Source organism: Gymnodraco acuticeps, unplaced genomic scaffold, assembly GCF_902827175.1.
Source record: "Gymnodraco acuticeps unplaced genomic scaffold, fGymAcu1.1, whole genome shotgun sequence".
In the NCBI taxonomy this organism is placed as follows: Eukaryota; Metazoa; Chordata; class Actinopteri; order Perciformes; family Bathydraconidae; genus Gymnodraco; species Gymnodraco acuticeps.
In genome coordinates, this window is record NW_022992150.1 from 688,689 (window position 1) to 931,135 (window position 242,447).

At 41.1% G+C, this 242,447-nt stretch overlaps 5 protein-coding genes across 12 annotated transcripts; 3 read left to right on the forward strand and 2 right to left on the reverse strand.

The window, feature by feature from the left end:
* The first annotated feature begins 27,076 nt into the window (after positions 1–27,076).
* On the forward strand, positions 27,077–69,814 carry cltca (clathrin, heavy chain a (Hc)). Of its 2 annotated transcripts, XM_034204083.1 has the most exons (31): positions 27,077–27,393; positions 41,033–41,240; positions 41,630–41,632; positions 44,185–44,453; positions 44,629–44,790; positions 44,896–45,009; positions 48,960–49,133; positions 51,304–51,501; positions 52,074–52,274; positions 52,655–52,807; positions 53,090–53,212; positions 53,800–53,937; positions 54,033–54,197; positions 54,314–54,494; positions 55,093–55,256; positions 56,563–56,688; positions 56,779–56,921; positions 58,360–58,594; positions 58,694–58,816; positions 59,484–59,629; positions 59,719–59,902; positions 59,989–60,181; positions 62,486–62,643; positions 62,955–63,227; positions 63,315–63,632; positions 64,222–64,353; positions 64,998–65,108; positions 65,198–65,368; positions 65,449–65,670; positions 67,748–67,823; positions 68,153–69,814. In XM_034204083.1, the coding sequence occupies exons 1-31, from the start codon at positions 27,352–27,354 to the stop codon at positions 68,284–68,286; spliced, it is 5,040 nt and encodes a 1,679-aa protein (XP_034059974.1). In that variant the 5' UTR covers positions 27,077–27,351; the 3' UTR covers positions 68,287–69,814. The 2 variants fall into 2 exon arrangements, with proteins under 2 accessions (XP_034059974.1, XP_034059975.1); XM_034204084.1 differs by lacking the exon at positions 41,630–41,632.
* A 962-nt stretch (positions 69,815–70,776) lies between these two features.
* Positions 70,777–72,712, reverse strand: ptrh2 (peptidyl-tRNA hydrolase 2). Its single transcript, XM_034204085.1, has 2 exons — positions 72,621–72,712; positions 70,777–71,885 (listed from the first exon to the last, which is right to left on the reverse strand). Exon 2 carries the CDS (start codon positions 71,873–71,875, stop codon positions 71,360–71,362), a length of 516 nt encoding a protein of 171 aa, XP_034059976.1. The 5' UTR covers positions 71,876–71,885; positions 72,621–72,712; the 3' UTR covers positions 70,777–71,359.
* A 1,833-nt stretch (positions 72,713–74,545) lies between these two features.
* Positions 74,546–149,386, forward strand: LOC117538471 (vacuole membrane protein 1-like). 6 transcript variants are annotated; one of them, XR_004567859.1, is made up of 12 exons: positions 75,829–76,024; positions 76,198–76,336; positions 79,536–79,626; positions 81,248–81,358; positions 106,892–107,137; positions 112,328–112,459; positions 122,040–122,120; positions 122,444–122,560; positions 127,383–127,444; positions 142,405–142,507; positions 143,636–145,209; positions 149,043–149,386. XR_004567859.1 is itself a non-coding variant. In XM_034204192.1 (11 exons), the coding sequence occupies exons 2-11, from the start codon at positions 75,952–75,954 to the stop codon at positions 142,724–142,726; spliced, it is 1,374 nt and encodes a 457-aa protein (XP_034060083.1). In that variant the 5' UTR covers positions 74,546–74,636; positions 75,928–75,951; the 3' UTR covers positions 142,727–143,395. The 6 variants fall into 6 exon arrangements, 5 of the variants coding, with proteins under 5 accessions (XP_034060083.1, XP_034060081.1, XP_034060082.1 ...); XM_034204192.1 differs by lacking the exons at positions 143,636–145,209; positions 149,043–149,386 and adding an exon at positions 74,546–74,636 and having other exon boundaries at positions 75,928–76,024; positions 142,405–143,395; XM_034204190.1 differs by lacking the exons at positions 143,636–145,209; positions 149,043–149,386 and adding an exon at positions 74,562–74,636 and having other exon boundaries at positions 75,931–76,024; positions 142,405–143,395.
* Positions 149,387–154,618: 5,232 nt separating this feature from the next.
* On the forward strand, positions 154,619–165,637 carry rps6kb1a (ribosomal protein S6 kinase b, polypeptide 1a). Of its 2 annotated transcripts, none has more exons than XM_034204156.1 (15): positions 154,619–154,859; positions 155,851–155,894; positions 156,108–156,228; positions 156,646–156,714; positions 157,693–157,840; positions 158,008–158,065; positions 159,223–159,323; positions 159,440–159,530; positions 159,652–159,742; positions 159,868–159,975; positions 160,056–160,118; positions 160,272–160,349; positions 160,435–160,542; positions 160,981–161,093; positions 162,999–165,637. In XM_034204156.1, the coding sequence occupies exons 1-15, from the start codon at positions 154,788–154,790 to the stop codon at positions 163,237–163,239; spliced, it is 1,506 nt and encodes a 501-aa protein (XP_034060047.1). In that variant the 5' UTR covers positions 154,619–154,787; the 3' UTR covers positions 163,240–165,637. The 2 variants fall into 2 exon arrangements, with proteins under 2 accessions (XP_034060047.1, XP_034060048.1); XM_034204157.1 differs by having other exon boundaries at positions 154,637–154,859; positions 156,143–156,228.
* A 2,458-nt stretch (positions 165,638–168,095) lies between these two features.
* On the reverse strand, positions 168,096–173,466 carry rnft1 (ring finger protein, transmembrane 1). The gene is made up of 9 exons (XM_034204105.1): positions 173,290–173,466; positions 172,249–172,688; positions 171,499–171,575; positions 171,318–171,418; positions 170,975–171,128; positions 169,705–169,863; positions 169,556–169,621; positions 169,369–169,470; positions 168,096–168,681 (listed from the first exon to the last, which is right to left on the reverse strand). Exons 1-9 carry the CDS (start codon positions 173,313–173,315, stop codon positions 168,547–168,549), a joined length of 1,260 nt encoding a protein of 419 aa, XP_034059996.1. The 5' UTR covers positions 173,316–173,466; the 3' UTR covers positions 168,096–168,546.
* Positions 173,467–242,447: the final 68,981 nt, after the last annotated feature.

A 242,447-nucleotide genomic window follows, 5' to 3' on the forward strand; every position in this document is an offset into this window, starting at 1 on the left:
CAGAAACTGAACAGGCAGATTCGAAGGATTTATTTCTTTGGAAATGTTATTTTAAATACAATTAAATCAAGTTATTTTGGTAAAAGTAATGAAAAATATAACTAAAATGTTTTTAAATATTATTTTGTAGAATATCTTAGGCCCTCACAGAGTTTTTTTAAGTTTAATGTTTCACATCGCTTATGAAAAATATACTATCACGATACGATCACTGATATTTTGTTGTTGACTGGACACTTCTTTTTTAAAAGAGATAGCATGTGAGGATCTCTTAAGCAATGAAGCTCACGTGTCCTTTTTATATGCTGTCCATTGAAATGCTGGAAAGTAATCACCAACTGTGAGTGATCTGTTGCCGAGGGGACAATACACCGGAGTTACATAAGCAGAGGTAAAGTACTATTTTGGGGGAAACTCCCCCAGGAAGATTTTTTTTAAATATTGAAGTTAAAAGCATCAATCTGATGCACTTTGAGAGCAACATTAAGAGATCTATGGATACATTTCTCAACACCCATATGTAAAAAAAATCAAAGAATCAGAAAGGGGTTTAATATTTAAAAACACTTGATTTTCAAGTCACTTTCTGCTTCCTTCCTCACTTGCCGTTTCCCCTCATCACTTGCTTCCGTCATCACTTTCTGCTTCCTTCCTCACTTGCCGTTTCCCCTCATCACTTGCTTCCGTCATCACTTGCTTCCTTCATCACTTTCTGCTTCCTTCCTCACTTGCCGTTTCCCCTCATCACTTGCTTCTGTCATCACTTGCTTCCTTCATCACTTTCTGCTTCCTTCCTCACTTGCCGTTTCCCCTCATCACTTTCTTCCGTCATCACTTGCTTCCTTCATCACTTTCTGCTTCCTTCCTCACTTGCCGTTTCCCCTCATCACTTGCTTCCTTCATCACATTACCTTTCATTTGCTTCGTTTTTCTCCCCATCATCACTCGCTGTCTTCAGACTCTTTATTGTTTTGTAGGTGGAAGTGTTAGGCTGAATCGCCTTGGTTTGACATTCGCAAATTGGTCGATGACCTCTCCATGGGCCACATTAGCCAAGACCTCCTTCTCAATGGAAATGATGGCCAAATGACTAAGCCTCACCTGGCCCATTGTACTTCTCAGCCAAGTGTGTAGCCTTCGCAGGGCACTGAAGGACCTTTCACAACTGCAGCTGGTGACTGGGATTGTCAAAGCAGCTTGGAAGATGGCCTTAAGAGAGGGGAACATATCCTCATCCAAAAGGGAAAATACACTTTGGATACTTGGCATGTCTTTCTCTATCCTGGCAAGGTATCGTCTTGCAACAACAACCTCTTCAGTTTGTAAGTGGATGCTGTAATGTTGTGCAAGATTTTTGAGTGCCTCTTCATTCAGGAAATTCTCAGAAGCAGGGTGACATGCCTGTATGCCAATTAATATTTTTTCCCCAACTCCAGAAAACCTGTTTTGAAGCTCCTCCAGCATTCTGTCGAGAACTGGAAAGAAGATTCTCCCTCTCAAGTCATCTCCTGTTGTCAGGTCTGACATTGCTCCACATGATGCCTCAACTACAAAGTCTTCCATGTTTCTTCGCTTCTTCCTCTGTGTCACAGTTTCGGGAATATCCAGATCATTGCACAGGGCCTTGGTCTTGTCATAGACCTCATGTGCTTTCTCGTCACTTCGGTAACTTTTCAGTGTGTTCTCAACTGCTGTTTTGTAATTTACTGCCTGCACCAAGTCAATTGTTTCTTTCTGCAGGTATTTGTGCAGGCCCTGAGTGGTTGAGAGCAGTGTCTGGAACAGGACAAGCATGTATATGGTACTGAATTTGCAAAGCTTGCTTTCCAGTCCCTTTGCCAGAGGGGCTGGAAGGCTCCCTAAAGTCTTGATCAAAGCAGGGAGGTTTTTTAGGATTGTATTCACCGACTCAATTTGACATGCCCAGCGAGTGTGTGACAGCTGAACAAGTTGTTTGTTCCCTACCTCTAGCTGTTTCTGAAATGTTTCCAATCTCTGATGGTGGACAAGAGATGTGGAGAAGAAAGAGTAGAGACACTCCAGGAGATCAAAGAAGTCACGTGCCTCTGGGATGGCTTTGCAAGTGGCGCAAAGGACAAGATTGAGTTCATGGGCATAGCAGTGAACATAAAGTGCTTCTGGATGCTTCTCTCTAAACCGAGCTTGTACACCTCTCACTTTTCCACTCATAACAGCAGCACCATCATAACTCTGGGCAACACATTTAAGATGTCCTATTCCATGTTTGTCAAGTAGCTGCTCTATTGTGTCAGTGATGGTTTTAGCATCAAATGCTGCAAGCTGAGAAAGTCCAAGGAACCTTTCTTTCACTGAGCCTTGTGGACTTACATATCGCACATACAATGCAAGCTGCTCTGTGTGATTATCTCTTGCTTCATCCACCATTACCGAGTACATTTTTGCCTCTTTTGATCTCAGATATTATCCTTGCCATTATAACGTTGGCGGTGCTTTCAATCATCTCATTCTGTGATGAGGGTGAGAGGTAGGTCACACATGAAGGTGGCTTATAGGTTTGCAGAAAAGGATCAAAGTTTTCAAGAAGCTTCATGCATTCCATAAAATTACCCTTGTTATCACTCTCTGCTGCTTCGTTGTGCCCTCTGAAAGCAATCCCTTGCTTCCCAAGAAAGGCTGTCACTGCTGCTATGCGTTTCAGATACTCCCTACGTTCCTGAATCTCACTGACATTTGCAGCATGTAGCTGCTGTGTGATGTCCCTGTGGACCTGGGTGGCTTTAAAGCTCTTCCAGAGAATAATTGAGGCCTTGGGTACGTTTGACTTTTCATGTTCTCGAAAATAATCCAATGAACGCTTCCAGTTTGTGTATCCTGAGGTGGTGAGGGTGTCCCTTTGATCCCTTGACTGCTTTGGTTTGCCATATATTCTACAACTAAAGCAGAATGCTGCATTGGCAGTTGTAGAATATTCAAGCCATTTAAAAGTATCAAACCAACTTGGTTGAAATGATCTTTTTTGCTGGCCAAACATGCCGGATGGAAAGCAGTGATGTCTCACTTGCCTTGGCCCTGTATCTGCAGTCCCTAAATCAGTTCCCCAGTTACCCATTGACTCTTGTCTGTTCTGATGTTCCTGTTCATTGTTGTTCTTATCTGTTGTATCTCCTTCTTGTGTGTCCCTTTCTCCTGTTCTCATTTCTTCATCCTCTACTCTGTTTGGCTCATCTGTGATGACTGTGTAGGTAAACACAAACAAGTATGTATCAGTTTCCAGCTCTGTCAAATAAATGAATTTCAAGATACACAAATGTGTCTTCATTAAAATGAGTGTCACCACACTGTCACAAAATGTAATACTAACCAATTGAAAATAGTTACATTTACATTGGAAACCTCTTGTAGATATCACTGTTAAGAGTAGTTATCTGCCAATAGGACAGAATCATTCCTATACAAATGTAGTTTGAGTAATTCACATCCATATATTTCAGTGCTACATTGATGCTTAGCTAAGCTAACTATGAACCACTTTAACTGACAGGACTCAGGAATCAGGATCAACTGTACTACTGTAAAGTAGCTTATAGCTTCATGTCGAACACAGACAGTAAGTCAACATTTCCCAGATAGCTTTCTTTGAAATCACCAGGTAACGCTAAAAAACACAACATTTAGATTGTATGACAAAGTGTTTATTTAATCTGGCTAGCTATAGCTACTTGCTAACGGTTTAGTTTACCCGCGCGATTCAAAGTAACGTCAACGTAGCTGTATTTTATGCTTTGCTTACATGTTCGCATAACTTGTAAGTTTACTGACATGTACATACCTTGTTCACCTGGCTCAGGTGGTGGCTCTGGGGTTGTTGTGTGAGCCACCACTTGAGAATTGCCGTCTTTTTTATTAAAAAAACTTCTAATGTCCATCTTCAGAATCTCCGCGTCCGGGGCTGACAGTTTAAAGTGTAAACATTGTCACAGAGGAGAGGTACGTACCTGTCAGCCAATAAAACACGTTTATTTCCATGCAACTCTCTGATTGGTCTGGTGGCGTCGTCTTGCCTCTGTGTTGCATTCACTGAACATGGGAAATTACATTTCTGCCGTCCGTCCTATAGGTAAAGTAGGTTAATGTATTATATTATTGAGGGAGAATTTGTCCGGGGCTAAAGAAAAAACATCCGGGCAGGCGACGCCCATGCTCTCCAGGCTTGGCTCCTGAGAGGGACAGGCTGAGACGGGAGGGACTGTCTGACAAAGTTATTCAGACTATCCAGGCAGCAAGAGCAGGATCCAAAACAGCCTGTTACAGGCCAAAGTGTTTGGGATTCCAGCGATGGTGTGAAGAGGGGAGTCTAGAGCCCCTATCGTGTACGTTGGGCTCTATTCTGTCCTACTTGCAGTTACTGGTGGACAGGGGGCTTGCTCATTCCACAATTAAAGTGTATACAGCAGCCATCTCGTCCTGCCATGAGGGATTTGGCGGCAGCTCAGCCTTCAGTCAGCCGCTTATGTCGCGGTTTTTGCAATGGTCAGGAGGCAGCGCCCAGTAGTGCACGCCTCCGTCCCGCAGTGGGACCTGCCGTTGGTGCTCGAGGCTCTGGTCACAGAACCATTTGAGCCTCTGGAGCTCTCCTCCCTGAAAGCACTGTCATGGAAGACAGCGTTGATACTTGCCTTAACTTCGGCCAGGAGAGTGTCAGAGCTGACCGCGCTGTCGGTGCACCCAAGTTGCTTAGTGATCCGGGGTGACCGTAGCGGGGCGACACTCAGACCGAACCCCTCCTTTGTTCCCAAGAGCCTAGGGAGCTCGTTCAGCAGGTATCTGACCCCCCCCCCCCCCTGGTCATAGTGCACTTATGTTTTCCCATGCTCCTTAGGGACTCCTTAGGGACCTGGGAAACATGGTTCGGAGAGCCTTCCTCACTATTTTCCATGCACACTCTTCACGGGGTAAGCGTGTCTGAGTGTGGGAGACGTGATGCACTTGCCTTCTCCCCATGCTCCTTAGGGACCCGGGAGGCGTGGTGCACGGTAGGCCTCTTGCAGGGCTGGGGTCAGCAGGTATCTGACCCCCCCTGGACATAATACACTTATGTTTTCCCGTGCTCCTTGGGGACCCGGGAAGCATGGTGCGCAGTAAGCCCTATACAGGGCTGGGGGGGACTCTCCCAGCCTGCCTATGGGCAGGCGGGGAGAGCCCTCCTCACTGTTTTCCAGGCACACTATTCACGAGGTAAGCGTGTCTGAGTGTGCCCTACCAACCAGGTAAACTGCGGCCCCCACTTCTCCACGGTCACAACCGGAGGAGAGGAGGTTGCGGTGCAGTGGCTGTTAACCAAAGCCGGTCAGGGGCAGTGTGTTGACTCAATGTTGTTAGACGACAGGGCGTTTAGGCATCAGGGCTCCACCCACTGTACCCATAGAGTCCAGTATAGGGCGGAGCCTGTGTGAGATATAACGGTGGGTTACGTTACGTATTGTAACCTATTTATATAAGCACAGGCGGAGCCCTATAGAGAGGCGAAGTCCCTCCCCTTCCGAAAGCCTCCATGGGACCCCGGAAGCGGAAAATTATACATTGAAGTCAATGGAGAGAGAAAGGTTATCTTTTGATCCCGTTTGAATTGTGCCACGAATGACAAATATGATGTTTGTCAATTTAAAAGAACATTTTGCAAGTCAAAAAAATAAAAATGTGTCGTAAAACTGTGAAGTTACACATTTTTTCGTGTGAAACCGCTCAGTGAACTACAGGTCTCTGGTCTCGCACAATACGCGTCACCAACATAAAGATGGCCGTCACGTTAGCACATTTCACCACATTCTGTCAGAATGAGAATAAAAGTATTTTACGAGGTGAAAATCACTACAAGTCTGGGCACGTTGAGAGCTGTACCTATATGAAAGGGGAGTTAGTCGGTTCTGTAAGAGCCAGCATGCGGGACCGGCTTTACAAGGTTTCGGTGAGTAATATGAGTGCAATGTGTAACGTTAATGTCAGCTAGCTAACATTAGCTAACAAGGTACACTAACGTGTTTTGTTTTAGCAACTAGTTTTCTCCTTAAGAACTTCGTGGTCTCTGTGTATGCTGTGGATAACATTAGTGTTCACAAGAACAAGGTACACTCCCGTGTTTTGTTTTAGTTGCTCTTCAGATTGAAGCGGCCAGTTTTATATCGACTATACTGTATGTGTGATCTCCTTTTTCTCGTTGTGTCATTTGACTTTATTTGCTGTGTGTAGATTCAAGGATTTTGGTTATCTAGGCACAGCTGTGTGTGACTCCCTCTGGTACACCGGTATGTGTTTTCCTAATGTAGAGAGCATTGATTAATTAATAAACTACACACTGAGTATAGATCCTGACCAAATCCTTTTTTATTGTTGATCAAATGTTTTTCAAAAATGTATTCATACACATTTAGAAAAATACAATGTACAATCTCAACCAATACAGCACAAATTACAAAAAATACAGAAAAAACAAACCATAACAACAGACAAGAGGACAAAACTATGGAAAAATAAACCCTCCCACCCCCAGATCCGGACCATCCTTGTATTATTGCTCATTCAATCTATTATAGCATGCTAACAAATGGTATTTACTTTATTTTTACAGATCTGCATGGGAGACGATGGCGCGATGCAGAGCGCTGTCTGTGATTGTGCACAGGAGATGTACAAATGCAGCCACGCTGCAGCATTGGCAATATTTGCCATGTGGCAGATCAGCTCCACAGATGTTGAGTGCCAGTGGAGGAAGCCTGGCACTTAAAAAGTAGTCCAGCCGGTGTCTCAACTTTACCAACAGCGAGAGGAGACATACAACCCACTGGCCAGAGACATCGCCAACTGTCAACTGGGGGGTTGTAAACGAGGCCGAAGGGGTGAAGGCTTTTGTGGAGGCCTATCAAGTGACAGTGTTAGAATCGAGTCTGGTCTCTTTGTGAGTGAGTCGGGTGTTTTGGGAGCATCACCCGATGGACTTGTGCAGCCATCTGCCCTGCTGGAGGTGAAGTGTCCACACAGCCAGAGGAACATGACCATCGCGGAGGCAGTCCAGTTACCATCCTTCTGTCTCCGTGAGGAGGGTGGGTCATATATTCTCAAGGAGAATCACCCATACTGGCACCAGTCCAAGGGCAGCTGCATATCACAGACCGGAGTCTCTGCTACTTTGTTGTGTGGACCACGAAGGAGGCGATCATCATCCCCATCCCCAAAGACCCTGCATGGCATGGAAATCTCCTCCTCCTGGAACAATTCTACACCCAGCATATGCTCCCTGTGTTGGCCAGTAGAGAGGAGGATATTTCAATAAACATACTCTTAACACCCTCGGACTCTGCGTTGTGTTTCGTATGTGTGATGGGGTGTTATGCAGAGGGGAGGAAAACAGGACACAGCAGATTGGGATTGTGGTGGAGATGCTGAGCAGTTATTTAATTGTTGCATGTAATTATTATTATACTGCGTGCTTCTGAGTTATTCCATCTTTTGCTGTAACATGGATCTGTATGTAACTCTATATTTACTTGTTATCTACCACACTTCCTTCTACATCATACACCATCATTATACATGATGGTGTATATAGGATATATATATATTTGTATACATATCTGTAAATTGTATAATTTTATTTAAACGTCTTTTTGATCTCTCAAACTGAGTAAGATTGACAATAAAGTTGACTTTGAAAAATATATATATTCTTTATGAAAATAGTTGACTGTTGTCAAATGAATCCAAATGAAACGTTGGACTGAACTACAACTACGCCTTTAAATCTCTACGGACTGTTTTTCAGTGGGATGGCAAGTTCCTATCTTTAAACATTTATTAGTTTTTTCTCAGAACAGATTTGATTTTCTGAAGTTAATTTAACTTTGCCGACCATGTAAGGTCATTATTAAAAGGTACAATCAATTTGTTTAGGGTTGACTAAAATAATGAAAAACATTCATTTGGATAATTTACTGACAGAATAAGAAACTCAATGATGCTCTACTCACCTGTTCCCTTTTTATAAAGTGAAACAGTTGAAACGATAGATTTTAGTAAACTTAAAAACAACCTTCTCCAAAAGCTATCAAGGAATATACCGAATACTTGTTTTAGAACTTTATTACATATTTTTATATAAATAGTTTGAATGATCCATAATTGACAGAAGCTTGTGTTTACACTGACCTGTTACTCATATATTAATGTCTTTGTAACTTCAGTAAACCACTACCTCACTCATTTCACTTTCATTCATCACGGTTCAGTAAACTAAGTGATACATGAACCAGTTTAATCATTATAATAACGTAGGATTGCAACTCTTTGAAACTGTAGGTGGCTCTTAAAAGAGCCGTTGTGTTTGGGTGTGCTGGTCTCAGGTCAGTCTAAGCCCTCTCTCCGCGGATGCGGCGGGCCAGCTGGATGTCCTTGGGCATGATGGTGACCCTCTTTGCTTGGTTCATCTTACTGGGGGGCAGCTACATGGATGTCGGTGCAGTCCACAATCATTGTGCAGTTGAAGGCAGAATGAATTTATTATTGACTCCGAATGAAGCACAACTTCTTCATGTCATACAATACAATTACTTTATTTGTAATTGTGTAAAAAAATATGAGCATTGATTAGCAAGCAGGACCTGCAGGAACAGAGAATGGTGATGGATGGAGCTGGGAAGAGAGAAGAATAAAGAAAACAGATCAACTTTATTATCGGATATTAAAAATTCAATTTCAAAACAAGTTGCCGCTCCTACAGTTTTCTAGTATGTAAAGATGATTTCACATGACCTATGCAAAATATCACACTCAATACATGTGTGTCTCTGGGGGGTGCATTATGCCTTTGATGTATATACATAATATACCATAACCAAATACTATTACGTACAGTGGAAATCAGGTTGCCAGAGCAGGTCAGTGTGCATGTTCCTCAACGTCTCAGCAGTTACAGGTGAGGTAAAGAAGAAAAAAAAAAAAAAAAAGGTCAGTAACAACACTTAGTTTAAAGTAACAACACTTTAAAGTAACAACACTTTGAATAATTATCTCTTCTAACAATTTTCTCTCAATAAGCACACAACGACTGTCTTTCCAACAAACAGATTGTCATCACAATGAAACACGTCCAGAAGAATGACATGCAAAGCTCCCTGCCTGCCTTCGACTCTCCCTGAACTGCTTCCTTAGCACCCGGTGGAGGGCGCAGTAGGCTACTCTTCAAAAGTTTCACGAAATACTTACCATCATGTTTGGTTACTGTTTAACATTTTGGTTTACTTCATGTAATAAAATAATAACTTCATGGTAAGGCTACTAAAAATGACAAGGCTAAGTAATGTAATGCTAACTAACGTGCTCGCTACTCGTCGCTACTAGCTAGGTAGCTAACTTGACTATGTTCCATGCACAACATGTATATTTACCTATGATATTACCTGATATGTCTGATCCAGCGACTCCTGGTCCTTTCATCAGACGGGAATCGATAGAAGGAGCAAGTGGTATGATCACTTTTATGACTACAACCTGGTACAAAGCACACAGGCATCTTGTAAAAGTGAATTTATTTTTAGCGATCTATAATTTATTGGAGGGAATAAAACAGTTATGAGATCTTCTTCTTCTTCGCTTTAATTACGAGTCTTATTATAAATCACCGAGCATGCCTGTGACATCACTTACGCGACCCAGAATGGGATTTGGGATTTGTAGTCTTTGTAGTAGCGTATTTTTCATAGTCTTATATTTCAGCAGTTTTAAGACAAAATGTGACTTTTTTGACATGGAAATGATTGTTTAAGATTGACAAACATCATATGTGTAGTTCGTGGCACAATTCAAACGGGATCAAAAGATACGTGTTCTCTCTCCATTGAATTCAATGTAAATGTTTCGCTTCCGGGGTCCCATGTGTGAAGTAAAAACTTCTTTGCAGCAATGTTGAGCCAATCATCAAATGAGGGAAACTGGATTCGCCTGTCAATACACTGATATTTATTGAGAGACAGAACGGCCGGAGAGATCACAGTATAATACAGTGCTCATGTAAGATACCAGCCAACTCTGAAGACAAAAGCGCCAAGAACCCATCTATATGTAAGAAGAGGGCCCTAAAACACGCGGGTTTTCCTTTAATGCATGCCAGATGTCGAGACAAAGACTCGTTGTATTGCAAACCCACATGAGCCAAGCTTCTCCCCCGACAAGACATCAGATGACCTCTTGACCTGTGTCTTCCTGAGAAGCTATGGATCACATTACAGGCAGGAATACACTTTAACCATTAAACAGATTCCCGAGGACAAGTCACTAAACTCTATATACTTTAACAAGACTAAAATATTCCTTTACAGATCCACCCTTTTATCAATTTATGATAATCAATTAACATTAGTCTAAAGAATATTTCAGTCAATACCTAAGTCAATAAGCGTCTTCAGAGTTGTGTGGGCTCACTCACATTAATTACATCAAAAGTAGAACAAGATTGAAAACACTTCAATCACCATGATTGAATACAGTCAATCATAATAAAAATCATCTCTCTTCAGTGTTTGGCATCATTTGTCAAAAAGCACAATAGTAAACACGTGAAATACAACAATATTATAGCAAAATATATGTTTAAAAAATAAGATCTTTTATCATTTATCACTCAGTTAATCTCCTTCATCAAACACAAATTCTAAATCAGCTTACATCTCAAAGATTTACTTCAAGGCAATTACTTATTAAAACACAATTAGAATTTAGGATTATAAGAAATCCAATTGAGGTATAAATCAGAATCATGAGATATCCAGCTAAGGTTCCTAGTTAAGGTATAAATTCACAGTGATGAATAGATCAATCTGTAAAGTTACAGTGTCCTCAATCTTTAACATTACTTTACGTTTATTTCATTACGCTTTATTCAAGAGTAAGGCATGATATTTAATTAATTACATTACTTCAACTATCAATCATTATGTCATCTCAAAATCTGAAGGGAAAACTAAACAATTCTCAAAATGTTTAACAATCTGAAGAATCAAACATTTTTATTGTATAACAACCTGAAAAGGAAACAATCAAAACATCTGTTCTTTATTCAGAGTATCACTGTAATCAATATCAAAACATCTGTTTTACCTGGTAATGATTAAGGATAGTAACATTGTCTGTAATCAATATTAGAAATATGTTATTGTTCAATACCTTATAAATCTGAAAATATCAATTCATTCATTAGTTTAGTGTGAAAGTGTAATCTGATCTGACAAAATATATTTATCACCACTATTTAACACATATATGTTCATTGGGAATACAAAAACAATCATTAATTGTACATCTGTAATCATCTGGTCATTCAATTCAAATGTTATCTTTGTATCAGAGCTAGAAGAACATGTTTTCCTCCTCTCTTTATGACACAGAATGTCTGGTGTGTAAAGGCATCCTGATACTGTAGATTAGCACTGAGGTGCTGATTGGCTCAAAACTCTTCTTCATCAGAGCGCCATAACTCAATTATCTGTAGATTAGCACTGAGGTGCTGATTGGCTCAAAACTCTTCTTCATCAGAGCGCCATATCTCAATCCCCCCCCAATTGCTCTGCTTTTGTGGCTCAATTCAGTGAGCACTTTATGATCTCCCAGTGAAACAGAGGCTCATCTGCCTGTATTCCTTCTGCTATCTGCTTGAGAGCAGTACACCTGCCTATTCCAAGTGGCACATCCAGATGCCCCCCCCGTGATGGGAGAGGTTATGAAAACATCTGCTCCTCCAAGAAACATGGAACCTTGTATGAAGCCTCTGAAACCATCGCTCGTCCTGCAGAGTTGTCTGCCTGAGCCCACCGAGCAGAAAGATGAAGAAGCATCCCATCTCATCAGAAAGTTGAAGATTAGAATCCTCTCATCTCGAACGACCTCCTTGCCCGTGGATAAGTTGCTCTCTGCAGCCGGAGAGTGTGATCCTCTCTCTCTGACCCTTGGCCTTCAGAGCTGTCCTAGTTATTGGGTTAACACTTGATAGGGATGTTTTCCTGAGTGCAGACAACTCAAGGTAATGGATTAGCACATTATCATTCAATTACAAAAATAGGATAGGCCCCCTCAGAATGATTTGGGAGCCTCCCTAACACATGCACATTATAAATGTAAGGTTTGTGTTAGTCATTTAACATGCAAGAATCATATACTCATCAGTCCAAAGCAGAGAAATGTTATTTTAAGTTAAATGTGAGCTAGTCCCTGTGGAATAACCCTTTCTCAATGATTCTGAATGTTATATTAATTCACCATTTACCGTTTGATCAAGGATTAGTTTATCAGAAGTACATTTCCTCTTCCATAAAACATAGGTTTGAGAAATGAATGTTCCAATATGAAATCAATTGCTCAATATAATTGGACTCTTTCCTCTCTTTTATTACATATTGTCACATATGAAATAATAACTTAGGAGTCTATTTAAGCATGGTATTGTCTATATAAGCTATTCATCGAGAAAACTCAGAGTGAGTATGCAACTCGCAAATATCTCTCCTCCTTCCTATCCCTCTTTACTCACTTCCCCATCTCTTTCTCATCCCTCTCTCTTCTTCTCTGTTTTCCGGTTGTTGCCTGTATTGAATGACAAATACACACTACCGCCATGGATGTATAATAAGAACTGGATACAGCGTGGGAGGCGGGGCCTCATTCATTCCTATGAGAGCTGCTCATTAGCGCATGATGATAAAATGGCCCAACTTTTGAGAGTGAAACGTCACAGATTACCCAGCATGCCTGAGAAGTACCCGTACGTGCACTCATAGAGCATGCGCAACTTTAACCAAAATGCTCGTTCACATCAAGTACGTCAATTTGCGTACACGTAACAGCACCGCGCGTTCATGACAGCATGGTAATGGGTTGTAGAGATGGCAAATCCGGATCATTTTATGGACTCGGAGTCTTCTGAGTCAATCATTGAAGAGATCCGGATCATACGAGTCATTTGAGTCATTTGAGTCATATGAGTCAGCATGACCAAGACCGTAGAAATCCTACCGGTGAAACCGAAAAGTTGTTGCATTTAACCAGCATATTAAACTAACGTTACATTAACCTCCGCTACACAGTGTCTTTTGCTTTAATAAAACATGTGTGTGTGTGTGCATTTTAAAAAATAAGTGTTTTGCATTATATGTAGGCCTATATAGTTATTTTAATATGTTCCTGTACTTAAGCTAATTTTGCACAATTGTGTTTTCATTTAATAATAATAATAATAATAATAATAATAATAATTGTATAATTACATTTTATATATTCTAACTGTTTTGCAATTTTCTATCATTTGTTTCTTTTTGTGTGCCATGTTCAACATAAACGAGTTTCCAAGTAAGATCCTTATTGGAAATGCAGATATTATTACAGGAGACTGTTGCACAACATGACCATTTTGTTAGAAGTCTACACTGAAACTTAATTTAGAGCCGGAAAAATCGCGGGATCCGTGAATCCAGGTCAATGATCGAGAGAGACCAGTAGCCTACGAGGACTCAGAGCCGTAATTTATAGCAGGCAGCAGATCCAGAGATCCAGCAGACTCGTCCCCATGCACGAAGCTACAGCAGACTCAGCCCCTCCTCCGGCTCGCACGGCTCCCGCGAGTCCCACGGCTCCCTCGACGAGTCGCAGCAGACTCAGAGATTTGCGGACTCACGGCTCACTCACGGCTCACGGCTCACTCACGGCTCACTCACGGCTCCCGCGAGTCCAACGACTCACGGCTCACTCACGGCTCACGGCTCACTCACGGCTCACGGCTCACGGCTCACTCACGGCTCCCGCGAGTCCAACGACTCACGGCTCACTCACGGCTCACGGGACTCTCGCGGGAGCCGGAGGAGGGGCTGAATTTGCTGTTGATTCGTGCATGGCGACGAGTCTGCTGGATCTCTGGATACAACAACGTTGTAATGTGATTGTACACGTTATAAAGAGAGTAAAGAGTGACGCAATTTATAGTTTTAATTGTTACGTCACATCAGGTGTAGGACTCAAAGGACTCGGGTTAATCGAGAGGGAGACTCGTCACGACCGGCTCATTACTAGGATCCGGGTTAATGATCCGGATGAATCATGACTCGCCCATCTCTAATGGGTTGTTGTTATCATGGATTTGATATGAACGAGGCGGCAGTTAGCAGCTAGCGGCTAGCTAGTAATGATCTAGTGATATCCAACAGGGCCTCATTTAGCATGAAATTATTACTGTACTGTATACATATATATTTATATACAGTACAATAAGCTTCCCAGTGCAATACGAAGCTACAGGGACGTTAATAATGTCGGTAATATTAACTCTATTTAATACAACATTTACGGTACACGATTTAATCATACAGCCCATGTAGTATGACAATGAATTACAGCAAACATGTGCAATATATCCATTATTACAGCTCCGTGGGATGGCAGTAAGACGATATGGGTCCGTTCCCAATGTGCATCCATGGGTAAAGATAAACGCAACTCACATTGGTTCCTCATACAGCATCTCTGTAAACTACGTGTATTCACTGAATTTCACTCTCTGCCTTTAACGGCTCGTTGTAGCTCCAATAGCTCCAGCCCCCACCCTCCCTGTGAGCACAGTGTGCTCTGATTGGTCGGGACACGTAACATGAACGTGCCGGGCTGCGCGGTCCCGTGGATTAGATGCGCGTTCATAATGCAGAGGGAAATAACTCTCAGAATAACGTTATTAGCAAATGTTTTACAACTTGAGGAACGAATGTTTTTAATAAGGGCTATACAAGTGTTCATATTGGGTAGTTTATTTAGTTAAAAAAATTATCCAACGAGTTACAGACCACTCTTTCCCCATGTAAGTCAATGGGAAAAGTGTTTCCGGGCCTGGCAACCAAACGGAAGTGTAGTAGCGCCGTTTGGCCAGCACGAATATTTTCATCTGAGTCCGGCGCACTTCCTGGGGGCTTGACTACCGCCGCCTGCTGGTAAGGAAAGTTATTGCCACTCACGCATGCGCAGTTTGTACGTGCTCGGCGAGGAAAGTAACGAGTAAAGTAACGAGTTACTTTAAGTAGATAGTAACGAAGTAGTGTAATATATTACATTTTTTAAAGTAATACATTTATAATTTGTAGTTCCGGACCATGGACAATGCAGCTTCCTTGCATTGACAGTTGTCTGTGCTGAATTTCTGCTGAGTTTCCTTTGCCTCATTTTCTATTTTGTGACCTGTCTGGTGTAAATGAGTGTGTTGCTGGTTTGATGAAGCCTAATTTGATAAAGTTTCAAATTAATTTGGGAAATATTTCGTAATATAGTTGTCTTTGTCACATTTTATTTGGCATTAGTAAATAATTATGCACATTGACAAATACTTTACATGATATGAGTGATAACACGTGTTATAAGGGCTATTTTTTCACAATAGGTGTGCCTTGAGATTTTTACTTGTCCTTTGGTGTGCCTTGGGCACAACAAAGTTTGGGAACCACTGGCATAAATGATAGTGGGCGTCTGAGGGTGTCATTACTGAGAAATGTCAAAGAAATTCAAAACCTTACATTTTAAAACAGGTTTGCATTCCTCCACTTAAGGTGACGTTATCATTGGAAACAATAAAAACGAACTATTTTGATGTAGAATCTATAAATTGAATCGTTAGAGCAGAACAAAATGGTTGTATTGTAGCCTGAGTTCCGTGCAGCCCTAGTTTCAACAGGTGGAAACATGGTCCATATAATGTGAATACATGCAGAAGTAGACAGTAAGAGGCCCCTGACATTAGGCCTATTTGTTAAAAATAGTAGGGGCTCTTCACTCTGCATAGCAGTATGAATAGCCTTAAAAAAACAAACAACCCACTCCGTGGTAACGAGAGTCATATTTCTGACCCATATTCCCTAAGTGAAGCCGTTAGTCTCATCTAACTGACCCAAGGGTTGGTGCTGGTGTGACAGTTCCAAGTGTTCAGAGCAGACGTCATGCTTCCAGTTCATGGCTCGGTGGGGGGGAGCAGACCCACGTGAGACAGTATGAAGGCTGTAATGTTCAGTGTGAGGAGCGTCATTCTCTCTGGGAGTAGGAAATGGTGTCCATTCTCGGACCAAACCATTAATGTCATGTAGAGCAGCCATAGCATCTCTGTGACTGCACTCAGCCGGACTGTAGCAGGGTAGAACTGGGTGACTCTTAGTGAAGCTGTCCAACGCCATTAGACAAAATGGAACCACGTGCTAACAAAAAAGACACAGGGTCATCAATGTCTCTCTTTACCATTGGCCTAATCATAAACAAATTAGTGGGAAAAATGTGGAACACTAATCCATCATGTGGAATGTTGAGTTAATTTAAATAATTACTTATGGGTTGAAATCAAATTAACATTAACATTAGAACTAAAGTCAGTTAACAAATTGGACATGCACAGATCAGTAATCAATACACCATATTTCCAGCTCCGTGATGAAAACGATAACAAGCAGAGATGCAAACTTGTCATCTTTTGGGGAAATTTGCCGTTTTGAATCCAAAATAGGTCGTTTGTGTGATTCATGTTGATCTGCAATAAAATATTATTGGGGTATGGACAGGGTTGCTAACTTTGGGTACCTGGCTGGAGTGAGATTTTGATATCATGGGTTTAATTACACACGCGCACGAAGTGACTGCTATCGTGTCCGTAGCAGGACCTTAGCATATATTTAGGATATATATATACAAATACACAATATTGGACACAGACTATAAAGGGCACACAGTTTCATTAAATAATGAAAGTCAAACACATGTTTGTTTCCACTGTTTTATTGTGTGCCTGTCGCGATAAGCAACTTATTGACTTATCGGCTCCCGAGTATTTGCGATATTTGCGTTGGGTAATCTATGGTAGGGCTAACCCATACAGTGGTGGGGCTCAAATTAGTATTTGAAATGTAATTACATACACGCTATATCGCCCCTGGAGAGTGAAAACGCCACGCGTGAGGTTTAGATTATTTCCCTGTCTCAATCCAAATTGAACTGTATGAAATAAAAAGGCACATTTGTGTTGTAGTAAATAAAAAGGGCGACCTGGAGCCAATCCTGCCATTTCCTCACAAGTGAAAGAGTTGACATGCTGAAAACCCAACCCCTGCTTGGGGTCTGGGGGGATTCTCCCCCAGGAGATTTTTTTGAAATACTAACATAAAATACACATTCTCTCTTTTAGAGGAAAAAATAAATCCATCTATTACTGCACGACATATTTAAATGAAGCTGAAACTGCTGCTCGTCGGGAAGAGGCTGTGTGAATTACTTTACATTACCCCATTGTTCTGTGTGTCAAAATGGAAGGTTTCTGGCTAACGTTAGCTTAGGTACTCAGATCTTGTTTTTGAGTACAAGTAGAAGTACCAGAGTGTAGGAATACTAAGTTACAGTAAAAGTACTGCATTCAAAATGTTACTCAAGTAAAAGTATAAAAGTATTGTCATCAAAATATAGTGAAAATAGCGACAGTAAAAGTAGTCGCTGTGCAGATTGGTTTATTTCAGAATACTATATATGATGTGTTTTATAATGATTGATCATGAAAGTGTTCTCAAAGCTGGTAAAGGTGCAGCTAGTTTGAATGGCTTTGTATACTGCAGGGTAGCTGGTGGATTTACTCCAGGTGGAACTAAAGTCTGATTCAACACTTGATTAGATTTCACATCATTCATCCTGATCTGAAAGTAACTAAAAGGTATTAAATACATGTAGTGGAATAGAAATACACCATGTACCACTGAACTGTAGTGGAGCGGAAGAATAAAATGGCAAAACATTTAAATACTCAAATAAAGTACCAGTATCTCAAAATTGTGCCCAAGTATAGTACTTGTTGAGTTTATGAACTTAGTTACTTTACACCAGTGGCTGTACAGATAGAAAGACTAAGCCTTGCACAGAGGCATGAAAATACATTTTCAAAGTGCTCAACAGTTCTGCCAAAAAAAACTGACTGCTGACATGAGATGTTCCTTTGTGCTCAGGGCATAAAAACCCCCAACGCACAGTGCTGTGGTCTGCTTCAAATTATCTTTTCCTTCCAGAGGTCACGCCTGTCTCTGACCCCGTGTCTTGCGTTTTATTTTATTTTCTTCTTCTGCAGCACCAAGCAGAGTAGAGAAAATGAGGGGATTTTGACTAGAAATAATTTGAAACAGTTTAATAAAGAATGTTGAACTATATTTAAAACTGTAATTGAACTTCAACTTATATCAATTTATCTGATTCCAGTGGCCAGTTGGAAACAGATAATGACAAAGTTTTCATTTTGCATCAATCGTGCAAAAAGGTTTAATCACCATTATGTCTGAGTCTTGTCTTATCTGCTTTGTTTCGGAATGTGTTCAATACATTAGGTTTTTATTTTTATTTTCATTATTACCATACAATACATAGATTAAGAATAAATGAAACAAATAATACAACATTGATCTATTTGAGCAGACAGATGACCCGCAGTGATGCCTCTGAGGTTCCCGGGTGTAAAACAGAGGCTTTTTGCTATTTATTTTCCTTTTGCGTAAATTTAGATTACAATGTATAATTTTGCTCTACATCTACATCATGCATTTTATTTTTCTTTCAAGTAATTTACTTTTGGTGAGATAACTAAAGTTTAGTTCATTTTACCTTGGCTGTGGACTGAGTCATTAATTAGTTGTTACAAAGCATGCACAAGACGGCGGGTAGACAAACAAACACGAAACAATTATACAAACAAACATGAACCCGCAATACATATCAGGTGACAGCTAAACTCATCCAGCTTTATTTTAATCCGAATTAGGGAAACTTCAGCGGGGGCACTGAAATATCTGTTTAATATGGGCTCTTCTCAGCCATATTTACTAATAATCTGTTGATGAGCAATAAACTATCTTATTCTCAATCAAAACCACTATGCAAATGTAGTGGTAAAACTGCTCAACCGACCGAGAGCAGAGATATTAATTAATTAAATTAATTCAGTACTTTAATTTTAAACAACATCCAATTCAATAATCCGTTAGTTTATTAAACACAGTGTGAATGTAATATTCTGCCACCACCCTTCCCATTTAATAGCTCAATTTAGTTCTTGAGCTTATGGTGTGATTAACAGAAAATACAAGTCTGTGTTCTTAAACATTCCTCATGTGCCGTTCACCACAGGGGGGAGGGGAATTCGCCCTCCCTCGTGCAGGCTTGAGCAGACAGCCGAAAACGGATTGGTCTGATTTAAACCCATTGAAAATCTCCAGAATTCGGCAATTTGTTTCAATTACAATTCTCTACATTGCTTTTAAACTGAAGTTCCTGATGCCCTCTTTAAGGTCTCTCCGAATATTTGCCGTGCACACACACAGAGGAAACCAAAAATATTGCATCTATCTGTTCCACAGGTAATTTTTATACCGTCAATCACAGAGTCTGGCGAGGCAATGTCAAAATATAGATTTGAAATTACACTCACCAGCTCGACGATTTGTTGGTAACTGTTCGCGACGCCAATTTGTGAAGTAAAAACTTCTTTGCAGCAATGTTGAGCCATTCATCAAATGAGGGAAACTGGATTCGCCTGTCAATACACTGATATTTATTGAGAGACAGAACGGCCGGAGAGATCACAGTATAATACAGTTCTCATGTAAGATACCAGCCAACTCTGAAGACAAAAGCGCCAAGAACCCATCTATATGTAAGAAGAGGAGGGCCCTAAAACACGCGGGTTTTCCTTTAATGCATGCCAGATGTCGAGACAAAGACTCGTTGTATTGCAAACCCACATGAGCCAAGCTTCTCCCCCGACAAGACATCAGATGACCTCTTGACCTGTGTCTTCCTGAGAAGCTATGGATCACATTACAGGCAGGAATACACTTTAACCATTAAACAGATTCCAGAGGACAAGTCACTAAACTCTATATACTTTAACAAGACTAAAATATTCCTTTACAGATCCACCCTTTTATCAATTTATGATAATCAATTAACATTAGTCTAAAGAATATTTCAGTCAATACCTAAGTCAATAAGCGTCTTCAGAGTTGTGTGGGCTCACTCACATTAATTACATCAAAAGTAGAACAAGATTGAAAACACTTCAATCACCATGATTGAATACAGTCAATCATAATAAAAATCATCTCTCTTCAGTGTTTGGCATCATTTGTCAAAAAGCACAATAGTAAACACGTGAAATACAACAATATTATAGCAAAATATATGTTTCAAAAATAAGATCTTTTATCATTTATCACTCAGTTAATCTCCTTCATCAAATATTCCTTTACACCATGGTCCGGAAGTAGATGGGCGTGACTTCGCCTCTCCATGCTCCTCGCTGAAGAGAAGTGTAGGATGACGGGAACGGGAGGCGTGGCCGCCTTATATACGGTGGGCTTGTGCACGCATTCGGGTAGGCCCGCCCCGGGGGCCGGCTACGGTTATAAATATCTCAGTAAGTGAATGCTCGCATTAGTATGGTTGAGAGGTAGTACCCATATAGTCCGCCTGTGCTTATATAACTAGGGTTACAATACATAACCCACCGTTCCAGGAAACTAAGCAACAAGGCATTATGCAATGATATTCCTTATAAACACCCTACAATTTTTGACATTTTTGTTGTAAAGACCCAATCCCTTGGGTCATAGCCTCTCACCTACTTTTGCGTATCCCATGAACTTGAGTTGCAAAATTGCATGTATGAGCAAAAATATTTTATGCGGAGAGATGATATTGTGATATCATCATGATATAAAGGTTTTTGAGGGAGTGAATGCTGCAATTCAAGGTGAAGTTGTAAAGATAAAAAAACAGGCATTACCACCATTGAGAATAAATGGCAAATATTCAGATGCTTATAGGTGTACTGCCTGCATGGATTTGATCACAGGAGACACAGGAGTAGATAGTGCCGCCCTCTGTGAATACGTGGTACTAGAGGCTCAACAGGGGACACAGCAGTATGTACAGAATACTACAGTATACTGCCAGAAAAGGACAATACTCCGCTGTCACAAGGACAGATACAGGAAAATATCCTGCCCACGGCAATAACTCTCTATAACAAATCACCTCTGGTTGGCAGATAATTCTGCTCCATAGCTTCTCTTGGACTTAAAATTACACTGTACATTTTACATTTATGTTCGATTTAATATTTAATATTCCATGCCTCACATAGTTATGTATATATATAATAACTTGTTTTATATTTTGTTAATGTAAATTTGTAATTCAACATATAGCACCTGCCAATTCAGAGCAAAGGACCAATTAAAATTGCTCGCTGCTGCTTGATGGGTCTGAGCATGCTTACATTCTGGAGATTTTTTGCAGACTTGCACTGGTGATTTTTTTGGGGGAGTTTCATAATCGGTGCAAGCAAAATGGCTCTATAGCGTCCCCTACACATTTGCTAAACAGCTGCTCGTTGTGCTTTCACCTACAAGTCTGAAATTGGGGAGATCCTTATCTATAAAGTCCCAACAAATATATGAATGTGTACTTCTACTGTATCTAAGATATATTTTTTAAATCAATTTAAGTGGACCAATACATTTTGGTATTGTTGTAATATTCACACTAAACATATTGTATTGAGATGTTTCACTCATCAAGATAAAGTGATTTCAAATGTTTGCATTTAAGAATTGAAAAATTAACATATTTTTCGATTTATTATTATTTTCTTTTCTGTCTAATTATCATCATTATTGTTATTATTATTATAATTATTATTGTTATTATTATTATTGTTGTTGTTGTCAATTATAGCTACACTCGTGGCATGACAATAGATGACCTTAGCATTGTAATTTAAATGGTATATTTGAAAGCCAATAACTTGTAATTGAGGACTTCATCCAATAGATGGCATCAAAGTGCAAATCAAATATCTATGCACCTATCAATTATTAATAATGAATAACACATTATATTAATTATACTTAAAAATGTGAAAACGGTATCTGTTGATATCATAGTCTAAAGTACGGTTTAGCAAAATGTCAATCTCTATTAGTATATGTTTATTTTTGGGGTGAGACTGGACTGTTGTAGGTTCTGGGTTTATTACAATGAGGACAGCTGACTCCTACTGTACATGCATGTCACCAAAGTGCAAAGACAGCACCTTGCATCAAATGTATTTGATTTCATTGGTCGTCTGAATACCATATGTGACAAGCTCTTCTTCCTATAGCTTGCGAGGTTCAAAGGCCCATGCACAGTCAATTAGTAACTTTACCTTGGCTGAGTTTCAAAGGTTAGACTACAAAATACTGTGGGTTTGTGAAATGTAATGAAAACCAAAATGAGCCAAGAAGAATAACTGCAAGCATTATTTAGCATGTGTTTAAAAGTTGAACTTAGACAGACAACATATTGCCAAGTTTACAAGAGTGATGGTAACATAATTTGACAAGAAACAAGGGAGTTGCTAAATATCAGAGGGATTTAAAAGAGAAATTACAGAAAGCGTAGACTGAAAAAACTGTAATTGTTGACTTTGATTAAGTTTATTATGTTGACAAATTTCACATAACTAGGTTAGTTGAAAGCAATAATATTAAGTTGAACCTAATATTTTCTTTTGAAACTGAATGTTATTGCTTTCAACTAACCTAATACAGTTATATGAAATCTATTGACATAATACATTTAATTAAAGTCACCGTTTCTGTTTTTTCATTGTATGTATGTTTGTGTAGTGACATTCCTCTTCCCTCTGCCTTTTAAAAGGGGACCAGGGAGGATGAGACAATTAAAATGTATTTTTATTTATAAATCAGAAACAGATCAGTCAGGATAGATCATTACAAACAATTAAAAACCTTTAAAAACAAATACAGAATACAGAAATGAAATAAATAGCTGTAATGGAACACTTTGAAACGTTGAAATTGCTGATACATGGTTTTATCAGGGAAATTATCTGAAAACCACAACACACACCAATGATTTCACCAATGGCACAAACAAAGGAAAATCCATTCCTGACCCATTATTGATATCACTCTCCCTACTTTAATAAATGGACAGTTTAGCTTGTGACACTACGAAATCAAAAGCTTTAACTTTGTTATCTTCATCTTTCTTCTTGTTTCCAGCAACAAAGAGAAACCTTTCACAATTACAGTGTGAGAACACATTTGTCAAGGCTTCAAATTGTATTGTGTGTATTATGTAGCAATGATGAAGGATGGCTAACAAAAACATTTTTTTTGGATTATGGAATTGAAAATGAAAGAGAAGAAAAGAGACGAGAGAGTATAAGAGAAGAGAGTATAAGGGAGAAGAGAAGAGCCAATAGGGCTTCTATGGGACTTTTCAATCCTGGATCCGGATCCAAATGTCAGTCCCGCCCAGTCATCCCTGATGGGATCCTCCCAGCCACAGGAAGACACGGAGCTCCCCATCTGTGCCTAAACCCCTGCCAAAGCACTGGAGTGTACTACCGGTCACAAATCTATAAAGGAGACAGTTACCTTTTGTAAGCATGATCCCAGTTGCAGCACATTCCTCAAGTCGAAGCATGGTTGCTCTTCAGTTACTTGACTCCAGTCATCGGTGAGCTGCAGGAGAAGACATCAATTGCATAAAGATGGGGACATATTTTTAGAGAGCCTACTAGAAAAGACAAGGGCATAAGGCTGCAGAACCACTATCCAGCGCTGCCCTTCATTTTGCATGGAGCCTGGGGCTAATCTCAGCATCGGCAGGCCTGTGTGTCATCCTTGCGGAGAGTCCAAAGGCCTCTCTTTTATCGTGACACACATGGCTTCTCTGTGTCGTTTCCTCGGCCTGTGATTCCATGGCAACAGCAGCGTGAATGGTCTATTCAGGACAGCCTTCATTACACCCTCTGCCACCTCCTGATAGGATAGATCAGCAAACAAATGGCATGGTTTGGTCCAGGTTTATTAGGCTTGGTCCCAGGTGTAAATGTGAAAACGTTTAGATTTTATTTTAAAGAGAAGAGAATAGGGAAACTGCTGTGTATGCTCCATGCAATCCTATGTCATCTCAAACGTGACTGGTGTCCTATATGAATCGTATTCATTATTGCTATGGAGTGCAAAAGCATTCATCCTTTCATTTGACTCAGAAATACATTCACGTAAAACCTTAATTTGTACACAAATATTGTAAATACACACACTTTCATCATCATCATTATATTCCCTACCCCCAGCACCCATAATGTTCGATTGTGAAATATTTTAGATTGTTTTTTCTTTGTTTCTTTTTTTGAGTAGCTTTGGCCAGAACATCATTCTGGATGCATCACAGTGCAAATTATTTTTGAATTCTGAGGCTCTTGGGACCGTACTTAGTTATGACAACACAGAAAGTTACATCATTTGGAGCCCAATTCATGCATGTTTTTCAAATAACTTCGTTATTTGTCTGTGTATGAATCTGTGATAACGTTTCCGAATGCACATGGACACTCATTTGGAACATCAGCTGATTAAAGCCTATAATTGTATTGGAGTTAGACATTGTCCATGAACAATAAAACACTGATGCTATACTCCTAATATATTTTGAGAAATCTCATCTGTTGTAGTTTATGTTCATGTCATGTGTCCTCAAAACCCACTGGACAATGCACAAACAGCTTACAGTATATTTTTGGCATCTATCTATTGTTGGCTGTAATTTATATACCAATGTTTTTTCAACACAAGGATTGATTCATTTGTTTTCATTATTTATGATATGCAATGAAACATTGAGTAAAATATAAAGGTATTCTAGTCATATCATGTCTCCTTACCCATCATGGAGTCAGAAACCATTACATCTTCTCAGATGACTATGAAATATGGCTCTATTTTCTCTACATCAAGGTGTGTGGATCTTACTGCATTACCCAGGCAAAATTATATTTTAAGTACCATGTTCTCATTTTCCTGCGAATACTATTCTTTTTCGGAAGTAATAATTGCTGGCTCAGCAGAATGACATCTCTGCAAAAGGTCAGCTTTTTTGAGGAACGGTTTTCCAAGCTGTCAGTATTACATTGAGCAATAAAGTTACATCCTCTGCCAACAGAAATTGTGGATGTAAAAAAGGGAAATGATCACTGGGTCCACACTCCACCCAACACGTATTGCATGATTCTGACTCAAACCCACTCTGCTTTCATTGAGTGAATACAAGGGCACAATATATTGTTTTGCATGTATTTTCTCTTTCTTAGATTTTCTCATGAAAATTACTAAATAGGTGCTTTTCAAAGTCAACTTTATTGTCAATATTTCTTTTTTTGTGATACAGACAGGGACATCCAAATGCTGTTTATCACAATCCCGAGGAATACAATTAAAAATATATATACATATATTCTTTCTTTTATATAAGAAAACGAATTAACATTACATTGCAGTGTAATAAGGATATTATAATATGTCAAAAGTACATATTTTGCTCAAATGGCATCATATTTAGATCTGCTAGAATCCACTTCAAGACAATGATACTTGCGTACCATGCTACGAATGGATCTGGCCCTTCCTACATCGAGGACATGGTTAAACCGTACACCCCAGCACGTGCTCGCTGCACCCTCACTGCGAGGGGGACCCAAGTTCCCATCAGCAAAAACACGTGGGTTTGCTATCCTGGCTACAAAATGGTGGAATGAGCTCCACATTGACATCAGGACAGCAGAAAGCTTACACACCTTCCGGCGCAGAATGAAAACTCATCTCTTTCGACTCCACTTCGAGCGATAGAACTATTAATGTCAGGGCTGAGTGAGGCAAGCAGGACCCAAATGCAGATGAACAGAAACAATACCTTTATTTCAAGGCTACTGAAACAAACTTGGACAAACCAGTACTCTCACCCCGTGAACAACGTCCAAATACGACAAGGAACTCACAACGACTAACAGAAAACACAGAACCTAAATACACACAGGACTAATCAAACAAACAAGAGACAGGTGAGGAGGGAGGAGAAAACACAGGGGCACCAGGTGAACACAATCGGGTAATCAGGGAGGGAAAACAGACAGAAAGCAACAGGCAGGAACGGGGGGTGAACACTTTACAAAATAAAACAGGAAACCAAAGACAGAACAAGACAAGACAAAACACAACACGGACAGATCGTGACAATTAACAAAGCACTTATATACTAATAAAGGACTTGCTTATCTAAAGCCAGTTGAGTAGCACTTGAAATGTTTTTGCTCTATGAAACCTGTACTTATATGATTCTGTTTTCTTCAAGTATGTATTTTGTTGGTCGAACGCACTTATTGTAAGTCGCTTTGGATAAAAGCGTCAGCTAAATGCAATGTAATGTAATATTTGATGAATGAAAATGTAATAATGTTAAACAAAGTAGAACAACTATGCCCGTAAAAACCTGTCTGTGCATCTACTTGTGTCATGAAAACAGTTATAACATAAATGCTGCAGTATATGTCATGGTAGATTACAAAACAAATTCTGTCAGCACAAGTTTATGTACGTATAAAGGGTTTGTCAGCAATGTGTTTCTCATCATAAGAGTAGGTTTAAGATCACTGTTGATGTTAATTGTGGTTATTTTCATGTGATGTCTAACAGAAGGCAAGTAAAGGGTTATTTATGATCATATGATAGTACAGATATGGAGCACACTGACTGGAAACACATACATCCTTATTTAAATTAAATTAATGTTTATCAGCATATCAGTTTATTGACTACAATATAAACTTGAATCTCTTGCTTGAGGTGAGAGTGTTCTGATTGGCTGAGAGGAACAAGTGTACAACACGTAGGACTGACGTTAATTTCCAAAGACGAATGATGTGGCAAAAATCAAAGGGCGAATAGAAAGAAGTAGTTCCACTTTAAGATGTATTTTTATTTATTGTATGTCTAAGTCAGGTGCCGCTGTTTTATGTCCCAACTATAATAACAAATGATCGATAAATATGATTGAATGTATCAAAGAAATAGTCATTATAAACGCCATGGTGCACTTTAAAATAAGTGTAGCTCCATATTCATCCGCCTCATTGAGTGGACTTCCATTTCCGGGATGTTTTCTCTGCAGACCAACCTCCACCGCCATTGCAGGTCCAAGGAGTCGGTGTAGCGGCAGTCAGTTGTTAGCCAGGGGAAGCCCGCAAGTAAACAGTTGAGGGACGAATAAAGAAAGTAGCACCACACCGACAGCACGGTTGACACCAGGTTTAGATTTTTTTTTCATTTGGACTTTAGACTAGCGCCCCCCTGGCTGTCCGGCTAGGATCAGAGAGAAGACGCCGTAGTTTGTTAGCATTAGTAGAAACCGGAGGAGAGTGAGAGAGGAACCGCCATGGCTCAGATACTGCCTATTCGCTTTCAGGAGCACCTGCAGGTATGTGTGTGAATGAAAGGTTAAATTATAAGATACAGTTTGTCTTTCAGCCTTAATCACCGCGAGATACTTAGCGGCTCCAGAGACTTCCAAAACACAAGTTAAGCATAGCTAACAAGCTGACTTAGCTAATGCGAGCTATGCTAACTAGCTTGGCAGGGTGGATGACGTTTATCTTAGTTAGCATCTAGCCTTCTTGCTAACAGTTTGACGAGCCACCCTAATTCGGTATATAAACTATGAACGTATGTAATACACATACAGATTGTACATGCACAATGTACAACAAAGTCGTTATTAGACAAGTTGCGTTTTCCTAGCCTTTTCTTGTAATGTTAAGTTATATCGGCCATGAACTCATTCTCAGAAAAGTGTTCGTTTTCTGAGATTAACGTTACACACTGCTTTAGTACAACTGGGAATTGCCAATCCTGCAACATTGATGGATGTTAGAGCAATACCTTTACAGTTATTAATGATTATTATCACATGTACTGACATGGTTGAACTACATTAGGAATAATGCTTGCCACAACAAAGTGACAGCTATATGACATTTTTATATTAAATGTAGTTGTGTGTCGTTTACATATTTTAATAACTCACTGTTCTATAATTTTCAAAGTGATTATCCGACATCAGGAGGATAATCACGTTGGCAGGTTGTAGAAATCGTCATGTGATGTGTTTGCTTGTCCGATAGCTATCGGTTTCCCCGTGTTGAATGACTTTGTCAAAGTTGGCTGTGGATCAAGTATTCACCGAGAATGACTTTTGTTTCTGTGGATCTCTGCTCCTGCTGTGTGTTAGGTCAACTCTGCCCTGGTATGGTAGTAATGAAGCTGATATTACACAGTTTTGTAACTCAAGGAAAACAGGTGGTTTCTACTATATGAACTGAGCTTGCTCCTTGGTTTAAATGGCCACACCTTTACTATAACCCCAATACAATTGCCAGTAGGTCAGGTTGAGGAAGTGGAAACATTCATGGCTCTCCAGGCTTATAGGATCAGTCTGGAGTGCTGACTTTCAACATGCAATGAATAAATTATAGTGACTTTTGGTGTTGCTGTCGAACCTTAGATGGGAAATGTGATCCCTCTATTATGGCTTCTAGAAAATCATTGTTCTGTTTAGTCTTTTTATTTGTTGTCTTATCCCGAACAGCTTTAGGACAAATTCTCTAGAAGTAGACAATTTATTTGCCCTTAATTTCTAAGAATTTGTCTTTGCTCAACACTTAGTAATAAAAACTGTTTTGGCACGGCTCTATGATGTGAGGTCAGAGGTCAGGGTCACTACCGTTGGGGTAAATTGTGACTCAGTATCTTGGTCAGTGACAGCTCAGCAGAGTGCATATGGCACTAGGCCTCCAGGTCTTAATATTCATTCCTGCTACTATAAAACTATCTGTTTTTTCACAGCAGGCAGGTGCTTCCGTTGATGATGTTCAAACTAAGGACATGTACAACAATTATTTTTAAAACAATTTTCCAAGACACTGTGCAGCACAGTGCAACATATAAAAGACATGTTAGTTATGTGACTACAGCTGATGAGTTAATAAGTTGGATTTTCACAAAAGATTGTATGAAGAGTTTTAAAAAGCTCTGCTAGGGTCTTTTGTGTGTACAGTTACATTGAAATGATAATGGAATGTTTTTCTTTATTCCTTTTGTCAAGCTCTCTTGATTGTAGGAGTGGAAAGTGAGAGCATTACAGAAGTGGTAAATTGCTGTGGGTACTGTGGAATAAAGTCATATTTATATTTAGCCAAGGGAATGGCTTTTAAAATCCTGTCCTGACATCACACATTTGTAGTAAAATCATAATGGTACCTTTTTATAAGATTTCAAGAAGAACCTCTGTATTTCACATGGAAATTCAAGTAGGTTTTTGTCATTTATACTTGTTATGATTTATTTAATTATATGCCTACATTTTCTGCATTACAATGCAATAGATTCTTGCATTTTATTCAACTGTGTACTTGCACTGATTTGTGTCATTGGCACGTCACAAGGTCATTGTGTGTGCCTAATCAACTCCCAATAGATCTCCACCAACTATCACTAATGCATGACCTGCATACGCCGTTTCATGCATGTTTTACACTCCAGCAGATCATGCAGAATATTAAAACTGGGTCGCATGACCTTAAATCTGTGTCAGGATGAATTCTCACAATAACACATTGGTTAGAGTTTGATTTGTAACATTTTGATTGGTTTGCCTGTAGAAGTTGTCTATTAATCTTGTTAATGAGCAGGAGTTGTCGAGTATTATAAGATGCTGTATGCTCCCCACAAGAGCACCCAGATAGTATTCTAGCTTATTGAGTAACAGGACTCTGGAGAGAGCAGCCTCTTGACGGCACCAAAGCAGCCATAAGCACAACTTCTACAGCATGCATGCTCAGCAGATCAACTTCAGCTTTTTTTCTCCAACTAAGCTTGCTTTACCACCATTACTGTAAGTTGAGACTGATTTCGAGATCAACAGACACTTTTTTGAGTTTGCTCTCAATATATATTTACAAGTATCAAATGCTGGTTGATAACTTTAGTGTCCATTGAATTGTAATCAGGGAAAATTGTCATACATGTATCAGATCAAAATATTATACTTCTCAGTTGTCATACTAATCGTCAAATATGTTGATTTATTGTTTCTTCTATCCCATTGCTTTACATAAAATTATGGGTTTCCACACATTATTCTCATATAGGGCTATAGGGAGTTAATAGAACCAGCAGGGCATTTTCTAGGACAGATTTAAAGCAAGCGTTTACCTTGGTCTCTGCTCTGTCTCTCTCCCCCCCCCTCCTCTTCCTTCAAACCTTGCAATTGTGTGTCCTCTGTCATCCGGCCAACTTGCATAGCTTGCATTTTTATATATCATCCATTTATATAGTTTAGTGCAGACTTTAGTTAAATAACTTTGATTGGACAAGTGTCATGTGTAAAATAACTATAACTTAGGGCTCAAGATCTTTCAAAGACATGCACTCTCATGTGCTCTAGGTTTGGCACTTATTCTAGCAAACTATATATATATGAATGAGTGACTTTCAGACGACAATCGATGCGCCCACAGTTATGATCAATCAGAACCAGTATCATTTAAAGACTGGTCTCACGGGCCCATCCCTACCTAGGAGTTTTCTGTCAGTAATAATTAAAAATGGCTCTTGATCCTGTTTCTGTAATGACAACATCATTCCCATCCTTTGTTGACAAAGGCTTCCTTGCATATATTATTTAGTAAGCAGGGTTTGTCATGCCAGGTTTCATTCTCTGTGACAAATAGGCACAGCGGATGGGAAATCCCAAGTTGATCAAACAGTGTGTTGGTGCAGCACATTATTTCACATGCATATTCATAATGATATGTTACCGTTCATTTATTTTGACTGCAGATGTTAATATTTTGGAAGCGTACAAATAATCTGCTTACACAATATGGCCTTGTTTAAATCCCTGCTAAACCACCCACCAAGAACCTTTTTGTTAAGTGGGCTTTGTCGTGCAGGTTTAAAGGTCCCAAAGTTATCAACACTTTTGGAAGAGTGAACAAAGGCAAACATTGAAACGAGAATCCTAACTTTCTATTGTAAACATCTACCCCAGATCCAAGAACTTAGTTTTTTCCCAGAATGCTAATGAAGGAATGTAAAATAAGTGTAATTGGTTGTTTGATTTATCCAGCTTATTGTTTTAAATTAGATGTTTGCACATATAATTCAGATATATTTGCATTGGTGATTGATAGTACATTTAATATTTTTGATCCACATATCTTTATAATTACATCCCCAATGTTTGCCGTATGGGAAGGGCAATATTTTGTGTTGCCATGCTCTTTAAAAATCATCTTTCAGGGTGTGCATGTTGCACTTTGAACTGTGCTAGTAACTGAGCAGCTGACATCCTGTGACAGGCAGGTGAGGATACAAATCTGCTGAACACTTGACATTGTGCAGCACTGTCTAAATGTAAGATAAAGTGTGTATTTGTGAGAAAAAGGAAACGGCAATCACAAAACCAGCTCAGCAGAACTGGCCTGGAGGGAAGATGGATGATGTCCAGAAATGCATGCATTCCTTCCTTCTCTGCCCCTACTTCTCTCTATCTACAGTAGAGGCAGCCCTCTTGCTCCTCACCCCTGGGCTGGTCACATGTCGCGCACCAGTGTCACATGGTACTGGAGGAGGCAGCACTCTGCAGGCCTGTTGTTTCAGTCCCGTTAGACAATGGGTCCCTGGTTTCCTGTTGTGGAGCAGTGCAGTGCTGCAAGCCTCAGCACATTACATAGCACATCCTTCCCTGCCCTGCCTTGAACTTTACATGTGCCAGGCACACACAAGGCTTTTTTTCTGCTGAGCAAGATGTTGCTTTCCTTTTTGAAGGAAGAGCATACAGGTTACATACACAGATGGGGCTCCATTGGGGTCTTTAGGAATAGTTCAAATCTGCTGGTGGATTCCTTTTCTGTGTGAAAGTCCGAAGCGCAATTGTGTATGGCTTTGAATGGGAATTTTGCATTAGCTGTCTTACTAGAGAGCAAAGTGTCCTCTTCACTGAATGACTGTTTGCTATTAATCAGCTTAACTGAGCAAGAAAACATCTTCTCTTGGACTGCATCATGATGTCTCAGTTATATGTATTGGTTAAGAGTTGCATACAAATGTTTGGGGATTTTGGGACCTTGAAATGTATGCCTGTTATTGCACCTGTTGCAGTAAAGCTCTGTGCTAAAGCTCCCCATGCAATAGAAACATATTTTCAAATAATTGTATTTAAATTCTAACTCAATGTTAGTACTCCTTCTTTGTTGCAATTGCCTTAAATCTTTTAGAGCAGTGGTCTCCAACATGTCGATCGCGAGCTACCGGTAGCTTGCAAGCCCTCAATAAATAGCTCGCTAAGCAAATGCAAAATGTAAAAAATACACAAAACAAAAAAGGAAATGTAATTAAAAGAATCTACCCTATGCATAAACGAAACCTCAATCATAGCGAACTCTATCTACTTACTACAACTCTATATCTATCTAACACCCTTCCTCCCCCCACCCCCACAATGAATATCAACCAATCACGTTCTTGCTTGATTTGCGGGACCAGCGTTGCAGTCGGGAAGAAAAGCAATGTGGAGCAGCAGCTCACCGCTTCATAAGGAGTGTGACCGTGATTTTCCTTCTGGCAGAATCTACACAACACATCAGCCCCATTGAACAGCCTAGTCGTGCCAGCCTATACAACACATAAGGGGCAGAGCTTTACTCAAGTGTTGCGACTTGCATACAGTGCATGACATTAAGGATTTTGGGCCATCTAAGCTAATTTACAGATGGCCCTGAGCCCAATAGAGATTGCTCTGAAAAATGCGCGCGGACGAACGACGAAATGACGCACGAAGGGTTTGGGGGGCCTCCGTCCTCCTAGAACATTTAGATGTGTGCAGGTCTTAGATGCTGTCTGGTGCATTCTCTAGACTGAATTATAAGATGAACCACCACAATATTATATTGTTCAATTTTATTCTTCATTTCACTTGTTTGTTCTTGTTTGTGTTTGCTCGCTTGCATTCCCTGCATAGCTATAAGAAATACACTTTACATCTGGGAAGGCATTTGCCTTCCCAGATGTAAAGTGTCAGATGTAAAAAAAGTAGAAAACATTACATTCAGTTATAACTGCCAAAACAAACATTATTTACACTATTATGGCCCCTGTTAAAAATGTTTGTAATGTTATCTACTGTAAGTTGGTCGAACGAATGCCTCCTCATCCGGAAGCTGACCGAGCAGACCCGAGCAGCAGTCGAGAGAAGCCGAGCGCATCCGCGAAGCACACAAAATGGCGACGTCAGAGTTCCCGTTAGCCGGCATATCTAAATCTCTCCGTTCAAAATGTCCGGTCAAAATAATTTCCCTTTAGCGCAATACCGCTTCAGTTGCGCCACTTATGTGACAGACAAGAAGAGTATGTGACAGACAAGAATAGTCCATTCTAATGTCTAACACGTAATGTGGAGAAAGAGATGTCCTGTATGGGTTGATTGTGCGTTGATCTGTTGGTAATGCCTCTGGGTTCCGGTGGGCATGTAAACAAATGCATAATGCTGCGCTATACTTTGTGGCCTCATCCGGTTGCATACCGACACTTATTGTTTAGGTGTCTTTTAATAAGCAGGTAGTCATATCATTAGCTAGAACTAGCTGGATCTGATCGATATGGACATAAACGCGAGTGAAGTCTAATCTGACGGGAGAGAGAGATCAGCTGCTGCTGACGAGTCGACACGCAGCTCTGCATGATCACATGCAGCGGTGAGCGGACAAAACACACACTTCAGGTTAGAAAATCACACTTAGCTATTTTAATTACCTCTCAAACTACCTAAACTAGTTATAGATATGTTTAGTTTTACTGTCGGGTCACTCATCACTGGATCCGCGAGCTGCATGATACTGGTATAATAGATTGCCCGATCGGGAAACCAGTAGGTGAGGCTTCATTGCCCGAGCTAAATACTAGATGACCCCGGGCCATCGGGCAGTCGTTAATGTCGAGCCCTGATATATATTTATTGCACTTGACGCACACACACACGCATTGTGGCGTAATTTCCACTGGGGACAGGGGGGACATGTCCTCCCCACTTTTTAAAATCCTGTTTGTGTCCCCCCACTTTACAAATATGTTTATTACTATTTTTTAACACAAGCCGTCATCGCCACGGAGGAGCACACAGCCTCTGTGACTGAGCGAGAGAGAGAGCTAGGGAGAGACAGAGAGCACACCTTTATCTATTTAATATAGTTGTAAAAAATAAAGTAAGAAATCATTCCAATGTGTACTATAGGACAGTAAAAAGGGGAGTGATTAGTGAATATGCATAAATAAAAAGAAAGAATGCTAACTAGGTAACATAAGATAAGAATAAACAAGTTTAAATGAATTGTTTTGGTTGTGATCATATTCTAAAGATGTTTGGATTATTGAAAAGTATACAGCTCCCTTTCATATGAGTGTTTGGAGCTGTATCCATACATTCATGTTGTGCTCAAAGTGCACCAGATTGAGGAATTTAACTTCAACATTTAAAAAAAAAAAATCTTCCCAGGGGTACATGTCCCCGGACCCCCTAGAGCAGGGGTTCCCAACCCCCGATTTTTTTTTAACGTATCTGCCGGTCCACAATAAAGGTTGGATGTCCTAGAGCAGTGGTTCCCAAACTTGTTGTGCCCAAGGCACACCAAAGGACAAGTAAAAATCTCAAGGCACACCTATTGTGCAAAATAGCCCTTATAACACGTGTTATCACTCATATCATGTAAAATATCTGTAAATGTGCATAATTATTTACTAATGCAAAATAAAATCTGACAAAGACAACTATATTACTCATGAAATATTTATTAACGAAATATTTCAGAAATTAATTTGAAACTTTATCAAATTAGGCTTCATCAAAGCAGCAACACTCATTTAAACCAGACAGGTCACACAATAAAAAATGAGGCAAAAGAAACTCAGCAGAAATTCAGCACAGAGAACTGTCAATGCAAGGAAGCTGCATTGTCCATGGTCCTGAACTACAAATTATAAATGTAACATTTCAGCAATCAGCATTGAAACATGTGCTATTGTAAATATTTTTGCCGACAAATTAGTGAGATACATGTGCCTGTCGGGGCGCTGAGGAGAGGGCCACTCGCAAGTCCTGTTCAACAGAGAGCCGTGACCTCCTGTTGTTCTTCATGTAAACCAGAGTAGAGAACGCCAACTCCAGAGATGGGGTCGTTACTAAAAAAAGGTAATATATTACATATTACTTTAAAAAAAGTAATATATTACACTACTTCGTTACTACATAAAGTAACTCGTTACTTTACTCGTTACTTTACTCGCCGAGCACGTACGAACTGCGCATGCGTGAGTGGCAATAACTTTCCTTACCAGCAGGCGGCGGTAGTGTGTATTTGTCATTCAAAACGGACAACAACCGGAAGACAGAGAAGAAGAACAGACTACGTGATATCAACAAACAACAAATAGCTGTGCGGTAGCTTCACCTTAGCATGTGTTCTTTGCAGGTGCTTGTTGAGGTTTGACCACGTGGTGTTTCCAGCAGTGGATAACAGCTTCTGGCCTGGACACAGTTTGCACCTCACCGTCACATTCCTGTCTATTCTTCGGACAAACTCAAAGTAATGGGCATACCTCCACCCCTCGAGTTATCGCTGACTCAGCCATGTTTGTGCAGCACTGCACGTGGAGATGTGGACGCGCAAGTCGCGCAGATTACGTACATATAAACCTACAAAGTACTGATATAGTCAATTAAATAATTATTTTTGTGTAGTTGTATATTGCAATAATAACGTATGGTTGTCACAAAATCTCACGGCACACCCGGACTTGCCTCACGGCACACCGTTTGGGAACCACTGCCCTAGAGGATGTGAGGTCCACCCCCAAATAAAGCAGGTTAAAATAATTAAATTGAACACATTTTCTTTTAGTAAACACTGAAAACGGGTCCCACAGACCCAAACAGCACACAAAGGTTAAAGGTAAGTATATAATAATGTTACAATGTGCTAAATATATACACTGCAAAAAACAAAACAAAAGGAGCAAAAGTAGCTCACGACTTGTTTTATTTTTTGAAAGTAGCTCTCATCCTAAAAAAGGTTGGAGACCCCTGAGCTAGAGAGTAGCATATATGTTGACGTCTCTTTCCAAACCAATTATTTTTGCTAAAGCTTGCATAAACAAGTGGAAAAACTAAGATTTTAAGAATGTACAATACTTGCTTTGGGCACTTTACTTTTTTCTGGTTTCAACGACAAAAGTATTTGATGTGGTTTACACCGTCATATCCAGCAGTGTTGTTGTGTCACAGCTTCTGTCTTTATCTCTTAGCAACTTTTTACATTTCATGAGACTTTGATAACATGCTGTACAAAAGTGTCAACTCGGACATTCTTTATCAGTAGCTGTGGCTTGCTGTATGTCAACTGATTCCTGCAGGCAGTTGTAGATGATCGTGTTAACCTGACTGACTTGTGGTAAATCTTCAGTAAAAAATCCACTGAGTTAGCAAAAAAGAGCACTTATTTCCTGACACTGGAAAATCTGGATAATTAACGTATTGATTGTTGTCATTAACCAGGAGTAGGACTTCATCATATATTATTTAAACAGCAACTTGCAGGTTAGAACCCCCAGTGAATAAATGTGTAGGAAAATGATGTATACACTAGATTTTCAAACAAATATACACTACAGTGACATCTGGCATCGTTTTTGTAAGACATTTTGACTTCCGCATAAAAAAAGACCACCCGCGTGTGACGTCACATGAGGGAGAGCGGCCGGTCTAACGTATGAATAAACATGGATCACAATGATAGTTTTGACACGGAACAGGTTGAAAATGTATATTCGTATGCATATGACGGACCACAACCTTAATTATGAGCCTGCTAGGCGTCCAAGAGACCAGGAGCAGCCAAGGATTAGAAGAAGTAACGGCCATCGGAGAGAAATTGAGCTGAGGTGTGAGGAGAACCAGTGGAGTTCTCCTCACACCACAGCTGTCTTGTGAGTGACTGACGTTAGCTACAGTTAATGTTGTCTAACGTCAGTCACATCGCAACAAGTTAGCTATCATATATCAGGCTATAACTAAAGTAGTATTGATAATATAGTAACGTTACTGGCAGGACTGTTGATACTGATCCATAACAGAAACTAATGCACAAGTATCAGCCGTATCTCACGTTACCTAATGCAACTCCACACTACGTCTTACGGCGCTGTGTACCGGAGGGGAGAGAGAGAGGAGCGAAGGGGGGGAGAGGGATGTAATACGGTTTCCTGATAAACGTTTTGTTTGATAGGCTTCAGCTGTGGAGAGTATGTGCTGCAGGAAGGTGGATGCACCCAGGAACGAAAGCTAGCTCCGGTCCTTTTCCTGTGAGGGAAACTGTGGACTCGATGTCCTGACAGGCTGGAGTTTGTGAAACCTGTACAAACACAAGCTCACCATGATTACAAATGGTGAAATGCAATGTAAAATTACCGAAAAAATACCAGCTCACTAAATCACAACCGCTCAAACCTACCAACTACTACCGCGGATTGGGCAGAGAACGAGTCCGAGAAAGTTGCTCCCCATGTGACGTAATATGACGCGTTTGACGTATAACGTTTAAAAAAAGCAGTTTTTAGTAGCAGAGCTCAAAACGGCTCCTTTCCCTCTGAATTCCTGCCCTTATGTCTCGTAAAACATATCGAATCCTGCATTAACTTTTTTAATTGTAATTTTCAGGTAAGGTTAAGCATAAATGTAGTAAAAAAAAAACCTGCAAGTTGCTCTTTAAGTTTAAATTTTGTTGGATTTTGTAGCCATATCCAGGAGCTTTAAACAAGGCTGTTAATTTATTTACTTATTTGAATGGCAACTTTCCTTTCTCTTGCTTTGCAAAGACACTTATTTAGGGCAAGCCTTGTCAGGCTATGTCAGTTATGAAAGTGATTAGAATAGAGAAGCTGAGCTAAGGGTTTTTCAAGGCCTTAATGATAGTAATTCATACTGTAATCTTGAATCAGTATGTCTCTTGCTGGCAATTTGTTGCTGCCAATGCACCGGCTAGCTGGCCTAATCTCTGCAACATTAGCTCCGATTCTTTCTCAACCCGTGCCATCAATTATACCTGTACCATTTTACTTCCTATCAATACAGTACAATAGGTGCTTGCTTATGGCTTGAGGGCCTCCATTAAGTTTGTTTTGTTGCCCTCCAAGGAGAAAAGTTTGGTTCCACTGTGCTAGTGTTTTCCCTCAGATTGCTGTCCGGTCTCCCCTCTGCTCTTCTTTCGCTACACTTTTGTTAATTCACTGTTGATGGATTTAAAACTTTTGGACTGGCATCTGTCCAAGAAACTTGTGCTGATGGCTGAGCTAAAAGCAGCAGCCCCAAGGCCGGGGCAGGCTAGACTAGATGACTAAATGATTTTCCACATTGTTTTTAGCTCCACTGGTTTGACCTGCTTTCACCCAAATTCCTGCTTATTGATGTCACGGCAGTGTTAGCCCACAGCAGGGTTTGACTTGAAGGTTTTCATAGGGAACCAGTGTCACAGATCAAACTGTAGTGTGATGGTCACTCTCCCATCAGTGCAACATCTGTCTGTTTAGTTTTTCTTACAGTTACTTATTCATTGTGATTAGGGCCCTACCCTTCTTCCTGTTTAGTGAATGCTTTTTCATTGTGAATGAAAGTGCTTCCTACTGCTCCCAGAATAGATGGTAGGGTGAGGGAGAGAGATCACGGACATTTTTCTAGAAAGCGGTTGTGTAATTTAACTGGATAACCCTCTTTTGCGTAGTACGTAGACATACCCCAGTCTGTTTTACAGAGATTAGAGAGACGATTTAAAGTCAAATGGTTATTCACAAAATCTCATAGCTTCTTCGTGGGATCTTCTGAATTGTTACAAAAGAGACTGCTCTTGATTTTACTCCATGTTTGTAAGTCACTTTCAAGGCAGTTCTTAAAGTGATAGTGATAAAGAAAACTGAAACTGTTACCAGCTTGCTTTTTAGAAGTAAAATAAGATGTATTCCATTTCAAACTAAATTCTCTCTCGAGCGCTTTTACCTTTGTCTGGGGCTTGAATAAATGTTGGGTTAGTAAACGGGGCTTCTGTAGTGTACAATGGCACAGATAAGAGGCACTGAAGCTACAATGACGTTATTGTACGATGTCTCCCTCCTAAGTAATAAACATGAAGGACTGTGGTGAAAGCTTTCCACAGACAGTTTGCTTTCCAGTCAGTTCTTTCCTCATAGCTAGTAGTAACACTTGTTCTGTTAGGTCTGTTCTCACAGTGTCATTGAGATGGAACCAGGTTACACACTTCTGAAAGAATGTGGGTGGGGCTGGCTGAGGGGAGGGTGTGTCCTGTCATTGATAAAAGGTGTTCCAATTTTCGTTGTGCAATTCCTGGAACTGTGGTTTCTGTTTGCTGATTAGGGCTCTTGCATGACTATGGCAAATGGTTGACCGTGTTGCCAGTTTTTGTCCCAACCCGGCCTTGAAATTGAACGGCCCTCTCTAAACCTGGGTAAATTGAGGCTGTGTCTGGCAAGCGGCTGCTTTTTCATCCAGTATGTGTTCATAAAACTAACATTTTAAATAAGGTGGGGAGAAATTGGGAATCTGCTTATGAAAGTGTGCCATTCAAATACAGAACACCGCACATAAGTGTCAATTTAGCATTTCCTTCTAATAGGATGTCTCAATAGAGTGCCACAGTGACGCATCCTAAAACCCTTAAGTTAGTTGGCATTTTACCACTTCCGGTTCCTTCGACAAAAACCAATGCAATTTCTCCAAAGGATTTTGGGAATCCAGATAGCTTTAGTAGTTGTGCATCATTTGTACAACTGTGTAATATTTCAGATAGGTTGCAAAAATACAGGAAGTTGCAACAGCGAACATGGTCTATTAGACATGATTTTAGTAGTTTCATTTCCTCTGTCCTGGGTTAACTTTACAGCTGCTTTTTCAAATTGAAGGTATTGACACACTGAACCTCTGATTGTGTAACTAACTATTCATTTTTTTCAATAACCATGTTCATTGTTATTGTTAAATCTGGTTTGCTGTGGTTTCTTTTAAAATTGGAACCATTGATACATGGTTTGTGCTGCTGCTAAAGTGCTGACATTCCTGCCCAGAGCTGTTTTGGCACTGCCTTGCTAGGCAGTGCTGTGTCAGGGTTTGTGTGAGGCAGGATGCCCTGTTTCCAGCCTTAAACAGGGCCGTAGAGCTCGCTGGTGTTACGTGCTGCTAAGCATTTTACCCAGAGCTTCAGGCTTTTGCTTTCATGCAGGTTACATCTCTTTATGTCCTGCATTACATTGTTTGTTCTGCTGGGACACCAGGGAAGTCAGGGAAACTGAGGTCACACTGCCCAACTGTGGTGTACATTTGTTGGATGGTTCAATTTAGGTGATGGCGGTTAGCTGTTTAAAATGGTCTATATGCAATGTTAGTCCTTTTTGCCTAATGCAGAAAGTTGTTCAGCTGCTGGTATCCAGACTACGGTGTCTGGCCCACGCTTTGAGAACTTGGCGTTGGATTAGCCCCTCCACCCAGACCCAGCTCTGTAACCACTGTGAGCAGCTCCATGTGTCCAAAGGGCTGCTGCTCAGTGCTGCTAAACTTCATGACCTCATCCGCTGGCTGTGTTAGTGCAAAGCAGCTGACCACAGACTCAAGCGTCCTTATTTGACACTGTTGTTGTTGTTGTTGTTGTTGGGTCAGCCCCAGGCAATTGAATGTTTCCACTCTTAAAAATCATAATTTCTGTGTACAAATTGTTTACTAAGTTACTCGGAAATTACTATCATCTCACCAGTACGTCTTTTTTTCCACCTCATTCCCAGACATATCTTGGCAAATATTGCATTTAAATAAAAATATAATGCATACTCTTGTCATTCCTTGTCTTGGCAAGAAGAATATGATATAAATATTTTGACGGCATTCTTTGCAACGTTACCTTTTGTGGCTTATTCTGTTCAACCTAACCTTTTCCCCTTTTTTGTCTTAGCTCCAAAATTTAGGGATCAATCCGGCCAACATAGGCTTCAGCACCCTGACCATGGAGTCGGATAAGTTCATCTGTATCCGGGAGAAAGTGGGCGAGCAGTCTCAGGTGGTGATCATCGACATGGCAGACCCCAACACCCCCATCCGCAGGCCCATCTCCGCCGACAGCGCCATTATGAATCCAGCCAGCAAAGTCATTGCACTTAAAGGTAAGACAGTCTATTGGCATTGCAGAAGTCACATTTCTCTTAATCAGTGGAAACAACATAGTATTATTTCAGTGTTTTATTTTAATAAACACAGCCTGCAGCTTTCAGTTATGACATGTTTGCTCGATATAGTGACATTATCCGTTTATTAATTAAGAGTATTTATAAACCATTTCATCTATTGATGTCCATACACATTTAGCTACTTTAGTGTTCCATTGTAAAGAAGTTTTTATTGGCAGACATGTATGTTTTTTTCAAAGTAAAAATTCAAAGTAGCATATTTTTATTCTTTTTGTCCAGCATCCATAATTGCTTTGACATTTTTTTTGTTTTTGTCTTTTCTATGTTCTTTTTTTTTCCTTTACTGCTTTCTTATGTATTTGCAGACGGTGAGTTGAAATTTAACTACTACATTGTGAAAGTCAAATCCTGTTTTAAGTTAAGACGGTATTTATAAAAGCATTCTATCCAGCATTACCTTCTTTATTTCACAAATAAGGCATGCAGACTATATTGATTACATCTGACATGACTTTATTCACCATTGGACACTCGGGTTCTAATAGAAAGCTCTTAAAGCTTGTATGTAAATGGCCTAGCTTTTCACATTTGACATGCATCTGAACCCACTGTTGTGTATTTGTTTGGACCTTGTCCCACATCTAGGCCAATAGAAATATTTCTTCGTAAACAGGATTTGGCTTTCACAGCATTATAGCTTGCTGGCATTCCATCATTTCTATTACATGTATAAGTGATTAAGAACCTGTTTTACACGTGGTTATTCCATGGGCAACATAATTACATTTGAAATCCACATTTCTTTTCAATTTTCATTTAAAACCTATGTCTTCTTCCATCTGTGTGAAGTGGTAATTACCCAAACCTGTTCACTTGTTTCCCACGTGTTTAATATTTGTTAATTCCTTTAGCAACTTTTGACCAACTTGTGGTTCTCTCTATACCAAGGACTGAAGATTAGTATGCTCCAACTATCAAAGAGTGTAGACTTTTAACCTTTGCATGAAATCTAATGGAATCAGATATATGATTTGATTTGACAAGTTCCTGATGGGATGTCTTCTATCAGTACTATAAGTAGTCCCAGATGAGGAGTGAACTGGGTCAAGAAGAGATTTTGGATAATAACCTGTGAGGCTTTCTTGTCAGGGTGTGACAAGAAGAGTTAAGGAGCACTTTCTGATCCAACAGCCTTGTGTGGCCATCTGTGTTCAGCTCTCAGCCTTTTATATATATACATATTGATATCTAGGGGCCCTTTGGTAAAGTGACATTATTGTGATCATTTCAAAGGACCATTAGGGCATAACATGACCAGATAATTGACCCCAGCTCATTTGACTTGTATAATTGTGAAGGACTCCTAACAATGAGGATGAGGAGGTAATAAATGGTAGGATGCCATCTTTGTTGGGTTGTTGGCAACATAACTTTCCAGATGTGACGGTGTACATTATTTTAAACTGGTCCTCTTCAATTTAAGCGTTAGTTTAAAATGATTGAAGTAGCTTAACAGTATACGGAGAGCTGCAGATTCATTTTGTCTACCTGTCTTTCCGCACTCATTATGCAGCGTAGGGTCACAACAGTGTAGACTCTTCCTCCCCCTTTCTACCCCCACTGTCTTCCCTGCTCAGTCTACCATAATGATGCTTATCAGCCGACCGCGTCATGTGACACAGTACCGAGCCCTAACCTTTTCATGTAACCATTCCCGAAGGACGAACACAATGCACACACCCCCACCTCCCAACAGCTGATCATAATTCAATAAAAAATCCCTCTGCTTGCTCTTTGAAATGTGGCTGCTGCAAGTGATCCATTCGCCACACCGCCTTTTGTACTCTGATCCCATGGCTTAGTGGTGCACAATGATCTTGGCCGTTGTGCTGTGCATTGATTCTTTTGCCTTTTCTCACTTTGGTAATGAGTAGTGAATAATGAGCAAACAAGGAAGTCACACTGCTTCGTAATAAAGCTTTAGCCCACTAAGTTAACCCTAACTAATAAACACAACATTCAGGTGAGTGAACCTTTTTTCAGTTAACATGATCTGTTATCAGGACAATCTCTGATCATAACTCTAATTGTAGAAAACCAACCATAACCACTATTGGAAACCTTTCCTGCAACTCTTGTCCAAAAGTCTCTTACTTAAATTCACCTTCTCCTGTAGTTGTGCCTGTATTTGTCGTACTTTTGTAGTATTCCACCCTTATATATTTGACTCGGACGCAGATGTGTTTGCCTTCTTTGTGAATTGTTAGTTTTTTTCGCTTCGACCCTCTTTCTGCTTTGTTCCTCTCAATTAAGGCTCTTCATTTGATGGGGAGGGCCACGTAGTCGGATATAACAATACATGACATACACTGAGTACATTTACCTCTTAAAAGAACTGTGGTCAGTTTTGTTAAATACTCCGTTATTTTTCTTTATGTTCTTAATTTATAATGACTATTATGCTAAGAAAAGAGGTAAGCATGTATTCATTCACAATCTCCGACAGCTGGGAGCACCTGTACATATTTTGTCTCAGTTTTTTCTCTAGTAGATTGTTTAAGTTAATGAGAATTGAAAACAACTTCCCTCACAACGCTTATTTTATTTATTTATTTATATACAATTCTAGAGGCATTAGACTGCTGTGTAGTTCTGTTATTTTGTCCTTACAATTTATAATGTGCACAGTTGTCTCACTACACTTCAGATAAAACACAATTTCCGACTACAGCATGTATGGCATCCCCTTTCTATCAGTCATGGCGTTGTTGCTTGACTACCAATATCTTAAATCTGAATCTCTCTCTCGCTCTCTAATTACATTTGGTGTTACCTGTAAATGTTCTTGTTTGGACACACTGGTCCGAGACTATAAAATTATTCCGGGGCTTGGTTCCTGCCCCCTTTCTCCCACTTCTAGCCTCCAAAACCCTTCAGATCTTCAACATCGAGATGAAGAGCAAGATGAAGGCGCACACCATGACGGACGATGTTACCTTCTGGAAGTGGATCTCCCTTAACACAGTCGCACTTGTGACTGATAATGCCGTCTACCACTGGAGCATGGAGGGCGACTCACAGCCTGTGAAAGTCTTCGACCGCCACTCCAGCCTGGCAGGCTGTCAGATCATCAACTACCGCACGGACGCCAAGCAGAAATGGCTCCTGCTCATCGGCATCTCAGCCCAGGTAAATGAAGTTTTGTAAGTTAGAGCTCAAGCCTTCCTTCGTCACGGGGGAATGCAGGCGATAACCTATGTGCATTGATAAGTAACCATAGATACTAAGTAGCTTTCATTTGGTGCACTAGTCTGATTTATACATGTTGTTTTATATTAATATGTTTTTATCTGTTTTTTTTTAGCAAAATCGGGTTGTTGGAGCCATGCAGCTCTACTCCGTTGACAGAAAGGTTTCCCAGCCCATCGAAGGCCATGCTGCCAGCTTTGCCCAGTTCAAGATGGAGGGGAACACAGAGGAGTCAACTTTGTTCTGCTTCGCTGTCCGAGGCCAGGCTGGAGGAAAGGTGACTGGTGTTAATGACATATTAAGAGAAACATATTTGTAATTTCATTGGCATTCTCAATGCAAAACCTGCATTTGTTTCTCATGGACGTTCTTTTCAACTCAGTTGCACATCATTGAAGTGGGGACCCCACCAACTGGCAACCAGCCATTTCCAAAGAAAGCAGTGGATGTGTTCTTCCCTCCAGAAGCCCAGAACGACTTCCCTGTGGCCATGCAGGTAATTAGCTTGAACTCATTTGAACACAACCTATTCAGCATACTAGGGCTGTTACAATTGTCTTGGAAAAAAAGTTATCTATTATTTTAGAAATTGAATTTGTGTGCAGGGCGTTACGGGAGGGACACTAAGTGAGAACCGAAATAAATGTAAACGGGTATATTGCAATACCCCTAAATGCACCAACCCTTTGTCTTGCAAAGGCAGTTGTCAAACCCATGAGGCTATTGGTATTTTTGCTATCTGCAATGAAGAACACAAGCTAGTTCCACACTCTGCTTCTTAGCTCCTTCTGCGTCTTGATTATATGATCAGAAGGGCTATGCTTGCTAATGTCGGCCTCCATTTTTCATTCATTTGTGTAGTGGTAGGAAAAGGCTAGTCACTGTGACCTTTTTACCTTTTTATGGTGATCTGGTCTATATGAATGCACCTGGCCATTGCCTGGAAAAGTTAGATGCCGCCTATCACAGTGCCCTGAGATTTGTTACTAACTGTAAAGTACTTACTCATCACTGTACCCTGTATCCAGGGCAGGTCTGCCTTCACTAACTGTACGGAGGCTCAGTCATTGGTACATGTTCATTTACAAAGCCATGTTGGGTAAACTACCTTTTTATATCTGATCTCTCGACGAATTGAAAGTACGTATTGCCTGAGATCTCATGATGTTGTTTTATTAAATGTGCCAAGTGCTAGGACTGTCTTAGGGAAGAAAGCTTTTAGTTGTGCAGCTCCACTAAATTGGAACAGTCTGCAAACATGTTTAAACCTGAGCACTTTGGTTCCCCTGCATCATTTTAAAACTCAGCTGGGAGACATGCCGTTTGATACTCATGGTACCTGTCTCTGTAAATAGCAGAGGTGTGGACTCGAGTCACATGACTTGGACTCGAGTCAGACTCGAGTCACACATTTTATGACTTGCGACTCGACTTGGACTTGAACACCAATGACTCGGGACTTGACTTGGACTTGAGCCTTCTGACTTGAGGTGACTTGATACTTTAATTCAGAGGTCTCCAACACGCCGATCGCGAGCTGCCGCTAGAAGAGCAGACTCCCGTCGGGGAAAGCAGAATCTTCAGCCGCTCCTACTCTTGCTGAGAATCCTTGCAGGCAGGGGCGGGTCTTTATTTAGCTGGGCCACCATGCGGCCAATCATATGCGAGGACACACTAGGATCATACCATTATGTGAAAGACGTGTGGTGGGCACAGCATGTGTAATGGTACAGGCCAGCTGCACAGAGCGACGGGGAGAAGGATTTAAATGCAAGCGCATCGGAAAAAGTCAAGAAATGAGCGAAAACCGAAAAAAGAAGCAGCATCTGGCTGCTTTTCAATGATATTGGAGAAAGCAAAGCTGAGTGCAGGATTTGTAAAATGAAAATAACCTTCAGAGCAGGTTTTTTTTTGGTAACCACTCAGGATTTATTGTCAGAGATGGGAGAAGTTCAGACAATTAAAAAAAAAAAAAAAAGTTACAATCAGGGTTCCCGCGGGGTCTTAACAAGTTTTAAAAAGTCTTAAATTTGATAATCTGAATTTAAGGCCTTAAAAATGTCTTAAATATGATTCAGAAGGTCTTAAAAATTATCGGATTTGAAAGGTACTTCTATTTTGCGATAGCGTCTAAATGTGTTTTGGGGGAAATGTCCGGGCTGCAAAGTAACCAGTACGGTAATAGCCTTTCAGTTCCCCCCAACAATTTGTATTGAATTAAATCAACATGGAACCAGTAATCACTAACTTTGTTTCCCCCGGCCCCTTATTGGAGAACACCCAGCTAGTAACCTAGCAACCAAGCTTCAGCTCATGTAGCCTATCTTCGAATCTACTTACAAATAAATATGGGGAAGTGTAAGTTCAACCGTATTTGGTTGGAAAACATCTAATTTAGTGCTTGGTTGAAACCAGTGGAGGGAACGTGTTTGAAGCCCGCTGCAGCTTTTGCAAAAGAAATTAGTGTTTGTTTTGCTAATGTAGCGTTAGCTAGTGGAGTGTTAGCTAGTGCAGCAGCAGCTAATGCAGCAGCAGCTAATGCAGCAGCTCCCGCAACAACACCGGGGGACCTCCGGGCGAAGTTTGGGTCTACGTCAACCCTAAAAGCGGAGGTGCTGTAGACGCTAAATACCGCAGCTAAACACCAATCATACAACAGCAACGATGAAATAGTGTAGCCAAGGCAGCAGAGCTCTGAATATAGCTCTTGTCACTCTCTCTCAGAGACACACACACACACACACACACACGGGCTGCTCGATTATGGCAATAATCAAGATTATGTTGGTCAATAATTAATATCACGATTATTAAATATGATTATTCATTGACTTTGAAAACATCCATTTATTGAACTTTAAAACAGATAATAATTTGAACAGTATCTTTTTAACTGTTGATTACCCTGAACATATAATTCAACTGAAAAACCAATACAACAATTAATTAAATGATACATTACTAAAAAATGAATTAGATCAAATATGTTGTAGTGCACTGTCACAACCTAGCAAAGCAAAATAATCGTTTTTTCCGATTATGTTGTTTTCGTAATTGTGGCAGGCCAAAATCGTAATTGCGATTAAAATATGATTAATTGCACAGCCCTAACACACACACACACTCAAGCACACACAGACGCACACACATACACACTTTTTGTCTAACACGCTAACACAGTTCTGTACTGTTACGCTGTTGTGTTCAGTCATTGTTCTTATGTTGAACATGAATACATTTACTTTGTAAGTGATTATGGGACGTATTTCTTCTTTATATACATTTTCCTTCATACTTTATTGCCGTGAAATAGGTCTTAAATTCTATTCAAAGTGGTCTTAAAAAGGTGTTAAAAAGTCTTAAATTTGAGTTAGCGAAACCTGCAGGAACCCTGTACAATAAAAAGTCCTGCATTCAAAATGTTACAAGTAAAAGTAGAAAAGTATTAGCATCAAAATATACTTAAAGTACCACCTGCAGAGGGATCTAGATGCAGGTGTTCTTTTCCCCATAGAGCCCGCCTCGCTGCACATTATCCCTTGCATAAAGATAGATTGTGGGTCCCTTATAACATGTTGTACACAGTGGAAATAAACATTTTGGTCACCTTAACATCTGGGACCTTATACATTAAACTCCTTCTGAATCAAACCGTCACGGTAGCCTAACCTTACTGATCCCTCTTAAATTAGAAAAACACGTTACTTTACCAGCAGAGAGAAAATGGATTATTAAATTATTAATGTGACTAATAAAGAGCAGTTTGATTATTAAGTATTATTCTGTTGATCGATGTCATTACATTTGGTGAAAAACACATAATGACTTGTTTAAGACTCGTTTTGTCAAATGTAGGACTTGACTTGAACTTGCCCATCCTGACTTGAGACTTGACTCGGACTTGAGCGCAAAGACTTGAGACTTGACTCGGACTTGCAAAACAATGACTTGGTCCCACCTCTGGTAAATAGAGTTTGTAAACTGTACCCTGTACATTATGTTGTATGTCATCCTTATTGTTGTTCTGTTGTTTTTATGTTACATGTGTAACTAATGTCCTGCAGGTCACCCTTGAAAAAGAGATCTTTTGATCTCAAGGGGCTTCACCTGGTTAAATAAAGGCTACAAACAAACAAGTGGTAGGTCAATAGGGCAGTCAAAAGGTCAAACTGTTAGTGAGTTTTAAGAATGCACTCTGTTGGACCACACTGCAATTTCTTTAGGTACTTCAGTTTATTCCTCTGTGTTTATGCACTGTACATTATGTCCAACAGGGCATTAGATTACAAAGAATTGTTATTTCTCATGTTCAAGTTTCAAATGAAAAGTGACAGCCTATGCCCAGATAAGGGTATATCAGTAGGCTGACAAAGCATAATAGACGAGTAGAGTGTGTTGTTTTTCTAACATAACGTGATTTACAGACACTATTTCTTTTTTAAACAGATAAGCTCCAAGCAAGATGTGGTTTTCCTCATTACCAAATATGGCTACATTCACTTGTATGACTTGGAGACGGGCACCTGCATCTACATGAACCGCATCAGCGGGGAGACCATCTTTGTGACTGCTCCACATGAGGCCACCGCAGGAATCATCGGGGTCAACAGGAAGGGACAGGTAAGAAGGACCCGTGCGCTTTTCTAAGTGTAAATTAAATCTATGGTAAAGTTCTGTTAATGTCAAAGTAGAAATGTGCTGATAAAAATGAATCTCTTAACACACAGCCACTACAGAACCACTTTATTATTGAACTGTCATCAGTCATCACATTCACAGAAAATCTGACACACGGCAATGAATGTAAACGATCAGTTTTGTCATGGGGTACTAACGACAACTCCTTGTTTGTCTGTTGTCATCAGGCAAGCTCAGACTTTGCCAGAAGGCATTATAAATAATCCAAGGTGTAGGGTTTCACACAGAGAGGGGAGAGGGTTGTGTCTCATTGCTTTTGTTTGAGTTGAACCAGAGAGGAGAATAGGATCCAGCCAACTAATGAATAATGTTCCAGCCAGGCCACACACCACATGAATAATTGAGTGAAGGGAGGAAAGCTGATCTGAAGCAGTGACAAACTCGCTGTATGGCGGCTCAGCAAAGTGTGTGTGTGTGTGTGTGTACATCACATGCACACAAACGCATTGAGGCTGTGATCGGAGAGAAAATAGGCAACGGTCCTGAGTGGGTTGGCTATAAACAATAATTATAACTCGATTCTAAGTAAACGTTACTACAATGATTTCCCCATACATTTCTTTATTCTTGCTGCAGTCTATGGCCACAAGTGGCATAACAAAATAAAGTGATTTTTATCTAATGCTGTCTTAATATGTTGCCGGCTGTGTGGTTCCTACTACTGAAAAGGTCCAGCATGATATAAAGGCTGACATTTACATTTAAGTCAAGTTATAGCAAGTTATAGATGACTGTGTAGTGAAAGTTCATAAGCAACATAACTCAAAGTAAACCCCCTTCAAAACATTAGACTGAATACATTACAGACTCCACTATTCTCCATATCCAATTGAATACTAGTTCCAAAAGTGAATCAATAAATCCCATGTCCTAAACATCCTCAGTTGTTTTATTTTAGGTGGTTGCATAGGTCATAACACAACCACCTACTTTTCTCCTGTTTTTATTTGTTATACGCAAGGGTCTGATTACAATATTTCCAACTCTACAGAATGATTGCTTCCAAGCTGTCCTTGTACTTGTCAGCTAATATATATTTATGGCTGCTAAATAAATGCAGGGCAAAACTGCTACTCACACACCCCACCGGGACAGAAAGGGGAAATTAAATGGAATAAGCAGGAGAGAAAAATGGCCCACTACCCATCAGCAGCACATGATGTGCAGTGGGAGGCACAGCCTGGTGCCCTCAATCCTCTTAGTGCTAGTCATCCAATCACAACCTCCACCTTATCTTCCACGTCTGCAGCATGGCAGAGACGTGCGAGGTCTGCCCTGCAGTTCCACTCGTCTGTGTGTGTGTGTTTGTGTCTGGGCCAGTGCATCACTCGATACGACAGCTCGTATGTCCTCCGACTCTTGGCGCTCTCTTGTTGAGAACAGTAGCTGTATCCTCCCTGACTGATGAGAACACAGAATCTCCACTACAGGATTGTTTTACTCCGTCTTTCTGCCCATTTTTAAGTTCAACACCCTCCAATTAGGCCACCCACTTTAAGTGACTCTGCTTTAGTAGCAGGAAGAAAGAGGTGTAGTCACCCGTGTTAAAGGCAGGGGCACTGACCTGCTGTGCTTGTTTGTAGAAGCCCCCCCCGTCTCGTTCTCCTTTCTGTCTCTGTTGCCAGGCGGCTCACAAAAGCCATGCGTTACACTGACCCACTAATAACACATTTGCATTCAGCAGCCACAACCCAAGGCCAGAGAGTGTTTAAACGGAGATTAGTGCTATTGCCCACAGTTATGTTCAGCTGACCTTGCCCACTCTGATAATTACTGGCACAGGAACTGAATAAGAATTGTGCAAATGTATCAGTGTTTTCTAGATTATTCAAATATGAGTTCAAATAAAAAGCCATCGGTCTGTATCAGCCTAGCTTTCATTCGGAGAATTGATGAGGAGTTTGTTGCTACGAATCTGTACTTTGACTTTTGCTTCGACTAACTACTATAGACAGACTTTTGAAAACAGAAAACCATCATATTTATGTAAACCGGAAGTCTTTTACAAAAGATGAAACCAGGCATGATTATGGTGTATTTCTTGTCTCTTGTGTACTCTACTTCAGCATTCTCTATTCTCCCGGCATCACAGGTGCTCTCAGTGTGTGTGGAAGAGGAAAACATCATCCCCTACATCACTAACGTACTCCAGAATCCAGATCTGGCTCTCCGCTTGGCTGTCCGCAACAACCTCGCTGGTGGAGAAGAGCTCTTTGCGCGCAAGTTCAACAACCTGTTTGCTGCCGGTACCTACTCTGAGGCTGCCAAGGTTGCTGCAAACGCACCAAAGGTATGCATACTGTGGGCATGGGGCCAATCAACATCTGTTGACAGTCTAAACAAAAGTCCATTTTAGCTGAGACAGTCGATTTTGAGAGACATTCTTTGTGCTTCCATAACATTTCTTCTTTCAGACTTGTGGAAAGAAAACATTCAAAAATCACATTTAGGTGTTTATTTGACTTACTTTTACATTTGAATGGTGGTATCCACCAGTTACTTTGTTTACCCTACTTACCTGTAGTGTCTTGAAAACTTTATGGAATTTTGCAACACATATCTTTACAGGTCCTTTTCTCAGACTGATTGATCTGAAATGTATCCAAATTAGCATAATTGTATAAATCAATGTCTCATTTGCATATTTAAACATGATATATCCGTAAAACGTTGAACACAAAAAATAAAGCTGTTAATATAATTAATATTCTGGGTAAGTTTAATGTTGATATCTATTGTTACAATTGTCAACCTATAGAGTCTCCCCATACGATGCAGATGGTTGTATTTATTTCAGCGCTATTGTAATGGATTGCATTCTATCTTCCACTTCTCACAGTCAGTTGACCTTTCCCCTCTCAGGGTATCCTGCGGACCCCAGACACCATCCGTCGCTTTCAGGGCGTTCCCACCCAGCCGGGGCAGACCTCCCCCCTGCTGCAGTACTTCGGCATTCTGTTGGACCAGGGCCAGCTCAACAAGTTTGAGTCCCTGGAGCTCTGCAGGCCGGTCCTCCAGCAGGGGCGCAAGCAGCTCCTGGAGAAGTGGCTGAAGGAAGACAAGGTACTGTAGATCTCCATCTCAGCCTCCACTCACAGGAAGCGGCTCTTCCTGATCTTCCTGTTTGTTTACATGGCTCTCCTTTTATAATAGATCATGTGGGAACATCTGTTATGCAAGGAATGTGTAGAGTTGCACTTAGAAACTGTAGATTTGGGTGGTTCAAAGCTGCCTTAATGGTAAACAAGAACAATCTGAGATCTATTTGAATTGTCAGTACTTTTGTATGTGTTTTATCTGTCATACATTTTCTATCTTTACATTTATAAAATGCAAGTACAAAGAGAACAACAAAAAAAACGAATAAAAGAATATCACTATATGCTTGTTTAAAATGGTCCTGAATTAGTCGCATTTTTGATGTTAGTTTTCCTGCCTTTCAGTTGGAATGCTCGGAGGAGCTGGGTGACCTGGTGAAGGCAGTGGATCCCACGTTGGCTCTCAGTGTCTACCTGAGGGCCAACGTCCCCAACAAAGTCATCCAGTGCTTCGCAGAGACTGGTCAGTTCCCCAAGATCGTCCTGTACGCCAAGAAGGTACGTCTCACTGGCTAACTTTATATTTGAGCTCTAAAATATTTAACAATTCTTAAATGATGAACTGCATGGCCATTAAAGGAGAGGCATACCATGTACACCAAATAGTTTAAAACAGCTTTCCATAAACTATATTGCAAATGGTTTCATGATTTAATAAACACATATTTCTAAATGAAGTATAATGCATGCCTTCGTCTTTGTCAAAAGACAAAATGTATTCATTTAACCGTAGCATTGAAACTTGTATTGTAATGTAGAGGTTTATTTTTTGTGTCCCAGGTGGGCTACACTCCAGACTGGATCTTTCTGCTCAGGAATGTGATGCGGATCAACCCAGAACAAGGCCTGCAGTTTGCCCAGATGCTGGTTCAGGATGAGGAGCCGCTGGCCGACATCACACAGGTCAGAGGAGGGAAACACGAATATTCAGTGATCCATCAGGAATACATGGGTTTTTAATCTCTGCTTTTTTATCATATTATTAAAGAGGGGAATAGTTCTGTTACAGCATTACATAGATGTGTGCCTTGCTGCAAATAAAGATAAACATTGTGACCTTCCTACTTCCCAAGTTTTGCTGTTAATAAATATAGCCACAACTTTCTCGAAACTGGACAAAGTGTTTGATTGCGTCACACTCCATGTCAACATCTTGGAACTTTAGCTATCGTATAGAGAAAATGCACCTCTTTCTTCCCCTCCTCCCACTGCGTACACTGCAGTGCCAATGTCAACTGCTGACACAGCTCTCTGTGTTTCCTTAAGTGCTATACTAGCATTTCACAAGAATTAAACACAATTAATTGGAAACTTCGATCTTTGCAATAGGGAATGTGTTGTATTATTAAACTTTCTCTTTTCCTTCTAAGCAACTTTTAACTAGCCTTCAATTAGCTTTAAGAAGGTGTTTTCTAAGTGTCCTTCTGTTTTAGCAGCTAGCTAAGCATGGCCTCTCTTCCTCTCTTGAGTGCTCTCCTGTGTGTGTACAGATTGTGGATGTCTTCATGGAGTACAACCTGATCCAGCAGTGCACCTCGTTCCTCCTGGACGCTCTGAAGAACAACAGACCCTCAGAAGGACCGCTGCAGACTCGCCTGCTGGAGATGAACCTCATGCATGCTCCACAGGTGCACACATTTATACATACATTACCCAAGGAAACTATAGAGCTGGGTTGCAATTCTTTTTCAAACCTCTTCCCCGCTTCATGTCATGTCCGCAGGTTGCTGATGCTATCCTGGGCAACCAGATGTTCACCAACTACGATCGTCCACACATCGCCCAGCTGTGTGAGAAGGCTGGACTCCTTCAAAGAGCGCTGGAGCACTACACCGACCTGTACGACATCAAGCGTGCCGTGGTGCACACACACCTGCTCAACCCAGAGGTAGGCTTTAACCACTGACATTTTCATTGCTTATTGTGAAGTGTTTCCTCCAATCCATAGTAATGTAGATATTGTTGTACAACCTACACGTTCAAGTAATACTCCTCTACCTCCAGTGGCTGGTGAACTACTTTGGCTCCCTGTCGGTGGAGGACTCTCTGGAGTGCCTCAGGGCCATGCTGTCCGCCAACATCCGCCAGAACCTGCAGATCTGTGTCCAGGTGGCTTCCAAGTACCACGAACAGCTCACCACACAGTCCCTCACTGAGCTCTTTGAATCCTTCAAGAGCTTTGAAGGTAAGATCCAAAACTTTTAAGACGCAAAGCATAGAAAAGAAGCCAATACAATCCCTAAAATATGTTTTGTACAACAGGGGTATTGACCTCAATATCCTTGTATCCAGGGGAGACATCAGAGTGCCACTGGACTTGTTTTTCCTGTTGTATTTATGCAGCCATTCCCTCCTGCCTATGTACCTGGATATATGTCATCATTAGACAAGTAGGCCAGAGCAGAGGCAGAACAATCAATAGATACAAACTAGCCGGGGTGGTGGAGTTCACCTCAACTATTACTGGATCAATGAACATAAGGGTTAAAGGTGTAATGTGTAATACCTGGCCACATGCCCCAAATATAGGGGGCAGCATTTTATCCCCCTTCTACTGGGTTCAAACTATCCGAAACGGTAAATATCTCTGCAAGAAAAGACACAACATTGTTATCTCTTCATCATTCTGTACATTTTTTAACAGATTTGGGGAAAAGCAAAACTGTAGTCATTGTGCGTCTGTTATATATTCGAGGATGCATCACTCAGTCCAAAGTCCTGTCATTTGGATTAGTGAAGTTATCGGAGCTGTATCTAAAGATATGTGACTGTGTCTCTACCAGGTCTGTTCTACTTCCTGGGCTCTATTGTTAACTTCAGTCAGGACGCTGAAGTTCACTTCAAATACATCCAGGCCGCCTGCAAGACCGGCCAGATCAAAGAGGTGGAGAGGATCTGCAGAGAGAGCAACTGCTACGACCCGGAGCGCGTCAAGAACTTCCTTAAGGTAACGCCCACATTTAACTTGTACTTTTTTCACTCTCTCTCCCTTGTAAATTGTATCTTTCGGAACCCGATCTGCATTTTTTTAATTATTTTTAATCCAGACTGAACAATAACAGTTTTTCCAACTTTTATACCATATAGGTCTCGAGTCAAAACACTTACGTGTTGACATTTGAAAGCACAGAAGAAGAATTTATAACACTGTTTTTGAAGTGCCGAGTGTGTCTCTATCATAATGCCTGCTATTGAAAGGAAATCTTGCATATTAACATTTTGACCAGACCAGAATATTATAACTGTCACTAGCAGATCCGCAGCAGTCAATTATCTTTTGTGCTTTTCTTCTTTTGTCTTTGGGATGGCAGGACATGTATCAGGTAAATCGGTCCTACCACACAGTGCAGGATTCCTCCCCTTTTTTTTTGCTTTCACCCCTTCCCCTGAACTTCAGCCTCAGGATTGAAACTGGGATTTGTATGCAGGCAGGCGTGTATGCTCATACACCACCATGCATACACCCATACTACATAGCTTTATGTAGTCCTAGTCATTCAGTGGATGTTTTGTGTGTTATTGCAGTTATTGGTGAACAAATTAGGGTCTTGCACTCCATTATTGAAGACGCCTAAGGTGTCTGTGTGTATAGTGTGTAGTCCCGTATTTGGACAAAGGATTAGCTGTAAGTGCTGTGTAGTGTTGACCATACTTCTGGATTCAGTAAGAAATAGAGGTGCACCAATGACCAGCTACACACACAGGGTTTACCAACGACTTTCTTTGCCTGATTTAGCCACTTTTCAGACCCTGCATTTTCTGTGAAGAAAAACAAAGTAAAAAAATAATGAAGGAAACAAAATTGGAAATCTACATTCTTTCCAAAAAATCTGAATTTTAGAAATTGAAATTGGTGCATCTCTATTAGGATAACTACTTTGGATTACTTCATTCTATTATGAATATGTTTTTCTTCCTTGACTTCGTGTCTGTGAAACACACTAATTTTGCAATGTTATGTCCATTTGTTGTAGTGACAAACCTTTTATTTTCCTCCCCATTGATATTGCATTACATAGGTTATTAGAATCAGAAAATGATATCTCAAATTTCATTTTCAGTGACTCTGATAAATGTCATTAACAACACCTCTCAAAAAATAAATCTGTATTCTATTAAAAAAATGACACGTGGAGTGCAGTGGTAGAAGATCAGCCCTGTTGGTGGATGTTTTGTGGGTTTAATGTCTGTCTTACGCCAGTTGTTACCTTTCTGAATCTGTCCTCATTCTTTCCACTATGTGAAACCAACAGGAAGCCAAACTCACCGACCAGCTGCCACTCATCATCGTCTGTGACCGCTTTGACTTTGTCCACGACCTGGTGCTCTACCTGTACCGCAACAACCTGCAGAAGTACATCGAGATCTATGTTCAGAAGGTAAGACTCAACAAGAAGCAACTTCTCTACATCAAAACCCTGCATTCAAGGAATCATTTCATGTGATCTATGGTTGATTTTGTGTCTCAGGTGAATCCCAGCCGTCTGCCTGTTGTGGTCGGTGGTCTCCTGGATGTTGACTGCTCAGAGGATGTCATCAAGAGTCTGATCCTCGTCGTCAGGGGACAGTTCTCTACCGATGAACTGGTCGCTGAGGTGGAAAAGAGGAACAGGTAATGCACTATTCCACATACATGCCTCTTAATAGAAAATAATTAGGGCCGGGACTTTAACGCGTTAATTAAGATTAATTAATTACACAAAAATTAACGCGTTAAAAAAATTAACGCATTTTAATCGCACTTATTTTTAGCACCGCGGAACGTTTCTCACTGGATGAGTTTCAGGCGTACCGATTATACTGGAGCACCAACTAACGTTCATGACTTCAGACAACAACAAACCACAGTGAACAACAGTGGGAAATGTTGTTTTAAAAAACGGACGGATGGAAGCGTCGATAAGAGCACGGTTGTGTGCAAATTATGCAAAAAGGAATTCGCATATCACCGCAGCACATCAAGCCTCAAGTATCACCTCAAAGCAAAACATATAGCAGCTAGCGTGGACGTTAGCCTCTTTTATCGCGTTCACACCAAAAAGAGCCGGTACTAAAATTAGTTCATGAGAACCTTTTTACCCCCACGAAAGTCCCTGCTAGAGAGCAGAGAGCTGCTAGAGAGCAGGGACTTTCGTGCGGAAAAGAGCTATATTTCTGATTGGCTGGGCGGATTGCAAACCACGCCCCGTAAAACTCCCAAAAAGTTTTGTGAAGCCGCCATTTTATTATCCTCGCATTAGCATTATTAGCATTAGCCCAGCGCAGAAACGCAGAGAGACTAACTTATGGCAACACAAAATAAAACATGGGAGCGGTGGAGATGAGGAGGTGTCGGCGTTCTGGCGATTTACTCGGAAGGCTGCTGGGACTCCCAGCAGCTTCTACTGAAGCCAGTCCCCAACTCAGGGGACTTCCGGCCGGGGACTTTGGGCGGCAGTATACGCCGTGAAGTGGTTTGCGGCCTGCCAGTAAACCCAAAGCAGAAGAAGTGACGTCAGCGGCTTCATTTGCCTAATCCTCCCCCAGGTTCAAAGAGTTCTCATGAACTAAATTCTCAAGAACCTTTGTGGGAAAAGTACTGCGGTGTGAATGCGCCTAATGGTATACTAAAATCCATGTGAAAAAAATTGCTTCTCACTGTTCTTAGGTCAAATATGTATATGTGATTAAAAATGCGATTAATTTCGATTAATTAATTACAAAGCCTCTAATTAATTAGATTAATTTTTTTAATCGAGTCCCGGCCCTAAAAATAATATAACATTTTGTCTTGATCTTTAAGTTTTGATTTCAATTTAGAAAAGGTAGTAGACAGTTGTTTCAGCTCTGTCAGAAACACCAGATGATTGAGTATCCTACATTTGGACGACTTTTCTATCAATGACAATTTATCTTTGTAATACAGTAATTAAAAGGGGAATCTGGGACCTATTCAAGTCTACAGATCTGCACATGAAGAACCTTGTTTGTCTAGTACCTTGTTCTTTGTCCCTGTCCGAGATGTCGTGTGAGCATTCAGAGAAATTCCTGACATTCCTTTCCTCTTCCAGACTGAAGCTGCTGCTGCCCTGGCTGGAGTCTCGTATCCACGAAGGCTGCGAGGAGCCCGCCACCCACAATGCCCTGGCTAAGATCTACATCGACAGCAACAACAACCCTGAACGCTTCCTGAGGGAAAACCCCTTCTACGACAGCCGTGTGGTGGGAAAGTACTGCGAGAAGAGAGACCCCCACCTGGCCTGTGTGGCCTACGAGAGAGGACAATGTGACCAGGAGCTGATCAATGTGAGGATGATGATTTGTACTTGCATCTCACCTTTGTATCTTAATCTCTCCGTTTCAGTTCACCTTCCTTTTTTTAACCTTTACTTCTTTTAATGTCAGGTCTGCAATGAGAACTCCCTGTTCAAGAGCTTGTCTCGCTACCTGGTGCGTCGCAAAGACCCTGACCTGTGGGCCAGCGTGCTGCTGGAGACCAACCCCTTCAGAAGACCACTCATTGACCAGGTGAGGTACAGGTCCTTTGAGATCATGTGCTGTAACTAACTGTTGCTTCTTTAAAACTGGCTTCACACAAAGGAGTTTTCAGCCGATTCACCCCTCTGGACATGCTATTTGGCACCTTAGTTGGTACTGATATTCAGCTAAGGTTATCTGGTAATCTGATGAGTTTAAAACCTGATCAAGTCTTAAATCTCCTGGATTCTTTGAAGTCATTAAGGCCACCTCGATGCAATTTTACACAGGTGTGGGAGTTTTAATATCGATAATTACTTTCCAAAATCCAATGAGACCTCTAGGAGTAGCTATTTGTGTTGTTAAGCAACGTTAAACCTTCTAGACCTTACAGCTAATGTTAGCTAGCACACAATGACCCCTGAAGTTCTTGCGGAAGAATGAACAACCCGTGTTGGACGGTCTCCCCAACCATTTTCTCATCCAGACCCTAGCCTGCTGCTTTTTTATCTTCACTGCAAAGCTCTCCTATAGAGTCAGTTTAGAGCTTCTGCTTTCCCATTAGCTAAAGTACTCCCTCTGGCAATACAATCTTAATTATATCCTGTAGTTGTGCCGTTATTAAAAATCTTACTCTACTGTGAGTATGTTTTGAGATCTCAAAGGAAGCACATCTGTGAAGTTTCGCAACTTTAGCCTCTGCTCCTCCGCCCTTCAGGTGGTGCAGACAGCGCTGTCAGAGACCCAGGACCCAGAGGAGGTGTCCGTCACAGTCAAGGCCTTCATGACCGCAGACCTGCCCAACGAGCTCATCGAGCTGCTGGAGAAGATTGTGCTGGACAACTCTGTCTTCAGTGAACACAGGTGTTTATTTGTAACTGATTGTGTTAAGATGTATCATTTCAAATTGAGATGGCAAAGGGTGCTAAGGGTTCCATGTCTTTTCCCCACAGAAATCTGCAGAACCTGCTGATCCTAACCGCAATCAAAGCCGACCGTACCCGAGTGATGGAGTACATCAGCAGGCTAGACAACTATGACGCCCCCGACATCGCTAACATCGCCATCAGCAACGAGCTCTTCGAGGAGGCCTTCGCCATCTTCAAGAAGTTTGATGTGAACACCTCCGCTGTGCAGGTCAGTCATCAGATCTTGAGCAGGTACACTGATCCCTGATTGCCTGAACAAGTCTTCACTGTCTTTCTTTTCCTTTTTGTGCCCAGGTGCTGATCGAACATATTGGCAACCTGGACCGGGCCTATGAGTTTGCGGAGCGCTGCAATGAGCCTGCCGTGTGGAGCCAGCTGGCTAAGGCTCAGCTCCAGAAGGACCTGGTTAAAGAGGCCATCGACTCGTACATCAAAGCCGACGATCCTTCTGCATACATGGAGGTGGTGCAGGCTGCTGATAAGAGTGGTAAGGAGACTTAAAAGCAGAAAAGAGAGGAAAAAAGCTCCATGTTGATATTTTAAGGCCTTTTTCTGCCGATGACAAAGGGCTTTTAAAAACAACAACTTATTGAGGGAAAGAAGACTACCATACTTGCTGTTAGCAGATCACTCGCTGAACAACGGCAGCTGTTGTTTATTTGCCGGTGCCACTTCGATTGAAAGCAATCAATATGAATCACATCAGATGGGTTGTGTTGAGTGAGTTGTTTTTTCTTCAAGAGGTATCTGCTGATAGTCGCAGCCAATGCAGCAAATCTTTATTGAAACTGCACAATATCAGCATAAAATACACAATGCAGTGCCGCACATCCTTAAATAAATAAACACATTTTATTGCAGTAGTAGAGATATTAGTGGCACAGAGAAGGGGCTCATATATTTAACCACAGACCAGTAGCAACACTCCACCTTTATCCCCCTGTGACTCAACTCCCCACAGTTCATAGTTTTAAAGGGTATGATTTTCATTGTTAAATACAGAGCCTATGTATCATATTAGATTATTCATGAATGGGATATTAAGATATACTTATTGATTCTAAATTGGGAAATTGTTTTAATACAGCAGAATGCTAACAAGGCATTGCACATCAAATTAATATAAAATACAAACATAAATCTAAAAAGCTATATTTATAAATTGAGCATCTAAGCCAGGGGTGCCCAACCTTTTTTTGAACTGAGAGCTACTTTTAAAGTTGCCAGTCTGCCGAGATCTACCAGTCCAAATAGAGAGGCCATTACTGACAGCCTACTACCAGGTAAATACACACTTCTACTTGTATAAAACTGACCTTTGTACGATTAATACTTCATAAAATACTGCAGATCCTTTATCTTATCTCTTTCTAATCTACACACATACAAATATTTAACTGAAGTTACACAACAGTGTTGTTGATACAGAGTTGGGGTTTATTCACACCTCACATACTACAGTGGGTAATGTTTTCAAGAAACATTGAACAGTGCTGCCACATATGACACAGGAAAAAAGAAAAGACTCTGAACCCTTTCTTTGCCATTATATAAAAATAGTGTTGCTACAAACGTATAAATTAGGCTTACTAATAAGACAACTCAGATCTGAAGCTACACAGGAATCTGCTGCCAAAGTGCAATAAAAAAGACAACATTAATAGAATCAAACCCTTTTTTGTAGCATTTTAGTAGATTATAAAAAGAAATTCCTTTTTAAAATAGGATGCAAGCAACACTAGCTTCTTAACCTGAATTGATAATAGACTATAATCAATTTAAGTTTGCATTCTTATACCATTTTGTACAATAATTATAATGAATAAGTTCAAACAAACTAAAACTTACAGCAGATTAATAACGGTATCTAACTTGAGTTTGTATTATATCAAAAACCTTTTGAAATGCTTCTGTTATTTGTACTGTCCCCAAAAAGCGCGTCGGCAGCCTCCAGGAATGCTTCTTTCACAACTTCACCGTCTTTGAAAGACTTCATGTGTTTCGCAAGAACGTGACGGACACGATAAGATGCTCTGGCAGCAGCCTTGCTCTTGTTGTTGGGCCTGGTGAAAATGGACTGCTGTGCATTTAGCTGTCCTTTCAGGCCCCTCCCCTTTTGGAGCAGGGCAGAATTAGGAGGGAATTCCGTCTCGCAGCGTTTGTGCACTGTTTTGAAATGACGCTCCTAAATGACCCTTCTTCGATAAAGCCACGCTCGCATTGCAGATGAGACAGATGGACTTTGAATTGGAATAGATACAAAAATAATCATCCTCCCACTCGGAGTGAAAATTATATATTTTGGGCTTTTTTGCTTCTGCCATAATTGCGGTTTTGTGTGTGTGCGGACTGTCACTCCTGTTGACACGGACAACGTCAGCGAAATAGTGCCCACTCACTGCCCACCGGCCACGCCCCGACACATGGGGTCACACTGGCCAATCACAAAGCTTTGATGCGTTCAAGTGCATTATTCTGGCACAGGAAGATTATGTTACAGGACATTAACGATAAAACAGAATATTGTTGTTCTATTTTTAGACACATCTCGCGATCGACTAGGAATCTCTCCGCGATCGACCGGTCTGGTTGGGCACCCCTGATCTAAGCTATATAAAGATCTGTATACAATAGAAGTAAAGTACTATTAATAAATGAAAGACACAAGAAAGAAATACACTAATCGAATACAAATGGATTACTATTGATAATAAATGAAAATAATCAAAAAAAGAAACATTATTATTTAGAAACAAAACATTAACTCTGTATCTCTGTCCATGTGTTTCAGGAAACTGGGAGGACCTGGTGAAATTCCTGCAGATGGCTCGTAAGAAGGCCCGCGAGTCCTACGTGGAGACGGAGCTCATCTTTGCCTTGGCCAAGACCAACCGCCTGGCAGAACTGGAGGAGTTCATCAACGGACCCAACAACGCCCACATCCAACAGGTTAGCACTGCTCTGAAAACCTCTGTCGGGTCAGAAATGGAAGGTTATATTGTCATTTCAGTTTTAATATTGAGGCTTATTACTCTTCTCAGCTATTTTACTTTATTAGTTGTTTTATAATAAAGTGCAATGTTATCATTCATTGTTTTTTAAGTTCACTCCTCTCTGCGCTGTTGGGTAAAAAGTGTAGTCATTTTCAACTGCCTGCTAACTATCGAGTTACACTGTGCTTGAATCTACACCATGAGAATTGAGTGCAGTGTTCTCATTGTTAACTTATGAACTGTATTGTTGTTTTTCCTGTTCTCTAGGTGGGTGACCGCTGCTACGATGAGAAAATGTACGATGCCGCTAAGCTTCTCTACAACAACGTCTCCAACTTCGGTCGTCTGGCTTCGACTCTGGTGCACCTCGGGGAGTACCAGGCCGCTGTGGACGGCGCCCGCAAGGCCAACAGCACCCGCACCTGGAAGGAGGTGTGCTTCGCCTGCGTGGACGGAAAGGAGTTCCGACTGGCCCAGATGTGCGGTCTCCACATCGTGGTGCACGCTGACGAGCTGGAGGAGCTGATCAACTACTACCAGGTAAGATGGAAGGCATTTATTTTCATCTCATTTCTACTTGGCCTTGATTCACACATCTAACTCATCATTCTATTTGTCCTTTCCCAGGACCGCGCTTACTTTGAGGAGCTGATCACCATGCTGGAGGCCGCCCTGGGCCTGGAGCGCGCGCACATGGGGATGTTCACGGAGCTCGCCATCCTGTACTCCAAGTTCAAGCCGCAGAAGATGAGGGAGCACCTGGAGCTCTTCTGGTCCAGAGTGAACATCCCGAAGGTCCTGAGAGCAGCGGAGCAGGCGCACCTGTGGGCCGAGCTGGTCTTCCTGTACGACAAGTACGAGGAGTTCGACAACGCCATCATCACCATGATGAACCACCCCACAGACGCCTGGAAGGAGGGCCAGTTCAAAGACATTATCACCAAGGTGCTGTTGGATTTGTTGTCAAAACTAGGATTATGTTTATTTAACATCATTATATTGTTATTTTCATGTTGACGTCTTGTAGTAACCCCTATGACAAAGGATGATATTTGACATACTGCCTGCAAATATTTCAAATTCTGGTTTTATGATCTCTGATTAAAAATCCTATTATGTTTTCCCTAAATTATCCTAAAAGGTGCTGAAAAATAATCATAATTCCTAATATTGCAATATATTTCCCCCTCCAATGTTAATGCTAATCACGGTTATATTAATTTAGAATTGTTTTATTTGTTTTTATTTCATTTAACTTTTGACTTTCCAATTGTGTGTTTGATCATTTGGTTTTATTTGTACAGAAGGTTGTAGGTTTATATTAAGTTTTGCAGTAATTTTAGTTAGAGCCAGTTATATTGTGTCTGTAGCTACAAATATTTACAACATATTTTGTTGGAATGGCTATAATGTTTAAATCGTAGACGGAAATGCATGCTGGTACTGGATGAAGTATTTTAGTTTCAGTTTTGTTGTACGATAAGACCCCTGCTGCTAATTATGGTTTCTAATAACATCGCTCTGCTCCCTGCAGGTGGCCAACGTGGAGCTGTACTACAAAGCCACACAGTTCTATCTGGAGTTCAAGCCCTTATTACTGAATGATTTGCTCATAGTGCTTTCCCCCAGACTGGACCACTCCCGTGCTGTCAACTTCTTCAGCAAGGTAACCAATAAGACTTCACAGTGTTCCAAAACTGTTTTCATGCTTGGCTCAGGTGAAAAAGGGAAGAAATGCCAGATGAAGACATCAGATCTGTGTGGACAAATACTTTAATGTTGCTTAAATTAATACATGAAAGAAACGACATACAACATGTTCCCATCAAGTTTTCACAAGATTGAATGGCACTCTTTCAATAAGATCTTGTTCTTAGCAATAATTGAATGACACCTTACAGTAACATTAGCATCATTATCGCCATGCACCCAATTCCTACTTTTTCCATAACGGCATTAGATGTTAGGGCTGTCCTCGACTGAAAATCGTCTTAGTTTTCAGACATTCGAATGATTTAATCAGTTAGCTGATTTAATCACCAGATTTAAAAAACCTTGACAAAGAATCATGCAAAAGCACCACCTGAAATCTTGTGCTTTCTAGAGATGTGCTCATCATTTCTTGGAATGAGGCATTCAGAAACTTGACAAAACAAACCATTAGTTAACAAATAGGCGAGCGACCCTATTGGACGGAAAAGATGCCTTCTGCGTTCTTTCGCAGATTCTCTGGACACTCTGTATAAATGTGTGCTTAATTAGAATGGAAGCTTGGCTAGTGAGATGATGAGTGTGCATGTGTGTCTACAGGTGAAACAGCTGCCTCTGGTCAAACCCTACATGCGGTCAGTACAGAGCCACAACAACAAATCAGTCAATGAAGCACTTAACAACCTCTTCATCACAGAGGAGGACTATCTGGTAAGAGATCCTTCAACAGTGTTTGATCTTTTTATTTCCTAAATGTCCTTCTTTGACTAAATAATCTTCTCCTTTCCCTTCACACTCAGGCACTGAGGACATCAATAGACGCCTACGACAACTTTGACAACATCTCCCTGGCCCAGCGCCTGGAGAAGCACGAGCTGATCGAGTTCAGACGGATCGCTGCGTACCTCTTCAAGGGCAACAACCGCTGGAAACAGAGTGTGGAGCTGTGCAAGAAGGACAAGCTCTACAAGGTGCCTTTTCTTTCTTCACCAATGTGTCTCTAACACTGTTTAGAACCTCCCTGACCCTTTGTGTGCTGCCTTGTCTGCAGGACGCCATGCAGTACGCGTCGGAGTCGAAGGACGTGGAGCTGGCCGAGGAGCTGCTGTCCTGGTTCCTGCAGGAGGACAAGAAGGAGTGTTTCGCCGCCTGCCTGTTCTCCTGCTACGACCTGCTGCGGCCCGACGTGGTGATGGAGACCGCCTGGAGGCACAACCTCATGGACTTCTCGATGCCGTACTTCATTCAGGTCATGAGGGAGTACCTCAGCAAGGTGGGTCACATGTTTTTCAGGAGGAATATTTTGATTTGAATGTCAGTGCATCAAAGCAATACACACAAACGTGGTTTAGTTTACTTTGTTTTTCTGCAGGTTACCTCATCGGGGGGGGGGGGGGGGGGGGGTTGTAAAAGTCAATACTTTTATAGTCTAAGCTTGGTTTTAATTGTTTAGACAGTGCAGTCAAGTATAGGGATGCTGATTGGTCAGTTTGAATTGATTACTTGCAAAACCATCAGATTTGTATTGTGCTGCATCTATTATTCCAACTAAGAAATTCATTGATCAGTTATAATCCTACCATCATTTTTTGGGTACTTTGACTTTCTAGAGTCTGGTCTATAAAACCATCTTCATTTCATGGACCATTTTTTGGAAACAAACTGAATTATTTCAGTTTTAAAAAGATGAAGATAGCATTGTTTATCTATGACTTAAATTCCAGTGGAAAGTATTGAATTGACATACTCAAATAATTGTCCAGGGAAATATTTGTAATGTCTCCTTTATGCTGCACCTCTTCTCTTCCAGGTTGATGCAGTTAAGGAACAGGTGAAAGCTAAATGCTCTGTTTTTGATCTCAAAGTGTTGAGCTCGGGCTTTGAGTGTGCATGGTTTTAGCTACACTCTCACTTTGACACAGTCAGAGACACTTTAAGGCTGACATTAGGCCTGTTTAGGAACTGTATAGATATGTAGTGCCTCGCATATTCAGACAGATTAAACCTCAACATGCTAATCCAGTCAGGGGATGCATGCAAATCCAACTGGCTTCAGGATTGGATAGTAATAGATGTGTTGTGGATGAGTAACACGTTGGGGACAGGATGTCAGGTTTTAAGAACAGAAACACTCTGAGAAGAGGTCACACTGTTTAACCTGCTAAATGAATGAATGTGTTGGACACAATTATAAATGTCCTTTTGTGTACGACCTTTTGTATTTTATTTACCAAATTTAGCGCTAACATTGCTTGTATTTTGACATTTTATAGAGCTTTAATTGTGAAAGGCCTCATCTTAATGTCCTGATATTATCTGAGGGGGTCTGCTGAAGTGAAATTGGTCCGTCGAAACAGGAAGTTTCTCAATGACAACCTGAGATGTTGTTTTGAAGCCGGATTGTTTTTTTAATTAAGTGTGAAAACACAGCTCATAAGCGACACATGCTCGCCCATTTATTAATGTCACTATGAGGAGGGACTGAGAGAAGCAACACTTTTGACACATTTCTTTTTATGTTCTAGCTATAGCTATTTTCAACATGGCACGTAGAGCAAGCAGAGTATATTTGACACATCCTTCATAACTGTTCCATTCTCAGATATGAGTATGAGCTGTATGCTGTTGTGAATCACCTGGTCATATGAATAAAGCATGCATAGAAACGTCTCTTACTGATACGTAGCAGCAGGCTGTTTATGTGCCTGGCTCCCTGTAGAAAGGCTGGAGCTATGGAGAGCACCTGACCTGAGACCCCCCTCCCCCCCCTCCTGCCAAACTGCATCTCAGTGCTGCAGCCTCTGACTCACTGCCAGCCGTGCATCACACAGAGCATGATGCTGTGTCTGTTTACTGTGGAGCTTTGAACGTACAGTGTGTGTCTGAAGAGGCATGGGGAATCTGAATGAAGCCTGGACTATTGTTTGTAGATATAACATGCATCCAGGGGCTGCTGCTGCTGCTCTCCCCTCACCAGCAGATATCAGCCTTTTGCCCGTTGACTTGCTGCCTGTTGTGTTCTTTCAGTTTTTTTATTTAAAGAAAAGGATGTTTGTATTGTAAATGTCAACCAGGCCACACAGACAGAGGAAAGGCAATTATTGGTTATGGTATTTATTAGCTAGACCTCCACTACCACTGGTTTAACCACCTTAAGTTTTTTTTCATCATGATTTGTATTTGTATTGTTTTGCTACTGTGTGAAATCTGCAATGCGTGGCGAGCCACATGAGCATCCTTTGTCATGAAAGATTCTTTAACAAATATATCTGTCTTGTACTTGGCGAGTATGGTGTTGTCCTCATTAGGTGTTGTTCAGTTCTAAATTCTATCATTTCTTTGCTTTGCAGGTAGACAAACTAGAAACCTCAGAGACTGTAAGGAAAGAGGAGGAGCAGGCAACAGAGACGCAACCCATCGTCTACGGTAACCGTCCTCTAATGATGTCTGTCCATTTCACTGTCATAACAAGAACAGCTGTGTTTTTTTAGATTTCAAAGTTTTTAAAAGCCCCCTTCAAATGTGTTTGAATTGCAAATATTTAATAGGATAACGTTTGCATATTTAAAAAATGTGCCTTTTTTAAATTGATTAACCTGGGGAACGTTCATGTTTATCTATTTGTTAAATATATCAACCCATTCACCTTAAGTGTCTCCCAAAGAAGATCCATAAGGATGCACTATGATCATTTACAGGCTCTGGTTGAATATGAATACCTGTCACTTGTTTTAAACCCTGCGTGTCCCTTGCAGGCACACCCCAGCTGATGCTGACGGCGGGCCCCACCGTCCCCGTGGCTCCCCAGCAACCCTACGGCTACGGCTACCAGGCGCCCGCAGGCTTCGCTCCGCCAGCTGCTCAGCCAGGCTTTGGCTACGGCATGTAAAGACCCCCCCCCCCCCTTCATTACCTTCTCTCCAAGTGCAGGCTGGAGCAAACATCCATCCGTGTCCCACAGTCCTTCACCAGAGCGCCAGTCTGCCCCCTACAGGCATTGGGGGTCCGCACAGACAACCTTTCTCTTCGGTTTTTCTTTCTTTCCTTTTTTTGTCATGAAGGACTCAGTTTTATTTCTGTTGTCAAAGAAAAAGATTGAATCACAAAGATTAATTTTCTCACATTCCGTATCGACTAGATTAATTTGTTTCTTTTTGTCTATTTTATTTGAATGGGAAATGGTTTATGTACAATGGGGAGGGGCTTGTGAGAAGAGCTAGTCCTCTACTCGGTTTAAAACAAAAAAATGGTCTGTTGTGAAGCATCTGATTTGCACTCTGTAGTGAAAAGAAATTAATGTAGAACCTCTTCCTTTTGATGTGTGTGAGCAGCTTCTTCTGTCCGACTGTAAAATGCATTTAATTATTGTATATTCAGACACAAAAAAAACGCTTCCATGTTCTTCTATATTTGAACATGAGACCGCCGCTTCCACAATCCTGAAACACTACCAGTCACATCCCCACACACACACTTACACGTCTGGCTGAAACACAAGAGAGTATTTTACGTATGATTTACAGGAAAGTTCCATTCTTTCCAGCAAAGCCTATGAAGGACTCTCTAAACAAATTAACATTCAGACGACATTTCCATGTGCTTTAAATACTGCTCCAACGTGGGACCATTCCACCTCAGGAGGGACTGCAGACCTGTTTGACTAACATGCCCCCCCCCCCCCCCAACCCCCTTCATGCTGCGGTGTATCACAGGACTTGGTGGTAATTTGAAGTTGTTATCAAAGGCTTTTGCGTGTATACAGGAAATCAATCATTAACTCCTTTGAACTTATATTCTTATCTAAATTACCTTTAGATTTAAATTGTGCACTTAAGATACTTGATTGTGCATAATCAGGATCATAATGAATGAAACAGCGGTTTTGTTTTCCACTTAAAAATAAAGGCTTCTTGTTTGTCAAGAAAGTTCTGATTGTGTTGTGTTGTGTAGGTGGAGAAAGCAGCAGGTCACATTTGACTTCCGTCCAATCAGATAGCTGAACATTTAGCCCCCAAAAATGTCAGGGAGCGTCAGGGTTCTGATGGAAGTATGAAAGACATGTAGTTTGTACTCTAACGTAATATTACACAAAAGCCACAATACCAATACATTCCTATATCATGAATCTTTAACTGCAGAATTCCTATATGATGATATAGTGATGAATCCCATTTAAATAGAAAATGCACGCCAGTTGATTATTATTTAATGCCCTTCTGATCTGCATAAAAGGTCATGAGACTAGAGGGATGTGTACTTAAATCTACTATTCTACAGGAAGTGAACATCAAACAAGCTCATGTTTAGTAGTGTCAGGAGTGGATCAAAAATAAAAATTATATAAATTGTTCAGTGTTGAAGTGTATTTTAAAATGCTGTAATGCTTCGTAAAATAATAAAAAAATCTTTATTCGAAATATTATTTAAATCCTATATAAAACAGTTGTAGAATAAATAAAAAAACAAGTATTTTGCACCAGCATGTGTGTAGATTCTGTGAAATGTAATGTCAGAATCTTTGTGAAAACAGCCTCGGTGGGTTTTTAAAGATGTTCTTTTCTTAACGGTTGGTGGATGAAACCCACATTGAATACGGACTCCTGGAATAAGGGCTTCTCCATTTCCAAACAGTGTATCAGCACTTCCTTTGGCTGACTTTTGCAGAAATATTTGCAGACCAAAGCTGAACTTGGGAGTCTGAAAGGACAGGATATTGCACAGAAACAGGAAACTCCTTTCTAAATTCAGTTGAAGTGAATGTCAGACAAATCTCAGAGATAATGTGAGACTATCGTAAAACCACTTTGTCTACAACACAGTTCAGTAGTGTTTTAGAGACTACATTCATTTCTTGGGTCTTGACTTCGCTGGATACTCTGATGTTGGATTGGATTTCAACGTGCTCCTCCCACTTGGTCTACATTGTGCAATGGCCACAATCTCAACTTGTTTCAAGTCATAACATTCATTTTCAGCTGAACGATCAGGGTATAATGTTACTTTTCAGAAGGTTTAAGTAGATGCTCATAAGATATGTTAAAGGCTAAGATGGGTTTAAGAAGGTTAAACAATTTCAAGCAGTGGTGTTAACTGCAAGTTTTATCACAATATGTTTGCTGTTATCACTAATTCTTGCTCTTTACAGTTTCAATTAAGGGGCCTGCTATCAATATGGAACCATATATTAGTTAATATTCCTATATTTTTTTTTTAAAAGGTTACTGGTCTATCTTCCAGATTTTTAAACAAGTTATAGACCTGCTCACTATAAAGCGCCACATGCCTCACTTGAAGCACTGTTTAAATATGAATTAAGGAGGCGAGCTTCATCATAAATTGGGAAAAATGCGCCATGGGAATGAAAAAACTAAGGCGTAAATGCAAGACCTACAACATTTTTTAATATACTTCAGAGTTGTATAACTAAACAAATCAATTCAGTGACATTATATTCATATGACATCGTTGTTCAGCTCCACTGCAAAATAATGCAGTACTGATTTCAATTATGCTAGACAATTCTAAGGCACTGCTATTTGCATACCAGCTGACAGGAATGGGTTCTCCAACACTCATTATATACACAGTACCAATCCAATGTTTAGGTGATTTTCCTATGACAAGTCAAAATGTCTGCACTGAAAATGTTTCAATGTTATTGTCCTGGGATTCTGATGAGATCAACAATCATTGTCATGTCTGTTCCTCTTCAAAAACAAACCTTAGCAGACTGTTTAGAGAGGAGGAAAGTGTGTGGTGTTTTTGTCACAGAAGTAGCACAGTAAAATAGTATGCATCAAGCAGTTACTGCTGCTATTCAAGAGCCAACAAAGGTAGTCGGCAGGTGTCCAAATCTGAAACATGTATGAAACCGAGTCAATTGTTGTTTTATAAAAACACAAACTCATTGCAATTTGTTTAAACAACAAAGACATTGTTTGCAAGTCCTACAGATGCAAACTCTAGTAGAGCTTCAAGTTTCCTGTGACCTTGTCAACGAGATCAGCTGGGCCTGGGCCCACTCCCAGTACAGTGCGGGACCCGGGGGCGATCTGAGTCCTTCCTGCGTCCTGAATCAGGCTGACAGGGAGCCCCACTTCTTTGGCGTGACCCAGCAGATCAATCAGGGTGTCCTCATCGGGCACCTTCACCACCACCTTGGGCTGCCCGCAGTACTCCCACTGTTTGAGAAGCTCAGGGTTCCTGCGCTGCACCTGTTTGTAGGCAGATACAGCAGCATGGGAGCACTGGGCGGCCACCTTCCCTTTGCCCATCTTCAGGTCGTTTCGGACCACTAACACCATCTTAAACTCGCCTCCTTCTCCCATCACGTTCGCTTCACCAGTGCCGTTCCCCATCGCTGCCATCAAGGTTTTGGATGTTGGACCTAAGCGAGCTCGAAGGTGCCAGCCGAGGAGGAGCCCGCAGCCCAGCCCTGCTACTACACCCAGGCCCAATGGACCATAAAGCATGTCCATGATGATGACCCTGCAAAAACAACAGAACAAAATAAAGCAAGTTCAGATCACATCTAAACCCGTTACATACACCGAGGGGAGATTTTGTTTGAGTCTAGACATTAGAAGCAGCAGTTGACTCAACCATACCACCACCAGGGCCATTCAGTATCTGATCATATTACTTTATTCCCCTGTTGTCATGGAAAAGGAGAAATTATAACAGTCCATGTTGGTTAACCAATTGAGATTGGTTAAATGTTCCTAAGCGCACTACTTGTGTAGCTTTAAGTTATTTACCCAGGTATAGGTTTGTAGGAATTCCTTTGTTTTTTCTAACGTTAACGTAATAAGCGTTTAACGTTAGACAGCTGGCAACTATAGGAGCAAACGAGCTGACGCTACTATAGCTAAATAGTGTATATAGACTTTACAGTGGCATCGCAATAAATAGTGTTTTTTTTTAACAAACAGCAAGATAAATAACTGACTAAAGAGTTAGTTCCGTTTTTAAACACAACACTGTGTATATACATTTAACCAATCAGTACTAAAACTTCGCGGGCTAAAAAGCTAACGCTAGCTAACTAACTTTATAACAGGAGTAAGCCTTGCTACCGTTAGCTTCCTGGTTAGAAACAAGACCTATTATTACTTTACAATAACTAACACAACACCAGGACCAAACTATTACTTTCTTAGCAACTAGACTCATGTTCAAACATTTCCTGCCAATGCATTGCTAAAACTGATGTATGTTTCATACCTGCTGGTTAGTTCGACGTGCTAGCAGGAGCAGTATGAATGAGGCGTGTGGTCTCTTGGTGATGACGTCACGGCACCAACACTTTTCAAAATAAAAGATGAGTGTGAGTCCTTTATATAATTGTCTATATATTATATATTGATGGTGGTATTGATGCTTTGAGCAACAGACACATTAGGAAATGTTTACTACAGACTGAGTGTGTTAGATTCTGTTCAAGAGAAATACATCTGAAAGAAACACTTTGTTGTTTAATTTAGTGTATTTTTGTACCATATCGAATATTATGGTGTATTATTTTGTATTCTAATCCGACACTTGCGTACCACGTTTAGAGCAGATTAGGTGCCTTGCTTTAGGACCTCTCCCCCTATCAAGACCAGTTCGGCCAGTTCAAGACTAGCCTATTCTTAGGCCAACACTGTCCTCTATTGAGCAAAACTAGGAACTACTGGCACCTGAGACTAAAACTCAACTGTATTTCCTACATTGCCCACATTTACATGCAGTTTATTCTGCCCCCCCCCAACAATATTCCATCAAGCTCAATGTCGTTTTAGATTATCTTTCTACTAGTTTAAATCATGCCGTTGATACCTTTCTACATACACTTAAAACAGCCAGCATGCAGAGAGGCTCCATGTAATGTATTCGAGCATACATTTTTTAACTGGAAATGACACAGAACAACACTGACCCAATGATCCAGCAAGATGCTGTAAACCTGGACAACATTATAAGAAAACAAGATGGGATATACTTTATTGACAATTTGGTAAATGTTTTCGTCACAGAAGCATGTCGATAAGACATTACACTATGAATAAGAAGAAAGATCAAATAAAATGTAAAACAGTTCAGATATACATATCAACATGAGAAGAGAAACAAAACAGTGAATGTATCAAAAATGAAGGATATATAACTGTCAGATGGCTGAGAAGTGATAGACCAAATAGATTTTCTTGGTCACATTAATGTGAAGTGATGACCCCGGGAAACATTGGAACATAATGAGTGAATAGATGGATATTTCAAAAGGGTTTTCAGAGTTTAGAAATATTTACTTATTTAAATATATTGTTAGATGGTATTCTTTGACCTGTTTTCTACCAAAGGAGGCTGTAGGGCTACACTGTTATTGGGGCAGAACCATAACACCATTTTTTTGGTGACAAAAGGAACAGCACTTTGTCTCTTGGAACTGCAGTGGAGTTGTCCTTCTTTCCTGCTTTGGTGTCCATTACTATTTTATGCATTGGTCTCTAGTTTGACAACTGCTATCTTTTAATCCTCTTAAAATAACTAAATTACATATTAGCAGGGGAACTGACCTGATTTCAGTTCTAAGACTTCTGGATCCAAAACATGGATGATATACCCAGAAGTCTAGAGTACAGTCATTTAAGTTCTATGTCGTAAAGAGACAGAATCGCTTCTCCAATCGCATCTCAATTAAGTCCCAAGATAAAGTAACTTTAAAAAACACTTCTCACTAGAAAACACTATAAAAATACCTGTTGTACTCTGATAAACAAGATGATGCTCATATTTAAACATGGCGACTTACGGTTCCATCTCTAGTTATGACCTGAAAAATGTGATGTCCTGAGGCGTTTTATGTGTTTCCCTTTGGGAATGAGCTGAGCACTCTTTGCCCAGATGCCATTCATTCACAGTGTTTGTGAAACCTACTGAGGACAGACAAGTATTAGAAGTGCGCTCCAGGAAAGTGATCCACTTATTTATAGACACTTTAATTAGACTGGCTCTCTGGAGGTAGTACCATGCCGGCAAATGATGAAATCTCACCCTCTTTCTTTCTGTGTCTCTCTTCTGTCAGCCTGCTGTCCCCTCCCCCGACAACTCTGTATCAGTGCTGCATCCCTCACTGGCCCCCTCCATCACCACACCCTGCACTCAAGTTATGATGCAGTTCATGTGCAGCATACTTTAGCGTTTGCAGTGCAGCTCCATCTCAGATTTTATTTTATCTTATCTTGGATCAGCTTAACGGTGAGTTTACCTTCTGCATGATGCACTGCTCAAATACATCAGGCTGTTACATTACAGCCCTGCTTTGTTGTTACACTTTGTGAATGGTTAATCTCTCTCCAGTACACTGTTGTTGTCTCTTTTTAACTGTGAGAATGAATTACTGCTTATCAAATGTCTCATCCTGAAGTGTAAGTGCTCTCTCTTCAGTTTCTCATTGTCCCTCGCTGAAGAGTTACTCAACAGGTCTGGTTTGTTTTGGTTGAAGCGATTGCGCAATCAAGTGTTGGAGCAGTGATGTGCTTCACAAAGGCAGTAGTGTTGTTATGAAACTGTTTTGTTCTCATATGTGCATGGGCAGGGTGTATAAAAGAGCTTGTGGTTCTAGTGCGAGTGTCTTTGAGGTTTAGGGTCTGTGATAAAAACGCTTTTGTTTGTGGTTCCCTGAGATGGTCAGGAGTAGCTAACCGTCAAATATATTTATTTTCTTTCCACTGTGTGACACTTCACTTGCACCAGACTTTGAAGTACCCACAGTCTCATTCACCGTGTGTGTGTGTGTGTGTCCGTCCTTTCGGATAAAACACAACCACATGTTGGACCTTAAGAGTCACAACAAGATAAATAAAATGGAAGAAAGTCATTGCAGGAATCATTTGAATTTGACCAAAACCTCAGAATATTTCCAAATTCTGAACAGGCATCATGGCCTGCTGTGATATCAAAACTGTGCAGCTTGTCGTCTGACAGCTCAGAGAGTGTGGATGCATGGAAACAGAAGCTAGACGCCCAGCAGACCTAGGGCACGGGACAGAGAGAGACTGACAATTCCTCCAGATGGTGGACAGCATACCTCCATGTCAGAGTCCCCATCTCACTGCTCACTGACAAATTCCTCAGGCTCTGAAGTGAGACACAGAGTGTGTGTGTGGATTTCCTTTGAGGATATGTAATGAAGAAACTAAAAGCAAAATCTTGTCCTTCTCTTTCACCCATTATTTAAACTCATTACCATTGGTTCCCATGTACGCCATTTGATCACCAGGGGGGGTGAATTAATAATCATTTGTACACAGAAAAACTAACAAGACTTTCCTCAGTACTCATTAGGTCATGCACCTCCTAGCAGGTTACTTTTATTCTGCAGGTTGCAGGAGCAGGAAAGTACTGACTGCTCGGCGTGTACACAGTGTGTACGCAGACAGAGTGTGGGTGTGCTGTGGTGTGTGAGTCTATATTTGTTTTGGGCCCGCAGCCGTATCTAATTTATGGAGTGTGTAATTCTGTGCTGAAGGCCCGTTTCTTCTCTCAGCAGGACTCCTTCCAGGTGAATGAGATGGCAGAGTGTGGGATCCAAGGTGAACAACCTCAGAGGCGTCTTGCTGTGAAGGAAAACGGAGAGCTGACAGGTAAAAATGAAACACATCCAATGGGTCATAACCACGCTTAAAGAAACTTGTATTATTAGTGCATTAAAATGCCTTGTATTTAAAAGTTGTTTTGTTATTCTCATGATTTCAAAAATGTAATTCCTTGTATATTTTTTGTTTGTGTTCTTGTCATACACACGCTGTGCGGCTAGACTCGCAGCTGTCTGTGGATGAGAGGAAACAGAGGGACAGGGAGGAGAGGGAATCTCTGGTGTTATGGAGGAATCCTCTGCTCACACTACACTACTTCACTCTGGAACTGCTTATCACCATTGAAGAGTGGCTGAAGAGGTGAGAGGATGGGTGTTATAGTGGTGGTAGCACTCAGATCTCTTACTTAGTAAAAGTTGTAATACCACATGTGGAAAGTTCATGCATTGAAAAAGTCCTGTATTCAAAATTGTACTTAACTAATAAAAAAAATAGTAGCATCAAAATGTACAATATAAGTAGAAAAATACTCATTCTGCAGAATGGCCCATTCCAGAAGAATTGATGCATAAATGTATTTGTATCCCTTTAAAGTTGCGGCTTGTTCAGTTATGTTTGTTTGTTATTTACTAAGGGAGTTACTAAAAAAAAGTAGAAGGAAACGGAAGAACCTCAAAATAGTGCTTCAGTAGAGAACCTGAGTAAATGTACTTACTATGTTTAATAAAAGTGTGTGAGTCAAAAATCAATAAAGAGAGAAACTGAAAAAAGGAAAATACCGGTTTAACTTGTAAAGCATATTTTAAACAATTTAAATACATTTAAATATGTATTATTCATGTGTTAATGTAACTATAGGGACGACAGCAGATAAGCAGTATTTTTGCTGTCAGTTTGATCTAACGAGGTGCTAGTGCTGCGTGTTTATTGCAGGCAGAAAGAGGATACGCTGGTTGTAAAAAATAAAAGCAAACTGCTTCCCTCGCACACAAAAGTACAAATCTATAACCAGACAGGAGGTGACCTTGATTGTCTCAGCGCTCTCAACCTAAAAAGCCTTCTCCCTCATAGTTTAGTCTTCAGTCAGATTTGTCGCAGAACCTATATAATACAGCACAAAGGTCTGTATTATATATAATTATTTCCCCTCATAACTCCTCAGACTGGTAGAGCTGGCAAGGTGTTTCCATCTCACTAACTGATGCCACCTCACACACAAAAGATACAGCATCAGAACAGACAGCATCAGAGTTTGCTGTTATGAAAAAGTTCCTATAGCTGAACAACATGTTTTTTACACACCAAGTAATCTTTGTTGACACGGGGCCTATAAGAAGGTCAGAGTGTACGCTCAGGGAGGCCTCTGTGGTTAAGTGTGTGAGGACAACGTGTTTATGTTCTAAACTACAAGAGGATGTGGTGAGCCGCAAGCACCATGAGCAGTGTTCTGACTGAGAGAAGCTGCTGTTCACAAACACCAAAACACATGGTGTTAAGCTGCCTCGGGCTCTGTAAATGGAGACAAAGGGAGGATTGGGATGTTGGTATGCGAGAGGCTGTTATTTTGTATAGAATCATTGTGGTCAAATTACTGTTAACCATGTATTTAAAAACAAATACACAATACAAGTCTAATACAATTTATGCTGTCCATGAGAGACCAGTTTAAAGATGAAACGCCTTACAGATTGAGAAAGCACAAATATTCCAGTAGAGTAAACAGTAGGCTATTGCTTGATGTATGCCAATGATGTGGTCATCTTTGTACACGGGAAAAAGACTGAAATAATCACATCCTGTCTCTCCAATGCATTGGACAAGGCTGAATAACATTTGCTTACAGTTAAATGTGAAAAAACAAACAGTATGCATGATGTTCAGTAAACGACCAGTCAAAATCGAAGGATCCAATGTGTTTTTAAACGGAGCAGAAATAGAACTAGTCTCTACCCAGTTCAAGTATCTTGGAGTCATATTGGACTCGAACTTGAGTATCCAATACCATTAAATTCAACTTGCAAAATGTTAAACAAATTAGGCCTTTCTTTACTGTCAATGCTGCAAAGTCATACCTCCACTGTATGATTCTATCACACATTGAATACTGTTTTACAAACTGGTCGTTTGCTTCTGCCACAAACCTTAAACAGATAGAACAGCAGTACAAGAGAGCTATCAAGGTTTTTGACAGACAGAAAGCCAAATTCATACCACCACTGTACCATCCTTGAAAAGCACAATTTCTTGAGTTTCGACAATTTTAAGTCTTTTAAAAGCATGTGTTTTAAAAAAAAATGTTTACATGGACTGGCCCCCCCTTAGGGGAATTCATCCACAAAAAACACACTGGACGCTGCACTAGGTCAGAAACCAGAGGAGACTGTGAAGTCCACCGTGGACGGACCACTTTTGGACAAAATGTGCAGCTCTTTCTGGAATAGCCTCCCAACTGAAAAAAAAAGAAGGTCTACTCACTTTGGGCTTTCCATAGAGTTTGACCGCAGTCCGGGTTCGCACGTTTTTCACTCCGTTAATGACGACCACAACACACTGGTAGGTTTATAAATTATATTTCGAAATCCAGACTAACTGTAATAAAACCTATCTAGCTAGCTTATTTTTTATAACGCCAATTTCCTGAACCCGAGGACAGCGCTCCGCTAAAACAAATTACGGCCAAAGATACTGTTAGCTTAAAACAACAAACATTAGCTTCACACTGCTAGCTAGCGAAAGTTAGCCAGATAATGCTAGCAGTGTGATGCTGATGTGAGAGGTCGCTTTATTAAAATTCTTACGTAAAATAACATAAGAGTAATAGCAGGAACATTGAAAACATTCGTACATAACACGTGTATCTTTGAGTCACTTAAGTAATGGTACTTTAAATATTACAGCCTTAGTTGCTTTCTGTCACTGCTAGCTAAATTGCAATATTGAAATGTATTAACTTGTTGCACAACTGCGTAGTTAGCTTACTTTCTTAAAGTTATGTACCGCCTCTGAATAACTGCTTTAATTTAAGCAGTGTGACAACCATGGTCATGTACACATGCCTAATACACGTGTTTCAGTGGCACTTGGTATTTCAATATAGAGCTATCCCCACATTGTGGCCTCAACTGACAGCAAAGCTAAATTAAAACCTGCATATCCAGCCATTGACCTCAACATTTTATAATAATTATAAATAACATTACCGATGTTTCTCTTTAATCAAATTATTTTTTTTAACATTCGACCACTAAAACCACAATTTTCTGTTGCCACAAGGGGGAGCTTTTGACCCATAGCTTCTATGTGTTTTACCAACTCGAATACTTATCCTACTGAAAACATGCCACTCTTGTTTGTGTAACCTATGGTTGTAATGATTAATTCCCAACAGATGTCCACTGTTTTCCTCAAATTATACCTTTTCTTTTACTAATACTGCCTCATAATTACTTAAACGATTCCTTCATCTGCCCTGAAACGTTATCTTTCTTCTCTTTTTGTGCACCAAATCATCTATGCCTCCTTTGCATCCATCATCTTTCTCCTCTTTCTCTTCACCCAGGCTCTGGGAGCAAAGACAGACTCTGTTTGGACTGCTGATACTGCTTATCCTCCTCCTCATTGCATACAGTGTTGAAGGAACACACCAGAAGGTGACTAAATAATGAAAAATGTTAGGCTGACATGAATCATACATTCTAGCTTTTTAAAGGAAGGCGATAGTGAAACAAATGTTATGTATGTTGTGGTTACAGTTTCCTACCTTTTCACCACCTTTATAGTGAATTTAATACACACACAGTATAAGGGGCGCCTGTACCTACGAGATTGGAGCGGGTGACTATCGATTGAAGGGTTACCTCCTAATCCCACCAGGAGCGTCTGCGCTGCGTTGCGCTGCGGCTGCGGCGTTTTTAGCGATCGCGACCACTCTAGTCAATGGGTGCTATTCCACCAGACACGCTGCGCCGCGCTGCGCCGCGGCTCGAAGCGTCCCAGAAGCTCCTCGCCGCAAGGAATTTCTAAAATATAGGATGAATCCTATTTTTGACGCGGCGCAGCGCGGCGCAGGCAGGAAGTGGAATGTTCATCCAACAACTGCGAGGCTACACACACGACGCTCCGCTTCCGCAACGTTTTGAAACGCGCCTGGTGGGTTAGGACGCAGGAGGAGGTCGCAGTGCGGCGCAGACGCAGCGCAGACGCTTCCAGTGGGATCAGGGAGTCATGCAGCACTAACGCTTTCATGCAGTCATTTACTATTTCTTAGGTTGTGCATAGTGACAGATTAAGTCAGATTATAATGCACATAATTTTTGATTGTAATATTGGGATTTGTTTCGCAGAATAAACATCATCTCTAGCAACTGTATGCCTGTCTGCACACATCAAGTTAGTTTAATTATTAACTTCTCATAAAGCACAGTGGTAGCTGCTAATCTCTTATGTCCGGGGCAAATTACTGGAGGTGTGACTGTGAACAGACTCTGAACCCTTTCCCTTTTTTCCACTTGTTTGGTTCTTTCCTGACATGTGCTGAAGTATTTTGAAACCCACTGCCATAAAACGTTTTTTTTCACAGTTTTACGCAGATACTCGGAAGTTGCGCAATCACTTCTCAATAATTTCACGTAACAATCGCCCAAGGCTGGCACTGCACTTTCCAGCAAGGGGAGACATGCAGTATGTGGTGTTTTTGTTTTGCTGGGTTTCCTGGGAAATGCAGTCTTCGGTCAGAGCCTCCCACACCCCCCGATCCCCTCCACCCCTCAGTCCCCTCACTTCTTCCCGTAATCTACTCACTCCGTGCTTCCTCCTGAAAATGACCTGCCTACGCTCAAGGGAGGAGGTGTAAACAGAGTGATGGATTGAGTGATAGTTGTGGATCAACAGGAACAAGAGAAACATGGTGATAGACTGAATCTTGGCTTGCCTTACATTATAGTTGAGTAAGAGCTGTCTGCCACCAATAAGAATAATGGTTCTGTTCTTCTGTCAGTGTGCTGAACACTCCTACCCTTCGGCTGTGTCCTCTAAACTCAACAACCTTTGTCTCGAAAGGTCTCTCTCACTCTCTCCCTCTCTTTCTCTACCACTCACTTGCCCTCACCCACCTTTTTAAGTGCCCTCTGTTTTGCACACTTTCACTTTCTTACCTTCTTTCACTCTGTCTCTTCCCTTCTCCTCTCTGTGCCCCCCCTCCTTCTTGTTTTCCTCACTCTGTGCATGTGTCTCTGCCATGTGGTTGACCGTCCCTCTTTCTGGCCTCTGCAGTATGTGCTCTACATGGAGAAGAAGACGCTGTGGTGCGCCTACTGGGTCGGCCTGGGCATCCTCTCCTCGGTTGGTCTTGGCACCGGCCTTCACACCTTCCTTCTCTACCTGGTAAGAACATTTTTTTTCCTGTGACTCCACAACAAGTTGTATGCCACTTTCACAGTGCAGTTGTTCACTTGCCTGTGCATGTTTATGGCAGAGCTGAACACAAACACAGTCGCTGATGGTGTTGGTGCAGTGACGCAGTTCTGAAAGGACTTGTGTGTTGATGCTGTTGTTAGGTTGTTGCTAAGGCTTTAGCAAGAGCATTATTAAAAGCTTTTGGAGGCTCCTTATGCATTTGCACATGCATACGGGAGTTCGTATGGGTTTGTGAGCACATGCTTTTCAAAGTGGGGTGGAGATGAATAGACGCTGTGGTAGCCGCACTGTTTTGACAAGCAGTCTAGGAACAATCGCACTCACTGACCCCTCTGACTGAGTGCACACGGGGATAGGAACACACTCCCTCCCCTTCTCTGGGCTCTTTCTGCTCCCCACTGCGTGGCTCACTCTCACCCTCTCTTACACTCCCTCATGTTACTTGTACTCTTTTTCTATGTCTCTCCTTTGCTTAGAACCCCCTTTTACTCCCCCCTTTCCTCTCTCTTCTGTTGTTACCCCCCAACTCTATCTGCCTCTGAGTGTTTTTGCTCCGTTTCTAGAGAGGGGAGGTGTTGGGTCTCTTGTGATGAACAGATATGGGTCCCAGAACATCTGCTTGCCCTCTCTGTCCATCTGTCATCAGAGAGTCCACTGTCACACTTTTATACCCTCGCCCTGTGGAGCTGAACTGGAAACATTGAAGTGTGTGTCCTCCACACTGCTGTTTTTAAAAGCCAAATTCTGGCGCTCCCAAATGTAATTTGAGAGTTTTTTGTTACTCTCCCTGGCCCAGGTCACTTTCTCAGAAGGATTTGATGTACAATGTCACCCTCTAGTGAGCGAGGGTGCTACTGCAGGTTGTGGTGTCACTGGGTTCATGACAGAACTTGGTGCTCCTTGCTGGAGCTGCTGTTGTGCATATTCTATAGAGTTGCACTGATATCTTTTTTTTAAAGGTCGATACTGGTACAAAATCAGTTATCTTTAGATGTTATCTGTTTATAAATGATGTTCCTATGTAGATATTCAAATGAAGCTGTTTAAAATAATATATATGAATAATCTCACTTAAGCATTATGTGTTTCCCACCATATGTTCCAGTTGTGGGCTGAAATGCCTCCTAACTTCATTTACACCATGAAATTGCTATACAAATGGAAACCCTACAGGCATTAATAGAAGGAACCAGCATTTACAATCCAAAATGATATATAGATATTTATAAATATGTGGTCAGCGATGTTTGTACTTTGCAGATTAATGTCTTTAATTGGCTGATATTAATTCTTTAGAAAAAAAGTGTAGCCCAACATTGGCCTTTTTATCAGCAACCTATGCCGTAGCAGTTATATCAAGTTCCCTGCCTGATGTAGTATCTGATTCCTCTCTTCAAGTCTGAGTTTAAACCACAAACAGGAAACACACATGACCTCAGAGAACTCTTGTTATAATACATCTTGTTTTCTGTAGAAGCTTAAACGATTAAGAGTCATTTTGTAGAGCTGATGGTTCTGACAGATATGTATTATTTTTTGGGTGATTATTTTAAAGATTATCTGTGGAGGGTGTGATGAACGGTGTCAAGTACCAGCAGACATGTAGTTCTATTTGGAGGAAATGGGACAGTTGTTGTAACTGGGTCAAACAATATCAGAACACTCGATACGAGAGCACCACTAACTTACAAGACTAACACTGTTTTTCTTCCTGTCTATAAAACTTAATAATAGGCCTTAAATGAAATCCAGATTTGGACTTTGATTTGATTCCATGTCAACATTTGGAAAGAACACCACCACAGTTTCTCTGTAAACAGTATACAACTGCACCACCAGAGGTATACACAAGCTTAGTGGAGAAGTGCCACAATAAACTTTTATTGCACAGCTTCTTATCCCGTTTACAATTTGGTGAAAAACTTTCATTGTAGTTTCACTTTGGAAATCTCCCTCAAAGTAAAGAGCAAAGCTAAAACAATCAGTCAACAATTACTTGACCTGCACAAAAGTAACGGCAACAGTTAATAGCCACAATTCTCTGGTTCCTCCTTCTGAAATCTCAATAGTACATGGTTATCTTGTTTTTCTGTGATCTGTCTCCCTGGGAAATTGTAATTTGGACATTGTTTAATATTTTCTCACTTTATAGAATAATCAATAGTTGATTAAAAAAATCATTGCTGTATACGGCCCCACCTGATTGTTTCGGTCGCTAAAATGATTAGCTTCATACGATGTTTGTATACACACCAGAGGTGGGGAACCTTTTTCCTCTCAAGGGCCATTTCAATTTTTACAACATCCTCCGAGGGCCGTACAAATGATTGATCTCTGCTTAAAAAAACTAAAATCACAGCTCATTCATTCGGCCTTTCTTTCATTCTGTGCAAAGAAAAAGCAACCTCTTAATCCAGATATCTTACCATGACTCGCACATGCATTCACGTGCACGGTGTGGCATGACCACCCAAACAGAAAGATATTGGACACAAGATGTGTGCAAATGTATTTAGTTTCCTATCCATGTGAACATGATTTAAGTGTGGGGGGGGGGGACCTAACCTCCTCTAGGGGGGTCTGGGGGCATGCTCCCCCGGGAAGATTTTTTTTAAAATGTTGAAGTTAAAAGCATCAATCTGGTGCACTTTGAGAACAACATTAAGAGATCTATGGATACATCTCTCAACACATATGAAACAGAACTGTAAGCAGATTTATTTTTCTTTATGGATATTTTACAAATCACTCCCCTTTCAAACTGTATTCTTGTTTATTAATAACAACTTTTTTTTACTGTCATATAGTATATTTTATACCCGTTTACTTTATTCTCTTATTTTTTTATAATGATCATATAAAGATGTGCCTTTACCTCACTGGTTGGAGAAAAAGCTTCTTATATTCGTTAGCATAGCTAGCTAACCAGATGCTAATAACAACAAAGTTATTGACTGTAATGATCAGAATGACAGATGAACAGATCGCCACTGGGCTTTCAACTAAAGACACAGCCACGCAAAAACTGCAGCATGTGTACGGCTCCTTATGGGTACTGACATTTCTGGAAGTGCCGGAGCGACGTACTGGTGCTCTCCGTCAGAACTGCACCCCTGTCAGACGATAAATGTACCACGTGATGACACGTTAGGCTCGTGTTGTGTTCAAGGACCCTGACCTTGGCCAGGAAAAACAGGCACTCGCTTTGTTTAATTTGTTTGCGGTCTAGATTTCTTTAATTTTTTTCTTTTTTGCGTGTGTTTATAAATTACCTTGAGGGCCGTACCAAATGGTCTCGCGGGCCGTATACGGCCCGGGGGCCGGAGGTTCCCCACCCCTGGTATACACGATAGGGCTGTGCATCTTCACTGGTCTCACGATTCGATTCGATTACGATTATCCTGTCTTCGATTCGATATCCCGATGCATCACAATGCGTTGCATCCTCAATTTTCTATATTACTGCACATGGCTTCTTTTTCATCAATGAATCAGTGTTTCCCCTAGGTTTACTGCTTGGGGCGGGGGTGCTGCCTGAGCAGGGGGGGGGGGGGGGTCATTGGGATATTTTTTAGGGGTCAACAACACTAAACTCGTTTGGTTTATTTAATAAAAGAGCACATGTTCAATGTGAAAAGTGACAGTAGATATAGATTAGTTGCAATTTGGTGCTATATATATATATAAAATAAATAAAAAATAAATAATTTTTTCTTTTTTTTAAAACACCTTGAATTTCGGGGGGGCACGGGGCTCCGTTGGTGGGGCGCAGCGCCCCTCCAAGACAATGGTAGGGGAGGTGGGACCAAGTAATTGTTTTGCAAGTCCGAGTCAAGTCTCAAGTCTTTGCGCTCAAGTCCGAGTCAAGTCTCAAGTCTTTGCGCTCAAGTCCGAGTCAAGTCTCAAGTCTTTGCGCTCAAGTCCGAGTCAAGTCTCAAGTCAGGATGGGCAAGTTCAAGTCAAGTCCAAGTCCTAAACTTTGACAAAACGAGTCTTAAACAAGTCATTATGTGCTTTTCACCAAATGTAATGACATCGATCAACAGAATAATACTTAATAATCAAACTGCTCTTTATTAGTCACATTAATAATTTAATAATCAATTTTCTCTCTGCTGGTAAAGTAACGTGTTTTCTTCTATTTGAAGAGGGATCAGTAAGGTAAGGCTACCGTGACGGTTTGATTCAGAAGGAGTTTAATGTATAAGGTCCCAGATGTTAAGGTGACCAAAATGTTTATTTCCACTGTGTACAACATGTTATAAGGGACCCACAATCTATCTTTATGCAAGGGATAATGTGCAGCGAGGCGGGCTCTATGGGGAAAAGAACACCTGCATCTAGATCCCTCTGCAGGTGGTACTTTAAGTATATTTTGATGCTAATACTTTTCTACTTTTACTTGTAACATTTTGAATGCAGGACTTTTTATTGTGCAGGGTTCCTGCAGGTTTCGCTAACTCAAATTTAAGACCTTTTAACACCTTTTTAAGACCACTTTGAATAGAATTTAAGACCTATTTCACGACAATAAAGTATGAAGGAAAATTGATATGAAAGAAGAAATACGTCCCATAATCACTTACAAAGTAAATGTATTCATGTTCAACATAAGAATAATGACTGAACATAACAGCAATAACAGTACAGAACTGTGTGTGTGTGTGTGTGTGTGTGTGTGTGTGTGTGTGTGTGTGTGTGTGTGTATTTTAATCGCAATTACGATTTTGGCCTGCCACAATTACGAAAAACAACATAATCTAAAAAAACGATTATTTTGCTTTGCTAGGTTGTGACAGTGCACTACAACATATTTGATCTAATTCATTTTTTAGTAATGTATCTTTTAATTAATTAATTTTTTTATTGGTTTTTCAGTTGAATTATACGTTCAGGGTAATCGTTGCTGTTGTATGATTGGTGTTTAGCTACGGTATTTAGCGTCTACAGCATCTCCGCTTTTAGGGTTGACGTCGACCCAAACTTCGCCCGGAGGTCCCCCGGTGTTGTTGCGGGAGCTGCTGCACTAGCTAATGCTCCACTAGCTAACGCTACATTAGCAAAACAAACGCTAATTTCTTTTGCAAAAGGTGCAGCGGGCTTCAAACACGGTCCTCTCCACTGGTTTCAACCAAGCACTAAATTAGATGTTTTCCAACCAAATACGGTTGAACTGACACTTCCCCATATTCATTTGTAAGTAGATTCGAAGATAGGCTACATGAGCTGAAGCTTGGTTGCTAGGTTACTAGCTGGGTGTTCTCCAATAAGGGGCCGGGGGAAACAAAGTTAGTGATTACTGGTTCCAACTCCTGCCTACAAACTCTGCTGCAGAAACTCTCCTCTCTACTCTCTCATCCACTCTGGCTGTCCTCTCACATCTCGGCAGGCTCGTCAGTCCCCTCCTGCTCCCTGGCCAAATGATGCACTGTGTGCTAATAGAACCGTCCTTAGGGCAGCAGAGCGGAAATGGTGGAAATCCAAACACCGTGACGACCTCCTAACCTATCAAGCTCTCCTCTCCTCTTTTTCTGCTTCGATCTCTCAGGCAAAAAGCACTTTCTTTCAAGATAAGATCCAATCTTCCTATTCCAATCCTAAAAAACAATTTTCCATCTTCTCCACCCTCTTGGACCCTCCAAAAGCTCCTCCCCCCTCCTCCCTTCTGTCAAGCGACTTTGTTACCCACTTTGAAAAAAAGGTTGATGATATTCGCTCTTCTTTTTCTGACTCACCTTTACTCACCGCTGGGTCACCAGACCCTCCTCTGCCCGCCCTACCACCTGTCCTCTGGACCCTATCCCTTCAAACCTCCTTCAGACTATCGCTCCTGATATTCTACCGTTTCTCACCCATTTCATCAACACTTCTCTAACTTCTGGTCACTTTCCAAACAGTCTCAAGGAGGCAAGATTAAACCCTCTCCTAAAGAAACCCACTCTCAACCCGTCTGATGTTATAAACTACAGGCCTGTCTCTCTCCTCCCGTTCCTGTCTAAATCACTTGAACGCGCTGTCTTTAAACAACTCTCCTGTTATCTCAATCAGAACAACCTTCTGGATCCGCACCAGTCTGGTTTCAAGGCAGGTCACTCCACAGAAACTGCTCTCATTGCTGTCACGGAGGAACTGCACACTGCCAAAACTGCATCCCTCTCCTCTGTCATCATCCTGTTGGACCTGTCTGCTGCATTCGACACAGTGAATCATCAGATCCTCCTTCACACTCTCCAAAAACTTGGAGTTTCAGGCTCTGCACTTTCCCTCCTCACCTCATACCTGAAAGACTACCTACAGGGTGACTTGGAGAGGGTCTGAGTCCGACCCTTGTCAATTAACTACGGGGGTCCCTCAGGGCTCTGTTCTTGGTCCCCTCCTCTTCTCCCTGTACACAAACTCGCTCGGATCAGTCATTAGCCCGCATGGTTTTTCTTACCACTGCTACGCTGACGACACCCAATTAATTCTGTCCTTTCCCCGCTCAGAGACCCAGGTCGTTGCACGCATCTCTGCTTGTCTAGCTGACATCTCTCAGTGGATGTCTGCACACCACCTCAAGCTCAACCTTGACAAGACTGAGCTGCTCTTCCTTCCGGGAAAAGATTGTCCCACTCTTGACCTAACAATCAACATCGGCACCTCAGTTGTTTCCCCGACTCAGACTGCAAGGAATCTGGGTGTGACCCTAGATAACAACCTGTCCTTCACTGCAAACATCGCTGCTACAACCCGTTGCTGCAGATACACGCTTTACAACATCAGGAAGATACGTCCCCAGCTGACTCAGAAAGCGACTCAGGTTCTGGTCCAGGCTCTCGTCATCTCACGCCTAGACTACTGCAACTCCCTCCTGGCTGGTCTACCTGCATGTGCCATCCGACCTCTGCAGCTCATCCAGAATGTAGCGGCTCGTCTGGTCTTCAACCTTCCTAAATTCTCCCACACCACTCCGCTCCTCCGCTCCCTTCACTGGCTTCCGGTAACTGCTAGAATCCACTTCAAGACACTGGTACTTGCTTACCATGCTGCGAATGGATCTGGCCCTTCGTACATCCAGGACATGGTTAAACCGTACACCCCAGCGCGTGCACTACGCTCTGCATCAGCCAAACGACTCGTTGCGCCCGCGCTGCGAGGGGGACCCAAGTTCCCATCGGCGAAAACACGTGGGTTTGCTGTCCTGGCTCCAAGATGGTGGAATGAGCTCCCCATTGACATCAGGACGGCAGATAGCTTGCACATCTTCCGGCGCAAACTGAAAACTCATCTCTTTCGACTCCACTTCGAGCGTTAGAACTATTAACGAAGCACTTTTATACTAATAAAGGACTGGCTTACCTAAAGCCAGTTGAGTAGCACTTGAAATGTTTGGCTCTATGAAACCTGATGTACTTATATGATTCTGTTTTCTTCAAGGTTGTGTCTTCCTGGTCGAATGTACTTATTGTAAGTCGCTTTGGATAAAAGCGTCAGCTAAATGCAATGTAATGTAATGTTGATTTAATTCAATACAAATTGTTGGGGGGAACTGAAAGGCTATTACCGTACTGGTTACTTTGCAGCCCGGACATTTCCCCCAAAACACATTTAGACGCTATCGCAACACAGAAGTACCTTTCAAATCCGATAATTTTGAAGACCTTTTTAAGGCCTTAAATTATTAAATTATTAAATTATTAAATTATTAAATGTAAGACTTTTTAAGACTTGTTAAGACCCCGCGGGAACCCTGATTGTAACTTTTTTAATTGTCTGAACTTCTCCCACCTCTGACAATAAATACTGAGTGATTACCAAAAAAAAAACCTGCTCTGAAGGTTATTTTCATTTTACAAATCCTGAACTCAGCTTTGCTTTCTCCAATATCATTGAAAAGCAGCCAGATGCTGCTTCTTTTTTCGGTTTTCGCTAATTTCTTGACTTTTTCCGACGCGCTTGCATTTAAATCCGGCTCCCCGTCTCCCCGTCGCTCTGTGCAGCTGGCCTGTACCACATGCTGTGCCCCCCACCCTTCTTTCACATAATGGTATGATCCTAGTGTGTCCTCGCATATGATTGGCCGCATGGTGGCCCAGCTAAATAAAGACCCGCCCCTGCCTGCAAGGATTCTCAGCAAGAGTAGGAGCGGCTGAAGATTCTGCTCTCCCTGACGGGAGTCTGCTCTTCTAACGGCAGCTCGCGATCGGCGTGTTGGAGACCTTTGAATTAAAGTATCAAGTCACCTCAAGTCAGAAGGCTCAAGTCCAAGTCAAGTCCCGAGTCATTGGTGTTCAAGTCCAAGTCGAGTCGCAAGTGTTTTGTGATTTTGTCAAGTCGAGTCTCAAGTCATCAAATTTGTGACTCGAGTCTGACTCGAGTCCAACTCATGTGACTCGAGTCCACACCTCTGGGAAACACTGCATGCAGTAAGATAAATATGAACTTCCTTTTTATTATTTAGAAAGTATTTCAGAAATCAATAACATAAATGTCTTGACATTAAATTATAAACCATAATAAATCAATTGTATAGGTCTAGCCTCCCTATATCTGTGTGTGAAATGGTTCCATCCTCAAAAACTAAAAACTAATGCTTCTATATAAATAAACATTGATTGATTGATTGCTTCTGCAGTCTAGCTGCAGCTTCTACTCAAAAAAGGACACTGAATGTCCTGAATGTGGCATCACAAACATGACTTGACAGGAGTATTTACAACAGCATATTAAAACAAAAATACTGCATTTGGGTGCACACTTACATTCTCTGTCGTACTGTTCCATTAATCCCATGATTGTAGGAGATTAAGTTAGCTTCATCATATCTCAATCAGTGATTAAGTGAATAATACAGTTTCTATCAGGTTACTATCAGCCTGTCACTCATTATTTTCAGGGAGGGGGCGGGGTTTGGAGGAACAGAGGAGACGGTGATTGCGGAAGCTTTCCTCCTGCCTTCATAAACTTTACACACATATTTATCAACTGAAAATAGCAAGAGAACATTCATACTCTGCAATCCAAGACTTCATTAAATCCACCAAAAACCTGACATGACGATAACAAGTGTTTTTCAAAAATATAAATCGATGTGTGTCTCTGAGCCGCAGCGACACGGACTGATTCAGAGCGGGTCATTCTGCTGTTGGTTCTGGACTGGTTATTGTGTTGGTGGATAAAGCAGACTGCTCCGTGTTTGGAGTCGTGTCTGTCGTGTCTGTCACTTCTGTTCCCTGATCTCTGCGTCACCGACCAATTTGATATTCGTGAAGAAAAAAAGAAACGTTATTGTCCGGCCGCGGCCGGAAGATCAGGAAGCAACGTTACTATGCTATAATCGATTATGTTCTGTTCCTGCATCGATGCAGAATCGTCCACGTCTGCATCACGATGCATCGTAGAAACGATTCATTTCAACACCCCTAGTATACGACTTATTTCATTGCTATCAACAGTCAGTAGAGGATGCCAGTGGTTTTGAGATGAAAATCCTATAAACCGTAAACATAATTGCTTACTTATTGAAGATGTGTATCATTGTACACTATTCATACACAAATGTGTATAACATGTTGTACATACTATTGATACAGAGTTTCAATATTGTATTCACTATAGCAGAATATAATTTTTTTCTCACTGGGAATAGTCAAACTAGTAACATGTATGTTTCACTCTTCTCCATTTGTTATAATAGCATTACCTCTCCAGCTTGTTAGGTATTGCTACCTCTTTGTAAGGTGTACTTACTTTCAAGGTCCTCTGTAGTGCTTTGTCACATGACATAACATGTGACTCTAGTGTTGTCATATGAGCAGAGCAGTGGTTCTCAACTGGTGGGTCGCGGACCCATTTTGAGTGGGTCGCGGACCCGTTTCGAGTGGGTCGCAGATGTTTGTTTTTTTCTTCACTCACACATCTGTGACCCACTTATTTTTTTTTGGGAAATAAGTCAAACTTTTCTTTTGAAGGCCTGATTTTCTAACGCTGTGCATGCAGTAGGCGTTGGACTGGAAGTACCGGAGACCATAAACGTTTTTGAAAACTTCTGTCACGTAGTGATCATCATGTTTTTTCGAGTCTTCTGGACTTCAGAATCAAGATTGTTGCCGGAAGTCCCCACGGAGAATAACTTTGCGGTAGAACTCTTCTTTATACATCCATGGGTACAACTTCAGATAAAATTGAACACATAATGAAATATGACCCCCGGTTTGATGATTGAAAGGTCACAGAGCAATGGGAGCTATCTACCCTTATCCACAATTTAAAGTAAGTCACACAGACTATCTCCTCTTTCCTCTTCTCTCTGTATGGAGCAGCAAGTTCAGCTGTCAGAACAAAGTGAAACACAAACAATGGCATAAAATATTATTAATATGTCAGGTAGTAATAGATTTATTTATTTTCTTCTCAGAGTGTACCAAAATGCGTAGTTTATATGTTAGTATTTCTATAAATCTCCTGGGGGAGAATCACCCCGGACTCCCCTTCTGGGGTTGGGTTTTCAGCACGTGTGCCTTTTTATGCTATACAGTTCAGCTTTGATTCCATCATCTCATTAAACCTTATTTAAAAGCATTCTTTAGTTCTGTGAAGGGATATATGCACTGTACTTCACTTAAAAAGCGTATATATTACAGCACGATTTTTTGTTGAATAGATTTGAGTGGTTCAAAAAATGTCGGGTCGCGATTTATTGACAAAGGAAAAAGTGGGTCCCGAGGCCTGACCAGTTAAGAACCACTGCTCTAGAGTCACCAACAGAGGGGGGTGCAAAGCCAGTAACCGGAACAATTCCAGTCAATTAAGCTGGAGCAGAATTGGCAGCTCAATGTTCAGTGACGGGGCGATGGCTGTCCCGTGTCTCCTCTCTGTGCTCGCATCCCGCTGAGACTGCGAGAGATCGGACTGGTTATTGGAGAAACATAAAACACTGCAACTCAAGCGTGTAGAAGGAAAAAAGCACACTTTTTGGCACACCATCAAGTGTATTTTATCCAGCTGCTCTGAGGGAGGAGGTCGTGGGTGGGTGCTTATAATACAGACCATGAAAACAATAAAATCATGCAGGAGCAGGAGAGATCTCATTTCATCAGGGGCTGTGGAGGCGAGGACCGGTACACACATGTGCACACTGAGTCCTGCACCTGCGTGTCTATCTGCCATAATAATTAGAAAAAAATACAACCACGAATGGGACACTTTTTTCGCCCTACTTAACTTTTTTAAGTGTTCAAGAGTGTCACTGCACTCCATAAAACCTCTTTTAACTGAGAAGGGGTTAATGATGAGTGTGACGATTGAAAGCTTGGGAATGCTGTAAATGTTTTAGAAGAGAGCTCATCTGAGTCATCCACCATTAAATTACTCTGGGTAATGGCTGTTGTCATTATGGGCAGCATGAAAATTGTTGTGCTTAAATCAACAGCAACAAAGAATTAAAGTCATAATTGAAGCTGCACATGTTGCTGTTTATATAATAGAAACTAGGGTAGTCTTTTTTTCTAAGTTAGAGGTGTACATGTTGGTTCTTTCTCGAAGCATGGTTTTCAGCAGACACTTGGGCAAACAAAATGCAATCTTTTGGGATAACAAAAACTCTAGCACCATGTTTAAGAGTCGTGATTTACAGTGTCTTGTGTTTCAAAAAATGTGGCTCATCTAAATAAAGGCAAATTCTGTAGTTTTCTATATTCAGTTTCTTTTAGGATTGCTAAATTATAGGTTGAAGGGGTGGCTTGTATAGAATATGCAGAGTTTCGCTTACAAACCCCCTGAAATTAAGTTTTGGCTGTTGCCAATTACCAGGAGCTTTAATTAGCCCTAACTATCGCTGTGAGCGCAGAGCAGGTCTGAGAGTGAAGCTTCCACACACGTCCGTAAAGCGATCGACGCATATGCCGTTATCATTGGTGGAGGAAGTGCTTACATCCTTTAACAGTGACATTACTTATGCTACTCAGTAAAAGTACTGTTACAAGTTGTTTAAAATGTTAAAAAGAGTATGTTAGTACAAACAGGAAAATGTCCCTATGACTGTTATGTATTATATAATTATTTTATAGCTTTCTTATGCTTTAACTTATAAGCAGGTTTCTGCTGTTGTAGTTGGTTAAGGTGGAGCTAATGATTGTTTTATTTATAGATGAATCTACTAATATTTTTACCATTTATCAAATGATTGGGTTAGGATCACAATTTTACTCAAAACCCAAAGTGACATCGCACTTATTGTTTTGTATCCAACCGACTGTCCCAAACCTTAACAGTATTTTTTTTTAAATAATAAAAAAACAAACTGAATGTTTTCTTATTTCAGAAGCTGGAACCATTATTATTATTTTCATAAAAAAGACTCTGACGATCAATATAGTAGTAGTGCGTTTTTGTCAATCGACTAATGGTAATATCTGTTCTTGTAAAAAACATAATGCTTTATTAACTCGTGTTTTTTCCTCTGTTAAAGCCATTATTTGTAAAGTTGTTAAATAACCAATGCTAGCAAATAAATGGTGTGAAGTAAAAGCTAAACTTAGTTGCTTCCTACCGCTGGCCGTTAGAAACAGTCCGCGCACACATTCACAGTCTGACAAGAACATGTGGGTGAGGGAAACTCAGTCAAAGCATGGCATGGTATCAGACAAAGGACACATGTATGTGTGTGTGTCTGTGTGTGTAGGACACTTCTCCTTACTCACCTGACCACTGTGTGGCTTTTAGCTTTGCTTCAACTCCAGAAACAAACAATGGTGCACCTCACAGAGACAGAAACCTGGCTGCTTTGTTTTATTTGTGACTCACATGGTCCTACTACTAGTGTTGTGGTACTTCTTTTTCCAGTGACATGATAATGTTGATAAGAGAGTTGTTTCTACTCTTTTGAAAGGGTTGTAAATACTCTCATGGGTGTGGACTGTTTATATAACATTGTATCCATTCAGAATGTCCTTGGCTTAGCCATACATGCTTTCTGTGACAAACATGACTCAACATAGAATAATTGCTCCTCTGCTCACCAAAGTGTGTGAATTGATACCACACACGCATGTTGCCCGGATCATGAGTGACACATCAGGATCATGTTCAGTAGTTCTTTGGAAAGCTACTCCTGACTCACCACTGGCTGGCAGTAACGGATCTGTTGCTCTAACTGCAACACCTCTTAAATTCGATTTGAAGCCATTCATTTTTAACTACATCTAGATAGTGTGTCAGAACTTTATCGCCTGGATTTGATCCTCTCACTACTGAACATGCAGTATCACTAACGTACCATAAAGATACGATGGTTGGCAATTTTACAGTCGTAAGTCATGGATCTGCAGCTGCTTGTGAGGGGGAATCTCACTTTGGGTATGGATATGATATACCACGAGAGGAATATTATTTCCTTTTGCGAAAAGAAGTGTTAAAAAACAACACAAATGCCTTCATCTATGAATTTACATATATTAGATAAGTAAAGTTAACAGTTATTTCAATCAGTATATTGAAATCCTCATGAGGTTGCTCAAATGTCTTTTGACTTACTCATCTTCAACTCTTTCAAAGATGAATACCAGAGAGATGTGTGTGTGTGTGTGTGTGTGTGTGTGTGTGTGTGTGTGTGTGTGTGTGTGTGTGTGTGTGTGTGTGTGTGTGTGTGTGTGTGTGTGTGTGTGTGTGTGTGTGTGTGTGTGTGTGTGTGTGTGTGTGTGTGTGTGTGTGTGTGTGTGTGTGTGTGTGTGTGTGTGTGTGAGTAACACTAATTAGAGTTAGACCTAACACACTTAGCTATTTTATCTACCTCTGGAACAAGCTAAACTAGTTATAAATATGTTTATTCTTCACTGTCGGGTCACTCATTACTGGATCAGTGAGCTGCATGAGACGATACTGACAGGCTGCTAATTTCTCCCGCGTTATTATCCAAAGTTAATGTAAACTTCAATAATGTACTTCATTTGAATGTAATAATTATGTTGGTTGTTGTTTGTGGAAGCGTCAGTAAATTAGCCCCATTAACCACACACACACACACACACACACACACACACACACACACACACACACACACACACACACACACACACACACACACACACACACACACACACACACACACACACACACAGCTTACCAAGAGCACATTGTGGGCCAGAAGCCGGTCTGGAAAAGCACCAACACGCCTGCCAGCACAAGCCAAACCAGTGTGCTGCTGGCAGACTGCAGGTGTTCAGCTTATTGGAAAAATTGTTTTGTAATGAAGTTTCACCATAAAAGCCACTGAGTGCCTCTCACATCCCTGTCACGCCATCACACACCCTCAGGTAGGCACAGAACCATCACCAGGCCATCATTCGATGCACAATATTACCCCCAATAAACTGAACAACAAAAACAAAAACAAACAATTTGAAGTAAGGTAATCTTAAACTACAAAAATAAATACCGACACCGTGTGAGTTGATTTATTCTTACATAATGATTACTATATTTGCTAGTCAAGCTCTTTTTTTCACTTTCCTAGCATGATAGCGAGCTACACTTCTTGTGTCACTTGTGAAGAAACTCGTAAATACTGTATATTACCATAACGATAATTATAAGTGTTAGTTAGTTTCTTCGTCCAGATAAGGTTAGGCTATACATATATTAACTCGTTGTGAAAACGTCATGTATCAATATTGATATTTCTCAAAGATTCAAATGTTAAAGGTGGGGTAGGTAAGTTTGAGAAACCGGCTCGAGATACACTTTTAGTTAAATTCCATGGAATGCTCTTAACATCCGATAGCAATGAATATCTGAAGTGCTTTGACAAAAAATCCATAAAAAAAAAATTCATCTGTGGAACCCGTAGTACTGTAAAAAGTACAACCAATCCGTTTAGCCAGGCCCGGCTAAACGGATTGGATTGCCGCCCTGTCTGTCAGCCTTCCATCTCGTGCACGCACAAATGTATCTCGTGCCAGCAACAGGCGGCCACTTTCACCAGTCTGCTGACGTCATGTGCGCGTTCATGTGTGTTGGAGGAGGTGAAGGAAGGGGCGGATTCTTTTCGGCTGTGTACTTTCAAATTTGAGTGCACTCGAGACGGTTTCTGAAACTTACCTACCCCACCTTTAAGTGATTGCAAATTAACAAAACATATTCCCATTTCATTTTCGTTGTAGTTTATATACAATGAAGTTATCAAATGTTCTATTGTACATTAATTACAATATCACTTTCAAACAGTTTGGATTGAAAGTGTTATCTTTTCAAGTGTATGGACCATGCTCGGTGGGGGGTCAGAGTGTGACTGTCTGCTAGACAGGGTGAGGTTTCTGAAGATGAAGTCATATGGTGAAACCACATGGATAAATCACTGAGACCAGCCCCTCAAACCTCCAGCTTCTAGTCAACAGTCTGTGTGTGTGTGTGTGTGTGTGTGTGTGTGTGTGTGTGTGTGTGTGTGGTGTGTGTGTGTGTGTGTGTGTGTGTGTTGTGTGTGTGTGTGTGTGTGTGTGTGCGTGTGTGTGTGTGTGTGTGTGTGTGTGTGTGTGTGTGTGTGTGTGTGTGTGTGTGTGTGTGTGTGGTGTGTGTGTGTGTGTGTGTGTGGTTGCTTACCACCCACTTCTACAGTACCTCTACCCTCTCTGCTCCATCACTGGCCTCAGTCCAGGGTCCTCTTACCTCCCTCAGAGATCCTGACCAGGGCTTCTTTCTAACGAACTGACCTCTAATGTTTGTCCGGCTTTGCCTCCAGCAGTCTCCCACCATAAGAAGCGGTTAACAGGTTATGCTAGCGGGACTGTGTCTAATGTGCTTAAATGGCCCTTGACAGCCACAGCGACCTGTTAATGACTGGACCGTCCTGTGGTCGTGGCCGCTGAGAACTGGTCAGTTTATGGTAACCCATTAAAGCCTGGTTTGGGGATTCAGAAGCAACTACATTTGGCGCTATAAAATAACAAGCAGAGTCTATCCCATGAAGAGTGGCAGGATGATTATCGGCTGCACCGCCCGGGTCTCATAATAACAAATAATAAAGGGGATTTGTTGGAATTTAATACACTTATTTAAAAAAAAAAATGAATACTAACAATTGCTATTCAAGTTACAGGCTTGGCAAATATCAGTGTTTTTTTTTAAGATCACACTTTTAATCTAAAAGTCAAGTGCCAGTGTGTAAAAATCGAAATGTAATGGTTTTTTGAAATTTGATGTGGTGTGTGATAAAATGTCATTATGAATGCCTTCACTCTATTGCATCTAGTTATAATTTCAAATGTAAGAGGCCCCTATCTGCACAAGCTGCATATAAAAGTACTGATACATTATACTGTGAGTGAGTTTCTGCTGCCCTCATTTTACCAATTTAAAGCTTTTATCATATATATATTGAATTAAAACAATTATAATTTAAAGCAAGCTTGACTGAGACTCTGTTTAGACTTGACATTAACATGTGCTTGTAAGGTTTCAGCATTAGCGTTCTTTTAGTTTATTGTTTTGTGTTTATTCTTGTGACCTTGCATTTTATTTTGGTATTGACTCTACCCTCTCTTTTCAGGTGTCGACACCTCCTGTCTTTGTGTGTCACCTGCCAGCTTGATTGTGGTCTCCTGCTCATGATTGTTTTCACCTGTGCCCCATTACCTGTTGTGTGTGTATATATAGCCCTTCTCTCCTTTTGTCTTTTGTCGGTTCGTCTTGTCTCAACACCAAGTCCATGTCTGTACTCCCTCGTGAACTATTGAGCAACCTAGTCGAACCTAGAGAACTTTTGAGTATCCTAGTTGATCCAGAGTTCTTGTGAGTCCTTCGTCTCAGTACTGAGTGATCTGATCACTGGTGGACAGCTCTATGGACCAACTACCCAATGGTAGCCCTTTGCGTATGGAAGAAGTAATAAGTCATTCATTTTTGAAAGTATTTCTCCCATCTCCAACAGAATCAGCCAAGATTGAATCTTGTGTTTTGAGTGTTATCATAAAGTTGGTCATGTTTCTGTGTTTTTGTTGTGACGCTACCATACCGCTCCATCTGCTCTCATGCCCGGCTTTTGTTGGAGCTCTGACCGCTGCGGTTGCCTGGAAACGGTGTTGGCGGCGTTGAGGTCTCAGGGGGGCAGCCAGTAGACGATAACGTTATATTTATAGTTTCAGAAAATGTAACATATTACACACATACCACCGTCAGGCAGAGAAAGGTATCAGCCCATTAACAAATACTGTAGGCAATGCTTTTCATTGGTCATTGCATATTTCTGTAATAACATGATTTAGGTAAAAGTAAAAACTGCAATGTGGATACATGCACAACACAGACTATAAAATAATAAGTAAATATGAAATCTATATGTAGATTTGTGTTTAGAGAGATGTTGCCCTAACGATCACAGTTTAAGTGTTCTTCTGGTCCTTGTGCATACATGCTTGTTATAAATCTGATGCTACTGCGATGACCATATTGACTCAACTAAATGAATGACTGCAAAACAATTCCACTGGTTCTTTAGGACCAGAGAGGGAGCTAGACCGTCTGTGTCAGTAGCTCATCTCAGAAGCAGCTATTGACCAACCAGCTTTCACTTCCTCTGTCAGTGGACACACTGTTGCTTATGTTGTTCGTGCTTTGACACTGAGAGGAACCTCCTTTCCGTTGGTGTGCCTAAGCAACTGCCATTTCATGGATAAAAGATTAAGGAACAACTCACTACACATCAAAAGCAATTTGGGGGACGGGAGGTAATTTAACTCAATGTTCTGAACATAATTTTAACGATCTGCCATTGAAAAAACGATTGCTTTCCTGATGGTTTTCATTTTATGTCTTTGTGTTGGTTCCCAAAAAGGCCTTCATGATGGTGTATGATGTTTTCCTGTCATAGGTTACCAAACATTTTTTTGCATTCCTTCATGTCACATAAAAGTACAATTGAACTCTGAGCTGATACAAAAATATACGAGGTAAATTAGTAGCAAGTAAATCTTTCTGCAGAAAAAACCCCCTTAAAGATCCTCTTTAAATATGAGGATGCAATTTTGAATGAGAATCAAGCTAAAGGAGGTCCTATGAGTCGTAGTACTGATGATATATTGTTCACACACACACTTTATTACCACACCTAAACTGTGTGTGTCTCCTCGTAGTCTGCATGCAGATTTACTCATATGCAGGATCGGGGATCCCTCTCGTTTTGGAAGCCAGGCGTTGGTTCCTACCACAGGAATGCCAGCAATGTGGGCTCCATTGTGGATCCCATCGGGTCAGATAGACAAGCTTTGTGCCTCTGTATGTACTGATGTGTATTTTAGAGGTGGCAAACATCATCCACATTTGGCCCATCTCAAAGTAGACACAGTTAAGAGGTGAATCAGCATACACACAGGAACCCTCACCACAATGTGCTTATAGCAATATAAGATGGAACAATGGTTTCTGTCAGAGAAACATTTTTAGAAATGATTCATCATCTGTCTTTTTAGGAGATGAAATGTGTGCCTGTGTGTCATCAAGTCAGAAACAAAATGAGCCAGGGCCCTACCTGGATGTTGTGGGCTGGGCTGCACATTAATTGTGAGTCACTTGGACAACATGAGAGGACTGGGGTTTTTGTGTAAGGTGATACGCAGTGACAAAGCATTAGAGAGAGAGAGAGCAGGTACTCTGAGGCACGCAACACTCTCTGTTGGCAGGCTGTCTGCGTGTGTTTGGTTAACACATCACCTGAGATAGAGCGTTGAGAGCAAGAGAAATAGAGTGTTTTTTGACTACACAAACTTCTTCGTGAGGAGTCTGTGTGTGCATGTATGAAGTGTGTGTGGGTGTCAGGGCAGTGTGAACTCTCCAGTGGGGAGGATGTGAGGCTGGGGAGTATCCAGTCTGTCTGGGTCAGTGCTGGGAGTTTTGTGACTTTTCCTTCTGGGTCACTTAAGATTTTTCCACTTGTCTTCTGTTTTTGTAGGGAAACAAGTGTGTGAACATGTCTGTTTTCTCTTTAAGTCCTGGCAGTGTTTTTATTTTTTATTATTGTAAAAACGACTCTGCTTAGCGTTCCTGTGCCAATGGAAACTGATTTCTTTCTTCTAAAGGGAGTCATTGCCTACTATAAGTTCTAAACTTGTTAAATATGAAACCAGTCTCAAATAGTAAGAAATGAAATGATTATCTTTTCATTGACATTAACACACTGCTGCCTCCTGTCCTGTCATGTCCTGCTTTGTCCCAAGCAGCTCTGGAAGTTTTAGGCCCACCCCGGGTTTGCCAGATTGCTTTGGTGGATTTGGTACATTGCGTAATTCCAAACTGTCCATGTGCGTCACAGGGAGCACCCTTGTTTCACAAACATACTCATTAGTGTAAACACATAGAAAAGACAGAGTACGAAGGGCCGCCTACATACACAGACCTGCCTTTATTTGCTGGGATCACATTAGTGTTACTGACTTGTTTATAATCTCTTGCATTTAAGATCCATCCAGATCATTGTTCATTGATCATGCAAAGTTATATGGCCTCCTCCTCCTGACAGGATCCTGTTACGTAATAAACTTAATGAAACATCGTGAATCACTCAGATCCCAACATGTCATAATGATGAGTCAGTGTAAAATGTCTAAGGGCCATTTGTACAAATTAGGGATGCTCCGATCAAGCTCGACGCTCATTAACTGTCAACGGGAGGGCGGGGGGAGCCTCGCTGTGGGGAAGCTGTGGACCTCTGTCGCCTGTCAGCGCAACTTACATGATGCAGTTTGAACACAGTTAAATAAACTAGAGAATGCAATTCCTGAAGAAATTGCTAGTGGGAATGCTTTATGCTGAAAAGCTGACGCTGAATTGCTATGCTGAAATGTAATGTGTAAGAAGAAAGTGAAGAATTTAGATTGAAATGATACATGAACACTGGGGGCTTGAATGTGTGATGAGAGAAGAAAAGAAAGTAAAATGGCTTGGAAAAGCAGCAGAATATTTGAACTGCAAACTATTGAACTAACTTGATGGCAAATGATCTGTCACCATGGTATTTGATGACACCCCATAATACGCTTAGATGCGTTGATGGTAGGGGTGTAACGGTTCACAAACATTTCGGTTCGGTACGTACCTCGGTTTTTTGGTCACGGTTCGGTTCGGTACGTTTTCGGTACAGCAGAATTTTTTTTCACAAAACATATATATATATATATTTATTATTATTAAACTGTGAATAATGTATTCACTCAAATAAATACAAAATATAATAAAATAAACATTAAGGTGCAGCATTTCGATGAACTGAAATAATCTGTATTTGAACTTTACTGTACTAGTACTCACAAAACATAAACTATTAGTTTTGGGTTTTTAATTATTATTAAACTGAATATTCACTCAAATAAATACAAAATATAATAAAATGAACATTAAGGTGCAGCATTTCGATGAACTGAAATAATCTGTATTTGAACTGTACTGTACTGCACCTAAGCAGCCAGTTTGACATTAGGACTTGCTTGTCATTGTATTTTCATGTTGTTTAAAGAAAAATGAACTTGTCCACATTGCTGCTGAAAGGGCAGATCTGCTGGCACTAACAATGTCTCCTGCTGTGGAGAACACCCTCTCTCTAGGGACAGAGGTAGCAGATACAGCCAGGTAGCGCTTTGCTAACATGGCAACATAAGGATACTTGGCGTTTGTAATAGCTTTGGCTCGGTCTGAACTCTCTGCGAGTGGTGGAGGCTTACATGCTAGCGGGAGTTGGGATGCACTTCAGTCTTTTTTCTTTTGGTACCGGTGATATTCACGTTCGAGTGATGCCTTTTCAAGAGTGTGCAAGTTTGATGTATTGCCAGCCGCGTAACCAATTTTAGTTGAACAATGCCGACAAACAGCTTTGGTTCGGTCCACCTGTCTTTGTCCATCATCCTTGTTCGTAACTGCAAAACCAAAATGTTCCCAAACCGGAGACTTCAATGATGCTGGAGGATTTTCGAGCTCAACTTTATCTGCGTTCGTCATTAATTTTCGACAGTTCCTCAAATTACTGACTACATTTGAACGCATCCCTCTGACCCGCTCTCATAGTATGCCTCTCATCCAATGAAATGACCTGCTCGCTCTATGACGCGTTGAACCCAATGTGAGCAAATTACTCTGAATGCTGCGACGCAGCACCTGAGATTACTTCCAAAAAGTTGTTCACGTTCTCAATTTTTTACGTTTAACGTTATATTCGTTCGGTACACTTCGGTACACACCTGTACCGAACCGAAGGGCCCGTACCGAATAATTTCGGTACGGGTACGTGTACCGTTACACCCCTAGTTGATGGCTACATTGTTACCAAACCTGTGAAGTTTTGGGCTGTTTGGAGCATTTTCACTGAAGTTATGAGAAAACCGTGTTTCATGGCGAGCATTGTGCTGCCATGGCAACGGCATTTGAATAAATCTCAAAAGTGTCCCGTATATGTCTTCACGGCTGGACTGTTGGCACACGTGAAGTTTTAGCACTTTTTGACAATTTTCATAGGAGTTATAGCAATATCGTGTTTTATTGCAAGGGATACGCATCCCTTGCAATGGCAACAACTTTTGAGGAAAACTCACTAATGGCACATAGACATGTTGAGGGTTGGACCATTATCTGTCATCTAAAGTCTGGTGGTGTTTTGACCATTTCCATATCAGTTACGACAACATCGTGTTTTTTGGCGAGGGATGCGTTTCCATGGAAACGGCATATGATGACACCCCATAATTGACACAGAGCTGTTGAGGGCCGGACCATTAACCATTATCTGAAGTATGGTGCTGTTTTAGACCATTTGCATAGGTATCACAACAACATCGTGTTTTATGGCGAGGGATGGCAACATGGCATAGCAACAGCCTATGGTGAGATCTCAGATTTGGCGTAGAGCTGTTGAGGCATGGACCGGTGATATACAAGCGAAGTTTGTTTGACATCTTGTTTTGTGGACGAGGGATGGAAACGGCATATGATGACACCCCATAATTGACGTAGAGCTGTGTTAACCATAGATATATATATATAGACACTAGATGACTCACCCGCGCTGCTGGCCAATGGAGACCGACGTTGCCACATGGCGGCCATCTTGCCACAGGCAGCTCGCTCCTTCATAACATTATGTCTATGGTGCACTATTGAAATAACCGTAGATTGCTCAATTTTCAACCAATTTTCAAACGGTTTGGTTCGTTATAAACATCAAAGATGTAGTTATGATACTGCATACTTATAATTAATCATTAACTTTTTTTTTTTCAACATGTCTTGTTGTCTCCTGTATCATAGCCATGCTAATAACGTTTATAATGAACCAAACCCTTTGTAAATCAGTCAATATTTCAGCGAGTTAAGAGTATTTTTGTGCAGTTCACTCACCTTACAACAGCTGTAGCAGTAGTTGTTGACTGTGGTAAGATGGCCGCCGGTGAGCTACGCTGGTGACTCCCCCTTGAGCCATCTAGTGTTTATATATATCTATGGTGTTAACCATTATCTGAAGTCTGCTGCTCTGAGCATGTCAGTTGGAGTTATGACATCATCGTGTTCCATGACACAGGTGTTTATATTTGAGCTAACGATGTGTCCAGATATCAAAGGTTTCCATGGTGATGAGCATTTGCATTGTTCTGAACGAGAGATAAACCTCTTACATGTGAACGCTTTGTTGAAGAACCGTAACAGATATCGGTGAAATTTCAAAGCGTGAAGCATGTTAAGGAACTTGAGCATCTGAAATGTACTTTTTGTGTACTTTCGGGTTAATAATGTGGCCTTTTTGGCAGATTAACTAAAGGTGTGCGGAACTGTGGTGGGGAAAGATGAGGCTGAATTTACAATGGGGTTTAATGGAGACATGTTGAAAGTTTTTGCCACTTCATGCCCTCAAGAGGCATTTTGTTTAATTATTTTTGCTTAATTTTTATTTATTTTTCAAGCTACGAGATGTTTTCCTACGTTTTTCTCATGAAAAATTATGTCTCAGGAATGTAGGGTTTGGGAATTATGGCAGGTTTAAAAGAAAATATGAAGGCAAAATTAAATCTGTCCTCCACTCTAGCTGTGACATCACGCACTCTAAAATCTGAAGAAGGCCTCTTTACCAAGGTCTGAACAATGTTTAATATCTCTAAAAGTACAAATCAGATTTAAAAGTTGTGTGCACGAATAATGTCAGAAAGATGTGTAACATTTTAAAGTTGGAATGAGGTTTCTGAGTGAAAGTATGCAGGAGCAGTTAGCAGTTGAAGTTGCATGAAGATTGTTCAAGTCTGAAGAGTTTCTTTCTTTCTCTTCTTTCGCTAAAGTGTGATAAGAGATTCCTGCTGCGGGAAATAATAGTTTTGAGATTACCTGTTGTACTTTTTGTGCCCTTTTCTGTTTAGCAAACCAGTGTTCTATAGAACACCTTTATATAGAAGCCCTTTTTTTTCTTAATTTACAAAAATTCTGAGAAATGTTTTAATTTTAAAAGTACTGCTCTGTTTTACTGAATACAATTCTGAGAAAGTTTTCATTAAAAATGATGTTCTTTTATTCTGTACTAACAAGATCAATATTTCTCAGAATTCCTAAGAACAGTTTGGATGGGGAGAACATCTCAGTTTTTCCGAATGAACAGAATACATACAAATCCCAAAGTACTCGTTTGTATAGGTTAAATACAATTTAACGATATAATGACAAAACTCTTATTTCATTATTGATCTTGTGTGTGTGTGTGTGTGTGTGTGTGTGTGTGTGTGTGTGTGTGTGTGTGTGTGTGTGTGTGTGTCCTCAGGAGTCTCTACTTAGCAGCATTGTGAATATTGGGACTTGTTTCGGGGTTTGAATAAGAACAGAAAGCTGGCAGCTAAATAAACGCCACACATCAGAAATCCAACACGCTTTCTCTTCCTTCCTTTGATTCCTCTGTTTTCTCACTGGAAGGCTTATTGAATTAAGAAAATAAACAAGAGTCAGAAATGTAAAACAAACAAGGCTCTTTTAAAGAGAGCGGCTCCTTAGGTATGCTAATTTCGTAATCTTACAACAAATCAGTCATGGGGTTATTGCCTGTGTGTGCGCCAGAGTTTCCGTTAGAATTTTTTTTTGCTGGTCAACATGTCCGTTAAAGTTTAAATCTTCCGGAGAAAATGAGAAAGGTGCCGGTCAAAGGTCTTCTTTGTTATTTATTGAGCTTTTAAACAAATTGATATGATTCGATATTAAACAAACTAATTATAGTCGATTAACTACATTATTCAAAAGTTTACAGTAACTTATAATAACACGGGAATAATAAACAGAGCGCTCTCTCCCTCTCCTGACAGCCCGTCAGTATCATGCAGCTCGCGGATCCAGTAATGAGTGACCCGACAGTAAAACTAAACATATCTATAACTAGTTTAGGTAGTTTGAGAGGTCATTAAAATAGCTAAGTGTGATTTTCTAACCTGAAGTGTGTGTTTGGCTCCGCTCACCGCTGCATGTGATCATGCAGAGCTGCGTGTCGACTCGTCAGCAGCAGCTGATCTCTCTCTCCCGTCAGATTAGACTTCACTCGCGTTTATGTCCATATCGATCAGATCCAGCTAGTTCTAGCTAATGATATGACTACCTGCTTATTAAAAGACACCTAAACAATAAGCGTTGCTATGCAACCGGGTGAGGCTGCAAAGTATAGCGCAGCATTATGCATTTGTTTACATGCCCACCGGAACCTCGAGGCATTACCAACAGATCAACGCACAATAAACCCACACAGGACATCTCTTTCTCCACATTAAATGTTAGACATTAGAATTGACTCTTCTTGTCTGTCACATAAGCGGCGCAACTGATGCGGTATTGTGCTAAGGGGAAATTATTTTGACCGGACATTTTGACCGGAGAGATTTAGATTTGCCGGTCTTCAGCATATTTTACCGGTCAAAGTCCGGTAATTACCGGCTAACGGAAACTCTGGTGTGCGCACTCGGTTGTGTGTGTAGGTGTGTGGCACTTGTGTAAGATGGGGACGATCACCCCCTGTGTTTTAGCTTGCCATTCTTATTCTTTGATATCTTCAAGATTAATTTCTAAACTGAATGTGTGTATAGACATTAATGTGTGTGTGGTGAGTGTGTACTCCCCCTAGCTCTGGTTTCCATTTTTGACTGTTTCCACCTGCGGCCCTCCACTTTTTATCTAGTTACATATCCGCAGTAAGCTTTGAATCTGCATAATCATAGTTGTTTTTTCTCCATTTCCTAACGACCTATTTCACTCCTAACGAAAGTAAAGGCTCATTCACTCGTGACGCTTGTTTGTAGTTCAAAGCAGAAGAAGAGTCCCACTGCTATTCAGAAGATTCAGCCTAGATACTGGCCTACATATAACTGTCTTCATGTTAACAATCAGTGTTTGAGTCATTCCTGTCACTTTCTCCACATGACAAAACAAAGGGGTCTTCCCCTGACTCAAAACTACTTCCAACAGGTGCACTCATACCTCCCACTCATGTTTTCTCCTTTATCTTTTTCTCTCCCTGTCACTATCTCTGTTTCCCAGGGACCACACATAGCATCAGTGACTTTGGCAGCCTATGAATGTGGCTCGGTGGATTTCCCCGAACCGCCCTATCCAGACCAAATCATCTGTCCCCAGCAGAGTGCACCGGCAGCAGGGTCTGATGCTGCTGAGCAGGTGGGCGTGGAGGCTGCGGGGGAGGGAGGGTTGGTGGAGACAGCTGCCATCCAGGGAAGCATCTCTCTCTGGACCATCCTCTCTAAAGTGCGCCTGGAAGCTTGTATGTGGGTGAGTGCATGTTACACGCTGGCATTGGACACTGCAGGCCGCAAAAACTGAAGAGCTTTTATAAACATTTCTCATTGTGCAGTTTTGGTCGCAGTTTGAATTGACCTTGCCCACTGACCACAGCTGGGACCAGTATTCAGAGTGTGTGCTATGAAATATCTACTTTATGTCAGTTCCTCATGCACTAAGAGAAACGATCTTGTTTTCTGACTCACCACTATGCATGTTTGAATTTATCCAGTGGATTTTTATAAGGTGCCATTAGACAGACAGAGGGAGGTAGAAACATAAAACCTACCAAAATTGAAGGGGCCGCATCAAACTAAGCATGCGAAGAACTTCAAATTAGGTTAACAAGTCATACCATGAATTTTTACTGACTTACCATGCAACTGTGGTTATTGAATGGCAGAAAATGGTGAACATGTGATCCTCAATTGGACTCCCTTGTTTTCTACAGAACATAATGACATCACTATGTAACACTTGCTCTTCTATTGGCTAGCGCTTCAACAAATTGTAATTGATAGGCTAAAGGGCGGGACATCTCTCAGCGAGCGTCCAATCACAACAGCCGGCCAGTTTACCAATCAGAGCAGACTTGGCACTGATTTCAGACAGAGGGTGGAAAGAGGTGCTGAGGCACAGGCAGTATAAGAAAAATAAAGACGTTTTTGAACATTAAAGCACGGAAACATTACACAGTAGAGGCACAAAATATAGATATGAACTAGGGCTGTACCCGAATATCCGGTCGTTGGCCTACTATTCGGTTTTCAATTTCGTTAGTCAGATATTCTTTTTTTTCCTTTTTTTTGGCAGCCGTGCTGCACTGCGTGGGGGTTAGGATAGGGTTGGGTTAAATGCAGAGGACACATTTAGTTTTAATGTATGCGATTACTGAGACAATAAAGACGTTATAAATAAATATAAATCTTATAAATATAAATCGTAGTAGTATGCTCTTTCTGCAATTCTGCTTCACAGCGTTTTTGTTAGGTGTCTCGGATTCGGAGCATATTATGAAACCTTTTGGAAAATGTATTTTTATTAATTCCAGCATTTCCCTCCGAATAATGGTCGAAGACTTGACTGATGATATGAATGTATTGAAATCTCCAATATCAACGTAAGAGCTTGTGCCTCTTCGGGGGTGCTAACACTTAATCATAAACGTTATCCTTTACTTTCTCCGTCTTTATATGTAGATATTACTTTTCTCCGTTAATCTCCGCTCCTTTTCTCCGTCACGTTGTTTCGTAGCAACAACAACTTCCTGTCAACAGCGCTAACTCTCCTTCAAAATAAAAGCATGTCCATACAAAATAGGAAGCCAAGTCAAATTACACTTAAGACATATATACAACTGCAACTAAAGTAACAAACACAATGCAATATCCTTTTCAATTTCAAAGTACACAAATTGGGTTATTTACATTAATAAATAACTATAAAACAACAGTACTGTAGAATAACAAAATGAATGCCTTGAATAAACCGAAATACACGTGTTGAAGCACGCGCCGAATATTCGCTGCTGATTACTACCGAATATCCGGAGCCCGAAAATGGTATTCGGGACAGCTCTAATATGAACCTGAAAATGACTTTAAAAACCTCTGTCATTTACTTTATGATTCATGTTTCTTTTCTGCAGTACCTCCACTGATAAATGATCAAGCTATCTATGAATGAGTCAAATGTGCATGTTCACCTTTCAAGTGTTTTCATTGATAACTCACTTGCTTGGAAACCCCCAGCCCCTTACCATGAGATTTCCCCCAGTGTCGGTGGGTTCACACACCCTGTGGCTGCTGAGAAAGATGAAACATTTTCAGTGTACTACGTTTTCTTCAGAACAAGAGCAGGAACACTTTTACAACTTTTATAGTGGAAATTAATAAAGAGAACATTCTAAACTTTATAATGCCAGTGTTTTTGGTTTAAAGAGCAGCTTTCTACTTTCAACAAAAACAGATATGTGTCACACTTTATAGACTTCTTTGTAACAGCAGTATCTTTTAATATCCCACGTTAACGGCAGTTTGCTCTTTTCATGAGAAAGGCAGAACTGCCGAACACTGAGAAAAGAGAACTTGGTCACTGACACTTGATGTGACTTTTACCATTCTTTGTTATCTGTTTCCCTGTTCTACATAAAGTGTAAAGAGCTGAGGGGAAAGGGAAATACAGACCCCCGGCTGCTTCTTCAATACCAAGAGTTTACAGGAACCAGACACAACCTGCCCTCTACTGTAATTGGCCCCAATGCTTCCTTATTGTTTGTAATACATTAACTTACACACACAAACGTACAAAGCAAAATATGAAACTGCACGCATACACGTGCAATGAAGACTTACAAAGGTGTGTGTGTGTGTGTGTGTGTGTGTGTGTGTGTGTGTGTGTGTGTGTGTGTGTGTGTGTGTGTGTGTGTGTGTGTGTGTGTGTGTGTGTGTGTGTGTGTGTGTGTGTGTGTGTGTGTGTGTGTGTGTGTGTGTGTGTGTGTGTGTGTGTGTGTGTGTGTGTGTGTGTGTGTGTGTGTGTGTGTGTGTGTGTGTGTGTGTGTGTGTGTGTGTGTGTGTGTGTGTGTGTGTGTGTGTGTGTGTGTGTGTGATAAGGGCTTGGCAATAAATCTAGATCACTTTCCCTTTATGATTTTGGCTCCCAATGATTCTGATAAAGAAATCTAGATTACACAATCATTGTGCCGCTCCCTGTTTCACAATGATTATGTCTTGTGTTATAAGTCCAGCACATCGCGGACTTTCCAAATAGCGGTGCGCAATTTTTGCTAGATTATCAAGTGGAATAGGTCAGAAAAAGTTGACTTTTTAAATGTTGAATATATGTTTAGGAGTTCTCAGTAGGGATAGAAGTTGACCTCAATCTATTTGATCTAATTTATTTTGGTCTAAATTATTTTTACCATTTTATATATTAACAATATATATTTAGTAGGTTGCAGTCATGTTACAATATAGTTGATTACATTTTCTTTTAGATCATTCGTTTTTAAAAGTGTGTTAATGAGAGTAATCCTCATAAATAAACATGATTTACCAAAACAACCTTGATTTTTATTGAAATCTTGCAGCCCAATGCCTGATTTGAGTTTTTCAAACCAGCAGCATCACCATGATCTAAGGTGTGATATGGGAGTCTGTGGGTGTGGGTGCCACCCAATCCCCTCACATTCATCCCCACCCATGAACCACCACACCCCTGTAACCCCAGCCAGGCTTGAGAGCTTTACAGTTGGAGACACCTGTTGCATCCACAGTTTCAAAGCACTCACGCAAGCGTTCCTCCTCCTCCTGCCTGTTTCCCATCTTCTGGATTCAATGCTGATAAGACATGACACATTGCCCTCCCCACCACCACTACCTCTTCTCCTCCTCTCTTCTTTTACTTTCTCCTTTCTCTTAGTTTCTTTGTCCATCTCCTCGTGAAGCCTTTCTGTCCACTAAGTGCGCCACTTCAAACACCAGTACTGTGCAGGTGGACGTTTCAGTGCAGGGGGGCACAAACACACATACACACAGACACATGCACGCTCACAAACAGAGGCAATGAATGGAGCAGCTGCCAGGGAGATTAGGGCACGTCTTTATTACGAGAAAATACTGGCAGATTTCATCAAAGACGGCAGTGTTAACAGGAGAACAGGGTGTCCAGATTAAAGACGCAAGTCTGCCAGATTTCTTTTTTAAAGTCTGCCAAGTTTTTTTTTTTTTTTTTTAAATATGCCAGGTTTTTGGATAGCACCGCCTACTGAGAACAATTGTTTGTGCTTGTTGTCGCTGCCATGGTTGCTAACTACCCACTAATCATCTTCTGGCTCAGCCATCCAGCTACATACAAGTAATGTGGCTGTGATTAGTTAGTTATGTTCTTCTGGGAGAGGGACTGAAGCTGGGATTTTGTGTGTGTTCATCGTAAAGAATTGAACTTTAGTTGTATTTCATCGCATCATAGGATGTCAGGCACATGTCGGTGCTTTGAATCATCCATCTGTAACTGTAACTTAAACTAACTGTATCCTTAGCATCTTCTCTCAACCCCCTCTAACCTCACTCTCCCCCTGTGCCTGGAAACATTAAAGTAATGAGCTGTGAGCGACTCCAAAAAACACTGCATTTCTTGGCGGCTGTTTTCATTGTGTTAATTAAGTCTGTAGCCTTCACCCCTCATTCCCCCCATCCTCATGTTTTGGCGGTATGAACTTGGTGAACCGACAAAGTGCTGAGGATTTATTTCCCTCAAATCACTTCCGCTTTCTCCCCACTAAGCCCCCCTCAATCACACAGGCTCCACCACTTTATAGATACAAGCTCCTTTTAGCTGTCAGATATTGATATCTCGGTTCCTTCAGGCCCCCCCACCACCCTGGACTTGTTAGCACTTCTTACATTTTCCAGAAAAACGTCATTCCACATGTCCAGAGCAGATTGGAACTGAGCAGTGAGCAGTGAAGCGTCGATGTGCTGTTCAGAAGTGCCATCTGGTTTTTCACCTTCTAGTGGCTTTAGATATCCACGATCGTGACGTGTATTAATCGGTGGGATTTTTGTTCTCGTAAATCCTTTCCGCTCTATTCCCATTAGGTGTTCTGCTCGCACAATTCCAGACGCCAAGCAGTGCAAGCTCCTTTGGATAGTGGATTTTGATATCTTTGTTTCATTAGCCCAACAGGAACCAATGTAACACTGTTACAATATTTATTAGCATATTATTTAGACACATATATCATTTTTAAAACCACTCATTGCATATACAAAAATACAATGTATGCAATAAAATCAGCCACAGCATTACCATAAATAAAATTCATATACATGCACTCTACTTAACAACTAACATCTCTATTTTTCTTTGTTAAAGCTAAGTTGAATTCAGCTTTGTTGGCATGTTGGGACAGAAGCCGCCGTTGCCAAAACAGAATGCAGAAGCAATGCCATACAACTGTAAACGGCAGAGCAGCACAGAGCAATGATGGTGTGTGTGTGTGTGTGTGTGTGTGTGTGTGTGTGTGTGTGTGTGTGTGTGTGTGTGTGTGTGTGTGTGTGTGTGTGTGTGTGTGTGTGTGTGTGTGTGTGTGTGTGTGTGTGTGTGTGTGTGTGTGTGTGTGTGTGTGTGTGTGTGTGTGTGTGTGTGTGTGTGTGTGTGTGTGCGTGTGCGTGTGTGTAGGGTGCAGGTACAGCTATAGGAGAGCTCCCCCCCTACTTCATGGCCCGAGCTGCGAGGCTGTCCGGCGCCGACCCCGACGACGAGGACTACCAGAGGATCGAGGAGATTCTGGACCAGACGCAGCCTGCACAGGTGACTCACCGCTCTCTTCACCACTCTGTTACCTCACACCCTCAACAACAAGAAGTATTCAAACCTTCTACTCGCTAGTAAAATAGCGGTACTACAGTTTAGAAGTACAAAAAAATAAAACACAAAAATAAAAGTGATTATAATGCAGAATGACCAGTTACAAAATCAATTAAAATATAACTACTCATGCTTCACTTAATGTGAATGTTGTTTCTGCTAATGATGGAGCTTCTTTTAATGACTTCCATCATCATATATAACTTGATTTATCTCTTGTTTTAATAATCGAAATATGCCAAGTAACTCATACAAAACTTTACAAAATACATTTTGTACAGAAAAACTTTACAATAGAATTATAAAGCAGCATAAAGTAGAAATATTCAAGTAAAGCACAAGCACCTCTTAATTGATTAAATTAACTTCTTAACTAACCTTTTTCATGGAAGAGGTTTATGATATTTTACTTAAGTAGAAATAGCAATACTACAGTGTGGACATATTACAAAAGTATTAGCATACAAATACTATACTATATACTTGTGCCAAAGGTAAAACACTCATTATGTACATACATTTTACAAAAGTGAATCAATGAAATGTACTAAGTTACATTTCACAATAATATGACTCGCAGAACAGCAATGATGCACTTGATTGAAATGCTCCCGCCGTTTCCGGCCCTTCGTTTTGAAATTCCCTGTGAGAAAGACAAAAAGTTATCGTATCAAACATTGCTGCCAATTCTTCAACAATTCCTCATAGCTCCCTGTAAATATTTATCCTCCCACCCTCTTGTGATTATGAACGGAGGAGGAGAAATGTGCGGAAACATGCGTGTGGTTTCGTAACGGCTTCCCATCAGATCAGTGTGTCCTCCTGACCGACTTCCTCCCCAGGAATGCCTTTCTTTCTCCAACAGTCTGGGTCAAACAGTCAGACAGGTCAAGTGCAGTAAAATAGCAGCATCCATTCATGGTTTTCAACTTTACAAAGCACTCACTTACTCTTTTTTTTAATAAATAAACTGAAGCTGACTTTAGAAACAGATGTTGACACATCAATGCAGATTTATGAGGGGGTCCCATTGTCAGAGGATTACTGAGTGATTCAGAGCAGTGTTCATTTTGTTTACTGTAATTACTTCACTATTCAGCAATCATACAGGTTTAGCAATAATACAGCCTTATGTGAATCATTCAGTACTTGCATGCCGTCTTGGAGAATGCAGTGATTCCAAAGGAGAACAAATACCTGAAAAGCATCACAAGATGAACTCAGTCCCCAAATACATTGTGTTTCAGAAATAAGAAGAAATGTTGTTCTAACATATCATTTATTTGAATCTAGTCTTTTCCATTCTGTTATCTTGTATCTTCAGATGTTTCTCTGTGTACCTATATGTGCCAAAAATATCAAACGCACGCAAAGAAAACCCTCTCTTTATGTGAGGTGTAAAGCATCTGTTATAACCTGAGCTATGTGTGGGTATTTATAGTAGTGGAAATGTAAGAGTATGTATTTGTTAAATGTAATATAATTTAGATCATAGCAGTCTCTTTTTTCCTTTCTTTAAATATTCAAATCACTTAAACCATGTCATGTCCATTATCACATTGTCACTTAGAATCCTGTTGGATAACAAAGCATAGCATATATAAAACTCCTTGCTACAGAAACATGAAGTGTTCTAGAAGCAGGATGCTGTCTTGAAGCAGTGCAAATCAATCAATATATGTAATGTTATTTGTTTGAAATGTGGAAATAAGTTGATTTGCTTTGATTGAATATGAAAATAAATATTGATAAACATATTGTATTAATGCACTAAATCAGTGGTTTGGTGACCAACATTGGCATACCCAGGGTTACCAGAACATTTGGAGTATTTTTTAAGTATTTCACAAAAGAGAATCTAAATAATAATACTCTACAGCCATTTTCATCACTGTCATCTTTCAGTAGATAGTAGAACTATTCTTTCCCTCTCTTCTTTTCTACTTTTACCTGCTAAGGAATCCACTTGGGTTAATTGTTTTGGTAAACTGCACTGCATTGTCAAAAAAAAAGTTGTTGCACTTTTTATTTTTGAAAATATTGTAGGTATGGCATTTTTTTTCTTCATTTGACAAAACACATACTGTATGTATATTGCATTTCGAGCCATAGCCCAATCACTGGTGTTCCTGTATCTACTTTGTCACTTACAAAACACACTCACTTCACTACCCCTGCCTTTCTTACATATCCTAAAATGGAATTGGGTAGACATCAGTCCAAACTGCATGTTAAGCATCCCTTAATAATATTTCTTTTTTTAAATATACCAAATTATTTTTAAAGGAATCTTTTTTTGCCAACTGACATCATGTGAATGGCTAGAGGCACTGGGTACTCATATAAATTCAGCTCTGCAGATGTTTGTAAATGAGCCTTCTAAAAATAAATACTGCATCAATCACTTTATTCATTAACAGCATAGTTAAACTGACCGAACAGAAGTGACCTTTTGAGAAACTAACAGTGAAACGGATTGAAGGAAGTAAGAAGAACATTTGGTGAGAAGGCGAAGTGATGCAGCACCTGCTCTAAGTTCTCGTTACTAATGTTGTGGACAGCGTAGCAGGTTGGCACCGACATCAGCCCGGTCCACACGTGTGAGAGTGGAGTTCTGACATCACTCACTGATAAAGTGGCGCATCCCACCGAAACTGCAAGAAAAGAGTAGAGGGGGTGGTAGTTTCAGGAACAGGCAGCATGGGAAAGAGGAGATTTTGTCTGAATTTAGATATCAACATCGAAAGAGCTCCTGCTTGTCTTTTCAAAACAAGCAAGCAGTTTGACGCAGGAGGAGCATCGCCTGGTCGCATCCTCGCGAGGTTAGATTGGAAGTGACGCTGCTCTCCGTACGCCACCTCACTGCTCTCTCTCTCTCACATTGTTTCTCTTTCTGTCCCTCTCTCCCTATGCTTTCTCTTGCTATTCTTTCTCACGCACTCCGTCCGTCTCCCACTGTGAACCGCTCTCTCTCGCTCCTCTCTCTCTGATGATATCTGGCAGCTGTGTGTATGCATGTAATGTGTGCTTGTGTGATTGGTAAGAATCTGGAAGCAGGTTGCTAGCACCATTGAGGACCTGCAACATACGGAAACATTTGATGCGCTCGCCAGGGCTTTTACCATTACTCTGAACTTCTCAGGGTTCCCTCTTTTGCTCAAGGACTTCCCACTCTCCTCTGATTTTCACTCCTTTTTGCACCTTTCAAGGTGGTCACAGAGTCATTCATCCGCAGTGGATTTGTGTCAGAGATTTTGATTGATTGTTGAAAATCAATAGTGGTAGGCGAAGTGGAAAACAGACTCCACTGGGATCGGATTCAAGAAACTTTGGTATTGTTCGATAGTTGCAAATTAGACAGTGTTGAATTTTGCCCTCTAGGATTTGACCTCCTTCAACCTCTCCCCTCTTGTAACACATCCTCATATTCTCTCCCACACACACACTCTGACACACTCCACCCTGTGGCAGAAGAGCTGGAATAAGATGCTGACTATGTCCCTCCGCTCGAGTCACAGAGGTGCCAGCCGTTTGACTTCAACCCTGTGGCATTTCTCCCAGCCTGCACGTGCCAACTTCCTGCCACAAGTGCACGTGATGCACAGCAGCAGAGCACTCAGAGTTTTTTTTTCTCATTCATTCAACAGAGCTATTCAAGTATAATGAAGTCATGCCTTTTCTAACGGCTCCAGACGCTGATGTCATGAACATCAGCTTTTTTCCCCCTCTTAAATCTTTAACTCAGTACAAGAATCCTCAGTGTCCACACAGCCTGTTTCCAAGGACCCTGCATGGAACCAGTCCATGATTGCTTGTAACTTGAAAATGAAGTTACTTCCTTTTTTCTTTTTTTTCCGCATCCGGCGCGGATGGGGTTAACAGGCTGTGAATTCTTGATTGCCAACTCCCAGGATTGTATCTCCTGTAATTCAAATCAGGGCCATCTGCGCTGGGCGTATGCCTGCCTTCCCCCCTGCACTCAAAGGCTCTCTGTGCTGTGGTTTGCCCGGCCCCGTCACGTGACTTCTCTGAAAGTGCCCCCTCCCTCCTCCTCCCTCTTTATTTCCAGTAAACTGTTTGAAAGGAGGGGGGTGACTCAGAGTAAAACCAGCTTCCCTTTAACCACAGCTTGTTAAAGAATTTGTCAACGTGGACTCAGGGGTGCATTTTGTGTGTGTGTGTGTGTGTGTGTGTGTGTGTGTGTGTGTGTGTGTGTGTGTGTGTGTGTGTGTGTGTGTGTGTGTGTGTGTGTGTGTGTGTGTGTGTGTGTGTGTGTGTGTGTGTGTGTGTGTGTGTGTGTGTGTGTGTGTGTGTGTGTGTGTGTGTGTGTGATCTATTCTTTTTTCTTCTTTCTTTAAAGGGGACTGTAGCTTGTGTTGCGTCATGAGTTCTTAATCACTCCACTTCCTGTGCCAGAGAGCAGGCGCGGGCTTGTCAGGAGTTAATGAGATGAACTTTAGCCGTCTTCGTGTCGGGGGGCTTGCGGCAGCTCCGGAGATGTGTGTGTGTGTCTTCTGTGTGAAAGACTTTCATTGAGAAAAAAAAAAGAAAACACAGAGAGAGGGGAGAGAAAAAATGTGCGTGGGTGTTGACTTGTGTATAGACTATGCATAGATTTTTCCTTGTCTGACACTTCAATTTTCCACATGGAGCACAGTGCTTTGTCGCTGCCTGCTTTTTGTCTGTGTTTGAACTCTGTACCCTATAAGCACTACAAAAAACCTCGAACTACTGAAAACAAAGTGTTTTCTTTGCCAACTTTTTCACATTGAAAAGTCCTTTGTGCAACTTCTGGCAAATCCAAAATAAACATCACATGTACAGTAATGCATTTCCGATGTAAAACAGGCAAAGAGAACAAATGTCACTCACAGTTCTTTCAAAAACATGACATTTGAAAATACTTTACTGTATATCAGCACATCATATTCATACAAATGTATATTTGTAATATTAACAGTTGGTTGTTCCCTGTGAATTTGTCTAATAACTCAACACCGAGCAACTGTAACCACATATATAGACAGTACATGCTTTCAAAAACTATTAATATTAGTTTTTCCCAAGTACCTAATAAGAATACCGTCTCAATTTGTATTAATGATCCAGGTGACATTATTCCATAAGTTTGTGACAAACGCTCTGCTATTTATCATTACAATATTCATGTGTATATTATATTAATTATAATCAAAGCAAAAGTTTAAAATGTTTGATGTTTGAAACGATGATGAACAGATTGCCTTTTAAAACCATTTTAAAAAAGAAAGAAAAAATTGCCAATATGTTTAATACTTTTTACACATGAAACATTAAACATATGGCTGTAAGAGTGGAAGATAAAAGTGCTTACATGTGGTTTCTGAGAAGCCTTTACGATTTGCTTATTCAAATGAAGAATTGGTCAATCTAACTGCCAGAAGTTAATGTGGGGTGTGGTGGGGGTGGGGTGCGACTGAGCTCCATGTGGGGTGACTGTGCAGGCTTCAAGTAAAGCATCTGTGCCGAGCAGCCAAATCTGGAGCCAAAACCTCCACCGTTTTAATGACGCTGCACCCCTGACAAGATCTTACCAAATGTAATTACTGCTAAGCCCAGCCCTGCCGGCTGGCAGAGACAGGGGTGGAAGGGGTGGGGTGGGGGGGGGGGGGGGGGGGGGGGGTGGGCGGACCAGGCAGCCTTTGGCAAGCAGCCTGGTAAAGATGGTGATTTTCCATAAGCCACCGACAACAGAGTCGGGATGTCTGAACCCCAGCCATCCAAGATAGACACTTCCCCGGCCCAGAAATGCAGAGAGAGAGTCCAAGTACATAGTTCAACTATAGTAAATCACAGTGTCACAAGTTCACACACACATGTTTACACACTTTTACACCCGCCCCTCTCCACCTCGGGGACCCTTTGTTCACGCTGTGGTGATATTTTTTCAATGATCGCTCTCCCTGCATGAGCCAATAGCTCAACCGCGGCACCTATAATGTAAACAATGCGTGTGTCATGATGTCAGAAAATGAATGGGATTCACACAGGTCGTCGCCATGGCGCTGATTGGTTCTGCAGGGCTTTCGCAGTTGTCAGGTGTCCCTGGTCCAGAGTCAGTCCTCAGCGGTTCAGCTACAGCCAACCAAACACATTCCTTCCTCCCTGTCTCCCACCAGCTGAGCCACACACGCATGCACGCACACACACACACACACACACACACACACACACACACACACACACACACACACACACACACACACACACACACACACACACACACACACACACACACAGCAACAGGCTAGAATTAAACTACAGGCCAGTTCAAGGAGAAACTTTTATGATTGGATGTCAGTGGAGGCAGAAATTCAAATGGTGAACCAATCAGATTGTGTGTCCCTTCGCTCCCCCCACCACCACCTTATTAGGCGACCCTCCCATGTCTCTCAAATTTCCCCTCCGCTCGGTTGCACTCCGTAAAGAATGTAATCGGCACTGTACTGGTTTTGTTGACCATATTAGGTATGATCGAGAATTGCCATCCCGCTCAAGCATCTCTCTTTTTAAAACATGAATATGATGTTCAGGAAACTGAGGCCTTTCTGTTCAGAATGAAAAACATTAATTATATTTTATTTTATTTCTCCAGTAGTTGATTTTATATTGTTTAAATGTGCTGTGAGTGGGAAAAATATGTATATGAAATCTACTTCATATATAACGAACATTCATTAAGAATTTGTGTCTATAAATAATTTCCCAGACCACTATCTGACAGTGTTATTCTAAAATGCCTCTTTGGGAACACTTTGCCACGTAAAAGGTTAGGTTAAGGAAATATAAACACATTTTTGAATGTCTTAAGGCGTATGTTCACTTTAATGCCAACATAAATATGTGTTCATATCAGCCCTCAAAGTTAAAAAAGGTGTTTTTTTCTCTTAATGAAGGATATCTCCTTTTGAAGCAAAAATGACATAAACTGTATATATATTTGTTTTTATAAATAATTGTATCTGTAGTTATTTATTAATCACCAGAGGTTTATATATTAGTTCCGTGCACAAATACACACTTTATTTGAAAGGCACAATATTGCACTTTGCATTTAAAACATCTACAACATTTCATATAGCCAGTGCAAACTATATATTATAGTAGAAGATATATATATATATATATATATATATAGAAGACTTCATTAATATTTAAATAAAAGCATTGACATTTCTAAAGCATGAGAATAGTTATATGTTAGGATAAATAAACAATTTAGGCTTTGATCCATTTATATAGATACCAAAGATAAAAGTTCAAGAGTTATATTAAACACTTTCTTTATTTGTTATGACAGTAATCTAATTAGTTTGCTATATTTTGAACTGCAAAGCATGTTTTTAAAAGGCAGAATTACTACACTAATAACATTAACATTGCAAGAGACAGGTTTATCTTCTTGGTTTTCATTAAATGATACGATACTATGCCATGCCTTAAATTACATTCTGAATCAAATTATACAACAAATGAAAGCCATTTTTCAGTCCCATCTGGTATTCTCTATTGCCAGCAGTTACAATTATTTTCATATAAACAAGAATAATAAAAACAACAAAATAATAAAAACCTGCATTGAATATTTTAGAAATGCAATATCCTCTATATTTTATGGTTATTGTTATAAACATTTCCATTTCTGATTAGAATCAAACAATTTATGTTAATAAAAAACACATTTAATTTACCAATTGCAAATTCAGCAGGGTATAAAGTAATCATTTTATAAATTACCGAGATATTTAATGCATTCCAAATGATGAGAGGTCCTTGATCAGTGGTCTCCTTTGCATCCCCACGCTGTTCCCAGAACTAGTTTGGGTCAAATCAAAACAGATTATGGCTACTCTTCCCAGAAAAGGTATGTAGAGAATATGTATGTGTCATTGCTGTGAAAAGAGGCTTTGTGGAGCTTTCAGGAGGGTTAGGGAAAGACCAGCAGAAAAAAGCTAGACTTTGTGAGTCACAGGAATAACAAAAGTCTGCTCTCTTGTTCACACAATTCCAGTGACAAAGGAATTAATAACTGGCCATAAGTGTTCAATACAGACGTGCTAAAAGCAGTTTGTCCCTAACTCTAATGAAGAAACATGTTTAGAGACGAGCCTGTCAATTCTTTCACAGTTTGTGTCAGGTGAATCAGCCGGGGACTTGAAGATATCTGTGTTGGCAGAACAGTCAGGAATTTAGCACAGGAGTTCATTTAATTGCAAACCCACTTATTTGAACATCTGAACAAATTAATTTCACCTCTAAAAATACTTTTACTATTAGGTTAATAATTGTTATGTGTTAGACATGCACGCGCTGGAAACTTTGACTCATTTAGAGCTCCTGATTTCTTGTATTTCACATTTATTTTGGTAGGTGTGAATACATTAGAATTAAAACTGTGTAAATATTTTTGAAAACTTAATATTTAAGTATTGGGTTTTAGAGATCTTTATCATTTAAAAATCAATTCAGAACTCAGAACAGATTTAATAAGTGCAAAGAGCTCGATGCATATTCTATTAATATATATATATCTTTAAGTTCCAAACTATTTTTTAAAGCTGTACATCTAATATCTGAGGATCTATTTATGGTTTTTCAGTTTTAACTTAGCTCAATAATTGCTAACTTTTATTTGAGGGAACATTAACATGAAGCAGAAACCCCTCCTGTCGCAGCTGCTGCTCCTTTCTAATTATTTAAAAACAGGCAGAGATAAAAAAAGAACTGACTTTTCACACATTTTTCGTTCCATTAGTTCGACATTATGTTTTTAGATATAAAATGGAAAGCTTTATGTCACATCGCACACCATTATTTGTAAATAAACAAAAACATTAGCCGTCAGAGAAGATGGAGAGATTTCCAAAAGCAGATCTTTAATCATTAAATCGTACCCCAAATTAATATATGATCCTAAAGTATTTATTTGTTTAAATTCGGTACTTGAATAGGGTTTCAAAGCATAGGTAAAGCATCTATTCACTAAGAGTTTTACAGCTGGTTACACACATTTATTTCACACAACTCTGTCATTGTCCCCGCTCCACAGAAAAGCTTAGCACTGATCAATTATCTTCTATAATTTCCCCTTAATAAATGTTTGAGTAGCCTTATTCAATATCTTAATCCAAACACCTTTACTTATCAATCTGTAACCTATCAGTAATTAAGTGTGGATCATTTATCAAATGAAATTTGAATCAGAAATAATTATTTTAAAGTGTTTGATCCAGTATTTATAAAGACAGTATAATGTGTATCTGTTAAAGCTCTACAACAATAATTAGAATAAGAATAAAGTGTTGATTTGTCGGTAAATACAAATATATAATGCTTTATATATTTGTATTTAGGTTTGAGATATCCTGTAAATAAAGCAGTCTGTATACAATAAAAACAGAAAGTTATCAGTATCAGATTAATATCAGCATGTTTCTATAGAAATTAAATTAAACCTTTTTTTCTCACTTTTATTCTTTTTCAGGACTTTGCCAGCCGAGCAAAAGTAGCCATTCAGAAACTCATCCAGAGGGTCGGATTCTTTGGGATTTTAGTCTGTGCTTCTGTAAGTCGAATCACACATAATGTTATCCTATTAAATACTCTTCACCCCCACTATGGCTTTTAAAAATCATTTTGTCATTTTTAAATATTGATGCATTGACATCATTCAAAGAAAACGACAGTCCTGAACTGTTAAAAATATTTGAAAAACAGCTTCTATTAATGTATATTTGTCTAATATCAAATATGCTCATGGTTTCTGTCACATACTGTAGAAGTTATGATGCCTTCATGCACTTTCTGATCCTATATATGATTTATATTGTATTTCTTTAGCTGTTATTGCAACATATCAGGTCTAATCATCTCTTCTGTTTCCCCCAGATTCCAAATCCGTTGTTTGACCTGGCAGGAATAACGTGCGGGCATTTTTTGGTTCCCTTTTGGACTTTTTTTGGTGCGACACTCATCGGGAAAGCAGTCATCAAAATGCACATTCAGGTGAGCTGCATCTAAATTATAAGTATCTATGTATCTAATGCCACAGTCAATGTTTCCTGAAATGATGTAAAGGACATGTATATATGCAGTGTTCTTCTTGTATCTTTTCAATGTCATTCACAAGCTAAATGTATCCATAGCAGAGTGTGAGATTAGCTTTCTATAATATTGTTCAGAGGCAGTTTAGTGATGAATCACACTCAAGCATCTCTGTACTGTATTCAGCTGGCAGTAAGGAGGCCATTTTGTGTAAAGTAGGGGGAGTCAACCATTTTGTAATGGCAGCTCTGCAGCACCCCCGGTTCATTGTACAGTCGTCCCGTCTGACCACAGCAGATTGAGAATTTATGGCAGGGTAAAAAGATCCATCCTAACCCTTAAATAAGAAAGTGGTGTTAGGAGACTTGGCATTACAAACGTTTCTTCTAATCCTGGAAAATCCTCAATTTGCGTCCAGGAATCTGCAGTAGGTCTGTGATTACCGTCAGGGGCTCCGCTTTCTGTTTTCTTAGAAAACGTTTGGAATTTGCTCATGGTGATTCAGAGAGGAAGGGTTAAAAAGCAAAGCTCTATTTTTTTCTCCTCACTCGGCCCCTTGCTTATCATACGCAGAAAGCATTGTCCGGCACTAAACTGAGAGAAAACGTGGTGCTGGGGTGTGGGGGGGGGGGGGGGGCACAGGGTGAAGCTGATAAACATTGTCTGTGGGAGGTGATGGAGAAAGAGAGCGGGAGAGAAAGAGGGGTGGGGGGTAGCATGCATGCATGGCAGGCACAGTACCAGATTACACCCAGGGGTCCCGGGGGCCCCCAATGACAGAGGTGTGTCCCTCCCTCGCTCACGGAAAGAAAGACTTCACCCGGCTCTCCGGCATGTCTGGGGGGCCCCCTCTCTCGCGTAGCTGCTTGGTTTAATTTCCTTCAAGCTCACATTTTGCTTCTAATGCAAATGATGCAGTAGTTTACAACGTGTGGGCAGAAAACTTAGAGAATAAAGCAGAGCAGGTGACGCTCTCCCTCGTGGGCCAAGAGGGAACAAAAGGGGATTTGAGGCTTCTGTTGTGCTGTGTGTGTGGGCGTTTTACTCTCAATGCTTCAAAGCGTGTTTTCTGAACTGAGTTTGTACCTGTGCTTCAGGTGTGTTCTTACAAGGAGAGGCTTTTTTTATTCTTAAGTCTTTCATGCTCATTAAGCTTCACGTGTGAATGTCCGCTGTTGAATGGTTACAGCGTCAGCGCCTTTGTGACGCAGCTGCCCACTTGAGGATGATGGGTGATGTCATGCACATACATGTGGGGCCCTTGAGAGGTAATTACACCGAGGACAGTGTAACAGAGAGGGGGCTGTAGAGGAGGACATGGACTGTCATATAGCATAAGGGGAAAGAGAATTTTCTATTGCACCCTTGGACTTTGGTAAGAGTGGTTAATATTAATATATAATGCTGGAGCACAAAAGGATGGAAACATTTCAAATCTTGATTATCCTGGCCAAAATAATAGATTAAATTCATAACGTTATCAAAATATCCTTAAAAAATGTCAATGGCACAACACGTAGTAGAATCACTTTACCTTACATTGAGTTAAGAAACAGATATTTTTATTGCATCAAAGAAAGGAAACACAACTTTCTAAAGTAAACATTCTTTTGTAGTACATTTTATTATAAATCATAAGTTCCCCTGCATTAATAAAGAATAAATAAAAATAGCAACATTGTCCGGTCTTTCTAGTTCCTGTATTTCTTAAATCAGGCTCTTTGTTCACTTCTCTACTACAATAGCAAGCTAGACATATTTTGAAAGTTCCTCATGTTAGCATATTCATGATTATCCTGAATATGAAGTCATGTTTTGTATCACCTCTGTGACCAGGATGTGTGTCGCTCTTATCAGAGTTATCACTTATCTGAAATCAGCGAGTCAGGACCGTGTCACCGTCGGTTTCCCAGCAGAGAAATCTCAAGGCATCTTATGCCCCGGCCACACGAGGACGAAAACGGCCGTTTGCGTTACTGTTTAGTGTCATATAGACCATTCGGCCACACGAGGACGACCGAATACGGCACTAAATGACTGAGGAAACGATAACGGGTCCCAAGGTGGATAGAACGGCATACGCAACGCTCTGGGGGGTCCAACGGCTCCGTGTGTACGCCCTATACGATCATTTTCTGATAATGATGAGGCAATAGCCCCACCTCTCCCCACCTCTGCTGCTCACCCCCGCGTCAAAGTAAACTGCACACTGAATTCAGATTATTTATCTTTCTCTCAATATGGACATAAACGCGAGTGAAGTCTAATCTGACAGGACGGAGACACGCAGTTCTGCTCACCTGCAGCTCCTCCCGCTGTGATGCAGCGGTGAACGGAGTAAAACACACACTTCAAGTCAGATCATCACCCTTAGCTATTTTATTTATTACCTCTCAAACTACCTAAACTAGATATAAATATGTTTATTTTTACTGTCGGCCGAGTCACTCATTACTGGATCAGCTGCTGCATGAAACAGACACTGACGTGCTGTCCGAAGAGAGGGAGGAAAAAGAGAGGCTCCGTGTATTTTATTATTATATTATATAGAGTCGTTATTCATTTGTTTTAAAGCTCAATAAATAACAAAGAAGACCTTTGTCCGGCACTTTTATAATTTTGTCGGAAGATTTAAACTTTAATACACGTTGACTGGCGAACAACTCTGCCCGGTTCCCTCGGCCCCCACCGCTGGAGAATAAACAGAAGGGCAACCATGACAACCATGCTTCTTCGCTGCTTTTGTGGAGGAAGTTACAGCGCCACGTACAGGCTCCTGCATATGTACTGCAGCTTCTCCAGCGGTTGGAGCTAAACGGAGCGGTCTCGTGTGGGCAGACACTATCCGGATAACTATTGCGTGTGGACGGAAGCTTGTTTGCGATTGCGTTTGCGTTAATCCTATGCGTTTAGCCGTTTTCGTCCTCGTGTGGCCGGGGCCTTAGTCAGCTTTCCTGTGTCGGCCATCTTGCTGTCCCCTTCCTCCCTGCCTTGTGTGGGATGATGAATTACTTGTCAATGCCTGTTGAATAGATGTGTGTGAACAAAATCAATATTTAAAAGCAATACTTCAAAATCTCTTCCTGAAGTTGGGGGTTTTGGAGAGGATTCACATACGGTTAGGCCCAGAAATAGTACGATAGCAACTGTCAATTATGTGTTTTGTTATTTTTGTGACATGGCCAACATTTGGACTCATACTGGCTTACCTTCCATGAGGTCCTGAGGCCCAACACAAATGAAAGTGACCGAACACATGTATGAAGTGGATGACATGTTACATAACCTTACAAAGAGCTCTGTAACAAAGCACTGATCAAAGACCGCTGTCACATTAAATTAACATTGTTAATGTTCTCTTTAGTGTAGCCATGCAAACGTGACAATTTGGCTGTCACATTTGTTTTACTTCACTTATAGTATCATCTATCTCACTCTGTAGATGTCTTGTTGTTTTTAATCATCCTGGAAGATATTATTATTCCTCATTACCTCCAATGAGGCTAGTTTGTGTGATATTATCGTTAAATCCTGTGATCAATATACTCAATAGGCATTTGTGTTCCATAATATCAGTGAGAAGTGTTTAATTGTATTTCATCAGTAACATAACCATGCTTTTAAAGTATCTTGAAAACTTTTCGGCTTATCATTAGGCTCAGTTTCACTAATTAATGTTAAACGTTGGATTACGTGGTCTACTGTTTCATATTACGATATATATTAATTTAACTGAAGCTTTGCGCAACCGTATAGAGTGAAATATTAAAATGAAATTTGTATGCCTCCGTCATTACATGAAATGGAAATTCTAGTCGTCTCGTCGTGTATCATTTTATACACTTGTCCCTATAATTCGGCAGTATATATTTAGTGTCTTTGGAAACCTTTGGATCTGGACTAGAATATAAAATAAGGGCTCTGTGGGTTCGAACAATCCTTTTCAGCTCAACATGAGTTTGTAATGATGGCTCTGTTGGGGTAAGCCTTTCTAATGGCATGTTGAAGGCAACCAAGATGATACTGGATTTGTAGTGGTCAAAACGCATGTTTGTTTATGGGAATACAGTAACTTGTAAAAACTCAGAGGGCATGTAAAAGACCAATAAAATCAAGTCAATTATTGGTTCCTTTTTCCTGCCCCTCTGCAGCAGGACAGTCTGATAGGAGCCAAAATGGCTGTCAGCCGCCTTCTGGCCGATGACTAAGCAGAAATCATACAGGACAGGAGCCTCCAGCCTCCCTCTGAAGCTATGACACATGTCCTTTGATTCCTACACACACGTACACTCTTTTTAGGACAGCCAGTATGATATGCTGACCTAGCGTACTGTGTATTTCATGTGTCATAGAGCCTTTTATTTCCTGCCCTCCATGACAAAAGGCCGGCTTGTGGGCCCCTTTTACACCAAACCGCCTTGGTGGTGCAAGGCATGGGCCGGTGCGTTGTGTGTGTGTGTGTGTGTGTGTGTGTGTGTGTGTGTGTGTGTGTGTGTGTGTGTGTGTGTGTGTGTGTGTGTGTGTGTGTGTGTGTGTGTGTGTGTGTGTGTGTGTGTGTGTGTGTGTGTGTGTGTGTGTGTGTGTGTGTGTGTGTGTGTGTGTGTGTGTGTGTGTGTGTGTGTGTGTGTGTGTGTGTGTGTGTGTGTGTGTGTGTGTGTGTGTGTGTGTGTGTGTGTGTAAGGGGACGTTACAGAATCACTGTTTGAACCACGATGCACATTCTGCCTTGTTGGTGACCTCATGGATCAGTAACTGACTCGCTCTTTCTGTCTTTGTCATACAGAAACTGTTCGTGATCCTCACCTTCAGCAGGCACATAGTGGAGCAGATGGTCTCCCTCATCGGGTGAGTAAGCCTCAGCGGGCATGTGTGAGTGTGTGTACGTGATGGCTTGCTCACCAAAAGTACCCTGTTGAAGTACAGCTATCTCACATGAAAGAGTTAATGCAGAACTTGACGGTTGAGGGACCTTTTCAGGTGGGCATGTGGTATTCAAGTAATTTATGTCCCTTTGTGGGAGATGGCGCCTCCTCCTTTATGTGAAGGTCACGCAGAGTCAGAGGTGGCTTTGAATTAAACATGGGGAATTTTGGAAGATGTCTTGTCTCCTTGTCCTGTTTGAAATACTATTTGGTCACATTTTGTTTTGCCTTTGGCTCCTAAGTTTGCCGATATAGCCTTCAAGGTGATTAATGGCTTGTATTTTTCCACTGGATGACTATTGGCATGTTCTAGTTGCTTCACAGGAAAGGATGAACTCTTCACGGAAACCTCCTTTCTGCTTTATCTCGCATGACGCACTGTTGCTGCAGTTTTAACCAGTCGATACCTGAGACAAAACAAAAGAAGAGGGCCTCTTTTGAGTGTCCAGATTGATCACCATGATCTAAACATTTGTGTTTTCATAAACTAAGGCCCTTCAGATTTTAAGACCTCCATTGCAAGAATTGCTAATGATTATTACCCCCATTACATTTATTTGTGCCAGTATTTGTGTTTGCCAACCTGGAAACAGCATCAGTGTGGTATTGAATTAACCGCCAGCAGCATTAAGACTGGATTTATCAGGAGGCATTTGAAACAGGCCGGTTACAAAACCAGGAAAACATTTATAAAAACCATGCAAACAAAATGTAGAAATCACACACACACACACACACACACACACACACACACACACACACACACACACACACACACACACACACACACACACACACACACACACAGAGAGACACACGCATCTTCTGGGCTTCTTGCAATTAATTCCAACAAGTTGAAAGAGCCTTGGTGCTGGGTGTGGGTGCTGATGGGTGTCATAATGGGTGTCCTTGTAGAGATGCCAGGGGTTGCAGCTGGTAACTGCCCCACACACACCTGCTGGTGGGAGTACCATTTATAACACACACACACACAACTCATACACACTTGCACACCGGTGTACTCTTTATCACACACACACACACACACACACACACACACACACACACACACACACACACACACACACACACACACACACACTTACTGAATACAGACAATGAGATTGCATCAGCTCTCGTCCTTGCCATGTTGTGTTTTGGCTTGTTTGCTTTGTTTCCATGTAACATGCAACATGTGTATTATTTATACAGACAGTACTTTATTTCTTGTTTTAATGCCACAACTATAAATATTTTTCGAATCTAGGCTAATTGATGAAGCTTACATAGCGTGTGTGTGTGTGTGTGTGTGTGTGTGTGTGTGTGTGTGTGTGTGTGTGTGTGTGTGTGTGTGTGTGTGTGTGTGTGTGTGTGTGTGTGTGTGTGTGTGTGTGTGTGTGTGTGTGTGTGTGTGTGTGTGTGTGAGAGTGAGTGAGTGTCAGTCACTGTTCATTGAGCTCCAGGCTCACGGCGACAGATCATTGGTTATTGACAGGTTTCATTCTGACTCACCGCCCACTTCTTCTCTAGAGGAAGTTTCCCTCGTGTCAACCGTCAGCTTCCTTCCTCTCAGAGGCCTTTCCACCTTCACTCTCACTCTCAATCACACATCACCTTATGAATGGGTGACAGCCTTTCAGTTTCACTCTTTAGGCTCTAACCGTGTCAGTGTTAACTATGCGTGTGCTTGAAATAAGCTTACACCTTTACACACATTTTAATGCAGGCACCTACAGTTGATACGCCGTTCACATTTTTCCTATTTATGAATGCTTTCTCAAAAGTCAGTTATACTAGTTATCAACCTTTTGATTTTGTGTGCATTTTCTTGTCACCTCAGCCACATGCAGTCAACTCATTTACTCCAATACAAATTCATAACAAATGGAAGTATATGTTTGAGTATTATGCCTTTGAAAGTTCTACATTAATAATTAATTTGTTGAGTGGTCAGATAGCTTAATAGCATCTGAGGTGTTTTTGGTTAACCCATGTGGCATGTAAGCAGCTTGTGCATCATGTGCTATATTTTTTTCTTGATGATTAAACAAAGACACAAAGTGTGTAAAAGTTATTCAGCATAACGACAACAAATATATAATTATTGTAATAAATTGTGTGAGGAACTTTATTATTTAAGCTCAGTTTGTATTAATTATTTGGCTATGGTTTTAGTAAACTGAAGGAGTAGTTTTTGTTGGTGACTGAAGTCGCTCTTGGACTTTGGACATTCTCATTCTCACATGACATACAAAGGCTGCACAATATGAGGAAAATATTGATAATGTATATATACAGTTATGCCTTCACTTTTTTTTAGTATACTGCTAAATATTTTAAAGCCATTTTAAATGGAAAAAATAAAGACATTTTTAGTTAGTTGGCACACACACACACACACACACACACACACACACACACACACACACACACACACACACACACACACACACACACACACACACACACACACACACACAGAGAAGCTGTCATCTCACGGAGCCTGTGTAATGTTTGGACTGAAAACATTTCAAATAACCACACACAGAAAATGTACTGAACACTGAAGATTTATCCTGACACTGTTGTTTTTCTATTTTATTACAGAATTGTTATCATTGTTGCTTTAATTACATTTTAAAATCATGAAATCGAAACCTCTTTTCAGCTTACAGACAAACCACACAAGAACATATTTCACTATGAGTTAATCATTACTCAAAATGTACACAAACAGGAGTTATTTTTATCTGATGAATTCTGTGAAATGCATTTTGTATTGTAACCCAAGTGTTAAAATTATAGTCAACACAAACAGTTTGGGTGATAAGAACGAAATAAATGCTTTGCCTTAATCAGGCCTTTGCTGATATGATAAAAAAGAAAACACTTAAACCCTGGCTGCTGGCTGGACGATGTATTGTGATTCTGTTCAGTGCAGCATTATAGATAAATGTTTCATTTGGCCAACATTGCTGTACAAATGACGAATAATATGTTTTTACTCAAGAACGTTTCATTAAGAAATCACTGTGTATTGCACAAAAGTGTGTATCATCATCTAGTCGTAGTATTTATGTCTTAAGCAATTCATTTTATTTCATATCCAATAGTGGGAATTTCTTGGGGATATTTCTCAAGGTTTTTCCTTTTTTTCATCGGCGGTTGACTCAGGAAAGGAGTTTTTCTGTGAATGACAAACGGAAAGTGTGTGAGTGAAATTCTGTTTCACAAGAGAGCTTTGGATCCGAGGCTCAAATGTCATCAGGCTCTACAACTGTCATCAGCCATTTTCATCACCTCTCCTAACAAAACTGACCAACCCAGGAGCTATTTTTTCAACAACTGGAAATCAAATATAGAAAAGTTGAACATAAGTGACTTCAACTTTACATTATACATTTAAGACTGTCTGATGTTCATTGAGTAAGCAAGACTGGAAAAAAAAAAAAAAAAAGGTTTTGTGGAAACATAAGTTCTGTCCTTTCACAGTTGTTCAATCTTGTTATTCCCTTTTCCACTGTTTTTCTAATTACTGTCTGTTACAAATGTCAGGCATTTCAAACTTGATATATGACTTGTTGGAGTGTATTGTGGAAACAGACTCTATATCTCTGGCAGATGGCTCTTGTTTTCCTGCCGGGCAAAGCATTTAAGGTTAAATATATGAGCTTCTGTCAGCAGTGGTGGGATAATAATAAAGATAATTTTAGCTTTGAACTGCCACAAAGTCACAATAAAACCCTGCTTGGATGCCTCTCAGGCTGATAACAGGAACTGATAAGCAGGTCGGTTGGAGCTGTGTGTGATCAGATTTGTTGGGCTTCTCTTATGTCCTGTGACTAACGTACAGATGTCTCCTCTTCAAGGCCAGCCATGCGTGTACAGTCATTGTTAAGAAGGAAGAACAATCTGCTAACTCACATTGATTAAGGCTTTGATCAAGAGGTTTCATGCTGTTATTTATTTAAGGGTTCATTTTGGAACTTTTTTTCATTTTCAGATATAAAGAAAAACCCTGCACATTATTCCCATCTTTCCTTCCAATTGTGAGATTTGATAAAACACATTTAGGATGAAAACTTAAACTGCTAAATAACATTTTCATTCACCCAGATGTTTACTTATACCCTCTCTCTAAGGAGCTCTCACTAAACACTTCACACCCTGAGAAACAATCATGACTAATGTCTTGTCTTATTCCACCTCATGCTCATTTTCTACTCTTGAGTTCCCTTCAATTTAATGTGCAAGCGAGGTCAAAAAGCCCAAAGGACTTCAGAGAACAAACAATCTTTGCTTTGGTGCTCAATATAACTTCAGGGCCACAGATTCATATTTTCCTCTGCCCAGTCCTCCCTGTCCTCCCTTGTCTTATCTCAGCTGCACGGGGTTTCTATGCCAGTGAGGTGGTGATGGAATGCAGGAAGAGCTTCAAAATCAGCCTTCGCATGCAGTAATGGAACAGGGAGCTTTCTTGTGTTTGACATGCCGTCTGGACAACCAGTCTCCACCTTTGATCTGTTGTGAGTCGCTCTGTTTAGACTAAATTACTTAGTCTGATTCCTGCCACTTTTTCAGAAGCCATATGGGAAGCGGGAAAAAAAACAAGTCTAATTATGAGAGCAGCTCTAGTGATGATTGTGTTGCTGGTGATTCACTGTCTGCAGGAGTCCAGGGTGTTTACACCTTGTCAGCGGTGACTCTGGTGTGACTGGGATTAGAGGTCTAGGAAAGCACAAAGTGTGAGGAAGAGTATGGTGCTGGGTAAGCTTGTGAGAATGTTGAAAAGAGAAGAGACAACACTTTTAAAGTTTCATCTTCCCATCATCTGGCTTTGCACTTAAGATGACTGTTCTCAGTAATCCATCCTCTTGATTGAGTCAGCCACTCGCTCTGTCTTGCATTGAGCTCCACAAATCCTTCAGACTTGTGTGTCAAGCAAAGCCTATCGCTGCTGGGCTCTCGGTGAGGAAGCCATTGAGATGCAGAGAGGAAGAGTTGAGACCTGAAAAGGTCCTCCGGTAGAAACCGGTGCACGTCTCCATGAGAATGCATCCATTTCCATGCGAGTCCATCTCCAAGGCGGGAGTCCATTACCAGCACAATGGGCCTGCAGATGGCTGTTCCTGCCACACACGGCTGTCGGCATTAGAGCCTCACAGCAGGACGCCCCGCTCAGAGGGAGGCCAGGGCAGAGCCTCAGGGCAGGGCAGCCGGGGGCAGTACGTTCACAATGCTGGATCATTGGAACTATCACTGAAACTATCTGAATCAACATCAGAATTTATATTGTATTATTACGTTAGTGTTTCCTGGTTGGAGGCATGCAGAAGTTGAAGAATTAAGGTGAATGATTGAAGACAAATTGTGCCCAATGCTGTTGGAAAACACTGCTCCCAATTTATTTTGACTTGCTTTTGGGATTGAAGTGGACTTTTTCAAGGACACTTTGAAACTATTGTGAACCTATTCCTTTATGTTATCTTATGTTCTTATTTCTAACTAACCTGGAGGTCACCACAGGCTTTTAAAGTATCAAACAACTCAAGTAAAGTTGGGTTTCTGGAGAAGTGAAATTGCTAAGAACTATGAACTATTCTGGGTTTTCACGGTAGCACAGTTATTTGTGTACGTACAAGAACTAAAGAAAGGAAAAAAAGTCTGTTACTGCTTGTTTCCACTGAATTTCACCCATCTTTAACACCCCCCCTGCTCATATAGAAACTAGGTTTGTGTGGTTTCATACTGAATGTGAGGCTGGGTTGAAGGTAACTGTGGCCTTGTAAGAGTTGAGAGTCACTGCAGTGAAGGATTTTTTTAATGTTCCTCATGTCTCCCCAAAATTAAAGAAAAATGCATCTATTTTCCTCGATCCATCAGTATTTTTGTGAAGTCAACATACAAAACCGATGTGAAGTAAACCACATATACCTTTTCTATACCTTTTATTGATCAAGTGGTCCAACTGTCTTAAATAAGCAATGCTGTCCGTATAAATAGTTTTGATGCAAAAATATTCATTTTAGTGAAAGTATAATGGAATATGGCCCAGCATGAAACTTGTGCTTTCTTATATTGTACTTCTTAAATGTATATGTAAAAATACATTACACAGTATTCATCTGGTAATAAGCACTCTTTTACAATAAATTGTGTCAATTAAAGTCGAAAACATGTTCTAACAAATCTGAGTTGATCAAATAAGCCCAAAACGTATTTGTATAACAAGCTCGAAATATACCCTTCATATTTTTCCTTAGAAGCAATCTGAGGCTGTTTTAAGGAATGAGCTGCAACACCTTTTGTAACAAAATAAATGAAACCCTATGGAAAGCTAAGCTGTAGGCTGTCTTTTTTCCTAAAGCATATTCAAGTATCAAGCCTATTGACCTGTATTTCATTGATTTTGCTAACGTTGGACACCCATGCCTTAGGTCATTTTACATGTGCTGGTTTATTGGACTATGAATGGTGAAGTGATAACAAATCTAAAAATGTCAAAGTATTTCTTTAACCATTTATACTGCTTCTATAAATAGCCCTCTATGAGCCATATGAGCAACGTGTTCCCGTTAACCCAATCTGCCAGAAGGGAGTATTTTCTATACTATTAGTCACCGTGTGCTCGGGTCACCTGAGAAGCAGCCTGACAAAGATGGCATTGATCAGTCCTTCCACGACCTGCCCTTCTCTGCTCACACAGTCAGACGCCTCACTTACATTAGGCTGACGGGATCAGAGGCAAACTGGGTGAGACAGTGGGAGTGAGGGTTTGAGTGGCTGACTCCCTTTTTTATACAGCGTCGTTAAGTTTAATGCGTTGCCCGGCGGGGCGTCCATTTTCTCATCTACCCCACTTCCATTCTGATTACCTTGGCCCTGAAGCTCTGACAGAAACACAGAGGCATTAACGGACAGAGAGCTTTGACTCTGAGCCAAAATACATTTTATTTAATCGTTTAAGTAGACTTATGAAATCGGCTACTGTAGTTCTATTTCTGCAGGTAATAGCAGAATGCAGGACTCAAACAAAGATACACAAAGATCTGAATGTAATTGTATCTTTGATGAGTAATTGTGTATGTGTGTCAGAGAGACACAAAGAGAGGGAGAGGTCAGATACGTGTTCCATGGTCTGGTGTCATATTATGTGCCTCCGGGGTACAGTGTGTGGACTTCCTGCTTTATTCATCCCTGATTCATTTGTCTTTACATGCTGCTCGCTCATCAAATCATTCCTACCAATGCTCAGGCCAAGGCTATGAAATTACTAATGTAGGACGGTGGACGGCTTGTATGTCGTTTTAGGAAACAGTACGCCATTGATTCTTTTTTAGAGCAGCTCATTTATCAGGGGAGCACAACCTGACCTTGAGCTCTTGATCAGCAGCATCCACTGAAGAGCATTGTCCGTGAATCCCATGAAATGTGTAATGTGCGCTGTAATCTCACCAGTTGTCATGAGTTTGTATGTCTTTGTCTCTGTAGTGTGAGAGGAGTCATCCCAGACAGGACCTGACTCAGAGGCCAGCCGGGCAGCCCCTCCCCGCCACACCTCAGTCAAAGCACACACATGTTGTCCCCCATCAGCCCATGCGTACAGAGAAGAGGGTTGTTTATGATCATCTTTCCTTTAAATGCGCCTGTTATTGTAGATCATCCGTGTTCGGCCACATTCTGAAAACCAGTGCAATCTGAATTAAAAAGAGGCTATGTTTTTTCCCACATACATAAATCATTAGCTTATTATTTTATTTTGTGTCAAACTTCGGAGATTTACCACTGGAAACACAATTGTATTACTTTTACTTAATGTTACGACTAAACTGCTCTGCGATCTTAAATCACATTGACACAACTGGGAAATAATGTTAGTATTTTTTTGCCAGATTTTTGGATTAAATCAGTGTTTCAGCACAAAGCTAACTGTCGCACAGACGTCAGAAACGTTCACCTATCTGCCTTCGGTTGCTCCAAACCACAAGCTCTGCAGCGTGTAAACTCAATGCAAGGCGTATACTGAATGCATGTACCGTATGATTTATAAAAGTAAATCAGAAAGCTACAATCCCTTTTGACTATTTGACTACGTTTTGCTTCTCACAGACTTTGTTTACATTTGAAAAACTGATCCTGCTGAATCTTGCCCTTTGTTTTGTGGGGCAGTCACTTATAGAGCAGCGGTAGCAGAAGATAGAGTTTTGAAGCGGAAGATATACAGGGTTTGTGGCTTTTGACAGATGCGTAGTAACCTATGTGGTTGTCTTCGCAGCCTGACAGTGTATATGAACCACACAGACTGTATACATTCCCACAGTCTACTGTAAAGTCCTTCACATTCAATGTTGTGCCACTACCCTGTTGTGTTGGATTAGTGGCATACATTTAGTTAACAGGGCTTCAATTGGTCTCAAGTTCTGATTTATTCCAATAACATTTATTTTCCACCCTGTAACCTGGTTTCTTAGGTGTGTTTCCCCCTATATCATTAAGTGTTTCATCTATGAAGGTGAATTACTGTAGGTCCAGGCATAAGGGGGAAAATAGGAGACATTTTGTTATTTAGTGTTTCAAAAATATAGGTGAAATGTCAAGAATAAAGAAGGACTTTCAGTATATGCAGTAACAATAGTACTTTGATTTATTTTTTAAAGTTTGACACTATTCTTGACATTTCAACTTTATTCTCTAAATGGTATTTCACATTTATCCCAAGTATTACAATTTTATTCTCAACATTTTAACTTTATTGCCCTCTTAAGAATATCTCCCACCTCTGATTTATTTCCCTTATGGATGGCAATAAAACTCTTGCATATTAATTTATCTGCTCTGGTTTGTTTTAGTTTTCTGCTTTTTCTTCTGCTCATGTTCCCATTAGGGACTAATAAAGTGCAACTAGGAGTCTTGTCTTGAGGTGTTTATTACAAAACAGGAAACAATGTCACCATAGATCCCATATAACATGTATGGATGTGTCTCCAGCCACATCTGACTCATTGAACAAACCTCTCACCATTGGAAGGCTGAAGGCCTGTTACACAGTGACCCAGCTACTCCACTCACCTCCACCCCCAGACCAACAGGGTCTCTGTGGTCATGCCGACCTGAACCTGGGGGTTGGAGGGCTGCTTTATGTGGCTGTCTGGGAAGCGAGAGGAATAATAGACTGCTATAATTGGTGCCCCCTGATTTCCTGGCAGCACTGCGGGCACCCGAGAGGATAGCATGTGTCCGAGCTTTTGTGTGTGTGTGTGTGTGTGTGGTGTGTGTGTGTGTGTGTGTGTGTGTGTGTGTGTGTGTGTGTGTGTGTGTGTGTGTGTGTGTGTGTGTGTGTGTGTGTGTGTGTGTGTGTGTGTGTCGGCTGTGGAGCGGAGATGTGATAAACACACTGGGCAAGGGGGATCTCCACTCAGGAGTGGGCTCCATGCTTTAGTGGTGAAGTCATCAGGAAAAAGCCCGGTTGAACTGGAGGAGGAACACACACACACACACACACAGAGATATTACCTTACAACATACACACGTGAATCCAAATGTTCCTTGCAATAAAATAAAACACACTTCTCCTCCCATGATTCCATTATCCTAAGACCTGATCAAACCAATGTGGAGCAGTAGTGATTTATGAGGCCCTGAGCTGATAAAAGGAAAGGAGTGAGAGCGCCGGTGTTTTGCTCAGAGATAGTACCGAGGTCAGAGTTTCAGTACCTAAGGTCACACAGACCACAGTGTGCGCCTTGCGGTGTCTGTGCTGTTATGTTAGGTGTGAACTGTGGCCCGGTGCAGCATTGGGTAACACTCCAGATTGCCTAAGCCAGTTGTTGTGATGATGTCGTAACAAGTTGGACCTGGCCAGGGTTTGGCTGTCATGTGAGCCCTTGTTCTCTTTCATCGGGGCACAAGTGTGTGTGTTTACTTGTGGGAGCCATTACCATAAAGGACAAGAAATTGTGCATTTTACGAGTGTATGTGTTGGAAGTTATAGGAGGTGACAGCCTTCAGAAGGGGCAGACAGGTCAAAGGTCTTCTCTGACTCACAGCCTGTGGAATTTTCACAAAACGAACACAGGATGCCTAAATACGCTTCACACTCAGCAGGAAATGATAGTTCATTAAAAAATGAGAAGCGGACATCGTACTCATGAATTAACCCTTCACTGCAATAAAAAGGCTGCAGGAAGTACAGAGATGTGGGGTTTTCCCTCCATGTTTCATTGATTTGTCAGTTTATCCCTCAAGCTCATTTCTTTCCTGATGATTGATTGAGATTTCTTTGTTTCCCTGATTTGTGACACTGCTGGTGAAAGGTCTATCATTTGTACCCAATGCTGGAATAGCTTCAGTGCAAAATGTGTGCATTATATTTCCTCTGTCATGAGACTAGATGTGTAGCTTTTGTTCCCTCATTTTATTTTTTGAAGTTATACATTTAGAGCAGAGGATGCTGTTTGTAACCTGCAGCCCAGCAGTGAACTCCGAAAGATCCAAATACTGTATTTGCTTATTTTTCTTAGTTTGAAAAATTAGGTAAACTTAAGTGACTGTAAAGAAATATCTGTTTGTCAACTGTAATTGTAAAGATTTCCTCTGTGTAGTTCACAGGGAGACGGGAAATATTTTATATTCAGGTTTTTTTCCCTAGCAGAGAGATGAGTCGCTTGGTTCTGTCAAGAAGGGAAAGTGGGTAGGGGTCACACATCCCCACAAATCTTTAATAACCCCTAATTGTTTGTTTTTGTACAAATATATAATTTCATATTTATATTTCACAGTTTGATAATGACAATAGCTGTTTTACATAAAGAAATAAGTGCATCTGTTATATACTGCTCTAATTATAATAACTGATAATACTAATAATAAAATGTTTTATTTATATAGCACTTTTCATACAGCACGTGCAGCTTAAAGTGGCAAAATGGCACACATGACACATAAGTTAAAAATAAACCACAAGAAATTCCCCTCAGATCAGATGTTAAGACCTTTTCAGATACGTGCAGCATAACAACAACAACATATACCATTTTAACAGGTTCAAAGAAATGTGAAGTCCACTGACAGCCTTGTTGAATTTCACTGACACACTGATACAATTTGTCAAAACCTTTTGTATTCATCAGTGATTTTGAAAAAAAGGAAAAGTCCTGAGTTTAAAGACAGTGTAGGATGGGCCTGTGTTTTCCATCTGTATCTCCGAGTAAAATATGTTTATTGTCAGAAATATTAATCAACTGCATCGGGTCACTTTGCATTCATTCTCAGGTGAAGTGGTATTCCCCTCTCAACACAGTCATTTTGCATACCCCAATGGCACCGTATTACAAACACTGTTCAACAAGAGTTTGTACAGACGGGCAATGTCAATTTATTTGTATTTTCTGTTTTATTTGAAATCATCATACATCCAGGTTTTATATCTGCTACAACTAAAGTCTCTTCACACATGAAGTCTAATCATGTCAGATATTTACAAACATGTTCATTCCTCTAAATATTTTCATTACAATGTTTGCTTCTCTATATTACATTGGATCAATTCATAAATACAATTGAATTGAATTTGTCTTTTAGAGATGGACTGCAAAATGTCACACATTTTTAAAGATGAAATAAATGATTCTAAATGAAGATCACTCTGATCATTGCCTCTTCATATGTAGAAGCCTACATTTACATAGATTCATGTTTGTATTAGTAACATTACACACACTGAGGTGAAATATGTTCAGGTATAATAATTACACATGTTAAATTGATAATAAGCCACACATATTTACTGATCATCTTTTTCGTAACCCAGGAAAGTGAAGCGTGTCCTTTTCTGAACAACTTCTGGAAGTAATTTGATCAATTTGAGAACAACTGCTATAAAGTGTGATAGGATCTACACATGCAGGCTTTATAGTTTTTAGTTGTAAAAGCAGCTACTTTTTAAGACTTTTCATTCTTTCTTTATTATTATCCATTTCAAATAGCCCATAACATTTTCTCTTTGGGGGAAGAATGTGAGTAGAGTCATATCATATAGATCAGTTCGGAGTAACTGCAATGTTTGAAACACTTGGTAATACATGTCAATTTATATTTGTTGGATACACACCCACAGAAATGAGAATTGTAATAAGAAATACATAAAACAATTTTGACTGTTTATACTTTTTTTGTATTGATATACAGCATTGAATCAAGTTAAAATCCAGTTTCTGTCCTTTAATGCCTTACAAAATGCTTAGAAACTGTTTGAAGACAAGGACAATAAATTACTTTATAATAATAATATAATGCACATTTATGTCACTGCTGTTTTCAGCCGATTAAAATAGAGACTCTTTTTATTTTCTTAATGACTATTCCTGCATCTTTATATTTAATTTGGAACTAAATGATATGATGCATGCTCATCTAGTTAATCTACATTTTGTACCTAGTAATGATCACCATAAATTGAGACATGATTGTTTTCATGAATAAGCCTTTAAAGTTCAAACAGACATTGTTATGGAGCATTTAGAGTTAAAGCACACAGATGTTCTGCTTTTTAAAAAGTGCTGTAAATACTTTCGTTCAAATGTATGTCTCTTCTGACTCAACAAAGTGATTACCGAGAAAAAGAGAGGACTTTTCTGTTTCACTGAACTCTCAGGATTTTGCCAAACCCTTTGTTAATGTATGTTCAGTGGCTCCTGAGTAAATAGCTCAGGTTTACTGTTTGCTAAATTACATCTTATGGCTGTTGTAAAGTTCAGCTTCTGGTTTTTCCCTCTCTCGCCTTTACTCAACAAAGAAAGAACTTAGAAAATGTGATTTTCCAAACTTTTACTTAACATTAAAACCTTTTCTTAAAGCAGTTACTGTACAACACATTATTATGGATTACATATATTTAAAGCATGCACATTCCTTATTTAATCCTAATCAGAAGTACATGAAATGACAATATTGTGAACCTCTTTCAAGTTAAAATGTTCAGCACAGGTACTTGCAGGTAAATCATGAACACACTTACAGTAGAAATTCTTAAATCCTCAATTTCATAACACCTTCTGAAGAAAGTAACGATATATCCCAAAAAAAAAGCACAAAATCAGCTGTTTTTATTGTAAAGCCGGTGAGGTGCTGTGACTCTCAGGCATTAAAATGTGTTTTAGACTCATGGCTTGGAGCTGCTTTGTTGGTGGATTTGCCCGGGCTCATGACTCAGTATTGCTCATCGTGTAGGAGATGATTCGCCCGCCATTTCTGAAAACTCTTTCCCTTACTCTTTGTCCTCGCCTGTTTACTTGTATCTGCTGAACTGGTATATTTCCACATGTGTTTTCTGATCTTTTTGTCATGAGCAAACTATTATTCAGCATTTCATCCAGGTTACGTATCTTTTTTAAATGAGTTTAGTGAGTTTCAGAGTGTTTAGATGTTAGGAGTTTTTAAAAGTGGGGGATGGGAAAAGGAGAGGCTTAGTTTCCCTCCAAAAAAAAAACAACTTGATTTTTGATACCATTTTCTATTGTGTCATATAAAGCGTGATCTATCTGTTACACTTCCTGTCGGCTCTCACATGTAGAATGCATTACCTGATATGAAGTTAATGATTACTAAACGGCTTCCTTGTTGTAAACTCAAATCATTTAACATAGGTGTGTGTGCGGAGGTGTGGAGGGACGGAAATGACTTGCCTCCCTCGGAGAAAGTTATCAGCTATAAACTCAACCGTGTGTGACACCACTGCCCACGCAAAGCTGCTTTCAAATCTTTGATGTGTCTCCGAGCTTTGATGATGCCTCCCCAACTTAAACAAAAGAGTAGGAACATGAGGAGGGTTTTTAAACAATGGCTCGGGATATAATTGAGTGTGTATAGCCACAAAAGAGAATAAGTGAAGGTCTTTAGTATGTATTTGTTTAGTGATTAATCACTAACTCCAGCCAAGGGATGGGCCGCTCATTCGCTATTCCAGGGCATTCTCTCGCGTCTTTTTTGTATGTGTGTGTGTGTGTGTGTGTGAGGATGGGGGGGGGGGGGGTTAGTAGTATGCTTGTAGTTGGTGCCTAAATCTTGTATGGGTTTCCTAATATGGGCTGTCTTACAGGAGCTCCCTCCCTCTGTGGGCCATCCCCCCCAGGTCTTAGCCAGTGATGACACAGCTCGGGTACGACTCACTTCCTCATTAATTGGCTGAAACCAGTTCTTACAGGAACCGCCTGTGATAAATGTGAGAGTTCTGAGAAGTCATTCATTTCTCCCCGCTGCAGCGGCAGAGGAGGCACTGCAGGGGAGTTGAACGGGTTCACCGCGGTGCGTGTGTGAGTGAGAGGAAGCCGAGTATGTGTGTGTGTGTGTGTGTGTGTGTGTGTGTGTGTGGGAGAGGAGAGGAGAGGAAAGGAGAGGAGAGGAGAGGAGAGGAGAGGAGAACAGAGCGGGAGAATGTGGCTGACTACCGCTGCTGTTAGAGGACCGGACAACTTTATTTATCTTTATTTCATTTTTTCCTCTTTTTGTTTTTCAGCAGCACTGTTTTCTAGAGCTGTGGTATAGTCTGTGTTTTACTGTGTGTGTGTGTGTGTGTGTGTGTGTGAGAGTGTGGGGATGTGTGTGTGTGTGGGGATGAGCAGTGACGGGATTGCACTCGTTGCCCCCTCTCTTTCGCTCTCTCTCTCTTCTCCGAGAGAGGAAGCAGGGGGGAGCGACACTGTACAGGACAGCATGTCTCCCTTTGTTGCTGCCCTTGAGCTGGTGAGTAACAATGACGTGACGTGATTTGTGCCTCCCCCCCTTCCTCCCCTTCTACCCTCTATCTCTCTCTTTCTCTCTTCTTCCTTTCCCTCCTTTTCCTCTCTTCTTCCCACCCTCTCTGTCTCTGTGTGTTGGTGGAGGCAGAGCGTTTCCACTGCTGGGTGCGGCACTGCAGAAGCCCTTCAGGGAGTACTTGGAGACCCAGAAGGCCAAGCTGCACCATCACGCCGGAGAGGGGATCCCGACTGTAAGTACAGGGGCCTCGACCCCCCAGCTCACGGCCCCTATTCATTCGCGCGCGCCAAGACAAGAATGCGGCCCCCTTACTTTTGCCTCTTTCACTCCTTCTCCCTCCACTTTTATTTCTGTCCCTTTCTTCTCTTTATCTGAGCCTCCCTTTATATCTCTGACCCATTTTCCCTCTCTCATGTTCTCACCCTCTCTACCTGTGCCACTTGCTTTTTAATCAGTTTCATTTCTTTCTTTTTTTATTAATAAGAGAAATGTTGTAGACTTGACTATACCCTGTAGTGCTAGAGTAGATTACAGGGGCTTGTTTAGGGCCAGAATAACAGAGTAGGTTAGCGCTGCACTGGGCGGGCTGGGGGGGAGGGGGTAGGAAGAGGGGCCAGCGTGGGGTCTGGCTCCACTCGCTGTATTGAACTGTACTACTGTAGCGCGGGGCGTGCTGACTCATGCTCCATCTTACCAATTGGGAGTGTGTGTGCTGTGTGGTCACTCCCCTATGTGTCACACACACACACACTTGCACTCAATGCCCCGCCTGAACTCAGCACTGACTGTAGACTGGGGCGGGGGCCCCCCTCCCCTCCGCCACTGACAATCCATCAAAACCCCCTGTCTAGAACAAAAAGCGCCAGTTGTAGCTGTAGCCTGTTTCTCTTTCAAAGCGTTTTCCTCCATTCCTCACTCGCTCTTTGTCTCTTTATTCATTGAAAATTCTCTTTTTCTTTTTTTAATCACTTACTAAGAAGAAGAAAGGAAAACAAAACAGGATCAACTTTGAGTTGCACAAGGACAGATTAAGGCATTTTTTAGAACAATGTTCCTTTTTCCTTGTAACTTGAGCCCGCTGCAGTTACAGGAGTGAAGCGAGGCAATTTAACTTGGTGGAGGCAGGCTGCAGGATGGGGTCAGCGGGGGCGTTGGGAGGGAGGACGGGGGGGGGGGCTGCCGCGTGTTTTATTACCCCTGATCTCTATCTGTCCTGCACATGGAGCTGGATCCCCACCTAGCCTACAGCATCAGGAGCAGAGGGGATAGCAGGGTGTGGGGTGAAGAGGGGGGGGCACTAAACTTACTGACCGAGCTCCTCTCTCTCTCTCTCTCTGTTCTCGCTGTGGTTTCCTGGCAGGAGGAGAGCTGGCTGCCGTGGCTCTTCGAGAAGGTTGTGGTCATCATGGTATGCTTCTTTGTCTGCTCCATTGTCAACTCCATGGCCCAGAGCTACAGCCAGCGCAGGCAGCCGGGGAAACACTCGGAGGGCAAGACGGAGTGAAGGCCAGATAGCCATCACTGCCAAGCATCAACTTCAGAAGCTCTCCCCAAACCCCCCGACTCATTTCAGCTGACAAGCCACCATTATCTGAGGCGCTGCATCTAGTTCCTGTGGTGTTGCTGTAGCAACATGTTGATCTTGGACTTGTTTTTCCAGGCTTTGCTTTTGGTAGTGTTTCAGCAGTTGTAAGGTAGGTTTTCTTGTCGTGAGTAGTTCATGTCGGCACTTTGAGCACGTGAGAAGTAGGCAGTCATTTCCCAGTGAGGCCTTAAGCTGCACTAGAAGAACATTATTTGTCCATGGAGTCTCTTTAATTCCTATTTTTTGAGTAAGCTTTCTTTTGTTGCGCCGTGAATGTTCTGTAAATTCAGCGCTACTTTTTTCGTTCAATAAGATAATGATGTGTTATCTGATTATTAGGAAGAGTACTGTAGAGTTGTTATGCAGTATTATCCGTGGTAAGATAAGACTTTATGATGGTGTCGTATTTTAGAGCTCTAAGTCACTGTATTGTAGAGATGTTAACCAATGTTTCACGGTTCTTTGGAGGACCACCTCTTCTATTGTCCGCGCAGTAAAGCCCACCAAGGTACTTTTGGACGAGGAATGATAAATCGGCCCTGAATCCCCCTGCTGGTCTCTTTGTCTGCCGTTATTGTTCTGCTTCCAGGAAGAGAGCACATGAGTCAGCCCGGGGCCACTTCACCAGATGCATTCATATATTGAATCAGATCTGCCACTATGTGCGCGTGCCTGTGTGTGAGACGGGGAGCCGAGGGGGGGGGGGAGAGAGAGAGATAGGCGTTTGCGTGGCTGCCACATTTGTTGCTCTCCCTTTTATCTTTTATGGATTAAAGCAGATTGCGCTCCACTAATAGACTGTGTCTGCCTGGAAGTCTTCCTATAGCAGATAGCGGCTGCTCCTTTAACTTAGAGACAGTGTGTGTCAGGGTGAGTGTTTTTCTTTGTCTCCAGCGTTCCTTTAAATCCTTTTTACCTCGATGTGGACAGCGAGCTCATGTTTGACAACTCAAGAGCATCTCAATAGCATTTTTATATTTTTTTGCTTGTCGGATAATACAGCTGGCTCTCCCATTTATTCACCTCCTTCTTTTTTTTTTGTAATTGCCGGAGAAATGTGCTTTTCACTCCTCCGTCTCTGTGCCGCTGCTGTGCTACGCTGGACTGAGCACAGTGGGCGCTAGAGCAAGCAGGAGGGAGAGGAAGAAAAAAAAACCTCAAGCGCACAGTGAAAAGCGTCTGTGCCGTTACCTCAGCTGAACCTTCGAATGAACTCGTTGCACCGCTCCAGTCACAGCGCCAGGAGACGAATCACTTGCGTAGATTCAAAACAGAGGGGCACTGTTGAGCAGGCTGAACCCTGCGCTCTGCACCAGCTCCACTCACATCTCCTCTTTTCTCCTGTTATGGTAAGTCGGATCAGGATTTATTTTTTTCATTGTGGTTTCTGTACATGCGTCCGTCTCAGTCACGCTCCCGGCCTGTCAGATAGCTTATCAGACTGGTGTTGGCTGTTAACGTTGCAAGGCGACAACAGTCTGTAGGCTGTCTGACATTTCGGGCTCTTTCATCTGACCAGCATCCTGTTTTTGTCCTCCTTCTGTTATTGTCATTTATCAGTTAGCATCAGTTCCCATTTAGAGGTGTGCGCTGCAATGTCGCTTCCCTTTTTTTATCCCAACCGCTTGGGTCTAGTGTTTATTTCCTCCATGCTGACGTCCGTGAGGGTTTTTATGTGGGGAACTGTGTTTTGGCATGTTTGCAAATGCAGATGTAGTGATGTCAATGGTGTACTTCTCTACATATACGTGTGTGTGTGTTGGCTCTGTCCTCTTGAATTTCCAGAGAATCCAGACAGTACACACCTTATTGCAACACATCACATTGTGACACCCAGCTCTAGGTATGGTACACGCAGTGCCCTCCCCTTCCCTTTTACACTTCCCTCTTCTCTCTAACTGAGAACTTTCTTCTGTTGCTCAACACACACACTTTTTTTTTTAGGAGGCTGCTGTTTTATTGGAACAACTCCTTTGAGCCTCTTTTTCTAAGGGCCACAAATTGGTAATTACACGAAGCTGAAAATGTTTGCTTGACCAGCGGACACTTTTGCAGCAAAGCCTCAGTTTTCTTTTCTTTTTTTTTCTAGAACAAAGCAAAATCACTTTTTCCTGGTCATAAAAACTAAATCATTTGATAAGGCTGGAACGGCTTCTGGCTCGAAGAGTGTTTTTCTTGGCAGTTTCAGAATGTCCTGTTCCATAAGGGAGCCCCCCTTTTTGGCTTGCCTTTCTGAATGTGTTTGTGCATTTGTCTAGATATTCTGTTTATATCTCCGTGTGTGTGCCTCTCTTTCCGAACTAATTCATCGCTGTAACTGAGTTATTTAAAAGGTTTGTATGTAATGTTTCTTTCATGTGCTTTCAATATAAATAAAGTCTGATGAAAAGAGAATTGGTGTTGTGTTCATTATGTGATCAGTCTTGACCACGCTGGGCCGGTGTTGACCCTCAGGCCTCCGAAGAATCTCACATGTCAGCCGAGAAGCAGGGTCAGTCAGGATTCTGGGTCCATCACAACTCCGATTCCACGTCTAATGTTTCACTTCCAACGCTTATCACGTTACTAATTTGCTCTCTCCACACTGACATCATCTCCATTTCAGATTCCAAGTTAAGCATTTGCTGTGAGTTGTGGATATAGCTATGCTCATGTGACAAATTAAAGATGAAATTAAAGTCAACACTTTGACCATAAACTAGAATTTGTATAAGTAAGTAATTATAACATGGACATTTTCTTATTGGTGTGTTTTGTGCAAAATGTTTCTTCCATTTGAACATTTTCCAAAAAATAATAAACAGAAACAGTTTGTATGACAAATAAGTGTTCACATAAAAGGAACTAGCTTTGGGGTATAATGATGCATACATAAACACAGTAAGAGGTATAAAGCAGCAAATATGAAATCAATGAAAAACAATTAAAAGAAATACAAATATACAAAAAATCGAATACAACTATACAACAAATATCTATGAAAAACTAACCCTAACCTATTATTGCATACTAAGTGAAAAATATACGTAATATTCATAAAGTATAATGAATCATTTCAAATAAATAATATTTAAAAAATGTGTTTTATAAGTGTCATTTATAATCATTTATATAAATCATTAAACAATATATACATTGGTTTACGTTGTTCTTATGATGGTATGGCTCAGGTATCTGTGACCTTAGTTCAGGTCGCTGATCATGAAGTAAATGAAGGAGACAACAGGAAGCTGACATGCAGTTTCATCTGGTGTCCTGAGGTGGGATGTGACCTGTGCTGAGATTTCCCCTGTTGAAAGGAGAACTGTTCCCAGAGCAGCCACACCCTGAGTACCACGAAGTCGACTATTTCCACCGCACCGCACCCCACCCTGCCCCCAGGCTCTGGCTGAAAAACCCATCTTGCAAATCCTGCCTGTCCAAACAGGCTGGGGGACTGATATTAAAATAATGACGCTGCTTTGTGTCCTTCCTCTCTTTCGCTCTGATCTCTCCATATGCTTTACATATACTAGTTAAATCTGGTGGCGCTGGTTTAATTACTGACCCTCTCAACCCCCCCCCCCCCCCCCCCTCCCCACACACACACACCACCCCCCTCTGTCACCCTCCCTTACCACCCAGGGAAGCTGAAATATCACTGACTCCATCCACCACCCACTCTGCGTTTGGTTATCCACTTAGTTCCTTTCACACTCTGTCTCATTAAATTATGCTGACCAAGTGGATTATTATCCTCTCTTTTTTTTATTCAAAATCACATTAATGTCCATTGTTTTTGTGGGTATAGACTTCAGGGAGACATATGGGAATGCTACAGAGAAATATGCTTACTAAAGGAAAGAGACTTTATGGATACATCACCCAGAATAACCCTCTTCTTTTATTTATTTGTTATACCACAACTTATTGAGAATGAGAGATGATACAGTATCAGAGTATAACAGAATAATACCACGAGGGGCAAAGAGCTGGACAATAATTCAATAGTTTACTTTCTTTGAGTGGTTCATTGTGATGAAATCATATTTTAAGGTATGAAGATACACAATTACGTTGTATTAGTTGATAATAAGAAGCACATAACAACTCACTTTTTTTCGAAAATGTAATAAATCGCATTGATACTATTTGAATACCGTGGTTTCTACGCCTCATTCAATGAGATTGACAAACTGGACTCCGACAAAAACACCCTGCACCTAAGGATTCTGCTCTGTTAAATGAAACGTTTGTTTTAATAGGATTTATTTTTTACTCCAAAATTCAAAATTTTCATGATAACTTTTCACTATACAGTAGTTCTGTATAATATAAAAAGAAACTCACTATTTTTCCTTGGTATTTTAATCACAAAAAAATAGGACCATGTTTTCATTTCATATAGCCAACTTAATAGTTTACATTTAGTATCAGAAATCCTTTTATACGTCTAACAATGGGAATATTACATTGTTAAATCATAGGCACAGTGCAGATAAAATGGCAAATACAATAAATATGCTAACATAAGGAGGCAAGCACATGTTAACTAAATCAAATAATACACATCCATGGCATACATAAGAATAAGGCAGATTATAAAGTTTGTTAACACAGAGTAGGTGAGGTAAGTCAGTCAGCAGTCACTGTACGAAAGTGTGTATTACACTTGTATTATACTTCAGTCACATACCTTTTACTTTTATTTAATGTATTAACCATTACCAAAAAAACGCTTTAAGCTAGATTGGCCATACCATGAGCCCAAGAGGGGCAAACTAAAATCCTTGTCAGCTTTCTGTGTGTGGATATCTCTTCACACATACATGCTTTAATACGCACACCCTCATCATAACTGTGGTTACTGTAAAGCCCTGGCTCCAAAAGCCTTTGTTTCCTTTATTGTGGCTTTGGCATGCTAAGATCAAACGAGCTTATCAGCACCTAAGACTCTTCATAAATCACTCCATCTGAGAGGAGACTTATTACTGCTCTCATGTGAAGCACATCACTAGATAGAGTGTCTAACTAAACGTAGCAACAGGATCTTGGCTTGACTCTGTTCCTGTGTGATTTATACAACCGTATCATTCAAAGCACTGCTGTCTAAAGATGTACTGCTTCTCAGAGTGAATTGGACACATCAGAACACATGTCCCTGCAGTGTGTCCCAATAAAAGATGTGTGGATATTTCAACAGAGGATCATCTGCTGCTGCTGCCCACACCGTGCCAACATGGAGGCCACCGAAGGCCTGCTGCCAGGTGGTAACACCGGGACAAAACATGCACATCTGAAGATCTCCCGCCTACTCTTTTCCCAAAAAGTCAACACTACGATCCAAGTCAGGTTTGAAGTTGTACTTTAGAAATGGAGAATTCTACGAACGCATTTATGTTTTGTCTGGCATTGATTGTTTGAATGAAAAATGCTTACAAAGGAAAAGATCAGGGAATATTTTGTCCAAAGTCGTCACAAACAACTCGGAATCAGGTTTATTGGTGAGTATATTTACAGTTTGAAGGAATTTGCTCTGGTGTAAAATGGTGCATACCTAAACACAGTAAGAGGAATTAAGTTGGGAAAAAAGTTGCAAATATAGAACTTGTAAAAAAAATAAAGAAATGTAAATATACAAAAATATAAAGTAAATACATTTCTCAAAATAAAAGAATATTACACTCTACTTTGAAGAACTGAATATTTTGGATTATATCATAATTTAAAAGTGGAAGAGCTCTGCCATTTAAAATCATTTTGTTCTGTGCTTCAGACAGAAATGGGCTCTAAATCTTTTTCTCTTTATGCGACTACATGTCAAAACAAGACCTAGGAATCATAAACCTGCATAATGGCTAGTCATGCTTCTCCCTACACTTGGCGTCCCTCCCTAAAGGTTTGAAAAGGAAACTGCGTCATTCAGGTGTGTCGTAAACACGCAGGGGAGGAAACTGCTGTCGTGAAGCTGTAAAGCTCATACAGCAGCAGCCGGCCTGAGAGTGGAGTGGGCGTGCAATTCTAGAAATGTACCAACACTCCAACACACACATTCAGAGAGATCCCTTTGATGTGAGAGGATGGAGCTGTGTAAACCTTTGGAATGCTTCAACCTGACAGTATGGACTCCTCCGCAGTACATTTGATCCTGAGGCGCTGAGTGCAACTTTTTAAAGCACAGCACACATGTCAACGCAGGCCTCTGTGTCATGACATGATGCCATCTCTGAAATATTACTCAAGAATGCTTCACTCTGCCTTCCAAGCAGCTTCCAATGCAGGGAAAGTGTGGTCTGCCTTATTCTGTTGCACATGCAAATTGAGCACTGCAAACAGCAAACATAAATGCAAATGCAGGTGGTGGATGGACTGTGAGAGAGACACTTTGGGATGTTAGCCTTTGCAGACCATTTACTTTAAAAAGGTATATAACATACTATTCCTTCAAAATAAGACAATAAAATGTTGAAAATAAATAAATATAGAAAAATCCATCAGTAAGAAATAACATTTAAAACTAAGTCTATACGATTTATTCATAGTATAATTAAAAGCCAGATTAAAAAGATTGTTCTTCGATTTCCTTTTTTTTAAATACAGAGTTTGCCATTCTGATAACCAGAGGCAGCAGAGTGAGCTCCATTTTAGAGGCGTAAAACAGAACTCATAGCTACTTTCATGGGTCACATGAGCAAGAGTTAAAACGAAAGCAGTGGGAGAGCTTAGTGTTCTAGCTGTAAAACAAAAATAAACAAGATCTCTGATGTAGGGAGGTCCTTTAAAGCTTTATCAACAAGTAAAATAACTTTAAAGTCAATTCTAAAATATACAGCAAACACCGTTTCTTAAACAGCTTGATTCTTCTTCTGTAAAGCACACAGTTTGAGAATTTTCACTCAAAACAAAACTCTCAATCTCATAGCTACACAAAAGAAAAAAGTCAAGGGGGGGTGCCCCATAATGGGCAGGATGTTAGCATTTTAAAGCACATGTTAATGGACCATGTTTGACATTTATAGCAAAGAAAATATATACCATTTTGCTCAGATGTTAACCAAAATACACACACCGCAGTATCCTCTGTGTCTATATACCCGCTTCAAAAACATATAACATTACTATTACCAAGTTAAGCTCTCAGCCTTTATGGCATCGAAATCTGAGCTAATTTTAGTCCGGTCCACATACTCTGCATGAGGTCTGTTTACCACACGCAGCGCGGTTGTATGAACGTGCCCATTAACGTGCTGCACACAACCACAGAGAGCAAACACAACCAGACGCATCCCTGCCACCCTGCACAACAAACACACTGTGCTCCAGGCTCTTCAGCACTCGTCTTCCACGTAAGGACTTTTACCAGAAATACTTCATACGCTACACTTTATATGTCACATCTATAATTGCATTCAACAGATGAGCAGCATCTGTGATTATAGGTGTCTATCATTTACACCCACAGACATTCATTCTTTCAATACCTAAAATGGACTCTGCAGACATATATGTCCCATTCTTTTTTTTGTTATCTTTCCGGAAGTCCTCAATTAAATAGATACATCAGTTGACTCTTTCCTAATCCAATCAAATTCGAGTATCTTGAGGGAAATTACGTTTTTTGAAGGAAATCCACCTACTCTTTTATGCAATAGTCAATGGTACGGAAGCCCATTGCTGCCAGAACATTTTGGAACAATTAAATAAATAAATGCATAGTAAGTAAATGTTTCTGGCTCATCATTAATATTTTAGTTTTTTTTCAATTGATTTTAATCATGACTCACATTTTAGTTTGAGCCTTTCCTTTTGTCTGTCGGACCTATTATCAGCAGTCATTAAATAATAATAATAGTAATAATAATAGCTTGGATTTGTATAGCGCCTTTCATGGGACCCAAGGTCGCTTTACAAAGAAAACAGGAGTACAAACAAACAAAAACAAAAGGCAGTCAGACAAACAGTCAGACAGACAAAACAACAAATAAATTAGAAGCACTCAGAAATCCCTGCAAACCTAGACACCATCTTTAAAATAACTTTTTAAGCTCATTGCGTAATTCCAAACACCAGTAACTTTGATTTGAACTCAAAAAGATATACATTGATATGTATGGTTATGCAACAGAACTTCAGTTCCAGTTACCCCATTGTTCGGTTTGGTTTGTTGGTTTAGACATTTAGGTTAAAATCGCCATAATCCAGTACAGCTGACATAATGTGTATGCGATGGCTGAGCTTTCCACAAGTATATATATTATTCAGGGGTGACAGGGACTAATTTATGCTAAGATATATGGCTTTTAAAACGTTGCTTACTCATCTATTGCGATAATTTGTGTCAATGACAGACTGCTGTACAACACCTGCCATTTCAAAAGTTTTGTAGCATTTACAGGGCATCATACAAACAGATATGACACTGTTCTGTACTTTTTGTCCCCACAAAGAACATCGGCATTATGTATGTTTGTGTCCTGCGGTAAACACCAGGCGCATGCATTAAAAAACAAAACAAAGAAAAAATAAAATTGCCGATAGCTTTCAACCTCATATTTAAATGAATGACCTTCCATATTGACAAAGTCCAAACACAAGAGCATAGCGCAGCGAGTTGAAATGCAAAGTGATGTTGAATGATCACAATAGTGACCTCAAGTCATCACACAGACCCACAACAGAGCTCTCTAACAGTGAGTCTGTTCTTTTGTCAACATAAACAGAGCTAAACAAAACAGAGAACACACACAGAAAAGCTGCAGCTGGTTTTGATCATAGGGCAGTGAAGGGAAACAAACTATCAGATGGAATTGAGGCAGCGTTCAAAGTAACGCTGCCCTGCAGGGAGGGAGGATGTTTCAGGCAGACCCCCACAATATTACATTACATAACATTAGATTTTATGTAGTTGACGCTTTTATCCAAAGATACTTACAATACAGGTAAGAGCAATTAACCACACGAACTCAGAACAGCAAGAAACATGCAGGTATCATTCACTTCATCGTAAGTGCCAGTGCATTAGCTTCAAATAGGCTAAACCTTGTAAGTGCTACTAATTGTGTTTTTTGTTTCTGTTAAAAATGGCAATTGAATATTTTTAAAAGTATATAAGCATCTAAATGCCAACACATTAAAAACAAATTGTTATACAATATGAAAGCAAATTGCATTACTAGGCTTAAACAATCTATTTCTGATGTGTTTTTCCCCAAAAAACATATTGGCTATAAAAAAGAACATCATTCATGTTTGGACATTGAGAACAAATAAAAGAATGAGTCAACCTTATCGCACTTTGATATTTCTCTCAAAGGAAGAAAAAGAGAAATTGATGAGGGAGCACATGAGGATTGGAAATACCCATTCTGCATCAAGATGAAAAAAGTGAAGCTATCAGCAGATATAGTAAAAATAAAAAAGTTTCACTCCCTGGAGAGGATTTCCTTTTCCTCGCTGCCCCCTACTGGTGAGTAAAGGCTGTCGTAGACAGACCCTGCAGTGAACTACAGAAATGTGACTATGATGATGACACTTAACCTCTGACAGTGTAAAGCCAAATATCATTTCATTTTATTACAGCCGTTTTGACCTGTCACAGTTGGGAAAGCACAGGTACAAACATAAATGATGGTTATATTCATGTGTCCCAAGAAGCTCTCATGTGAATGAGCCAGCATGTGTAATAGCAAAATCATGACACAGACAGGGAAAACATTGCATCAATCGTTCATGTTGTTATTTATAGGCCTATGTGTGCTTTTCCTACTGTGACATGTCAAGATGACCTTTGTGACGAAGGCCTGTTGTGCATCCTCTCAGCAGCCAATAAATTCAGCTGCATCTTAGATAAGTTCTAAAACATCTGTTCAAACCAATGAGATATGAAGAGTTTTGTATAATCTTCTCAACATTTTTCATTGTAACAAAAAAATAGTAATACCATAATCGAAATATTTGCTGGTGTTCCTGCTTTGTATGTCAGTGATCACCGCTCTGTGTCAGAAATATAGAATAAGGATTTAACCAAATGAACACACTACAGAATAAATAAATATTGTATACACAATTTGCCAGTGTGTGTATCTGCATTTTGTAACATGTTGCATAATCTGTGCTTTATTTATAAAGTCTTGTTATCCACAGTTGATCATTGTGACACCAGATTTCAGATTAGCTGTACAATTCCTCATTCCAACACTGAACTGGAGAAACTGGTTGTTGACACACCATCTTAGTCCAGGTGAATTAAAACCTGTGACTAACAATCATTCATCATTTATTCTGTTAAAAATGTAATTGCCAATGTCAAAAAAATCAATTGGGGATTTAATAACAACAGTAGCACGTTTAGACAACTGAAATCAGATTATGAGTAGTTTATGAATAACTTTAAATGATTCCTCTATTAAAGGATTTAGGAACCGTAAGGAGCTCCAGGTTTGTATGTACAAAATGTAGTTTATGACATGAAACTCATCTGGTACAAGTTTGACTTGCTCTGAAAACAACAGAGTTTATTTTCTGAGTGAGGAAAGGTCGTTTTTTTATTTGTATTAAAGGTTAGCTGATTTACATAATAATAATAATAATAATACATTTGTATTAGAGCGCTTTTCCGAGAGCTCAAATGGATTTACATTACATATTACAAATATTAGATATATGCTTATATGCTTTTGAATCATTTTAAGATCAAATGTCCCTTCTTTAGAAATTGCAAGTTGTCAATTCTCCACTCATATTTTAGGTCTCCAAGCCACCCCGAGCCGTAAATCCCGGTGGCCGACACTAGAGGCTTTATCTGCCGCTGGGTCCTCGTCTTGTTTTGGTTAGCTGGATGTTAGCCCATGCTTTCTGCTCTAGCCGGTTGTAACGGTGATGGCTCTCCCATGAGGCGGGGGACCGGGACTGTGTTTTTGGATTAAACGTCAAAGGAAGTACCGCAGCCATGGCAGGGGTTTTCGACATCGATTTGGATCAACCGGATGAGAACGTCTCTGACGACGAACTTGAGGACGGGGTGAGTTTACGTTAACGTTGAGGCTAACACCGCCGCCGTTAGCTAGTTAGCTAGCAGCTACAAGGCCTGCGATGCTAAAACCAGGGATCCGTTATCGGACATGTCCTCATTCACCCCTTTCCCGCGGAATCTGGCTGTGCTCCATTAAAAAGTCACTACAATGTATTTAAATATATTAACATTGCATTTTCTAAAAATGATAGCTGAGCAAAGTTCAGCTTTTATAACCGACAACAGTCAACCACATCCCCGAATAAGTAACGTTAAAAGTGTTGACGGCGGACAAGTTGGTGTGTGTCTCGGATTATGGTCACCGCACATAACGTTATGTTAACGCAGTGAAACTACCAACCATGTTCGCAATGAGTTGTCAGGAAAAAATAGCCAATAACGCCAGGAAATGTCCATAACCAAAGCCAAATAGAAGCGAATCATACATTGGTTAAAGTTATACGTTACATTTCCTCGGTCTTAGCTAATTACATGTTCGACAATGGGGTGAGTGGGTTTATTGTCATCTGCATCGGCATTCGTTGGTTGTAAGGATGTACAGTAGCATAATGGGCTGTTGATTAGTTAGTAGCATGAATTACACATGTTTAGTTTGTAAACTTCTTTGACACAGTTTATACGTATGAGTAGTGAATTCACATATGAACTCACTGCAACAACAATCTGAAATCATACTAATGCTAGCGGAACTGTAGTTTACATGAGTACACTGTTAGATGTACCACTTAACGCCAAGTCACTAGTTAGCCTAATTGGGCATTCGTTTATTAGCTATTGGTTCCAACATGGGGGTATTTTAATAAGGTTGTTATTTAAGGAGAAATTCGTGACTATTTAGCCAGCCTAGTAACAACCTATTAACTTAATCCGCATTAACTCACTTAGACTATATATTTGGCTTTGAAATAAACTCACTTCATTAAAAACCTGTGTATAACTTCTTGTATTTGACATGACATGTCCGGTCTCTTGTTTTCAGGGCCAGCTCAGTGAATACATGGACCAGTGCAGTGGCTTTGAATTGTAAGTACTACAAGTAAAAGTGCGTACCATGTAATTTGGCTGACTGGAAAATGATCCTCAGGAGTTTTGAATAAATGTTAGTGCTTAGATAGCAACTTTTTCTGGTAGATTGTGGATCAGTGTTGTTTACTGTGTGTCTCACTGAAATAATGTTGAGTAAATGTTTTCGAAATGTGACCCCCTCTTCTTTTCTTAATTTCTTTGTTTTGCCAGTAACATGGATGACTGTGAGAAGTTTGAAATTTCAGAGAACAGCGTAAACAAGGGAACAGAGCAGATCAGGCCTGAGTGCTTTGAGCTGTTAAAAGTGTTGGGAAAGGGTGGCTATGGAAAGGTAAGGCATCTTATTTCCTGGCATGACAAGTACAAACTTAACACTAAATGTTCCTCTTACAATGTAACATGGCTCTAATGGAAGGGTTCATTTGGGTAATAATTGCACATAATCTTTCATGAAAATGTCTGGTCTATGATGCCAATATTTATTTCTAGATTATCTTTTGGATTTTGAAAAGTCTTAAACATTGAATTTAGTATATTTGAAAAAGCTTTAGAAGGTATGGAAAAGTAGTGAATTGTTCAGGCAGGAGGGTGCGCAATGTTTTTTTATACAGTTTTTAAAGTTTCTTCTTCCATTTTCTGTGGCTTATCTGGAAAAAAGTTCTATAATCAACAATAGTAGGCAAAATGTATACTTCTGGTTTCCCATCATATGTTCCTTCATACTCAAGTGCAATGTACATTTTTACAGGTGTTTCAGGTTCGGAAGGTATCGGGTGCCACCTCCGGAAAGATATTTGCCATGAAGGTTTTGAAGAAGGTGAGTGTGTGTGAATATGTTTGTTTCAGCTTTGGCTGAAGGGTTCAATTGTATATAATTGTTTATGAGGGTTTACACAGCTATGCTCATTTGCACCAATTAAAGCTGCCCTATAGTGTACATACAGAATAATGAGGTGTAGCATGAGAGGAATAGCATCTGCATTATCTAATCCATAAACTCAATACTCTATTGACTCCCAGGCACAATGCAATTTCAAAGGAATAGTTTTACATTTTTGAATTGGGGTAGGATGAGGTACTTATCCATAGTTGGTTTATAATCTACAGAAGATGATGGTCTGCAGGCTCCAAGTTAGAAGCTAAGTAGTGTACTGCTGTGGATGGGGCAGTAATAAATGTTTTTTTGCCACCAAAAAAATAATCAAAACTGTTTACCCTATATTTAAAATATTTGACCCACTTTACCTTACTGTCAGACAGCCCTTTGTAATGGGTAACTGAAGCCGTTTCCCATGCTCCATTGAGTGAAAACAGAAGAACATGAGAGTTGATGGTCTACCTCATCTCTATTGGTTTGTTTATTTGGGTTATTGTGTGACTTTGTTTAGTTTGGATTCTCCAAAGTCACACAATAACATGGACTATGGAGAAATACCTCACACAACCCCACTTCAAAGAATACAAACTATGCCTTTAACTGTGTTTCTTTTCTGGTGACATACTGGTGCATGTAAAGCCAGAAGCTAAGGGCAGATGCATTTTCCCGTCTGCTGCTTCTGTTCACCTCGGCCTCCTCAGAGCCGGTCCCAGACTCTGCCCGTATTCCCTGAAGCCTGGGGTTTCTGATAAAGACACTGTCTATTGGCTAAATGAGACTTGACTGTAGCTACCTACCTGGTGTCCTGTTTTATTGCTCGAACTCTGCACCTGATGTTGAAGCTTTGCAAAAGCTAATGGGGCTAAAGATTTGACCTGAATAGTTTCTCATATCCTGTACTTTGCTGTCCCCTACCAGGCGATGATTGTGCGTAATGCAAAGGACACGGCGCACACTAAAGCTGAGAGGAACATTCTGGAGGAGGTGAAGCACCCGTTCATTGTGGACCTCATCTATGCCTTCCAGACGGGGGGAAAGCTCTACCTTATCCTGGAGTATCTGAGCGGTGAGCAGAGCGACACCATATCCGACACACGGCTGCCTACACTTTGTCATAAATATATTCCATCTTTTTATAAGTTTGGAAATCTGAGTGTGTGCCAGACATTGGATGGGTGTTTTTTTCCCTATAAAGTGCAAATGTGTGTCTGACTTTGTATGTGTTGACTGCAGGAGGGGAGCTGTTTATGCAGCTGGAAAGAGAGGGCATCTTCATGGAAGACACAGCATGGTGAGTTATTTTGTCTGTCACTAGTACAGACATAAATTACAGCAGCCTTCTTTTTTTCTTTGACTCAGCATCTCTGGTGGTCAAAGAGAGTTTACCCCGAGAAAATTAAAGCATGATTGAGTTCTTTTTAAAGTGTCCTTTTTCAGGATGTTATGTCTAAACCTGTCATATCAAAATCTATCGGAATCTTTTCATCCTCTTTCCATTCACGTCCTGTGTTTGTATCAATATTTTAAAGGCAACCCACATTATTTACAATATTAAACCATTTCAAAATGGCAAGAGTAAGGACATCATCACAAACACCCAGTGTGCTATCTGTCTCTTAAGCCCCTTTCCCACCGGACTCAAAGCCACTAACCACTAACACCCACTAACATCTGGCTTTTGTCACTAGTGGGAAATGTTGCAAACAGCTTCTATTCCCAGGACAAATGACTTTGTAGTAGTCACGGTTTTATCAGCTTTGCATTCATTATGTTCATTATCAGGTTCATATTTGTATTTTGATAAATAGTGATGTCATGTTTTCTCGGAGGAAAAACAAAGGAGTCTAATGGAGGCGTTTCAGGCAGGGGGGAGAGTGTGGGAGAGAAACTCCTTCTGGAGGGAACTTCTGAGTTTTAGCCTTTGCAGACTATTAACATGCACAAAAACCTATTTAACAGTAAGCTTTCACTGTTAAAAAAAACATGCATGTACGCAGTGACTTTTACGGAACAAGTTATGTCCGATATAATAATACATTTATTTCAAAGCGCTTTTCCAGGTGCTCAAAGATATGCCAGTTGATGTCTGAAATGATCAGTGTGATCTGTGGTGTCTGGCTGATTCACAGTTGCAATCAACTTATTTTAAGGAGATTTGTAGTGGAAAGCATGGAGTTTGTTAGGGAGTGTGAAGGTCACTTGGAGTCGGGACAAAACACCTGCAGTGTCTGCTGTTGTGTATAAACACAGCCTGTAGATGGAACTGGTGATTACATGAACCAAGCTGCTGAACAAATAAGGGTGTGTGATATTCCTATACATTGAGAATAACACTTTAACTGCAGATCAGTGTGGAGTATTCAGACCATTTCCAAATATACATAGTCAGTGGTCATAGTAAAGGACATTTGAATAACCTGTTTTCAATAAAAAAAATTGTATTTACAGTTTCTACCTGGCTGAGATCTCCATGGCGATGGGTCACTTGCACCAGAAAGGCATCATCTACAGAGACCTGAAGCCTGAGAACATCATGCTCAACAACAACGGTACACAAGGATCACTCACAACAAATTAGAAAAACTTGCTCCTAGATAAATGTCCTTCCCACTTAGGAATTCTTTCTCCAATATCTCCATCTTACGTTTGCTCTGTTTCCTTGTAGGACACGTGAAGTTGACAGACTTTGGTCTATGCAAAGAGTCCATCCATGACGGCACAGTCACCCACACCTTCTGCGGCACTATTGAGTACATGTATGTCACACAGTCATCATGCTGATTCTGCAGATTAATGTCGGCAGACAGATGTACATTTAGTCATATTTCCTCATTCCTACAGTGTAGTGAATGTGCTCATTCTTTTCTCCGTCCTCAGGGCTCCAGAGATCCTGATGAGGAGCGGACACAACCGAGCAGTGGACTGGTGGAGTTTAGGCGCTCTTATGTATGACATGCTGACAGGAGCAGTAAGTGCACACTGATCCATCCCATAGCATCACCGCTGAAGAAATGCACACTCAAAGGTTCATTAAGTCAAGAAGCATTAGCTACTTATGCTTACTGTGGTTTCTGTCCTGCTACTTTCTCACAGCCTCCATTCACTGGTGAAAACCGAAAGAAGACGATAGACAAAATCTTAAAATGCAAGCTCAGCCTTCCACCTTACCTCACACAAGAAGCCAGGGACCTGCTGAAAAAGGTGAGCAACATAAACTGGCTTACTCTTCTCCGTTTTTAACATTTTGGAGTAGTAGATAAATAAGTCTCTTTCTCCTTCAGCTGCTAAAACGAAATGCCTCGTTGCGACTTGGGGCTGGACAGGGAGATGCTGCTGAAGTCCAGGTAAATACATCCTTTGAAAGTAAAGTTTGAATTGTATGCATGAAGGTTGTTAACACCGACGATATAATTAATCTGTAAGAAGAAATGCTTCCGTGTTAACCTTGTCCTAATCATGAAGTATAAAATCTCTGCTGCTTACATTGTATTTCCAAGGCCCACCCATTCTTCCGGCAAATAAACTGGGACGATCTTCTCGCTCGCAAAGTAGAGCCTCCATTCAAACCCTACCTGGTAAGGGTTTTTTCAATGCATCAACATCCTCAGTGACATGATTACTACCCATGCGATCAATTTACTGACCTGCTTCTTTTGGCAGCAATCGGCGGATGATGTCAGCCAGTTTGACTCCAAGTTCACCAGCCAGACTCCGGTGGACAGCCCCGACGACTCCACGCTCAGCGAGAGCGCAAATCAAGCCTTCCTGGTGAGTGCCTACTGTCGTAGCTCTCAGCAAACTGCAACTCTTTCTGTGTTTCTGTCAGTGTTGGCAGAGTTTTTACTAATTTAATAACAAATCGTGTATTGAATCATCTCTAATGAAAACATCCTTTTGGATTGAGCATCTGCAGACGGAGGGTGTTTAATAGAACATTGGGTTTTACCCTTGCCCCTTACTATTTCTGTTTTGTCAGCAAACAATCATAAAAACAGTTATGTCTTACGAGAATCTGTTAATGCATGCCATCTGGTGAAGTCCTTAGCTTTCCTGGAAGCTTAACTCACTCTTCCACCACATTGCATGATAGGGTTTACTCAGCGTTTCATTGCTCATCATCAGCTGTGGGTTGTTTTTTTGGAAAGATGTTCTTTGAAGAGGTGGACTCAGACCTCTCTCTGTTTTTGTCCCCCACCCCCTCCCCAGGGTTTCACGTACGTAGCTCCATCTGTGCTGGAACATGTCAAAGAGAAGTTCTCTTTCGAGCCAAAGGTGCGCTCGCCAAGGAAGTTCCCAGGAAGCCCCCGAACACCTGTGAGGTAACGGCGTTTTAAAAAAAAATCTTTCTGGTTCCATTGAATCTGTATTTTCAGACTTTACCAGCAGAAATTCTTTCTCACATTGATTACTCAGGGTTCGTACGGTCATTGAAAACCTGGAAAAGTCATGGAAATTCAACATGCTAATTCCAGGCCCTGGAAAAGTTATGGAAAACAATATTTTCCCCCAAGTTTTGGAAAAGTCATGGAAATGTAACTAAAGTTGCGTCAAATATAATTTACATTTTATCTAATCGCCGAAATAATCTGCGGTCGCGAGCTGTTATGTGCCATCATGACGCGCATGGTGTTATTTTTTAATATATGAAGCGCGAGCTGTGTGCTCGAGTCTTCTTGCCTGTCGGGCCGGCTGAACTCTGCTGCTCCGGGATGAGGGTCAGCTACATTATCTACAGTGTGTTCGTTAACTGTGCGGAGTCACTGTGGCACAGACTGAGCCGCTGGTGAACAGCTGTTCGAACTGGCCGTTCAGGTGTTCAGAGCAGAGCGTGATGTAGCTAGCATACATTGTCACTATCTGCTAACGTTAGCTTTAGCCTTCGTTTTCTAATAGTTTTTTTCATAGGCTATAAACAGAGGTGGTATAAGTATAGAGATTGTACTAGAGTAAAAGTAGAAGTACTCAGACCTTGTACTTTAGTAGAAGTACTCAGATCTTGTACTTACTAAAAGTAGAAGTACTCAGATCTTGTACTTGAGTAAAAGTAGAAGTACTCAGATCTTGTACTTGAGGAAAAGTAGAAGTACTCAGATCTTGTACTTGAGGAAAAGTAGAAGTACCAGAGTGTAGGAATACTCTGTTACAGTAAAAGTCCTGCATTCAAAATGTTCCTCAAGTGAAAGTAGAAAAGTATTATAAAAATACTAAGAGGCATGAAAATAAATTTTCAAAATGCTCAACAGTGCTGCCAAAATTATAAACTGACTGCTACACAATTAAAATAAATGCTTTTATATATTTCTATTAGATGTGACTCTTTAGCGTTTCTGTTATTATTACCTGCTGCTTTAGTTGTTCTGACTGCTAAAATCCTCTGTTATTCCTCATTTTAAAGCCAATATCCCGTGGGGTCGGGGGGCTCGGATCCTTGTCACCTTTTTCATACCTAAAAAAACTAGACTGCCTCCCTGACTACAGTTGCTTTAGCGTGTAGAAGCTAGTAAGCCTACTATTTGATTTGTTGTAGACAGGCACAACATGTTTCATATGCAGACCTTATTTTCCTGTTCCATGTTAAAATAAACCATTTTCAGTGGTCATTTTTTTTTGGTCATGGAAAATTAGGTAAAGGTCATTGAGAAGTCATGGAAAACGCATTGAAAATCATTGGTGAAAAAGTGTATGAACCCTGATTACTCATTTTCTGACTTTGTAAACGCAGCCAGCTTGATCCAAATAGAGCCCTCATAAGACGGTTAAATAACAATTCCTTTCCAAATACGCAGCAGTAAACAGTTTGTCCATAAGTAGGGATCGGTTTATTATATCTTCAGTTGAACTTTATTTAATGGGGTTTGTTTAGAGAAGAAAACCTACTTAGGGATGCGTTAGGATTTTATCAATACTACTACACTTCTAAACAGCTATTTAATATATGAAAAAAAGAGAATAACTTCAGGATTACCATTTATTTCACCTACAACTAAATTTTTGGCCTCCATTTTTTTCTAGGTAAGATTTCAAATGTGTATTCCACAAACTCTTTTACAAAAGATAATTCACTACAGTATTATGAATCATATCGCAAATGCAGTATCACTTAAAAATAATCCCGTTAGTTATTTGTTTCTTAATCGTGCAGCCCTAACACAGATGGCTTGACCTCTAACCTTACATATAAGAGCTGCTGCATCACAGACCATGATTTCTCACCTCTTCCACAGTCCGTTGAAGTTTGTGGGAGGGGACTGCTGGCCCCGGGGCCCCCCGCTGAGCGGCCGCCCTGTGGAGCAGCCCATGGAGGAGTCAGCAGCGGAGCAGATGGACACGTGCAGCGGTGGCTCCTCCGAGGTGTCTGCGCCGCTTCCCATCAGGCAGCCTTCAGGCCGCAACGCAGGGCCGTACAAAAAGCAGACCTACCCCATGAACTCCAAACGGCCCGAACACCTACGGATGAACCTATGACGCACGGCTCTCCTACGGACTTCCTCTTCCCTTTTGTTGATTTGTTCAGAGACTTGTAGAATTTCTTTTTTTAATTGACTGACACTGTCTGTGCTGATCACCAGCTCTTCCACGAGCGCCTTCCTGTCCTGCCTCCGCCTGATCATCTACAGCTGAAGATGAGTGGTCAGTCGGGGAAGTTGTGTGAGAGTTGGCTGGGTAATGCCTGCTGATGAGTGCTGAGGGGGCGTTATCATATGATTTACTGGTGCTCTTTTATCCTTAAGTCTGGACAAAGTTACTTTTAGTGTTAACGACTCATTGTCTCTAGAGAATTTAGTAAGAAGGGGCTTTTTCTCTCCCTTAATAGGCTTCTTTTTTTTTATAGCAGTCATCACTTGCAGGTTGCACTATCTGTAGGTCGAGTCATCTTCAGATACCGATTCCTCACTGAACACACTATTCCTTTTGTTTGAGGAAAACAATCACAATGCCTTTGCTCTGGAGCATGTGGTCAGGAGTAGGCGGAGCACGTATAACAGAAAAGCAGCTATAAAAAGACGACTGAAATGTCAGCTGGAAACATCACTTCCACCCCAATCAATGCTGGCGCTGCTTTAGTCCTCTGACTGGAAAGCTTTCCGCTGAGGCCTGACCAGAAGCACTGTTCAGTTTCTGTTGTTTTGAATGTTAACAAACTAAATGCCTTTCTGCATTAATGACCTGCCCTTAGCTCGAATGACGCCTGCAGCATTATGTTTTAATTGATCTATTCCGTCAGTTGGACCCAGAAATAGGCGAAGGCAAACTGATATCACCGAGTTTTATCGATTCAGGCTGTCTTCATGTTCATGTGCTCCGGGTGTTAAATGTTTGCTTTCTGTTAGGGCTGTACCGAATAGTACGAAGCATCGAAACGTAGGCATTCAAATGAAAAAGCAACGTTCAGTATCTTTTGTATTTTTTATTCCATTCATCCTGTTTAAAAACAGTAGTTTTGCACATAAAGATTAGACTAAATTAATGTTATTAGTATTGTACCATTGGTAGATGCCAGTTGTGGCTGGGTCGGATGTATTTTGACTGATCTAAACATTCCAAATAACTACACAAGTCAAAATGTATTGCAGTATCTATAAAACATGTTGTCTAACAGAGTCATACATTGCATTTATATAACCACAATAACACAAATTGATTTCTGCCCAAACACTATTATACTAGATCACTTTAATGGGTCATATGTCATTGCATTCGCTTGACACTCGTCTGTCGAAAAAATGGCTTCCTATCAACAACATTCGGTACAGCCCTATTCTTTGGTGGTAGGGGGATTAACTCTGATTTAGGGAGCAGACCATCTATTAACCCCTGAGGTGTAATATCTGCTAGAGTAGAGCTTCTTGCTGTTCAAAGCTTCTCTGCAGATTCCCAAGAGGAAGATGTAGTGGATGAACACTGGCTTCAGTTTTTGAATGGCTCCCTGTGTTATCCAAATACTTTAGTGATTGACCAAAAGCACTGTTACAATGAACCAAATGATTTTGAAATGAGAACATCAAAGCTCAAACTCATATTGGATCAGATTTATTTCCATGTTGATGCTCACAAAAGAAGTTTATTTTGTATTTGTGTGTAACCTAGCTGAAGATAGCATAGATCCAGTTTCTAGATTGGGTCAGTCAGTGTCTATTGGTTTTTATTCTTTCACCAGTCACTCCACTTTTAACTCTACTAACTTCCTTTACTTGTGATATTTATTTTTAAGTGCCATTTTGTTTCTACTGCATTGGTCACACTATGCAAACTATGTATTTATTATGTAGTAGTATTTAGATAAGGCAGCAGATTGTGTGATTGATTTGACATCTGGCTTTATACTTCACCCATAAGCATGTAAAGTATGGTTTTATTTCCACAGAACATGCTTAAAGCTGTTGATTTTATTTCCACAGAACATGCTTAAAGCTGTTGATTTTATTTCCACAGAACATGCTTAAAGCTGTTTTATTTTCATTCCAACATATAGGACAGTGACCTATTCCTATAGGTATTTATTGGGGGACACAATGTCTTAAAACTTTCCTGCTGAAAACTTGAACTTTTTATTTTTGCAGTGCTTAAAGCAAGAAAAACACTGATGCAAAACCGAGGATGTTCATCTGAGTGCGAGTAGATTGAATGAAAGAGTTTGGGAAATGAACAAGGATACACTGCTGCTGTGCAGGTATACCTGAGTGTCCTCCACACAGATGATGGAACGGCTTACTTCAGGTGGGAAACACACATTTTGAATAAAATCACCAGTGGGAATTAAATAACATGATGTTGCTTGTTCTTCTCTAGATCTGCCCCTTCACATGGGGATTGATAAGTTGTAATATGTATGAAGTCAAATCAAATAAATAGTCTGAGCCGTGGCAAGGTAGGTTTGTGTGCATGTGGTCTGCAAAAGCTAAAATCCCAAAGTTCCTTCCAAAGCGAGTTTCTCTCCCACACACTGCTAGAACTTTTATTAAATTCCTCGACATAGTAACTTCACTATGTAACTAGCGCTCCAACACATTGTACGTGATAAGGGGTGGGACATCTCTAAGCAGTTGACCAATCAGAGCAGAGTGGACTCATGCACTAATTGACAATTGCTTTAGTTTAAAGCATCAGCAAATGTTTAGTCTTTTTGCAACACAAGACAAGTCAAACATTTAAATTGTAGATCTTTATTCAGAATCATCTAAATGGATAAAATAACAACTCAGTGAAATGATTTTTGTACATAATAAAATAGATGTTTGTCCCAGTCTTTGGTTTTTACAAAAACGAGGCTCTGTAGCCTCTATAGAAAAATAGTTTGTAAATAAATCTCAGTTGCATCCTTTTTATCATTTGTGGAAAAAATAATCACCAAACGCTGAAAGCAAAAGGCAAACTGTTTATCCATCACGTAAAGAAATGTTTAAGCCTGCCATGTATGTTTTCAGTGCCAGGATGCAGGATGACAGGTCACTCTCGAACCATGTGATGGACCGGGCGTCTCAAAGCCTTCACAGTGCCGTAGGAGCTCAGAGATAAAGCCGAATTCAGCAGCCCCTCCTGAGCTGTTACAAATAACACGTCTGCCACAAATTCAGAAACAGGGTCACATGTGTTGCATGTTTGTTCAAACGCGTTGTTGAGGAAAAAAGATCTTTAAAATACTTTATATATTTTTCTCTGTCGTATTTACAAGTAGAAGAAACTGTCAAAGTAGAATAATTTCCTGCTACAATAGGAACGATTATATTGAGATTTAAGGTGAATAAAAGCAACACAACACAAAAAGAAACAGCTTAAAGGTGGGGTAGGTAAGTTTGAGAAACCGGCTCGAGATACACTTTTTGTTATATTCCATGGAATACTCTTAACATCCCGATAGCAATGAATATCTTAAGTGCTTTGACAACAAATCCATTAAAAATGTCATCTGTGGAAGCCGTGGTACTGTAAAGAGCATGACCAATCATCTGAGCCGGCCCGGCTAAAATAACTGGATGGCCTACCTGCCTGTCAGCCTTCCATCTGTGCACAAACTTATCTCGTGCCCTCATTGGTCATGTGCGCGTTCGTGTGTTGGAGGAGGGGCTCTGTAAGGAAGTGGCAGATTTGTTCCCACAAATTCTAGCGCACTCGAGCTGGTTTCTCCAAAATGACCTACCCCACCTTTAAAATACAAAATAAATCACTTAAAGAGCCTGTGACAGCATCCCAACAACTGTTGTGCAATGAAATATTGGGCTACTAGTCATCTTGAACCATCAGATTAAAAAAGAAGGTGCGATACCGTTCCGTTAAATATCAATAATTTCTAACATCGCGGGGAAATTCCTTCGACTCATTTTGAAGTTTTGGGGGAAGCCGGAAGTGACGTCAATGCGGGAACGCTTCACTGTGCGGCGAGAGAGCCAAACACGGACAAAGTGTGTTGTCATGCGTAGAAATGGTGAATTACTGAGTTTAGGCACGTTAATAACGTTTTAATGAAGTTGACTACAGTATATTCATATTTGTCAGTGCTTTCATGTCAATTCGGCGAACATAAACATAGATGATCGTGGTGAAGATGATGATTACATTAGGGTTAAAAATCGGTAGTGAGAGCTACTGAATTTCCTCCTGTAGGATGTGATATAAAAACAAATCGATTATTTTTGTAGTTGTAAACTCAAGTGGATGAAACTACATGTATTAGTGCTTTCATGTCAATTCGGCGAACATATGATACATTAAATGATCGTGAGGATGATGATTTAAAAATCGTTTGTTTGAGCCGGTCTGCATTTCCTGATGAGAAAACAAACCGATGCTTTTTGTAGTTGTAGTACACCAACATGGATTAAACGTGTGTTTTTTTCACCACAATGTTGGGGAAATTAATGGATAAAATGCACGGATTATTATTATTATTATTCCCACTCCGATCGAGACACTAGGTCCACCGTTTCCCCGCAGCGAGGCTCCCCCCGTTGACAGTTTACGTGGGCTGGGCTGGGTGCAGTGGCGGACTGGCCATCGGGACGAATCCCGATGGGCCGGTACCGAAGTGGGCCGGTCGGATAAGTCACTAGCACATCCCCCACTCCCCCCGTTGACAATTTACTAGCGGTACTGAAGTGGGCCGGTCGAGAGTCCCGGGATGATTTTTAGTCCCATTCCACCACTGGCTACATGACCGTATGATCGCCCATATTGACGCACCTAATTCCTAAACTTCTAACAGATACAACATAAACCGATCCTTCAGCCTCATATGAGCTCTCAGACACGTTCAACATTAAACTGTCTGAGCTGTCTGAGCTTGCTGCTGTGTGCACCATCGTGCGTTTACATGCAGGTGCTGGGATCCTGAACGGTGCAGCTGGAGCGCTGTGCCCGCAATGACGTCACACGTAATTTGGCGGGACTTGAAGAATCCCCGAGAAGATCCAGGAAATGGTCAACATTGAAGGGCAGATTAATGGTTATCAAAGTACAAATATCCAAAATCAGTTCAGTAACGGTTTTCAAGGGGACAATATTTACTCAAATTGATGGGTTTGGATGATGGGGGAAACCTGTGTCACAGGCTCTTTAAGGGCATGACAATAATCAGCTCTGTCATCTGTGAGAGTGAGGAATAGGGATGACTGGTGAATACATCAGAAACATAATAACTGTAGGTGCAACTTGTGGCCCTTAGCCCGTTAAAGAAACAGTGTGTTATTCACTGGAAAGAGGGGTATGGAGAAAAACAAAATCACATTATAAATACGAGCCCAACACCCTAGATCCCCCCCACCTATACCTTAATACTTAATAAATCTGCAGGTGTGGAGATGTGGCTCCGTCCCTCCACTTGTAGACCTTCTCAGTGATGACGGTGCGGCACAGAGGGCAGCTCTTCTCCCGGTTGAACCACAGCGCGATGCAGTCATCACAGAAGATGTGCTGCACACAGAAACACACGTCAGCACGTCCTGCACTCATTATGCATGACTTAAGATACACAGCTGGTTCAGGAACACAGGATGGGATTAGAATCATTTCAAAAGAACAACATGGGTCCTTATTAGTGGTAATCACTTAAGAATGTCATCACAATTATAATGTCATTAATCATGATTTTTTTTCTTTCATCTGGAAGCTTTTTAAAACAGACTTTTCTGTTATACACATAGGGGGGGGGGGGGGGGGATATCTCCACCGTCATTGTGTTAACTTTGTTTGCCATGTAACCACAAAATCTGCGCTGGTATTACAGGAGGAAGTTTGAGTCAATTCAATTTATTTTTTTGGAAGCGTTTAGGTGTCCAGATTAATATCGAGGATTCAAATTGACAGCCTTAGTTATTATTAGAATGACCAATGTCTGATATAAGTTTATATATTTAAAATAATTAGTTCCTAAGTAATTCTGCGCCTGCTCATTGATTATACATTTGTGATCTAAAGCACATGAATTCCACAACTGCTGTAAAGTTTAAAAAAGTGAAGTAATAATAACATAGAAGGATATACAGTATGTGACAGACGCCTAAAAGATATATATCTGTCTGTTTAAGCAGTAAAAGCTCATCAATAACTCAAACTTTACATTTTACAAGTATAATGCTAGATCCTGAGCAGAGGTATTACCTGACAGAGCAGCACCCGGGGGTCCCGGTACTCGCCCTGACAGATGGGACACACATCTCCGGCCTCGCTGCACTGACTCCTAGTGGCTGCTGTGCCTGTATGCTGAGACACAAAAACCCAACACCTCAACACAGCTGGTTACTCAATGTGACCTTTTAATATTTAACTAAGAGGATTCCCCACTGACCTCGCCATCTAGAAAGACCCTCACAGTTTTCAGTATGGACGTCCACTGTCCGTACAATCCTAAAAGCTAAAGTAGGGAGAAAAATGGCTTTCAGTTCAGAAACATTAATAATAAAAACAAGTATATCTGGTTAGTTTGACGGATCACACCTTCATTATGAGGTAGAGCAAAGCCAGCAGGACTCCCAGTGTGAGGCCGGGGGTGCCGTCCACCTCCTGGTAGGTGACCAGGTAGCGGAACCACAGCGGGACAGGAGCCGTGGCCTGGTGGGCCTGACCCAGCTCCTCGCTCAGCATCACCCACCGGCCCTGCAGACGCACACACGCTGAATAAGAACTTCTGAACAAGAGCCGCATGTACAACATCTGCGGGGCCACCGCATGGTGTATACCATTATGCCTGCAATGGATGAGCTGATCAAATTCTACATTGCAATCAGATTCAGCATTAAGGAAACACTGCTGATTTCTGCCCAGACTAACCATTTTATTATAAGCTAACAGACTTGGAAGATACATTGTTGTGAGGCAGTAGCTTTTGTCAATCAGGAACTGCAACTCAATTGAGACATCAATGTTTTATATTGGGGCAGCTCCTTACTGATGTGCATATGGATTCCCTGTTAGGTGTCCGTGGTGTGATTTGGTTCCTTAAAAAAAGTTATTTATCTTGCAAATGTACGAATTGTATGACTGAATCTCGGAAATTTGAGACTTCATTCTCTGAGTTTTCTTCTCGCAATATCCCTTGTTTCCATTACTTATTATTATTTATTTTTTAACTGCATTGAGTTTAACAAGCCCTCATAGCCAAGACATAACATGTGAGTGGTATTTTTTTAAATTAACCAACAATCCAAGGGGCAATTCCAGAAAAGATATTCCTCCCTGATTAAAAGGGGAGTGGCTAAACGAGCCACACCTGAGAGCTGGAGGAAGCCAATCAAGATGAGTCACACCTGTGAGGTTAGGAGGAAGGGCATCTCACTCAACTGCAGAAAGACAACAGGAATGGAAGTCTGACCCAGTTATTTTGTGACCTTTTCTGATCATCCGAGCTTTCTTTTGACCATCACTGAACCCAGGAGCTGGTGGGGTAAAACAACTCCTCTCCAACACCACCTGTGATCTTCCCCGGGCCTTCTTGGACCCTAAGTTTTCTCTTCCTCCTTACACAATTTAAACTGTTTTGTGATGTATTGATTCGAATTTTGGTTAAAATACAGACATTTTACTATGATAACAAATGGATTATTAGTGTATTTGTGTACCTTCCATAGCTAGGTCACTGGGCTATCCCTGCATCTGTTTATTTCAATTACCTTTTTTATTTTTGACAGAGAAATGTATTAAATATTCTTCCATCTGGCGCTCACATTTAGTGATAATACTTTAGGGATAAAACCTTCGCTGCACTCACCTGGGTTTTATAGTTCACCAGTGAGGACGGTATCAGCAGGATAAGGCACTTCATCCCCATAAAGAGAAACTTTATTATGAAGTTGGTGATGCCGACGGTCCACAGAACCTCCCAGAAACCCAGCGGCTCGATGGTGGGGCTGAGGAAGATGAGGCTGGAGGGAGGAGGACATTCAGGTCAAATCCTTTCAGTTCAATGCACACACTTTTATTCCTCCAACTTTGGCATGTTACGTTTTTATTACGCATAATTGTTGTGTACCGTAATTACATTACTCATTTTATACAAATCCAATGGACAATAAAGCAATCTGAGTATTTTGAAGTGATGCATTCACTCTTACCAATAGTGGAGTGTCTCACTGAGAAAGGTGTAGTAAAGCAGGAGGGTGGAGGAGGTCAGGAACACTAGCAGCCAGACACACTGCAGCTTGGAGTGGCGATCCTGAGGGAAAACACATGGTTATGGATGTATTGACAAAAGTATAAGGAATTAAAAAATGTGTTTTTCTGTTCTGAACTTACCTGAAGAAATACTTGAGTTTGAATGTTTTTATTCACATATAGAAAAGTTGTGAAGAGTCCAACCCCAACTGCTAGCCCTGTGAAATGGAGAACATAGTTTAATATGATGTTTTGTGCCAACAGTTGCGATAATGGCTTACAGTTTGTGATAATATTTAATATAACTTTGTCATGTTTGCTAAAAACTGCCACTATATCCTGACGGTAGTGCCCGAGATGGATAAACTCTGGAAAAGATAATGTTTCTCTGCATCTGCCCAGTGTTGCTAATGGCAAGCTCACCCAAATTATAAAAAAACATTCAGAGCTGAGGTGTCAGTCCAATCAAACTGACAATCTAGGCAGCGCTGATAAAATGTGAATCAAGTTTTTATGACCGTTTTGCCTATTAGGCTGTAAAATGAGGCTGTCATGTTGAGAGCCAAATTCAAGCGCCACCTCTCTGCTCCAAACCTCCTCTTTTCATAGCTAAACCGTAACCTTTTGAAGCAAGAAATAGGCAATAAAGTAAGAGCATCTTGATTCCTATTTGATCAGTGCAGCCTAGTTTGACAGTTCACAGGAAAATCCTTGGATCTTATTGGTTGTTTCCCTTTGGCATAGTGGAATCTTTCAAATAGCATGTGGGAGAGGGAGGAACAGGATGTCATTTTGCACTTCAACTGTCTAATATAATATTTCCAGGATATAGTGAATCTGTGAAGTTATTGTTGAAAAAAGTAACCAACAGTAGCCTTAACTCAAACTCACCAAGAGCATGTTGGACGACCAGTTTAGCACAAATGATGACGAGAAAAGGAAGACTCTTTTGAAGCCAGCGGAAGAGACACCGGAGCTCAGAAAAGGAGGAGCTGGGTTCTCCTGAGTCCAAATCAGAGTCCGGCGGGTCCAGCTCGGCCTCTGGATTGGAGTGGTGTGGCCCCCGGTTGTGTGAGTGCGGCTGAGAGTGTGTGTGGCTGTGGGAGTTGACTCTAGACCTCCTGGATGACGCGCCTCCACCGCTCTCTCCCGGCTTGCTGGTCATATTTACCCGCACCTCGTTGCTCTCAGGGCTGGCAGCAGCCGCCCCGGGGGCTGGAGGCCTGGTGGGCTCTGGCTGCAGGTTCAGGGATAAACCATTTCCTTCACTTGAATTAGGCTGCATTACAGCAGGGGAATACCTCAGTTTCAGTGCTCTTCTGGAATCAGACCTTAACACATTAAAAAAAAAATATTATAGCAACAGTCACAATGTGTGGCATTAACTGAGATCACTGCTGTATTGACAACTTGTATAATACTTCATAAATTCCACAGTTGTCAGTTAATCTAAGATATTACTGTTTAGCATAATGATTCTCTGCAAGCTCCTGCATTTATCTTTGAACAGAGGGCTCTCTGATCAAAAACGACTAGGTTAAAGTGTAAATAAGTTAAGTTTGTGATGATAGGGTTACATTGTGGAAGTAGTAACAATTAACATGTATTGTGTAATTTCTAAAAGCTGAAACACCAAAACAAGAAGACGTCAGTATTTTGTGTAAGTGGTATTCATCAAGTTAGCAAGAGTTTAGTTGTTAACTTACATTGACTAGCAGTCAGTGTTGCATTGAACGTCTCCCCAGGGCTATAAGCTAAATGTTTTTGAAAGCTGAGTAACGTCAGCAGAACTATTCATTATTAATTCACCGACAATCAAACCAAATGTAGTGACAGACAGATAAATAGACAGCTGACCGTATCCTGCTGTGCCGTTAGCATTCGTAGCTAACGTATGTTTCCATCAGGCTACTGTTAAAAGCTTCAGCTCACCTGTCATTCTGATCCCGGAGTTTCATAGTAAGCTATTGGTCTCCATTTAATATAAAGTCCAAGTCGCCAAACGAAACAAAAGCAAAATAAACCAAAAGGAAAACTAAGCTGTTATCTTTCAGGCTAAGCCATACGCTGCTCGTTCAGACATATTGACGCTGTTTACGACAGCCGACGTCGCAAACTTCTTCTTCTGAAGTTTTTGCGGCGTGTCGGATGTAGAATGCTGCAATGCCGCCACCTACTGGAACATGGTTCAACTACCCTCAACAAGTTTAAATCAGTATGGAAATTAACATAATACATACATGACCAGTGGTAGTGGTACTAAAAGCTAAAACAAAGGGCCGGCTGTCACAAAACAGTCATATCTAGAGACCTCAAAAACTACTCTAGCGAGGCCTTTAACCTAGAACTGGAGAGCCTGGACTGGTCAGATGAGCTCAGTGGTACACAAGTTGAAGAAACATGGTTTGGTTTCAAAAACAAATTCTCTGCAATACTCAATGATTTGGCCCCCCTAAGAACAACCAGGGTAAAAAATCGCGCTGAGCCGTGGATGCACTCCGGCATACTGACCGCCATGAAAACCAGAGACAAAAAATGCTCTGAGTTTCATAAAAGTCAGTCAATGCTTTCCAAAAGCACGAGCAGTGAACTCCAGGCCCACGACTGAACTAAAAATTGAAAGAAACAGACTAAGAAATGACGTAAGCTCCATGATCAAAACTGCCAAAAAGAATTTCATCAATGTCAAAACTGAGGAAAACAAAAATAAACCCCGTGAACTTTGGAAATTACTCAATAACCAGCTTGGCTGCAGTAAAAAACTCAAAACGAGATTTTCTAACTTAAACATAAAGACAGATAACAGGCTCATCACAGACAAACTGGATGTGGCCAAGTACTTGAACATTTTTTTCACAAACATAGCCACAACTCTTGTAAATAAATTACCCTCCCACTCAGGGCTTTTTGGAGTAGATCACATCATGACCTACTACAAAAACCTAGGGGTACGCAAAGATGATTTCAGTCTAGCAAACCACAGCAGAGGTACTCATTAAACTGAGCGCCCTCCAACCTAACAAGGCCACTGGCCACGACAATATCCCCTCCAAATTCCTCAGACACAGCAACCGCCATCTCACCAGTCATAGCTCACATAATTAACCTCTCCATAAAACAGGGAAAAGTACCCAAAGACTTCAAAATTGCAAGAGTAACCCCCCTGCACAAAAAGGGCAGCAAATTGGACCCAGGCAACTACCGCCCTGTTTCTATAATTATCGAAAGTCATGGAAAAAATAGTATATGAACAGGTCGAAAAGTACCTCGCGGAAAAGAAACTAATCTATGAATTTCAATCTGGCTTTAGAACATCCCACTCCACTGACACATGCCTTCTTTATTTGAGCGACCACATCAAACAAGAGGTGGACGAGGGCAAATACTGCGGCATGGTGATGCTGGACCTACAAAAGGCTTTCGACACTGTCAATCACCCCATTCTGATTGAAAAGCTAAAAGCAATTGGTTTTGATAAACTATCGGTGAGCTGGATGCAATCCTACCTGGAGGGGAGAGAACAGATGGTGGAGGTAAACGGTACTCTGTCCCCCCCCCCTCCCAGTGAGCTGTGGTGTTCCACAAGGAAGCATATTAGGTCCGTTACTGTTCCTAATGTATGTAAATGACATGTCATCAGCATGTGACTGCAATTTGTTCCTGTTCGCGGACGACTCAGCCCTGCTGGTCTCTGACAGGAGCAGATTGCAGGTTGAAAAAACCCTCAGCTCCGAGCTTGGCAGAATCTGCACCTGGCTCGCCGATAATAAATTATCATTACACCTGGGTAAAACAGAGTCCATTCTCTTCGGTTCGAAACATAATCTCAGCAAATCCGACGACTTCTCAGTTGCAGTGGGTGACATTATTGTCACAAGTAAGAAGGAAATTACATACCTAGGATCTATTCTTGAGGCAAACCTCTCCTGTGACAAAATGGCATCCAATGTAATAAAAAAAGTCAATCAAAGAACTAGATTCCAATACCGGATCTCCTCTCTGGTAAACAAAAACACCCTGAAAACTCTGGCAGGAGCACTCATTCAAGGGTACTATGACTATGCTTGCACGTCATGGTACCATAGCACCTCCAAGGCGCTAAAAATAAAACTTCAAACATCGCAAAATAAACTGGTCAGACTACTGCTTGACCTTTCATCTAGAACCCACCTCACCTCTGCCCACTTTGACAACCTAGGATGGCTTAGAGTAGACGACAGAGTACAGCTACTTGCAATGGGCCTGGTCTACAAGATCCACTACACCTCTATGGTACCCATGTACATGTCAACATTCTTCCCAAAGGTCAAGGAATACCATGATCATAACACCAGAGGGAGCTCCACAAATCATGTGAAATCCAGATTTGGCACAAAAAAAGGGGAATACACGTTTCGCAATTATGCCACATCAAGGTGGAACGCTCTTCCCACAACTGTAAAGGAAAGTAAAACTATACTTACCTTCAAAACCTCTCTTAAAGAGCACCTTCGGGGGAGAGCATTGCAAAACTGGCCCCGGTAATGGTACAAATTTCAACCTGTCGTTCAATGGACAGCTTCCCCCCCCATCTATGTATATACTCGCATTTTAGACTCTGTTACTAACTGTATATCTGTAGACTTGGTATGTCTTAAATGTCCGGTTAGGATGTATTAGAACGAAATCTAAAATAAAAATTGTAAATAAGCAATCTGTATGTAAAAAAACCACCTGTATGTAAATTGTAAATAAGCCATCTGTATGTCAAATATGTCTTATATGTCTTAAATGACATGATGAATTGGAAATGGGGGACCCTGATGTAAACAAGACGAAAGTCTTTCTCTGGTCTGCATCCCCTTAACAATTGTATGTTTTGAGCTGTACTGTACTGTACCCAATATACAAGCTGTTAATAAACTTTTCAATCAATCAAACTAATACCACACAGTACAAATATTCAATTTCAATTAAAAGTACTGCATCAATAATGGTACTTAAAGGTGGGGTAGGTACATTTGAGAAACCGGCTCGTGATACACTTTTTGTTATATTCCATGGAATGCTCTGAACATCCCGATAGCAATGAATATCTTAAACCCCAAGGTCCCCGCCGGGGACCCTGGTTTTTTTTTCACGACACTGTGTCTCAGGGGATCTTAATATTTAAAAACCTATTAATGTGTTATACCAGATTAACGGGAATAATCTCAGCTAATTGACGATACAAACCATTTTTACCAAAACAAACACAAGTCTCATAAGAAGCATCTAAATTACCCCTTAGCAGAAAATGCTAACGAACATTGGCACAGAACTCAAGATAAAAGTACCCTTATTACTTATCGTAGCTGCACATACAAGATATCCGATTAAAGCTGAGGTTCCACAGATTATTTAGGTATATGGTATCATCACTGAGTGATCCGAACTCGTGACAGGGGAAGCAAACACAGACATCACAACACGTACCTTTACGGAGCTTCTAGGGCGATCGTCTCACCATAGCTGTCAATCTGATCAAAAGACGTGTTCACCGGCATTAAAGCGAGAAAAAACGTGGCTGAATCGGTTAATCCATAGGTTTTTAACATCTCTGTATAAAAAAATTATTTCATTTATAATCTATAATTCCATTTTTATGTAAAAATTGCAGAGCAAAAGTTAGCTGCTAATGGTAGCTACCAGAGTGGCTGCTGCTTCCGGTCTTGGCAATGCGGAAGTCTAACACACACACATTACCAAATAAGGACTATGTGTGAGTTCCCCTCGATTCCATTGGCTCTGACGGTTAGAAAGATATGTCAAAATCCAACAAGGGGGGCCAGAGATATGGAAAATCCACCCAAATAGCCCCAGAAGAGGTTTTTTTTTTACTAAATCTGTCTAAAAAGGTCAAATATCACTTGTTTTGCATCAATCTTGATACAGGGTACTTATTGTACTTTGGATTCCTAAAGCTTTTAATCTACTAACCCATCATCCAAGGTTAGTTTTCCACTATAAGTACAAACAGTGGCGAGCCGTGACTGTTATACCTATAGCCCTCTGACCCCCCCCCCCCCCCCCCCTTCCCTTGAAAAAAAAGAAGAGTTATTACGTCACACTGTATACTTAAGCAGAATATCAAAACAGTGCCCGGGGTGCAAAACGCATCAATGACAGCGACCCTCTACCACACAGAACAACACCATTTATATAAACACCTATCATGACAGGGCACCCACAGCCAAGTAACAATTACAAATGAATGAAGTCAGCACGGCGGCCCACATTGAAAATGACTTAGGCCTACCTTTGATGATCAAATCACTTAAACACAAAGTCCATCCTCCTATCCTTCTGGACGAAGCACTTGATGGCGGATCATGCAAATCAAATCAATCAAATCAAGTTTTATTTATATAGCACATTTATAAACAATTTTTGGTCGAGCCAAAGTGCTGTACATATAATAAAAAATAGCCTACAGTAGAGACACTTTACAGCAGCTGATCCTTTGCCACTCCAGTTTATCATTGTAACTCAATCTTGAAAATGACTGTTAATAATTTCGCAACGATGTCATCACTATCACTGAATTGAGCCATCATGAACGAACTTATGCTAATCATAAATCTATCGATCATAAATCTATATCGATTAGATTTATGATTCGAAAATAATAAAAGTAGCCCTTCCTCCAACACACACGAACGCGCACATGACCAATAAGGGCACGAGATAAGTTTGTGCACAGATGGAAGGCTGACAGGCAGGTAGGCCATCCAGTTATTTTAGCCGGGTCGGCTGAAATGATTGGTCGTCTTTTTACAGTACTACGGCTTCCACAGGTGACATTTTTGTATGGATTTGTTGTCAAAGCACACCTGTTAAACCCCGAGCCTGTTTTTCAGGTTTCAGGCTCGAAAATGACATTCCCAGAACAAATGACCATATCTTCCCTTCTAAAAAGGGTTAAATTAATAATATGTTTTCTCAAAGTAATGATAAACCTGTGAGTTGGATGTAGAAAAGTCAGAATCAATATAGATGTTTTTTATTTTAGATGAATGCACATTTTGTTCAGCCGGATAATATCCACGTCTACCCTACTTAGGAAGTGGCAGATTTTTTCCGGTTGTGTATTTTCAAATTCTAGCGCACTCGAGCTGGTTTCTCCAAAATTACATACCCCACCTTTAATGCCATCTTAAAGTAAACTCTCATGAGGCCTTAATATACTGTTTGCAATTCTAGCCGCAGGTGAGGGATGTTTGTGAAAATGAATGCTTGCCACATGTTGCCACATGACTTCATTGAGGTAATACTACTTGCAAACATTGTCTCTTATCAAAGTGTATTGGTCATGCTTTATATTTCAAAATGTGGCACCATTCTGTTATGGAATCCAGATGGATCACCTAGAGACAGTGGAATGTTTCCTGATGCACACAGTTACTAGGTATTGGTTTAGTTCACAACTGACCAAGCTATGGTTAGGTTAGGTTAGGTTGACTTTACTGCTAGTTCAGTGACAGCTAGTTGGGTAAAACATTTTATTTGTTTAACAATAGCTATATTGGATCACGCATCATTTTAGGCAGGTCATCATGTCTGACCAACGTGAAAACTTCAGAGGAGACATGGCAGAGGCTCTGCAAGTCATAGATCTGGAAGAAGTTATGAAAGAATCTGAGGAGCAAGAGTGGTAAGATATACAAAATACTGCTTACCATATGTTCTAAGTTTGTTTTGGTTATACAAAAATTACAATCTTAGATCCATTTAGGCTTTGAATCTAGGTGCATACAGAGACTGCAAAAATGATTTTGTATTATTAATAACCTGCATGATAGACTTAAACACAGGTCCCATGCCAGTTTTAAATGAGGGTTGTCAGAGTCAAATCGTCAAGTCACAAACAGCTTGGTAATGTCTTGAGTCCTTTTGGTCTCATATTTAACCTCTTCTATTAATATGTTGGCATTAGTTCTACTCTGTAACAATCTTAGCATGCCAAATCTCAGCATGTAAAGATATTTTGTCTGCTTAAATTAAGTAAAGATACTTTCTCAAGGCAAAATATAGATTGCCCATCTCAGTCTTTTAGTGCAATAATGAGTTGAAGTCATATGTCAATATGAAAACTTGTGTTTAGGGAACGAGAGGACCTGAGGAGACGCATCCGTCAAGCTGAACTGAGACTCCAAGTGAAGGAGCAGCTCCATGAGCAATATTTAACGCAGGGAATGCACCTTCAGTCCTCAATACAAGAGATGGAAGCTGAGAATGAGGCCCTTACCAACAAAGGGAACGAGTATGACACTTAAATATCCATACTAAAAACTATTTTATTTCATCATCTCAAAGACTGGTCATTGAATCAGCTAAACTCCAAAATGCACAGTCTATAAAGTTTGTAAATCTCATACCAACACAATTATTTTGTATTCAGGTTACAGCATCTGGAAAATGTAAGAAAAATAAGGAAAGAGGCTCTGCAGCGGGAGCTTATGGCTGAGGATGAAACAATTGAGCTTGTGAGTAAATAGATCCACAAAAGGAAGATGGTGAATTTACTCCTCTTGAAATAGGATAAGAATAGATGTATTAAATCAAATTATAGGTGGGGGCAATACGCAGACAATGTCAGGAGTATTGACCATTGTCATCTAGCCGAGTGCTGCTGTATTAGCATAACATTTGAAAACCGATTTTGTTAACAACACAACTAAAGCAAGAGAAAACAGGACTTTAAAATGATGGGTGGCATAGCTGTTTCTTAAGTTTAGCCAATCAACCAACCATCTCCGCGTAGACTATTAACTCATTTCCTATTTCTCCTCTGTTTTGTGCAGGAGAAGGAGAATAAAAGGCTCAAGAGGGGAATTAAGGTATGCCTTCGCCATATGCTTATGTCTTTCACAATTCTACAGCAAAAATGTGGTCTTTGAAATCAATTATAAGCATTTCATAGTTGGATACATTTTAAAACCACTTTGTAGAACAAAACACAACAACAACTAAAAAAAAAATCTGCTTCTCTTTCAGTTGGAACAATTCTCAGGAGAGAAACATCAGGATCAAAAACAAGGGCTGGAAAAAGATGCACAGGAATTGCAGGTACCCTGTTAAATTGATGCATTGTTATAATACAATTGTAAATAGCAATGATATTATATGGCTGGATGTTGACTCATCAAATGTTTTGCAGCATATACTGGCACAGGTTGAGGAAGACATTCGTAGAAAAGATGAGGAAATAGAGCAGGTATGAACCTTTATCATATATTTTCATGATATCACTTTGTGAGGGGTCTACTGGCTCCATTTTCTTTTTTACATCCGAGTTGTTGGTGGTATACAAATGTCACTTAATCTGAGTGCCTTTGAGTCTGGCAGAAATCCATGACCCTGGACAAAAGATGCAGAGAAAACAAGAATTGTTACAAAACAATCAAGGTATACGTAACACATACTACATGATGTTAGTTTGTGCTTACTGTTCTACCATTGTACCTGTCTGATATTTTAACTTTCTTCTTTAGGAAGAACAAGAACTCAAACAGAAGCTGGGCATACAGGCGGATATAAGGTTGGTGTTACTGTGTCAGAGTTTTGCTGACAGGTTTACAGTCTTAAGTACATAATTAAACATCAGGTTTTGATAACCTAGCCTGACTGAAGAGCATTTCATTGTATTATTTCTGTGTTGACCAATTTCAAGCTAAGCTAACTACAATGACCAGATGCTTCAGACTAGACCAGACTGTGGACTTTTCTAACATTATTCTGTTGTTTGGTTTTATAGAGCTGCAGAGAAGACATCAACAATGCTGCGACTTGGCTATTTAACTCTGGTCAATATAATATTCAGACCATTTTTTACCAGCCATGGCTAACACTTTCACTTGCTATTAATTTTCATGTTGAGTTATTTTTGGAATATTGATATCACTGCCATGTTTGATTGAAACTGGAGACAGCAGCCGGTAAGCTTAGCATCGCATAAAGACTGCAAATCCATTGTTAAAGCACAATGTGTCGATTATACTCCTTAGTTTTTGTACTGATTTAACAAATTAGATATGTGTTTATTCATTTGGACTTTATTTGGATTGTGTAGGTGCGTTGTAGGCAGGTCATGTTTGGATAGAGAAACGCTAACTCTTTCCGTGTAAAGCCTGGAATAATTTATGCTAAGCTAACTGCAGCTTTTTATTTAACTATTCAGAATTTCTAAAAATGTCACAGTAGTTCTTTAAATTCAGTTTGTCATAAGAGGCAGGCCTACTGCTTAGATATGTTTTGAAACAACTTTCTTTTATCTTTTTAGGCTGAGCGTAACGATGAGAGGCACCTGAACAATGAAAACTGTTTGTCGGTGACACAACACACTTACAGCAAAATACTGGAAATGTTCCCCTTTCACTTATTTCTGTATTTTGTGTTTGTTGTTAGCAGTTGTTTGCGTGTCCTGTGGAGTGGTGTAAAGGTAGCAGGATTAATTTCCCTCTCCATCCTCTTCCTTCATGTGACCGCCATGTGCTTCTTCACGGACGATCATTGCAACCTTCTGACCATTGTCTTCAACCAGCTGGAACCCTGTGGCGAACTACATCACACACACGCCTGTTTACTAAGACTTTGCTAGACCTAGTGGCTTTAGTAATGCTTCACCGTATGTTGCTGTAGCAAATGGAAAGAGCAATGTGTAACTGTAAATGCACAGCTTCGTTTGGTGGCTTTAATAAAGCGTAATGGCAAAAAAATATTGCATGTTTGACTCGTTTTAGACAATCTCTACCCAAAAAATCTGGCTTTAGACTCAACATACTGTACCTCACTATCCTGCTTTGTAGTTCAGCCCTCTGGTAACCTTTGACCAAGACCACATTACTGTACATAGAATTACTGACCCTGACAAAACGAGACTGAGAGGATATAAAAAAGACACGTAACACTTTGCACCTGTCTGCCCAGGGAGGGGGATCCCTCACTTGTGATCCTTCCGAAGGTTTCTTCAACTGAACAAGGCGGGGTTTAATTTTCAAGCAATTGTCACTCCTGTTTGTGACTCCTATTCAGTCAAGATGGGCTCATTGAAAACAAAGGCAGGGATTTATTGATCTCAAATCGTGCCATAACTTTAGTAGATCATAACATAAAAGGTATGGAAGTAAGATGCAGATGCCCTAGTTAGAAAATGAGACCAAACCTTTCAATTGCTGTCAGTTTTTGATCCACAACAACAGCCAAAATAAAATCACTGAAAAGAAAAGAAGGATCCTGTGACATTGGATTTCTAATACTCTGAACCATAATGATGATAGTGTGGTGACACGTTATTGGACATAATTCACCTTGCTTATTGTGTTGCCACACGGACCCTTTAGTGGGGAACACCTGTAGCTTTAGCTGCCATTCCTGCTAGCTCATCAGGCAGAGCAGTGCATGTGTTAACCTCTCTGATAGTAATGGATAATAAAGATTGGAACTCCATTCTTAATACACCGTCTCCGACTCTCTTTTCACGGCACTACACTGGTGACCTTGACTTTTCCGAGAAAGTTTCCGGAAAATTAACGAACATGGCTGAGCGCGATGTTTTCATAAAGCTGCCGGAATTCTGGGAGCGCGCCGCGGAGGCATGGTTCGCACACGTGGAGCCACATTTCGCCTGCCGACAGGTCCGTGACGGGGACCTAAAATACTACCATGTGGTAGCAGCGCTGGGGAGCTCCACGTCGTCCAGGTTGGTGGGATTCATCGCAGCCCCCCCACATCATGGCAAATATGAGGCGATTAAGGCCCTTCTCCTTAAGACATTTAGCTTATCTGCTAAGGAGAGGGCCCGCCAGATACTTGACATTCAAGGCCTAGGAGACAGCAAGCCAGCCCAGCTAATGGAGAAAATGCTAAATCTGCTAGGGGGGGAAGATCCCCGGATTTTATTCACGGAGATTTTCCTGCGTCACTTGCCTCCCCGGGTACAGACGGCGCTGGCCAACACGCCTGTCACGGAGCCCCGTACTTTGGCTGAGGAAGCGGATCGTTTTTTCCTGGCTACGCAACAGCCCGGGGCAGAGACGTTAGCCGCGACGCTCAGCGGCCCACCGGCAGTCAAGAAAGCGTGGCGGAGGCCGGACACGGCTGTGGCTAGCCGGCGTGGAGACGCCGGAGAGTGCGTTTACCACGCACGTTTCGGGACAAGGGCGAAGAGATGCATCGCTCCGTGCAGCTATAAACCCCCGGGAAACGGAGGGGCCGGCGCTCAGTAGTGGCTCTGAGCGTCGGCGGCACGTGCAGGCTCCTCTTCGTCAGCGACAGCGTTTCGGGGAGCTTGTTTCTGTGTGACACGGGCGCTCAACGGAGCGTAGTTCCAGCGTCCAGTGAAGACGTCGCCCGTGGGGGGCACGGACCGCGATTGACGACTGCTAACGGCAGTCCCATTCGCACGTACGGCGTGAGGCCTATGTGTTTGTGCATCGGAGGACAGCGTTTCAGCTGGGATTTTGTGACAGCGGACATTTATTTTCCCCTCCTCGGAGCGGATTTTTTGTGTGCTCATGGACTCTTAGTGGACGTTAAGAATAGGCGTTTGGTTGATGCCTTAACGTTTTCTTCCCTCGTGTGCACACTTGGCAGCGCAGCGTACGACGGGCTGTCAGGCTCGCTGTCAGGTGCAGACACGTTTCTCAGACTGTTGGCCGAGTTTCCAGACCTGTCGCTACCCACCTTCTCTGCGCTTACCACTAAGCATGGCGTGGAACACCACGTCACTACCGGGGGGCCTCCTGTCTACGCCAGGGCCCGGCGGTTGAACCCTTTTAAGCTGGCTGTAGCGAGGGCGGAGTTCGCAACCATGGAGCACCTGGGCATTGTCCGCCGCTCCGACAGTCCTTGGGCTTCCCCCCTGCACGTCGTTCCCAAATCGAACGGCGGGTTCCGCCCGTGCGGGGATTACCGCCGACTCAACGACGCCACTACGCCTGACCGCTATCCGGTGCCGCACATTCAGGACTTTTCGGCGCATCTGGCCGGTACGGGGGTGTTTTCTAAGGTGGACCTGGTGCGTGGATACCACCAGGTGCCCATGCACCCCCTGGACATTCCCAAGACAGCAGTGATAACGCCTTTTGGACTTTTTGAGTTCCTGCGGATGCCTTTTGGACTCAAGAATGCCGCTCAGACGTTCCAGCGCCTGATGGATTCGGTGCTGCGGGACCTGCCGTTTGTGTTTGTTTACCTCGACGACATACTCGTCGCCAGCGCTTCCGTGCAGGAGCACCTGTCCCACCTCCGAGCCCTTTTCACACGGCTCAACGAACACGGATTAATCATCAATCCTGCAAAGTGCCAGTTCGGGGTGTCGGACATCGATTTCCTGGGGCACCGCGTCACCAAGGGCGGTGCGACACCTCTGCCAGCGAAGGTGGAGGCTGTTGCGGCGTTTCCTCGCCCGCTCACAGCCCGGTCGCTCCGTGAGTTTCTGGGGATGGTGACTTTCTACCACCGTTTCATCGCCCGGGCCGCACACATCATGCGGCCGCTGTATGAAGGGTTGAAAGGCAAGACCCCCGTCCAGGAGATCGACTGGACAGCAGAGGCGGACGGCGCTTTTGCTGAGGTCAAGACCGCGTTGGCTCAGGCGGCTTTGCTGGCACACCCATCATCTACGGCTCCCATCTCCATCACCACGGACGCGTCAGACTACGCGGTCGGCGCAGTGCACGAGCAGTGGGTGGAGGGCGCTTGGCAGCCGCTCGCCTTTTTCAGCCGCCAGCTGACGCCTAGAGAACGCAAATACAGCGCCTTTGACCGGGAGCTCCTCGGACTTTATTTGGCCGTGCGGCACTTCCGTTTCATGCTGGAAGGCCGTGAATTTACGGTGTTTGTCGACCACAAGCCGCTCACCTTCGCCATGTCAAAAGTGGCGGAGCCTTGGTCGGCACGTCAGCAGCGGCAGCTGTCCTACATATCGGAGTTCACTACGGACATTAAGCACGTGGCTGGCAAGTCGAACCTGGTTGCTGATTGCCTCTCCAGGGTCGTCATCGGTGCCGTCCAGTTGGGCCTGGACTATACTCGCATGGCGGCAGACCAGGTCACAGATCCCGGCGTCCAGGCCCTGAAGGTGGAGAGCGCGGGGCTGCGCTTGGAGGACGTGGTGTTCGGCGACGCGGGCATTACTCTCCTGTGTGACGTCTCTACGGGCCTGGCGCGGCCTGTCGTCCCTGCCAGCTGGAGGCATCCTGTGTTCGAGGCTGTGCACGGCCTGTCACACCCCGGCGTTAAACCTTCGGTGCGTTTGGTAGCGGCGAAGTTCGTTTGGCAAGGACTGAAAAGGGACGTGAGGACTTGGGCCAGGGAGTGCGTGGCTTGTCAACGCGCTAAGGTGCACCGCCACACGAAGGCCCCGTTGGAGCGTTTTCTGGTGCCTGAGAGGAGGTTTGATCACGTCAACATTGACCTGGTTGGTCCGTTGCCTTCCTCTCAGGGGTTTTCCTACCTCCTCACCATGGTGGACAGAACGACCCGTTGGCCGGAGGCGGTTCCGCTCGTTTCGACATCAGCCGCAGACGTTGCCCGGGCCTTCATTGCAACATGGGTGTGTCGTTTTGGCACCCCGTCAGACATTTCCTCAGACAGGGGCTCTCAGTTCACGTCCGAGCTCTGGAACGCTGTGGCAGGCGGTTTGGGGGTTAAGCTGCACAGGACTACCGCTTACCACCCTCAGGCTAACGGCCTCTGCGAGCGCTTTCATCGCTCCATGAAGGCGGCCCTCAAGGCCGGCCTTATGGACGGTAACTGGGTCGACAAGCTGCCCTGGGTGATGCTGGGCCTGAGGACCGCACCTAAGGAAGATCTGCAGTGTTCTACAGCGGAGATGGTCTACGGTCAGCCGCTGAGAGTTCCGGGGGATTTCCTCCCAAATGCATCGGCTCCCTGGTCGGCGTCGGCCCAGCGGGCTTTCCTGCGTGACGCCGCTGAGGCCTTTGCTCCGATCCCTACTACTCAGCACGGTACTCAGGTGTCTCAGGTTCCCGCAGAGCTCCGCTCGGCGGAGCACGTGTTCATCCGGCACGATGCGCACAGAGGCCCCCTGCAGCCCCCTTATGATGGGCCTTTCCGGGTCTTGGAGCACGGGGACAAGCACCTGGTGGTCGACCTGGGTGGCAAGGCCGAGCACGTCTCGGTGGACCGGGTGAAGGCTGCTCACCTGGACTTGGACCAGCCTGTGGTACTGGCTCGACCTCCGCGACGGGGCCGCCCCCCGGCCTCGTCCCCTGTCACGGATTTAAGACCTGTTGTTCCGGCCCCTCCCCTTCCGGAGGCCGCACAGGCGGGATTCACTTTTCCGACTCCCGTGCTCAGGAGTCGTGGGGGTCGGCGTGTCGTTCCTCCCCGCCATGCTGATTTTGTTTATGTGTGAATTCTGGGGGGGCTTGTGTGGTGACACGTTATTGGACATAATTCACCTTGCTTATTGTGTTGCCACACGGACCCTTTAGTGGGGAACACCTGTAGCTTTAGCTGCCATTCCTGCTAGCTCATCAGGCAGAGCAGTGCATGTGTTAACCTCTCTGAAAGTAATGGATAATAAAGATTGGAACTCCATTCTTAATACACCGCCTCCGACTCTCTTTTCACGGCACTACAATAGTAATGATATGTTGTACATGCGATTTGATTATATAACAATTGTACGCCTATCTTTCTACATTGCCTTTGTTTATTTTTCATAGTGTCATACAAGGTTCAAGGTTCTTTATTGTCAAACTAACATAGCTACAGAGTAATTATGTCGTTAAAAATCTTAGGTCACAGGCTTCTCCAACAATGCAACACAATAATACAGATAAGCAGACAATATTAAAGCAAATACACGTTGAGTTTCCATAAAAACGTAACTGACAGGAGGTTTTGAAGGCACTTAGAAACATGCTGCATTACATTAGGGTAAGGTGAAAGATGTCTAAATAATGGGTTCAAACCATGTTCAAACTAGAAAAAGGGAGGGGAACAGGGCCGGCCCTGACCAATTTGCTGTCCTAGGCAAGATTTTAGCTGGCGCCCCCCCCCCCCCAAAACAAATCAAGACACTCACTATGACTCGCGCATGCACGTGCACGGTGTGGCATGACCACCAAAACAGACTGATATGGACACAAGATGTGTGCAAATGTATTTAGTATCCTATCCATTTGAACGTGATTTAAGTGGGGGGTGGACCTAACCTCCTCTTGGGGGGTCCGGGGGCATGCTCCCCCGGGAAGATTTTTTTTTTTAATATTGAAGTTAAAAGCATCAATCTGGTGCACTTTGAGAGCAACATGAAGTGCTCTATGGATACATCTCTCAACACCCATATGAAACAGAACTGCAACAGATTTACTTTTTCTTTATGGATATTTTACAAATCACTCTCCTTTTAAACTCTATTCTTGTTTATTAATAACAACTTTTTTTTACTGTCATATAGTAATTAATTTTTTTATAACTATAATGATCATATAAAGGTGTGCCTTTACCTCACTGAGCTGAGGTTATCAGAGCCTCTCAGTCTTTCAGGAGATAGCTCTCTAAAGCTCCCCCCCCCCCCCCGCGGCCGCTTACACAGTAAATTCCATGTTAATAAAAGCTGTATACGTTTTTTGGGAGTTTGATTTATTTTAGATGAACACAAATACAGAATTAAAACCTATAATTGCACACTAAAACCATTATTTCAAAAAAAGAACTATTTCACATAAACCTCTGGTTTTTGCTGGGGCGGTTCAACTTGATTTGGGGGGGGGGGGGGTGCGCCATAGTTTACGGACGCTGTACGCAATATAGGCGTAGGTCTGTTAGTATAAGATAATAAGATGTACTTTGTTGATCCAAAATCGGGAAATTGTGTTGTTATGAAATAAAAAAAAGTATTTTTTTTAAATTTCTAATTTTTTTATTTCCGGCGCCCCCCATTGATTGATGCGCCCTTAGTATTCGCCTATACTGCCTATGCCAAGGGCCGGCACTGGAGGGGAATGAGGGAGCACAATTAGCCACTCCATTTTGGTAACAAACATAGAAAATTGATAGATAAAAATAATTTAAAAAACATTACCATTATAAAATTAAGGCATTTGGACCAATAACTCCCTTACTTACAGTAAGATCACTCGTGCAAAACACAAGAACTGTAGAAAACCCCTCTCCCATTCCAACCTGCCTCTACCTGCTCCCACCTCCTGCCATCGTGGAGGGGCGGAGCCAAGCAATCTACAAAGTAAGCCAGCTCACCTGTGGCCAATCTTTTGCCTGGAAAAATAAGCTCGCTGGCCTCATGTTTCCTTTGATTTTAATTGTAATTATAATAGCAGCATAACTATAGTATTTGTATCCTGTTTGCTGTACTGTGTAAATTGTGTTAGTTAATCTCACGGATTACAAGGATACACAACAAAGGTTGCTCAATGAAAAAGATGTAATTTTCTAACAGTTAAACTTCTGAATAACACTTAAGAATTCAGCCACAGGGGGCTGACAATTAAATGTTTTAGAATTCAAATCGATACAAGACATTTCTAATACAATTGCCTTTATACTAACAAAAACATCACCTATGAATCATAAAATATCACCAGAACCTTCCTCACAGAATGGGATATGTGTGTCTTCAAGGTTTTAAACTGTTTCTCATAAAGAGGTTTTATTTCCCCTAATGTTTGCCTTGGCATTGCCCAGACACTGTATGGGCATAATGTCAGCCATTGTGGTAAAGAGAGGTTAATGTACTCCGGCTGTGAGAGCTCTACCCTGCGGCCTGTAATTGTATTATTGCACTATAGAATTGCCAGTGGAGTTGTACCGCCCCAGTCAAGACATCGGAGCCAAGTCTATGGAGGGAGGTTAACTTGACACATAAATTGCTATCTGCCAAGATGAATAGAGCTTGCCAGAGAGCAGATGAGGAGAGCAGTGACCTGACAATGCTTCTGACAGTCTCCGTACATTCCCCGTCATCTTGCTCTCTTCTTTGTACACGGTGCCAGCTGCTGCTTCCTCTGATGTCTTACTGGAGCTGCCAAACATTCAGTGGAAGCGTTGCCCTGTCTTGTTTACATGCGTATATGTGTATCTGTGTGCATAGAGCCATAAGACAATTTTTCAGTTTCCAATTGCATGTTCGATTGGGTTATTATTGAGTACATACAAAAAAAACATGCACTTATCACACAATTTGATAAGTGCATGTCAAATTGTGTTCTTGAGCCATTTCCACAACTTAAAGGGATAGTGGAAATGGAACCTCAAATAGTTTCGTTTTAACTTATATACAAGCATAATTACGTACCAAAACAATCACACCTGATTAAAAAAATATAATAAATGCCTTACGCATGTTAGAAGCACTTTATTGCAGCTTCCCCGAAGTTTTTTAGAAACGAAATGTTCGACTCAGCCAAACCGGAAGTGACGAAAACTTAGGAAGACGATACGATAACAAACCATGGCGTCTATGCAGAATGAACGTGGAAGGGCAAATATACCAGACAAAGAAGAAGGATTGTACGAGGTATCCAGTGATGATAGCGAGTCAGAAACATCCTCTCGGCTTTCCTATGAAAATGTCGTTTTAGGAACTGAATCTGAATCCGGTTCAGTAAGCGACGATGGTGACAATATTGAGCCAGACGATGGACCATTACGTCCTTATTTGTTCGAGCCCGAGCCCGAGGTGATGGTTCACGGCATGGGCAATGGCGAGGATGACCAGGACCAGGCGCCAGATGATGCACCCCTACGCACAAATAATCTTGACTGGTAGGTCCCTAAGCATAGCTCACGCATCTTAAGATCACCTGTAGCCTTTACAAATATTAATCATTGTTAACCAGTTAATCTCGAAGGTCCCCCCAGTGGACCCCTCCCACAGTTTTTTTTCTCTCACATGTCTCAGGGCTTCTTAACATTTATGAAACTATTAATGTTTCATACCCTTTTAAAGGTAAGAAACTCCGCTAACTGACAATAAGAACAATTGTTAGCTAGAAAAAACACAAGAGTAATACCAAGCCTTTGAATTAGCATTGAGCGAAACAATGCTAACTAATGCTAACGCTTTTTTACACACAACACACGGTAGAAATGCCCTTATTACTATCTTAACTGCACAAACAAGATATATGATTTAAAGCTGAGACTCCACAGATTCCACACATGTAATGTCATCACTGTAAGACCTCGAATTCCTATAGCTATCAGCCAGAAAAGAGAAAGTAAACAACATCCGGTTCCAAAAATATTACAATAATTACGTCTTACCTTTTTTGATTTGTGATCAAAAGTTGTGTTCAACGGAATAAAAACGCATCTCAAGGTTAATCCAATGTCGTTGTGTCACGTAGAATTTTTTACTGATAATCAATCATCATATTTATGGCAATATACTCGGCTATTCACATGCAAATGCTATTGAATGTCCGCCATTGTTTGTGCCCGTCTTCCTATGCTCTCGTCATCACCCGAAGATTCCCGACGATTCCCGAAGTATTTCGTTTCATTGAGAGGGCGCAGTAAAATTGAAAATAAAATGAAACTAGGCGCATGAAATTAAAAAAAATCGTTTATTATGCTTATTTTTAATAAAAATACATAAGTTAAACCCAAAATTCGCGGATTTCCACTATCCCTTTAAATGAGAGAAGACACAAAACATAGTACTGTCCTTAGATCAGGGCCTGTAGATAACGTTTTGATTGGTTTAGGAACCTTAACTCTTAATTTTATTATTATTATTAGAAGAGCCTAGCTCACCAAGGTCAACATTGTATATCACTCTTAAACTTAATGTATGGAGTAAGTCAGTAAGCCTATTTTTTTTAAATGACACATCATTTGTTTCCATTAGAAAGGAATAAAACAATTCGGAACGATTTTCATGCCCAGACACAATTTCCACTGGGGGGAACAGAGCGACCCCCTGTAGTGAGTTTATCAAAAATAATCAAGGGTTATAAAAAGGCAGGAGAACAACACACAGATGCCTTTTTTCATTTCATTTCAAACCTTTATTTAAGCAGGTTAATCCCATTGAGATCATCGATCTCTTTTTCAAGTGAGACCTGCTGCAAGTAGGTTCCACATGAAACAGAAAACAACATAAAAACTAAAAGGACATCATACAGAATAGTTACAGGGATTACAATTTACATACCTAACGACATTTACAGGTACCAACATTCGACTATAGCATCTATCCGAGCTTTAAAAACATTTAATGGAACCAAATTGCTCAGTTTCCATTGTTTTTGCAGACTGTTCCAAGTTAGAGGAACTGCGCAAATAAAAGCTATCTTCCCTAAGTTAGTGCTAGCACTTGGCACATTTAACAAAACCACATCATGAGATCTCAGGCAATAGCTACTTTCAATTCGCCGTGAGATCAGAGAGCAGATATAAGATAGTTTACCCAACATGGCTTTGTAGATGAAAATGTACCAATGACTGAGCCTCTGTACAGTTAGTGAAGGCAGACTTGCCCTGGCATACAGGGTACAGTGAGTACTTTACAGTTTGTAACAAATCTCAGTGCACTGTGATAGGCGGCATCTAACTTGTTCAGGTAATGGGCAGGTGCATTCATATACATCAGATCACCATAGTCCAGCACAGGTAAAAAGGTCACAGAGCCTTTTCCTGGCCTCAAGTGAGAAACAGGACTTGTTTCTGAAAAAGAAACGTAGCTTCACCCTCAGCTTTCTAAGCAGAGTATTGACCTGAAGTTTAAAAGAGAGACAATCATGAAGCCATGATACCAAGGTATTTATAACAGGCAACCACTTCAAGTACTTTTCCTTGAGTAGTAACAATATCCAAAGTTGTCTCCGGTGTCTTTTTGGCTTTTGAAAATAGCATTACCTTGGTTTTATCAATGGATAATATTAAAAACTGTCTGCAATTTAACAACAGCCTTATTGGAGGGACCTGCACAATACATCACGGTATTGTCCGCATAAAAATGTAAAGTTGCTCTATCCACATTTTGACCTAAACTGTTGATAGATGGAGAATAACAGTGGACCTAAAACAGAATCTTGAGGAACACCATTAGTAATGTTTAACCACTCAGAAGTGAGCCCATCAAACTGAACACATTGAGACCTTTCAGAGAGCTAGTTCACAAACCACCCCACTGCATGGCTGGATATGCCAATACTGGCCAGCCTCTGCTTCAAGATATGATGATCGACGGTATCGAAAGCTTTGGAAAGATCAATAAACAGAGCTGCACAACTCTGCTTATTGTCTAAGATACCCGCAATGTCATTCACCACTTTCATTGTCGCAGTGATGGTGCTATGTTGCTTTCTGAAACCTGACTGATGTTTACATAGGATGTCATTTTTACATAAAAACTCCTTTACCTGTTCACTCAAGAACCTTGGCCAGAACTGGCAATTTAGAGATGGGTCTATAATTATTTAATAAGGTGGCCTCCCCTCCTTTTAGTAAAGGCAGGACATAAGCTGACTGAGGTGCAATAAGATCTGCAGCTATCGTTAAAAAGAAAGGTTCTACGTTGTCCGGGCCAGCCGGTTTGAACAACATCAATAGTAAAAGGAGAAAAACTAAAAGGGTTTTCCAAATCACATTGTTCAGAGTCTGCTTCGGTAGAGATTACAGAAGCAGAGTTAGTAACAGAATCAAACAGAGCCACAGGACACAAAATGCTCATTAAAACAATTTAACATAGTGGCCCTGTCCGATATAGTGCCAGATGCTGTGGTAATGCACGGAGGTAGCTCATTACGGATTTCACCGGTGGATATCGATTTTATGGCTTTCCAACATTTTCTAGGATTCTTCAGGTTTTTTGTGGTAACTGACAGATAATACTTAGACTTAGCACTTTTGATTTGCGATGTGAAGCTATTTCTTAGCTGCCTAAAACGAAGCCATTCTACCTCTGAGCCTGATTGCCTAGCCTTTGCCCAGGCCTTGTTTCTCTCATGAAGGAGACTAGATAATTCAGCAGAAAACCAAGGATTGTCTTGTCCCTTAACTCTAAATGTACGCAGGGGTGCATGTCTATCAATAATTTCCATAAAACCAAGATACAAATAAGACCATGCAGTTTCTACATCAGCACACAGATCAATTTTTCCCCAATCAAAGCCAAACGGATCATGAACAAAACTCTGCTCCACAAAATGTTTTGTGACTCTCTTTATGATAATGCGAGGTTTACCCTTTTGGACCTTTGTGTCCCTAATTGTGGCTACAACACAGTGGTCACTCACATCATTTGCAAATACTCCCACAGATGAGTATTTATGGGGAACATAGTTAAAATGAGATCAATTAAGGAAATTCAAATATGGTCTGAAAAATCTACTGAGTTTTTGGGAAAAAAGTGAATGACCAATTATAAAAATAATAATAATAATGGGTTTCATTTATAAAGCACTTCATATTTGATTTCAAATCCCGAAGTGCTACAAGCAGTGAGCATGAACAGTATAAATACACATTACACCTACAATTATCTAAGAGTGACCCCAGTTAGTAACAGTTGCACAAATGTAAAAAATATACCAAATATTTTATTGGTTATTTTTACAATGTTGACATTTCTAAATCAACATATGAATCCTGTTTTATGTTTGCATTTTTTTAATCGTGTTTAAATAGAGTATGTTTGCTAATATGTAGATAAAGATTATAAGTATTTGTAGAATTAGATTCCAGTGGTGGCAGCTTTGGATTGCTTCTGACTTGTTTGATCCACATATTTAAAATAAATCCAGAGCAATGCAGAGTCTAAAAGTAAAAAACAAAAAAGAGATAGTTGTAATCATTTCCAAAATTCTCCACAGGTTTTTACCCAATTAAATATTCTGCATTTATTCACATTTGTTAATGTTTAGCCTTTAACTATAATTAATGATGATGACAATGTATTCTATATATAGAGCACTTTTCATGATTAAAAAAAAGTTTAACCAGTATTAACGGGGAAGTCTAACAGTGATCTAACTTGCACTATAAATTAGCTCATACAGCAATGGTGTCTAGTAGGCCTAACTCGCATAAAGAGATTTTATAGCTTTCCACACAGACATAAAAGCCAGTGTCACTGTGTGCGGTGACATTACATATCACCTCAGGCCTTCTACTGATAAAGTGCATCATAAAGACAGAGCTGCAGAGCTTCAAAGACACTGAAGGACATATTTTTCTCTGATACTTCACACACCGGTTTAGTTGGTCACCATTTTCCTTAACATCCAGCAGGTGGCGCTCTATGATAAGTGATGAAAGGAAGCACAGATGAATGTTTCTTTCCGTAGCACAGTACAATTCCCACTGCTTCATAATGAGGAGTGTAAATTATTTGTATATTTTGAGCTGCTAATTGATATGTAACAGTAACCAAGGCCCATAGTTTCATCATGAAAAGTCTCCGGTTGATTACTTGCTTAAATGTTTTCTCTGAAATGATATTGTATCTAAGTAAATATGTGCTGATTTGCATACATTTCTGTAGCACAAACCTGAAAATGTGATGAGGTCAAATTCTTATTTTGTTTTATTTACTCTCCTTATTGTCGTGCTGTGCTGTTTTCACATCTTCACAGCTCACTGGGGGCTACCAAGGTGAAAAGAATGGTTCCTCTGTAACCTCTGTGTGCCTCTGCTTATTCACAACATGCCCTATTCCCTCCAAGTCCTCCTCCTCAGTCTTGGTAGCCATTCACAGTCGTTTTTTACAATATTGCTGGAACGGCTCCACAGTCGTCGTCCTTTTCCCTTTCATCTTAATAGATGGGCTTCTGCCTAGTCGCTGTAGAAAAAGAAAAAAAACAACCCTATCGGCCACGACACGGCCTCTCAATTGTCAATCTGATCGATGTGTGCAGCCTGGATCTAGGCCACTGCATTAGTTGTGGAGGCTCCTAGCCACTCACCATGGATACACATCGCTGCCCACATCTTGTTGCTGTTGTGGTGTAATTGTTTTGTTATTGCTGCTCAGACTATATAACACAGTGTCCATTTAAATGTTCACATGCGACGGTCTGCTTAATGTCCATGACATTTGTTTAATGTCATTGTGACCAGAGACACAGTGGAGCATCCAGCTATAAACAATCCACCTTTATTGGAAATAGCTTTTAGTGTTTTCTAGTATACTTCACAACTAGATTTCAGTACAGCTAAAATTATATGTATATTAATGACTAAAACTACTGTTTGTCATTTTTTTGCCAAAACATTTCATGATTCCACCATCACAGATGTGAAGTTTTGCTGCTCTTCCTTTGAATGACATGTATAACAATTGTAATAGTTATGAGGTTTTACTGTCGATTAGCCAAAACAAACAGATTGTTATTAGTAATTTTACTCAAGCGAGGTATCCGAATACATCCTCTGCCTCTTGTCATGCCTTTTTTTAATGTTCTATTAAATACATTTCACAATTTCCTATCCATTTAACAACCACCAATGGCTGTCAGAGTTGAGAAGGCTGTTAGAAGAAGGAATTATAATGACCTCAAACACAGGGGGAAAAAAGACTGTTACTGTCCTTAGGAGGCACCATGATGTTTTGTATTGATGGCATGTTGTATCTCAGCAGAGGCCAGAAGCCTGGGCTGCCATGCCAGTCCTAATAAATCCTGAGCTGAGAGTGGCGGCGGCAGCAGCAGCAGGACTGCATTCTTCAGGAGCCAGCACTTCCCCTAATCTGCCCCGGAGATGGGGCAACAGTTGGCCCGGCTGGTGGGGAAGAAAGGGGAGGAGGATGGGGGGGGACTCCCTGGTGACACAAGCATGATGTGTTTGTAAAAACACCGGGAATGTTGGAATTGGATATACTCACACTCCAGCCCTCCCTTAAGCGGGCTTGTGTAGAGACTGATTTTGGCAGATATGTTCATTTTCTCAGCGACGGACCCAAAACACTACCTTATCTGCCACTTTTTTTTTCTTCTTCCCCATGTTCGGTGCTTTCATCCCTCTGGTGTGTGCTTATGTTGGAGAACGCAAAACCAAGAAAAGAGAGGAAGAAACTAAGAGGCACAGGACTAGGAAATGCATTACAGATGTGTGCAGCTATGTAGCCACTTGTGGAAGCCTAGACCTTTTTAGTTGGCTCTAAGAAGAACATAACTCTGTCATAAAGGGTTGAAGAGTTTCATATGCAACATAGAACAGCTCAAATGTGTTTTTAAGTGCATGCCATTACCTGACTGTGGTGATTAGCAGACTGATTGTGCGACATACTCTGGTCAATAGGCAACGGTTTATCCAGTTATAAATACAGCTGACACAGCCTGTGCATTCTTTAAAGAGGAGAGCAGACCCACAGGAATGAATTCCTCTCTGCTGGTCTCTACTTTCAATTGATTGCTTTAATTTGGCCTATAATGAGGATGCCTCCTGTCTGCAATTAGTATTTGTGTGTGTGACTGTGTGTACTTGTGGGCTGTGTTTAATTACTGCAGTGGATGGATGCTGTAGCCCAGCAGGAGCCTGCAGAATGGGAGGATCCACTGACACCTCAACCCACTGGGTGTCAGGGCCAGGACTTACTTAATGCCTTCCTGTCGAGAAGTCACAAGCCTCCACAAGCCTCCTTTTTACCTTAATACCTTGAATCACACTGTTTAACCTGGTAAAGCAGGGTTCTAAAGTTTGTGAGGGGAAATGAGGACATGTTTTAGTTGAATTCAACCCAACTTAACCTTATTGCATCAAATGATTTGACATCAGCCAAATATTTGGAAAATGTTTATCAAAATGGAAAGGAAGAATTGGAGAGGGGGAGGTGCATCCTGCTGGTTCTGTTGGCTACATACCCTCGCAGTATTTTTGTATTGCCTTACAATTTATTCAATAGCTATAGTCATTAGTTATTTTGGGATTATTTGATTTGTCATAACACATCAAAACAATATGTTATTTAAGATTAAATCAGTAGTTTCCAACCTTATTTTTGCATGTGACCCCATTCAAAGAAAGCTCTTAATGGGGACCATTGTCACATGGCAGATGTCGAACTATTGAGCAATTCGCAAATATATAACACAAAAGATCGTTTTGTCTGATAGATTGTTTAAATTCTGTGAAGCAGAACTTAGAATGTTTTCTTTCTTTATTCACCCTATAAGATTTATATGTTTACACTTTAGATGCAACCTGACCAACAGGTTGAAGAACAGGGGACTAAACTACCTAACCCTATCTTTATGTAAAGTAAATCTAAAATGCGGATTATGCATTGATACCTCAGTATTAATGATTTCAATGGAAAGTACTTTTATATATGAGTCAAAGGGGCCAGTTTCTGCAAGATGATGACTTTTTTGTGAAATGACATCGTTTTATGAAATTGAACAACCTTTACTAGTAATGTGTTATCTTAAAATGGTTGCCTCTTTATTTCTTCCACCATTTCCATATCGACGTTTGTCATGTCCTGGTCCACCTACATATTTCCAAACTTTTAAGCCCCGAGCCTGTTTTTCAGGTCTCAGGCTCGAAAATGACATTCCCAGAACAAATGACCATATCTTCCCTTCTAAAAGGGTTAAATTAATAATCTTTTTTCTCAAAGCAAGGTTACATCTGTGAGTTGGATGTAGAAGTGTTCGAATCAATATAGATGTTTTTATTTTAAAGTAAATTCAGATTGAACACAGTAAAACATTTTTAATTATTGTGTCCGTCCATAAAAAAATAAAATACTTATAGTGAAAACTACCCTTGAATGATGGGATGGTAGACTAAAAGCTTTAGGAATCCAAACTACAACATATAATAAGTACCCTGTATCAAGATTGATGCAAAACAAGTGAAATTTGACCTTTTTAGAGAGATTTAGCAAAAATAAAACACTTCTGGGGTCATTTGGGTGGATTTTCCATATCTCTGGTCCCCCTTGCTCGATTTTGCTGATTGACATCTCTTGCTAACCGTCAGAGCCAATGGAATCGAGGGGAACTCCCACATACTCCTTATTTGGTAATGTGTGTGTGTGAGACTGACGCATAGCCAAAACCGGAAGCTGCGATAACTCTGGTGACTACCATTAGCAGCTAACTTTTACTCTCCGATTTTTACATAAAAATGGAATTATGGATTATAAATAATGTTTTCAAATCCACAGAAACATTATCAACCTATGGATTAACCGATTCAGCCGCGTTTTTTCTCGTTTTAATGCCATTGAACACGTCTTTTGATCAGATTGACAGCTACGGTGAGACGATCTCCCGTAAAAGCTCCGTAAAGGTACGTGTTGTGATGTCTGTGTTTGCTTCCCCTGTCGCGAGTTCGGATCACTCAGTGATGATACTATACCTAAATAATCTCTGGAACCTCAGCTTTAATCGGATATCTTGTATGTGCAGCTATGAATAAGCTATGAGTAATAAGGGTATCTTTTTATCTTGAGTTCTGTGGCAAAGTTCGTTAGCATTTTTCGCTCAGGGGTCATTTAGATGCTTCTTATGAGACTTGTGTTTTGTTTTTGTAAAAATGGTTTGTATCGTCAGTTAGCTGAGATTCTTCCCGTTAATCTGGTATAACACATGAATAGGTTCTTAAATATTAAGATGCCCTGAAACACAGTGTCGGAGAAAAAAAAAGCCCCTGCCGAGGGGGGCTTTGGGGCTTAACAGGTTACCTCCCTCTTCCTTTATGACAAAACAAGTTCAAGAAGGTCAGGATGTCCACAAAAGATTATTAAATATTATATATAAATATTTTATATTGGGGATAAATATTCTAATATATATTTTACAACATATGAGGGAAATCAATATGTATGAATACATTTGAATCAGACCTTAGGAGACATATTCACACAATGATAATGCAGACAGAATTTCTAATAAAGATCCTGTATCTGTTAATGTGACTTTTTATGTGTTCAATTTTAAGTGCATGTGACAACACTGGAGGGAATTTATGGACACCAACAATGATACAATTGTAAAACCTGGATCCAGACATCCAGATGGTCGGGGCTACCAAAGGAGCTCATGTCCTCAGCATTATGAAAACAAAATTCCCCACCCATACACTCCCTCCCTCTGTGTCTCATTTGTCTCCCTCTCCCTCTGTTTTAGTTTAATAAAATCATGCTTGCTCATCAGCAGAGGATGTATCTTTTCTTTCTGGGCGATAGCAGCAGCAGCAGCAGCTCCCTGGGGCATGCTGGTGGAGGTGGGGGTGGTGGTCTTGGTTTGTTATGTGCCGCCGCTGTCAGTCTGTAGTGAATGCAAATAAGGCTGTGTTCTTTCTCACATACTCTCTCTCTGTGTTTACCCTGTCACCAACTCTATCTCTTAATATCTATCACACCCTCCCTCACTGTCTCTCCTCCCATCTACTTCAAGGTCCTGAGGGGGCACACATCCTCCTCCACCTTTGTTTAAACCATAATAACAAGGTGCCCTCAGCTGTCACACACACACAGCAAAAATGGTGGCTTTATTATTATACTATACACATGCAGATTACTTGTGAGTGGCACCTGATTGTGATCATGCAAGTCATGATTGGTTTTTGACACAACGCCTCACAAGGTTGCAGAGCTGCCTTCATATAATACTTGATTGTGAAGTGTATGCATGACTCTTTAACTTGTTGTCATCATTGGATCCAAGACAGCAGGCAGTAGTTCTAGTTCATCAGGTGGAAATAGAGTAGCGTTTTAAAAAGGTTTAAAGGCCAAAGATTAATGCGGGAAAATTTTAAAACAGGTTTAAATATCCTAATTCTGGGAATTGAAAAGAAAAATGGTTTAAAGGGCAAAGAGTGATATTCTGTCATTTTTTACGTTTATTGTATTATCTATGCTTTTTAATGACCTTTTTAAAATGCCATTTTATAATGTGTTTCAACTGCACTATTTCTTATTACTCTTAATGTCTTTCATTTTTGTAAAGCACTTTGAATTGCCTTGTGTTGAAAGGTGCTATATAAATAAACTTCCCTTGCAGCGTCCACTCACAATAGAGAGAATAGGATTTTACCTTAGATTGAGTCTTTGATTGAATTTGAATGATCATATTAGCTGAAAGCAAGTAGACCTCTCAAGCATGAATAGCCTATATTAGTATCTTAAAAAGCATATTCAACTTTGGATGATTGTTTATACCTCATTAATGAGCGACTGTGATTATTTGTTCAGAAATCTCCTGTAAGCTTAACCTCCACCTCAACTTAATTATCTTCGAGCTGTTTCATGCTAATTCGAAGTGTGAAGCAGGCTTCTTAATGATGTTGTGTGTTTGAAGCACTTCCACCAGTAGGATGGATACCATTTGTTTTTCTCAGTCATTAAGCAGATAATCTTGAGTTGATTGCCAAAAGCTAATTACAATAGCCAATGCTGGTGTGTTTCCATGCAGTGTGGAATGAAACAGCCATGCAGGTACAGCTGAAGAGCTTTTAGCGGAGTGGCCCTGCTGTTACTCTCATCACATTGTCTTTATGATCCTCATAAATATTACTTATTGTTTCCAGAAGAAAGTGAAACCATATAGCTTTGTATTCACTGCAGCTCATCAGCAGTTACTTCAATGATCTTGCATCCAAATGCAAGATCATTTTGCCCAAGGAGACTAAAGTAAGAAGCATTCAAAAATAATTCTCAATGGTTTCTCTAACTATCTGCAAACCTTGTGATTTGAGCCCTTAGATTGAGGCAGAATATGCTTTATGCTTCACAAGAAGTTGAAAAATACAAAGTATGTTCCTCCACGTCTCAAATGATTCTATTGGCTGTGACCTGCAGAGAACTCCTCAAGAAACATCACCGCTGAATATACTTTATAACTGATGGACAGGATATAAGCACAAAGAGGAAGATTAAATGGCCAGCCCTTGTGAATTAATCTCAGTCATGTTGTGACGTCTGATAAAAATGTAAATGACCAGTGAGTCAGTTCTTTCAAGGCTTCGAGAATCTAGCATGTGATCCTGGTTCATTTTTAAGTGTATACATGTTATTTCACTGTTGGTGGAGGATTGTATTGGTCAATTTAAAGGAATATTTGAACCACAAAATTAAAACATGTTCATTAATAACTCAAGCCATGTTTTCCTTGAATTTCCTTTTATTTAGCATGCCTCCATGGTGAATGATGATTCCAAACTACTTGTAGTGGGGGTCAAGCAATGTTTTCCTTACAAATTCAAGGTAACACAAGATGATTTATAGATAGACAAATGTCAATCTTATGGCTGAAGAATTTCTTACAGTCAAATAAAATGTTGTCAGCTATCATTTTCACTGGGTATTTTGGATTAAGTAATAATATTTTTTCTTCTTGCTCCTTGTGAAGACACTCAGCTGTCAGAATCAGTTTGCTGCGATCCTCCATGAGTGTCTGCGGTTATTTCAGGACATCCACTGGACATTCACCTCAGGGGAAGTCTTATTGTATCCACTGAAGACAGACATTTCTAACATCTCTCTCTTTGTCATAGTGTATGTCATCCCTTTATCCCTAGGTCACATTCCCTCTATACCATCATAATTGCTGTGTTTGCCCTTGGCGTCAGCCATGGTAGCAGATATCTGTGAGATAACAGCTTACTCGATCTCTTCTCCTCCGTCCTCAGGGAAAAACACAGACCGGAGCTCCTGGCCTTAGAAAACACTGACTGGCAGGGGGGTACACATTCCTGTTAGTGTGGGGTAACTTCTTAAAAGATAAAGACTACTTGAGGTATTTATATTGTAAGATAAATCACACTAACTAGAATGGATTGTGAATGCATCCCCGTTTCTAGAGCATGAGGATAATGCATCCATGCAGGTTGTGGAAAGGATAGCAGCTATAAACAGTGTTGCTTTATGAATAGTCAAAAGTTGTGTGTGTTTGCAAATGAGCCCACACAGCAAAGATTTAGCAAGTTAGATGTGTGTGTGTGTGCTTCCGTTAACTTGCACTTGTGCACATGCATTTGTCTTTGTACCTGTGTGTGTGATTGACTTCCCTCGCCCGGCTGTGTTTGTATAAGCTGAATGTTGTTGCCCCTGAGACCTGGTCCTGCAGCGCCTCCAGCTGAGGGCTTTAACCCAAGCTGCTGTGGGCTGTGTTACCCACCATATCACACACACACACACACACACACACACACACACACACACACACACACACACACACACACACACACACACACACACACACACACACACACACACACACACACACACACACACACACACACACACACATCTTAAGCTCTAATTTATGCTATCAATGCTCCCTATTTACATACATTACCATAGATCATACATGTTGAGGCTGCTTGCAAGGTCAGTGCTGAAACGCTCGCTCCTATTAAAATGAAGGATAACATGTTTGACGGCTGCAACAGTACAGCCTTGATTTATTTCCGGAGCTCCAGCCTGAGATTTGTGACACTGTATACTAGTGTATAGCGCTATAAGCTACCACTTTCACATTCCCTGCTACCTGCTCTAACAGCTCAAGTATTTGTGAAATGCATAGACCTCATTACCACATAATTGCAGGGTGCAGCAGCAAGGATGGGTCTCTTAGCACAAGAGCCCTTCATGATAAACAATGGGCCACGTGTTTCCTCTGTGGAGGTATATAATGACATGTGAGTTGGTGAAAAGGGGAAAGGGGCTGGAGCCATGCTGTCTTAGTATTTTTTTTTCATGGCCCTGCCTCTCTCTCAGCTGGTTGATATACATTTTATCAGACGGCCTACTGGTGGGGAACCATGCTCTCTTGGCCTGTCTCCTCCACCCGCAGCGTGACGTCCTCCAGGATCAGACATAATGATTCTCAGCGATGGCCACAGGTCCAAGCCCACTTTCCACGTTTGCATCCAGCCACAGAGGAGGCTGTGGATAATGCACCTCTCCTCCTTCCACTGTCTCTAACTGAGATGGATGGAGATGAGCTTTTCTATACAGTACCTCTAGGTGTGTGCGTGTGCGTGCGTGTGTCTGTGTAGGAGGCGTTGCGCCTTAAGCAAGAAATGGATCGGTCTTTAGACTGGGCCCGGTGAGGCAGTCGGAGAGTATAATCTGATTTAAAGCATGTCAAGAATTGTGAATAATTTTCTCATTACCCCCACCCCTCCGTCATTTTCAGGGCATATTTAATTTAACAAGAAGAGGGCTTGTGTGAGTGCAAGCATATATGTGTGTATGTATTTGTGTATGTCTCTTTGTGTGTATGTCACGTCTATGCCGAAGACTGTCTCCTATCTTCCCGCTCGAGGAGGGAAGAATTACTCCTTGCATACTCTCTCTCCGACCCCCTGAGAGCTACAGCTGTCACAGTGTCACTTTTCCCATCCATAATTGAGGAGTGCGCACTGCACAAAGCCCATGAAACCATGTCAACCACTTCCAGTTGCTCCTGTTAAATAATCAGGCAGAACCAACAGTGCAGGAGAGATTCTGCCTGTGCAGCTGCCTGTATTGCTGGCTTGTGCGATCACTTCTCAACTTCCCCCTCCTCTATCTTCTATCCACCCGAAGACACCCTGGCCTGCACTTAACCCCAAAACACGCACCATGCAAACCACTGGCCCAGTTGCTAGTCATCATGAACTAGCACCAGCTTTGTTTTGTTGTCAGGGAACAGCAGGAACAGGAGGTGTCCATGAGAGTCAGTGTTGACCTTAACAAGAGCAAGGGTGACATAGACTTTTTTGAAACATGTTGCCACTTCACATCATTAGTTTTACACATAGTCTAAAGAAGGAACTTTAGCACTATATCTACAAACGCTTGTTTTATCACTACATAACCCTAAAAAGGATTATTCTCAGGGCATTGTTAAGTGCTGAATCTCACATGTCTTCATTTGTAACATGTCTTAATGTAGAAGAACATGACACTACCAAATAGATGTGATGCAAAAGGTAACAGTAAGAACATAAATGTTTTCCAAATATCATCTAATATTTCAAGTTTGGTGCATTGATTAAATGGGATGGATAAGGCAAAAGCAGCACTGCTTTAATTAAATGTGATTAAAAATAAATATCTAAGGGGCCCAATAATGCCAAAGATCAGGTTGTCGGAATAAGATACTTGATAACTTAATCAGAGGTCTGTAGGCTATATTAGAACTATTTAAAAAGAAACAGTTCTTACTAAAGAATGAAATAAATATTTGTTTGAAAATAAATGTTGTAAAACAAACGTAAAAGTAATAATGACTCGTCATCGTCATCATCATCATCATCATCATCATCATCATCATCATCATCATCATCATCATCATCATCATCATCATCATCATCATCATCATCATCATCATCATCATCATCATCATCATCATCATCATCATCATAAAAAAAAGAAAGAAAAGTGAAGCATATCTTAATAGTTATCTAAACTTTGGGTTTCTGAAAGGACAGGACAGGTCTGACCAGATTGTCTTGTCTGTGGCCAGAAGCTAACTAACGGTGACAGAAAAATCGGACTATTGCTGTGTCTGAATTGTTTTACTTTTGTGCTAACATGCGATATTTTGTGTGCGGCCCAATTTGAGGAATAGCAAGATGAAATGCACTATTATACCTGGATGGTGCACTCATAACAAAAAGTTGAGTGTTAAACGCTGTTAAACGCAACGACAGCCATCTTGGTTATTTGACCAGCCCAGTTGTGGTTAACGATAACTTTGCTATCTAACTTGCTATGTAGCTTGCTAACAGCGGCGATAGTTACCTCTGGTGACAGCACAGCATGCATTGAGTCAACATAACATGGTTAAAGTGTTCACATTGCACAACAAGTCAGTGTACTAACGAAAGTATCCAAATTGAGACGCAGGTGATGTTCTATAATAAATAATGTGGCAATTAGATGACTAATAGCTCCCTGATATGTAAACCACAGGGTTTAAAGAGCCTGTGACAGCATCCCAACAACTGTTGTGCAATGAAATATTGGGCTACTAGTAATCTCGAACCGTCAGTTTAAAAAAGAAAAAGCGATACCGTTCCGTTAAATATCAATAATTTCGAACATCGCGGGGAAATTCCTTCGACTCATTTTGAAGTTTTGGGGGAAGCCGGAAGTGACGTCAATGCGGGAACGCTTCACTGTGCGGCGAGAGAGCCAAACACGGACAAAGTGTGTTGTCATGCGTAGAAATGGTGAATTACTGAGTTTAGGCACGTTAATAACGTTTTAATGAAGTTGACTACAGTATATTCATATTTGTCAGTGCTTTCATGTCAATTCGGCGAACATAAACATAGATGATCGTGGTGAAGATGATGATTACATTAGGGTTAAAAATCGGTAGTGAGAGCTACTGAATTTCCTCCCGTAGGATGTGATATAAAAACAAATAGATTACTTTTGTAGTTGTAAACTCAAGTGGATGAAACTACATGTATTAGTGCTTTCATGTCAATTCGGCGAACATATGATAGATTAAATGATCGTGAGAATGATGATTAAAAATCGTTTGTTTGAGCCGGTCTGCATTTCCTGATGAGAAAACAAACCGATGCTTTTTGTAGTTGTAGTACACCAACATGGATTAAACGTGTGTTTTTTTCACCACAATGTTGGGGAAATTAATGGATAAAATGCACGGATTATTATTATTATTATTCCCACTCCGATCGGGACACTAGGTCCACCGTTTCCCCGCAGCGAGGCTCCCCCCGTTGACAGTTTACGTGGGCTGGGTGCAGTCGCGGACTGGCCATCGGGACGAATCCCGATGGGCCGGTACCGAAGTGGGCCGGTCGGATAAATCACTAGCACATCCCCCATAGGCGGCGCGTGAGGCTCAGGTTTGGGAAGGCTAAATAACTTTTTTTTACCTGACGCTGCCCGCCTCCGGCGTCTATAGAAAAGAGATCAACTCAGTGTGCGGAGTTTAAATCTCTCAAGTCATATTACAGGATAAAGGAAATACAGTTTAAACTGCCGTAGGCCTATGCAGAGAAGACGCCGACGTGTCGCACTTATCATTCATATGACATCATCAATCAGATCATCGATCATATAATATCATAATATATCATATATTTCCTTATCTGCCGTGTCTGGCCGTGCAACACTTACAGTGTCACATACTGTATGCAGAAGTATTATTTTTAGCAACACATTATGTTGACGAAACACTCGAGTCAAATGTAATTAAAGTCAGATCCACTCGTGTTTTAGACGTGAACGCGCTCTCAACTGGTGAGAGAAACCCTGGCTTGATTTACCGAGTTGATAACCAGCGTCGTAGGACTGCTTAGCGAGATCTCGTTTGTTAGTTTGTTGTTGTTAGTTTGTTTGTTACTCAAACATATCCAGGGTCTGTTGAACTGGCTTCGTAGTGCAGGGCACAGGTGGCTGGCAGCGCTAATGTCAAAGACACAGACATTGCATTATATTTGTATTTTTACCAGGATGCAGTGACACAAATATTTACATATTTACATTTACTATCTACAGCACCCGCCGCCCCTGACATCCCCCACTCCCCCCGTTGACAACTTACTAGCGGTACCGAAGTGGGCCGGTCGAGAGTCCCGGGATGATTTTTAGTCCCATTCCACCACTGGCTACATGACCGTATGATCGCCCATATTGACGCACCTAATTCCTAAACTTCTAACAGATACAACATAAACCGATCCTTCAGACTCATATGAGCTCTCAGACACGTTCAAAATGAAACTGTCTGAGCTTGCTGCTGTGTGCACCATCGTGCGTTTACATGCAGGTGCTGGGATCCTGAACGGTGCAGCTGGAGCGCTGTGCCCGCAATGACGTCACACGTAATTTGGCGGGACTTGAAGAATCCCCGAGCAGATCCAGGAAATGGTCAACATTGAAGGGCAGATTAATGGTTATCAAAGTACAAATATCCAAAATCAGTTCAGTAACGGTTTTCAAGGGGACAATATTTACTCAAATTGATGGGTTTGGATGATGGGGGAAACTCGTGTCACAGGCTCTTTAAGGGAGTAATTTTTTTCCTCAGTTTTTCTCTTTTTTCTGTCTTTTTAATCCCACCTAACATCCCCTGCCTGCATCCCTCTGTTTCTAGTTCATTCTCCCCTGCCCCTCCTCTCTCCTTGCCCCTTCTCTCTTCCTCTGTCCTGATAGAGGGTTCTCTCTGGCATCTCGCAGTGTCAGGAATCAAAGCAGGCGGAAAGCTCCCAGGAAGGCATATAGTGTGATTTGTAACAGGTGGCAAACACCTACCCCTCCGCCCCTTCTTCGTCTCTGTATAATTAAGCATCACCACCTTCACCGTGGAACTGCAATGACTCACACTGTTCACAGATATAGCATCCATTAGACCAGTGGTTCTCAAACTTTTTCTGTCAGGCCCCCCTTTGGAGAAAAGAAAAAAAGTCGGGCCCCCCAACACAAATAGTCAGGCTCAGTGGCGGCGCCAGAGACTTATTTTGAGGGTGCTGTGGGGTAGCTTGACGTTTCATAGAGGGTGCTCAAACATTTAGGGTTTCCCATTAATGTACCGGGCGCTACAGTGGAATTTTCTACTGCAACATTCCCCATGCAAATACACACTGTACCCGTGACTGTTACAATGAAGGCTCGATAATCAGCTCACGCAGGGGTAAAGTGCTATTTTTATCGGTGGTGTGTGGACCTTCCCGGGGGGCATGCTCCCCCGGGAAGAATTATTTTTAAATATTGAAGTTAAATGCATCAATCTGGTGCACTTTGAGAGCAACATGAAGAGATCTATGGATACCTCTCTCAACACCCATATAAAACAGAACTGTAAACAGATTTACTTTTTCTTTATGGATATTTTACAAATAACCCTTTTAAACTGTATTCTTGTTTTACTGTCATATAGTATTTCATACCTGTTTTTCTCTCACTGAGTCTCTCAGTCTGACAGGAGAGGACTCTTCTCCACTTTGTTGTTGAAAAAACTCCTTATATCCGTTAGCGTAGCTCGCTAGCACCAGAAGCTAACATCAACGATCTCCGGTACCGGTGCGCTCTCTCTCTCGCACACAAAATGGCTCGTTACACACACACACACACACACACACACACACACACACACACACACACACACACACACACACACACACACACACACACACACACACACACACACACACACACACACACGCTTTAATGAAACACAGAGACCCAGACGTAATAGTACTGTACTGCATCATATTAATTTCGAATCAATAATTTTTCAATTTATGATTTTTTTATTTATTTGTTTATTATTTATTATTTATTATTTTTATTTTTATTTTTATTTATTTTTATAACCGTTTTTCCTCCTGGTCTCTCACGCCCCCCATGGCATGCTCTAACTCTACCTAACCTGATGATTTTTACACACACATTCACGTCTGTGTCACTTTTTAAAAAAGGTGGTTGAGATGCAGTGCCATGTAGAGTGACATTAAAGCAAACCTTCCATCACTTGAAAAGAAAGAGCACAGCTCACATTTAGAAAATAAGCAGTGTTGGCAATAAAGGAATTGAATGATACAGTCGCCTGAGTACAGAAATGATCAGATAAGTGTGTATGCGCTGTGTGATCATAAGAGCAGTCTGGAAATGTACACCCTCTTCAGAAAGGTATAGTGAGGCTTAGTGAAAGATCTGTAATTACTGTGTAGTGAACAGTAATGTTAACCTCCCACTCTACAGGCTTTCGACAGCCCTACAGCTCTCTCTAGGGAGCAAGGATTTCTCAATATAACATGGCTCTCTAATTCAATTCAATTCAAAACCTTTATTTATCCAGGTAAAATCCCATTGAGATCAATGATCTCTTTTTCAAGGGAGACCTGCAGCAGTAGGTTCCACAAGAAGACATAAAAACATAAACAACAAAAGGACATCATACAGCAAAAGGTACAGGGATTACAATTTACATATTTAACCACATGTACAGGTACCAACAGCATCTGATTTTGTAGCATCCAACCGAGCTTTAAAAACATGTAGTGGTACTAGCTTGGTAATTTTCCATTATTTTTGCAGACTGTTCCATGTTAGTGGAGCTGCACATCTAAAAGCTTTCTTCCCTAAGACAGTCCTAGCACTTGGCACATTTAATAAAACCACAGCATGCGATCTCAGGCAATAAGTACTTTCAATTCGCAGAGAGATCAGGGAGCAGATATAAGATGGTAGTTTATCCAACATGGCTTTGTAAATGAAAAAGTACCAGTGACTGAGCCTCCGTACAGTAAGTGATGGCATAACCGCCTTGGTATACAGGGTACAGTGATGCGTAAGTGCTTTACAATTTGTCAAAAATCTCAGTGCACTGTGATACGCAGCATCTAACTTGCTCAGGTAATTGGCAGGTGCATTCATATATAACAAATCACCATAGTCCAGCACAGGTAAAAAGGTCACAGTGACTAGCCTTTTCCTGGCCTCAAGCGAGAAACAGGACTTATTTCTGTAAAAGAAACCTAGCCTAACCCTCAGCTTTTTAAGCAGGTTATTGACATGAAGTTTAAAAGTGAGACAGTCATCAAGCCAGATACCCAAGTATTTGTAACAGGTAACCACTTCAAGTTGTATTCCTTGCGTAGTTACAATATCCAAAGCAGTCTCTGGTGTATTTTTAGCTTTAGCTTTCGAAAAGTGTATTACCTTGGTTTTATCCACATTTAAAAGAAGCTTAAGCTCAGAGAGCTGAGCCTGAATAATGTTAAAAACAGCCTGTAATTTAACAACAGCCTCGTTAATCGAGGGACCTGCACAGTACATAACGGTATCGTCCGCATAAAAATGTAAGGTTGCTCCGTCGACATTTTCACCTAAACTATTAATATAGATAGAGAATAATAGCGGACCTAAAACTGAACCTTGTGGTACACCATTAGTGATGTTTAACCACTCAGAAGACAGCCCATCAAACTGAACACATTGGGACCTTTCAGAGAGGTACAAACCACCCTACTGCATGGCTGGACATGCCTATACTGACCAGCCTTTGCTTCAAAATGCGATGATCGACAGTATCAAAAGCTTTGGATAGGTCAATAAACAGAGCTGCACAACTCTGCTTATTATCTAAAATACTCGTAATATCATTTACCACTTTCATTGTGGCAGTGATGGTGCTATGTTGCTTTCTGAAGCCTGACTGATGTTTAGACAGGATGTCATTGTTACATAAAAACACCTTTACCTGTTCACTCACTAGGCGTTGAGGAACCTTGGCCAGAACTGACAATTTAGAGATGGGTCTATAATTGTTTAATAAGGTGGCCTCCCCTCCTTTTAGTAGTGGCAGGACATAAGCTGACTTCCATACTTTTGGGATTTTGTTCGTGCTGAGAGAGAGGTTAAAAAGAGTAGTAAGAGGTGGAGCAATAAAATCTGCAGCTATCTTTAAAAAGAAAGGTTCTACGTTGTCTGGACCAGCCGGCTTTTTAGGATCTAGCTTGGTTAAGACTTCACGAACAACATCAACAGTAAAAGGAGTAAAACTGAAAGGGTTTTCCAGACCACATTGTTCTGAGTCACCGACTGTGGTGTTCACAGAAGCAGAATTAGAAACAAGAATGAAACAGAGAGCCACAGGACACAAAATGCTCATTAAAACAATTTAGTATGGTGGCCCTATCCGATATAGTGCCAGATACTGTGGTAAGGCACGGAGGTAGCTCATTACGGATATCACCGGTGGATATCGATTTGATGGCTTTCCAGAATTTTCTAGGGTTGTTCAGGTTCTTTGTGGTAACTGACAGATAATACTTAGATTTAGCACTTTTGACATGTGAAGTGAAGCTATTTCTTAGCTGCCTAAAACGCAGCCATTCTACCTCTGAGCCTGAATTCCTAGCCTTTGCCCAGGCCTTGTTTCTCTCATGTAGGAGAATAGATAATTCAGCAGAAAACCAAGGATTTTCTCGTCCCTTCACTCTAAATTTACGCAGGGGTGCATGTCTATCTATAATTTCCATAAAACCAAGATAAAAATAAGACCATGCAGTCTCAACATCAGCACACAAATCGATTTTTCCCCAATCAAACCCAAACAGATCATGTATAAAACCCTGCTCCACAAAATGTTTTATGTCTCTCTTGATGATAATACGAGGTTTAACCTTTTGGACCTTAGTGTCCCTAATTGTGGCTACAACACAGTGATCGCTCAGATCATTTGCAAATACTCCCACAGCTGAGTATTTATAGGGAACATTAGTTAAAATGAGATCAATTAGGGAGGATTTATTTGGGGACTTAATATTAGGGCGAGTAGGACTATCTACAATCTGAGTAACATTCAAGGAGATACAAAGGTTTTTAAAATCCTCTGACACTGCAGTTAACCAGTCCCAGTTAAAATGTCCAAGTAGCACTATTTCCTTGTAGTCTAGTTGCGATAAAAGATTTGCTAGCGAAGACAAGGAGTCTTTGACAGCTGAGGGGGGTCTGTAACAGCCCACGACCATGACCTGTTGACCCTTTGCCACTTCTATATTTAAGGCTAAAAATTCAAATTGTTTACTGATAGATTTGGAAACTACAGCAGTTACACTGAATATATTCTTAACATAAATGGCAACGCCACCACCTTTATTAGGCCGGTCGGTACGATACACATTAAAACCATTTAAGGCAATGTCAGAGGCCAATATAGATTTGTTTAGCCATGTTTCTGATAAAACAATGACGTCAGCGTCAGTCGAGCTCGCCCAGATACGGACAAAATCTAGTTTACCTAACAGACTGCGCACATTCAAGTGGATGAAACCCAACCCAGACCTAGCTTTAAAATCAGCAGGAGTAGCGATCTGACTACTACTACTGGGCGGACCAGGGTTAGGTTGTACATTTCCTGACAGTAATAACAACAAAAAAAACAGGCATCTTTTCCTCTTAAGCGACACACATACATTGTCATCTACTTTAGAATCACCGGAAAAGTCTGCAAGAGTGTGATTAGAGCTTAAGAAGCAGTCCTGAAGAACCATCATCGCAGGAAAACAAAAAAGACAAACATATTTTGTCGAGCAGATTGACTGTGACAAGGCAACCGGTAATTGTTTGTGTAACACATCTGAACCTTTGCAGGGGATGCCCACTGCGGGTGGCAGAACAGACCTGAATCCAGTAGACTCCTCAGAATGACTAGAGATCTTCTCATAGTCCAAAATAGTTAACAGGCACAGCAGAATCCCGATATGGGCCATTTTCCCAGACCAGGGAACCGCGATATTCCTGGAGCAAAATCAGCACAGCAGCAAAGGACAGGCGAAAGCAGCAGCGTGGTATCCCCGGGGTGAAAGCAGGCCTCTGCGACAGCAGAACCAGGACAGGTGGAAAGCAGGCCCCAGCCGTGTTAAAATCCTCCTTCGTACAGCAGCACACGCCCGGTGGAAGCAGGCCAAGCCCGAAGCGTGGATCCACTCCGTCTCTCCGCGACGACTCCGGGGTAAAAACCTCTCCAGTGCAGCCGTGCAGGTGGGAGCAGGCCTCCGTAGATCGCAGATCGCAGGCAGCAACAGGTAGAGCTGCTCCGTCTCTCCGCGAAGTCTCCGGGGTAAAAACCTCTCCAGTACAGCCGTACTCTACAGGTGGGAGCAGGCCTCCGTAGATCGCAGATCGCAGGCAGCAACAGGTCTGGTGCTCTCCGTCTAATGCAAGTCATAGGAGCTAATATATACTATGCCAGGCCCAGTCGGAAATGATCGGTAACTGGGAAGGACATAGGAGAAGTCTGGTGTTCAGATAGATGCCTCTGCAGTCTTAGTAATAATCCTATAAGCCTTAAGGCATCACATATTTGGCCAGCAAGGGGAAATACATGTTTGGTGTTCCTGTATTAATTAATTGTATAGATGAGTGATTAAAAAGAACAACAATATCTGAAAAATGTCCTTTTGTCTTGAGCATCCAGACTGAAAGTATTTAATTGATTTAAAGAAATTAATATAATGCGAAACAAATCTTTGATTGACAGATATGAACAATTAATCGGACGATCTGTTCACAATTTATATATATCTTAATACATACTCACTTGGTTTAACTAAGTCACAGGTTCCGCATTGCCTGTGATACTTACATCAATGGGTACATATATATACAACTAATTCATTTCCCCCTTTGATAACCAATCAATTCTGTAGTTGTAAATGATTGTAATAACTCCTGGTCATCATACATGATTAATGAAACATTGATCAATTATTAATCCAAGATAAATAAAGTCATAAAAAACCTATAATGAAAGCGTTCATGTGTTTTTCACAGTGAAGCAAGACTGTACTCATAGTTTTTACAATAGTTAGTGAGTCTGACAATAATGTTACATTGTACTTTGAACATTTAAAGAGAAGAATTGCCATTGCCTTTGACTGGTTTACAGTTTTATATTACCAGAAACATAAACATGACTTTGGTCCTGGTGTTTGATCACTCTAAGATATCTATCATATTTAATTTGTATATGTTGTGCGATGAATTCCTCTCTGATCTACTAACTCTATGTAACCTGAAAGACGATGTCTGGGCCGCAGTGCCTGTCTGCCAAGCTCCTGCTTTGTTGTTATTTGTGGTGACACATGCAGGGACTTGAAAAGGTCAATGGCTTCTCCCATCTATGGGAGAATAGGAGAACCTCTTGATCATAACATCAGCATCTCTATGGGCCGGAGAGAGTGGCTGTGACTCGCTTCCGTGGATTTATTGACTAGCACACGAGTCTAAATGGGAAGTCATAATTGTGTGGCGACGAAGGAATCCAAGCAGGCAATATTATGTTAATGTGGCATCTGCTAGAGAGAAGAAAGGGTTGTGGAGTAGTATTAGTATTTTCCTGCCACTCAGATTCTGCATCTCATGAAAGCAGTCAGCTTCAAGGTTTTCGCTCTGTGTGTGTACTTACCAGAGCTATTCATAGCTTTGTTGCCCCTGAGCAAAGCTCTGACTGTGTGAGTGACTTAGCAAACTGTGCAAGATGCAATATGTGAGAGAATTTGATTTGTATGTGTGTGTGAGAGAATTGAATAATTATTTATTAAATCACTTTTTCATTCTAGGAATTGTGACTGATAAACGTGCAATGTGGACTTTTACACCATTAGGGGTCTCTCTCTTAACAGATTTGTTGTCTTCACCACCACTGCCATCAATGCAGTGGTTAGAATTCTACTCATTCATTAGAAAAGATTAATCAAAATGAGTCAGAACTGTTCTTTGTTTGAGTTAGAATTGGTTAGGGCAAAGATGAGAAATATTTAACAATCCATCATGGCTCAATACATTTCTCACACTCAGCATAATACAGGTTTTGAAAAAATAAATGATAAGCTGTATATAGACCATTAGCTGGTAATTATTGATATTTGCTTATCTATATTGTGCACCTATAGGTTTAATGTCTTCTTGTGTGATTGAGAGAAACAGATTTTACTGTGTGTCTCATGCTGTGCAGAACACAAATATATGCACAGTGAACAAACAAGAATTCTCCCTACATTTAACTGATTTTGTGGGAAAGCCTCTGTATACTGAGCTTTTGAGAGAAACATTGTGTGTGCCATGTGTGGGATTAGATGTGACATGGTGGGCGATGGGGGGATGTCATGGTGATTCCTCCTGCCTTGTTTGTGTCTACATGATCACTGTGTAGATCATGTAGATGTGTAGCACATACGTCAGTGTTATTTAGAGGTCAAGCTGTGCATCATGAGGAGTACTGCAGGGACCTTGCACAACATGATGATAATCAAGTGTTTATTCAGCCCGTTGGGATATTATCTGAATATCACATAACGACGCCCAGTGATTCCTTTTTACAGCTAACTCTCTCTTCATGTATTGCCCTCAGGTAAACATTTCTCATCATAACAAGGCAGTTTAGGGGGATTATTTGGCCTCGCACAGGGATGCTTTCTGCTGAGATGTGTGTCAGGATGGTTCTTAATGACTTCCTTGTGGTCTCAATGGCCCACCAGTCACTGTGTCCTTGCCTCTGTCAGCTGAGAACATAAGGAGAATATGATCCTCCGGGTGTGTGATGTGTTTTCGAGAGAGAGGGCTATCTATATGGAGTGTTCAGTATATGTATGTCCCCTCATGTGTGTGTCTATTCAGCCAGTGCAGAGAGCCCGCCCTCCACCACAGCACAGGCTCTGCTCTTCAGACATCTTGTGCGTCTCTGGTGAGTAATCAGGTAATTGATCATAGAGACAGGTAATTATTCCTGTGCCAAGCTCACTGGCAAATGAAAAGTCCGGCGAAAAGCATCCGTCTCTTCCAACACAGCCTGGAGTGAGAGGACAAGGGAAGAGTAAAAATGGAGCTGTGGGAGGATAGATGGCCAAACAAAGAGGCCTTAAATCAGAAGTGATGTTTTTAGCACGTTGAGTCTGGAAGTATTAGAGAGGTGTCCGTTCCAGATGTTCATAACCACAACGCCTTGAGGCAGAGATTAAAGGGAGGTGATTCAGAGGGGATTCCTGTTGCTTAAAAATACACTTCAGTTCTCATGGTCACAATTTGGAAGTTTCAATGTGAGCCTGACATTTTGACGCCACTAAAGAACATTTTGGTGGTCGTGCAGTGTTTTTCACTTGCTCTTGCACTCTGTGGTTTGTGACAAAGTGCTTACAGGCAGAATTTTACCTCCCCATGCATACATCTGTGATCTAGATTGCTTGCTTCATTGGTGTCATTTAGGTTTGTTCTGGAGCAGTGAGTAAACCAATCTTCTTACATACACCCCTGTCTGCAGTTTGCCTTGATTTATGAACAGGGAATAACCCAGCCAAACTTGAAGCTCATTTGTCACCTGTCATTAAGATGTACTGGTAAGGTGTTTTCCTGTTACAAATACCTCCCCTCAGGCCCCTTGGTAGTTGTGCTGCTTGCTGTTCCTGGGCCTGCATGTGGAGGAAGAAGAAGAAGAGAGGGGAGCCTTGCAGAAAGGAAGGGCTTCATGTGTTGTCCAGTCCGTCTGCCCTAATTGCATCGAAAGAAGATCTCCAACTCCTCAAAGCTATCACTCAATGTCATTTTCTTGTGAGAGAGTGTGCAGTGCCTTTTTCTCCTCATCTCTTCACCTCCCTCCCTTTCTTCCCCCACCCATGCTTCCTCACGCACCCCTCCACCACGCACAGAAGTGGTTGCGCTCTTGCGAGCTGAAACTCCCACTGGAGACAGACACTTATTTGGCTCCAGGATGAAGCTAGATGTGTGCTGAATTGAAATGCTAAGTCTAGCATGAAACTCTGGGGCCATGGGAGACGAATCAGTTGTTGAAAGGCAAATAAATAGATAAAGGCACACTGCAAATCTAATTTAGCCTGGACCTATGCTCTTACATTCTCTGAGTCTGACTGGCACTACACCCTTAGTTGTAAAGCAAGTGCATGAGTTTTTTTCCTTTGTTTCAGTGGTGGAGAAAGGAGAGATGAATAGAAAGGGACTTTAGCCCCAGAAAGGTGACGTGGGGAGAGGAAGGGGTAAAGCTCTGAGGTTGAAAGTGGTACAGTTGCAGATTTGTCATTAAATATGTATTTCCTTCAGCAGAAATCCCTCTAAACATGCTCCCTGTACTGATATTCAGTTGGTATCCTCCAAGCTGTTGGAGAAAATAGAGGCACAGACATACAAAGAGAGAAAGACGTACAGAATAAGAGAGAAACAGGATGTGTTTGACAGGGAAGAGAAACAAAAGCAAGAGAGGCTGGTTGGGGAGAGGGGACTGAGCCAATAAACCAGTTAATGTATGATATGTTAATGAGCTTTAATATAACACATGAGTTAAATATTCAGTAAGTAAACAATGACAGAAAACATTCAAATGTAATGGGAGCATTTTTAAATGCAACTTCAAGGGTTTTCCTCCGTGTCAGAGCTAACGCTGGAGCTACTGTTCCAGGAGTGAAATAACTGGAGCATGTGTGACAGCTAAGATTACACACTGCTAACACTCATTAATATCGGAGCCTAATTATAGCATTCAGAGTTGAACTTGTAGGCTTAACAGAGGCTGTCAATGTGCTTTCTTTTACATGTTCACAAATCACACACGTGCTACTAGGAATCGTAAAAGAGGCATTCATATGGCAAACATGAAGTGGCTTTTTAAAGGACTAGACAGGTTGTCAGTAAACAGATTTGGGATTAACTCCTCATACTGAAACAGTGTGGGCTGCCTTCCAGATTCATAGTTTTGCATCAATATTTAACAACTATGCACAGAGGAATACGTCATGGAAGATGCACAGGAATTAATTTCTCCACCAGGTCTCCAACCATGTTATCAGTTCCCTAAAGCTGGATGGAAGAAAGAGCCTACCAAATGTATATGGAAATGTATATATATTACTAAATAAATACATTAATATGCAATTAAAAGTTACACAAAATAAGATAAATGTAGACATAATTAATTATTTAAATCATAAATGTATCATTTATTTGTTCTTCCATTTATATTTTTGAACTTTGTCCCAGGTTTCACTGCGAAAGGTAGGTTTACAGTCATCACTCCCAGTGCAAGGTGGAATTCATTTGACTCCTGCAGTGGGCATTTGCTTGAATGCAGCCTGACTCACATGTAGAGAAAAGTGCAAGATTGTCAGAAAATGTCCACTTGTCCTTAGTTAAAAGCTTCACAGAAAACTCAAACTAAATTATTTAGTACTCCCCTCCTGAGGTTCTTTCATCTGTTTCTATAGGGAAGTATATCACATTCTCCTGACAGTGTAAACCAATATTTAAAATGCATTGCCCAACAGCACGCACATATTTAATATCCCAGAGAGCTACATTTTTTATTTCATCCAAAAGAAAAAGAAGGTCTCTACAACCTTTAAATCACAGAGCTTAGTGTGTTATTTAAATATTTGAGAAAATAGAACAATGGTGTGATCGTTTTTGACTGAAAGAATTATCATAAGAGTTACCAATTAGTCTCTGTCAATCAGCTTATTGATTATTGATTACAACAAGCTGTACTTGTTTATAAAACACATATTATGCTCGTATTTTGGGGCCAAATATATTAATGTGCAAAGCAAGCTAAGCTGATACGTTAATGTAGTGGAGTGTAAAGAACATAATTTCTCAATAAGAAATTAATAATGAAAAGAAAAGACTCAAGTAAAATACTTCTTCTGCTTGAGCAAATGTATTCTTTAATCCCTAACTGCGCTGAGACAAGGTGTTAACAGGCAAGATAACTGAAAAAACCTGTGTGGGTGTTTAAAGAGAGTTTTTAAAAATGATACTATCCCTAATTTTTGCATCTGCCCTCCAGCACCCACATGTTTCCTGCCTCCTCTTACTTTGCAAACCTTTAACAAAGTTTAGAGGGTAATACTTTCAGAAAGAGTGCAGTGCACTTGAATGCAGCTCAGGGCCTGACTCCTCCCCCAATCACTCCCCTCATTAGGGCTGCTTATAAAAGGCACCTGTTGGCCTTTGTTCTTTGCTTTGGCTCTGTCTGTCATGGTCGGTGGTCCAGGTAGGCAGTGTATTTTTAAATGGATACATTAGTTGCCTAGTTTCTGTTGTGTTATGTTCAGTTGCTGCTTTCCTACAGTTAGTCCTGCTTCCAATTGTGCTGTACCAGTGATTAGTTAAACCCCAGACCTGCTGTAGTAAGTAGGGCCACAACATTTCAATTCATTGTTGGTATGCTGCATGGTGAGCCATTTTGAACCTACATTTTACCATTTTTGATGGTTCACCCGCTGTTATGTCTTGTGATTGTTCCTTATGTTTTTGTCCATATTTTGTTTAGCGTTTATCTTCTGTTTTGTTTATACACTGAACAAAAATATAAATGCAACACTTTTGTTTTTGATCCCATTTTTCATGAGATGAACTCAAAGATCTAAAACATTTTCTATATACAGAAAATAACCATTTCTCTCAAATATTGTTCACAAATCTGAAAAGATCTGTGATAGTGAGCACTTCTCCTTTGCCGAGATAATCCATCCCACCTCACAGGTGTGGCATATCAAGATGCTGATTAGACGGCATGATTATTGCACAGATGTGCCTTAGGCTGGCCACAATAAAAGGCCACTCTGAAACGTGCAGTTTTGCTTTATTGGGGGGGTCTGGGGGGGTCCGAAAACCAGTCAGTATCTGGTGTGACCACCATTTGCCTCACGCAGTGCAACACATCTCCTTCGCATAGAGTTGATCAGGTTGTTGATTGTGGCCTGTGGAATGTTGGTCCACTCCTCTTCAATGGCTGTGCGAAGTTGCTGGATATTGGCAGGAACTGGAACACGCTGTCGTATACGCCGATCCAGAGCATCCCAAAAATGCTCAATGGGTGACATGTCCGGTGAGTATGCTGGCCATGCAAGAACTGGGATGTTTTCAGCCTCCAGGAATTGTGTACAGATCCTTGCAACATGGGGCCGTGCATTATCATGCTGCAACATGAGGTGATGGTCGTGGATGAATGGCACAACAATGGGCCTCAGGATCTCATCACGGTATCTCTGTGCATTCTCAATGCCATCAATAAAATGCACCTGTGTTCATCGTCCATAACATACGCCTGCCCATACCATAACCCCACCACCACTATGGGCCACTCGATTCACAACATTGACATCAGAAAACCGCTCACCCACACGACGCCACACACGCTGTCTGCCATCTGCCCTGAACAGTGAAAACCGGGATTCATCCGTGAAGAGAACACCTCTCCAATGTGCCAGACGCCATCGAATGTGAGCATTTTCCCACTCAAGTCGGTTACGACGACGAACCGGATTCAGGTCGAGACCCCGATGAGGACGACGAGCATGCAGATGAGCTTCCCTGAGACGGTTTCTGACAGTTTGTGCAGAAATTCTTTGGTTATGCAAACCGATTGTTGCAGCAGCTGTCCGAGTGGCTGGTCTCAGACGATCTTGGAGGTGAACATGCTGGATGTGGAGGTCCTGGGCTGGTGTGGTTACACGTGGTCTGCGGTTGTGAGGCCGGTTGGATGTACTGCCAAATTCTCTGAAACGCCTTTGGAGACGGCTTATGGTAGAGAAATGAACATTCAATTCACGGGCAACAGCTCTGGTGGACATTCCTGCTGTCAGCATGCCAATTGCACGCTCCCTCAAAACTTGCGACATCTGTGGCATTGTGCTGTGTGATAAAACTGAATTTAGAGTGGCCTTTTATTGTGGCCAGCCTAAGGCACATCTGTGCAATAATCATGCTGTCTAATCAGCATCTTGATATGACACACCTGTGAGGTGGGATGGATTATCTCAGCAAAGGAGAAGTGCTCACTATCACAGATTTTTTTCAGATTTGTGAACAATATTTGAGAGAAATGGTTATTTTGTGAAAATGTTTTAGATCTTTGAGTTCATCTCATGAAAAATGGGAGCAAAAACAAAAGTGTTGCATTTATATTTTTGTTCAGTGTAGTTTGGCTTAGTTCAGTCTTTCTTATACCTCTGGTTTTGCTTTGTATTGTACCCCTGTTTATAGTAATTTAAGCCAAATTGAATATTTTTCTTTCACTTTGTTAAATGCAAAAAATTTAATTTTATATAAATAATACTTAAACACGCCACCTCGCCGTAAGCTGGCAAAGCTGGAAGAGCTGGGTTTTGCTGCTCATGTCAAAACAGCCATGAAAAGGCCAGCAAGGGTTTTGATATTCGGTTTAAGGCCATTTCCTGTTCTTTTAAGGGTTAATCACGAGCTTAGTTCAGCAAAACTTCCCTGACTGTAAAGGGCAGGTATTGTGCATCAATGTGCATGCATGGCTGCTGTGACTGATTGTTGGTAAAACATGGAAGTTGCATTCAAATCCTAAAAGAACTGCTCCGTCCTCCCTAATGGTCTGATTTCCCAAGGTCTGCAAACCCCAACGGTTTACTGCCTAGCTACTTTTTGTTGCTTTCTTCCTATTGTACCCAACTGTGGTATGTAACATGTTAAAAAAATTGGCCACTAAATTCTTGTACATTTTAATATCCTATTTTTACAAATCTTTTTCCACACATTTTGCTATTATAACTTAGGTTTATAGCATGTTAGCTATAGGCGACGTTAAAGCAGAATGATGCATTTAAATGGCTGTAAATCAGGAGTTCTGAGCCTGAGTTGAAGTTGGCATATTATCACCATGTATAAAGCCCTAAGATGAAACTTGAATTGCTTTTTAGTTCCTGTGGAAAAATTAAAAAAAGGGATAGGTTGAACTTAACGACTTGAAAGTTTATCTACATCATTGAATGAAGAATCATTTAACAACTTCCATGATTGGAAAGTAAAACGTATATTTTACATACACTTTTTTTGCATTAACCACCACTCATTCCCTCATTCATCCTGACAACTCTAATTTATCAAGTCACATGAATCAGAGAGAAAAGGCCAGAGTTGTTGTGTGTGTGTGTGTGTGTGTGGCACAATAAAATGTTTTAATATATCCTCAAACCATGTCGACACAGTGCCTCTGTGGCAGATGTTTATCTGTAATCAATATAAACACAGAGATTACAGCAACATCTTATCATCTCACATTTATTACAGCATGTCTCTGTAATATACTGTGTAGGCTATCTGTTGTGGGGGGTGAAGCCTGTTGTATAAAAGGGACTGAGCAGCTTTGAGTTGCAGTGGTCCAGTCAGAGCTGTGATGATGATGAACAAACTCAGCCGAGTGTGACGGGCTTTGTAAGTGGTATCATGAAAGCCCTCTATCATGTCAACCCAGTCTCATGGCATTTCGTGTTATAGTGACGAAATGTAATCTATTGATTTGTGTTCACCAACACGATGTTCCCCTTTTTTTCGTGTCACACAGAACGATTTTAAAAGCAATGTATTTATATTGGGAGTAGGTTATGTTTCGTGCCTCCACCACGTATTTTTGTCCGGTCGGGTCTTGGAAGACCGGAAGGGTCCGTGTACTTTTTGTCAGTTTCATTTTTCGTTTTAGCGAAGTCCCTCACCTTCCGGGAGCCTCCATGGGACCTTAATTCGGAAAAATTATACATTGAAGTCAATGGGGAGAGAAATATTATCTTTCGATCCCGTTTGAATTGTGCCACGAATTACACATGATTGTCAATTTAAAAGATAATTTTGCAAGTTAAAAAAAAAAAAGTGTCGTAAAACTGTGAAGTAACATATTTTTTTGTGTGAAATGCTCAATGAACTACATCTCTGGTCTCGCATAACAACACACGTCACCAAGATGGCCGTCACTACTGTCTTGCCTAACATGGGATTGATTTAGGGTTGCCAACCGTCCCGTATTAGCCGGGACGTCCCGTATTTGAGCCAAAAGGGGCGTGTCCCGTACGGGACTTTGTTTGTCCCGGACTCCCGTGTAAAGGGAAAAATAAAAAATATTTTTCTGTTTGCGCGCAATGCAGTGTGTCTGGCTGCGGGCCTGTGTGTTTGTGTGCTGTATGGGAAGGGCACTAGGGCCGCTCAGTTGACAGGGCAGGCACAATGCTCGCAAGTGTGTGTGTGAGATTTTCTCCGGTGGGCCGCGGCATCATTGTTTGTGTGGCATGTCAGCCTGTTCAGTCGTGTGGGAAAATGAGCGCTGCCGGTGGAGGAGGTGATAATGAAAGAGGAGAAGAGAGAGGATGTGGTTCTGGGCCCTGGCCCTTCTAAAAAGAAAAGACTTGTGTCTTACAATAAACAGTGGGAAGAAAAACACAGTTGGGTAAAGCCCGTGAGTGGAGATCTGTATCGGGTCTTCTGCATGTGTGTGTGTGTGTGAGAGAGTCAGCTGATTGATGGGAAAATGGTTGGTTGAAGGATAACATTAAGTCTAATAATGATGTACCGTGCATGTTCACATCATGTATACTTTGCATTACTTAATACCATTTTTCAAATATTTATTTTTTAACATTTTGGACAAAATAGCCAATTGTACATCGAGGTGCCCAGATGTCCCTAGTGCCCACCTATCCGATTTGAACATGCTGATGTACAATGTGATGTAGTAGCCTAATGCAGGTGTAAGACCATTGTGTTTGTATTGTGTTATAGGTATGCATAGTTTTCTATGCATTTTGAGGGTTTTGGGGGGGTTTGACCCCTCGAACTCTAGGGGGCTGGCTCCCCCAAAAGACTTAAATAACATAACCCTAACCCTAAAACCGAAATAAAGTAACAAAAAAAGTAACTAAATCCGCCAGAAACCCGAAAATCTTCGCGCGCGCGGGGGACACATGCCTGTGTCCCGTTTTTCCATTTCTGGAAGTTGGCAATCCTAGATTGATTACCCGCACTAGCACCACAATTAAACACGTCCAGAAGAATGTCATGCAAAGCTGCCTGCCTGCCTTTGATTCTCTCTGAACTGCCTGATCTTTTTAATGTTTAATGTCAACCATTTGTGCAGATAGCATGAAGTAGAAAAGATCGCGGATGCTAATGTAACGTTAGCGTTAGCATTTCTCCCCCGGGCTTAAATGGTGTATTATATAATGATCACACCGGTGTGACAATACTCTTCAAAGGGTTCACAAAATATGACTACTACTCTTACTGTTTAACATTTTTGGCTTACTTCATGCAGAGCTGCCAAGTCTCACCCTTTGAGAGTGAGAGTCACGCAATTTAACCTCTTCACACGCCTCACGCCACACTTGCCATTTCACACGCTTTTTTCCCCCTCTCACTACTTTATAATTATTTTTGTATTTAATGATATATTTCCATAACTTGTTGCTCGAGGCTTGCCGTAGTTCGAATCAGGGACAGGGTGAGTCCGCCCTATTCTGCCCCCGATTGGCTGACCGATATATGTGATAACCAATCATCAGCCCTCGAGGCTAAATCTAACCAACCCAACGAAAGGCACCACGTATACAAACCAATCAGAGGCAGCTTAGGGCGGGTCATTGCGTCTCTATCCTATGAAGAACAACCTAACTCTATGGCGGAGAAATCGAAAAGTAAACGTGAAACGTCTGTGTCAGCGCCTCAATAATGCCGTGACTGACATTTCCATCTGAAGCGGGAGGTCAAACGGTAGGTAACCACATTATTTTTACAAATATTTTTATTTTGATGAAGTCAACGGTGGGTCTGACTACGTGAGACTACACAGGCTGCTGGTGAGCAGTGTGGCAGGTTGCTGCGGTGGGTTTAACAACAAACAACCGTGACTAATAGCAGTGTTAGTTAAATCATCACGTATTTGCGTGTGTGAGCTAATGGATACTTACTATGAGCTAAGGGAATTTACAGTAATGTACCTGTGCTGTTTGCATTTCTGTCTAATAACATATTCAATCAAACAGTTACATGTAGCTATATTTTGATCCAGAGGATCTGACTGTGGATGTGGGATACTGGTTTAAAGGAAGCACCAATACAGTATGCTAGTAATAATGTACTATGTTTGTTCCCTTTTTCATTAGCACTCTACTTCTAGGTTAAATGTAATTTTGAAAATCTTTTCTGAAATACAAATTTGTAGATGCGGAGTTTCATCCGCAAGTTGCTCTCGAAGTTTCTGAAGCCTGCAGCACCGGAAATTGCATGAAATCCTCTATAAGGACCCATCAAACCAACTGCCAGGTAATCCTCCAAGTTTCACATCAGCAGATGCACATACACTATCCACTCACTGATCTCACTCACATCATACTGTTTGTGTTTGTTAGAGGGCTGCTTGTGCAGACAAGTTATGAGTTTGATAATGTCATCTCATCACACACATAGGACCGCAATGGAAACAAGTCCACAGGACTTTTTTATGTTATCCTTTTAGCCCAAATGTGTGACTGAACCTTGTGCTGTTTGCATTTCTGTCTAATAAAGTATTCAATCAATCAATCACTGATGTGATGAAGATACTTAAAGGGATAGTGGAAATGGAACCTCAAATAGTTTCGTTTTAACTTATATACAAGCATAATTACGTACCAAAACAATCACACCTGATTAAAAAAATATAATAAATGCCTTACGCATGTTAGAAGCACTTTATTGCAGCTTCCCCGAAGTTTTTTAGAAACGAAATGTTCGACTCAGCCAAACCGGAAGTGACGAAAACTCAGGAAGACGATACGATAACAAACTATGGCGTCTATGCAGAATGAACGTGGAAGGGCAAATATACCAGACAAAGAAGAAGGATTGTACGAGGTATCCAGTGATGATAGCGAGTCAGAAACATCCTCTCGGCTTTCCTACGAAAATGTCATTTTAGGAACTGAATCTGAATCCGGTTCAGTAAGCGACGATGGTGAGAATATTGAGCCAGACGATGGACCATTACGTCCTTATTTGTTCGAGCCCGAGCCCGAGGTGATGGTTCACGGCATGGGCAATGGCGAGGATGACCAGGACCAGGCGCCAGATGATGCACCCCTACGCACAAATAATCTTGACTGGTAGGTCCCTAAGCATAGCTCACGCATCTTAAGATCACCTGTAGCCTTTACAAATATTAATCATTGTTAACCAGTTAAGCCCGAAGGTCCCCCCAGTGGACCCCTCCCACAGTTTTTTTTCTCTCACATGTCTCAGGGCTTCTTAACATTTATGAAACTATTAATGTTTCATACCCTTTTAAAGGTAAGAAACTCCGCTAACTGACAATAAGAACAATTGTTAGCTAGAAAAAACACAAGCGTAATACCAAGCCTTTGAATTAGCATTGAGCGAAACAATGCTAACTAATGCTAACGCTTTTTTACACACAACACACGGTAGAAATGCCCTTATTACTATCTTAACTACACAAACAAGATATACGATTTAAAGCTGAGACTCCACAGATTCCACACATGTAATGTCATCACTGTAAGACCTCGAATTCCTGGAGCTATCAGCCAGAAAAGAGAAAGTAAACAACATCCGGTTCCAAAAATATTACAATAATTACGTCTTACCTTTTTTGATTTGTGATCAAAAGTTGTGTTCAACGGAATAAAAACGCATCTCAAGGTTAATCCAATGTCGTTGTGTCACGTAGAATTTTTTACTGATAATCAATCATCATATTTATGGCAATATACTCGGTATAAAGTATTGCCGTCTTACAGTCTTATAGTATTACCTATAGTGAAAATTTCTGAACAAATTTCACCCACTGACGACGAATGGCTGGGTTTCTTGGAAACGCATGAGTCGATACGCCATTCTCTGCATTTGCTGTCGCACTACAGCCATACAAAACACATCTATTCACCATAATAAAGGTCGGCTATTCACATGCAAATGCTATTGAATGTCCGCCATTGTTTGTGCCCGTCTTCCTCTGCTCTCGTCATCACCCGAAGATTCCCGACGATTCCCGAAGTATTTCGTTTCATTGAGAGGGCGCAGTAAAATTGAAAATAAAATGAAACTAGGCGCATGAAATTAAAAAAAATGGTTTATTATGCTTATTTTTAATACAAATACATAAGTTAAACCCAAAATTCGCGGATTTCCACTATCCCTTTTAAAGGGGTGCTTTCAAGTTAGCTATTGTGGTTGTTGATGATTGCTAAAGTGACTCAACACCGGTCTTATTCCCAGTCTCATACTGACATGTTGGTGTTGGGAATGAGAACATATTGCATCAATCTTTCTCCAGAATCGCATACAGCACCTTAATGACCTCTGTGACGTTGTTGATTTATTGTGTCTCTCGTAGGAGAAAAGCTGGTGATCGGCTTCACTACTCGAGCTACACTCAACAGGCTCCTTGATGCAGGAGACATTACACGCAGCAAGTGCAGAGGTTCCAGCAGGCAGCAGTGGCGTTTCTGGTGAGGGCTGTGGAGTATGCCATGAAGAAACTCCACATGAGAGAGCCCCTGATAAAACATGCCATGTTTCTGGATGTCCAGCAGAGGGTAGAGTGTGGAGTGGAAGACGCCTTCTACTTTGTCGACAGGTTAGTTGGGGTATCAAGTCAAGTACATTTATCTATAGTGCCAAATCACAACATAAGTTATCTCAATATACTTAATAAGTAGAGCAGGTTAAAGACTCTTGGCTCTTGTCACATTTTCTTAATAGATTGTAAAGTGTAATGACCACATCTGAAAAACAACTCGTTTCAGCTACATTACTTTACCAGATCAGTGCACATTGTGTTCTTTTTAGGTTTCCTAAACTTCTCCCATACAACGGACCTGACGAGCGTGACAAACTGAGTGAGGAGTTTCTGGACTACCAGTCCATGGACATTGCCATGCCCGAAGACCCAGCCACGTTCGACATTGAGAGCTTTTGGGGGAACATGGCATCAATGAAGAATAAGGTAAGAATTATTCTGCACCCTTTGAAATACCCATTGACGTAATCAACTTAATTCTATACAAAAATACTTGAGAGTAATTAGGCTTCCTACATTTTTCAAAGGTGACCGGTATGAGCAGATTTGGGAGGCTCTCTCGTATTGCCAAGTTGGTGTTGGTACTTCCACATTCAAATGCTGATGCTGAACGAGTGTTCTCTGTGGTGGGACTGAACAAAACCCGAAAAACAGTTTGGCTCTTGATGGAACTCTATCATCCATCATGACTGTGAAGATGGCAAACCTTGAGCCACAGTGTTTCAAATGGGAGCCCCCTCCCTCTGTCATCAAGGCATCAACATCTGCCACAAACACCTACAACATGAGAACCAAAACACACAAACAAAGACATGCACTTTATGTATTTATAATATATATTATATATATATTGTTACAACCCGGCTCCTGGGCTGCAACAAAAAGCAGGGAGGCGAGACGAAGGGTAAGAAAATAGCAATTGTTTATTTCCTTATAAACAATTTAATAAGAAAACCAGCCACAGGTCCCAGAGGCTGGCACGGAGAGAGTGCCCAGAGGAGTTCCGCCCCACGTAACCGGCTGGGCTCCTCCTATATCCTTTCCTTTCCAGGTGTAGCTCATCAGCACCTGAACCTGTGAACCTAAGCACACCCACAAAGCACACACAGAAACAGCACCCCACGTGGTGTGGAGGGTCGTCACACTCCCCCCCCCCCATAAGAAAGGAGTTCTCCTAAGAACACCGTAACCTACCTAACAAAAGTAACATTGTAATCCTGAACGGATCCATACAGACCGTTTTGTAGTTCCTGACTTTCCTCCTTCCCACCTCATCAGCTCAGGCTCCTGAAGAGGCATTTCAGAAGCTCGGAGCTCTAGACAACGCATCAGCTACCACGTTATCCGAACCTTTAATGTGGCGAATGTCCAGGCAATAGGCCTGTAGATACAGCATCCACCACATTAACCTACGATTTGGGCAACAAACTGAGTTCAAGAAAGTGATGGGGTTATGGTCTGTCTACACAACCAGCGGAACACTAGAGCCTACATACACATCAAAATGCTGTAATACCCAGATGAACGCGAGGGTTTCCTTTTCGATTACCGAGTAGTTCAACTGAAACGAGTTAAACTTCTTGGAATAGAAACTCACGGGGCGGTCCACCCCACTACCATCAGCTTGGAACAGTACGGCTCCTGTCCCGACATCACTTGCATCCACATGCAGTTGAAAGGGTCGAACCATGCAAGGAGCGGCCAGCACAGGAGGTGAAGACAGAACAGACTTGACATTACCAAAAGCCTGCTGGCACACGTCTGACCAAACATACCGGGCCTTCCCTTTCAGCAAGTCAGTCAGGGGAGCTACCACAGTTGAAAAATTCTTACAAAAGCTGCGATAATACCCAACTAACCCAAGGAACCGCTGAAGTTCCTTTTTGGTAGTAGGAACTGGGTACTTTGTTATCGCACTTACTTTGGCCTCAACGGCACACACTGTCCCCTGCCCTACCACTTCTCCGAGGTAAGTGACGGTGGCCTTTGCAAAGTCACACTTTGCCAAGTTCACCGTCAGGCACGCTTCACTCAACCGGTCAAACAGTCCCTTAATACGGGCCAAATGTTCTTCCCACGTATCGCTATAGATCACAACGTCATCCAAGTACACGGCACAACCTTCAAACCCCGACACCACCCTGTTCATAAGTCGCTGAAATGTGGAGGGAGCATTACGCAGACCAAAACTCATCACATTATAGGAATATAATCCTGAGGGTGTAATAAAGGCAGAGATCTCCTTGGCCCTTTGAGAGAGTGGAACCTGCCAGTAACCCTTTAGAAGGTCAAATTTGCTCACAAACTGCGCAGAACCAACCTGATCAATACAATCCTCCATACGAGGCAGTGGATACGCATCCGGTTTAGTAACAGCGTTAACCTTCCGATAATCCGTGCAAAACCTAGGACTTTTATCAGACTTCTCCACAAGCAGACATGGTGATGCCCATCTAGAACAAGACGGTTCAGCGATGCCATTTTCGAGCATGTACTTGATTTCCGTGTCCATTACCTGGCGTTTTACCTCAGACACACGATAGAAACGCTGGCGAATGGGATGCGCACCCTCCACATCTATATCGTGCACTAACATGTGTGTTTGGCTAGGTGTATCACCGAACAGACACAGATTACTACGAATCAGAGCAGTCAACTCAACCCTTTCTTCTGCCAACAAATGACCCAACAGTGACTCCATATTCTGCAAAGTTTCAGTATTTTTCAATCTTCCCCGCAACAAGCTCTCATCAGGCGCTGTAACCCCATCATCCTCACCTCCGAATACCTGACTCCCCACTGCCGCTGCTGCTGAGAGAGGTCTAGCCTCACCACCATAGTACGACTTCAGCAGGTTTACATGGCAGAGCTGAGTGGCTTTTCTACGCTTCGGTGTGGACAGGAGTACATTTTGGTCAGATACCTGCTCGAGTACTGTGAAAGGGCCAGAAAACTTTGCCTGAAACGGCAAATTAACCATTGGTAACAAAGCCAGGACCTGATCACCAGGACTAAACAAGCGCTGCTCGGTTTTCCGGTCATACAGACGCTTCATTTTTCCCTGGGCGGACGACAACTTATCCCTGGCCATCTCCGCAGCTGAATACAACCGACGCCGGAACCCGTTTACATAGTCAACAAGATTCCTAGGGGTTTCTGACGGCATGACAGCATCGCTCAACAGCGCAAGCGGCCCACGCACTCTGTGGCCAAAAACAAGTTCATTAGGGCTAAACCCTGTACTCTCCTGCACAACTTCTCTTGCCGCTAACATAAGAGGATGGAGGGTCGTCACAATATATATATATAATATATATTATTCTGGTTTTAATTTTGTTACTCTTAAAAAAAAAAATGCACTAAAGGAAAAGGCTGCTATTGGTTCTTAAAAGGCTGCTATGTTTTCTTTATATTGACATTTTATAAATAAATGTATTTTATTTGTCAAAGTTTTATTTGTTACAATTGTTTTCATTTCTACTTGTGCTGGTCAATTATTAACACTATATAAGCATGAGGAGGCCGACAGTGCAGGGAGAGCAGCTGGCAAGGGGGTGAAGACATCACAACAGTCTTAATGTTCATTTAAATTGAGATATTCCTCTAAATCGACGTTAAAAAAGGCAACAAAAAAAATCAAAACGCATCTTCCCCCAAAAGTCTCACTCCTACTTTTTACTGAAACTTGGCAGCCCTGCTTCATGTTACTTCATGTTAAGGCTAATAAAAATGACGAGGCTAAACCGGCTGTAATGCTAACTAACGTGCTTGCTACTAGCTAGGTAGCTAACTTGAGCCAGCCACTCCTGGTCCTTTCATCAGACGGGAAGCGAAAGAACGAGCAAGACCCATTGCTGGTATGATAACAACCTGGTACTAGTGATGTGTCGGTCGCGAACGAGCCGGCTCAAAGAGCATCCGCTAAGAAAAATAGTCCGTTGTTACTGTTTGAACTAACGTAGCAACGGCAGGAACTGCTTCGAGAGTGTTTTTGAGGAGCTTTTTGATTACAGATTTGAAAACATCGTTGCTTGCTTTAAAAGTAGCAGCACAATGCATTATGTCAAACTTTGGAAAGTATCTAGATATCCCTGCCCTAATGCCAAAGTAACTGGCAAATGAATATGTGTCGCCGTTTGATGTCTATGTCTGGACCGCTGCGTAAAAAGGAGGGTTTCTGCCCCATTACTTCTCTTCTTACTTCAATAAGAATAAAACATGGAGGGAGATCTCTTTTTCTCCCCCTCTTCTGACAGCCCAGCAGCTGATCTCAGAGCACGCTGCCCTCTCCTGCAGGGGGGCGTGGTCAGCTGCAGCTCACAGAATCATATATATACTTTATATAGATATGGCCCTACAATATATTGTTCAAATATAGCATGATAGGTCCACTTTAAGTAATACAAGACAGAATGATGATGATGATCTCCGTGCTACAGCTGCTCCGTGCATGCATACAGGTGACATGTAATATCCAAGGATTAGAGACGGTTGGATGCTGCTGTTTTGAGCATTGCAATATATTTATTTTCACCATGTTATTTATTTATGATTATCCTTAGGCTCAGCAAAGATTTTATGTCAGCTGTTGCTGTCTTTTTTTCTATAGCTAATAGTTACTGAAATAGAGCCCTGCTGTTTTGTCAGGGCCTTTTCTTTAAATATAATTTTAAAATGTCGATACAGTAGCCCCTTTTTTTAAATAGTTTTTATAGGTGTTGCTATTTGTTTTGTGTAGCGTGGTTCGACAAGCAAGTCAGTGCATTCATTGGGTGGTATCAGAGAGTTACACGGGTCTGTAAATGCAATGAAAACATTTGGCCACAGCAAATCATTTATATTAAACATGTCATTTTTACTTTTGAATACTTCAGTACAAAGGATGTATTGAATAATTTAAGTGATATATGTGTGTACACATATCAATCATTAGTCAAAACAGGGCTACATTTGATTTAATTAAAAGGTATAATATGTGGTAAACTGAAGAGTCGTTTGGGAGCCGAAAGAGCCGGCTCTTCTTGGTGAGCCGAGCCAAATGATCCGGCTCACCAAGAAGAGCCGGAATTCCCATCACTACCTGGTACTAAGCACACAGGCATCTTACAGGCAAGTTATCTTATCTTAGCTATCTCTTATTTAGTGAGGTAAACAATTGTGACATCAGTTATGACATCACTTACGCGACTCTGGGATTTGTAGTCTTTCTAGTTGCGTATTTTTCATAGTCTTATATTTCAACATTTTTACAACAAACTGTGACTTTTTTGACATGGAAATTATTTTTTAAGATTGACAAACATCAAATGTGTAATTCATGGCACAATTCAAACGGGATCGAAAGATACGTTTTCTCTCTCCATTGACATTTCTTTTTCGCCATGGACCGGAAGTAGATGGGCATGACTTGACCATAGACTGTATATATAACTTGACTTGACTCATGAAGAAAGGCAGTCCGGTGGACCGGAAGTAAAAGAACATTTCAAAATAAAAAACACGAGGATATAATGGCAATGCTGTAAAAGTTCAATCCTGGAACCCAGAAGTCTGACGAGGATACGTTTATTTCTTCATTCATATGCAGAAATGCGTTTATAGAGATTAATACAAGTATGCAAGCTCTGTGCATAACTTTATTTCGCTGACTTCTGGTTTGTACGACTTTCGGTTTGTACTGTGTCTGTAAATCCAGTGTCCAGCTTGTGGCTGTGTGACAACCATAGACTGGTGACAACGTCATGTTTGTTGCATACCTGCAAGATTTACCTGTGACAAATGTCAGCGATGTGAACAGAACTGTCGCCCTACTTTCACCTGCACCTAGCAGCAAGCGGGAGAACGATATATCATACAGTCAACCCCTAAAACAGTTCACACAGTAATGGAACAGTTGTTAAGCATTATTTTGTCCAACTAGTCTCTACATTATGAATTTGATGTTTGTCTAAACTGCTAAGAAGCTGACAGCTGAGTTAGAACAGAAAGACATGCAGGCCATAATCACTAGACGCTCAAAAGAGGAATGTGTGTGTAAGTCTTACATGAACTGAATTGAAACACTGTCCATTAGTTGATTAATAAACAAGACATTCAAGTCAAAGTTTTAGTTTCATTTGTAGCACGCTGTAAATATGGACTATGAATGAACACATGCAATGAAGAAACACACAAATAGGTTTATTCTCAATACTCATTACAGTATCAGACACAATGACTTTACTGAGAGTGAAGATGACATGAACATATGTGACTGTATGGTACTGATGACAAAATGCAGTATATTGCATTTACCTCTTCCTCTAACTCTCCCTCCAAAATTGGCCTCCATTGTTGTGCACAACAAAGTGGCTAAGAACCAATCAGATTGCTTGATTTGACTTGTCCGTTTTATAATTATTTATAGAGCCCTGATTAGAAGACTTCTGCATGGTCAAACTGTAAGAACTGCCACCGAAACTGAATATGTGACGTGGATCATAAATATATCAGCAATTAAATAACAGCTTCACTTTCTCTTCACACAATACGTCTCCTTGCAGTATCAACATTAATTTGGCTGACTTTTATATTTGATCCAATTGGTAGATATAGGTTATATTTACCCCATAACGGTGCACAGCTGATAGACAGGGACTTTTTTAAAGACTGAGTTAAACATATCTAGTCCATCTGCAGGCGTCGTTAGACCAGGGTGATGAAAGCTTTAGAAAATAGAATATTGCTGCTGTAAACATGCTGCCTTTTCAATGCTCTGATTTTTTGTACATAAATTTAACATTCACGTGATCAAACTGACAATTTCACAACTTGAATTCTTAAAATTCACTTATTTTCAGATACTGGTCAGTCACTAATATTGGTAAAATAGTCTTGCAGGGATTAGCATAACCAACGAAAATTAGCATTTCAGTAAATTAGCATATTCTTAAACATAATAGGTCAGTGAATGTAATTATCTGAAGTTTCTATGTGACGGCAGTTGCTAAAAAGTGACAAAATGTCATCATGTCAAACATTAGCAGCCTTTAGCTTAGTCACGGTTATGTCAATTAATGGTGGTCTGTTTAGCTTTTTACTTTGGCAAATTGCATTTATGCTAAGAAAATCACAAGGGGTGTCAATATGTGGGGATTATCCTGTTGAACAAAGCTTGTAAATATCATAAATTGTTTCGTATCAATTACCAGAGTTCTTATATTCCAAAATCCAATGGAAACATCCTGTTGCTTTTTATCGAGGGACGCTAACTTCCGGGTCAGTCTACAAAAATACATCATTACTGCACCACTCCATACAAACCAAGCTACGAGATTATGTTCATTTAATCCAATTTAGTTCTGGAAATGGTGCAAGCTGATCACACACACAAATCACAGTATGCCGACCATATTGCCCCTCAGTACAGACACTGCTCACAGTAAATGTAAGACACAGATGCAGACATGCATAATGCATGAGTGTTGAGCAACTGTTCACATTGCGATGTAAGTGTGCTATGCTGATAGTATTTATGGCATATTGTACCGTGAATAATAACTAAAAAACACATATATACACACACACACATTCATTTGCATGTTCGCTGATGCTTGCACGGCTGCAGGCACACGCTGAACAAACTGGAGTCTGCTGGCAGTACAAACGGATGTCTTCTTGGCAGCTTATAACTCATATCAAACTGCCTGCTTGGCTTGCACTGAGCAAGTAATTTCATATACACTGGATTATTGCATGCATTAATATAAATGCTGCAGTTCTCTCTTGGCTGTCAGTTTTATTCAGTGTCAATAATGAGAAGTTATTACTATGCTGTTCTTTACATCTAAAGTGATTTAGTGTACTGCATGTATTGATCAGTGCACGGAGGAGGATACTGTATCTGTCGGTATTCTCTGTTGGGCAGAGCTTGTTTACAGAGACCTTGGCTCCTGTACTTGGTAAACGTATTGACCAGTAACTAGTATATGTTCCAATAAACCATGCTCATGAATATTGATCGACATCCCATCAAATGTTGGATCCTTGGGTGTAGCAAATAATTATCATTATGGTTAATCATATTTTTTACATATTTTGAGGACCTTGAAGCTGATAACAAAGCAATTGTGTTAAACTATTAAAGCTCATAAAGCATATAATCTCTTAAATTAAATACACTTTAAAACTAGACACTGCTCTTCTCACACAAAATAATAAGAGAAACAAAGGGATAAATAAGCAATACAAATAAGTAAAGATATATCAGACTATTGCATGATTCCACCTCTTGCGATGATGACTAATAAAGGGATAATTATTAAAGAAAATACAGTTTAGTATTCATATTGATGAATAGTTTGCATTATGTATATGCATTTATTCAGTAAATACACTTTGTTAAATGAGCACATGAGTTAGTTTGATCTTAGAAATATGAGGGCTTTGAACTCTTAAAGAAACATGTCAAAGCACTTCTCATCAGACTGTAATGGATTTGAATCAACTTGTATCACATCCTACTTGTGAGTTGACCTGAGGTGTCACACTGGAGCTCACACTTTGACATTTATGAGCAGGAAATTGAATTGAGACTCGGACCTCACGAGGTAAGTGACTCAATCAAGGCTCGTTGGGTCTCACATCTGTTGCTTGTGTGATGTAGGGCTTTGGGGACATCCATCAATCATCGAGCTACTTTCATTTACACAATTTTGCTAGTGTTGCATTTCTTTTCAGCATGATCAACTAATGTAATGAGCTCAATGCAGGAAGGGGGTGGGGGGCTGATGTGTTGCTGATGGGGCAATGTAGTACATGATGATGGCTGGGGGCCCACTGTATAGTAAACAGGCCTCTATATCAATCAGCTGAGGAGGACTCTGGAGCCCCCTCCATCCCACACACAGCCTCCAATTAAACAATTAGAGGCCAAGGCTGCAGTAATTGGAAACATGGCTGGTCCTGTTGGACAAGGGCCTCCACTCTATCAACAGCCCCTTGGCCACACTACTCCATGGCACTCAGCATGCCCTTGAGTTGAACTCTAACATCCCCATTGCACTCTGTCTCACTGCCCCCCCCCCCTCCTTCTCTCTCTTTGTGAGTCTGCTTGTCTCTCTGTCTGCGCCTCTGCTTCTGTTTCTGATCTAATTGCAGCAGTCCATAATGGATGCTGGGAAAACTGCAGTGTCTGCAAACCTGGCTGTATTTCCTGTGGCGGCGGTGTCCTTTATTATGGCACGAGCTGCTGTAACGCAAGAGTAAGGATTCAGGATTGTATGTGTGTATTCTGCATACAACTGCGTGTCATTTCTTGCATAAATGTTACTATTTACAATCTATCATGACAAATGCCACCATGAGGTCAAATCGAAACGGCACAATTAATGTATAAAGTGAGACAGTTCTTACAGAATGTATTGTATTACGTTGAAAATAACACAAAGAAACTTGAAGAAACAAGACATAAGGAAAATAACTCCCCGTAAGCAGTTGCTGTAAATCTGGATAGTTACCCCACCTTGAAGCTCAGTTTGAAAGCTGCTCCCCTTAAATGCGGCCCTTTCTCTGTGTCACTGGGAAGAAAATGACAAAGCACCGTGTCTTGGAGGAATGCCGGGCATGTTGTAGCCAGTCACCCAGGTCAGCCTCCTGACAGCAGGCCCATTTGTATGGTTTAGCTGACTGCTGCTTTTGATGGTGTAATGGTGACAATGATCTCATTCTCTGCCTGCTCTCAAGGAGCCCTGTGCTCAGCCTTCTTCTCAGCGGCTGGCAGTCAGGAGGGAGAGTTGGGGGTGCACATTTCATTAGCCTTCAATTCATATTGAATTTATTAATCCCACGCTGGTTCTGCAGGATGGGAGGCTGCTTAAGAAGGGGGAAAATATCTCCGATATAGACACCTTTCCCTCCATCTGCTTGCAATGTGTGTGCAAAAGTGTATGAAAGGAGGAAAGGAACCAAGAAAGCGGGAAGGCAGAGGGGGAATAACAACAGTCTAACAACAAGGGCTTGTGAAAAGACTGCAGCGGGAAAAAGTGTGTCAGATCATTTACCAGCGGGGATGCACGACTTCGCCTCTTTAAAGGCAGCAGCCCATGCAGAAAGGCTCTTGTCTAGTCAGCACTGCAACAAAGGCACAGCGACGGCTTTATTTACGCGCCTGGAATGTTCCTGTGTGCAGGGGGGTAGCACCAGAACAACTCAACCTCAGCTCCATCGAGGGAGGGAACATGGCGCTAACCTCAGCCAGACCTCTCCCCAGATAGAGAAGCAAAGAACTGTAGCAAGAACTGAGCTGACAAGCACGTCACACCATTTAACTACAGAGGTGTCTCAACAAAGAGCAGCTCCCTGCCTAACTGCCTCTGAATAACACTGTTTGACGCCGTTCTGAAGAGACTCATGTTGTACCACAGTGGTCCTGTTACAAAACAGGCACTGACGTTCTTTGTGAAGACAGTTTACAAGCATTAGTTTAGTGATATAATGCGTTGTTGGCGACCAGACTTTTTTTTGGGTTGGAGTGCTTTTGGTTCACAATCTGCTTTGGCTGAGCCTTCACTCAGCGAGCCTTTACACACTCCACCCGGCTGCTCAGATGGAGGCTGAGGGCACGGAGCCAGCCCCCCCGCCCCCCCTGCATCCTCAGCACTCTGCAGCCCTCTCAGGCTAATGACCAGCGCTACTCCCACTCTGTCATACGGACAACTCGCAACCTGCCATCGCAGCGCCTGGCCTTAATGTGGCAGGTTCCCATTCAAGTTGAAGTGGTTTGGCAGATTAAGATCAGAACCTGCTGATATGGGTGTTCGTTTAGAAACTTTTTAATGACTTTCATAAGACCTTTTCTTTCTGCACACATAGCACCTGTCAGTCAGACATCACTCACTTACTTGATCTGATAGGAATTAGATGGAACCACGCTCATTTTGCAGCTCATGATTTCAAAACAGAGATTGGCTGGAATATTCATGTAAAAAAGATGCCATCTTCTGCTATGCATGTAGACATTTCAGTTCAAGTAAGTCAGATGCCTTCACCACAACTGGCTACAACAACTGGCGCCATGCTCTTATAGGCTAGGTGATAAGGGACTGGGAAGGCATGAATCAAGCAAAGAGCACATAGATCCATAGTTCTCTTCATTTTGCTCTCAAAGTGCACCCGATTGATGCTTTTAACTTCAAAATTTAAAAAAAAATCTTCCCGGGGGAACATGCCCCCGGACCCCCCTAGAGGAGGTGAGGACCCCCCTAGAGGGTGTTAGGTCCACTCCCCACTTATAAAAATAGCACTTTACCCCTGCACCCTCTCTAATCTCAGATGCACCCTGAGTCATTTTGTTCTGGAACCGGGCCTGGATGGACTAGGCCTCCAGCTCACACCTGCACACATGTTAGGGTCAGGAATAAGGGGATACATCACATGCAGATTCTTCTTTGTTTTGCATGTCTAGAATTTAAATAATAAGGTTGAAATGTTGAGAATACAGAGGAACTTTTTTATTGATGTTTGTAGCTAAAATTGATCTTGAAATGCCATGTTTTTTGATTCTGAAAATGTTTACTTTGTTCTCAGCATTTTGACTTTTGCCTCAAGGGGTTCTAGCAATAAAAAGGCCATTGTATTCTGAAGGTATCATCAACATGTTTAATTATGTTGTAAATCTTTAAAGAAAAAACAGCAACATTTAGCTATTGTGGCTTTTATGGAAAATGATATATCTGCACTAAAATAATTGTTTGCTGTGACATAAAGCCAAAAGATATTGCAGCAATAGCCCAGCAGTGATAATTTCCCTAATATCTATTCCTCGCTTTATTCCTTGTGAAAGGAAATGTTTTCACTAAAACTTCAATAAAACAATATTTAATATGTCAAACTTGAGCCAACTGAGAGCAAATGAAATGCTGCGCATGATATTCTCTGTAGTCCTTGGTTCACAGGTCAAGTTTTATGTTTTACTTATTAGCCAAATGCATCATTATGTCTTATGTTGCAGTACAAGTTAAAGTACTCTACCCATTCCCAGATGCAACTTCTTCAGCAGACTAAAAGATTGTGCTTTTATTTTCAAGTTTTATTGCGACACTGCCTATTGCACATTAAAACTGTTTATGTATTCATTATATGTTATCCTTTATATAAGGGCTAATTGCAAGTGAATATGAACTATAAAGAGTAAGTACTTGAATCTGATGCGTTGTTATACTTAATATCAGCCTCGTTGCTCTTAAAACATTATATCAAGCACAACCTTGGCTCTCAAGATGTTTTTATTTCACATTTTAATAACTTCAGTCAAGGCCAAGTGTCATTATGTGAGTAAATGAATGCAACAAGGGCTTGTTCTCATTATTTTCTAAAGCTCTCCTCAATCCAGTGTGTGTGTGTGTGTGTGTGTGTGTGTGTGTGTGTGTGTGTGTGTGTGTGTGTGTGTGTGTGTGTGTGTGTGTGTGTGTGTGTGTGTGTGTGTGTGTGTGTGTGTGTGTGTGTGTGTGTGTGTGTGTGTGTGTGTGTGTGTGTGTGTGTGTGTGTGTGTGTGTGTGTGTGTGTGTGTGTGTGTGTGTGTGTGTGTGTGTGTGTGTGTGTGTGTGTGTGTGTGTGTGTGTGTGTGTGTGTGTTTTATATATTTAAACATGGCACGCTTCTTGACCCTCTTCATAACTATTCCTTCTTTGCAGAGGTGAGGAATGGGATATTACCACTTAGCCTCAGTAAACACAAGTTACGCTGTTGAACTGTGGACCTCGGAGTCACGCTCATAGCTGCTGGATGCCTCAGCTGTGTCTGCCGGAGAGGAGAAAAGCCTTTCCTGTCTGGGTGGTCAATTTTATTGATTCTTTTGCAGAAAAGCTTTCAAAAAGCCACGTGATTATTGTGATCTTTCAGTAGCAGCGCTGTACTTCCTGTGTTTTAAGGTCATAGGACACACACACACACACAAAAAACCTTCACATTACTTGAAAGTGTATTCTAACTGGATGAGATGTATTTCATGGTCTGCTATTTGAGTATGTTAATTGAATGCTAAGTTAATCATGGAAGCACCTTCTATGATTATCATTTATTTATTATAGACATTATAAACATGCAAATATTCAATGTTCATGTATTGTGAGTCTGCAACAAAGTGTTGCACACCTTTGCAGTTCAGTAACGCTAAACTAAACTCACTCTAAACATATTTAGATTGACTCAAACTATTACATTTCTTTCATCTTATTTAAAGAAAACAACAACACATTATAGTGACATTATATAACAGGCCTGTAATGTAATATACCTTTCTATAAGTTGAATCACTTCCCTTAAATACCTATGATCACTTAGGGTAACCCATAATCACATTAAGATGCATTACAGTGATTATAATGCATTTTAAAGATGATTATGAGGCATTCTACAGTGATTGTATTATCCATCCATCCATCCATCTTCTCCCGCTTATCCGTGGTCGGGTCGTGGAGGTAGCAGTTCCAGCAGAGAGCCCCAAACTTTCCTTTCCCTGGCGACATCAACCAGCTCTGACTGGGGGATCCCAAGGCGCTCCCAGGCCAGCGAAGAGATATAATCCCTCCACCTGGTCCTAGGTCTACGCCTCGGTCTCCTCCCAGCTGTACGTGCCTGGAACACCTCCCTAGGGAGGCGCCCAGGTGGCATCCTTACCTTTTGACGCTATTAAGTATTATAAAAGATATAATTTGTTTACAAAAGGGAATCATAAAACACTAAAATCATTGCAAAATAAAGTCAGTGAGTGACCAACAATTATGAATATCATGACACTTGACATTATGTCCTTACAAAATACTTTTAATTACGTGATTATTATTACTACAGTGTAAGGGTGTTTATAGTCATAATACACTGTAATAAGCAGATTATTATGCAATATTGGGGTCATAGAAAATGTTACCTTATGTTCTTTAGTCTTATCTGACTACAGGCACTCATAAATGAGCCCATGTTCTGTTTCTGAATCTCAGATTTATTATTCCCTTCCCCATGCTGGATTTAGTCACAACAGTGGGACGGGGATTTCTGGAAAACGCTCCTCCAGCAGAATGGCAGGGACCATAGAGAGCATGGCAAATGAAATGTCAAAAAAGCAGTTGGCTTACTCCAAACTATCTCACACTTTCATTCTCCCAATATTCTTGAGTGCTGTTGGGAGAGAATATATATGACACAATGTCTCTGTGGGACTTAGATTAGAGGGAGCTCGAGATAAGTGAGAGAAAACTATCAGCAGATATGAGAGCAATCTGGGATCCACGTTAGTTACCCTGCTGTGACAACTGTGCTCATCGGCTGAGCTATTAGATGTTTTCTCTGTTAAACAATCTTACGCAGATGGTATCATGCCACAACTGTTGTTGGTTTTTTTTGTATCAAGGATTGTAGTGATAGAGCGTGGGAGGTACTGAATGTGAGATTATTATTCATTCCTATGGGGAGATTTAAGGTTGAGAAAGCTGCTTGATCCTTGGGGAAGAGATGGAAGACACACAGCTTATGTCGCAGTGCATGGAGACGACACAATACACGCACAAAACTCCTGTAATGCATTGTGTTGGTAATTAGTTCAAAGTGCTTTATTATTAGCATATCTCTGCCTGATCATATCATTGCTAGCTCTCTATCTTTTCACCATTGGTGGAATATAATTAAGAATATTAACTCAAGTAAGTATCCTTTTGAGGTATTCAAACTATACTTGACTATTTTAATTTTCTGCCATTTTCTACATCTCCTCTACGTCTCAGAGGGAAATATTGTACTTTTAACTTCACTATATTCATTTTGACACTTGTAGCTCGTTATTTTTACATAAATCTGTCGTGTTAATATGAACGGTATGTATTTGCTGGTTATAAAAACAGAATGCTATCATAAGTGCCACTCTGCACATGCAGAAAGGAGAAGTACATTTGTAGATAATGCTTCTGTATTTTTACTTGTAGGTAACATTTTAACTTCAAACTTTTACTTTAATGTAGTATTTTTCGACCGTGGTATGACTACGATCTGAGTACTTTCTCCACCACTACTATTCACTGAACCGGCACTGTACGTTGACATTTTGTTGAAATATTGAAGTTTCCTTCAAGTGTTCACATTATTTTTATCCTCTGCAAGTCAATTTGGTGAAGAATTCTTCTAATAAATACTTGGGACACACCGATCTCCTCGCTGTATTATCACTTTTCATTCTGCTACATCTTCATGAATCCTACATTGTTTCTGAAGTAGTCAGCTGCTTTCTGCCCCAGGACACGCTGTCATCGCCACTTTTATGACTTTTATTTATCAGCTCTCAATTTAATTATTTCAAGC

Bases quoted from the DNA above. Each gene is read 5' to 3' on its own strand.
- cltca (XM_034204083.1), top strand. From the start codon at position 27,352: ATGGCTCAGATACTGCCTATTCGCTTTCAGGAGCACCTGCAG. The intron at 54,495-55,092 runs GTAAGATCCAAA...TGTCTCTACCAG, and splicing joins ATCCTTCAAGAGCTTTGAAG to GTCTGTTCTACTTCCTGGGC. The intron at 65,109-65,197 runs GTAAGAGATCCT...CTTCACACTCAG, and splicing joins TCACAGAGGAGGACTATCTG to GCACTGAGGACATCAATAGA.
- ptrh2 (XM_034204085.1), bottom strand. From the start codon at position 71,875: ATGGACATGCTTTATGGTCCATTGGGCCTGGGTGTAGTAGCAGGGCTG.
- LOC117538471 (XM_034204192.1), top strand. From the start codon at position 75,952: ATGGCAGAGTGTGGGATCCAAGGTGAACAACCTCAGAGGCGTCTTGCT. The intron at 112,460-122,039 runs GTGACTCACCGC...ATTCTTTTTCAG, and splicing joins ACCAGACGCAGCCTGCACAG to GACTTTGCCAGCCGAGCAAA. The intron at 122,561-127,382 runs GTGAGCTGCATC...TTTGTCATACAG, and splicing joins TCATCAAAATGCACATTCAG to AAACTGTTCGTGATCCTCAC.
- rnft1 (XM_034204105.1), bottom strand. From the start codon at position 173,315: ATGAAACTCCGGGATCAGAATGACAG. The intron at 169,471-169,555 runs GTCAGTGGGGAA...TTTGTGTCTCAG, and splicing joins GGGTCTTTCTAGATGGCGAG to CATACAGGCACAGCAGCCAC. The intron at 168,682-169,368 runs GTAATACCTCTG...TTCTGTGTGCAG, and splicing joins CCCGGGTGCTGCTCTGTCAG to CACATCTTCTGTGATGACTG.
- rps6kb1a (XM_034204156.1), top strand. From the start codon at position 154,788: ATGGCAGGGGTTTTCGACATCGATTTGGATCAACCGGATGAGAACGTC. The intron at 155,895-156,107 runs GTAAGTACTACA...TTGTTTTGCCAG, and splicing joins CAGTGCAGTGGCTTTGAATT to TAACATGGATGACTGTGAGA. The intron at 160,350-160,434 runs GTAAGGGTTTTT...TTCTTTTGGCAG, and splicing joins CTCCATTCAAACCCTACCTG to CAATCGGCGGATGATGTCAG.